This window comes from Cynocephalus volans, chromosome 3 (genome assembly GCF_027409185.1).
Source record: "Cynocephalus volans isolate mCynVol1 chromosome 3, mCynVol1.pri, whole genome shotgun sequence".
Lineage (NCBI taxonomy): Eukaryota > Metazoa > Chordata > Mammalia > Dermoptera > Cynocephalidae > Cynocephalus > Cynocephalus volans.
Genome location: NC_084462.1, coordinates 21,801,759 through 22,090,116, shown reverse-complemented (window position 1 = coordinate 22,090,116; position 288,358 = coordinate 21,801,759). Strand labels below are relative to the sequence as shown.

Below are 288,358 nucleotides of genomic sequence, written 5' to 3'. Positions count from 1 at the left end.
AACTTTTTATTGAACTACAAAATATACATAAAAGTGTGCTTAAATGTATATAGCTCACTAACTTGTCACAAGCTGAACACGCCTGTGTAACTAACACCCTAGCTCAAGAAGCAGACCATGACCAGTCCCTCTGAAGTCCCCTTCATGCCACCTTCCATTCACTACACCACCTCCAAGGGTAGCCACTCTCCTAACTTGTAATGGCATTCATTAGTTTGGCCTATTTTGTCTTTTTTTAACCCAGTGTGTTTGTCAGATTCATCTATGTTGGAGTAACTGTAGTTAGTTCATTCTTATTGCTGTGTGGTACTCCACTGTGTGTGAATATCACAATTAATCTATTTTTCTCTTGATGGGCATTTGGGTTGTTCTAACATTATTCCAGGATATTATGAATAGTGCTTTATGAATGTTCTAGTACATGTCTGATGGGCATAAGCCCTCATTTCTCTTGTGTGTACACACAGGAGTGGATTTGCTAGGTTTAAGGCATTTGAATACTTAGTTTAGTAGAAACTGCCAAGCAATCTTCCAAGGTGTTTGTTACCAGTTTACATTCCCACAAGCAGTGTATGAGAGTTCCAGTTATTCTACATCCTTGCCAGCAGTTGATATTTTTCATCCTTTTAAATTTTTGCCATTCTGATGGATGTGTGTAAATAAAAATTTTAAATACAAAAGAAAACAAAGTGTTTGCCTTAGGCTTGTCGTAGAGCCTTCTTTAAACAAACTGGAATGCTTGGGGTGGGGTGCAGAGTTAGGGTTAGTTGAATTTTCTTGTTAATTGAGTACAGTAGTCTCCCCTTATCCTAGGAGGATACTTTCCAAAACCCCCAGTGGATGCCTGAAACTGTGGACAGTACTGAACCCTATGTATACTAATCACGAATTTCTTTTTCCTTTTTCACAATTTCATCCATAGATGATTCATTCTTAGCATAGATACTAGCAACCTCAGCATACAGTTTTTTTTTCTTTCCTTATTAAGTCGAGAACTTTCACTTTTCACTTAAAGGAAGCACTTTATGGCTTATCTTTGGCATATCCAAATTGCCAGCATCACTACCCTTGTACTTTGAGGCCATTATTAAGTAAAATAAGGGTTACTTGCACAGAAGCACGCTGCAGTACCGCAGCAGTTGTCCAATAATCTAGACAGCTACTAGGCTACTAAGTGACTAATGGCTGGGTAGCATATACATCATGGATACACTAGACAAAGGGATGATCCACGTCCCTGGTGGGATAGAGCGGGATGGCGCAAGAGTTTATCGTGCTACCCAGACAGCATGCAATTTAAAACTTATGAGTTATTTATTTCTGGAATTTTTCATTTCATATTTTCAGACTGCGGTTGTCCAAGGATCACTGAAACCATGGAAAGCCAAACCAAATATAATGAGGGACTACTGTATTAATGAAAAGTACCTTTCCCTTTCTTTTTATGTTACTTTTCTTGAAAATGTACCTCTTGACTATTATAGGCCCAGTAGGCTAGTTTTTAAAGAGAATTTCAGTGAGTTACAGTTTAATCAAGAGATTTCAAGGGGCCGGGCCCGTGGCGCACTCGGTAGAGTGCGGCATTTGGGAGCGCAGGGACGCTCCCGCCCCGGGTTCGGATCCTATACAGGAATGACCGGTGCACTCACTGGCTGAGTGCCGGTCACGAAAACGACAAAAATAATAATAATAATAAAGTGTCTTACTGACTACTTCTTTAAAAAAAAAAAAAAAAGAGATTTCAAGACCAGTACTTTCTAAAGGAAATGTAGTTTTTAATTGGAGTCTTCTCCCCAGTTAAATTGTATGTGTTTGAGAACAAGTCCCCCAAATTCTTCTTTTCAGCATCTCCCGTAATCATTCATATGTTATATATTTATGTGTGTCTGTAGTTAATCTTAGAGTCTTTTAAAACTATTTTTCTGTGATACTAGAATATTTCCAAATTTTTATGAAAATGTACACTGAATATAAGTCACCTAGAATCCTATAACCCAGAAATGGCACTAACTCGTATTGTCATTCTTTCTGATATATTTCAGTACATATTTCTGTGTCAGTATTCTGTGCTTCATCATTTTGATGACTCAATAGTACTCCATTCCTCATCATAATTTATTGATCCAGTCTCTGTTGTTGGACATAAATCGTTGCCAGTACTTTGCTATTAAAGCACTGCAGTGGGCATTGTTGCAAGTAAAGCTTCGCATAAATCCATGATGTTTTCCTTAAGCTAAATCCCCAGAAGGGAGCTGTGGGTCAAATGGTAAGTACATTTTAAAGCATATTTGCTTGACATTGCAAAATACCGTCCAGAAAACATGTACCAAATTATGCTATAATCTGCGTTGTGTGAGAGTACACCTTTCCCTGACGCAACCAATTGAGTAGATCTTTTAAAACCACCTCCTTTTTGGGCCGAGCCCTCCCAGCGCCGCTCCCGCCACGGGTTGAGTGCCGGTCACGAAAAAGACAAAAATAAATAAATAAAAATTAAAAAAAAACACCTCCTTTTTATAACTGACAGGTTTTTTTTTTTTTTTTTTTTTTTACAGTGGTAAAGCATATATACCTATAACATATAAAATATGGACATTGTCCAGAACACCCAAGATTTTACATCTATCACTATTGGGTATACTTCCCCCATAAACTTACAACTTGTGGGTATGTACAGAGTAATTACAGCTCTGTGACCCTTCAGACCTGTGTACTTCTGTTTTTATTTTATTGTTCTCAACCTTGATTTTATATTTCTATTTATGTTTTCCTGACCTTGAGTCTTTCTAGTTTATCCTTATTTTAGTGACTGTGTTATGGTCGTAATAGCTGCCTCAAATCTTTGTAGATAAAGGTGAGGAGTGTGTAAATGAGATAAAATGTTGCTGGTTTCTCCCTCTTTCAAAAATAAATGAAAAATATTACCAGAATGTTATCCCAAGCCAGGGAATAAAATAGAGGAGCACTGTTCAGAGATCTAGAGCTATGTGTGTTTTAGAACAGCAGGTGGGTAAAAATGCCCCTGGGTTTGTTGCTTAAGCTGTTTTTACTTATACAGTACTTTGGGGGTTAAAAAGTCCCTAAGCAATAGCAGTTTCTTCACCAAAAATATCAAAGGATAGCAATAGTTAACTCTAGGGCAGGAGGAGGGAAACTTTGACTTCTCACTTACACCCTATCTTCTGGAAAGTTTACATCTTTTTGTGTGAGTGGGTTACTTTTATAATGTTTTACCTAAAAAGAAGCACGTGTGTGTGTGTGTGTGTGTGTGTGTGTGTGTGTGTGTGTGTTCCATTTCAATGGGTAAAAAGTTTTAAAAACTAAGCTAAGATTTGCTGTTGTTTACCTCTGTTTTGCAAATTAACCTTTTTAAGTTAAACCTAATTTTAAATCTTACCGTTTGTCTTAATTTTTACATATGAGAATATATTTCATTTTCTTTCTTTTCTTTCTTCCTTTTTTTTTTTTTTTTTTTGGCAGCTGGCCAGTAAGGGAATCCAAACCCTCGACCTTGGTCTTATCAGCACCAAGTGAGCTAACCGAATACATTTTGACATTTACTAACCTGAGAGTACAAATGTGACAGAAAATTAACTAAATTGGAAACACTCAAATTCCAATTTTTACAACTTTAAAAGTCTATCCTGATTTGCAAGCAGTTGATCCCTTTCAAGACACAGCTGTATCCTTGAAAGGTACAAAAGCAGCAATAACAAGGACAAGAAAAGGTACAAAAGCAGTAATAACCTGGTCAAAAGTAGGTGGGAAAGTTCAGATGATTAGATCACATTGCCTAGAATAAACATGCAAAAGATTGGGGTGGGGGTCAGAACTGTCTCAGGTGACAAGTCCTACTGCCAGCCACCCTAAGTGCAGAGCAGCACCATGCTGAGTTAGGAGGAGGGAAACCCCTGCCTGTGGGAGAAGAAGAAGGGAGTACAGGAGACAACCCTGTCACCTTCATCTGCCTATCAGATTTAGATGCCTGAGACTTAAGTTAATAGACCAATCCATTTCTGGCCACGAAAGCTCAAATGACAGATTGGGAAAATCACAATGATAATTCCTTATACTTAATTGCTATGATTTTTTTAATGAAACTTTCATGATTTTAATGGTATATTTTATGATAGTATGGGCTTCATCTTATATTTCGAGCAGCTTGAGGTATAGGATGTCAACTATGTCTGATGTCTAACAGTACAATATATTTCTAAGTGTTTAAACATGCTTTAAACATGCAAAATATTGTTCTTATTAGCAACTCAGTCCAACTGTTATGTACTTTGAGAAGACTTCTTCAGCTAACCAATCCATCCTTTGTGTTAGTCCAGATTTTTTATGTACTTGACAATTTCATATTCCTCCATTTGATCTTGTGCTTTAGTTTTCTCATCTGTAAATTAGAATGATAATATGACCTACCTCATAAGGTTGCTTTGAGGATTAAACATGGTAATATATGAAAGCTCTTAGAACAGTGTCTTTCACATAGTAGGTGTTCAATTAGTGTTAGTTTTTAGTAGGAGTAGCATGTGTTTACTAGACTGTAACCACCCCGAGAGCCTTGACTTTGATCTATTTTGTTTACTGCTTTCCCCAGTATCTGGAAGAGTGACAGACACATAGGTGGAGCTGAACAAATATTTGATGAAAGGATAGTGTTGAGGTTATTGGCACACATTTTTCTCTCCCTCACGGAGCTCCTTGAGGGTTTATTTCATTCCTCATTGTGCTTGTGCATAGTAAGAACTCAAAAATTTTTGTGGGATAAAGACTGAAGATCTGTGCTTATCACACAGTTGTGACCAAAATCATCACCTCCTCTTTAGCCTGTGAGACTGAGATAGCACCAGTAATAGTAGTTACCATGTTTGAAGTACCTGTTCTGTATGTGCCTAGCCTACCACCGACATTCATTCTTTGTGCAGCCATTTTCTTGAGCACCACAGCTGTAGTTCCACCAGGAACTACACTGTAGTGTAGTTAGTATAGTGTAGTTCCATCAGGGTTTGTGCCTTTCTAGAGTTTATAGCTTATGACAGGACAATGCCAAAGTTTTAGTGTCTCCAGTCTTTCCGCTCTGCCTCGCCTGCCCAGTGTCATCAGTTATGTTTTCTTGCTTCTTCCCTACCCTCTGTCCCAGATGGGTCCTGACTTTGTCAGTTCAATTCTTTGGATTTTGTTTTGTTTCAGTTTTGGAAGAAAGGAGAAGATTAATACACGTGCAGGTTAAGTTCGAGAAAAGTTTTTTAGGCAATTTGTGAGAAGTCTTTGGAAAGTTGGATATATAAGTAGATAAGAGACAAAAAATATATTTTTAGAAATTTTGATTCCCCTTACTGGTATTTCAAAAATGTAAGTGAAGAACCTGAACTATTTTTATTTTATTTATGTATTTATTTAAAATATGGAACACTTCACCTATTTGCATGTCATCCTTGAGCAGGGGCCACGTAATCTTCTCTGTATCGTTCCAATTTTAGTATATGTGCTGCTTAAGCAAGCACAAGAACCTGAATTATTTTTAAATGATTTGGAGTTTTTGAACAATACTTCTCAGATTGCGAGGGCTGTAATTTTAAAGAGAGCAGAATGATCTGTCTCACGGGGTCTGGTTGAGGGAAGTTTACTATACTTATTCCAGATATGATAAGAGTGGCATTTGGAAAGAACTAATGAACTTTTTTTAAAAAAAGTCACTTGCTACTTGATGTCAGTGTACTTTGATCTAGTGAAGTTCCTGTTACCTGTTAAGTACTTTGGGGCTTTCTAAACAAATAGAGTGCAGCACATGAGACGTTCTTTCCTGTAAATTTATTGTTTGCTTTTTATTCCAGGAAACACCTTTTAAAAACAATAACTAGGCAGACAAGAATACTCAACCAAACAGTCTAGTGTACTCCGTGGCCTTCAAAGTGTGTATCTGTTGACAGCTGTTTTAAATCCAGTAATTAATTAATTCCTTAATGCATGCCATTCATCTGTGATAAAGCTATATATTTCTAAATGATATTTGAGTAATACTAAGGATGTTTGCATTTCTTATTTTTGCCACATCAGTCTGGATTGCCTTAGTATTTTTTCATACCTGTTTCTCTGTTACACCAGGTATTTCCAAGGGCTGGAACTCTCCTCATTCATCCTTGTGTTTCCTGGGTGCAGAATAGGGCTTGGCTCAGTGCAGTCATATAATAAAGGTCACACAAATGTGTAGTTCTTTATGTTGTTTTAGAGGCCCAAATGTGAGAAGGACTTTACAGTCAGTGGAATGAAACATAAGTACACATGTTATCTAGTACTTGCCATGATTCATTCTCATTCTCTCTCTCCTCTCTCATCTCTCTCATCTCTATCTCTCTATTTCTATCTCTATCTCTCTATCTCTCTCATACACACACATACACATACACGAGAAAATAACAGAAAAGAAGCACATTTTCAGATTCTGGTTGAAATGTTACTTTATAATTTATTTTCAAGTTATGTGAGTAGTCACCCTAGTACTGTAGCTCAGAACAGGAAGGATTGTGTTTTCATTCTTTCAATTAAGAACATGTACCTCTGTGAACAAAGCAAAAATGGACACTGTTTTTATCGTAGTTGGAATTTGAAGAAGTGATTTTACTTCAGTCTCGTAGGTACTATTGTTCCCCGTGAAGTTCAGAGTGCAAAACTTGCTTAATTCTGGGGCAGGGTCCCCAAATCCCCTGTCCAATGGAGGCCATTGTGTGAGAGACATTGTTCCAATATCTGATAGCTTGCTAATTATAAAGGATAGGAATGCCTGCTGTCCACCCTGAAGGCTTTTTGGCACTGCCAAGAGATATATATGACTATATAGAGTTAAGGCATCTGCTGGGACCTTAAACCTAGTATAATCATTTGCATTTAAACTACAGGGAAGAGTGATTTTGAACAATTCTACCCATTAGGAGAAATTTTCTCTCTTGAACTGGACTCAGACCATTATTTTTTTCTTCAAGTTACTTTCTCAGGTGGTCATGAACTCATATTGCCTGTACATGGTTCTCCCTCCACATTTTTTTAAAAATAACAATTGAAAACCTAGACTGCTACACTAATTTACGAGGTGGTATAGCTCTGAGACTTAATTTTCTTGACAGGCTTGATAATTTTACCCAAAAGGTATGAACAGTTGTAGTAGTTCCACAGTGTGTTGGGGTCTTTTTGTTTGGCTTAATTGTGCTTTAGCTTCAGAACAATTCTTGCTCCCTAAATGAGTAGGGAATAGGGAACATAGAGTTTGTCACAGAAATCTGTCTCTTTAAAGAATGAAATAAAAAGTCATGGAAAAGGGTTGTGTCTAGTAATCTGTCTTAAGAGGTAGCAGTACGTATCTTTCTGGGTAGTCACACTGGTTCTGATCACTTGGTTGGTTCTTAGAGAGCTCAGGATCTAATAGGTGCTTGCAGAGCTCTCTGAGAATATTCTTTTATTAGAGGCTAAGCCCAGAGGGGTGTCCCTGTGCTTCATTGACCCCTTGCCCAGTGGCTTCTCGTGCTCAGGCCACCTTGCTAGGGACAGAGCCATGTAAGCCAGCCTTCAGGCCTCATGGCTTCCTTTCTAGTGTGACCTTTGCACCCTGAAGGACCACTTTTGCAGAAATAATTCGGTATAAACCAAAATCTATGTTATGGAAGGGAGAAGGAGAATAAAAGCAAAACGAAGTTTAAGTCACAGTGAAAGTTTCATGGACAGTTTCCTCTAGGCTGAAGATTTCCTATGAAATTCCCCTTTTGTAAGGATACAGTAGATTTTTGCCTGAAGAAACATTTGCCAAGCTCTTTCCCTAATCATAACTGGAAAGATAGCTGCTAATCCAGCAGGAGATTTATCTCAAAATAACTGAGTTATCATTTTCTACTAATGGATCAAGTTGATTTTCACCCGAGGAGGGGAAATTGCTGCAGACAGCTACATGAGCATAAATGCTTTGCAGACCAGTAGTACCCTTCTGGCTGGTCCTGGACCAGTGTTCACAGAGGACAGCTTTGTGGCCTTTCCATAGTATTAAGAATTTGGAGCCCATGAATCCTTAGTATCCTGGAACATAAGAGTCAAGGGTGGTGGTTTTTGCTTTTCCTTTTTTAAAAAAGAGTAACATTACTGAGGTGTATTTATATGCTATAAAATTCACTCATTTTAAGAGTACAATTTGATGATTTTTAGTAAATTTACAAAGTTGTGCAACCACCACCACAATCAAAGTTTATTACATTTCTGTCACCTCAAAAAGATTTTTCATGTCCATTTGCTGTCACTCCTCATTCTCAATCCTAGCCCCAGGCAACCTCTAATATATTTTCTATCTCTATAGATTTGTCTTTTCTGAACATTTCATATAAATGGAGTCATTCAATATACGGTCTTCTTAACATAATGGGGTTCCTCCATGTTGTAGTACATATCAGTACTTTATTCCTTTTTATGGCCGAATAATATTCCATTGTATGGCTGTACTACATTTTGTTCATACATTCACCAGTTGGTGGGCATTTGGGTTGTTTCCAACAAGGTATTTTTTTTAAGGGCCGCCTTAATGCCTAGTATTTAAAAGGTAATTTAAATGACAACTTGGAAAAACATAGGGTTGCGAAGCAAAATTCACAAGGAAAGCCCTGGCATTTTCAGATTTTATAAGCCTGTTATGACAGTAGGTAGAGGACACAGCCTTGCTGCTTTTCTGTCCCTTGGAGCTATTACTTTGAGCTAATGAAGTTGTGAGCAGTGGCACCATTACCTCATGTTCCATTTTCAAGGCTAATTGGCCCACTGGGCCATTGTGTCTATTGCGATGTGTTCAGATGGGCTGGTGGAGCTGAAGGTACAGCATGCAGCTGATTCATCCATGAGCACATACATCACTTATGTAATACAGATTTCAAAAACTGCTGATGCCGAGTGCACTATGGGGCATTAGATAGTCCAGGCACTGTTCTTTGTGCTGGAGATGTGGTGATTCAGTTATTCCTTGGCCTTAAATTACATGTAAGTTCACTAAGGAGACAGAGTAAACAGGTAAATATAATGTGAGGAAGTGATAAGCTCTTTGAAGAAAGAGAAGCCAGGAACAGACCTAGAGAGAGGGAGGCTGGAGTTGCTACCATCCATCGGAGGAAGAGGGTCAAGGAAGGTGTCAGAGAGGTTTGTGGGATGGGTATCCAGAACAAGTGCCTTCAGGCAGAAGTAGCAGCAAGCACAAAATTCCTGGTGGGGATGGCTTTGGCCTGCTCAAAGAACAGCCCGGAGGCCAGTGTGCCTGGAGCACAGTGCCTGGAGGTAGGGAGCGGTGGCTACAACCCAAACCTGGATGAAGTGTACAGCTCAGGAGTGCAGGGAATGTCATGGCTTTTGATGCCTCTTCCTACCTTGTTAAAAGGACAAAAGTCAGTGATAACATTCATCTATGATAAGAACTGAGGATAAAACCATTAAATTATAACATATGAAGAAAGCACCTTTCATTGTTTCTTTTCCCCTGCTTAGATATTTTCAGTCACATATACTTTTTTGATGCTGACAAGGGAAGCAGTTTATGGTACTTTATAAAAGGCACTGTTTTTTGCCTGTCAAATAGGTGAAAAGGTTGACAATACCAGGTGTTGGTGAGGATGTGATAAAAAGTACTTTCAGGCAGTGGTTGTGGGAGTGTGAATTGCTGCAGCCACTTTCTTCAAATTTAGCTTTATCTAACAAAATTGGAAAATCCATCACATACCTTGTGCCCCAGCAGTTCAATTTCTGGGTAAATTCTTACCTGTGTGTACAGAGACACATGTACGTAGTTGGTATTAGCAAAAGCTTTGAAGCCATGTAAATGCACTCAGTAGAGGAATAGATGGATAAAATGCCATATATTTATATGATAGGTACATATATATGTACATGGATGTATGTGTATATCCATATATAAATAAAGAGATTTATTTCAAGGATTGGTTTTTGCAGTCGTGGGGGCTGGCAAGTCTGAAATCTGTAAGGCAGGCCGGCACACCAGAAGCTGACACTGTGGTCCCTAAGTGAAATATCTTCTTGCTCAGGGAACCTCAATTTTGTTCTTAAGGCCTTTCAACTGATTAGATGACACCCATCCAAATTAAAGAGGATAATCTCTTTTACTTAAAGTCGACTGATTGTAGATGTTAATCATATCTATAAATACCTTCACAACAACGCCTAGATTAGTTTTTAATAGACTAACTTGGTACTGTAGCCTAACCACATGGATACCTAAAACTAACCATCATGATGGTATACCATATAGGAGTTAAATAGGAATAAACTCAGTCAGTATACATCAAGATGGACAAGTTTCAGAGGCATAATACTGAATAAAAAGAAAGTAAAATGAAAGAGTGAAATGTATTTCGGATCCTCGTACCAGCCAGCTGCCATTAAATAAAAGTATCATATGATACCATTTAAGTGTTTTTTTCATTTACATATTTATAACACAAAACAAAAATATATATCAATCATGACTAAATATAATATATGTAAAATTATAAAATAGGTGTTAAAAAGTTAATAGTCTTAATTAGCAGTTCCCCCTGGGGAGAAAAAAAAGGGATATGAGACTTGAATGGAATGGTTAAGGCATCCTATCGTGTTGTCTGTTTTAGTACCTTTTCAGCAAAGGGAACCAATATGACAGTGTTAACTGTTAGTAATTCTTGTGGGGACTACAGGTGGTTGTGGATTCTTCTTTTTCCTCTCTCTCTCTTTTTTTTTCTTAAGGAAAAGCAAAGGGGAAGAGGGTTAGAAATATTTGTTTACCCAGGCAGAATTAGTCCTTATCCTGATGCTATTGGAAGATCAACTATATTCACCAAAATCAGGAGTAAGATTACAAGAAAGCATCTAAAAAGAAAAAGGAAATACTGTAGAGACTTCCACAATTTCTCACACTAAAAGTAGTGCTCTGACGTCATAAGAGAATTTTCATCTCACTTTATTTCACAATTCATTTGAAAGCACTTTTGAGGCCTCAGGGAGAGTCCAAACGTTAGCAGGAAAACTGCCCAGGCCTGACTCCATCTCTTCCTGCCTGTAGGACCTTCAGCAAGGTTTTAAAATTTCATGTCTGAAAGATTCAGTGTCTCATCTATAAAATGGGGATAATAGTACGTAATGTTAGAATCAAATGAGAAGATCATATAAAATGTTAGGCACAGTGCTGGAAACAAAGTATAGCACTCCATAAAATGTATCTCATAAAATGTATCTCAAATGAAAACAAAAATTAATAAAATGCTCTTAACTGCAAAAAGCAAATACTAGTAATGCCTTCAAATTCCTTTGTACCAGCACCTTTCTCTGGAGGTTTTGTATTCGTGATCTCTCTTGTTCTGGTAATGACACATTGAGTTAGGAGAGCTAATACCATTTATTTTCATGTTACAGAGAGGAAGTGGAGGTATCTGGAGATATCTGTGTAAATATGAATGTTCATCTATTTTGAAGAGTTGACTAATATTTTAAAGCTTTTCTCTTGCAATATTACTATAATTGGCTCACTGAAGCTTACTATGAGGTTGAAATTATCATTATTCCCATTTTACAGAGGAAGAGACTAAGGCTTGGATTTGCCCAAGTGTTCAAGACCAAAGTTTTTTTCATGCCATGTCCCCCACACCTTTCAGGCCCATTGCTACTGTGAAGGCATGTTACAAATTATAGATAATACAACTGATACATAATGCAGATTGATAGCTAATAGATAGTATAGACTGGTGGGGATCCAAAACATTACTCATATTTGACAGGAAGCATTTTTGTGTGTTTATACATCTGAATGAGTATATAATTTCTGATCTAATTTAATCCTTCACACAAAACCATCTCGGTTGTCTAATCTTCCTTTACTTGACTTGCGCTCCACATTCATGATGGGTATGAACATCATGACTTGTGGCCATCTGTTAGCCCACAAGCCACTGCCTCTTTGCCAAATTTGCTTACTAATGCTTTCCCTAAAGACAGAGGAGGTAATCAAGTATTGGCAATGTTAGCCCAGGAATAGCAGCTTCCAACATCACTCAAGGAGAGCGGAAACAAGATTTTCGTACAAATAAAATCTTTCTAGAAGTAGCCTCAGTTACTCTTGTTACAGATATTCTTGCCACATGACATTAGAATATGCCTTGATTAGATTGTGCATTTGTGACATTGCTAAGTTAATTTATATGAGATTGTATAGAAAAAAATAATATATAAAATTTCAGAGATACATATATTACCTGAATCAAGTTATAGAACTTCATATTTACTTAGACATTCTTAAATCACTTTTTAAAGCTTATCCAGTGTAAATATTACATTTTTAACTGAGAAAAACAAAGCACTGAAATATCAAATAATTTGTCCTTGGTCATGTAGAGAACTGGAAAAAGAAACTGAAAGAGAAACTAGTTCTTAGAAACTTGAATTCTGCTCAGTTTATCTGGCTAGTCATAATTGAATTAATAATGCAGTTAACTTATGCATAGTTTCGTATTGGCCAAGGTAATTTTCAAAAATGAAAAATAAAGAAGTCCAAATGCTAAGAAAGTTAAAACCATCATAAGGTTGCATAATTCATTTAAAATTATGATCTGTAACTCTACAGGAGGCAGGGGCAATGCCCGAGATAAACAAACCAGCTGGTAGGAAATGCCTGTAGATTCTGAGGAGCCTGTTCCTCAACATTGTATTTAGAATAGCTAACCACTAGTTCTCTAATGCTGTTGAGCTTTTGCAGTAGAACCAACCCCTCTTCATATGAGACTCAGCACACATACAGAACAGTGATATTGCCAATCCATTAGCCTAGAAATTGTTTTGTAACTATAGCTATGCATATTCTTCTCTGGATGGAGATGAAACTCATTCTGGATGAAACTGGCTTGGCAAATTATCCTCCTTGCCAGGTAGTAAGTATGGTGGATACATATTAAGCTTTTGTTATTTTTTTGTAACAAAATAGTGCTTCTTGGCCTTGGCCCCCTTATACCTTTTCTATTCACTTTGTTAAGAAACACTTGGTATCTTAAACCTTTTATTCTTAGTGCCAAACTTATAATGGATTGTTCTTTGCTACTGAAGACTCTCTAAATTGCAGGCTGTATAACAATTCAAGTCTTCACAAGTCTTCTACACCACTGACCTTTGACCCAACCACCACCCTCCCAAAAAACATGGAATCCATATAATTAACAAGTACATCCACTGATACTATAAAATTTTACAGAATTTGGAATACAAGGCAGCACTGCTTTTTTTGTTCCTGGCTTTTAAAATAACATGTGCTTCAGCTAAAATAACTAGATTAATGGCCAAGAGCCAGTATGGAAACGGATTTTCCACTGTTTAAAGAGGCCAAAATTTCTAGGGGAAAAATTTCTGTAGCTGAACCTAAATAATAAAGAATTGAAGTACATATGTTGAACTTTTCAAACTTAAAAATTCTTGTTTTCTCTGAAGCTGATTGTAGTCTCAAGTCTTAGTTAAACTTTTTCTATTAGAATCATTTGGATAGTGTTTTGTGTTTGGTGTTAACTTTGGAAGTTCTCATTAATTCATTGTTCTTGGTATTTTAAGATGGTAGGGTTATATGTGAACATTTCAAGAATTATATCAGGAAATATAATTATACTTCCCCCTTATTTGGATAAGGAATATGCCTAAGAAAGAACACATCTGGGCTTCTTTTTTTTTTAAAAGATGACCGGTAAGGGGATCTCAACCCTTGGCTTGGTGTTGTCAATACCACGCTCAGCTAGTGAGCCAACCAACCATCCCTATATGGGATCCGAACCCGGGGCCTTGGTGTTATCAGCACTATACTCTCCCGAGTGAGCCACAGGCCGGCCCTGGGCTTCTTTCTTTGACTGCTTGTACACTATAGGGCAGGGTTAGCTTTGTATCGGTTTCCTTATATTTTTACCATCTAGACTCAGCTTCTTAAGACTATTATAAGAATTTAAAATAAGATATATTTAAAATATGTACTTTAATTGTAACCATTTTATAATTATTAGATTTTTAAAATTATTGAAATCTCATAGATTGCTGATGGGAATATAAAATGGTACAGCCAATCTGGAAAAAAGTCTGGCAGTTTCTTATAAAGTTAAACATACACCTACTATGTGATGCAACAGTTGAACTCCTAGGTATTTATCTTAGAGATATTAAAATAAATTGGAATAGCTAAAAACTGGAAACATCCCAAATGTTTACTTCAACCAGTAAATGGATAAATAAACTGTAATGCATCCATACCGTGGAATACGACTAGCAAAAAGAAGGAAAAAGCTATTGATATACCCAACAAATTGTACACATCTTAAAGGCATTGTGCTGAGTGGAAAAGCTGATCTTAAAAGGTCATATACTGTATGATTCCACTTATATTACATTCTCACAATGACAGAATTACAAATTGAGCTCAGGGGTTGCCAGAGGTTAGGATTGGTGGGGAGGGTGTGACTATAAAGGGGTAACACAAAGGGGATCTTTGTGTTGATGGAATAATTCTGTGCTATAATTGTGATAATTATACAAATTTATACATGTGATAAAATTTCAAAGAAACAATGAAACTCTCTCCCCCCAAAATGAGTGATATAAAACCTGGTGAAATATAAATAAGGTCTATAGTTAGTTAATAGTATTGTACCAGTGTCAGTTTCCTAGGTTTGATAGTGTACTATGGTTATAGAAGATATCATTGGAAGAAGCATACACTGGAACTGTCAACTTCTTCCAAGTCTTACACTATTTCAAAGTAAAAAGTTTTTTTTAAAAAACCCCAAAACAAAGGAATTGAGAAGAGGTGACAAATAGCAGCTGTGGCTACAGGTAGCCAGAAGTCAAGTACTGAGACTTCACCATTTTGCAGAGGAGGATGATGTGGGAGTCAACTAGCTTTGGAACTTCATGGCTACTGGTTGGGAATAGGCTCAAACCATCTGTTTCCTATAATACAGGAGGAGTGGACTTCCAGTTAGGCGTGGCAAATTCGCCTCATGTGTTTTTCCTTTCTTCCTTTTGAGAACACATTAAAATGATGGCAAAGGAATTAAAAAACAAAAAACTTGTAAATCCATGGTGCAAAGAGACTTGAAAAGGAAACATCAGTTGACAAAAGGCCTAAAGAAATATTGAGAAATAGAAAATGGACGGAGGAGTGGTAACCAAATGAGAGAACCTACTGAGAGGACTGATGAGAACTGAGCCATTCACCTCAGGGAACCCCAAAGGCTGAGGGCCAGGCCCAGAGAAGGTGGATGGGAGGAGCACACAGGGCTGGAATAGGCATCTAATATGAAAGGTGGTTGGACTCCTGGATTCCCATTCCTATCCCAACCACCACTGCCAGCAGCTCTCCGTGCCTGGAAGACCAGAGATTCAATCTCAGGATATGTTGAATCAAAGGAGCTCTAGATTCAGAAACACCAGCCAGGGGAGAAGGGGGTGAAACAGAGGAATTCAGTGTAAATTGGCTCAGTAGACTGTGGGATTCCCAGCCCCCTTCCTGACTGGAAGAGTGACCTTCTGATGATTGCCCATCCCTCCACCCAATGATAGGAAATTAGAAAGTTCTCTGGAGGAGCCTGTTGGACCCTGGTTACTGTCCTGTGGCCAGTCACTCTAAATGGAGCCTACTAGTCAACAGCCACCCTGTATACACACCCACACTCATAGCTTCCAGCCAGCATGTAAGGGCTTTACTCCTGAACATGCACTGACCATCACGGATCACCAGACATTTGAGGAGAGCCTCTAACTTAAAAGACCAAGGGATACCAAACAGAGAAGCAATCAGGAGATGATATGGGAACTGACTACAATTAATTTATTTAGATAAGAGAAGATAGTGCATCCATAAAACAAGAACAGAAGGGTGCTTTTAAAAAGGAGCAATCAAGAAACTTGAAAGCACTTTTAGAAATTAAAAATTTGATGTAAAAAGCTTAAAAAAATAGAAGAGTTGGAACCTAGAGTTGAGGATGTCTGTCAGAGATGTGGAACATGAAGACAGAAAGTGGAAAATTGGAGGAAAAGATAAGATGATTAGGGAATAAATCCAGGATATGTAAAATACTCATCAGAGTACCAGAAAGAATGAAGAAACAAGAATTAAAACAGGAACATTTTTCAGACCTTAAGGATGTAATTTTTCACATGAATAGGGTCCACTGAGTTGAATAGGGTCCACTGAGTGTCCAGTAGAATAAATTTTAAAAATACCCACCCTGAGACCATTATGCAACTTCAGAACACAGGGGTTAAAGAGAAAGCTTCCAGAAATAAGATTTTTTTTTTTTTTTTTTAAAGTCACATACAAGGAAATGACAGCTAACTTCTCAACAGCAAAACTGGATGTTAAAGATAGTGGAGTGATATCTTAAAAATTCTAAGGAGAATAGTTTAAATCTGTTCTACCCAGAAAAATATCAAATGTCAAGGTAAAGTTAATTTCGTACACATGTGGACTCAAATTTACCTCTCACATAGCATTTCTTAGGTCATTCTTGGAGCATGAGCTCCAGCAGAAAGGAATAAAGGAAGAAAGAGGAAGACGTGGATCCAGCTAATGAGAGCTCTAACACAGGCAACCAGAAAGGGACATGCAAGGGCACCAGGGACAGGCCCAGGGACTGGCAGGCTAGATTGAGCAAGAGGACAGAGAGTCCTTGGAGGAAGTTCTGGGGAAAAAATGGAATGGAAGATTAGCTGACAATTTTGTACACTTGAAAAATAATATTGATAGGCCTCTGCATGTGGAAAAATTTAAGGTAGATACATAGCAAATTAAGCAAGGGGGGCAGAAATGAGACAATTATTAATATTCCAGGAAAAACAAAAAGGCTTTACCGAGAGAGGAAACATAAGCCTTAGTACATTCCTTGCATTGTAGTGACCGGTATTTACAAAGTCATAATAAACACTGTTGATTTACTAGAAAATTGCCATTTAATTAAACTGGAAGACTTAGGAAGGGTAAATGGGGAGGAGGTGAAGAGAGCTAAATCTTCATTTACTATAGTAGGAAACCAGTAATACTGTCTAAAATTGAGAAATGTAAAGTATTCAAAACTATGGCAATAAATATAACAACAGCTTAGTTGAAAGTGCTCTCAGGAGTAAGACCGGGGTGGGGAAAGGTTGAGGCACCGGTTTTAACTGTAAGCCTTTATTACTGTTTGATAAAAATAGAAGTCATCATGTTCTATCTGTACTCCTGATTCATAATGGAGAATCTTTTTATTCTGAAGGGTATGTGTGTAAAGTATCTGCCCCTTTGAATGTTGGGTAGTTTTTCATTATTTTTTGGTCATCTACAGAGTACAAATTGGGGAGAGGGACAATGAAACTTGAGAGGTCTATTTGGAATGACTAGTATCATGAAGTTCATTGTTCATAGATGGAACAAATACATATGATCGCCATGTGTTCTGAGTTGTGAAGTCAGAGCACCATAGGAGCAATTTGTTGTCTGTACTTCAGAATTAAGATATTTTAAATTTATACCAATTTTCTAAATAATTGCACATCTTATAGCATCTGTCTTTCCATTTATGACTTCCTAGTGATATAGGAATGACACTTTTAAAAATGAAAACTATGGTGCTGCATCTTGAAATCCATAAGGGGAAACCATTTCTTCTCATCCTAGCTGTGTATACAGGGCCTGGCACACAGTAGTTACTCCACAAGTACTTAGCGAATAAACCAATCACTGGAAATCACCTAGAAAGAAGGTTCTGGGTGGGTCTGTGTCTTAGGGCCATCAGCAACACCCACCCCCCTAGTCCTCCCCCGGTAAATACAAAATCTCTTGGAAATTTGTATTTGATTAATAGCCAAAACATTGCCCTTATAGTTACGTTTTGGTAGCTAATAATGCATCCCTGTTTCTTAAAACCAGAATGACAACCATTAACAATCTACCTAAACCCAAGAGGGTACATTAGCCTCTGGGCCCATGGTGCCTCCAGGGTATAATAGAGACATGAATGTCTGGTGCTTGCTCCATTTAGTAAGTTCTAGGGAGTCCTGTGCAACTGGAGAACTGTGAGGTTACATATACTTGTCACATGCAAGGACTCCTGTTCCACTAGGTAAGGAAATATGAGCTCTTCATGGTTTTTAAATCAACATTTATTACTATGTATACTGTATTGTTAAATATACATAGGTATCCTAGGCCACACAGTGACGATATCTAAAGATAACTTGGTCTACTGTTTATTTCTTTTATTAATTATTTCTGTTTGTTTGTTTGTCAGAATGTTATGGAACAGTTCAATCCTGGGCTACGAAATTTAATAAACCTAGGAAAAAATTATGAGAAAGCTGTTAATGGTAAGTCTATTTTTCTAAATTGATAAGTGTAAATCACATATAAAAGCCATTCAGTAAATATTTTATATAATCATTTTTAAATGCTTAATATTGAATTTTTTAAAATATCTTTAAATGGTAGTATTTACAATTAATTTAACGTACAGAACTTTGCAATGATAGTGCATAATATTAGTGTATTTGAAATGAGTTAAGTTAATGATAGTTATATTATCACTATAGCTACTATAAGTAATGTGTTTTAACTATGAAGCCATGCTATTTGACACAGCTCAATCTTATATCATTGCCATAAGCATGTGTTTCTACTTTTTAAACCAAATTCTTTGTGAACTAATAATATATATAAAATGTGTACTTAAAATATATTTATATGTTAGTGTCCTGCAGCACAGGAATTATTCTGCTTTTATTTACATAGAAGAATTTCTTGCCTTTAGATGTATCACTTTTGATACTAACATGAGAAATCATATTTTTCTCCTGAATGGAAGAACATCTAAGTTAAAGGGTGGACTTAGATTCTCATTTCAAAATAAGAGCTTCAGTTCAAACGAATTCGGGTGTTGGTATTTGCCTCTCTTAGCAAACCAGAGCTATTGCTAGTTTGAAGAGGTTTCCAGGGAGAAAGATGATGTGTATCTCCACATGTATTTCCCGACTAAAGGTGAATATTTTATAATGTTTCGGTGATCAACTTACAAACTTAAAATGCTAGCAGTCACCCAGCTTTTACCTGGTCAAGGCAATTCTTCTTGCATAACAAGTGTTACCCTCAAAATATTCAATTCAGACCTCAGTTTTGCCCTCTACCCTGATTCACTAAGACCACCAAGTAACATAAGTAGAAATTTTAGTTTCCAGCAGTTTTAGACTTGAAGAAGGCTTCAGATCAAGTTTTGTGTCTTTCACTTATCTCTTATTTCACTCTTGCTGTACCCCACCTTTGGTTGCTCTCTGTTGATGTTTTGAAAATAAGCCTATGGCCTCACACACCCTCAGCATGAGTATGCCCAGGAAGCGGGGTATGCTGGCTGGACTGTGGACTTTGGGTGACGGAGAGCACTAGTGTTGTAGTCACTGAAGAAGTAAACTGCTTATTTACTTTCTTCTGCATCTCTGTGCTTTTTGCCTGACGTTCAGTGTCAGGAAATGCAGCAGATCTGGGATTTTCCCCTCTCCCCTCCACAAGTATTAGTGACTTTTGCCCCTCACCACCTCCTTCAGAGAGCAAGAGCCTTGCAGTGCTGACTCTCCCTTGGTGATTGCTTATTTGCAAGGCCAGAGAGTCATTGCTTCAGACATCCCTGTGAAGGAAATCTCTATGACCCCCGGGTGATGTTTGTTTGTTTCTTTCTTTCTTTCTAGCATGAGTTTCACAAGGTGAGTCAGTGAGCTGCCTGCAGCTTAGCCTCCTGCTAATAAGGCTTCTCCCCAATGGGCTCTTATCACTTTACTACCTCCTGGGGAATTATTCTGTACTTCACCAAGTATGCTCAGAATTTCTTTTCTTTTTTTTCTTTTTTTTAAATTGAATCATAATTGATTATATGTATTTTGGGGGTTCAATGTATGTTGATGTATGTTGATCAAATCAATATTATTAGCAATATATTATTATTAAATCGTACTTATTCTTTATGCCCCTTATCCAATCTCTCCCCCTCTCCCTCCCCACCCCCCATAACCCTAGATTTCTTCTCTCCTTCTGAAACAGTAACAGTTACTCTCTTGATTTGTTTCCTAAGTGACCTATCCAGTTCTGAGAGAGGTGTGTTCAGGTCCCCCACTATTATCATAGAGCAGATGCTTCTATCACTCTGGAATGGGCTTTGTGGAGAGAGACATTCTTTTCTTTTCTTTGGTCTCCACTGGTGACTCTCTTTATATCGATGCATTCAAGTGGCTGGTGGGCCATCTGCACTGGGGTTGTGGCATCTAGCCGCTTTTGCAGCAGCTGTGGCTACTGTGGTGGCTGTTGTGAACCACCCACGTGGAAGTGGTGTTTTTGGCATGCTCCTTTCCTGGTTGCGGGAGGAGGGGTAGGTCCTGGTTCCATCTGTTTTTACATTCTAAGATGTTGTTGAGCAGTTGGGTGGGAGGGGGAGAGGGGAAGGGGGGAAGGAAATAGGGTGGGAGATGGAGGAAAGGGGGTGTGGTTGAGGTCTGCGGCACCCCCCTCATTGCTGCAGGGGAGACCAGGGGGCTTCCAGTGGTGGCTTAGTCATTGCTGGGCTGGTTGCAGATGTTAGGGGGGTGTGGCTGAAGCCCTCAGCCCGCCACTACCCTAGTTCAGGAGCCCAGGGTGTTTCCTGTGGCTGTTCAGTGCTCGTCACTGGGCTGGTTGTGGGTGTCAGGGGAGCATGGCTGAGGCCTGAAGCCTCCCACTACCCAGCTTGGAAGCCTGGGGCGCTTCCTGTGGTGGCTTGGTGGTCATTGCTGGCTGGGAGTGGGTGTCGGGGGGCATGGCTGAGGACCCCGGCCCTCACCACTCTCTGGCTTGGGGGCCCAGGGGGCTTCCAGTCCTTCTAGGTTTTACAGGTGTTCTTTGGTGAAGTGAGACCTTTATTAGTTAATATCAAACTTTTTCTCTTGTCTGCGGGTATTTTATTTTTTCTTTCAGTTCTGTGTTGGATTATTCACTGTCCCACTACTTAAACTCTGCATTAGAACTAATTTGTTTTCCTTTGCTTACTTCTAAAATGAGGGAACTTCCTGTGAGGACCAGCCCTGTGGTCCTTGCTCCCTGTGGTTGAGCTAAATTGCTGCTTTGCTGCTGATTCCCTGGGGAAGGCTTTTTGTGCAGCTCAGCCTTTAATGGTTGACTTTATAAGTTCTTCTGGGTCTTGTGAGATCCTGTGTACCTGGGTTATGTAGAAACTCTGGTCTGGACCTGAGTCTTTTCAGCAAACTATTCCCCCTGTAGTTCTATATTCCTGACCAGTCTACCCAGAGTGGGCCTGTGCTGACTGGAGGGCAGATCAGCTGTCTTTGCTGTGCCCCAGTGTTCCCCTGGTGGGCCCATCTACCCCACCACCCACACTCCAGACACTTCCCATGGGATGGGCCAGGTATAGTCCCTTGCGATGACTCACTGGTCTCTGAGTGGCTCCTTTATTCAGTTTTTGTGGCTCCTCGCTCCTATGTGGGTCCATGGGAACCCTGTTAGTGGTCTTGCTGGCCTGAGGGCCACCAACGCCCTCTTCTCTCCTGCCACCTCCAACTTCATAGGAAGGGCACAGCTGTGACTTTTGCCAGCTCTTGCTCTGTGTGCTCAGCAGCTTCAGCCTTGTAGTGGCCAGGATTCAAAATGGTGGGAGCGATCCTTTCTTTCTCATTGTGGCTTCACCTTCCTTAATGCACTCCTTAGGTCTTTCCCCCTCTTCCCTTGAGCTGGAAGCCTCTATGCTCAGAATTTCTGCAGGCCATCTGGTTATTCTTTTGCTGAAGACATTGAGAAATTTAGATAAATTTGTAATTACAGTCCTTTGTAAGAATCTGGAGGATACCAGATGTGTAGTCAACAGTTAGGTTGGAACACAGGGTAACTTGCAAATGGCCAAGAATGTTATATAGACCAGTGCTGCAGGAATTTCAACAGTGAGGGTTGGTGTGGACTGCACAGGCAGGAGGCCTTACAAGATTACTGAGCTAGCTGACAGATGTTAAGTTTCTGCAGGCAGACACTACTTCAGGCAGAAAAGATGGCATCCAAACCTGGGGTCCACACTGCATGGGTGAGACACTGTTGGGGAGTAGGTGGGATAGGGTCAGATTATATATGCATTTGAATGTAGCATTAGTCATCTGTTGCTGCACAACTGCCCTCAAACTTGGTGGCTTAAGACAACAACTGTTTATTATTTCTCCTGTAAAGTCAGGGCAGTTCTCTGGACCCCTGATCTTCACTCCTGCAACTACAATCAGCTGGGGCCTGGTCCACTCTCGGTGGTCCAGGTGCTGGGTACACTCTCTCTCCTTGAGGTCTTTTCCCTTCAAGGAGGCCAGCTTGGGTTTTTACACGACAACAGCAGTGTCCTGAGAGCACAAGTCCTAATGCCCAGCACTTATTAAGCCCCTGTGGGAGTCATGCTTGCTGACACATGACTGGCTAAAGCAAGTCATGCGACCAAACCACCCATCAGTCTAATAGGGGACCATGGAGGCTAGGAATTCTGGGAGGTGGGATTAATTGAAGGCCATCACTGTAAAAATCTATCCTGAGCTCTGGAGTATGTGGGCTTACCCTATGGGTGGTGGGAGGCCACTGAAAGCTTTTGAGCAGAACAGTTATCCAATTGAACTCTATTTTAAGGGGAAATTATCTGGTAGAAGTATATAGATTAACCTAGATTGATGAAGTAGTTGGCTAACCACTAAAATGGGTATAATCTGCTTCATTCTTTAAAACAATAAGCAGTAGAAAGTATCTTAATGTGTTCACAAAGGGGGGCAAATTTATGAAAATATTATTTTATCCTTCATCAGTTCTGGATAAATTATATACTTTTTAAGTTAATTCAACTTTATTATAAAAGCAAAAATATTTTACAAGACTGAGAAGGTTACATGGTTTTAAACGTAAGTGAACAGTTAATGAAAATTTTCAATTTAATGTGTAGATACAAACCAAAAATTTTGTTTCAATATTGTGTAATCCTGCATGCCATTCTTTAATTTGCTTTTCAGCTTATCAGTACTTCAGAATCTTCATAATAAAATATTTTATATGTATATTAACTTGACAGTTTACTGGCTATACACCTTGTTTTTAGGTGGAGTCACTTTTTCTTCTATTCTAGCTGAGACCAGTCAGAAAGCACCATAAATTAGAACTTAGGAAGTGAAGTTCCTTAGCTGGAGTTGTGTACACTGCCGCTGACTCACCATTGACCTTGGGCATGTCCCAAAATATCTCCATTCCACTCTGCTCCCCTTGAAATGGCCAGGAACATTACCGGCACAGGTCTCAGCCTTGTTGGTTAGATTAACTAAGTAATGTTTTGAAAAGTCTGTATAAATGCTAATTGTTGTTGTTCTTTTTATAATTACACTTTAAGGTTATCCTTAGTCTTATAAAATGATAGTATAGCAGAGCATTACATTTCCTAAACTTGTATACATAGACAGTAAAAGCTAAAATAGATTAATTTACCATAAAAATACTACTCTTTTGGTCTATAATTCTTCAGCTAGGCCTGTACATGAATTAATTCTGTGCACCCACCCCCCACCTTTTTTATGCTTGCCTTTTAAAATCCACCTTTTTAAACAATAGCCTTTCTAAATTGGGGCAAAGCACCTGGTGTGGCCTCCAGTTTTCCTGTCAGTGAAAGGAAGTGGCTGGACAAGAGGATTCTTGAGGGCTCTTTTAGCTCCAAAATCCTGTGGTCTCCAAAGCTACAGGAGAAGCTAGTCTTAGAGTAAAATAAATAATTTTCCCCAAAATCACACTAAATAGCCTAGGTCTTATTGAAAAGCTTGCTTGTCTTATACCTTCAATCTCCTCAAAACTAGCTTGTTGTAAACTGAAAGAAGTAATTGGTATTAGCAGCTACCATTTGTTTGTCCAGTGCTCACATTATTAGGGCATTTTATAGATGAGCAATCTTTGTTTCCGAAAGGATAAGTAACTTGCCCAAGGATGTCATTAGTTGTAATTTAGTCTTCAGAATCTGTCTGAAGGGGAGAAATATTTTTAAGACAATTAGAACCCAACTTATATAGCAATAAAATTTTTCCTGTCTCTGCCAAAAAGGAAAAAAGAAAAAAGTAAAGCATTTAGTTATTTTTCAGACAAATCAGTTGTTTTTTGAGATGATAATGTATTTCAAATTTCATATATTTCCCTCTGGCAATAAACATGTTGATTGGTTGTGATTCAGAATGTCTTTTTCAGTAGAAAAAGTAAAACAAGCTATGAAGGATAAGGTTCCTAGGTTTACCACACAAGTCCTACTAACTAATAATATTGCTGTAGAATAACCAGCTTGGAAAATAATTTTTGCTGGAGTGGTGTATTCCAGCCCTAATTTAATGTCAGGAACACATCCACTCTGTAACTGACATCAGGAGCCGGCTGGGCCTTTTCTGGACTTCCAGCTCCTGCTGCTGAATGTTCCCAAAGGCTGGTCCAAGGTGAGGATCCCAGGGAGCTCTCCTGTGGTTGGGGGGTCTCCATCCTGGCACAGCTAGCAGGCACAAGCCCTACCATCTGAAAGCCACACTTGCTGCAGCCCACCCTTCTTACAGCTAAATGGGACTGAAGGATGTTTGAAAGAAAACATGTGTCACTTCCTCCTTTGCCTAAGTGATAATTTTGTGTCACCTTCCCTGTCTAGCTATGATCCTGGCAGGAAAAGCCTACTATGATGGAGTGGCCAAAATCGGTGAGATTGCTACCGGGTCCCCCGTGTCGACAGAACTGGGTGAGCTGACCGTCCATAACACATGAACCCAAATTGTCATCCTGTGAATCCTGATAAAAACTCATGAGGTGACCCAAATCCAGAATGGAAAGGAGAGCTAGTCCAGCACTCTGTAGTTTGTGTTCACCATGGGCTGTGGAAATTTGAGGCTAGAGGGCTGAGTGGAAAGGCTGCAGCTGGGTCATTTTCATGCCCAGCCTCCTGCTCTCCTAGGAGCTCTGGCTTCTGCCTCTTGTGTTTGGGCTCTAGCTTTTGGCCTCTGGTCCCTGAAGCATCAAGCCCCGGGAGCTTTGACCTACATTCTTCACCAAAGGAGATGGGCAAGCTGGGCCTCTAGGCTGTGGCAGGAGTATTTCCTATGACTCACCTAGTAGAAAATCTGACTCCTTTACGTTGTACTCTTGGCTCTTGCCACTTCATGGTTGCTTTCAGTTGTGATTTTTCCAGTTTTGCTGGTATGAATTGATCTCCTGTGCAGGCGCAGAGGGCGGCTACACCCTGGGCAGTACCCACTGCAGGAGGGAGTTTGGGTTTCTATTTACAGAGCCACTTCTCTGTTACCATCTCCTCAGGGGGAAAGGTTGATTTGCTTAATCGTCCCACACATCACCCTCATTTTTAAAACTTGTTCAATATGTTTTATTATACAAAGGGTAAAATTTCTGGCTTAAAAGCATTCGTCATAATTTGAAAGGTTCAGAAAAGCAGAAGAGATGAATGGTTAAGTGTGTGTTTAAAGAAAAGTGCATTATCTCCAGTTAAAAAATGGGAAGGAGAACCAGAGGAGGAGCATAGGATCACGAAGTTAAGTTTCAGATAATTCACGCCATTTCAGTTATCTTGAGAGTTTATCTTGAGAGTTTTCAAGATTGCTTGGGAAACTCTTAATTGACCCATAAAAGGCAAGGAACAAATTACAGGCATGGCAGTGGAGGGGTGGGGAGCTGGGTGCAAAGTCCATCTGGGTTCACAGACGCCTTTGTACTGGAAGAGTTTATAAAGCTGTAGACACAAGGTAGACCATATGCCTGAAATCATGCTCTGCGATGAATAAGTCCATACTGCTGTATTTAGACTCAAATACATGCACAAGTTTTTCAAAATCCAGACTTGTACTCTGGTTAGTGCCATAACTTCTGTGTGTTCTGGCGAGGACTGAACTGTAGTAACTGTTCCAAAGCACAATCAATTTAGTAAATACAGACTGCCTTATGTAGACAGAAGCAGATAGCAAAACTTAGGACATTTGGGGGAGTAGTTGAGATAATTATAGGCTTCTAAAAATACGACTTAAATTAAGAAGAAACATCATATTTGTGTCAGACACCAGGAAAAAAAACCTGTGACCCTTACATTAAAACATATGGTCCTCTGATTCACCATCATTCAGTTTGCCTTCTTAATGTTTTATGGGTCTTGCCACTGTTTAAGTAAGACTTCTGTTCCACACCTTACTTTATTCAGCTGTGAGTTCATAATGTTGAATCAACTATTTCCACAGCAACAATGTTGTTATAAACATAGGCTTAAAACTTCAGTTTCAGTGAGGAAAATATGTTGCAATGCCGGAGTTTCTTTCATGTAGATATGTATTTTACTTACAGGGAATGGAAATAACTTTTGCTTCAGGTTTTATTTTATTTCAGGTTGTTCTTTTGCTTATTCACTATCTCATAGTTACTAATTTTCTACTCATTTATAGCAATTCCATGATAAAATGCTATCTCTTTAAGAATTACTTATGGAGGCCTAATATTAATTACTTTTGACTTGCTTAGTTTTTATTTTGCTGTTGTTAAACTTTAGACTAAAATACCATCCTATATCTAAATTCCCTCTATGGAAGCGCAGTGAACAATTCATACAAAAAAAAGACCAAAGGTAGATTGTATTTTTCTCATTTTTCAATATTTTATTGAAAGGCAGTCTAATTACAGCCTTTTTGTATTAGTATTCATAAATTTATATGAAACTTATGCTATAAATTTCTTTTTTTGTTTGGGTTTTTTGTTTTTGGCAGCTGGCCGGTACAGGGATACAAACCCTTGACCGTGGTGTTATAACACCACAATGTAATCAACTGAGATAACCATCCAACCCAGCCTATAAATTAAATATGGTAAAACTGAAGAGATATTACGTATGATAAAACTGAAGAGATATTATTATATATGTGAGGAATAATTTAGGATGCTTTTGCTCAAAAGTAACCAAATACCCAACTAATAGTGACTTAAGCAATAAGCATGTTTATTTTTCCATATAAGGCCAGGAGTAGCAGGTTCCTGGTTAATCATCAGTAAGGACCCAGATTCCTTCTCATCCTCATGCCCATTTCCTCCTGGTATCAAGACAGATACCATTGCTACTTTAGCCATAACACTCTCTCTTCCCATTGTCAACAAAGGAAAGGAGGAATTTCTTCTCAGGTATGCCCTTTTACAAAGGGAAAACCTTTGCCCAGAAGCCCCAGTACATAGCCCCTCATGTCTCGTGGCCTGGTTTAGATCACACGCTCATGGCCCAGCTGCCAGAAAGACTTCCCGTCATGGTTAGCTCCAAGGGATACAGAGGAGGGGAGGATATGGCTGTTCGAAGATCGCCTGATGATGGCCCCCACCTCAGGCCCATAATGTTACCACTCTACACTACAACCACTTTATCATTGCTATATTTCTTTCCAGCCTTTTCTTCCAGTGAGTATGTTCTATAGTGTGGCTACAATTGTCTAAACCACTTTTCCTCTTAAGTGGTTTAAGACTGCCCACCTTTACATGGTAATAGCAGTAACAGTAAACATTGAATGCCTGCTCTGTGCCAGCACAGGGCCCAGCACTTTGTGTATATTATCACTTAGTTCTAACAACAGCTCCGTGTGTTGGGTGTAGGTACCTGTTTCTCTCCTTTTTACAGACAGGTCCAGTGGTGAAGTGTCTTGCTCCAGATCACACAATTAGTTGGTGGCCCAACTTTAGAATCGGAATTCTTCACCTCTACACTATGCTGCACTTCACAAAGGGGAAGGGAACAGGAAAGAGCCAGCCAAAAAGGAGTCACTGAAGAGGAAAAACACGAGACCCCCAGAATGGGAATCTTTTCAAGAAGGCGGGGAGAGATTATCATTAGCATCAGAGTGGGTCTGGCAGATGTATTCGTTAGTGGTCATCAGTCCCATTGGAAATAGTGGTTTCACTACGGTCCTGACTATAACTACGTGGTGTCACAGGGTTAAGGATGATGGAAATTACAAAGAAGTAACATGTGTATGACTCTTCTTAGAAGTATTGCTTACCTTTTATACTGCTGTACTTCCACACAGAAACTTGGCTCTCATTAAGTGTCCACTGTGCGCCAGGTACTTTGTCACCTCATTTCATCCTCAGTAGCCCCTGGGTGATTTTTCCCTGAGTGGTTGCAGGGTGCATCATTCCCTTGGGGTGGGTGATAGACCCTAAAGGTAAACTTGGCAATCACCTCCTTCCACATGGGCAACCACATTGGGTCATGTGGTTCTAGCAATGTGCTTTGCAGCCAAGCAAGACCCTTGCTAAGGGTCATGGAGGCTATTATTTCTGCAGGGATAGTAGAGAATCAGTGCTGCCTGGGTTGCAGAGCTCACCCTGCCCAGCTGGAGCCCAGGAAAGATCCTGTGACCCAGTACAGTGAGGCCAGGCCAAATTTTACTTTCCCCTGAGACTCTGCCAGGTAGCATGCTGCCTTGCACCTAAGAGATGCTCTGTAAAGGTAACATTGTTATGTTGCTGCTGTCAACTTGTTGTGGGACCTTGGGCAGTGCTTCACCTTTATGAGTATGTTGGTCGTACCTAAAGAGATGATGGCCACACCTTGCGGTTTGTTTGAGAGGAAATGAGATGGTGTGCCTTGTGGCTTCTAAAGTATCAAAGACTAGAAAGATGCCTCTCTATTGCCACTTCACATATTCACAACTATTTGAGGACTCAAAAAACAATACCAATTTTTTCATTGACGTTCCTCTCTTCCATAAAGTAGGGAATGTAAGTTTGTAAGGATATATGTTTCCTTAATTATTCATGATCTAATTGTTCAATTCTCTTCATTTTATCTTTGTTTTTTGTTTCTTTAGTCCCTCCTCATATCTTTATTTTCTTCTATCTTTTGGATTACTCTATTACTCTTTTTTAAATTTTCTAAATGGTACGTTTAATTCATTAATATTAAATACAGGCTGGCCTCACTTTGCATGATAATAGCAACATTAAAAAAAAATGGCTGTGTACATTGAACTGGCTGATTAGCTCAGTTGGTTAGAGCATGATATTGATAATACCAAGATCCAGGGTACCGGCCAGCCGCCAGAAAAAAAACCAAAATAAACAACAAAAAAAATAGCATTGTATAATGTTTGAAGAAAAAAAGAACAGGAATAAATCAGTTAAAAATAATTACTTATACAAAAATGACTAGGTTTAAACCTAATGCAAAGTCATTACCCAATGGGAAAAATTACAATTGTTTTGTAACCTTTAAAAATTTTTGTCAGCTGGCCAGTTGGGTATGGCAAGGTGTTGATAACACCAAGGTCAAGGGTTTGGATCCCCTTCTTGCCCTGCTGCCAAAAAAAAAAAAAAAAAAATGTCAGAAACATGAAAAACTCTCTTATTGTCAGCTATAAATGTATAAAGAAATGAAAAAAATAGTAAAACTAATATTTAATTAGTACACTAATTTAAAGCATTCAAAATATGAAAATTAAAGTTTTTATTTATAAAAATCTTATCAAGAGTAGTTTCAACATTGCTTGCTGCCTTCTTATACAACTTATAATACAGAGTGAGCTTCTTTTCTATGCTTTAGCAAATTGTCATACTCCTTGCTAAGTTAGGATCAGCTTCCAACATTTTATCCTTTGTGATTTCAGTGTTGTGAAGTATCTTCAGGAGTTCCTTCAGTGTGAAGGGTTTTTTTTGCTGTCATCACTTTCTCTGAAACATCTTCATTCTATTCTTCACAACCACTTTCCTCAAGTATGTTGATAAGTTGGGGCTTCACTTAGTTCTTGTGGCTGTACATTGGTCGCTCAAATGGCAGCAGTGTCATCATTCCCAGTCAGCTATTTCTTCCATAACTCCATGTATGCTCGATTGAGCATTATCGTTTTTCATTTCTTTGCTGCATTTTCTTCTTTGTTGCCCAGTTCTTCTTTCAATTATTCATTTTTGTAATATGTCACCTGAGTTGTCACTGGGAGACACAGATTAAGGAAATACAGCTATACACTTTGCTATCTGTGTGTGCTTTATTTGCTATCCTTGCACCAATACTACACTAAGTTACTGTAAATTTATAATAAATCTTGATATCTAGTAGTATAAGTCCTCTAGCTTTGTTTTTATTCAGGAGTACCTTGACTATTCTAGGACCTGTGTGTTTACATATATTTTAGAATCAGTTTATCAGTTTCCATTATCTTGAGATTTTGATGGGGAATACATGGAATTTATAGATGGATTTAGGGAGAACTAACATCTTGACAGTATTGCATCATCTAATCCATGAAGATGGTATATCCTTTCATCTGTTTGAGGCTTCTTTATTTCTGTCAACACTATGTATTTTTCATTGTAGAAGTCTTGCACATTTTTATAGACTCATATTTAGATGTTTATGGTGTTTTTTTACGCTATTGTAAATGGCATTTTAAAATTTTTATTTTCTAATTTCTGGTTCCATTGAGTTATTAATTTCAGTGACTATCTTTCATTACTATAAGTTCTATTTAGTTCTTTTTTGAAATCTGCAGATTAATTTTTTATTGCATTTTTTTAGTAACAGCTTGAGATACAATTCACCCATTTAAAATTTATAGTTCAGTGGTTTTTAATATATTCACAAAGTTGTGCAATTACTACAATCAACTTTAGAATATTTACCTTATTTTCTTACTGGCCATTTGCATATCTCTTCCTTGGAGAAATATCTATTCTGATTCTTTGCCCATTTTTAATTAGATTATTTGTCTTTTTGTTATTGAGCTTGCAAATTGACCTTTTTTTTTTTTTTTTTTTTTTTGGTGGCTGGCCAGTGAACCCTTGTCCTGGTGGTATATACCAGTGAGATAACCAGCCAGCCTTGCAAGTTGACTTTTAATAAAGTTTTTGATTCTTTTTATCATTTATGCAGTAATTCCATTATTTGAAATTCTTGAGGGTCTAATCCTGCTGATGCTCTTATTGTGTCTCTTGATTGTCATTCACGAAGGATTCTTTTTGTAAGGGTTTTGTTAAGTCACCTTACTGTTCTCTTCTCTGTTGGGTTTATTTTTCTCTTCCACCTATGAAGGGTGTAAAAGTTTTGCCCTTAGAAGTCAACAAGAAATGAGAAGTGGAAATGCCAAGCACTGGTGGAGCTTCTCTGATTCTCTGATAAATAACATAGTTTACTTCTTACAAAGAAGTAAGAAGCACTTGTAATGTAAATATGTAAAATTTGCAAGTTATTCTAATTATCTAAAACTTAGGAAATAATGGCAGATTTAAATGATTTCTAAATCTGTAAGACATACATTTAACACACACACACCCAGTAACTCATTTCTTGGTCTTTTTCTCTTGAAAATAAAAGGTCCTTTATGAATAGAGTCAATTCTTCTATTATACAGAATATTCAGAAAATGTGTCATTGCTTTTTTCAACTATATTTGAAAGTGATAGAAAAATGTTGATGATTTAAGGGACATACCAAATTCTAGTCATTTTTATACTAAATTCTCATAATTGCTTGATGTTAATAATTAGCATATATGTTCAAGTCTCTTTCAAATTTATTTTGCTGAAGTGTCAGCTTTTATCTTATCAGTTGTACCTTAACTTCAGGGGTGAGCAAACTGTAGACAGGGGCTGGCCAGTGCCTATTTGTAAATAAAGTTTTATTGGAACATGACCAGGCCCTTTTGTTTGTGTGCTATAGCTGCTTTCAGGCTACAGTGGTTGAGTCATTTCAGCATAAAAGTTTGGTCCACAAGACCCAAAATTTTTACAATTTGGCCCTTTGCAGGCCCTTGCCCAGATGGTGGAAGGTTTTTAGTTTCATGCAGTTGTTTAAACGCGAGTGATCATCTGAGGGATTTGACGTCCTTTTCTCCAAAGAAAAAGCAGTCTTTTACTACCTGCTATCCAAGTGTCTGGGTTTAACATACATTGACAACACGATTCTAAGAATCACTGTAGTTTAAGAAGCTCAAGTCCTTAACCACTTAGCCTTGTTTGGAGGAGCAAACAAACCAAAACCAAAATCCAGAGCTCTGTAGTCAGGATTTCACAGGCAAAATATTTTAATCCACTGTGTTTAATTATTAAACAATAAGTCATAGAGTCTAATTCATATTACTGTATAGGTTGTCAGAGGTGTGTACCTGTAGTTGTACACATAAGTCCTCACTGCACATGCACAGCTTAACTCAAGGCAGCATACTGACCTAGCACTACTCATTTAAAACAGGGAACTGAAATTTGAGTAAACTTCCAATTTTGTCCCTAAATCAAGCAACATTTATTTTTGAAACTTAGACAATACTGAAAAGCTTGAAAGGGAAAACAGAATGGTCAGGGTCAAGTGCTTTGGCAAAATATTTAAAAGAACCTTTGAACCACTTTTTTCATCTTTAGAGCAGAGAAAAATAAAGATTGTTCTCATTTATTTCTCAAGGAATAAGACTTTCTTTGGGGAGTTTATAAATTTCCCTTGAGCTCTTTGTAGCCTACCATTACATAAATTTAAGCTATGTTATTTTATTCCAGTGTAGTCAGCTATTACATTATTTTGAATTATTTATTAATTTTTTTGGTCCAGTTTTTAAAATTGGCACAAATCAAAAGATTTTTTCTCCTCACCATCAGGGAACCTAGAAAATCATAGGTTTTCTCTTGTTATCGATAGGTTGTTTATAGATCATGCAATTTAAAAAAGAATATTTATTATAGTTTTGTCTTGTTGAAACTCAAAATCCAGCCTTTGGTCTTAAAAATAAGAGCAGAAAAAAAATTCTGAAATATTTTTAAAGAGATGTCATTAATTCACAAAAACACTCCAAATGTATTTCCAAGGTCTAGATGAAATAAAAGAGTTCATGCCAAAGTCAGTGAGACAGCTGAGTTGAGCCAAAGCAGTCATTATTGATCAAAACCACTTGATCTTTTAATTATATGTTAAGCTCACTTTAAAGAGTTTACAATTCTTCCCACAAAAATAGGAAAGAAACAATAGGGGATTTTATATACTTCCTTAATTTTATTTATGTAGGCCAGGGATTGTTTTAAGCACATAACAGATATTAACTCCTATCATAACAGCACTATGAGGTACATACGGTTATTCTCATTTACGTTTTACAGATGAGGAAATCGGAGTTCAAAAAGGGTATACTAAGTAACTTGCTGAGGACACCCGCTGGTTAACAGCTGGTTAATTTGATCCCAGGGCGACTGCCAACTGTATGGCCCATTATGCCAATTTTAGTTTTCTATGTATCAAAAAGGTATGCTTTTCTAATGTGCTTTATTTTATGGCAGTCAGATTATCCTGCTCACTATAGTACAGTGAGATAGAAGATTATGATAAATAGCAAACCATCATATAGTCCAAAACTGACTCAACATGTGAGTATGAGTCTGTATTTTGTGTTTTCATCAGATATAATCAGCATTTTGTGGTTTTTACCTAACAGTATTTATAATATGACCATTTATTCCAACTTTTTTGTGGGTAGTTTCAGTTTGAGATTTGGAAAGAAATAGTTTTTCCTGGAATTGTGCACATGGTAAATACCTTTAGACTTTGCAAGTGACTTTTCTCATCTCAGTTTGTGGTAGGGCTATTGCTCACTTAACATATCTTTGTACCTTTTGGATCAGGAAAGATCTTAGCTGTAGTAATTAGAGAAAGATAGGCTTATAATTTATAAAGTCCATATGAACATACACCGTATAAGTCCATATATCATATAGGTATATTGGTATAAGTATGTAAATTCCTAAAAGTTTAAGAAGATGTTCTATATTGTAAATTGCACTTAACAGAAATTGTTATAAGAAAAGCATTCCTTCTCTCACCTTTGAAGTAACTATATGTACACATGATGTACTATAATTAGTAAAGACTACATGTGTAAAAGCTAAGTCATCAAATCAAGATTAGTCAGTTTAGCAATTTAATGCTTCCTAATTGCTTGATGGGTACATCCTAAATGTGTAAATCTCAAACATCATTGCTTACTTTTCATTATACTTTATTATACTTGCCCATTCTCTTAAATCTTTGAATTTTGCAGTATGTGAACAGAAAATTATCTTGTTTAAACACAATTTTCACAGTTATTCAAATTGGTCTTTTTCTCCTTGAAGAATATTGTGTGTCAAGATGGGGAGGGTCAGTCTCCCCTAGGGGAATGAGGGGGGGGTGCCATAGGCTTCAATCCCGCCCCTCTTCCTCTTTCCTTCTTCCATCCCATTTCCTTCCCCTTTCCCCTCCCTCTCAACTGCTCCGCAACAACATCCTAGAATGTAAAAAATAATTGTTTCATTTTCTTTAAAAAAAAAAAAAAAAAAAAGGATGGGGAAGGTGTATGTGTCCTCATTCTTATGCTCTCAGCCACAGCCAAACAACAGCTGGTCAGGGGGATGCAACAACTGGGCAGGACGACTGGCCTGTCATAAGAAGGTTGGCACAGAGGACTTAGGGGCTATGCTACTTCCACCATCCTTGTTCACAAGAGCTGCTTACATCCTCTTACAAATGGGTGTGGATTTCTTATTCTGTTCACAACACTGTGCGAGGCCTGAAATCAGAAACAAAACCACTAACTTATAACACACAGATAGAGCAGCAGGAGGGGGTTTAGAGCATGCTAAGAAAGAGTGACTCTGGTTAGATGCACAGGAAACAGCAAAGGGGTGTGTCCCCTGTGACAGGTTGAGGAAGGACAACTAAGTAAAGGAGAGAGGGACACATCAAAGACAGATGTGGTTAGCATCATGAGGTAAGTAGGGCCTGGCATGACCATACCAGACACACTCCCAGGCACACTGTGGTGCCACAGTGGAGGCTGGACAGTTCTGGTGGGGGCGATTAGATAGATCCTTGTTAGTGCCAGTGGGATTCTAAAAGGTTTTTGGTCTTCATCCATATGGGAGTAAATGTACTTATTCAGGTACTCTTTCCTGTTCTGGATAACTTAACAAAATTATTGAAAGTAAGGATGCCAACAGGCACATGAAAAGATGCTCAATGTCATTAGTCATTTGGGAAATGCAAATCAAAACAACAAGATAACCACTTCGCACCCAACAGAGCAGCTGTAATTAAAAAGGTAGACAATAACAAGTGCTGACAAAGATAAAGAGAAATTGGAACCCTCGTACATTGCTATTGGGAATGTAAAATGGAGCAGCCGTATTGGAAAGCTGTTTAATCAGAGTTATCGTATGACCCTGCAATTCCACTCCTCCAGTTCTACTCAAGAGAAATGAAACATATGCCCATGCATAATCTTGAATACAAGTGTTTATAGCAGCACTACTCATGATAGCCAAAAGGTGGAAACAACCCAATTGTCCAGCAGCTGATGAATGGAAAAACAAAATGTAGTATATTCATGTAATGGAATATTATTTAGCCATAAAAAAGAATGAATACTGATACATGCTGCAATAGGATGAACCTTGAAAATGTGCTAAGTGAAGGGAACCAGATAAAAAGGCCACATATTATATGATTTGTTTATATGAAATAGCCAGAGTCAGCAAATCCGTAGAGACAGCAGATTTTGAGGTTCTGAGGGGGATGGGGAAATGGAGAATGGTTGCTTAATGGGTACAGGGTTTCTTTTCAGGTGGTGAAAATGTTTTTGAACTGGATAATGGTGATGATTGTACAACATTATGTATATACTAAGTGTTACTGTTGATAAACTTATAGATGTTCTACCTACCACCACCCCCCAAAAAGTAAGTATGTCACTTTGGAAAAGTTCCCAGTATGGGGTATCCCAATTAATTCATACTAAAAATAATAGACATTGTAATAATTCAGGAGGCTCACTGTACACATTCTACTTTGAAACCTTTAGGATTAGCTGTTATTTTACACGTTTCCCAGCCCTCTAGAAAATTCAGGCAGGCCAACAGCAATACCATTAACATCTAATTGTTACCTTATTCTTCTCAACTTTTCACATGAGGGGAAATCTGAAAACCTGAATTAAAATCCAGGATCCTAGTTGGCCCTGACTCGGTGTGCATAGCTCAGTGAGTGGATTTTGTTAACATTAATAGAAATACAAAATTGAGGAGCTTCGTTTAATTCTCACAATAGTCTTCTGCGGTAGAAGGTATTCTCATTTTCTGGACAAGAAAATGGAAACTTAGGTTAAGTAACTTGTCTAATGTCATACAACTAGTAAGGAGTGAAGTTTGGATTTAAATTCAAATTCATTGATTCCATGGATACTGGAGGATTCAACACAAAGCCATGAAGCTCAAGCTTTAGGCCTCAAATTTCACCACCCCTACTAAAATGTTGTACTTAATTTTTCTTTTTCTTTTCTTTTCTTTTTCTTTTTCTTTTTTCTTTTTTTTTTTTTTTTTTGCAGCTGGCTGGGAAAAAAAATTAATTTTGAATTTAATTTGTATTTTTAAAGAAGACCGTACACAAAAGTGGGATGTCTATGCAGGGAACAAATCACGAAACCCGTCTTTAAAAACTGGAAGACTGGGCATGTGAGAGAAAGATTTAGACCTTGTGTATTGTTCCTTAAATTCAGCAGAAAGAAGAAACAGGAAGCCAGAATTTGATTCAGTATGAAAAATGGCCTTGGGACAAGTCCTTGTGTAAAAAAACCTGGAAAGGAACTGTGAACAGCTGTGCTCACAACATTTCAAGAACAGTTCTGAGGCTGGGAAAAGGTGTCCTGGTGACCATTCAGCAGTGTCTGGTATAGGGAGGTACCAGAGTGGGAGGTGGCAGCAATTACCACAAATGTGTCATCCCTGCCCGGCTCAGTGATAAACTTTTGGTGAGGCAAGGATGTGAGAAGTAGATATAGTTAAGAGTGAGCTTAGAAATGTTTGTTGATTGAATAAATGAGTGTATCAAATAAGAATATTGGGCTCTGATTCTGTGAATCAGATTTCTCTAGGCTCTCTTGATACTGTGGCCGTCACATTAATAAGATGCAGTCCCTACCTTCAAGTTACTGACAACACAGTAAGGGAGACTATGAAAATATATGCATATGGAGTTTTAATACAGGACTGAATACAAGAGTAAAAGGTACAAAGGCTACAAAATTTTATGGAAGAAATGATCCCACCTATGTGGGGGGGCGGTGGAGGAGGTGGAGGGGAAATTGAGTGTTAGGGGATGTGTAATATCCTCATGGGCAGCATTGGAGGTGGAAAGGGCTGTATGTTCTGGTGGAGGGAACAGATGGAAGGGAACAGGATATTTTCTTTACTTGGGATTTAGGGCTTATGGAGAGGATCATGGGAAATAACGAAAGGAAAAATCAGAGCCTTGTTATTTTTTTGTGTGCGAGGCTACAGATTCTGTGTATGTCTCACTTCAAATTGAAATAAGAATTAGTACTATTAGAACTAAAAGGTTTTGAGTTACTCAAAGCTGACTGATATTTTAGAAGCATGGGTTTAAAGATAAAAAAAATTGCTAGGTGACTAGAGAGGCAAATTAGAGGCAAATTAAATGGCAAACTAAGAGCTGCACTTTGAGTCCAGAATAAGTCTATTCCTGTAACTCTTGTGCACTGAGGCTGATCATATATGACTCAGGTATTTATAACTCAAAGGCATAGCTGTTAGTAGCTTCCATTTGTGTAATAATAGAAATTTGTGACATACTAAGGTCTTTTTTCTCTCTGATGTGTATTAAATATTAAATGATTAAATATTTTAATTTTATCCCACTTTTATTCTCTACTCAATTCTACCCACTTTCCCTTTCTTTTTTGGCACCTGGCTGATTAAGAGGATCTGAACCCTTGGTGTTATTAGTACCAGTCTCTATCCAACTGAGCTAATCAGCACCCGTTTTATATTAATGTTTTAAAATAACTTATGAGTCCTCTGGGAAGTTTAGAACTACAATTTCATTTTATAATGAGAATTAAAATACACTTTAAATTTTTAAAAATTTTATACATTTACTGAAAAATGAGCTTAATAAACATCCAACTCAGTTTCTATCTTCATCAATTTTAAATGTCTGTTTTTAGATCATTAAAACTTGTAGCTATAAACTATTTTGTGCATGCTTTTTTAAATGTAACATTCCACACATATTTCTTTGAATTGATAAATCTATTTATTCATCATTTTAATGGCTGTCTACATTTGACTTTAAATTTTCTTCTGTTGGCAGCGACATGGATCCCTGTACTGGGGAAGTAGATGAATACTGTAGTATGGGGGGTGGGGTACAGGGATTGTTTCTTCATGGCTCTTCCGTTAATTGGGGGGGAAATCATTCTTTGGTATTCTGAAAAGCACGTAAAACCTAATATCCAATAATCAAGGTATTACAGTAGTTTTTCTTTCCTATTTAAATCAGTGTGCTCATTTAAATGAGCCTCAACTATTTCATAGGCATTGTTCTAGTCACTAATAAATCAACAAAATAAAAGTCCCTGCTCTCAGGAAACTAACATTAGTGGATGGTAAACAGATAAACAAGACTAATAAACTGGGTAGTTTTAATGTGAGGGGCCGTTGAGTGAGGGAGAAAAAGGATGGAGTGGGGCTGGTTTAGTTAGTGTGCTCAGGGACATGCATTAAGGAAGCGAGTTCATCAGGCAGATGTTGGGGGAGATTATTCCACTGGAGACTGGCAAGTGCAAAGGCCCTGAGGCCTTAGTGGGCAGCATGAAAGCCAATCTGGTTGAGGTGCAGTTAAAGATGGAGAGAACTGAGAGGGGATGAGGTCTGGAGACACTATGTCAAGATCTCTGTGTGTGTTTGGGCTATGACACAGGTGTTGGGGAGGGGCAAGGTCACGTAGGGCCTCTTGGGTTGTGGTTAAGAGCTTTGCCTTTTAATCTGATTGGAGGCAGGGCCTCTGAAGCTTTTGAACTCAGGAGTGACATGATCTGACTTACATTTTAAAAGGTACTTCCTGGTTTCTGCCTGAAGAATACTATAGAAGGGTGGAAATAGGGAGACTGGTTGTACCAGGGAGACTGTTGTACCAGTACAGGTGAGAAAGGCCAATGGCTTTGATTGGGTTTGAAGGTAGAGATGATGGGATTTGCTGGTACACTGGCTATAATGTAAGGAAAAAGTTTGGGATGCATATTATACCACCTGGAAATGTCAAGTTGTCAACTGGAAATATGAGTCTGGAGTTCATTGTGTGAATGTGTAGTTCTATATCCCTGTGAACAAGAGCGGCCCTGTTTCACCTGCCCAACAACATTGATACTTAACACTCAGCATTTTGGCTTCCCTCTGTCAGAAACTTAACCATTAGTGGAGATCACAGCAGGTCAGATGCTTCACTTCCATTTTCTCATTTGATTCTCACTAGGTCGTAGGAGGGGGGTATTCCCTGCCCATCTCACAGACGAGCACGGGGAGGCTCAGAGCTGGCAGTACAGCATTGAAATAGAACCTGGGGGAGGCCTCTTCCACCGCATTCTCCCCACTTCCAGGCCAAGCCCCACAGCAGCAGGAGCGAGCCAGGCAGTGCTGCTTCGTGTCCAGTGGCAGCCCAGCCCTTTTCCGAATGCTGCCTTTGCAGTGTGAGCTGTATGGCAGGCCTGTGGATTTCCCTGCCTTCCCTAAGGCATATCTTCGTTTATTAAGAAAGTTCAGGTGCATTGAGCATGTAGCCATCGACCACTCTGTTTGACTGTGTGTTGTGACACAGGCATGGTGGCGGGGGCTGATTTCCATGAGGTGCCTGGGGGTTAAGTCCCACTGCTCTGGTTTTACCTCCCACGTGACGATGCACTCTGAGCTAAAATGGCTTCAAGGACCAGTCCAGCCCTTACTCAATGCATGCAGGCCTCTGTGGTACTGCCCAGCCCTTCAGAGGTTGTCTTTTCCATTTTTAAACAATGCTAATAATTTTAATGTGCTGGCTGATGTTGAGTAGACATTTGTTTCCCCATAATTCATGCATCTTGGGCATCACACCTTCCTTGGGTACCCAGTAGAGCAAATATAATTCCACTTCTATATGATTTCTCTTTGAACATTTGAATGAGGATGTATAGTTAAGAGTGCAGGCTCAGGATCAAATATGTGTTCAAATCCTGGCTCCACCACCTTTAGTACTTGTGTAAACTTGGGGAAACCATCTAACCTCTCAAGCCTCAGTTTCCTCCTCTGTAAAATGGGGGTACCACCCTCATAAGGTTGTAAGAACTAAAGGAGACCATCACTAAAATGCAGTTAGTGTAGTGCTTGGCACAAAGGAAGGACTCAGTACCTCAAATATTTTTCTCTTTGAGTATCCTATAGTGTGTGCCAATGTTTATCATCATCCCCCCAAGGTAGAAGAAGGAGGGGGTAACATTCGAACTATGAAAGCATGGACTTAATCTGTTTGTTCTTATTCTTTTTCAGTTGTCACTGTGGAGTATTAGATATAGTAAAATGAGAGCTAGATTTTGTGGAATCTCCCTTAAATTCTTGTCTTAACGGACCACTCAGCACCTACCTGGGGTGTGAGGTTTTAGGCCAAAGGAATAAGTAGCTTATCATATGAAACTTGGGAGCAGTAGTCCTGTTTTATTTTGTGTTTTTAAGCTTTCTCAACTAGAAGTGGTTGCTTTAAAACAAAACAACAAATTCATGTACTCTGGGATTGTAGCTTCTTGCTTGGTAGTTCTTTGAAAAAAAATTCTTAAAAATTTTAACATGGTTTTGCTTGGTAATATTGAACTGAAACTGTCTTTTAGTACCTTGAAAACTCATCCCTGTGTTTTGAGGTCCTCTTTTAATACTTTTAAAGAAATGTTTAAAATTTTAGATATAGCATTTTTTAAGCCTTGAATGAAAATGCCTACAGTTAATTAGTTATATCATAGGGAATAAGTTGTTGCCAGCTTCATTTATTATTGATAATACACCTGTTTTCATTTTTGTTAGCATCAAAAATATTTTAGCCTTAATCTACTAATCGATGAAGAAGGAAGATGAATAATTAAAGTTAATTTACCTCACTTGATATAATAACTTGTAGAAAACCCTTAATCTCTGAATGTTGTATTTTACATTCAGATATAAAGAAAACAACACTAGTAATCTGTATATGGATGTAAAATTGATAAATTATTTCTGTGTGATATATAATTGATAACACTTGAATAAATTAACATTGTCCTTTTAGCTAAAATAAGAACAGTATATTAAAATCCAACTTGGGAAATATTTTTTCTTTTACAAATCCTGTGCTTAGTTTAACTGGACAGTCCTTGTGTATAGCAGGCAGGCTAAATTAGTTTAAATGCTAATCAAAAGTCTAGTGGGAAATAAACACTTAATTTGCTTCCTGAATAAATTTATCAAACCTAATGACAGAATTGTCACTCAGAGTCCTGAATCTCATTGTTCTTCACATAATGAATACTTGGTTATAATGTTCAGAAAGGACATCTCTGCTAGGGACTATTTTAGGTACTGAAAGACTACCTCCCTGGTATTTCTAGGTTTGCATTTGCTGTATGCCTCACTGAAAAGATTTGATTTTAAAATATCAAGAATGTTTTCTAATGATGTTCCCAATGAGATTTAAGTCTCATTGCAAGGACAGTAGTAACATTTTATTTTTTAAAGGTTTTCTTATGTGTAAGTTTATAATTAATTCAGTATTCCAGTCATATGGAGTATATTGGTTTTCATTTATTCTTGCTTCAAACCTTATATCATCCCCTTAAAAAGGAAAAAATGGGATGGCTGGTTAGCTCAATTGGTTAGAGTGTAGTGCTGATAACACCAAGGCCCAGGGTTTGATCCCCTGTACTGGTCAGAAGTCGGAAAAAAAAAAAAAATAGGAGGAAAAACATACTTAATGTTGCTCTCTCCAGCTATCTTATTACTTCACTTTTTTTTTTTTTTTAATTGCCAGACTTCCACAATGAGGGGTTTATTCCACCTTCCTCCTTTCTCCATCATGTCTCCCTTTCCCACCTTTTATCAGGAAGCTGGAAGGAATTTAACACTGTGTGTCTAGTATGTGCCTTGGTCTTGGCACATCAAACTTGTTAGGACACTTAGTCCTCACAACCAGGGTTGCCAGGTGTCCAGCACTGAACCCAGACTCTGGGATTGTAGCTTCTTGCTTGGTAAAATGAAAATTTTGTAAACAAAAATCCCCCCCTCCTTTTTAAAAAAATATCTTGTTTGTGGCTCAAGATCCTCTGACACTGGGCTTCAGTGTTACTAAACCTTGGGGACAGGAAACAAAAGCTGCCAGGAATTTGCTCCTGGTGGCTATGTGGGTAGAAACCAAGCTCTGCTTGGGTGCCAGCCCACCCGAGAGGACATGCCCTGCTGGGGCCCAGGGTCATGAGGGCAGGTGCTCACACTCCAGATGCAATCAGGGTCTGTGCTACAAGAACAGAAGCCTCTCTTCATTTAAGAACAATTGTTTCAATGAGGACTGGGAATTCAGGGTCTACAAGTCATTTTTCCTATAGGAATTTCCATAATAAATATTCATGTACCAATAAAATCAAATATTACAAATGCCAGTTTTTGATTGGGGCAAGCTTTTGCTGTTTTTCTCCCTGCCATCACTCTACTTCTTTCCATTCTTTTTTCACTACAATCAACCTTTCATTCATTCGTTCAGTATGTTTACTTATATATAAGATGTAAAACCTGTTTTATGCCAGGCAGGCCCTGGGGGCACACAGGTAGCTGAGACAGGATTAAGTCCTCGTGCATTTGTAACACTCAGACACTGCACCTGTGTTTTTCTCTGAGCAGGGCGCCGGTTCCTAATTACTGTTACCTCCAGACAGCTGCTGTTATTGTTTTGTTTTGTTTTGTTTTTTAGTTAATATTTTTTAGAGCAATTTTAGGTTTACAGAAAAATGAGTAGATCTTACACGGAGTTCCCATATACTCCTCTCTCCCCCACTCAGTCTCCTCTATTTTTAACATCTTTCATTGGTATGGTATGTTTGGTTCAAATGATGAACCAGTATTGACATTGTTATGAACTATAAAGTCCATAGTTTACATTAGGGTTCATTTTTTTGTTGTTCTGTGAGCTTTGACAAATGTATAACATGTATCCACCATTACAGTGTCTACCACCCTTCCAAAACCCTGGCAGCACTGATCTTTTTATGTCTCAGTAGTTTTGCCTTTCCTAGAATGTCATATACTTGGGATCATACAGTATGTAGCCTTTTCAGATTGGCTTCTTTGACTAAGCAATATGTGTTTAAGGTTCCTCCATGTCTTTTCATAGCTTAATAGCTCATTTCTTTTTTATCTTTGCATAATATTCCATTAGACAGATGTACCACAGTTTATTTATCCATTCACCTTTTGAAGGATATCTTGGCTGCTTCCAGTTTTTGGCAATATGAATAATACTGCTATAAATTTTCACATATAGGTTTTTTTGTGGACCTAAGATTTCAAGTCATTTGGGTAAATAAGTAGGAGCACAATAGCTGGATTGTATGGTAAGACTATGTTTACCTTACTAAGAAACTGTCAAACTGTCTTCCAAAGTGGCTGTAACATTTTGCATTCCTACCAGCAGTGAATAAGAGTTCTAGCTGCTCCATATCCTCACCAGCATTTGGTGTTGTCAGTTTTTTGGATTTCAGCCATTCTGTAGTTTAGCCATTCTGACAGTTGTATAATAGTATCTTACTGTTGTTATAGTTTGCAATTCCTGATGATATATGATTTTGAGCATCTTTTCAAATGCTTCTTTTACATACATCTGTGTATCTTTTTTGGTCAGGTGTCTGTTCAGATCTTTGCCCATATTTTAATTGGGTCGTTTATTTTCTTATTGTTAACTTTTAAGAGTTCTTTGTATATTTTGGATACAAGTCCTTTATCAGGTTATGTGTGTTGAGAATATTTTCTCCCAGTCTGTGGCTTGCCTTTTAATTCTTTTAACAGTGTCTTTTGTAGAGCAGAAGTTCTTAATTTTAATAAAGTCCAACTTATTTTGTATCAAATAAATGCCCCCAAATCAGTAGCATTTATATACTCAAATAATGAATTAACAGAAAGAGAAATAAAGAAAGTAAGCCCATTTACAATTGTCACAAAAAAATAAGATATCTAGGGATCAATTTAACCAAGGTGGTGAAAGACCTCTACAATGAGAACTACAAACTACTTCTGAAAGAAATTAAAGACACAAAAAGATGGAAAGACATTCCATGCTCTTGGATTGGAAGAATTAACATTGTGAAAATGTCTATACTACCCAAAGCAATCTAAGGTCCGACTTATTTATTTTTTCTTTCATTAATTATGCTTTTGGTATTGTATCTAAAAACTCATCACCACACCCAAGGTTACACAGATTTTCTCCAAGGTTATCTTCTAGAAGTTTTATAGTTCTGCATGTTAGGTCTGTGTTTCATTTTGAATTAATTTTTGTGAAACATATAAGGTCAATATCTAGAGTCTTTTTTTTTTTTTTTTTTTTGCAAGTGGATGTCCAGTTGTTCAGCACCATTTGTTGAAAGAATGATTCATTCTCCGTTGAATTAACTTTGCTCCTTTATCAAAGATCAGTTTACTATTGTAGTAGTCAGGGTTCTCCAAAGAAACAGAACCAATAGGATATATAAGAGGAGATTTATTATGGAGATTGGCTCACATGATTATGGACGTCTTCTGTAAGCTGAAGAACCAGAAAAGCTGATCGTGTGATTTGGCCCAAGAACTGGGGGAGCCAGTGTCCAAAAGCAGGTGAATATGGATGTCCTGGCTCAAGAAGAGAGAGAGAATTCCTTCTTCTGCCACCTTTTTTGTTCTCTTCAGGTGGGCCCTCAGTAGATGGTATGATGCCCACCCACATTGGGGAGGGCAGATCTTCTGTACTCATTCTACTGATTCAAGTGCTAATCTCTTCCTGAAACAACCTCACGGACACATCCAGAAATTAAGTTTTTATCAGCTGTCTGGTATCTCTTAATCCAGTGAAGCTGATACATGAATTTTTTTTTAATTTTAATTTTTTTGTTAATATTATTTTTTACATTCTATGATGTTGTTGTGGAGCAGTTGGGAGGGAGACGGAGAGGGAAAAGGGGAAGGAAATGGGATAGAAGAAGGAGGAAGGATCAGGAGCGGGATTGAGTCCTGTGGCACCCCCCTCATTCCCACAGGGAAGACCAGGGGGCTTCCATCAGTGGCTTGGTCATTGCTGGGCTGGGTGCAGATGTCAGGGGGGGAGGTGGCAGAAGCCCTTGCCCCCTCATCACCTCAGCTCGGGAACCCGGGGCCCTTCTTGCTGTGGCTTGGTGGTCATCGCTGAGACACATAAAATTAAAAATCATAACTATATTGGGTAAGTCTTTTTCTGGGCTGTTGATCTCTATTCTGTTCTATTGATCTATTTGTCTATTCTTTCAACAATGACTGAATTTATTATAGCATTATAGTAAGTCTTGAAGTCAGGCAGTGTTAGTCCTCCAAGTTTGTTCTTCTTTAGTACTGTGTTGGCTATTTTGGATTTTTCGCTTTCCATATAAGCTTTAGAATCACTTTGTTGATACTCACAAAATAACTTGCTTGGGGCCGGCCCGTGGCTCACTCGGTAGAGTGCGGTGCTGCTAACACCAAGGCCACGGGTTCGGATCCTATATAGGGATGGCCGGTTTGCTCACTGGCTGAGCATGGTGCTGACAACACCAAGCCAAGGGTTGAGATCCCCTTACCGGTCATCTTTAAAAAAAAATAATAATAATAACTTGCTGGGATTTGGATTGCTATTGCATTAAATCTATAGGTCAAGTTGGGTAGAGTTGAACCTTAACAATATCAAGTCTTCCTATCCATGAACAGGGACTATCTATTTATTGAGATCTTCTTTGGTTTCTTTCATCAGAGTTTTATCATTTTCCTCATATAGGTTTTATCAGATTTATTTCTAAGGGCTTTATTTTTCTTTTAATATAAATAGTATTGTGTTTTTAATTTCAAATTCTCATTGTTCATTGCTGACATATAGAAAGCAATTGACTTTTATGTATTAACCTTGTATCCTGCAACCTTGCTATAATTACTTATTAGTTCTAAGAGTGTTTTTGTCAGTTGTTTGGAATTTTCTACAGAGACAACCATGTCATCTGTGAACAACAATTTTTATTTCTTTCCTCCCAATCTGTATACCTTTATTTCCATCACTTGACTTACTGAGTTAATTAGGACTTCCAGAATGATGTTGAATAGGATTGGTGAGAGGAGACATCCTCGCCTCATCCCCAATCTAAGGGGAAAGCAAATTTCCCCCTAGTTTCTCACCGTTAAGTATGATGTTAGCTGTAGGTTTTTTGTAGCTATTCTTTATCAAGTTGAGGAAGTTCTCTATTTCTAGTTCATTAAGAGTTTTTATCATGAATGGGTGTTGGATTTCATCAAGTGCTTTATCTGCATCTATTAATATGATCATATATGATATTTTCTTGTTTAGCCTGTTGATGTGATGGATTACATAAATTGGTTTTAGAATATTGAACCAGCTTCACATACATGAAATAAAAACTGCTTGGTCATGATGTTTAATCCTTTTTATACATTGTTGGGTTCAGTGTGCTAATATTTTGTTGAGCGTTTTTGCTCAAGTGATAGTGGTCTGCAGTTTTCCTTTCTTGTAATGTTTTTATCTGGCTTTGGTATTAGGGTATTGCTGTCCTTATGAATGCTTGCTTTAGTTTTATTTTGCTCTTTCTCTAATTTCTTAAGTAGGAAGCTTAGATTATTGATTTTAGATCTTTTTTCTTTTCTTTGGCAGCTGGCCAGTAGGGGGATCCAAACCCTTGACCTTGGTGTTATCAACACTGCACTCTAACCAACTGAGCCAATCAGCCAGCTTTCCTTTCTAATATATGCATTCAGTGCTATAAATTTCTGTCTAAGCACTGCTTTTGCTACATCACAAATTTTGATGTTGTATTTTTATTTTGTTTGTTTAAACTATTTTAAAATTTTTCTTGAGATTTCTTTGACTCGTGTTATTTAGAAGTGTGTTGTTTCATCTTCAAGTATTTGGGAATTTTTCAGCTATCTTTCTGTTGTTGATTTCTAGTTCAATTCCATTGAGTTCAAGGAACTTACTTTGTATGTTTTCTATCTTTCAAATTTGTTGAGGTGCGTTTTATTGCCCAGAATGTGATCTATTATGGTCAGGGTTCCATGTGAGCTTAAAAAGAATGTGTTTTCTGTTGTCAATGGATGAAGTATCCTATAAATGTCAGTTAGATCCAGTTGAATGATGGTACTGTTCAGTTCAACTGTGCATACTGATATTCTGCTTACTGAATCTGCCAATTACTGATAGGGGGCTATTGAAGTCCCTAATTACTAAAGTAGAGTCATCCACTTCTTCTTGCAGTTCTATCAGTTTTTGCCTCATGTATTTTGACTCTCTCTCTCTCTCATTTGGGCACATACACATTAATGATTGTTATAGCTTCTTGGAGAATTGATCCCTTTCTCATACTGTAATGCACATCTTTATCCCTGATAATTTTCCTTGTTTTGAAGTCTGATTCATATGAAATTAATACAGCTATGTCAGCTTTCTTTTGATTAGTGTTAGCATGGTATATCTTCTTCATCCCTTTACTTCTGATATATATGTGTTTATGTACTTAATATGGGTTTCTCATAGACAACATATACTTGGGTCTTAATTTTCTATCCACTTTGTCAATCTGTGTCTTTTAATTGGTACATTTAGACCGTTCATATTTAAAGTGAGCTGACCAGTTACCTTGGTTGGTTAGAACGTGGTGCTGATAAAACCAAGGTGCAGGGTTCAATCCCTGTATCAGCCAGCAAAAATAAATAAATAAATAATTTAAAGTGATTGGTGATATAATTGGATTGATATCAACCATATTTTTGACTGTTTTGTACTCATTGCACTTGTTCATTGTTACTTTCTTTTTTTTTTTCCGTAAACTTTTTCTGTCTTCTCTGGTTTCAATTGAGGATTTTATGTTCTATTTTTTGTCCTTTCTTAGCATATAAATTATACTTCTTTAAAAAAAAAAAAAAAATAGTGATTGCCCTAGGATTTGTAGTATACATTTACAGCTAATTCAAGTCCCCTTTCAAGTAATGTTATACTACTGTACATACCTGAGAGGATTACCAATTTCTCCCTCCCATCTCTTTATAGCATTGACCAGTTATCTATTATTATATCAGCCAAGAATAATAAAAATAGAAGGTTCTGCTTTTCCTTTCTCTATATAGATCCAAATTCTTGGCCTATGTGAGTTTTTCTCTGAAGAATTTCTTTTAACATTTTTTGCAATTCAGGCCTCGTTTCAACTTTTCTCAGTTTTTATTTGTCTGAAAATGTCTTTATTTCTCCTTCGCTTTTGAAGGATAGGTTTGCTAGATAAAGGATTCTAAGTCAGTGAGTTTCTTCTTTCAAATATTTTCTCCCATTTTTCTTGCTTGCATGGTTTGTGGAGAGAAGTTCAGTGTAATTCTTATTGTGGCTCTTCTATAGGTAAGGTGTTTTTTTCCCTCTGGCTTCTTTAAAGATTTTCTTTTTTGTCTTTGGTGTTCTGCAGTTTGAATATGATATGCTGAGGTGTAGGTTTTTTAGTATTTATCCTGCCTTATGTTCTCTGAGCTTTCTGGATCTGTGGTTTGGTGTCATTAATTTGGAAATTTATCAGATATTATTACTTTAAATATTTTTTTCTGTTTTTCTTCTCCTTTTGGTATTCCCATTATGGGAATGTTATACCTTTTGTAATTGTCCCACAGTTATTGGATATTCTGTTTTATTTTTTCATTCTTTTTGCTTTTTTCATTTCCATTTGGGCGGTTTATATCGATATATCTTGAAGGTCATTGGTTCTTTTCTTGGCTGTGTCCAGTCTACTAGTGAGCCCATCAAAGGCATTCTTCATTTCTGTTACAGTGTTTTTATTTATTTCTAGCATTTCCTTTTGATTCTTTCTTAGAGTTTCTGTATCTCTCCTTAATTGCCCATGTGTTTTTGTTGTTGTTGCTTTGTTGTTCTCTTATTTTTTTGCTGCTGGTGGGTACAGGGATCCGAACTCTTGACCTTGTTGTTGCCCATCTGTTCTTGCATGTTGTCCACTTTTTCCATTAGAGCCCTTAGCATATTAATCATGGTTGTTTTAAATTCTCAGTCTGATAATTCCAGAATCTGCCATATTTGAGTCTGGTTCTGATGCTTGCTTTGTCTCTTCAGATTGTTTTTTTTTTTCTTAACTTGTCTATAATTTTGTTGTTGTTGTTGTTGCTGAAAGCTAGACATGATTTATCTAGTAATAGGGACTGAGTGAGATAAATAGTCTTTTAGTGTGAGGATTAATGTTTATTTGGCTAGAAGTTAGGATATATTTCATGTCAGATGTAGCTGAAGCTACATTCTGACTCAGTTCATATAGGTCAGAAACTTGGATCTACATAAAGGAAGAGCATTCAAAAAGAAATAAATGAAAATAAATAAGATTTTATTTTTATTATTCTATGTCAGATGCTTCAGTTTTCGTCTGGTGTCCTTGTTATTGTCTCCCCAGTTGTCTTTTGGTTTCCTAAGAAAATTCTACTAAGTGAAGTCTGGCTTACAACTCTCTGCTGTAATCCAGTTATTATCCTGGAGCCCTGTTGATGGTTGACATGGTGGTAAGGTATGGGGGGTGGGGGGGGGAAGCACATTATCATATGTTTGAATTTCTGTATTTTTTGTTTTGGGGGGGGTGGTAGGCCATAGTACCTGGGATATGAGTTTCTGAAGGGCCTTTTCCTCCCCTTACATGATACAGTAAGGCCAAAGTGGGCTGGAATTAGTTAATGGTCCTTCTCCAAGTCAGATAAGGCTTCATAAAAGTAATTTCCCTTTAGGGCTAGTCTTCCTTGTGGAAAACAGAATAAAGCTCTGGGCATATTTCAAAATGGTTATTTTTCCTTTACCCCTACCAGAAGCCCCAAGGGAATTTTCTCCCATCTTCACAATAAGACCCTGGTGGGACTTCTAGAGGTAAAATTGATGAAAGTGTAGGGACCCCCTCTAAGACTGAGCTCCTTAGAGTTTTTAACTCTCAAACTTCTTCATTCTGAGCCAGCAGCAATTCCAGCATTGGTTTTTGCTCCCAGTAAGCTGTGATTCTCTGTAACAGCCTGTCTCTCCAGTATTCAGGGCAGATCCTTACCTGGTGAACTTAATTCTCTGATGAGTCTCAGAAGAGTTGTGTTTCTCAGTTTAGCTTGTTTCAGTTTGTTTTTTTGTTGTAAGTAAGAGAGTGATGACTGTCGAACTAAAAGAAACTGAACATATAAAGCATAGGATTTATTGAGCCAACATGATGATTACAACCAGGGAAACACATAGGTCAGGTCACCCTGAGAAATACACTCTGAAGGGGACCAGCAGAGCTTAGCATTTTACAATCACAAGAAGGGGGAAGAATCAAAGGAGGAAGAGACGAGGACAGCTTCCTCTTCCCCCACCTTATCATTACATTAGTTTTTCTGTTGGTTGTCCATGACATATAGATTTGGGATTGTTACAAGAGGGCTTCAAAAAGTTCATAGAAAGATTGCATGATCTTTCAACTTTATTTCTCCACAAACTTTTTGAAGTACCTTCATAGTAAATTACATTGTACATGCCTGGATCTAGGGTAAGGGTTATAAGCAGCATTCTGGGTTATCTTATTGCTATCCTGGTGCCTGTATGTCTGCTTTAAGTTAACATGGTCTTATGATAACATTTTCTAGGACATGGGACATGACTTCTGACTTATCCCGGATCTCCCAAGGCACTACAATTTAGCTGACCTGTTCAGAGCAGATTTTTTAGTTATCACAACCTCTAATTTCTTTACATGTTGGAGCAGAAACCAGAAGTGTCCTTGCAATTGGTTTTTTGCAACAAATAGTGGCCAGCTGTGTATGTTCTCTAAGGGATCAATACTGATGGATAACATTTAAACTATAGGAGAAATGTCATTACTTAAAACTGAGGTGTTAAGTATTCAGTTTAATATTGTAAAAGGCAATGAGGTGGAGGAAAGGAGAGTATACTCTACAAGTGTGTGCTCTTAAGTAATAGGAGATTGACAGTTTTTCCTTTGGGGACCCTGAGAATGGGGGAAGAAAGGAGATGAGAGAAGGAGTGCTGAGCTGAGTTTAGAAGAGGTAGGTGTCTGTTTTTCCCTTTTTTTTTTTTTTTTTTAAGAATTATTCTGAAACATTTTAAGCATACAAAGAATATATAAATTTATATGTGTAAAGTACAAACCCCACCACACACACAACATGCTGACTGATTATAAGCTGGACAACCTAATGTGTGGATTTTATTTCCAGAAAACAAGTACTCACCCAGAAAATGGCTTGTTGAGGAGCGTGGGGATCCATTCTGTTGGTGTATATCATGTATTACTGAACTAATTTGCTACCTGTGTCTGGACTCACCTTAGCAGCCATTATTTCTCTCCAGAGCACTGGAAAGCACTGTACTTATCCAAGCCTGTGAAGTAGGTACTCTACACAGATGAGGATATTGAGGCTCCATGAGATTGCTTGGCAAGAAGTTAAATAACTTCCCAGTTGTGCATAGGTTCTAAGAAACCTGTCTGTTGCCATTCTGTGTTCTTGCAGATACTTTGACCTTTGCCCAGTCTTCATGTCCCTTGAATCCTTTGTGGATGTTAAGATGGCCCAGAGGACCCCACTTTCTGAAGATGCTTCTAGTCTTTTCACTTTCACAGTCCCCAGCCCTTCTCCAGCCTCCTTAACCGGCGTTTTCATCTTCTGCATGAGCTCTTCTTCCTAAAGATCCTGTATTCTGTTACTGAGAAATAAGCAGTAATGTCCTTTAGGCAACCTATTCTAGACTTATATGTAAAATTAGGTTTTATTTGTTTTGTGTCTAAAAGGAGACCCACTCTCCAAGAAAGAAAGTTTGGGTTTGTGGCTGCAACTTTTGTCTAGTTTGGAGGATTTTTCACCTTCATGTCTTTGACCATGTCTAGTATTTTCTAAGATTGAGATTGCCAGAGATCTTACTGTAGAGCATTGATATTCTTCCCATCAACACACCTCTTCATCCCTCCCTTACCTCCATCGACCACCAGTAGATTAACCACCAGAGTAGGATAAAATCATTTTATTTTTCTCCAAAAATAAGTAAATAAATTTATTATTGCAATAAAGAATTGGTATTGGGGTAAACCTGTATCAGAAATGCTAAAGGGGTATGAAAAGACAGGAACACAAGATCTTAACTTTCAGATGCCAGATCTTCGTGATTGGATTCAGGTGATACATACTTGGCTGGAATGCTATCCAAGTCATTTTGTGTCCATTGGGTTTCAAATTTGGACACACAATGTTCATTTTCCTCTTATTTATGACACTAATTTTGGATGTCCAGTGAACGTATTGTTTGATTTCTACACTGTATAGTTAATATTTTTTTCTTTTGCTACTAATAAGCAATCTATGGGGAAACACATTCAGACTATGAAAATATCTTGGTCCTCATCAACACTTGTATTCTAGATTTAGCATCTATTAGTGGAGTTTTGCCCAAACCAACCTTTACTGTGATGGTTGTAAAATGATTTTCCAATTCTTAACACTTCCTCTTCATTTGTTGATTGGCACTGGGCATTCTACTTTTAGTGAGAGCTTTCCATTATCCCCATTATTTTTGGTGGCTGGCCAGGTATGGGGGTCTGAAGCCTGGACCTTGGTGTTACAAGGCTGCACTCTAACCAACTGAACTAACCAGCCAGCCCTTTCTTTCTTTCTTTCTTTTATCTATTTATTATTGCTGTGGACTCACGGATTCCTAGATTTTTCAATGATTTATAATTTATTACTGTCCTTAACTATTTTGGCACTCAACCTGTCCCGTATTTGGGCAGTAGTAGCTTCTTCAAGCTGGCTCTTGTGATATACCCCCTTGTTATTTATTTATTTGTTTATTTTTAGCATGATGGTAGAATAATTATACTCTTTGTGCAAGATGTTAATTAGAAGTATAACACTAAAGTTGATTAAGACAGCAGTAACTTTTGGAGGAGAGCACCTCTAGCTTCATCCAGGGACTGCAGGTGGACAGTCATTGAGAGCTATTCTTAGAAGCTGGCAAAGCCTTTCAAGTTTGGTCACATGTTTGTGGTTACTGATCTGCCTCTGCACAATTTCACTGTGAGTGACTCTCATCTTCAGAGTACATACTTTGCTTATTTAACATATCCTGTGTGTAGTTAGCTTTTACTTCCATTATATTTTCATCTCACCACATTTGATATTTGGAAAATTGTCAGAAAAATTCTGTCCTTTCTTCAGTGACATTTTTGGTCAGTTTTACTTTAATCTCTACAATATACATTTGGGTCAGAAGTTTGTTGGCTTCCACTCTGTCATTTTATTGTCTGATTCCACATGTAGTAACACGTAGGAAGTAGCATATGACTCAGTCATTGCTCTGTGTTCTCTGGAAATAAGTGTGTTCTGGTTATCCATGATCAAATATAAATGGAAAGAAACTTTATGTCTACATGTTCAGCACATGTTCTGTGCTACTTGAGTCCATTAGTAGTCTCCATCTGATTTCTGTAAATTTATACTGTGAAGTGACGAAGAATTACCTATTTGAAAATGTATTAGTAGTCCAATGATTATATTTCAAATGAAAACCTTGTATGTGTTCATACCAGTAATATTCTTTAAATTTTGTTATTTAACATTTTAAGTCCATACTGCCCATTGGCTAAATGCATATCTTTATAAAATATTGTCCAAAATTTTGTTCATAGTTTCTAAAATTATAGTGATACCACTATTAGCCATTATTTGTATGAATTTTGAGAAAATTGATGGTAGACATTGTCTTTTAATGTTGAGTTCATGATTTTGAAATGTATATGCTTAATCTAAAGTCCTTTAATATTAACATTTAAGAATATAATTTATTCAGACTGAGTCACATTACTGTAATTACTATGAGTTCCTTTCCAGAATGTCAACTCAAAACCTTAAAGGGGAAAAAAGAAAACAATTGATCCCAGTGCACAGGGTGGTATAAATTTCTGGGATCAATAAGCTGAATCCTGTTAGGGTATGTACTTAGTTCTGCTCCATTTGAATCTGGGCTGCACTTTCTTGACTCCACCCTCAAATGTTTTCAGGAGTTTTTTTCCCTTCTCAAATGTGATTTATGAAAAAGTAGGTTACAGGACAAATAGTAAATAAACATGTGTGACATAACATTTCAAATATAAAGTAACACTTGCTCTATTTAAGATTAAACTTCTGCAGATTGAACATAAAGGCTGTTTTCATCTTGTTTCAAGGTACATTTTTGGCAGCTTGCATAATCATAGCCAAGATGTGTTTTAATCCTTTTTATGACCGAGAACTCAGTGGCTGCCACTGTGAAGCCAGCATTTGAGGGACAAGAACAACAAGGTCAGGTGTTTCCTTCCTGCCCTCAGAGTGAATGGGCTGTTTCACTGAGTCTCTCCACAGCGCTGCAGAGAAACCACGGGCAGAGTGTGGAGTGTGATGAGGGTGTGCAGCGGAGCTGGGGCTGCCAAGGCCGGAGCACCAAGTTCAATGGTGGTGGCATCCACAAGAGTGTCTGCACCAGCACAAACTTTGGTTTTGGCAGCACATTTCTCAGAGTTCCACATTATTTAAGGTGGTAGAAATAAAGTTCATGAAAGAGAACAGTATGAGAAAAACTGAATGCCTTCCTTCTAGCCTGAATCACTCTGATTGATTTAAGCGAAACTATTTTTAGACATTTATTTTTTTAAGTAGATCTGACTTACCAAGAATAGTGCTTGATTTTCAAATAATTTAAGTGGATTTTGTTGTTGTTTATCTTGAACGAGGAATTGTTTATGGATTTAAAATAGATAGAAAGTAACTCAGATTATTTCAATATCTGAAATGACTATATAAAATGACACGTTAATGTAATTATAGTCTTGGCCATATGAGGATTTCTTTTGTGAAAAATTCTGGCGTGTTTGTTTTTTCATATTGAGTTATAGGAGAATGAAGTCAAAATCATTAAGGCTGTAGAGTGGGAAGCTTGCTAGCTTGGTGGGTGGAGCCCTGAGTGCTGGGGATGGTTGTGCCCTGGCTTCCTCAGGTTTATACAGCAAGAGCTTCCTAAAATCACATGGTGCTTAGGGACTAGGTTATATGCCCATAACTTCACAACGTATAACCTTACAAGGTGATATACTTACAGGAGATTATGTCCCCACCACCTGCCATGGTTTAGGCAGAACTGTTCATGGGGGACTTTTGATGTGGTGCTCAGGAGCTGGTTTGTCTAAGACACCGTAAGGATAGAGGAGAGTGGCATGTTACATTTGCATTTTGGAAAGATCCCTGGCACTTGTGAGGAAGATGATCCAGAAGAGAGCAAGCTGGAAGTCAAGAGAGATGACAAGGGCTTGAACCAGGTATTGGGGAGGTGGGTGCGAGGTGGAGAAGGAGAGCCTCCTAAGAAGTCCAGCTGGCAGGGTTTGAGTGGGGGTGGAGAATGGGGGTAGAGAATCCTCCTCTGCTTCTGGTGGGACAGATTATGGGGTGAACATGTCTTCAAGACTTCACGTGTCATTCCCACATGCTTTCTCTCCTGGGCAGGGAAAGGAAAACAGAGTTTGGGAAGGGCTGGCAAGGAAGCAGGAAGAGTAAGGGGCAGAGTTCTGCCCTAGAGGTGACCCAAATGATGATACTCACAAGGGAGTAAGTCTTCGTCATTGAGTATGACACATAGGCAGGATGTTGACCCCTTGTGACTGGCTGGTTACCAGCCAAGAGCTGGGGTTAGAGAATATGGGGTAGCTGGTGAGTTCACTTTCAGACATGTTGAATGTGAGGTGCCTAATGGGACATCCAGGTGGACGTGTTCAGGAGGGGGTTGAATTTCTGAGTCTGAAGTTGAGAGGAAGCCTGGGCTGGCAATTTGAGAGTCAGGTGTCTTCAAGTGTTTCTAGAACAAGGCATGGTAGAGTTATTTGTATAGAAGTCATAGCTGAGCCTGTGGTCTAGTCTATATTCTTTCTCCATATTCTACCACAGTCTTAATTTTTATTCTTTCTCTTCTGCAGCCTTTCATTTCACCACAAGAATTTTATCTGGCCACTAAACTGTAGGATGATCCACCTAGCACATTTTGTTGTCGTTTTGTATGGTTTGATGGTGGTGGGGGTTCTAAATGATTCTGTCTGTTTCTCCTGTTTCTTAGGTGCCAGACCCATGTGGTTCATGTAGATAAGTTGGCAGAGAGAGGCTCTTGCTCACCTTTATCAGGGAAAAGTGGCAGAGAATTAGCACACTGCCACTGACTGCAAAAGAGATATGCTTTCCAAACCAAGCAATCTTATTGCTGCTTTCTGGACTGAGGTTTCTTTGTCCTGGAACATTCTCTCTTGTCATGTGACCGTACTTGTTCAGAGAATTAATCCCACGAGATACAAGGCAGAACACTGTCCCTGCTGCAGTTTCCCTTGGCGTTCATATTTTCCGGAACAATACAAGAACTAATATAAGAAAAAGAAAATAGCCTTTATCTCTTATGCCTGACAAATAATCAGATTACTCTGGGGATTAGATAAAAATAAATCATTTTTTCTTATAGTTAGTTACTATGATGACCAACGTAATCTCTTGTAAGAAAATTTCAAAATTAAATCAGATATATAGAATTCAGCCTAGGAAACCAGTAAATACAGAAAGGACAATGTGAACTTGAAGACAAAGTTGGCGTTCTTTTGACTAACAATGTCGTAGAGTTAGGTTTACTTTCAGTTATGTCCCTGTGGAACTTGCCATGGGGACCCATTCCGTGTTCCTGATGGGTCTCAGGTCATGATGCTTAAAGATTTGAGGGCGGAGTTGTACTATCTTTCCCTCCACTGTTTTACTTTCCTTAATATCTTTACACACTATGTGATAGCTTTTTCTCCTAACATATCTGGTTTTGTTTATAGGCCATGTTCTCATAGACATTTCGAATACTCACAAGAAACTCAATGACAGTCTCGATGAAAATGTATGTGAACTTTTTTTTTATATTTACATATTTGTTTTATTTTTTAAAATTTATATTGCTTAAAGTCTCGAATCTGGAATTTTTTTATTCTCTTTTGTTAACAGTTCAAAAAATTCCATAAAGAGATTATACATGAGCTGGAGAAGAAGATAGAACTTGACGTAAAATATATGAATGTAAGTAACATGGTTTTCCTCCACCCCCAGCCCCAGGGTGCCTTATCTCAACCTGAGGAGAACTTTCCCACTGTTTATTCAAAAACAGCAAATAGGATTGGAGCTTGCTGTTGATATATACTTGGATGCATAAAACCCACAGTGTCTCTTTGGGCTTAGTGAGCTCATTTTTGCTAACATTTATGATATTTATTAAAAAGCATTAAAAATGTATATATTGCAAGAACTCACACTGCTTCCAGAAAGCATTGTTTTCAGAGAACACACATATATGATAGGGCATCTGTGTCTTTGTTAATGCAACTATTGCTTTCACAAACCAGCCCTTTAGGACATGAGTCATGAATGGGAGAACACTACCTGGGTCCAATTTGCAGAGACCTCTCCTGCATAGTGTCTCTTGACTGTCACTCAGTATTGTCCATTCTAGGAGAGTTTTCTGTAGGTCTCCTTCAGCCTGGCCCTCTGGCCCCAGTACACAGGGCTCTTTCCATCTTCCCTTTCTGCTGTAGAGTACTTTCTTTTGCTACTCAAAGTCTCCTTTTTTCTCACCAAAACCCCCATGTGGCAATAAGCTGTGTGCGTTACCCTGAAATCATCCTTCCTCTGAGGTTCTCACAAGGACTGCTGCCTGCATGTACATGTGCTCTGTGCACTGCTGAGGGAGGCCACGGGACCACGGACAGCTGCTGAGGGTGTTTAATGCCAAGGTGTTTAATCCCAAGCCCTTTACATACTTTGACTTTTATTTCTATCAAAATCACATGATGTAGATACCCTTATTATCCTTACTTTAAAGATTAGAGGGAAAACATGGATTTTAGAGAAATTAATTGCTGAGATTACTCAGGTAATGAGGGATGAAGCTAGAATTCTAACCTTGTCCATTAGGCTGCAGACCATGTGTTCTTCAAAACTCTGCTGTATATGTTGCTAATAACACCAAGGTCCAGGGTTTAATACCTATACTGGCCAGCCACAATAAAAAACAAACAAAAAACCTTGCTATGCGGCACCCAAAATAACCGTAAGCGATTGCACTTCTTCATTCTGCTTCTCGAAATCATAAAACAGCCAGGAACATGTGATTTAATTTTATTTATTCAACAAAGCACTTACTGACCACCCAGTGTCCAAAAGTCTTTGAGGAAGAAGGAATAAAAGGGAAGACAGTTGTCCTCAAAGAGCTGCCTTCTGGTCAAGGTCCCCTCATATAAACAGGAAATTTAAGAACAGACAAAGCTGTGAAGTTAAATTTGAGTGGGGGGAGGGGAGGGCGTGTGAATTGAGGGTGTCAGTGCCCCCGCCAGGGTGGGGCAGTGTGAAGTGTGGGTGTCAGGGCCCTGGGCAGCCACACATAGTGGACATGTGAGCAAAAGTGACTGCATAACAGTTTCTGTGGTGTCGCAGTAAAATAAGCACATTTAACTTACAGGCAACTCTGAAAAGATACCAAACAGAACACCGGAATAAATTAGATTCTTTGGAGAAATCTCAGGCTGAATTGAAGAAGATTAGAAGGAAAAGTCAAGGAGGACGAAATGCACTAAAATATGAACACAAAGAAATTGAGGTGAACTTCTCTGCGTATTTTATTATCCTTTGTTGTTGATCATTTGTACGGTTTAAGGGGAGGCTTGCTTACCTCGGTCAGCCTGTACTTTATCCACTTGCTGTTGTGCTGCTTGTTGAGGTTAGAAATAAATATTTTGACTTAGTAACAGCTGAAGGCTGCAGAGTTTTCTGAACTTAAGAAAAATTAGTCAGTGTCCTCCTAAAAACATTGGCATTTTCTCCTAGTTCAGGGAAGAGAAGGGACTCTCCATAATTAGCATTACTGTCCCCATCTTACAGATGAGGAAAATGAGGCTTAGGTTAAATCATGTGGTTGGCATTGGTGCTTTCCAATAGAACATGATCATTTCCCTGGAGCACAAAGTAATATTTTGTGCAAATGTAAAGCCTTTGACAACTTCTCTCCCCACTTGAGTCAGGGATCTTCACGAGGATATCAACTCAAGACAGGTTACAAGCTTATTTTATCTAATTTGTATCTGCATTTAGTATTTATTCCATAATCAAAATGAACCAAGTGTAAAGGTGGCAGAAGATAAATGTCAGGCAGTGCAGCTATCTGATACCTCATGTCATACTTGTATAATTATTATTTATTTTCCTAGTATGTAGAGACCGTTACTTCTCGCCAGAGTGAAATCCAGAAATTTATTGCAGATGGTTGCAAAGAAGCTCTACTTGAAGAGAAAAGGCGCTTCTGCTTTCTGGTTGACAAACACTGTAGCTTTGCAAATCACATACATTATCATCACTTACAGGTGGGTGCGACGACAAACTGTATTGACTGTATTAATGACTTTATTTCATATTAAATGCCCTTAAGATGCTTAACCTTCCATATATGCCCAATATAAAGCAACAGGCCTATTTTGCCAATGAAAAGATTCCAAAGAAACAGTTTTTGGCCAACCTGAATATGTAAACTCATAGAAATGCAGATGAAATGATCAAATTTCTGCTTATAATATTTAATTAATTTAGTAAGACATCCACATTTAAAATCCTTCATAAAATAATGCTTTATCATAGAGAAATGGCACCTTTTTCCTTTTCTAACTTATGAGTGAGCTTTTCCAGACTCTCTGAGGTATCCTCAGCATCAATGTCTTTACCAGAGTCAGAGGTGAGTCCCAGCGGGCACCAGGTCAAGCCCACCTGAGTGGTTTGAGAAACTCACCTTGGGGATCTGTGTATGGGGGGGTCAGTTCTGCCCCAAGCCACAGACTACCATTCACACACATTGGGATAGCTGGTCATTGTTACTTGCTCCTTCCTTCCAAGGTGTTCATTCATAATCCCTCAATTGAATGGCTTTATCGCCTCCTTCCAACACATGCAGCTGTGGTGTTAGACCCCAGGAATCATTACACAGCATGTGTTAAGTTTCTTTTCCTCTTTGTTTTTTTAAATCATGAATTCTATCAAGCCTATGTAAGCATCCGAAACTAGCACTGATTGAGGTCAAATATTTATTGTTCATAATAAAGTAATTTAGAGAGGGCTTCATAATATGAGAAGCTTTGCAAGAGCTTGAATATATGTCAAGTTTCTTTTTTCAATGGAGAAGAGCCTTGTATGTATGCATATGTTATAGACAGTATTCAATAAAGTTTTTGCAACTTTAAGGAATATTTAATTCTACCTAATCTAAATACCTAAGATCTCAAATTGTTACAGCAAAGGAAAGAATTGCTGTATTGGATGATCACTTTGGTATCTGTACTGGTTTCAACAGTGTCAAGTCAGCTTTAGAAAATTGTTTCCATGGTGAAGGCATCCTGCTGTGGAGGGTCAGAGAGGCTGGAGAGGGGCGGAAGCAACATTAAAGCTCTCTTCCAGTGGCGACACCCCACCATGAGGCAGCTGTCCTATATTTAGAGAGCTCTAGTTGTTGTCAAAATCTTTCTTGGACTTAACCTTCAGTCCCAGTTATGCTTCGTAGAGTGACACAAACCAGAGCTTTCTGTACCAGAAGTTTCTTTAACTATCTGAAAACCGCTTTTGTCATATCTCTTGTCCCAGCTAAAGTATCTCAGTCCTTTCAGTGGCTCTTAGATGAAGCAGGCCCAAGCAATTGGTCCATGGTGTAGCATTGCCCCAGTGTGTCAGGGGAACAGTTGGGGACAGGGGTGGTTTGGGAGAAGGGCTTTGCCCTCTCCTAGGATTTACATCAGCACCTCAGCCACTCCTGATAAACATGGAGTCTGAGTAAAAACAGTGTGATTGCCATGCAAATAGCTTCAGGAAAGCCCCCCCTACTTCCGTTTTCCAACCAGACTGCAGCCCTGGAAAAGGGGGTTCACTGAAAGACTTCAGGGAACCTCTGGGAGTCCAGTTACCGGAAGCAGAGCCAGGCTTTGTGGGAGCAGGAGGGCTGCCTCTGCTTCTAGGGCTGCAGGATCTCATCTCTGTTCTGCAGCCCAGCTGCTCTGCAAAGCCTCCATTGGCCTGTGGAGGGGGCTTTCCTCAGCTCTGTCTTCCACACTCCACCCCTGTCCCACAGATGGACTTCCCAGGGACAGAATCTGATTCAGTTGTCTAACGCATGAATCAGTTCCTCTCAGGTCAAGGACGTCTCCTATGTTGAAGGTGCTGCTTTTAGAAGGAGTGGAAGGAAGAAAGCAGTTACTGGCATTTCTGGGGCTACCCAGAAAAGAGTGGGGATTCATATAGATTGCTCAACCCTTCTCTTTTAGTTTCTGAACTTATTCTTATAAGTTCATCATTTAATAATTCTCATTTAATATCCCCATATTAGTCTTAAGCTCTACTCACACTAAGAGCGTGAATAAATTCCATTAGAGCTGGAACCTATGTTCTCAGCAAATAAGACACAGCAGATGCTCATAGATGCTCCAACTACTCACTGAATTTAACTTGGAACTGCCACACTTCTGGTGGTAAGCCAGTAATAAGTTATCAGTGATATTATTTGGTGTAATTTTTCTCAGTTCTTCAAATAATGCACATTTGTCTTAGTTTTGTTTCTTTTGGATTTGTAGTCTGCAGAATTACTAAATTCCAAACTGCCTAGGTGGCAGGAAACCTGCAGTGATGCCACCAAAGTACCAGAGAAAATCATGAATATGATAGAAGAAATAAAGACCTCAATCTCTACCCCAATATCTGGAACACCACAGCCCTCACCCATGATCGAGAGAAGAAACATGGTAGGAACCAGTTATGTCTTCCAGGTTTCAATTATATGTTTACAATATGATTTGGGCCATATTTGCTCAAAGAACCAAGGTGCTTCTGTTGTTGGAAACCATGAGTTCCCCTTTATTTATTTATTTATTTTTTTGGTGGCTGGCCGGTATGGAGATCCAAACCCTTGACCTTGGTGTTATTAGCACCATAATCTCTCAAGTGAGCTAACTGGCCAGCCCGAGTTCAAGTTCTCCTTTATCCCCTTCCCTTCGGGTTTGGAATTAGCTGTGAAAATATCTTATACTATGTTTAGCACTGCTATCTTTGTTTTGGAAATTTTATTGTTACTGGATTTTGTTATTTTTGGGTGGCTGGGTGGTACAGGGATCAGAACCCTGGACCTTGGTGTTATCAGCACTGTGCTCTAACCAACTGAGCTAACCGGCCAGCCCCCTATTGTTACTGTTTTTAATTTTAATGATTCCACTTTTATAAGTTTATTCCCAGTGAAGATGTCTTAGCGAATAAATGAGAAAAACTCCGATGCCATTCATCACAATATAAGGCACTTCAGAGAAAAATAGTCACCAAAATACTCAAGGTAATGATTTAGGCACTGGAGTTTACTGTTTTTTGAACCTGGGCTTTATTACCTTTCATAAACATGTGGAGATTTGGATCCAGCAGCTAGTTTGAACACATGGATCTACCCTACCTGTCCATATAAAGCCCTCTGAAATGACAGCAAAGACATTAAAAACCAGCTGTTTAGGGCCGAGCCCGTGGTGCACTTGGTAGCATGCTGCGCTGGCAGCGCGGTGACGCTCCCGCCGCGGGTTCGGATCCTATATAGGACTGACCGGTGCACTCACTGGCTGAGTGCCGGTCACAAAAAAACGACAAAAAAAAAAAAAAACAGCTGTTTACCTGCAGAATAGATCTATAATACTTGGGAAAATAAGAGAAGGTGTCGTCGATGAACCAGAAACACTGAAGGAATCTCTGTAAGAGAGAAAGGCAGTATCAGTGAATGGAGAATCAAAATAGAAGGAAACCTCAGCCCCAAGCATGTTCAGGGCTAGACTGCTGCAGAGGGTGGATCCATTCCTGGGAGCAGTGAGCTCAGAGCTGATGGGCACAAGAAGTGGGAGAGAACCTGGGACATCTCTGTGTAGTTGGTTGGGGGGCTCATCAGTCCTTTCCCCTTGTCTCACTTGTGCTGAACGATAAGCAGCAAGGACTTTCATCTACTAGGCAAACAGCGTGTTCAGACTGAAGAGGTAGGCACACTCCTGGAAGTGCATCTTGCCTCTTCCCCACCATGGGTGGTCTGTTGTCATGAGAACAGGCAAAGTACAGACTATCATATACAATAAGAAGAATAGGGATGGACTGTCATAGAATATAAAGATGGACAGCCAAGAATCACTGAACAGGTGAGGAAGACCAACATCATAAAAAGAGGCACTGAGATAAAAAACTCAAATGACTGGTATTGGAGGCAACAAAGTCAATAGGCAGAAGAGAAATCTTCAGAAAGAGATGAAAGGGTGCAGTCTTATAACATCAAGGTCAAAGGTTCAAATCCCCATACTAGCCAGCTGCCAAAAAACAAAAACTGAAAAAAAAAAAAAAAGACAACGATGAAAAGTATTACATCCACAAAGAAAAATCAACTAGAGAGCTTAGAAATTAAAAAGTAGATTATTATTTACAGTTAAAATGATATGTTTGGGATTTGCTTCAAGTGTGGTACTCTTGAAATAATTCAAAATGGGGCATTGCCCAACAACTAAGAGAATTTGGGGAAGAAGGTGGAATTTAAAGTAATACAGAACAACCCTGTGAATCTGTATAATTCCATTGCTGTGTTATACTAATATTAGACTAATATAGAACTTTTCACAGGTTGGGAAAGATTATGACACCCTTTCTAAATATTCACTAAAGATGCCCCCAGCTCCTTCAGCCAAAGCATATACCAGTCCTTTGATTGATATGTTTAATAACCCAACGACAGTTGCACAGAATTCAGAAAAGATGAATAATTCAACAGGTAAGAGATTTCATTCGATTTCTTTTAAGATATCTTTTTAAATTTTAAAAATAATTTGTAAAATAAATATTTTGGATAAATGTATTATGAGGTAGAGGTAAAAAAAAAAAAAGTTATGGTAGGTACGTATGTTCAGCACTGGCTTTGAGGAGCTTACACCTTAGAACAAAATAAAGGTTTAGACCTTAAGACATTTTGAGAAGTGACATATTTCTTTGACACGTACTAATTCTATATACTGATTGATGTTTATATAGAGTAAACATACTATTGAGAGGTGTTATATTTAAAAATAAATGGGATAGAATGCATATAGCTTCGTACTGTGTTCCATATTTTGGTGGCAATTGTAATACTTATTTTTTAATAAAACAAACTATAAAAGTTTGTATGACAAAATTATCATTAATCTTGCCAATAGGCTTAATTTGAATTCTAATCAGCATTTTTATCATCTCTAACAGAGCACCCTATGCTTTCTGAAGATTTAAGTTCTAACTGTTTAAATTTCTTCTCTGTTGACTATTATTTCAACTAATCGGGGCTGGTTATCGTTTGCAGACATTTCGGGCTGCTTCACTGGGTAGGCCCCACTCTTCCTACACAGTCTCTGGCACCCAGGACCCTGGATACCTGTGTTGTGGTGCCTGACCCTACTGTGTGGGGTTTCTCATAGGCTCCTTTGATCTGAATGTGGTAGCAATCAAGTTGTGTGCTAGAGATATCCCCCAGATTATAGTGTTTGAAGCTGTTGGGCAAAAGGTAAAAGATTTGTAGAATGATTACTAGTATTGCTTAGCAGGGGAAGATGATAGTCTGTAGTCAGTTGCCTTCTTGAAGGAAGTACTGTGAATTATATAAAATATAAAGTTAGGGCTGGCCAGTTAGCTCACTTGGTTAGAGCATGGTGCTGGTACCAAAGTCAAGATTTCAGATCTCTTTACTGGCCAGCCACCAAAAAATAAATTAATTAACAAACAAACAAATAAATAGTTAAAATATATAATATTGTGTGCATGCCAATCATTCAAATGATTCTGGTTCTTCTTGGTAAAAGCTAAGCGAAAATTCCTGGTGGGTTCAATACTACCAAGGTAATTAGTGGCATGTTAGGGAGATAGCAAAGTTTATATTGTAATTATCAAGAATTTGCAAGAATAAAGCAGAAGGACGTCTTGTATTGCTTTAAATTAAATATGCTAGATGTAGTACTAGCCTAGCAAAATTTGAGTGGAAAAAAAATACGTGAAGAGTTTCGTTTTTCTGGAGTGGTAATTATCAGCCTGTGTTTGAACTGAGACATGAATTGTGCAGCACAGTGCTTACACGTGCAGGCTGTGGGACAAGGCTGCTCCCCTCTGGCTCCTGGCTCTACATCTGCTAGCTGTGTGATCCTGGGCCAGTCAGAGAACTCTGTTGGGCTCAGTTCCCTCAGTATGGATAGTAACAGTGCCTTCCTTGGAAGGAGACTGGGTGAGCTAGTGGCTAAAGCATTGAGATCGCTGACTGGCAGTTAGTGAGGGCTCTATAAACGGAACTCCACTTCATGCTTACCATGCTCAGGGATGAGAAGTTAGTTGAGCAGGCAGGGTGGCCAGAACATCTGCATTTCCAATATTCTCCTTTTCTTTCAATTTGGTTTGAACTGTTGCCTCAGCCTGCCTTTGTGAATCAAATTGATGTGTCGGAGTAGTTTGCCTCTCTAAAGAGAGCCATCCTGGTTAATATCAGAGTGCAGATAAGTAAAGCTGGCCCTCAGCCACCGTGGTCCTCCTCTGCACGGTGAAAGCCCTCAGGCCATGGGCTGTCTCCATTTCCTCAAAGGCCCTGTCCCATCCGAGCAATGATAAAGGCATGGAAATATGACACGATTGGAGTTGGTGCAGAAGGATCATGGTGGCAAGATGGGAATGGATGGTTTTCTGGGGTTTGCTCGTTTGAACTTGCCTGCTGATTATCATTCTTTGAAAAGCCATTATGGCTACACTTACTTTAACAGATACTTCAGAAGATCCCAGTTTGCAGAGATCAGTTTCGGTTGCAACTGGACTGAACATGATGAAAAAGCAGAAAGTGAAGACTATTTTCCCACATACTGCTGGCACCAACAAGACCTTACTTAGCTTTGCACAGGGAGACGTCATCACACTGCTCATCCCTGAGGAGAAGGACGGCTGGCTTTATGGAGAGCATGACACTTCCAAAACGTAAGTTGTCACGTGGTGCCAGCCGCACAACATTCCAAACAGCCCTTCACTTCAAGAGTGGCTATTTGTCTGTTTAAGCTGCAGATTGTCTTTGTAGACATATTAGAATTTTAGCAAAGTTTATTGTTTAGTTCTAGTTTAGTTAAGTGGAGTTATTTGATCCTAGGCTATTTTCTGCATGTCTCTGCATATATAAATAAATTTGGTGCATGAATAAATTATTAGATCATATGAAGTCATCTTTGAAAGTAGGTTTAAATATTCTTTTGTTTTTTTAAAAAAATGACTTTTGATTTCTCAAGGTTAATCTGCGTATCAGATATACTTAAGATTTAACATATAGGGGCTGGCCAGTTAGCTCAGTTGGCTGGAACACAGTGTTATAACACCAAGGTCATAGGTTCGGATCCCCTTCCCAACCAGCTGCTAAAAAAAAGGAAAAAAAAGATTTACCACATAGTTTAAATGCTATCCTCATGAGTATGTGCACATAACTGAGTTAAGTCAGTTTTCTATGTAGATTATTCAGGTGTATAAAATAAAACCAATGTGAAAAAAATGGGAATCCAAGTAAAATTAATGTTATGTACAAAATACACAGTGCTGTGTATGTGTGAGGTACATATTTATTTCTAAAAGCCTTAATTTCATTGTCCACATGTGGGCCTTTATGGTGAAAATGGACCCATCTGCCCCTGAGCTATCATCAGGATATTCTTTAGTGTATGTAGTGTTCACTTGGCTATTGCTAATACCACCAAAAGCTCTTCTTTTCTCACTCTTCACCTATAGGAGGGGTTGGTTTCCATCATCGTATACAAAGTTGCTGGAAGAAAATGCAAACGAAACAGTGACTACGCCCATGCCAAGGTAGTATATGAATGTGGCACAGGCCTCCCAGCCACAGAAAACTCACCTTTGACTTGGTGTTTTCAGGCATAGCAGAATTATAACCCAGATATGTAGCAAACCCCAACAGTGAAAGCTTAGTTCCTGTGGAATAGTAAGAAATGGAAATTGCTCCTCTAGTTGTTCCTGTTGTGATTTCTGTTGTCTACAGGCTTTACTGACCATCTGCTGTGAAGAGAGGTGACCCAGACCACCTACTTTTCACCCTGTTCTCCTGCCAACCCTCTGAAACCACCCTCACTGTCTCCCACCACCTAACAGTCACTGAATCCAAGGCACATGTTTTCCATCTTTATCTTACTTAGCAGACCTTAATGCTGTTGAACACTTTTTCCGAAATGTTCTCCTGCCTTGGTTTCTTGACCTTGTGCTCTCTTTGTTTTCCTTCTACCTCACCACCCATCCTTTTTCAGTCTTTTCTGAAGGCCCCAATTCTGCCCATCGATTAAACATTGATGTTCCTCAGGGATCCATCCTTTGTCCTTTTCCCTTGTCCTTACAGGGCCATCCTGTCATCTCCCATGGCTTGAACTATACAGATGGGCTTCAGTTAGCACCTCTGTGCTGATAACCCCCAAATCTGTATTCCAGTCCAGATTATAATAAGTTATCGCTTAGAGACTATCTGAAGTGCTTTACACTGATTAGCTCATTTAATTCTCCCAATGACCCTATGAGATAGGTCCCCACTTTAAAAGTGAGAAAACTGAGGCACAAAAAGTTGTCATAACTTGCTCAAAGACCTACAGCTAGAAGTGGCAGAGCCACGACTAGCACCCAGGAAGATCTCTTTTGGGCCTAGACTTGAATATTTGTATGTGTATTAGGTAGTTGTAGTTGGCTCCAGGGGCCCTTAGGAAATGACATATTCAAATTGAACTGGTCATCTTTGCCCTGAACTGCCTCATCCACAGTGTTCCCTGTCCTAGAGAAGCCCCATAACCCTACCAGCTGTCCAGGCAGACCCTGGAGCACCACACTTAATGCTCCCAGGTCCTCCCATTATATTTGCTCAGCGTTTCATGTCACCATCTACATATCTTCATTCCTAGCAGAACAGCCAAAATGCCACTGGGCCATGAAATAAAAACTAAGTGTTATTTTTAGGATGTTAAAATTCTGAGTTTTAAAAATTTTTCTAAGTGCTCAGTGCTTGCCAAGGTTTTTGCTATAGTCTTTACTTTCTTATTGATATCCTGAGATTAAATTAACCAAGAGCCAGCTCCCAGTTAAACCAGTTTCCTCTCCTTTTCTTTTGTCATGTCTTTTTTTTAAAAAAAACCTCATGCTATGACATTGTCATGTCTTTTGAAGAACTTCTTTTGAATGTACATTTATAAACCAGTAAAAATGTTACGGTATTTCATATAGATAGATATGTATAGTGTGTGTGTGTCTGTGTGTGTGTGTGTGTGTGTGTGTGTGTGTTTTATCCCTTCCTCCCTCACTCTTTTCGATTAGTAATCTATTGTTATCATAGTCCTTGGACATTGGGGATGTTTGGGATTCCAATGGCAGGACCTTATCTAACTTGTATTCTGTAATTTTTGGTTTTGAGCCCCACACCAATGAGAAGCATCAGCACTGTGAACTTATCTGAGAAGAGTAGTGTCGTCATCCCCCCGCCCGATTACTTGGAATGTCTGTCCGTGGGAGCAGCTGCAGAAAAGAGAGTAGAAGTTGCCAAAAATACTTCTACCTTTAAAGCACCAGTGTCCAAACCAGAAACCTCGTCTCTGGTGAGTAAGGCCGCAGCAGAATGTCCTGTGTACTAGCCTCACATCCCACAGTCTCTGGAGGCATGGGCCACTATTCTACATTAACCACCTTGCTCTGCCCCAGTAGGAAGGTGGTGTCCCTGGTGGGGGTGGGGTAGGGGGCTGTTTTAGTCTGTTTCTATTGCTTATAACAAAATACATGGAACTGGGAACTTTATAAAGAAAATAAAATTTATTGCCTATAGTTTTGGAGGCTGGGAAGTCCAAAGGCCAGGGAACACATCTAGTGAGGGCCTTGATGGTGGTGACAATGACAGCAGAGTATCACATTGTGAAAATGGCAGAGCAGAGAGAGCAGAGAGTAACCTCCTCATTCACTCTCTTGTTAAAGCCCTCCACACCACACCCACGGCCACCATTATTAATCCATTCATTATGGCATGGTCTATAATCTAATCAACTCTTTAAGGCCCCACTTTTCAATTGCTATAATAGGATTTCCCACCCTCCACAGTTACAGTGGGTATTAAGTTTTGGGGGAACATTCAACCCAAGGCAGGGGCATTTTGTCCTTCATTCCTCTAGATTCTCTTCATCACACAACCTTTCACCTCCTTAACTTCAGTCCTTCTTTTATTTTTACTTTATCTTGTCAAGGACAGTTTGCAAACAGTAAGTCTACAGTTTGCTGAGTTTTATTAGGTTTTTAATCACTCCTTGCCTTTAGTCATGGCTGCAGTCTTTTAGTCATTTAATCATCTTTTTCTGCATTTTTCTCCATTTTCATATTGTTTTCTGAAGGGAGGCTTAAGGTTGAAAGTGGTAACTTCATCTTTCTTGAGAAAGTGTTTACTTTGTGCCAGGAGCTGTGTGAACACTGTATGTACATTCTCTTTAATCCTAAACAACCCCATAAGAAAGAAAGTAGAGGACATGGGGCCTGAGAGTCACTTCAGCTGTTCCTTGGACAGCTATCCGTGGACAGTCAGTCCCCTGAGCACCAGGCACTGGTATGTCCTGGCTCCTGTGGAACTTATGTCCTACCAATAGGAAGCAGGCAGTAAATATAAACACACACAGCAATGATAAAAGCCATGCAGAGATTTAAAACAAGCTGAGGTGATAGTGGGATGGGGTGACAACTTGGATGGATGTCACAAGTTGTGTTCTGTCCAGAGCATATGGGGCAGCACATGACAGTGTCTACAGCACTGGACTTCTCTGAGGAGGTGACATCTAAATAGAGTCCTGATGATAAGAAGGAGTCAGCCATGCAGGTGTCAAAGGGAGGTGTTTATCAGACAGACGGAACAGAAAGTTTAAACACCCTTAGGAGAGCGCATGCCTGGCACGCTGGAGTAACAGAAAGCTAGGTGATAATTGCAGGATGACATACAGTCCAGAGCACAGGTGCAGGAGCTGGCCTGGCCAGGATGGGACACACATCCACTGTGGTCAGCAAGAAGTCCAAGGCATGGCAGAGGTGCAGCCCAGTGGGCAGGCATGGGTGTTCCTGTGGGACAGCTTTCTCAGTAGTGAAGGAAGGTCATCTGTTGCTGAGGGTGGGCAGAGTGGCGGTGAACAAATTTGGAAAAAGAAGCTGTAACACAGGTGTTCTGAAGAGTGTGATCATGAGCATGCTACAGAAGAGTAGCAGGAACATGGGGTGACACCAGGCACCCTTTCCAAATTTTTGGTCATGATTGAAAATGAAACCAGTCAATATGGATGTTTCCCCAGTGACCTTCAGCTGCTAAGGTTCAGAAAAGAAGAGGACAGTTGGGTGTTAACCAAGGTGGTGGTGCTGGCAGAGGAGGAGGAATTCAGGTATTTGTGAGAGTGAGGTTGTGGTGTCCCAGACCATGGAAGCCACGCTGGGTAAGATGGCCAGTGAAGATATGAATGGAATGAAGGACTTGGGGACATCCCCTCCAGGTTGCATAGTCGCCAGCGTGGAGAGGATTGGAAGGAGGCCAGGAGGTGAGGGTCAGACTGTGGAAACCAGGGATTGGACTCTGGAGATTGCATAGCTGAGAATATGCCCGAGGCTGCAGAGTGGCCAGGCAGCAGAGCCAGGGGAGCCAGAGCCTGCCCAGCCTGTAAGGTCACCACATTCCTTGCTGAGCCATCACCTAGGACACAGTTGGTGGTCCACGTGCAGCAGATAGAATTAAGTTCATGCCACTTTGGCTGCTAGTTTCCTAGTTTTTTTTCAGTCATTGTGGTCCTTTCTGTAGATATAACATAAGCCATCTCCCTGCTTCCAAGCTGGGGATGGCTTCACAGTTCTGCCCCCAGCAGAAACTGGTTACTAGTGGCCTGTGTTCTGTTGTGAATAGTGCACAGTTGGAGTCTCTCAATTATGTGATATGGATACTCTTCTAAAAATGTTCCCTGGGCTTTAGCATGAGCCTTAAGGAGTTTTGGAACATAGGCCTGTCTCAGAGGCTATAATAGCATGTGTTTGTCCAGGAAATGCAAGCTTTTGAAATCACATTCAAAATGACTTTGGCTTCTCTTCTTAGATAAGCACATTGCACAATATATTGTTTGTACTTTTATCATTCCATATTACTCCAAATATTATTTTCAAAAAAATGACACATCTGTTGAAAAGAGAGCTTTTCCATTCTGTCAGCATGACAGTTGATGTCAAAACTGGAGAAAACTACTTGGAAGTGTAAAGAGTGAAATGCTGTTTTATTAAAGGCCCAAATACATTTTAAAATGATATTCAAACTATTTGGAAAGATGATCTTAAGGCATTTCTAAAAACATAAAAGTTCCTTTTGCTGAGAAAAATCTTTTACAATTGCCTGTCACAAAACTTAGGATATAGGCATACAAGCTACATTGTTTAGTGTGACCTCAGAGTCTACAGTGCTTTTCCTATTTTTGTTTGATTTTCAACTTTTTCTTATGGAAAAATTCAAACATACATAAAAGTAGAAAGAATAATGACCCCCATTCCAGCTTTAACAATTATCAATTCATCTACCAGTCTTGTTTTATCCCTACCCCACCCACTCCCAGTTCAATTGGAAGCTAATGCCAGACCTCACATCATTTTATCTGTAAATATCTAAATGACAAGTCTTGTTTTTTTAAATCCAAGTCACCAACACGCGTATTTATTGAAAGCCAACACGGGCAAATAGGAAATTGAGGGGGAAAAGGCCTGAACATTAGTCTTGAGGTTGGGTGGGGTCTGACATCTCCAGGCCAGGTCCATCTCTGACTAGCTCCTGGTCAACCCCAGGGAGCTGGAAGACTGTCAGTGGAACCCACAAGAGCGATGAGGATAACAGCCATGTCTGGGCCCCAGCAGGCATTACCACAGTACTGATATCAGATCTTTATAAATTGACGAGAATTCCTGAACATCATCAAATAGTCATGTTTTCAATTTCTGATTATCTCATTTAAAAATTATTTATAGTATATTTGTTTGAATCTGGATCCAAGTCAGTTCCATACATTTTGAATGGTCAATAAGTCTCGTGAGTCTTTTTCTATCTACAGGTCTCCTTTCTGTCTCTTTTTCCTTGCAGTCTGTTTGTAGAACAACCAGGTTGTTTGTCCTGGAGGGTGTCCCCAGTCTGGATTATGCTGATTACATCCTCATTGGGTCCTTTACTGCTTTCCCCTCTTTCCTTTATTTCCAGTAAATTGGTAGTTAGATCTCAAGCCTTGATGAGAGCCTGTGTTGTTGTGTTGCTTGCTTGCCTGCTCCATTTTGCTAGAGCATTTCATGGGTGGTGATGGCTACATCCACTTGGAGGCACATACACCTGGTTGTCTCTCTTTTTGTGATATTAGCAATAGTTGATGATCACCTAGCTCCACTGCTTTATTAAGGTTGTATAATGCCTTTTAAGGTAAAAGAATCTTGCCCAAAAATCATAGTCAGCACTGGAATTATAAATGAAAACACTGACACTTGGGCCAACACAGGATAGTCACCAATTTTAGAAAATTAAAACATGTTTTTATTTTCAGTATTTTTACCATGTGGAGAAAGCCTGATGAAATCGTTGATACAGTAGTTCTTACTACACAGAATTGGATAGATTAAAAAATATTGACATAATCAATAATGATAAATCATTTCTTATTCAGCATCTTGTAGTTTAAATGGGACCTAGCTTTATTTGTAAACCTCTTCACTGGCTGAATCATAACAGACTGTCACTGTCAGGAGGCTGAGTTGAGAAGGCTGAGACCTTCTCATGAGCCAAGAGCTGCAAATGGTGCCCACTTTTTACTCCTTCCCAGTTCCTTGAGCAGCAGAGCTTTACACACACAACTTTCTCCGGGGGCCCTGACTTAGAGAGCTGGGCCGCAGCTGGCTCATGTGGAAGCCCCTGACCCCAGGTGTGGGAGGCTCAGCTCATTCTCTCAGCTCAGGCCCTGCAGGCTTCAGGCTGTCCCCTCCATAAGAGGAACTCCCAGTTGGGCTTGGCCTCTGGCTGCCTCGAGGCAGATCTGCATACCCCATAGCCCCCTCCGCACCCCACACCCGCAGACCATCTGCACTGTCTCAAGTCCCCTGTTTCTGTCTTGAAGACTAGAAGACTTTTCAGTCTTTCACTTTAGCAGCTTTTAATCTTTGGTTTCATACAAGGACATTTAAAAGCCCCAAATACCTAATGGAAATGCCCTCTCTTCGTGGGCTCAGTTGACATCAGTTTTGCAAGTATTAGAATAATGAATGTTGATTAACTCTTAATGATGATTGAAACTGTCCATAAAAAGGCATGTTTAGCATTTTAAACAGGTATGGAGTTGATAGCACAGCAAGGGTCACATTTATAACTGATGGCAGCAGACTACTGCGACCAACCAGGCTTCTTTCGTAAATACAGGCAAACGGCACATGAAAGTACACTGTGGGAGGGATCTCTGTGGATCCAGAGGACCCTTCTCATTAGCATTCCTCCCTTCAGCACTGACCACATTGTTATGGTCCAGACCTGTGCTAGGCCCTCATGACACAAATAGGAACAAGACCAGCCTAGGAGTGGGGTCCGGTGAGTGATGCATTAGGACGTGAAGCAAGTGCATGGGGTGAAGAGGGTGACAGGAAGAGCGGAAAGGGCTGGGTCTCTTGGGAACCATCAGGAGACTTCCTGAAGGAAGCTCTGAGCCAAGTTCTGCAGGATGAGCTTCGGCAAGAATACAAGGTCTGGACGCTGTGGTGGCTGGGCATGGCTCAATGGTTGGGGTCCAGAGCAGCAGCCAGAGAAGCGCTGGTATAGACAAGCCAGGACTGAAGCTTGCCAAGCCAGGAAATCTGGGCTGCACTTAGTCCTGGTTCCATCTTCCCGGGTAGGATCTTCATGCAGCCTTGAGGCTGTGAAGTTGTTCCCATTCAGTGGGGATAGGAAGGGGTGACAAGTTAGTACAGAAGTAAAATTGACAGAGCTAGTGACTAATTAGTGTAACCTACATGGGACAAACCACTATTCTGTCTTAACTCAGGGAGCAGGTCTGGTTTACTTATTTTTATATACTTAAGAGCCATTTTTCAATAATTTGTGTAATTGTGAGCTCCAGATCTTTAACATGCCAACATTAAAATGAGGAAAAACATTCTTATCTGAAATTAAGTTAAACATTTAAGTACTAGAAAAAAAATGCAGTTCTTTTGGAAGTTCTGAATATTAAATAATCAGGTGTGATTATATACATTAAAGAGAGGTAGTTAGTTCAGGTTTTTTACAGCATAAGTTGTCTTTCATTTGAAGTATTTATATGTTTTATGATTGAATACTATATTAAATATGGGGAAAAAGGGCTTTCTGGTGCAAATTTTGTCTAAAATTCTACAAAATAAATTGATAAATTATCCCACTTTTGAGACAGATTAAAGATGAACTCTTGAATGAACATTTTTCAGTCAATCCAATGCAACTTTAAGAAAACAAATGTAAGTGTTAATATATTTTCACCTCAAATGTTACCATCTGTTAGATGCATTAAACATATACTGACATGAGGTTTCCTTTTAAAATTGACCTGGCAGTCACAGCTGCACATTTTGGTTAAAGAGCAAAGTCCAAATAAGGTCAGAGTCCCTTTGTAAAAACTAAAATATCTGATCATTACACGCTTATTTAAAATAATATTGTTTTTGCTTGTAAAAACAACCCACGTATTTTGGTAGAAATTTTGGAAAACACAGAAAACTATTAAAAAGTAAGTTTTAATTATAATTTCACTTCCAAAATAACTACTGTTAGCATTTTATTATATTACCTTTGAGATAGACATAGATAAATATAGATAGATAGATAGATATTTTAACCTACCACCTACACACACAGTGTGATCACGGCATTTTCTCACGTCACGTTAAAAGCATTTCTGAGGGACTGGCTGGTTAGCTCACTTGGTTAGAGCATGGTGTTGATAACACCAAGGTCCAGGGTTTGGATCCCCACACCGGCCCCCACCAAAAAAAAGGCATTTCTGACAGCTGCTGTCTGGGTTCTAATGGAGCTGCCTCCTGCAGTGGGAGTGGTGCTGCCAGAGATGTTCGTGCATGCCCTTCTCGTTCTCGTGGTGCTTCCTGAGGAGCGACCTAGTGCTCTGATGTCCCAGGAGGTAAACGGACTGTGGGGCTTTGTGAAATGGAGAAAAGGGGAGAGCACAGAAAAAAGACAGCAGGTTTCTAAGGTCCCACAGCAGACTGAGAAATACAGTTCAAAAATCTCAACTAGCAGTTTATCAATGTCTACATCAGAATATTCTTTACTGATAGGACACATGCCATTGTCATCTGTGTGTGTTACTAATAAATTGTTGTGTTGGTTTTCTGGTCCAGAGGATAATGGAAAATACCAATTAATACAAGTTTGCCGTGACTGTGAGCCCCTTCTAAGAGCAGCAGGCGCCCCTAGTTGCAGGCCCTGCAGGCGCCTTGGTTTCAAAAAAGAGTGACTCAGCAGTTTGCTTTTCCCTGTTTGGGCTTTGTCATCCCCATTTTGAGAATAAAGGGTTGAACTAGGTCAGAGGTAGTGAACTGGGAGACAAGTCCAGCCCTAGATGAGGACTGGAATGAGCTGTTGATGGTGAAGACAAGTGTCAGACAACAGAGCTGCCTCTTGCAAGTTTCTGGCTTTAGAAAGGAGGGGATGTTCTGCTCAGCAGAAATCCCAGCAGGGCAGGCATCAGGCCTCTCCCATGGCTCTGCCATGGCTTCTGCAGTGAGGACCCCACTCAGCATTCTTGGTAGGACCCCGGCTCACTCTGACTGGGCCACAAGGTGCCTTGCTCGTCTGTCTGCCTGCGGCCAGGGAAGAAGCTATGCAGGGTGGTCTGAGCTGATCTGGACTGCCCTGTGAGCTGGGATCAGGGAGTCCCCCTCAAGGCACATGGCTATGTAGCGGGCACCCAAACAAAAATCTGTACAGTAGGGAGGGGGAAGTGGAATGGACACAGGGTGACAGTCAGCTAATGTCCATGCAAGGCATTCTGGATTTGGGGTTCTCTTTGGGGTGGAGTCACAAGATGTGCTCCAGCCTGCCTCCTTTCCTGCCTGGCCACAGTCAGCTGCTTGCTGGTGGTCTTGCTCTCCAGTCCCAAGGCCGTCACTGCCCTTGTCATCTTACGGATAGCCCGTTCCACTCACAGTGACCTGCCTGGCCCCTATAGGCACCTGTTGTTGTGGCTTTGATGATCTCATCTTATTGGGTACACTCACGGAGCAGCATTACACTGGCTGCCAGGAGGGGACATGGAAAAGGATGTGCAGCAAGCTGTGTCTGACAGGCCACAAGTGCTGAGAGCAGTGTGGCCTCTGGCCCGGAGGTGCTTCCACTGCGAGGACCAGGAGCAGGGAGGAGGGTGGGTGTGGAGACAGTGATCAGTCACAACTGGTCACAGCAGTGGCCTCAGTGGGAGGCATATGGGTGAGGTAGGGCAGGGAGGCTGGAAGGTATTGGTGAGATGCTTTGAGGATAAGGGCACGAAAGGCACCAAAGTGCGAAGTCATAGCATTCATAGGTCTAGAAAGTAGAGGGCCGTGGGGAAGGTGGCACCTGCTGACCTGTGTCTGGAAGGAGAGTTGAGATTTCAGAGCACTGGAAAAAATCCAGTTGTTACAGAAGAAATATCTGAAAATGTACTATACTTTTTTCTAAAGTAAACATAAAGAATAACGTGCAACAAATTTTCATAAAGTGACTCCATATAACCAGTAGCAGATTAAGAAACGGAAGATTCTCAGCCCCCTGCATGGCCCACCCCAGTTTCTGTCCCTTCTCCAAGGCCGGACTCCCAAGTCCTGGCTCTGAGGTAACTGGCCCCAGTAGCTGAGCAGCATGTGTGAGACATCTCCCCCGTGGCTGTGTGGTGTCTATTGTCTGGACAGAAGCTGTTTATCCTTCTCCTGCTGACAGGCGTTTGGGTGTCCAGGTTAGAGTTGCCCGGAGCATCCTTGCAGTGTCGTGGTGCCTGTGCGTGCACCCTGCTTGTTTGTACTTGGAGTGGGACGCTGGGTCCTAGGGTTTGCACAGGACACAAGGACACTGAATGGCTTCTGTTCGTCATCTTAAGTGTTATCTTTTGCCCTCCTTCCTCAGCAGCAGTGTTGCTTCTTGCCATGTTCTTTTCAAGGATTCACTCTTATTATTTCTCTCAAACGTAGCATGCTGAGCACATAAGTGCTCATTAAAATGTGGCTGAACTCACTCAAGTTCAGCCAGGGCCCTGCCGGCTCTGACCAAGCTCCCAGGAGCTTGCTTGAGGATGGCTGGGGTGGCGGGTGCTCCCAAGTGTGGGGCGTTTCTGGTTTCCAGTTCAGGGTGCTCAGAGCACTTTCCTTCAACTTGGGGCTGCAGGAGGGAGAGAGGTGTTTTACCCGAAGGCAAAGCAGCAGGATGGTGGAGGGGAGGATAGGCTTGACCCCGGGAGGCCTTTGCACATGGGCAGACTTGGCTCCTTCCCAGCATTGGGGCTGTCACTCTGGCTTTCTGCACTAGGCGGTACATTCGTGCCAGCACTTTGAGCACAAAATCAACTGGCATCCTGGTATATTTTAAAAATCAATCATAAATTGGCCCTTAATCATCATGTCATGTTACACCGGAAATGACTTATTCTGAGGCCTGCTGAGGAAGCTCAGCATGCCCTGTGGGAAGAAATCACTTTTGTAGCCCTATAAGGATGGGCTGAGCAGGGCAGGCGCTTTTTGCTTCAGTGATGAAAAGTAGACACTCAATTGGGTGCTGGCCCATGGCCTCTGGGGGTGGCAGGCAGGTCTGAGGTCACAGTCTCAGTGTCCCAGCCCCCTTTCTGCCATGACAGTCTGCACAGAGGAGTTCTGGCTTGGGCCTCCACCTCCAGTGCAGCCTTCATCCTCACGGCTGGCACCAGGAAGTGAAAGAGCTTGTCTAAGTAAACGTTTAGAAGTCTGCCTATGCCCAAGACTACCAGAAGTCCTGTGACACTTTCTGAAGACATCCAGTCTGGCCTGGCTCCCTGGCTGTCAGATGGCATTACACTGCCCTCTCCTGGGTGGCCATCTGAGCTAGCTGCATGTGCTCAGGGCCATGATTTCTTAGAACAGCAGGAAAGATTTTTAAAGCCCTCAAACTTTTTGGAATGAGAGAAAGAAGGTGCACACACACTGGCTCCTGGCCAGCACTGGGTGGTGCTGTACTGGAAGGAGGCAGCTCCCCATTTGAGACCCTGGGAGGTGGCGGCCCAGGTAGGGCTCAGGCTATTCCTGAACACAGACTGCGTTTGAGTCTGGTTCCATCTGCTATTTTCCTCACTTTTTGGAACTTCCTAGAAGATTCCTGGCTCTAGCATGTGGCAACAACGCCCAAAACCAATGAGGTTTTATTTTTACTTACTGTTTTTTTGAGTCATTCAGGATTTGGCCCCCAAAAAGCAAGATGCAATCACTAAAGCTTTGCACTTGAAAGGTGGTCAAGGAGCCGCAGAATCTGTTTTCTCTGAGATGTTCTGTTTCATGCAAGTGTTTTCTTTCTTTTTTTTTTTTTTTTTTGTCTTTTTCGTGACCGGTACTCAGCCAGTGAGTGCACCGGCCATTCCTATATAGGATCCGAACCCGCGGTGGGAGCGTCGCTGCGCTCCCAGCGCCACACTCTCCTGAGTGCGCCACAGGCTCGGCCCTTTTTTTTCTTTTCTTTTCTTTTCTTTTTTTTAAATAAGATGACCGGTAAGGGGATCTTAACCCTTGGCTTGGTGTTGTAAACACCACACTCAGCCAGTGAGTGAACCGGCCATCCCTATGTAGGATCCGAACCCGTGGCCTTGGTGTTAACAGCACCGCACTCTCCCGAGCGATGGGCCGGCCCATGCAAGTGTTTTCTTTAACTCAGCTATGTTGGCTCAAAGTTTAACTTTGTAAAATCTGAGTTTCCGCATTTAGGAGATGGGCTTGTTCAGGCGTGAGGTATGGACACCATGGACTGACTTGTGCAGGCACCAGTACCCCACTCTGAGGTAGCTTTTTATTCCACATTCTGACACTTGTAAGGGGCCCCCACTGTCTTTTAGAACATTTTCTGTTCTCACCCTTATTCTTTCAAGTGAATTTAGATATCTAGACAGTCTCAAATGGATTAAGACTACAGGTATTTTGAAACACGCACAGCTTTAAACAGTCCCTTATCCTTTAGATGTCTTTACCTATGGGTCTTATTAAAATTGTTCCAAATTCATGAGACTTCCATAAATTTCCTCTTTATCTCTCTCACAGAGTGATGCAAATGGGACTGCAAAGCCACCTTTCCTCAGGTATGTGTAACTCCCTATGTGGAGCTCTTTGGAGTGTGGTGCTGCCCTTCCCTTTTGGATAAGTGGCCTGCAGCATCCCCCAGAAGGGCCTTCGGTGCCCAGACCAGGGGGCCAGTCCTACAAAAGGCCATGGGCCCATGGAGCAGACTGCAGCCACTTGTTCTCATCACCACCCACTTTAGACTGTCCCGGGACCAGGGCCTGGAGGGACAGCCCAGCATCTGCCTGGATCCAGCCTCCCTCCCAGAGTGGCTGTCCCACATAACCCTCCTTCCCCATTGTAGGACTGAAGAGGTGTGGGCTCTCCTGTCAGAAACATTTAAAACTTTGGATTGTTCTATCATGGCATGGAGGGAATTGCCCAGAGTAAAACTTTCATGTTCAGAAAATGCACTGAGTTTGTACACAGTGGGAGAGTGGTAGGCAGTATAATCTTACAGAACAAGAGCAGTGGTTATTAGCTCTTTTAAAATCAAATTCCTGTCTTGGAGCGGTATTTCTGCAGAGATTTTTTCTTCTCCCCCACAGTGGAGAAAACCCCTTTGCTACTGTGAAACTCCGACCAACAGTGACAAATGACCGATCAGCACCCATCATCCGATGAGAAGATGGCCAAGGATTCTTCTGATTCCTCTGTTAAGTTCTCACTTGCAAAAAGATAGGTGTATATTGTTTGGTGTGTGCTGTGACTGTTGTAAAGCTTCACGAGGGCCTGGTTGTCAATGTATTCTATTTGAGCAAATCAATGCATTTTCCTAATTTAATATAGTTGGGTTTACACATTTGTCTTTAAGATAAATGAATAATAGTTTAGTGACCAACCCAATCATTTAAAATATTTTCTTCCTATTCTGTTCAAAGCACAGTAAATTTGGTTCCGATCCTTCCTGTATCATTTTTTAATGTTCTATGAATTTCTTTTTTTTTTTTAAATAACAGCCAGAATAAGGGATAGTCTATGCTTTCATGACTGGCTTTCTGCACCTGAATGCCAATGAGGCCACAGTTTTATTTTATAAAGCATTATGTTTATCTAAAGAACGTATTGTGTAAGGTTGCATCTTAGCATGCAAAGCATAATTTTAAGCAATATAAATTATGAAAACTATATAAAATATAATAATTTTTTAACTTAAAGATTTAAAACTTTTGTTTAATCAAATGTAGATAGACCTGCCTGAGATGGAGAAATCGCTACCATCCTCCGATTTAGATGTAGCTGTAGGGTGCTGAGACTCTTTGCCTACCCTTATCACAGCCCTGTGTAACATTTATGAAATTAAACTCCAAGAGCTACTCGTGCTGCACAGGGCCTTGGAGACCTGCGCATCTGAGAGTTCCATGTGTAGAAGTCCTGAGGTGTTCTCATGAGGCTAACTGACCAAAGCTACATCCATTACTCATTCACTTGGAAACCTCTTGGGGTCCCAGTTTCCCCATGTTTGAATCAGGTCCTGACTCACAATCAGTGCTTATAAAGCCAGGGTGACCTCTGCTCGTTGGAGGGAGGGTCTGTTTCTCAGCCTGGCATAAGCCAGTGGCTAGAGTTTGTCTCTGGCAGCTAGGGATTTGGACCTATTTTGGAGTAAACAGTCATGATTAAAATTCACACCGAGGCCACTCATGGGGAGGGGGCGGGTGGACAGCACGCTGCTGCCTATCATAGCACCTTCAGTTTCACCACAAATGTATTACTCTCCTATAAGCTTGAAATTGGTCATGATCAAATGCAGATAAACCCGTGTGTGTGTGTGTGTGTGTGTGCGTGCGTGCGTGTGTACACTTCAGGCTCCTTCTAGCTAGGTTGAGCAGTGTCACTGTCTCTCCTGTAAGAAGAAACCAGAAGACCCATGAAGAGCTGCCAGCGCAAGATTGTCACCTCCACCCCCCAGGACCACCTGCCTTGAGAGAAGGTGCCCCAGCCAGGAAAGAAAACTCAGTCCAATTCAGTTACATGGCCCACTTCTCCTCTCACCATTTCAGAAAAGTCAGAGTAGAGACAATGGAAGCCCATTCTTCTCAGCAGTGGGGAGGGAATGAGGTTTTGGAATTGTGTTAAGAGAGAAGAAGGGAGGGGCTTTAGAGCTACACTGTGAGATTTTCCTGGTTTTGGTCCAGGTAGGAATAGTCCTGGGATGACGAGATGCAGTTGGCAGGCCCCCTTGACTCACCCACCCCCTCAGACTGGAACCCCAGTGGTCGCTCAGCCACTCCAGGAGGTGAGGCTGGCCTCACATGGCCTTCGCACTGAGGTGCGTGCTCTGTAAATTTCAAGGTATTGTTTAGTTTTAATAATAAAGAATTTGAAACCAAGCACATTTCCATGAGCTATAAATGCCTATTGGAGAAGAGAAGATGATTATAATTGGTCACAGATTGGAGCATGTTGTGAAGCTGGGCAATGGGTACATTATTCTCTATTTTGTATGTCTGAAATTTCCATAACAAAGCTTGATTTAAGTGGCAGTGCATAAACACTGAATAAGCAGAACCAGGTAAACAATGGTATGAATCTCATTTATTTAAAACAGTATTTCTCACCTTTCTCAAATTGGAGACTGCAAAGAATAAAAGCAGTGTTTTATTGAGTTGTCATTAACCTGGGGAGCAGCGCTGCTGCCTTGCCACGCTCTGTGAAACCTCAGCTCGCACATGCCAAATCTATCCCACTGCACTTTACAAAACAGTCCTGAAGCTTAATCAAATAAAACTATTGTACACAACATTTACATTAGAAAAAGACAGCTGAATGTAGGAAAGCCAGGTGTGTTGTTCCCTTTAAGTAAAGGTTGCTCCACAGTTGGGGCATCTTCGCTTCCTTAAGGCAAAACAGCAGATGAATCCAAAGGGAAACAAGATGATGGCCAAGAAGATGCCCAGGAAGGTGAAGCAGTCCTCCAAAACCCCAACTCTGCAGAGAGAGAGGGCAGGAGGATTAGGACAATCAACAGAGCCAGAGGCCTGGCCTGATGTCCCACCAGACCCCTGACCCCCTCCCCCTGAGAAATCCTTTCCATGCCCACCCTTGCACACAGACCCATGGCTTATGATTGACACAGGGACAGCTGGTGACTTACAGTGGGAATCTGCCTGAAAAAGACAGCCTTCACCCCTCCCTCAGCAACCAACCCCACTGGCCTAAAGGGCCACTAAAATGGGCTGCATGTGCCAATTTATGAAGTAGGATGGCAAGCGGCTGCTTTTTAGTCGTTACATATAAAATTCAAAGAACTTAGTTGAAAGGTACTACACCACTTGAAATCTATCAAGGAAAGAACATTCAGTCACCATGAGCTGCCACACACTTTCACAAATGGAAGGAGCAACAAGCAGTAAGTGCTACTGTCTATAAAAATTCTTGCATCTCTGAAAACAAGATCCCCCCCCCCCCAAAAAACCTGTCATTTTAGGATATTTTCTCAGTGTTGAAAACATTTTTTTCCATCCACTTGAGAAAAATGCCCAAAAAAGTGATAAAGTAGGAGCTGGTTTTGTTTGTTTTTTATTGTTATGGGGGGTACAGCTAGTGAAAGACTGAAATCAGCCATGTTCACGTAATGTCTAGAGTGCCACTTGAGAAATTTCATCTCAAAGCTTCCTTTTCAAAACAACTCCAGTTCACCTTCAATGTGCGTAATACAGAACACTAACAAACCTGGGGGCCTCACCCACATCATGTGCCAAGGAGCACAGGGCCAGTGACTTGAAGTCATCACTCAGATTTCTTTTGGCGGGGTGGGGGGGCGGGGTAGTGGCGGTTGGCAGGTACAGGGAGGGAAGCCTGGATGTTGGTGTCATCAGCACCATACTCTAACCAACTGAGCTAACTGGCCAGCCCTTCACTCAAATTTCAAGGGTCCTTTTCAGAGGTCCCAAAGGTAGGAAGCAGGAGTGCTGTGCTCAGCTCTGCTCCTTAAACTACTTCTAGAAAGTTTTGGAGACAGGCGAAATTATAAGAGGAACCAAACTAGTCAGTTCAGCCCGAAGGAGAAAAGCTTCACTCCTCCCAGAAAGATTCAAAAGAGCTCCTGAGGTGGCCAGCCCCAGTCCAGTACTGAGGGCAAGGGTGGGGTGATCAGGCCCCTGTCCTGGTGGAGCTTCACCAGAAGAAACCTGCTGAGTACTGAGAAGGGAACAAAGAGGGGGCCAAGAAAGAACAAATGGGGGGGGGCAGAGAGGATCTCTCCAGGAGGTGATACTGAGCTGGCCCCAGAGGAGGAAGGGCTCAGTGAGGAGGCTGAATGAAGATCACACAGGTGGCAACCTACGGGCAAGGATCTGAGCTGATCCCCACCTGCTTTCAATAGGGAAGCTTTCTGTGAGCTGACCTGCTGACCTTTGCACTGCTAAGGGGAGAAAATGTCACTATGGCCATGCAGAGTACCCCACTCCCATACCCCCAACCCAGCATCCTGGATGTTTCTAATGCCACTTACGTCTCTATTGTCCACTGCCCCACCCCCAGCGTCTTGAATACTGCTACCCATCTTTTATGCCCACAAGAGCCTGGAAGCAACTGCTGCTCCTACGCCCCCTTATGTAGAGAGGAAGGTCGCAGCTTATCAAACATCGAGCAAGGATACAAATGAAGAGCCCAAACACAAGACCTCACCAAAACTCAAAATGCCAAAGCAGCAGCTGCTGAAGGCCCTTTCTCACTTGAGGGCTGCTCCTGCCAAAGCCTCACTGAGCAAGGCTGGAGCTGCAGGTGAGGGAGCCCACTCCAGCAGGAGCCCATGAGCCCTGCAGGGGGCCACAGGCCAGCTTCTTCCCAGAAATGGGACCAGTTCCTGCTTCCTGCTTCTCTGGGAATCATGAAAAAATAAACCAGGATATTCGAAAAGTCTGGTTTTCAATTGCTTAAGAAAAAAAGTCAAACTCAATGTCCACCTACCTACCTCCCTCCAACCCACTCAGAGGGAGTTGCCTAAAACAAATTTAAGACAACAGTAACTTGTAGCAGCATTTCCCAAAGGCCCTAGTCCTGAAACACTAATCTCCCTGATAAGCTCCACAGAAAAGAAAAGGGGATTCTCTGGCCAAACAGTTTGGGGAAAATGTTTTCTCTTCCCCCTCTTGGACAATCCCAATGTATGTAGTTCACTGAGGCTCAGAGAAGTCCTGTAGTGTAGACACCTAGTGAACCATTTCACCCAATGTTTCCCAAACTCATGTGACACTGCCCTTTCTGCTGATGGGCACAGGGAAGCCCTGCTCTAAGGTGAAGCTCATTAAGAGGCCCAAGTTTGTATCCACAGAGTTACTTACCATTTCTTATATGGATTTTTACAAAAGTGTCTCATTTCTAAGCACTACAGGTCATCAAGCCACCACACTACTGCTCAGCCCCTCCCATGGCTCTCCTGCAAGTCCAAACTGCGCAGGACACCCCCACCAGCTGGCCTGAGCAAAAAGCACCTGCTGCCCCAGCTTCCAACCAAGGGTCCAGCTGGCAGAAGACCCAGCTGAAAAAGTACCTGAGGCCACAAAGCTACAGTGGGAAGGCCCTAAGCCACCAGCTGTGTCCCTGCACATAGGACATATGACAGGCTGCCCTGGGCTGAGAACTTCCAGGGTAGCTGGAGGGAGGCCAGAGGGCCTTAGAGCACACAAGGGAGCTTATGTGCTTCATTTTCCTGTTTGTTCCTGGCATCTGCACAAATTTTTTTTTTTTTAAAGACCTGTAAGGGGATCTTAACCCTTGACTTGGTGTTGTCAGCACCATGCTCTCCCAAGTAAGCCAACCGGCCATCCCTATATAGGGATCCAAACCCATGGCCTTGGTGTTATAAGCAACACACTCTCCCAAGTGAGCCACGGGCCGGCCCTCTGCACAAATTTTCTACCTACAGTTGCAATCCCAAGAAACACACTGGTTTGCATGTTCCGGTTAGAAAATGTCCCATGAAAAAGCAGAGGGCAGAAGTGAACCAGCTGAGAAAACCTTCCAAAACACTCTCCTGCTCTCTAAAGGAGTCCCCAGGGTGCCTCACCCCGCATCTCCGTTAGCCAGTGATGAAACCAGGAGCCTCCGGGCATCAACCAGGCCCGAGGACACTGACTATCTGGCTGAGCACCTACCCGGCTGCTCACTTAAGGGTCAAGCTATTAGGAGTAGAGCCCAGTCTCCCAGAGGGGCCCAGGAGGAGGCTGGGGCCAGATGAGGCCCTGGCCTGTTGTCCTCAGTGCCGTGGAGGTGCACTGAGGTGCAGGTGGGCACAAAGCACCCCTGGCTGGAGAAGCCCTGTTGGCGCAAAGTCTCCCCACAGTAGGGACATGTGTGTGTGATGAGGCTGGGGTGGGGGCTTCCTGGTGTTGCCTGGTGCACCTGTCCACATGAGCTGTCCCATCTACAGGTTGCTGCTGTTCTCTAGGGTAAAGTTCAAAGGGCGGCAGCCCCCACCTGCCTCCTCCCTAATTTTCTATCCAGATCCCAAATCCTGTCTACACTGTCAAAGCTGGAGGAAGCCCAGGAAGTCTGGTCACTCTCCTCTGGGCTCTCCCTGACACGAGGCCAGGACATGGGCACTACCTGGGCACTAAGGTGCCTGGCAGCGGCCAGCCCAGCCTCCTGAGGCCCAGCATCGTGGCCCGACACATCGCTTTCTCATGAGAACTTATGAAGTGAAGCAAAGCAATGGGCAAAACTGGCTGACCTGACCCCTCGGCCTCCCAGGCACTGGGAAACTCACACCCTTCAAACCTACAAACCCACCGTGTTTTCTGTCCAAATCCATCACGTCCTCCAGCCAGAGCAGAGCTGCACAGCTCATGCCACCCTCTGCTGACCCCTTAGTCATGAGTACCAGATCTGATACCTACAAGACCCCCACACCCCTCCATAGGCAGCCTCCCTCACCCCACCCCCACTGACCTTCATCCCACTCTTACAGGACCAAGGTCACCAGGTCTCTGGGAAGAGCAGGGACGTTTCCCTTTAGTAACACCCGTGCACTGGAAGGAATCCAATCACCCACAAGGCTCAGACATCTGCCAACAAGAATCTGTGACCCCAGACCCGCCCAAGAATCGTCATCCCCTGGGAACGATGACTTGAACCCACATACTGAGAACGGCTTCAAAAGGCCAGAGAGATGGAGAAGAGATCTGCCATCACCTTTGCATTCAGAAAGCTTCAGGCTCTGAGCACAGCTCAATCGAGGGCGACACACCCTACGCCCCAAGATTCCACACCCCATACCCACAATTCCAAATGCCAAGAAGCTCCGAAAGCAGAACTTTTGGTAAGTTTGTAGCAAACTCACTTGGTAACAACATGTGACCTGAACTGATGGGTGGCTATTTATAGTCTTAATTTATCCTACTTAATGTGAATATTCACATCGTGCTGCAAAAATATTAACGTTTTAACCACAGTACTGTCCCAGACCTCAAAAGTAGGGTTGGCATAATTTAGTTTTTTAAAACCCAAAATCTTCTGAATTGAGAAACACAATCTAACCTCTAGGCCAACCTTGATTCAGCAAAACTCCACAAGCTGCAGAGTGGCCCCAGCACCCACTGGACCAAGCAGCGCAGGCTAGGGGAAGCCTTCTGCCCCAGGAAGACAGCTGCTGCCCTCCTACCTGCCTGTCCCCAGCAAACCTAACAAAAGCCCAAATCAGTCAGGACAAGTTTCAACTCTATCAACTGGCTCAGAATCCAAACCCAGTTTGTCCGTCCTTCTAACTGTGGCTAGAAGGGCCCTCCTCCACTCCTGGTGCGATAGGCTGGTGGGGGGAGTGGTCAGGGAAGGATTCTGGAATTTCAGAATTAGTCAGGGAACTGACTAATTCTGAAAATGCTTCTTTAAACCCTGACTCTAGCCTTACAGTGGAAGTGGCCACTTGATCCTGGAGGTGGGCCCTGGGAGGGGTTCCTGGATGAGCGAGGGAACACAGGCCTGCTGGAGGCGCAGCACAGATCACCCAGGATCAGCCCCGGCCCCGCAGTCTGCACAACCTGCCTGGCACATGGCCCTGGGCACGAGTCCCGGCTAGTCTGTCCACTGCTCCCCCCACCTTGGTCCAGGACTGTCTTAGGACAGGGAGAGCCCATGGGGCCATGGGCAGGGCCCATCCTAGCCAGCCCACGTGCAGCCAACTGCCCTCACCCACTTCCCCAAACCAAGGATGCAGTTCTGGCTTCCAGTCATAGCTGGCGGGAGGGAGCAGCCTCTCCACACCTGCCACCATCCAGAAGCCCAAGGCTCTGTCACAGGTTCCCTCCTCTCACGACCCCTCCACAAATTCTACTTTGTAACCCCTGCCCTCCACAGCCCTCAGCAACTTGCCTCTGTCCTCCAATGGCTCTCCCACACTGACCACCTGTGCTCCATTCTGAACCTCTGGGCAGCATCTGACCTTGACAGCTGTTCCTTTAACTTCTTGGCTGCCAAGAAAGACCCCATTCTTTCCTGGATTTCCTCCTACCTCTCTGATCATCCCCAAACCTGAACTCGTGATGACCACCCAGTGTTTGAGGAGAGCCTGGGGCAGGCCAGGCTGGTTGCTGCTTTCTGCTCATTGCCACCTCTGCCCTGTGCTGCCCAGGGCGCCCTCTCAGCAGCCCTCCCTGTAGGGCGCAGGCTCCTCTCCAGCACTCACTGTACTGTCTGTGCTCACTGGATACAGGCCGGGCTGCAGAGATCCACAGTGCTACCACCTCATCCTGCATCTAGAGGCAGCCCACACCCCAGGGAAGGGTCACTGGCCTCACTGGGCAGGGGAGAATCCAACTTCAGAGAGGCCAGACCTGCATAGACGCCCCACTGGCCAAGGCGTGCTTAGTCCAAACGGCCTAGGGTAGGCCAGGGGCAAAGTGAGGGGGGTGGGAAGAAGCAGAGCATGAGATTCACTCATCTGCTGAGGTTGAAAGAAATGCTTTCTTGTCAACGGCTAAAAGGGGAAGATGGCGTCAGGCTGCTTAATGGAAGGCTCAGACGGGATGGCAAACTGACAAGCGACAGAGGCCTCCTATGCCAAGCCTCACTCAGAGGGAATCACAGACGTGTGACTCGGGCAAACTCCTGCCAAGCCACCAGGGAGGGAGGGAACAGAGCCTGGCAGGCTAGGTCTGGAAAGGGAAGAAGTGTGGTCACACGAGAAGTGTCCTGTCTCCCAGCCCTGAGACACCAGACCGTAGCCAGACTCGACTGTTTTCAGGGAAACATTCCATTCCCTCTCCCTAGACAGGGGTGGCCCTGGAGGCCACACACCCTCTCCCAACCAGCAGCAGAGCTCCCCTCCTCCTGCTGCCCATTCCCCTGGCCACCGCCAGCCGCTGCCTGGGAACCTGGCCCACACTCCAGCAGCAGAGGGCGCAGGGGGCAGGGACCCGGGCATGTGCAGGACCCCAGGACTAGGAGGGCCCTACTGGCCGACATCTGTCCCTCCCAGCCCAGGGAGGAGGGGTCCTAGTTGGATCAAAAGAGTGCTCTGGTCCCAACTTAAAGGATCGAAGCCCCCCCCCCCCCCACCAAACTTGTCCTCAGAGGACCCAGCATTCCTCACTGCCTGCTGTAATATGAATGTAAAAGGGAAGAAGCCAGTTCCCAAATGAACATGGCCCACCCCCCCTCAGCCTCCCAGCAGCCCTGTACCTAAAACCCTCCCCTGAAGAGCAGAGAGATCTGCATGACAGGTGAGCACTACATTTCCCATCCTAGAAAGGGAAGTGTCAGGGAAAGCGCTTCCCACTACAACAGAAGTGACAGCAGCGGGCCCACCCAGGCCCACAGCCTGGAAGCTCCTTGGCCTCTATGACCACTGCCCTGCTGCTGGTCTCCCCTTCTTCCCCTCTTCCCAGTTCAGGGGCTTAGCAGACGCCCCATTTCCCAGCTGTACCTGGCAGGGCCAGGATCTGAACCCAGCTTCTCCGGCAGGCTGGGCACAGGATGGAGTGGGGGCACAGATAGACCCTGAAATCTCAGCCAGACTCCTCTGTTCCAGGCACCTTCTGATCCTCCCTCTAGTCAGCCAGCCTGACACCCCTCCTTAAACTAGGGAGATCATTCAAAGTCTCCACCCCCTACCCCCCTACCCCACCCAAATGGGCCCTTGTAATCCTCCAGCTGGGCCAAGTGGGGACAGAAGGGCTCTGAGCCCCCAGAATTAGAATCATAGCCAAACAAACAGTTATCACCTCCTCATGTAACTTTCCAGAAGGATTCCCAATGGCTCTCTACCAAAGGGACCAAGTCTTGACCCTTTTTCCCCATTCACAGGCATGTGACATCTCCCTGTCCATGCCCCTCTTCTCCAAGTCCACTCCATGTGCCTTCAACCCAAACAGCCCTGACACCATAGGTGCAGCTCCTGGAGAGATCTGAGTTCAGGAGGCAGCCAGTGTCCTACCCTGCCTTCCCTCCCTCCCCCTCACATTCTCCAAAGGCCAGTGCTTCATCTGACCACCAGCTCGGGCAGAACACACACCCCAGTCTGGGTTTGTAACGGGGTCCCCAGGCGGGTGCCTGGTCTCCAGGGGCTCTCCACAGCCCCCTTTCTAGGCACAAGGTCAGGTCCAGGGTTCCAGCCTCTTGCCCCGACCTCTACAACACTCTCCCTCTTCCTGGACCCTCATGTTTCCTGGGCAGTTGCCCCCTCTGGTCCTGAAATCATTAACTTCCCTATGACTCTACTCTGAGCCTTACAGATACACTTTTGAAATGAAGTCTAAGTCCAAACTGGGGTTTCTTAATTCCATCTCAGAGACTTCAACTTCCTCCTCCAGGACATAGGCTGCAAACCCTGCCCCTGCCAACTCTGCCCTGACTTTCTAAACCATCTGAGCACCCCATCTGCCAAGGGCAAGAACCGTTTTATCTGGATTTGAATCCTTAAGACCTACACAAAACAAGCATCTCGCTGCACCTAGGGCCTATAAAAACAATTGTCAGAAAGTATCTATAGGCTCCAATATGAGAACATGAAAAAAACACTCCCAGTCCAAACAAAGAACCACGGGTTGCCACGGGTCCAGCTGATGGCCAGGAGTATTTAAGCTCTGCTTGGAGACAGCAGCCTTTTCAGCAATTGCTCCCCTGGCTTCCTGGACCCAGCTCCTCAAACACACTGGCCACCTTAGGTCTCTCCACTTCGAAATGCCCCTTTCCAACAAAACCTTCTGTTGATAACCTTAAAGAATCACTGCAGAGTAAACTTGTGGAAACGGGAGGGGAAAAAAGAAACTTGATTCCTGGCAGGTTCCAGAAAAAGGGACAAACGACTATCAGTCCAATTGATCCCATTTCTGCAACCCACTCACTTGGGTCATAAGGCCCCAAATGTACTCAACTCTCCAGAAAAAGGAACTTTATCCCACAAAATATCATCAGAGCCTAAGGTGAGTGAATCCACACTCTCCCACACTGAACACCGGCAGCTTGTCTGCCCCTCCCGTGAAGGACCACCTCAAGCTCCAAGTCAAGGCGGACCCACACCCCCAACCCATGCTGCCTTTGTAAAGTGCTGGATGTGTGTGTTCTCAGCAGCTTCCAGGGGCCAGTCCGACCGCAGACTTACCTGCACACCGGGCAGCCTCCCACGACGACGATGGAGTTGGCAGGGTACCGGGTGACAGTTCGACTGTGGATGCTGTAGACCCTGGGGTGGTGGGTGGGGATCCCTGCGGGCGGAAAGACGCCTCAGCAGGAGCCAGGAGGAAGACGAATTGGAGGACGACTTCTCCTGCCCTTCCCCTAGCCCCCAAATAACCCTCGTCCTCGCCACCATCGAGAATGCGCTAAGCGCCTACTACGGGCTTTATCAGGGGCTGGTTTGCAAACAGCAACTCCTTAACACAAAGTTCACTCGGAACAGGGCTACGGCCCTCCCCGGGAAGGGCTGGCCCGAAACACCAGACCCCCAGGAGGACCCAAGGCCCTCGGCAGCGCCGATCCCGAGGCCGGATAGGGCCGACAGCAGGGTCGCAGCTCCGGTCCGGGGAGCTCCCACGCGGGCCCAGGCCGGCCTCCCCGCCCCACGGCCCCGGGGCCCCGACCCGGGTCTGCCCCTCGGCACCGACCGCGCGGTCCCCGGGGAAAGTTGTCTCGGGGCCCGCCGCGCGCCCCCGGCTGGGCCCACCTGTGACGAGGTAGGGGTAGGGCGGCGGCGGGGGCGCGGTGGGGATGGCGCCGTAGCCGTGCGGGCCGCACGGGTAGTCGCCCTGGCCGGCCTCCAGGTTGTAGGCGGGAGGCCGCTCCTGCAGTAAGGGTTTGTGGTCCATGGCGGCCCGGCCCGCGCCCGCCCGCTCCGGCCCGGCTCAGCTCGGTCGGCCCCGGCGGGGACGCGGCGGCGGGGACGGCGGCGGCGGCGGAGCGGGCGGCTCGGGCCCCTCTGAGGCAGACGCGGGTGGGGCGGGGCGGGCGGGCGCGCGCGCTCCGCGGGCTTCCCCCCGCCCCCTTCCGCGGCTAGTCACAAGACCCGGGTCACGTGGGTGGCTCGCCGCTAAGGGCGGGGCGCGGGACGGGGTCGCGGGGCGTCTTAAAGGGGCCGCGCCCTTCCACGGCCGCCCCGCCTGCTGCTGTCGGACAGTGACCGCTTGCGCCTCTTGGACTTAAGAGCGCCCAGCGCGAGGATGCCCCACCCCCACAACGGCCGGGAGAAGACCCATAGGGTCGTGACCTTTATGGCCCGCGTCCTCCCCCCGCAGACCCGCAGAGCCGGGACTGGTCTTTGCTTCTCGGAAGGCGGAGACTCCTGGCCGGTTGGAGTCCCAAGGTCCGAGCCCACCGGGCCCACCCACCCATGGGGGAGGCGAGCGACCTGGGCGGTGTCGGGGCGAGGTGCGTCCCCAGGCCTCGCCCTCTGCTTATCCCCGCAGCTCGGCTGAGGGACGAGACTCCGGTCAGCGCAAAGGGCGAACTCCTGCAGGAGAAGCCGGGGCGTGCCTCCCAGCCGCGGCCTGGTTGGTGCTCCGCTCCTGCGCACATTCGCCGTTTTCTTTTTTGACGAGTTAGGTAATTTAAAGGGGTCGTGGACACTGAATGCAAATAACTCTCCCGTTTTGAGAAACCCTAAATATTGGGCACATACCTGCTGTGTGTCCTAAATTTCTCTAATCTTCACAGCAGCCCTGCGAGGTACTTATTACCCCCGGGTTACACCCAGGGTCTGAGGCTCAGAAAAAAGGCGTGGCTTGGCCAAGGCTGGTGCGGGACTGAGCCTGCATCTGAATTTGGGTGTTGAGTGGTCTCGAAGACCACTGTCAGGACCCCTTACTGAACCACGTCCATACCAAATGCTTAATTGGTTAGTAAATAAAACTTTAACAAGAATTAGAAAACTTAGGATCCCTTCTGTTTGTTGCGTCTCTGCACCTTGAGGGGCTTCTGTAGCAGTTACTGTTTTCCATCCCTTTTATGTGACCTGCATTTTGCTCCAGCTCTGGGACAACTACAGCTACTCTCAGGCCCCGCCTTATTTTTAATTTTTAATAAGACACCATCATATTTCTTTGTCACAAGTAGAGCTCTTTAAAGCCCATTCCCATCTCTCTTGTATCGCCTGTATTGGTCATCATTCCCACAATCCTGTGGTGAGGAACTGAGGGGTGGGCCAGGTACAGGATTGGATAGCATTAGGGGGACAGCCAGGTTAAGAATGGGGACTGGTGGAGAGTGGCCAAGAGCTTCAGGGCGAGCAGAGGTCCTGGCCTGTTGGGGGCGGGGAAGGATGTGGCTCCTGGGGGCAGCTGTGAGAAACAGAGCCATAAAGTGAGAGCCCCTATCCAGGGAATCCTGGGGTGTAATCCCGTGCCTCAAACATGAGTAGAAGTGGGCTCAGATGAGGCCTCCTAACACCTGGTCAGCTGAGGCCACCCAGGTAGAGACCCACATTATTCTCCCTGCCTTGCAAACTACTAGAGGGCAACATCAGCTAGTCCAGTGATATCCTTTCTTATCAGACCCAACGGAAGATGGCAGATTTCCCTTCAATTTCAGGGATAATTTTCCTCACATGCCTGCCTTTGCTAATCAGACCCCACAAAATCCATAGCTTCTGGTTTTCCTTCTCTTCCAATAATTGACTATTTTTCCCCCGGTGGTAGTTAGTAACTCCAAATTAGTGAATGCTATGATGTGGCTTTGGAATTTCCCAACATTGCTTTGATGATTGCTGCTCTTGGACACAAAGCAGTTCCTGCCCCATCATTCATACAGCAGGCCCAGTGTGGACCTGCTATCCCAAGTTCTGCATGCAAGCCTTGGGGGGACAAAGATGATGATGACAGGGCATAAAGAAGGAGCAGCTGGGTAGGAGGCCAGACAGTCAACTTGATACTGCAGTAGAGTGTGGTGTGTGGGGTGAGAGGGTTAGAGGTGGCACACACAAGAGCCCCGAGTACCCCAAGAGTGCCAGGATTGAAGCCCAGCTTGGAAAGCCAGTGGTGAGTTGGCCCCAGGGACAGGGAACAGCATTCCAGGCAGAGCGAACCACGATCTCAAAGTATATACAGCAGCCCTCTATAAGCCAGGACTCTAAGTCACTTGGTGTGGCCAGAGCCTTGTAAGGGCCTCCAGGAGGCAAGGCCAGACATTGGAGTTGGGATAGCATCTTGTAAGAGCTTATTGGGGAACTGCATGAAGTTTTAAAATGAGAGCGTGCACATCAAATTTGTATATTACAAAATGACTTTTGCAGCAGTATAAAGGGTAGATTGGAGGCAGGGAGATCAGGAAGGAGAGGAAAGGAAGGTGTGAGAGATGTTAAGAGCCCATTAAGACTTGGTGACCTTCAGAGTGGATGTGGGAGATAAGTAGCTGGAAGACTCTCAGGTTTCTGGCTCAGGTGACTGTAGACAGTAGTGCCCTGTACCTGGTTGTGGACTCATGAGAAGCTGCCTGGAGGAAAAGGATGGGGAGGTCCAGTTTGTGCACGTGAACTTGAGCTGCACACATATCCCAAAGCAACACAACAAAAGCTGCAGTAGTATCTATGAAGGTTTCTGTGAAGCATTATCCTCCTCCTAAAAGGTCTGAGATGTCTCAGCAACCAGCAGCTGCTCATCCAGTCAACATTTATGGAGCTCCTACTCTGCATGGATGCATCTGGGAACAAACATCCTGCTTGTGGCACTGACGGTCCAATGGGGCGGGGCATGTTAGAAAGAGGTAAGTGCTGCGGGGGAAGATGAGCAGACTCAGGGATAGGAGGTGAGGCCAGCCAGGCAGGGGAGTGGTTGTGATGTTCCATCTGGGTTCAGAGTGGGCCACACTGAGAAGATGATATTTGAGCAAAGACTGGAGGGAGGTCAGAGAGTTAGCCACGCGGAGACAGGAGGAACAGCTTGCCTGTTTGTTTAAGGTGGGGGGAAGTAAGAGCCTGTTTGTAAGCTGATGGGAACGATCCAGAGAGGAAGGAAAACCATGCAGGGGAGAGCTGAGACTGAGGCTAGCAGAGCAGGTGCTGGGGTTCGAGGAGAGGAGAGGAAAGGATGGAAGTCACCCGGGAGAATGAGGGCTTGAGCAGGCTCTTAGAGAATCATGTGTGATTGCTGGGCATCATGAGGACGGCTTGAGGTTAGTGATACCGGTTTTAAAGTGAGGCCACTAATAATCTCAGGTACTCGGATGTGCCAGGCACTGTGCACAGTATTTCATGTGCTTTTTTTCTTTTTTAAAAGAAGACCAGTAAGGCCGGCCCGTGGCTCACTCGGTAGAGTGCGGTGCTGATAACACCAAGGCCACGGGTTCGGATCCTATATAGGGATGGCCGGTTGCTCACTGGCTGAGCGTGGTGCTGACGACACCAAGCCAAGGGTTGAGATTCCCTTACCGGTCATCTTTAAAAAAAAAAAAAAAAAAAAAAGAAGACCAGTAAGGGGATTTTAACTGGTGAGTCAGCACCACACTCTCCCATGTGAGCTATCTGGCCATCCCTATATAGGGATCTGAACCTGTGGCCTTGGTGTTATCAGCACCACACACTCCCAAGTGAGCCACAGGCCAGCCGTGTATTTTATGTGCTTTACATCTCAGTTCATCCTCACAGCCAGCCCATGAAAGCAGGCATTAACATCCCCTAGTTGCTTGGTGAGGAAACCGAGGCACAGAGACCTTCTGTAGCTTTTCCTTGGTACCCCCACCCCCAGTACAGGTGGATCTTCAGACACCAGATCCACCAGGCAGTCCTCAGATCTCACCCACTGCTTCCACACCAAGTGCACAAGAGAACAAGCCACTGTTTGCTGATTTCAACAGAAATACTGAAGAGGATTTTGAATACACACTTAGAAAATTTTACTTTTTTTTTTTTTTAGCAGCTGGCCTGTACGGGGATCCAAACCCATGACCTTGGTTTATAAGGCTGCGCTCAGAGCATACCTTTTTCTACGCATATTTTTCAGAGAGCTGAGATTCTGCACTTTATCCACTTATATATCACACCGACGTTAAAAAAAATTTTTTTTAGTATAAATGTTTTCTCTGGGAGCACCCAGGAGGGGATTGTGCCTGGGGGCCAGGGGAGGTGCCACTGTCCCTTAGCCTTTGACAGTCACCATGGACTCTTCTCAGATATACCAGAGGAAACCAAAACAAGGATCATGCCCTTTCTTGCATGCTCTTGAGAAGTGCTGAAAGCCCATCACATGAACTTCTTGGCACATACAAGAAGCTAGTATCTCACATGGTTGGCATGATGACCAAAAAAAAAAAGGAAGCAAATATAATTTCAAAATCCAAGGCTGTAACTGAGTAACAAGTTAAAAGTGCCCAGCTCAGGAAAGGCCCTTGCCAAATATTTGCTAAATGTTTATCTTAGGTAAACACTTTAAGTTTATGGTAAGTCTGTAGTAAACCTTACAATTCTACTAGGCAAATATTTCTAAATACTTTATAAATTAAGCACATGTTTCTACACAACGCAAACAAAAATTTCTCTTTTGCTGAGTCACATGGTAAATCTTGTCACAAGACATTTGCGTGTGTATATATATATGAGGGCTGGCCAGTTAGCTCAGTTGGTTAGAGTGAGGTGTTATAACACCAAGGTCAAGGGTTCAGATTCCCATACCAGCCAGCCGCCAAAAAAAAAAAAAGTGTGTATGTATATATATTTAAATATATATTTAAATATATATTATGCCCTTATATATTTAAATCTATATTGTGCCCGTCATTCTCTGAGGGGGTGGTCCTCACCACATAATTCTGCCCCGTAGAACATACTTACTCATATGAGGAAATGTAGAATGCACCCCTTTGGAGTCAAGCAATTCTCAAGCAATTCTCACCAGAATAAAGAGCAAATTCTCAATAGCAAGTTTCTGGCTAAATAAGTTTCCAAGTTTACTCGAAGCCCCTGAATAGCAGTTGCAGTATTAATAGATGTACTGATATATCTAGATGAGTAATAGGCTAAAACGTGGAAGGCAACACGTGTGTGTGACAACCACATGCAAAACTAACTGAACACTTTTTATCTCTGCCACATTCAGAGTAACAGGACAGGGTGCTTTCCCAGGACTTCTTGATTGAGGGCAGGGAGAATCCAAGGACACGTTAGCCAAATTTGGATACATGGAGGAAGTGGGTTGTGGTTGGAAGAGCAACTGGTTCTCATCCAGAATGTTCTACACATTCCCATGCGACTGGAGTAAGTCACTTAATCTCCCTGAGCCAGGCTTTCTTAAACCTTGAGACTTCAAACATCCTTTCAGAATTATTATGTCTCTTCCTTGGGGGCATTTTTACCTCATTGCTTTCCAAAATGACAGAATCAGCATTTCCAAATGGAACTTAAAGGGAGAAACCAACATTTGTCATGCTCCTGTTTCATGTTGGGCACTGGGTGGTAATTAATTTTTCCATTTCCTATCATTACATTCAACCCTCAGAGACAAGATAAACAGATATTATCATCCCTAATTCATAGGACGGAGCCTGACTCCCCACTGAGTCGAGTCCTCTGAACCCCTTGTGGACTGGGATAGTGTCTTATCTCTGTATCCACACCACCTAGAATATTGGAGGTGCTCAATAAGTGTTTAATTGAACTCAAGGTCATGTGCCAAGGATCATTTGGCTAGTAAGTGAGGATTCAAATCTAGGTCCTTCCACCTCCAGAACTGAACTCTGGCCCATAGACCACGAAGTGCATCCCCGCTTCAGGCTAGAAATATGTCTGGGTCATTCCAGAAGGCCATTCCTGGTTTTAAAAATAATCAAGAGTTCCAGATGGCAGGAATATGCCAGTGGAGATGATTAATGCTGTCTGAGATATCACTGGGTGGTTTTTGTGATTATGGAGTATCATTCAGGGGAAATGATGTACCTCCACAACTTTGTTACCCCCTGTCATGACAATGAGAGTTACTCAGATTTACAGAAGGTCTTTCTTCGAAATCTGTCACCATTGTTTAATTTACAATGGTAGGGAGAAACCAAGTGGAACTTGAAGTCAATCTGTTACCAGAGCACTGAATTTGGTAACAACCATGCATCTCTGGTTCGGGGGAAGGAAACAAATAACCACTCCCATGTTGAGATGGAGAGGTCCTTTCCTTTGGTCAGTAAGGGACTTCTGTGACACACCCCCAAATGGTGATTTTTCTGGGACCCTTGCAAGGCCTATAGGGTCTTGGTCTTCTCTCAGCCATTATTGTTTTGCCAGCAACACCCAGAACTCAGTTCTCCTTAAAGCCACAGAGTGAAGTAGAAGACACTGAGGCTTTGAGATCGTGTCATTATGGAGCCTTGGCTTTGTGAAACAAGTGGGCTTGGGGGACAGCAGTGGGGAGGGGTCCTCAAGAAAAAGAAAGGCCGCCATGCTGAAGGGACTGAGGGAACAAGCCGCCAGGGCTTCCTGACACCTCTGCTGCAGGAGAACTCCCTCTTCTTCCCCCTCCACCCCCCATCTCTTGTCCTTCTCATCAGGTCCCTCCATCCTCTCATTGGCCAGGCCCACCCTCCCCATCCTCTCCTTGACCAGGCCTACCCTCCCCTCCCTCTTGGCCATGTTCCGGGGGCTCCTACCTGCTGCTTGTACCGTGGAGGCCATGGCTAGCCTCACTGGGAGCTGTGTCAGGGAACCTGAGGATGAGGCTGGAAAACACCCCCTTATGCTCCAGCAGAAGACGGGCAGTGACCCACATGAAGGAGCGACTGAAGGCGTGGGGAGGCCCAGGAGGAACTGGGCAGGGCAGGGCCTCCCCTGGGACAGAATGCAGCCTCACAATCCTGCCCTGCCACCAAGATTCTCAGGTTCTGAGCCAGAAGTCCCGCCACCAAGAAGAGGCTTCTGGAGCCCCCGGCTAGATTTCACCTCTTCTAGCTGGGACATTTAGGGAGAAGCCTGTTTAATACACTTCCAAGGGAGTCCTTGATCAAAACTATGACCTAGAAAAGGTGGGGATGGTAGAGCCGGCCTTGTGAAGACAAAATGTGACAAGGCACCCAGGACCTCTTCTAGGCCTTTCTACACCTCTGCCAGGAGAAGGGTGTATCCAAGAGCCATATGTAAAGCTGTTGACAGGATTCAGGAAGGCCAGGGCTGGTGGAGGGCCCAGCAGGTCCAGTCTGTTCAGGGCATGTCCTGTGTTCTTTGATTAGTATCCCCAAATGGGGAAAACAAATACTTCATCCTGGCTGCTGCAGGTGAAAACTGTAACAGGTGTGAAATGTGGAATTATGTCTACCTTCACCCCACATCACTGCACTGCCTGAGGAATCATTTGCAGATCTGAGCTGTTACCTGAAGTTGACATCATTCCAGTAAGTTTTGGTCTTTGATGCCAAAATAATAACAATAATGCAACTTGTAGTCCTCTTTAGTTTCTGAGAAACCCCTTTCAGTGTATTTCTACAGGCAGGAACTAGGACCTGTAGTCTGTATTTGGAAAAAAAAAAAAAATTCCATATTGAGGTATAATGGTATAGTCAATTTGGGGGGGCAGGGGGGCGGCTGGCTGGTGAAGGGATCTGAACCTTGACCCTGGTGTTATAATACCACATTCTACCCAACCGAGCTAACTGGCCAGCCCTACTCTTTCTTTTAAAGGCTGCACACCTTTTTCCATCTCATGACCACTGATTCTGGCCCCTGTCACCTAAAAGCCTCTTGTCTCTGCGCGCCCATCACACCCTACCATCAGCCGCATCTTCCTTGACATTGAACATGCTCAGCCGACCTGCCGGCTCTCCCTACTTGAAAACCTTCAGTGGCTTTCCACTGCCCACAGTGTAAGATCCAAGCCCTTTGGCATGTCATTCGAGGTCTCTGCACCCTGCCCCAGGTGACCCTCCAAGTGTCCCTGAGAGACGTATCCTCCACACAAGCTGGTCTTCCTCCCTCCTCTCTATTCCAGCATCACTGTTGGCACGTAGCAAGTGCCATTTCGTGGGAACTCTATTTCATTACTATGTGTTATATGTCTTCCTCCCGAGCTGAAGAGTCAGTGAGTTAGGGAGAGGCTGTCACACAGCTTTCTTTCTTTCCCCCTGTATAAAGATGACTGGTAAGGGGATCTTAACCCTTGACTTGGTGTCACACAGCTTTCTGATTAAGCATGCAGGCTCCAGGTCAGGCTGCTTGGGTTCAGATCCCCCATTTCCTTGACCTACTAACTAGGAACCCATCTGTGACTCAGTTTCCTTATTTGGAAAACAGAGCAATAATTGCACCCACTTCATAGGATTTTTGTGAGAAGTAAACGAGGCAATGCTTGGCACTGAGTAAGCGTTGATCCCACTAAGTGGCTATTGCTTCTGGACACTGGGTGTTGGCCAAGGACCTTGCACACAGCATCAGCACATCAGACATTTACGTAAGATAAAACATGACAGACCCCCTGCCCGCCAACTCCCCTCTCCTCCCCTCCCCAGAGGTATCACAGTGAATGATTTAGAATGGATCTTTGCATTTTTTTCCATTAGTTACATGCACGTGAAATTTACATATGTTGACTTTTCTCCCATGTGGGATCACACACTATATTTTGTTCTGCAATTTATTTTTTCACTTGGACATCTTCGCACCTCTGTAGAGATACCCACGATCTCTGTCTTCCACCTTATTATGATAAAATATATGTCCCTGTTAGATCTGGAGCCCATATCCTCTTTCCTTTGTTGCTTAGCTTCCTGACTGTTCCAGGAGTGTATGGCACAGAGATGACACCCACAGTCCCTGTACTTTGTTTAATGCTCAATTTATTAAACTCATATGTCTAATGAACCAAATTTTAACGCCCCCCCCCTTTTTTCGTACATCTAAACAATGATTACAAATAAATTATCTTAAACAATTTAGCCTGCAGTTATAAATGTGGCATCATTGATTCTTATAAATATTGCAAACACCTTAGACAACAAATAAGGCATATACTAATGATTACAAAACCAATTTTTCAGGCTTGTTGGTTAGCTTGGTTGATTAGCTCGGTTGGTAGAGTGTGGTCCAGAGTTCAAACCCTATATCAGCCAGCCGCCAAAACAAAAACAAAACCAATTTCTTACTCTAAATATCAACATAACGGAAGGGTCGGCACATGGCTCACTTGGGATAGTGCGGTGCTGATAACACCAAGGCCATGGGTTCAGAACCTATATAGGGATGGCTGGTTCGCTCACTGGCTGAGCATGGTGCTGACAACACCAAGCCAAGGGTTAAGATCCCCTTACCGGTCACAAGTAAAAAAAAAAAAAATCAACATAATGAATCTAACTAATATCTTCATTATTTCTTTTACTTAAAAAAATTATCTTTCTAGGGTTACAGCTATATTTATTCTGATATTTTTCCAAGGTTGCAGGCCACATAGAGAACACCATCTCTGCCAGCTGAGGTAAGGCTCTCAGGGTTTGGATCTCCTTACCGGCCGGCCACCCCCAAAAAGAAATATAAAAAACAAAAACAAAACAAGTTTCTCTCTCTGCCTCTCTCTCATTTCTCCAAATCACTTCCACTATCCGCCCTATTCTGACCAGTCACCAGCACTTACTGAGGCACTTACAATACCTAAAGAACTATGCCAGGCAGTGAAGTAGCTGCTCTAACAATCCCAAAGTTCACTTTTTTTTGGTGGTTGGCCAGTACAGGGATCCGACCAAAATTTGGATTTCTATAGCTTCCTTTAACTGATGATCTTTATCATTTAGGGAGGAAGAGGAGTGACAATAACTATAAAATATAAATTGGGAAAAGATATCTTACACAGAGCCCTTCTTGCCTATGACATATACTTGCAAACAATAGGGAACTAGAAAGAAATCAGGGATTTTATACCAAAGGCATTACAGTAAAGGTAGCAGTCACAGCTGATGGCTTTTGAGATCAGATCACCCTCTTTTTTTTTTTTTTTTTAAAAAAAAAAAGATGACCGGTAAGGGGATCTTAACCCTTGATTTGGTGTTGTCAGCACCACGCTTAGCCAGTGAGCGAACCGGCCATCCGTATATGGGATCCGAACCCGGGGCCTTGGTGTTATCAGCACCGCACTCTCCCGAGTGAGCCACGGGCCGGCCCCAGATCACCCTCTTTAAGGACAGGAGCCTTACAGAATTATTTCTGCACCCACACCAGTTCTGTCATGCTGTTTCCTGGTTTGAAAGTAACTTAAAAGCTGCTGTTGGGATTTATTCTTTTGTGAGGTGACCTCAGGAGGTTCCTGCCTGTAGCCTCCCAGTCCAACATGGCCAGGTGAGTTTTCCGTTCTTGAGGGATTCTGTTGGGCTGGGTCACAGATTCTTCAAACCCGTTGTGCAGACTGGGTCACAAATCCCTCATATGCCGGGCATGAGTTAGGTAGTTGGAAAAAGATCCTGGGAGCCATTGGCAAAGGTGACGTGCTTTATTCAGAGCAACCTCAGCCCCCAGCGGATCAGAGTCATTATCTTTTATAGTAGAGTCAGATAACCAAGGAACACATGAGCGTGAGTCAGATAGCCAAGGAACACCTGGACACACACGTGCAATTAATGTATTTACATCAGACAGGCTGAACCATGCTCAGCCAGATATGAGGCAAGGGAGCCTGTCCAGTCTCTCCATTTTCCTCACACTCCACCCCTTCGGGGTCCCTTACCATACAATCTATGCATCTAGAGTCTTCCACAATGTTCCCTTAGCAAGGATAGCTGAACCTTGCATCCATAAGCCAGAGCAGCAATAGTCAGGAATATATGTATCAGTCGTCATTGTGATTTTCTACAGGAATTCTGCAGCCACACTGGTGGGAAACTCGGTGCATATCCAGCAAGCAGACACACTGGCCACACAAATATATGTATGTGCCCCGTCAATTATGGTGTTAGCAGCCACAAAACTATGGGTGAAAAGACAAAAGAGTTACTGGTACCAATAGAGGGAGTTATTGCCCCTCTGGTAGAATACATGACAGTTTACTGTCCTGAGAAAGGATGGTTGCAGGAATAGGTATCTTACCAGGTCTATGATACCATACATTATCAAATAACACTGTTGGATCTGTAAGTTCTACATGTAACAGTATAGGGGAACTCATAATTGGCCATAATGATAATACACATGTGCCCTTTAGAACAGAGCGTTTTTTCTGTCCCGGGCCATCTTACCTTTACTGGGGAGGCCAGGTACTTGTCACCCAAGGTGAGACTTGCAAGTCTTCTTCCAGTCCTTTCCTCCAAGGCCCAATTAGGCCTGCCCCGCGTACATGGGAGGCTTTTATTCTCCAAGGCCATTCCCACTGTACTCTCTGCCCCTGCTGTAAACAGGTAGGGGCCAGTAAGAGGATATTTCCATTCTTACCATATCCTGGTTTCAGGAAATCATCCTTAATAGTAACCTGTAATTGAATAGGTGTAGCGACCCTATATAATAGAGCCTGCACTGGAGATGGTCCACCATTATGAGGTCTCTCGTTTAGGGTTCAAAGCATTGGCCATAAATGCCATGTCCACCCCTTTAGGGATGGGAGGCTGGCAGATAGCCTTAATCCCTTTTTCAGAAGACCACTGTACCGTTCAATCATTCCCGCTGCCTGGGGGTGATATGGTACATGTAATTTCCATTATATTCATAGTTGTAAAGCCCACTTCTGTACTTCCTGTCCAGTAAAGTGGGTTCCATTATCACTTTCTATGACCAGGGTTTGACCGTACATGGACGTAAGGCTGTTCAATGCCTTAATAGTATGTACCTGGTCTGGGGCCTTGCAGGGCCAAACAGAAATCCTGTAGCTATATCTATGGCTGTGAAAATATACCTGAAATTCTCCAACATGGGAAGCGGTCCCACAAAATCCACCGGCCATCAAGTAAGGGGCACCCTTTCTCAAGTTATTTGCCCATGGGCTGGCCTGTGGCTCACTCGGGAAAGTGTGGTGCTGTTAACACCAAGGCCACAGGTTCGGATCCCATGTAGGGATGACCAGTTAGCTCACTTGGGAGAGCGTGGTGCTGACAACACCAAGTCAAGGGTTAAGATCCCCTTACTGGTCATCTTTTAAAAAAAAAAAAAAAAAAAAAGTTTGCCCATCAGTATGCAGCACCCTTCAGGGGTGTGGACTTTCATAGGTGCATATCCGGCAAGTGTGACAGCTGTTCACTACATCTTCCCATTTTATAGGCAGGGCCCATCTTCGAGCTGCCATCCACATGGTCTTGCAGCCAGCATGCTGCATCTGTCAATGTAACCACTGTGCTCCATCAGCGGCTGGGGCTCTCTCCAGCATCTTACCTTAGCCAAGGCATCTGCTTCGTCATTGCCTGGACTGGCTAAGGGGAAATGTCATGTGACATGGAAAAGAGTTACTTCTTTCTTTTTTTTTTTTTTTTCTTTATTTATTTTCTTTGGAGAGTTACTTCTTTCTCACATCCTAATTCCCATAACTCTTGCCACATGGCTTGTCCCCACAGGGGCCAGTGGCTTACCATCCACCATTGATATTTCCAGGTAGATACCCAAAGGGTAAGACCTTTTTTTATATACTGCCCAACTGTCTGTACATAGTCAATCTCCCAGGTTCATTTTTAATCACCATCCATACTGCTCTTAATTCAGCCCATTGACTACTTTGCCCTATGCCATTTTCATACCATATGGTATCTGTTAAGGGCTGGACAGCAACAGCCGTCTATGATGCTGAGGGGCCCATGCTGGAGCCACCTGCACACCAGGCCTGCTCCACAACAGATCCCCACCCCCCGTGGAACAGCATGACCTCCACCCCCAGGGGAAGGGGCCGTGCCGAGGCCTCTTCCACTAGTTCTACTGGTCCTAACACAGTTTGTAGTTCATTTCATAGAGGGCTTATAGATATAGTACATTTGCTCTCTATTTGGACAGAGTGGGAGTTTGAGCTACACCTGTTTTGGGGGCAGTTGCCCACATGCGCAACCAACCCAATATGGGGTATGTTGTCCATACTAGGACCTTGGCAGTTCCTGTTATAGCTTCAGTGGCCATCAGGGCAGAATACACAGCTGCCAACTGTTTCTCTGTCAGAGAGTAATGCATTTCAGCGCCCTTCCAGAGCTGGGACCAAAATGCTATAGGTGTTTGGAATCAGTCCTGTCTTTGCCACAAACCCCATACTGATCCTTCTTGGATTATATGCACATCTAGTTCAAAAGTCCTAGTGGGAGCAGCCTTTTGTAAGGCTTACACTTGCTGTATTGCCCTCTTTGTAGCCCGGTAAAAGACCATTCTACTTCCTCAGTCCAATCTCGGGGGCTCCTTTCTTTTTAGGGCATACAGCAGGCAGGCCATTTGGGCTATATGGGGTACAAAAGGCCTCCAATACCCCAGAAGTCCCAAATATGCCTGCAGCTGAGATACCGTTGTAGGCCAATGGTACGCTTGTATTTTGTCTGTAATAGCTTCTGGGATGACTCGTGTCTTACCCGACCAGACAACTCCCAAGAATTTGACTGACAGCCCAGGTCCTTACACTTTGGTTGTGTTCATGGCCCACCAACATTGCTCAAAATGACCTAATAGTGTTGGGGCCACCTGAATTAAATCTGCAAGAGAATCAGAGGTTAGTAAGACATCATCTATGTAATGAAACACTGTAACCATGTTGGGCCTATCCACTTGGCCAGGTCCCCAGCCACTAAACCATGACAAATGGTTGGGCTATACAGGTAGCCTTGGGGTAACACCTGAAAAGCCCAGTGCCTTCCCTCCCAGGTGAAGGCAAATTGATCTTAGCTATCAGCCAAGATCGGAATAGAGAAAAAAGTGTTTGCCAGGTCCAGTACATAATAAGTTCCTAGCTGAGTTGTCAGCTGATCCATTAAATTGTGATCCAAAGGCACAGCTGCATGCAAAGGAGGCACTACTTTGTTCAGTTCTTGATAGTCCACAGTCATTCTCCAGGTACCATCAGATTTTTTCACTGGCCATACCAGAGCATTAAATGGGATATGCGCCGGACAAATAAGGCCGACTTTCTCTAACTCCAATATAGTGGCACCTATCTCCACATGTCCTCCCAGTAGGTGATACTGTTTCATATTGACTAGATGTCTTGGCTTGTGTAACACCTGTGGGTCATGTTTAGCATATCCCTGTAACACAGGCTTTACTGTCCGTATCCACAGCCAAAATTCTCCAACTATGTTTGCAAGTGTAAACCATAAAGTACAACTATACCCAAGATGTATTCAGCTACTGGAGATACATACACAGTATATACATGGGGGGCAATTGTCCTGTGCCCAACGGCAGTGACACAGCTTTGACTTTAATAATATGTCCTCCATAGCCATTTACATGAACTGTGTGTGGTCCCCAGAAACTTATCTGGGTTGCCATGTATCAGGCTACATTCTGCGCCAGTGTCCACCAATGCCAATACATGCTGCACATTTGTCTCCGATCAGTGTATTGCCAGTTCATCGTGAGTGAGGCCTCTGGTCCTCACCTGCCCCCAAAAGGCGAGCACCTCAGCCTGCACCCTAATCAAGATGGAACAGTCTGTCCCCCTCCATGGAAGTAGCCAAAAAATCTCTTAGATTCACTGGGCATACCTTGCCATCTGCCTGCCCTGGAGGCTAGGTGAAATGCTGCTCTGATTACAATTGCTGCCACAAGATGAACAGGACTGCATTTGGCTGCCGGTCAGTTTTCTCCCTATCAACCCCTGCCATGAGCAAGTCAAACCACTTCTGCGTATGGCTGGTCTTGCTCGGTCCCTTTGGGATAACATCCCAAGCATTTCCTGAGGGCATGGTCTTCACCACCTTTTGGACCCCCTTTGTCCACCTCCTCCCCTCTGCTTTGCCCAGACTGGCCATCCTGGTCATTACTTCATGTATAGGACAACCAACATACAGGGCCAGTATGGCCATCAGTGACCCAAAGGACGCTGATGGAGCATTTTGCAGCACTACGTCTCTCATGCTGCCTGTAAAATGTTCATCATCCAGGCCATGGGCATTCACATTAAACACAGCTGTCACATCCTTAGCTCCCAAATTATTTGAACCAACTTGGCATACGTTTGCCACTTACTCACATTTTGGGGCAGTTCTCTGGTGTTTGTCCACACAGTTTGGACAGCTGTATTCACTCATTCCATCAAAGAGTGGTTACCCTGACCCTTTGCATATCTGCGGCTATTCTGTAACTGCTGCCACAGGGATGGGTGTGTGGTAATGGAGGCTTCCTTTCCCACCTCTTCACCAGAGCACATCACACCATCCACCCCTAAGTCCCATAACCGTAGGAGCCAAGCAGCTGGAGGTTCTCCCTGATTCTGTCAAAACTGTTTCCCCAAATCAAAAAACTCGGCCTGGGTATGGGATATAAGTAGTGAACTGGGTCACTTGTGGGTTGCCTACTAGTTGTCCGCCCAATCCCATAGGCTGTTCATGGTTCATTTTCTGATGAACAACATGTTGTGCCAGAAAACATACAGACTCCCCCATCTCATCATCGGGTTCATCATGGTCCCCAGTGTCGAAAGCAGGGGTGACCTGTTGCTGTACTTCAGCCTCCAGAGCATGTACCCACGCTTCCAACATGTCTGCCTTTTGTTTCAAATCTTGAAGCCATGCTGCTTCATGAAGTGCCTGGTCCATGTCGGCGCCCAGCACAGTGAGCAACAGCCAGCACCCGGTCAACAGGAAAGCAGCCACTGGGTACCACCTACTCAAGGGTAGCCACGTTTCCTCCCCCTCCTGAGGGGCTAATGGCTCCCTTACCTGCTCAGAATCCTGCCGAGGACTATGCCAATTGTTGGGCTGGGTCACAGACCCTTCAAACCCATTGTGCAGACTGGGTCACAAATCCCTCATATGCAGGTCGTAAGCCAGGTAGTTGGAAAAAGATCCTGGGAGCCGCTGGCAAGGTTAACATGCTTTATTTTTTTTTATTTTTATTTTTTTTTTAAAGATGACCGGTAAGGGGATCTCAACCCTTGGCTTGGTGTTGCTGGCACCACGCTCAGCCAGTGAGCAAACCGGCCATCCCTATATAGGATCTGAACCCGTGGCCTTGGTGTTATCAGCACCGCACTCTACCGAGTGAGCCACGGGCCGGCCTAACATGCTTTATTTGGATACAAGCTCAGCCCCCAGTGGACCAGAGCCATTGTCTTTTATACTAGAGTCAGATACCAAGGAACACCTGGGCGCACATGTGTTATTAACGTATTTACAACAGACAGGTCAAGCCATGCTCAGCCAGATATGAGGTGAGGGAGCCTGACCAGTCTGTCTCCATTTTCCTCACAAATCCGGTGCCACCAAGTGCACAGAGGGGTGCTGGCATTGTCTCTGGTGACTGGCATTGCCACCGATCTCAGCCCTCAGGTCCAAAGCAAGTCAGAAGGGACAGCAGAAATTCATGCAGTCCCAGGCATCAGTTCCAGTCCTGCCACTGACTAGCTCTAAGGGTCAAACACTGGATTTTTGAGTTAGTGGCAGCTTACACTGAAAGAAGTGTTTTCCAAGCTAGCCGCAGTAACGCCATTCCGCAAGGCCAAGAAATTCATAAAGGGGTGTGCGAGGTAGACTGATTTAGCTTATGCCATTTTTACTGTTTGAAAAGTGTTCTTAGCTTATGCCATTTTTACTGTTTGAAAAGTGTTCTTAGCTTATGCCATTTTTACTGTTTGAAAAGTGTTCTTAGCTTATGCCATTTTTACTGTTTGAAAAGTGTTCTTGTTTAAAAGCCCCCCAACACCTGTGGTGAAAATTGAAGGTTAAAAATTGTGCTGTACTTAGAAAAATTTTAAGTTCTGCCTGCCTTTGCTGTTTCCCACCTATGCTGTCTCTGACTGATAACACCAAGAGCTGTATCTGGATGTATCTAGACAACCTAAGAAAGAAACCGCCCTGTGAAAGTTTTTGCTGTCCCTAAGTGATTAACTCGCTTCTTTCAGCTTCTGTTATCAGCTTGCACTAGGCCTCCCAGAGCAGTTTCCAGGGCGCCCTTCGGCTGTTTCAAGAACTCCCACACGACCCGCGCTTTTTCCCTGGCCTTGTTTAAACCGACCAATTACCTTGCTTCTCGCTTCTGTACCCGCGCTTTTTGCTATAAAACAAGCTCAAAAACTCTACTCGGCGCGCCAGTCTACCGAGAGACTGAGCCGCCCGGGTACCCGTGTGTTCAATAAAACCTCTTGCTAATTGCATCCGAAGCCGTGGGCTCGTTGTTCCTTGGGAGGGTCTCTCCTGACTGAGTGATTGCCCAAATCAGTCTCTCATTTGGGGGCTCGTCCGGGATCAGACCCCCACCCAGGGACCACCGACCCACCAACGGGAGGTAAGCTGGCCAGCGATCACTCCGTGTCTCGTTTCTGTGTCTGACTCCGTAACTCTGACTGTCCCTCTGAGTGCGCGCATTTTGGTTTCAGTTTGTTCCGGGCTGATCGCTCTGGGAGCGACGTGTGAGTAGCGAACAGACGTGTTCGGGGGCTCACCGCCCGGTAATCCTGGGAGACGTCCCAGGATCAGGGGAGGACCAGGGACGCCTGGTGGACCCCTCAGGAGAGGATCATTATGTTCTGATCCCACTGCCGCGTCTAGAGAGGCGCGCTCTGCCATCTGACTCCTTCTTTTGTCTCTACGCTACTCGATCTCGCCGCCGTTTCTGGTTTCTTTTTGTTTTGTTCCTGATAGGCCTCTGTGTCGTGGTCCCTCTCTTCGAAATGGGACAAAATAACTCTACCCCTCTCTCCCTCACTCTAGATCACTGGAGGGACGTGAGAGCAAGGGCTCACAATCTGTCCGTGGAAATCAGAAAGGGAAAATGGCGGACCTTTTGTTCCTCCGAGTGGCCCACGTTCGGTGTCGGGTGGCCGCCGGAAGGAACTTTTAATGTTTCTGTTATTTCCGCAGTTAAAAGGATTGTCTTTCAGGAAATCGGGGGACACCCGGACCAAGTTCCATATATCGTGGTGTGGCAAGACCTCGCCCAGAGTCCCCCGCCATGGATGCCGCCCTCCGTCAAGGTCGCTGTCGTCTCCAGTCCAGAGAGGCCATCCGCTCCTCCCCGACCCCCCATCTACCCGGCAACAGACGACTTGCTCCTTCTCTCTGAGCCCCCGCCCTATCCGGCAGCCCTGCCACCTCCTCTGGCCCCTCAGGCGGTCGGACCGGCGCCGGGCCAGGCGCCCGATATTTCCGATCCTGAGGGACCAGCCGCGGGGACCAGGAGTCGCCGTGCCCGCAGTCCGGCAGACGACTCGGGTCCTGACTCCACTGTGATTTTACCCCTCCGAGCCATAGGACCCCCAGCCGAGCCCAACGGCCTAGTCCCTCTGCAATATTGGCCTTTCTCTTCAGCAGATCTTTATAATTGGAAATCTAATCATCCTTCTTTTTCTGAAAATCCAGCAGGACTCACGGGGCTCCTTGAGTCTCTTATGTTTTCTCATCAGCCCACCTGGGACGATTGCCAACAGCTCCTACAGATTCTCTTCACCACGGAGGAACGAGAAAGGATTCTCCTTGAGGCCCGCAAGAATGTCCTGGGGGACAACGGGGCCCCTACTCAACTCGACAACCTCATAAATGAGGCCTTCCCCCTCAATCGACCTCAGTGGGACTACAACACAGCCGCAGGTAGGGAGCGTCTCCTGGTCTACCGCCGGACTCTAGTGGCAGGTCTCAAAGGGGCAGCTCGGCGCCCCACCAATTTGGCTAAGGTAAGAGAGGTCTTACAAGGACCGGCAGAACCCCCTTCGGTTTTCTTAGAACGCCTAATGGAGGCCTATAGGAGATACACTCCGTTTGAGCCCTCTTCAGAGGGGCAGCAGGCTGCAGTTACCATGGCCTTCATCGGACAGTCAGCCCCAGATATTAAAAAAAAGTTACAGAGGCTAGAGGGGCTCCAAGATTATTCCTTGCAAGATTTAGTGAGGGAGGCAGAAAAAGTGTACCACAAAAGGGAGACAGAAGAAAAAAGACAAAAAAGAGAAAAAAAAGAGGCAGAAGAGAGAGAAAGGCGGCGCGATAAGCGCCAAGAAAAAAAACTTGACTAGGATTTTGGCCGCAGTGATAAGTGAAAAAGGTTCTAGAGATAGGCAGACAGGGAATTTGAGCAACCAGGCAAGAAAGACACCTAGGGATAAAAGATCTCCTCTGGACAAAGACCAGTGCGCATACTGTAAAGAAAAGGGTCACTGGGCAAGAGAATGTCCCCGAAAGAAAAACGTCAGAGAAGCCAAAGTTCTGTCCCTAGATGACTAGGGGAGTCAAGGTTCGGACCCCCTCCCCGAACCCAGGATAACGCTGACTGTGGAGGGGACTCCCATTGAGTTCCTGGTCGATACCGGGGCTGAACATTCAGTTTTGACCCAACCCCTGGGAAGGGTAGGGTCCAGACGGACAGTCGTACAAGGAGCAACAGGGAGCAAAGTCTACCCCTGGACCACAAAGAGACTTTTAAAGGCTGGACATAAACAGGTGACCCACTCCTTTCTGGTCATACCCGAGTGCCCCGCCCCTTTGTTGGGTAGGGACCTCTTAACCAAACTAAAGGCCCAGATCCAGTTTTCTGCTGAGGGCCCACAAGTAACATGGGAAGACCGCCCTACACTGTGCCTGACCCTGAACCTAGAAGAAGAATACCGGCTACATGAAAAGCCAGGTCCCTCCTCTATCGACCCATCCTGGCTCCAACTTTTTCCCACTGTATGGGCAGAGAGGGCAGGCATGGGACTGGCCAATCAAGTCCCACCAGTGGTAGTGGAACTAAGATCAGGTGCCTCACCGGTGGCTGTTCGACAATATCCAATGAGCAAGGAAGCCCGGGAAGGTATCAGACCCCACATCCAGAGGTTCTTAGACCTAGGGGTCTTGGTGCCCTGTCAATCGCCCTGGAATACCCCTCTACTACCTGTAAAAAAGCCAGGGACCAATGACTATCGGCCAGTCCAGGACCTGAGAGAAATTAATAAAAGGGTACAGGATATTCATCCCACCGTCCCAAACCCTTACAGCCTTCTGAGTTCCCTTCCGCCCAGCCACACTTGGTATTCAGTCTTAGATCTCAAGGATGCCTTTTTCTGCCTCAAGCTACACCCCAGCAGCCAGCCGCTATTCGCGTTCGAGTGGAAAGACCCAGAAAAAGGTAACACAGGTCAGTTGACCTGGACACGGCTGCCCCAAGGGTTCAAGAACTCTCCCACTCTCTTCGACGAGGCCCTCCACCGAGATTTGGCCCCCTTTAGGGCCCTCAACCCTCAGGTAGTGCTACTCCAATATGTAGACGACCTCTTGGTGGCAGCCCCCACATATAGAGACTGCAAAGAAGGGACACAGAAGCTCCTACAGGAATTGAGTAAATTAGGGTACCGGGTATCGGCTAAAAAGGCCCAGCTCTGCCAAAGAGAGGTCACCTATCTGGGGTACCTACTCAGGGGGGGAAAAAGGTGGCTGACCCCGGCCCGAAAGGCTACTGTTATGAAGATCCCCGCTCCCACGACCCCCAGACAGGTCCGTGAATTTCTGGGCACTGCAGGATTCTGCAGGCTCTGGATCCCTGGGTTTGCTTCCCTAGCTGCACCCCTGTATCCCTTAACAAAGGAAAGCCTCCCTTTTACCTGGACTGAGGAACATCAGAAAGCTTTTGACCACATAAAAAAAGCCTTGCTGTCAGCCCCCGCTTTGGCCCTCCCAGACCTCACCAAACCATTTACTCTATACGTAGATGAGAGGGCCGGTGTGGCCCGGGGAGTGCTTACTCAGACTTTAGGACCCTGGCGGCGGCCAGTAGCTTACCTATCAAAAAAATTGGATCCGGTGGCTAGCGGGTGGCCAACCTGCCTGAAAGCGGTTGCAGCCGTGGCACTCCTTCTCAAGGACGCTGATAAGTTAACCTTGGGACAGAATGTGACTGTGATTGCTCCCCATAGCCTCGAAAGCATTGTGCGGCAGCCCCCCGACCGGTGGATGACCAATGCCAGGATGACTCATTACCAGAGCCTGCTGCTAAATGAAAGGATATCGTTTGCACCCCCTGCCATCCTGAACCCAGCTACCCTCCTACCAGTCGAATCGGAAGCCACCCCAGTACACAGGTGCTCAGAGATCCTCGCCGAAGAAACTGGAACTCGACGAGACCTGAAGGACCAGCCATTGCCCGGGGTGCCAGCCTGGTATACGGACGGTAGCAGTTTCATCGCGGAGGGTAAGCGGAGAGCAGGGGCCGCCATCGTAGATGGCAAGCGGACGGTGTGGACAAGCAGCCTGCCAGAAGGTACGTCAGCCCAGAAGGCCGAACTAGTGGCTTTGACGCAGGCATTACGCCTGGCCGAAGGGAAAAACATCAACATCTACACCGACAGCAGGTATGCTTTTGCCACTGCTCACATTCATGGGGCAATATATAAACAGAGGGGGTTGCTCACTTCTGCGGGAAAAGACATTAAAAACAAGGAAGAAATTTTGGCCCTGCTAGAGGCCATTCACCTCCCTAAGCGGGTCGCCATTATCCACTGCCCCGGCCACCAGAGGGGAAATGACCCTGTGGCCACTGGGAACCGGAGGGCCGACGAGGCTGCAAAACAAGCCGCCCTGTCGACCAGAGTGCTGGCAGAAACTACAAAACCTCAAGAGCTAATCGAACCCGCCCAGGTTAAGGCCGAGCCAAGAGAGCTCACCCCTGACCGGGGGAAAGAATTTATTCAGCGGTTGCATCAGTTGACACACTTAGGACCAGAAAAGCTTCTCCAATTAGTAAACCGCACCAGCCTCCTCATCCCGAACCTCCAGTCTGTAGTTCGCGAGGTCACCAGTCGGTGTCAGGCTTATGTCATGACTAATGCGGTCCCAACCTACCGAGAGATCGGAAAAAGACAACGAGGAGATCGACCCGGCGTGTACTGGGAGGTAGACTTCACAGAGGTAAAGCCTGGCCAGTATGGAAACAGGTATCTGCTGGTATTCATAGACACTTTTTCCGGATGGGTAGAAGCTTTTCCTACCAAAACTGAAACGGCCCTGACCGTCTGCAAAAAGATATTAGAGGAAATTCTACCCCGCTTCGGGATCCCTAAGGTACTCGGGTCAGACAATGGCCCAGCCTTTGTTGCTCAGATAAGTCAGGGACTGGCCACTCAACTGGGGATAAATTGGAAGTTACACTGTGCGTATAGACCCCAGAGCTCAGGTCAGGTAGAAAGAATGAACAGGACAATCAAAGAGACCTTAACCAAATTAGCCTTAGAGACCGGTGAAAAAGACTGGGTGGCCCTCCTTCCCTTAGCGCTGCTCAGAGCCAGGAATACCCCTGGCCAGTTTGGTCTAACTCCTTATGAAATTCTCTATGGGGGACCGCCCCCCATACTCGAGTCTGGAGGGACATTGGGTCCCAATGATAATTTTCTCCCTGTCTTATTTACTCATTTAAAGGCTTTAGAAGTTGTGAGGACCCAGATCTGGGACCAGATCAAGGAGGTGTACAAGCCCGGTACCGTGACAATCCCCCACCCGTTCCAGGTCGGAGACCGAGTGCTTGTCAGACGCCACCGACCCAGCAGCCTTGAGCCTCGGTGGAAAGGCCCGTACCTGGTGTTGCTGACCACCCCGACCGCAGTAAAAGTCGACGGTATCGCTGCCTGGGTCCATGCTTCTCACCTCAAGCCTGCACCACCCTCGGCACCAGATGAGTCTTGGGAGCTGGAAAAGACTGATCATCCTCTTAAGCTGCGTTTTCGGCGGCGGCAGAACGAGTTGGAGTGAAAACCCTCACCAGCCTGTGACCCTCACCTGGCAGGTACTGTCCCAAACTGGGAACGTTGTCTGGAAGACAGAGAAAGTCCAGCCCCCTTGGACTTGGTGGCCCATTCTTACACCTGATGTATGTGCTCTGGCGGCCGGTCTTGAGTCCTGGGATATCCCAGAAACCGATGTATCAACCTCTAAGAGAGTCAGACCCCCTGACTCAAACTATGAGAATGCTTATAGACAGATCACCTGGGGAGCCATAGGATGCAGCTACCCTAAGGCTAGGACCAGAATGGCAAGTTCCACCTTCTACGTGTGTCCCCGGGATGGCCGGTCCCTTTCAGAAGCTAGAAGGTGTGGAGGGCTAAAATCCCTGTATTGTAAAGAATGGGGTTGTGAAACCACGGGGACTGTTTATTGGCAACCTACGTCCTCCTGGGACCTCATAACTGTAAAATGGAATGACACAGAGCGATCATGGGGTGCCCTACTGGCAACCTGTGAAAAAACCGGCTGGTGTAACCCCCTTAAAATAAGTTTCACAGAACAAGGACGGCAATCCAAAGAGTGGATAATAGGAAAAACCTGGGGATTGGGATTCTATGTGTCTGGATATCCAGGCGTACAGTTGACCATTCGGTTAGAGATCACCAGCAAGCCAGCTGAGACAGTGGGCCCCAACTCCGTCCTTGCGAAACAAGGACCCCCTAACAAAAACCCCCCTTCCCCAACGAGGGAAGCGCCGCCCATCTCTCAACCCTCGGCGGCTCCTAGCCAAGTCCCCACGGTACTGGAGGGAAGTGTTGTCCTGAACACCCTGTCTCCCACCACGGGCGACAGACTCTTTGGCCTTGTGAGGGGGGCCTTCCTAGCCTTAAATGCTACCGACCCAGACGCCACAAAGTCTTGCTGGCTCTGTTTGGCCTTGGGTCCCCCTTATTATGAAGGAGTTGCCTCCTTAGGAGGGGCCTTCACTTATACCTCCAACTATACCCAGTGCCGCTGGGAGAGCCAAGGAAAGCTTACCCTCACTGAGGTCTCAGGACACGGGTCGTGCATAGGAAAGGTGCCCTCTACCCATCAGCATCTTTGCAATCAGACCCTACCCATCAACTCCTCCACGGAACATCAGTACCTGCTCCCCACCAACCATAGCTGGTGGGCCTGCAGCACCGGCCTCACCCCCTGCCTCTCCACCTCAGTTTTTAATCAGTCTAAAGATTTCTGTATCCTGATCCAGCTGGTCCCTCGCATCTATTACCATTCTGAAGAAACTTTGTTGCAGGCCTATGACGATCCTCACCCCAGGGTTAAAAGAGAGCCTGTCTCACTTACCCTAGCTGTTCTTCTGGGGTTGGGGGTCGCAGCAGGTATAGGTACTGGCGCATCCGCCCTAGTTAAAGGGCCCATAGACCTCCAACAAGGCCTAGCCAGCCTCCAGACCGCCATGGATACTGACCTCCGGGTCCTCCAGGACTCAATCAGCAAGCTGGAGGACTCGCTGACTTCCCTATCGGAGGTAGTACTCCAAAATAGAAGAGGCCTTGACCTACTGTTTCTAAGAGAAGGAGGCCTCTGCGCGGCCCTAAAAGAAGAGTGCTGTTTTTATGTAGACCACTCAGGTGTGGTGCGAGACTCCATGAGAAAACTCAAAGAGAGACTAGATAAAAGACAGTTGGAGCGCCAGAAAAACCAAAACTGGTATGAAGGGTGGTTCAATAACTCCCCTTGGTTCACTACCCTCCTATCAACCATCGCCGGGCCCCTATTGCTCCTCCTTCTGTTGTTCACCCTCGGGCCCTGCATCATCAATAGGTTAGTCCAGTTCATCAATGACAGGGTAAGTGCAGTAAAAATTCTGGTCCTTAGACAAAAATATCAGACCCTAGACAACGAGGACAACCTCTAAATTCGCTCTAAGATTAGAGCTTCCCACAAGAGAAATGGGGGAATGAAAGAAGTGTTTTCCAAGCTAGCCGCAGTAACGCCATTCCGCAAGGCCAAGAAATTCATAAAGGGGTGTGCGAGGTAGACTGATTTAGCTTATGCCATTTTTACTGTTTGAAAAGTGTTCTTAGCTTATGCCATTTTTACTGTTTGAAAAGTGTTCTTAGCTTATGCCATTTTTACTGTTTGAAAAGTGTTCTTAGCTTATGCCATTTTTACTGTTTGAAAAGTGTTCTTGTTTAAAAGCCCCCCAACACCTGTGGTGAAAATTGAAGGTTAAAAATTGTGCTGTACTTAGAAAAATTTTAAGTTCTGCCTGCCTTTGCTGTTTCCCACCTATGCTGTCTCTGACTGATAACACCAAGAGCTGTATCTGGATGTATCTAGACAACCTAAGAAAGAAACCGCCCTGTGAAAGTTTTTGCTGTCCCTAAGTGATTAACTCGCTTCTTTCAGCTTCTGTTATCAGCTTGCACTAGGCCTCCCAGAGCAGTTTCCAGGGCGCCCTTCGGCTGTTTCAAGAACTCCCACACGACCCGCGCTTTTTCCCTGGCCTTGTTTAAACCGACCAATTACCTTGCTTCTCGCTTCTGTACCCGCGCTTTTTGCTATAAAACAAGCTCAAAAACTCTACTCGGCGCGCCAGTCTACCGAGAGACTGAGCCGCCCGGGTACCCGTGTGTTCAATAAAACCTCTTGCTAATTGCATCCGAAGCCGTGGGCTCGTTGTTCCTTGGGAGGGTCTCTCCTGACTGAGTGATTGCCCAAATCAGTCTCTCAACACAAAGACTCAGTCCCACAAGACTGCCCCCACTTCAGATGCCAGCCACATGCCCAAGGCCTCCCATTCTTAAGACTGGCTGGCTATGAAGTCGGGGACCCTTCAAACCTATTGTGCAGACTGGGTCACAAATCCCTCATATGCAGGTCACGAGACGGTAGTTGGAAAAGGATCCTGGGAGCCGCTGGTCCAAAGCAAGTCAGAAGGGACAGTGTGTGAATCCTTTTATTGGTTGGGAAATCTGGGTGTCTTTGTAGGTGTGGTGTAATAAGTAGATTTGGCCTTTGTCCCCAGTTTCTGGCACAGAGCATCTAAAACCCTTGGAGTTTCCTGAGTGATTGGACTGTCTTTTGTTATTCATCACACCTGAGTTTATGTTAATGAGGTGGCTTTAGCCTCCTATGGGGGCTGACTGCCAGAAAGATCAAGTGATTAGACTTGGAACCATCAACCTCCAGAATGGGAGAGGGGGCTGGAGATTTAGTTCTGTAAGAATTCGGTGAGATTTGATGAACTGCCTGGGTAGGTGAGCATATTGAGGTACTGGGAGGGTGTGGTGGCTGGAGAGGGCGTGGGAGCTTCCTACCCCCTCCCCTCATACCTTGAGCTATGCATCTCTTCCATCTGATTGCTCCTGAGGTGTATCCTTTGTTGCTTTGCGTTGCTTCGCCCCCCAAGGATTCACCCCACTTCCCCTGGTGACGGAGACGCAAAGGATTACTCAAAGCCTATCTCTACTGAGCAGTGAGAGGCCCCGAAGTGGTTAATCTCCCTTTGGGACGCTCAGGCGAGAGCTATCCCTTCCTTGGGAAATTAACACCGAACTGGGGTTCTCTTCCTGCATTTATTTTCCAGACCAGGAAGTTACAGGAAGAGAACAAATGTGGGGTTATAGTTTAACAGTATAGGCTGGTAACCTTCAGTGAAACAAGTCAGATGACATTCCAGTAGGGCAATTAAGTGGTCCTGTCAACAGCAGTTTGATCTTAGCAAACATTCCTTCTTCACAGCAATTTCTCAGTATCTTTATATAACAATCAGTAACTAGTCTGTCTTTGAGCCAGCAACCTGCTGTGCCACAATCCTTATCTTGCAACAGAGACTTATAGCCTGAGGGAAACTTCCTGTCCTCGCAAGGTCAATATTTGAAACTGCAAGACTTTGGAAAACTAGGCCCTGTGAAGTACATATGCTTTATAGTATATTCCACAATCTTTCATAATAAACAGGTAAACATAAGTAAAATGTTTCCCTGACTTCTATGAGACATTGTAGCAAATTATCTAACCCAAGAATGGGGCTGTAGGAACCCCAATTTTATAGCCAGCCAGTCTTAAGTATGGGAGGCCCTGGGCATGCGACTGGCATCTGGAGTGGGGGCAGTCTTGTGGGACTGAGCCCTTAACTTGTGCGAGCTGCCACTAACTCCAGGTAGATGGTGTCAGAATTGAATTGAATTGTAGGACCCCCAGCCAGTGTCAGAAAATAGATAGATGTGGGAAAAAGCCCACACATCTGGGGTCAGAAGTGTTCTGGGTGAGAGTGCAGAGAAACAGTGGTTCCCAGAGTAGGGGTCCTCAAAAGCAAGATCCTTGCTCTCTCAAACCCCTAGTCCCTAAGATATGGGCAAAGGACTCAGTTTGAGCCTATGACTTTAGGTCTGCAGTGAGTGACAAAAAGGATAAATAGCTGGGAATTCATTCCACCCGTGGCAGCAGCAGCCAGCATCCAGGGCCAGAAGTGAGCAGAGGTAGTGGCAGTGGTGATGCCCAACAGCATGGATGCCACATCTCAATCAGGCTGTTGCTGTGCAAGCGTGAGCTGTGGATTTGGCTCTCAGCTGCCCTTGACTCTTGTCTGCTTTCTGAATCTGGCTTTCCAGCTTTCTGTTGATTCTACAAGCTACACAATAACCATCAACACAGGTTCCCTTTCAAGTTTTGGTTTACAACCCAAGAATTCTGACTAGCTGCATGAACATAGGCAAATTACTTTGTCTCTGCAGATAAAGTCAGAAGGGGCTGACAATGGCTACTGGGTCTGCACATATGCAGGGTGAGCTCCTCTTTCCCCAAAAGTAGCTCCCTCAAAAGATTTGGTCAACTTTCTGTTTGGTTTGGTGTTTGGCAGCTGGCTGGTATGGGGAACTGAACCCTTGACCTGGGGAGATTTGATCAACTTTCTGAGAATGAAAATGAAACTGATGTCTATTTATAATATTTATTAATTTAGTTTTACATACATATTGCAAATCACATTTTGCATACAATATTATCTTTAGAAAATGTTTTTCATTCTCACTTTTCTTGAAATGACTTCACTCAAGCTTCTCTTCATCCTTGACACTGGTGTCACCATCAACCCAGAGCCCTCTGCATCCTCCAGGGAAGTTCATCTTGTCTTTTTCTGGATTGTGGGAGATATGGCATTTTTAAAAATCATGTGTGATGCTGCCACTGGATGTTAACCTGTTCTTGTAAAATTAGGACAGCTGCTTTTACCAAATGTCCTTTTATTTTATTTATTTTTAAAAGATGACCGGTAAGGCGATCTTAACCCTTGACTTGGTGTTGTCAGCACCACGCTCACCCAGTGAGCAAAACGGCCATCCCTATATGGGATCCTAACCCGTGGCCTTGGTGTTATCAGCACCACACTCTCCTGAGTGAGCCACGGGCCGGCTCCCCAAATGTCCTTTTAAAAAACACCTTTCTTAATTCTAAAATACAATATACAGAGAAAAGTGTGTAGACATATCCAAAGTGTGAATTATTATAAAGCACAACCTAAGTAACCACCACCTGGATCAAGAACTAGAATACTGCCAGTCACCCCCATGCCAAAGGCATCCGCATCCTCGTTGTTATGGCAATATTATGGTAAGTACTTCCTTGTCTTGGTGCTTTTACCAAATGTATATCCTCAAACATAACGAAGTTCTTGCCTGTTTTTGAACTTCACATATAAATGGGATCATAGGTACTCTCTTGGGTCTGGCTTTCATCACTCGGCATATGCTCAAGATTCACCCATGTTGTTGCATTTAGTTGTACTTCATTTTCTTTTTTTTTTTTTTTTTTTTTTTTTAAAAAAGATGACCGGTAAGGGGATCCTAACCCTTGACTTGGTGTTGTCAGCACCACGCTCAGCCAGTGAGCGAACTGGCCATCCCTATATGGGATCCGAACCCGGGGCCCCGGTGTTATCAGCACCGCACTCTCCAGAGTGAGCCACAGGCCGGCCCTGTACTTAATTTTCAATTGCCAGTAATATTCCATTGAGTGACTATATCACACTTCTCTATCCATTCCACTGCAGATGGACACTTGGGTCTGCTGCAAACAATGCTGCTAAGAATGTCCCTACACATGCTCCTGGAGTGTATATTACCTAAGGCATCACTAGACCACGGGGCATTCCTGTCTTCAGCTTTCCTAGATGACGTCACTGATTTCCCCAGTGACAGCACCAAACATACTTCCACTCAGCCAATCTGGAAGGCATCTCATTGTGGGTTTAATTTGCTTTTCCCTGCTTACTGCTGAGGTTGAGTACTTTTCCATTAGTTTATTGGTCATTTGTTTTCCCTTTTTTTTAAAGAGCCTGTTCAAGTTTTTTGCCCTCCCCCATTTGGACGTGTGTCTTTTTCTAACTGATATGCAGTTCTTTCTATATTCTGGGCCCTAGCCCTGTTGGTTATGTGTTGCAAATTTTTTTTTTTTTTTTTTTTTTTTTTGCACCTGGACAGCACAGGGACTGAACCCTGGACTTTGCTCTCATCAGCACCACACTCTCACTGACTGATCTGACTGGCCAACCTGCAAATATCTTCTCCCACTCTGTGGCCTGCCTTTTCACCCTTTTAATGGTATCCAGAAAAAGATAAGTTCTTGACTTTAAAGTAGTTGAATGTACCAATCTTTTCCTTTTAGGTTGGTGCTTTTCATGTCTTTTTAAATATTTTTATTTTTGGGCCGGCCCGTGGCTCACTCGGTAGAGTGCGGTGCTGATAGCGCCAAGGCCCCGGGTTCGGATCCCATATACGGATGGCCAGTTCGCTCACTGGCTGAGCGTGGTGCTGACAACACCAAGTCAAGGGTTAAGATCCCCTTACCGGTCATCTTTTAAAAAAAAAATATATATATATATTTTTATTTTTTATCTTTTGGCAGCTGGCCAGTATGGGGATCCAAACCCATGATCTTGGTATTATAAGGCTGCACTTTAACCAACTGAGCTAACCAGCCAGGCTTTTTTTAAAGAATCCTTTCTTATTTCAAGATCTTTACAATATTTTCTTTATTATCTCTTAAAGGATTTGTTTGTCTTTCACATTCAGAACTGTCATTAGAGTGGCCATATGTCTATGTTTATGCCTCCTGTCTTAGCATCTCAACCAGTCAGCACACCCTTTTACTCTCAAAAGTGTAAAATTTCCTTGAGTTTTTCTTCTTGAGGGAAAAAGTTAGTAGACTTCTTTGCTAATTCTAATTCTGGCCATTGTAGATTACTTGCTTCTGGAGAGGTACAAAGAAGCATAAGGGAATGGTGTGGATTACCACCTGCTGGCTGGGTGGTATGGATCTCACTGCCTTACCTGCCTGAGATTGCTGCATGAGGCTCAGCAGAGCAGAGACCAGGAAGTGCTTCAGCAGCACCTGCAGAGGGCAGATCCTGCTTGTGACAGAAGTCAGTAGGCTACGTTTCTGTGCTGGAAAGATAGCTGATGGATGGGGTTTGGGATGGGAAACCTCAACCTGGAGCAGGGTAATGACACTAAATAAAATTCATTTGTGTGAATGATTGTAAAACAAAATGAAAACCATTTTAGGTACAATAATTGGTTTGTTTGACAAATTATATTTCTGGAATCAAAATATACAGGTATGTTCTTTTGACATACAAGTTTAACACAGATCATATTTTAGTTTTGAACATACTGTGTGATTTTACCAGCATTAGAAGCTCCTCAAACTACTGTCAGCTGGAATATTGCATAAAGCAAGCTTCCAGGCCACTTGTAAATACAGAGACCCATATGCCTACTAGTACATAAACATTAGGGACTTCAATCAAAGGTATGAGTGCAAGTTTTATTTTGCTTCCTGGAGGGTAGTTTCTGTTAAGCAAATTAACTTGGGCTTTCCTTTGTCTAGTCCTGACCCTTGTACTTTACCACTGACCTTACCAGTTTATCCTACTTACCTCCTAATTAACCTTAATGCTTTTACCAAATAAACCTCTGTGGGCTGTAGTCTTTCCTGCTCTCTAATATATTACTTTCTCCCCATACTGAACCTTTTCAGCTCCAGGTGAAAAGGCCTCTTGGACAACTTGAATGCCCAACAGTGTTATCATAGAACATAACACATAATAAGCATGCATAAATATTTGTCGAATGAACACTTGATTCAGCTGTGTTTGCATGACTTTGCATAATCAGGTGGAGGACTGAGTTTCCTCTGGCATAAGTGACTATCACTAACTTCAGGTTTGGCCTATTGTTTGTTTGTGTTTTCAATTTTTTTTTTTTTTTTTAAAACAAAACATCACTTCTTCACTGCAGAGCTGTTGCCTGTATTTAGATATAAGAATCTGGGCATGCACACAAACTACAAGGTGCATTTCTCTGCAGATGATTTCTGTGAGCTTTCCTCTGCCAGGTGTGCAGGAAACACCACATTTTTAGCTGCTTCACCTAACACGTTAATTGTCACAAGAAAGAAAGTGTTGGATCTAGTTTAATTAGCAGAGTGGAAAGGAAAGAGCTGTGCACAGTGTGGGTCACCCAGGGAGCTGGGCACTGCTGGTCTGAGTGGTAAGAAGGGGTAGGTAGCTGAGACCAAGGAGCAGGGCTGCCCAGGGTCCCACCTTAAGAGTACCAGGCTCACTGCCAAACATTGGATCTTTGGCTTTACAAAGGAAGAATGGCTGTAGTGGAGATGTAGTGCAGTGGTACAGCATGTGCTCAACGAAGGAGAAATGGCCTTAAGCAAAACTTGAGTAAAACTATGCTGAATCACCTGTGATTAGGTTTACTCCCAGCAAATACTAGTTTCCACAGAGAGAAAAAATCTAATGGTTAACAAACAGGCCATCAGAAAGACCTCCACCTCGGCCTAACATGCAGAGGCTCCATGTGGGGCCAGATCAAAGAGGCTACTAGAAGTAGTGTTAGAAGAAGACCAAGGTAGCCACAAAAATTGCTAGTGGAGGAGGGGGATGAAGTGCAGAGAGGAAGACAGATATGGACAGGCCAGTTCTGCTAATCTCTGCCCTTTTTGCTGAGACTCTTCCGACATTTTTTCAATGCATGACCTACTGGTTATCTGGAGGATACAGGGTATTCATTCCTTAATATAAATTGAGTTCCTATTATGTATTAGGCAATTATTAATCTCTAGAAATTCCAATATGAGTGAAAAAGTCACTCCCTCAAAGATCTCACAGTACAGTTAGGGAGACAGATGGTAAAATAAACAATTACAATACAACATGTGTGGAGACTGTACAAAGCATGAGGGCAGCAAAGCCTACACCTACTTTCCCTTGGCTTCAGTAAGAGTTGAAGTCTCTTCACCTGAGACTTGAAGGCTGAATGAGAATGGACAAGGGAAGAAGGAAAGTGGGTAGGACATCTGGGACACTGGGGGCTGCGTGTGGGGAAGGGCCACAGTAGTGAGTTCTTCCAAAGCAGGGCTTAAAGACTCATGGGAGCTGCAGAAGAAATGAGGCTACCAAGGAAGGTGGGGTGGGAAGGCCATCGGAAGATCCTGAGCTCTCTCCTGTGGCTGAAGGGCAACCACCACTGAGGGGGCCTAGTCAGCCCAGCCTCACCGCAGTCCAGCCATCCCTCCCTGTCCCAAACACCAGTATATAGTAATGTCTGCTATCTGGAAAGCAGCCCTCTATCAATTATGTACGATCATGCTGAACTCAGTGTTGTTTCTAAAGCATTTCTGAAACCCTCACTAAGCAGTGAGCAGTGATCCAAACGGCAAGTGCCCTGAACTCAAATTATCAGAGTATATATTACTAGTAGTAGTAATATAATGGGTGTCGGGCATGTAAGTGCTTTACATGTACTTTCTCACTTCATCCTCCCAAAAACCCAAAGAGGCAAGTGGGGGTGTTATTCCCATTTAAGACAAGGACATAGTCTCAGAGGTAGAGTAACTCACAGTGAAGAGTGATGAAGCGGGGATTTAAATCCACTGGCCTGAAAGAGAAGTGGCAAGGTTAGGATAGAGGCGAAACAAGAAATGAAAGAGGTTAAAATAATAAAGCAGAAATGGGAATGAGGATTATCACTTCTGGTATAGGCACAAAAACACAGACCTCCAGACAACTGAAGAAAGCCAGCTCTGCAAAGACTGAAAGAACTGGGGGAGGAATGCATCCGCAGGTCTGTTGTATTAGACTGTGAATTTAGGAAAACTGGTACTGAACTGTCATAGCACATGAAGATTCCAAGGGACCATGGAGAGCTCTTCTAATTCAATGACTTTTTTTTTTTTTTTTTAAGATGACCAGTAAGGGGATCTTAACCCTGGACTTGGTGTTGTCAGCACCACACTCTCCCAAGTGAGCTAATCGGCCATCCCTATATAAGGATCTGAACCTGTGGCCTTAGTGTTATCAGCACTACATTCTCCCAAGTGAGCCACGGGCCAGCCCCTCAATGACTTTTTTAATGTGGAAACTGAGTCCAAAGAGAAGAAATGGCAACAAAGTGTCACAGAAAGAACAGAATCCGGATCTCCCTGCCTCCAGACTAATGTTTCTGCAGTCTAGAAGCCACTCATACTCTCTCTGCTAACAGTACCCTCATTTGCTTCTGAAGAACCATCCTCTTTGCCTCGCTGAGCTCTCGTGCTTCGGGTGGGCTCTGCCCACATCTCCAAACTAAGACCACAAATGCCAATCTCTCAGGTGCAAGATAGGGTCAAGAATACACACAGGACTCCACAAAGCCATCCAGGGTTTACAGGAGGCTTCTCATTTTTCTTCCACTAGAATTGGCCCATGCAGGGCCTCCCTAGCCATGGTGATCGGGGTAAAGCCTACCTGCATCCACAGAAAGAAACAAGAACTTAGACCAGGAGAGACCAGATCCAGATGACATTGTTTTAGCCTCTGTGTCATGTTTTGCCTGGCCTTTCATCAGACATCCCTCCTTTTTCTCCTTTCTCTATCCTGACCTTGCCACTTCTCTCCCAGGCCAGGTGCAGTAGGTTCAAATCCCAACTCCATCACTTACGGTATGAGTCACTCAACCTCTGAGCCTGTGTCTCCTCTGTAAAGTGGGAAGACCACCAGCAGCTGCCTTTTTAGATTAAAATGGGAGGATAAAATGATAAGGTACGTGTAAAGCCCTTACATCGGTGCCTGGTATCCAGCGAACACTCACATATTACTGGTATTATTATGTAAGCTTGAGCGAGATTTTCTGTACCAGCAACGTAAAGAGTTTGACACAGTGACCCGTTATTGACACTTCACCATGCTACAATCACAAAATCACATGTTCCCAAGATTTCTCCCAAGAAGATGAAAGCTTTAAGTTTGTGTGCTCGAGGGCTACGTTTCAGCTCGAGGGAAAGCACCGAGACACCCGTTTCGCGTCTGCTCTACAAGCCCCAGGCCGAGCTCCCCACGCAGATCACCGCAGCGCCGCACCCAGGCACCATCCCGGCCCGCCCCCTCTCCTAGCCTGCGGGCCCGCGTCCACACTGCCTGCTCCGCTCCTGCGGGCCGGTCCTGGGGGGCTGCGAGAAGTCTGCGGATCGGTTTCGTGCCACAGAGCACACCAGGTGCTCGCTCTACACGACTAGAAGTACTGAGCCGGCGCGGCCGGATGTGGTGAGGAGCGCGACCCCGCCGCGACCCCGAAGTGGGCGCAGACGCACTAAGCTGCAGCCAATCGCCCGCCCCAGGCGGACAAGCGTCACGGCGAGGCTGGCCAATGGGAGCGGGCCTGACTGCCGCTTCCGGCCCGCCCCCTCGCCCTCGGCGGGGGAGGGCCGCTTCGCTCGCCCGGCCGCTGAGGAGCAGCCACCGCAAGCCAACCCCGCGGGCGCCAGCCCTGGTGAGTGCAGCGATGCGTCCCCTCTGCGGCGGCGGGCGGGGCCGCGGGACGGGCGCCCCGGACCGCCGGAAAGGTTGGGCAGCGGGGGCAGCAGCTGCGTTTGCCCGGACACTCGCAGGGAGGGAGCGAGGGAGGAATGGGCTGTGCTCTTTCCTGCACACCTGGAAGGCGCTGCCTCCGCCCCCTGACCACAGCCCCGGAACGCAGACAGGGCTGCGCAGCTGCCGGATTCAGGTGACACCCCTACTCCAGCCTTTGGACTGGACTGATTTGAGAAGCGGGTCGCTGGAGCCCAGCGGTTTTAGAGATTCGAGCTGTAAGGGGCCTGTCTGGCGTTCTTCCTGGGCAGCGGTGGAAGCAAATCTGCTTGTCGTGGGATTAGCACGGGCAGATGGTCAGGGCCCTGCGCTCCGACATATGCTACTGGTGACAGTGCCGCTGGCCCACCTGTCGCCTGAGTGCACGGAACTGGGATGAAAGCCAGGCCGACTCAGGCCACCTCCTGGCCGGTGGGGCTGGGCAGACCCTATTCTTCACGAGGGACTCAACTACCGTGCAAGTTCTGCTGCTTCCTCCCACCTCTTTGGACTCTGGTGTCTGTCGCTTTTGAACAGCCCCTGTACTTGGCAGCCAGCGAGCTACCTTAGTAGGCAGTGCTGTCTGTGCTTGCACACTGGGTGGGAGTACGGTGTAATAGAAAAACAAGCAAGAATCTTTTCAAGAAGGGTTTCTAAGGCAGACTCAGAAGAAGTAAATGCTTGGGGAGCTTCCCTGGTACTGCATCCCTCCTCTACCACATCTGCTCTCCCTTTCCTTGGGCACCTTTGGTCTCTGAAGGGATCTGTGAGTAAACTAATGCAGAAAAGCCGATGGCTTTGAAGGTGGTGAGCAGGCTTTCTTAGCGGAATGACTGAAGGTCCGACTATCTCACAGAAGTTCTTGGTGAATTAGAGGTTGTTTACATGCAAGCTGTTTCCTGCATCCCTTCACCCCTACAAAACAAAGAAATCCCAGAATCCCGGAATCATGAGACTTCATCCTCCAGCCCTCTTTTCAAGTGTCCCCTGATGCAGTGATCCAGTGACTCTGTGACCCTGAACAGGTTGCCTGATCAGCTCACAGGCAGGAAGTGGCATGTGAGGAGTTGGGGTTAGCATCCTGGCAGAGGCAGAAAGGAGGTGGCTGACCAAGCACATTTACCCTGTTTCACTTTTAGCTGGGAAGTGACTAGTGCCTGGGTCTCCGCTTTGAAGCAAGTTTGTAAACACAACTCCCACCCCATCCTTTCTCCAGAGCAGTCTTTTTCCATTAACTGCCCTGAAGACACAATTATGTCTATAAGGAAATTACTGCTTAGTCATTTCTCTGAAGGAAAGTGTATCAAATACAAATCAAAGACTCCACTCATTGAGCTCAGCCTGCAGACTGAGCCTGACTTAACTGGTTGCTTCTACAGTGAATTGTGAGCTCTCTTTCAAGACTAATTTATATTAAAATGACAGCACAGAAACCAACATGTTTTAAAATCTCTTTTTTACCAACATTTTACGATGAAGATTTTCAAACATACGGCTGTATATTTGAAAGAATTATACAGTGAACATCCACATACCCACCACCTAGATTCTACTATTGACACTACACTATACTTGCTTTATCACATATCCACCAATTGTGACCTTACTTTTTATGTAATTTATGGCATTTGGCTTCCCTGGAGCAGTATTTATGTCTTAACTCAGGGAGTTGGCAGTGCGTTGGAGGTAGGTGGTATGATTATCCTTGAACATTGGTTGAATACCCACTGTGTGCAGAACACTCACGAGGATTGAAGAGGCCTAAGACACAGGCTGATCAGAAAAGGACTTGATTTTTTTTTTTTTTTTTTTTTAAGAGATGGAAGAGAAGTTTGTGGAAGCAAATGCCAAGTAATAAAATGACATTGATAACACTCATCAAATTCTTGCTGGGTGCTGAGCACTGTTTACTGTAAGCCCTGTGCCTGCATTATTTAATTCTCATAAGGTAAGTAGGTCACTCTTCCTTTCTGCCTTTTACAGATTAGGAAATCAAGGCACAGAGAGGGTAGTTTGCTTTTGGTGGTACTAGAGAGTGGTGGAACCAGGAATTCTGGCAGTCTGGGTCCAGGCAGCTCAGGACACTCTTAGTCACTGTGAAGATGCCAGAGGGACCCTCAGGCCTGACTAGGGAAGAGTGCAGGGGTTGCTGGATGCAGACATGAGTATTCAAATGGCTCCAGAAGTCTGGTGTTCGGATTTCTGGATCTGTATGTTTGACGGGCATTGGTGCCCCTGGGGTTGAGGAGGTCAGCAGTTCTGTGAAGGGCTCTTTCTCCCTGGGCTTGCTCTGTTCTGCTGGTCATCTTCCTCCTGTCACCCCTTTCTGTGATGGGTGTGTCTCAAAGCTTGGCTCCTGTTCCACTTTCCATCTTCCTATTCCTTATCTCCTCAGTTACTTCTTTCTCAGTCTGCACTCTTTCTTCTTGATGTTTGTTCCTAAAGAGCCTGTTTTGCCCATGGCAGATGCTCTGTTTCAGATGTATTCCATCTCACGAGTGTCATTGCAATCACCGCACCCTCTGAAGCGCCCACACGCCTCTGGCAGGCTGCAAGAACAGAACAGCCTGGCCCCAGCCTTGAGGCACCTAAATAAACTGTGTGTCTCCTAGTACATCCACTTTCCGAATCAGACTGGCCTTGTCCTTGTCTTCAGGCTCTTTCCTCTCTCCTGGCCCCAGGGCCGTGTTCCCTTATTGAATCTGGGAGCAGCCCTGTCAGGCAGAGCTTTTCACTGTGATTTCTCTGCTATCCTCATCCAGTCGCTCTGCGTTTGCCTGCCTTGGGTCTGGCCATGTGGCCCTGCCATGGTGGGAAGCTTGTTCCTACCAGAAGCCAGGGAGCAGCAGCTCTGTCAGCCCTGGGCATGGGGGGTGGTCAGTGGCAGAGCTGAGCAATAGCCTTGGACAGCCCTGCAAAGCGCACAGAAAGAGGAGAGAAAAAGGGAAGGAGTGGGGAACAGCAGAAGGAGGAACTGGGGAAGAGAGGGAGGCAGTCATCCAGGGAGGATGAAGAGCAAACCCTACGTCCTTAATTCACATGGTCTCATGGCCCCCATAGGACCATGCAAGGCTCTGTCCAGCATGCCAGGCCCGTGTGGATGCCCTCACCAAGCCCAGATAGGAATGTCATGGTGGGACCAGCATAGAGGAGGGGACATGTCCACTGTGAGGAAGGGCCCCCTGGGGAGGCACTCGGATGGTTGTGTATTTTGAGATTTGACTAAATCTGTAAGCTTTTATTTATTCTTTTGAAAAGAAACATCTGAAGGAAATATAACAGAATAATAATGTTCATGAAATTTGAGGAGGTGGGCACTGGATGTTACTTTTTTCCCCTGTACTTTTCTGCGTGTTTGGAAAGCATCCTCGTAATTAGACGGAAGGAAAGGCAAAGACAGAAAAAGGAATCCTGGCCCAGAAGCCAGGCTGGGCTTCTCATCTGTGGTGTGACCACTCACTCCCCTCTTTGGACCTCATTCTGCCTCCTGTGGCATGAGATGGTCACAGCAGAGAGTTCCCAGGGCCCACCTGGCCCTAATCGTCCCTGGGCTGGAAGCCAGGACACTGACCCTCACCCTCCTGTCACCAGTTTTCCTCCAGCCACTGCCGCCATGCCCAGATCGGCGCTGTGGGCAGTGGACCTCTTCGGGAGAGTGCACACCCTGTCCACTGCCGGCCAGTACTGGGAGCTGTGCAGGGACACCCAGCTGGAGTTCAGGCGGGTCAGCGCAGCCACGCAGTGCTGCTGGGGCATTGCCTGCGACAACCAGGTCTACGTGTATGTGTGTTCCAGCGATGTCCCCATCCGCTGCCGAGAGGAGGCCTATGAGAATCAGGTAGTGCCACGTGTGTTTGGAGTTGCCAAGTTGGTTGGTTTGCTGGGTTATCGGTTAAAATGATGAACTTCAGCAGGGAAATAGAGGTCTCAGGTTCCCCACCAATTCCTGCAAACATTTCCTTTGTTTTAGTTAAGATCCACATTGTGTAACATCCAGGGGCTTCGGGGCTGGAGCTTCTGTTGTGTCCTCACCAAAGCAGGCTGGCCAGGTCTGCACAAGTTGGGCTCCAGGTGGTTTCCAGGAGCTCAGGACCTAGTGTGCCCTCCACTGCCTGTCCCTCTCAGAGTTCAGTGGCTGATGACAACTCTGCCCATGGGACGATGCTGATATGCTGGCTCGTGATGAAGTGGTGTGGGGATCCCTGACCCCTGAGTCCCAGGCATGCCCTTTGCTCACTTCCCATCCTGGACATGAGCCAGAGGGGCCTGCTAGACAAGGTCCCACTGGCTCCAGAGAGGCCCTGTTGCCTGGGTCCCCTCCTGGCAGGCTTGAGCCTAGAGCTGTCTCTGTGTCCTGGCCCTCAGCGCTGGAACCCTGTGAGCGGCTTCTGCGACACGCTCCTGCTGAGCGACCGCTGGCCATGGAGTGACGTGAGTGGGCTCCAGCACCGGCCGCTGGATGGGGTGGCACTACCCTCACCGCACTGGGAGTGGGAGTCGGACTGGTATGTGGATGAGAATTTTGGAGGGGAACCCACCGAGAAAGGGGTAGGTGAACAACTTGGTACCCACTGTGGCTGCCCTGTGGGGGAGGGGGCACCTTGGGTTCAGACTGTCTCCCTGATGCTGCTGTCCCCAGTTCCCCATGGTGTCTGGCCTCTGCTTGCTTCAGCTGTGCTTTCTTAATCCCGACACCCTGCTCCCTCCCTCCTCTTTCACCTCTTCCTCCCCACCTTCCCCAGCTCTCCAAATTCCTTCCCCGTGGAGCCTTACAGAGCCCCCACCTTGGTATTTCAGGGGTGGACATATGCCATTGACTTTCCTGCCACCTACACAAGAGACAAGAAGTGGAATTCTTGCGTGCGGCGACGGAAGTGGATCCGGTACAGGAGATACAAGTCCCGGGACACCTGGGCCAAGGTCTCTGTGCGCAAGTGTGGCTTGGGGTCAGGGCGGGGTCTAGACATACTGGAGGGTCACATGAAGTCTCATCCCCATCCTCCTTGTGCATGAGGGGACACCACACCTACCCTGGGGCCTGGCCTATGAGTCATTTGGTGTCCTTTCATTTGGGAGATGGCCACACAGGGAGGTGGACCACACTGTGACCCAGGATAGCACAGAATTTGTACTGGCCCGGGTCCTGAGAATGAGGCTCAGTCTGGCCCTTTGTCCTCCCCTACCCCTCTGAGGGAAGTACCTCTGGATCTAATGCTGACCCAGAAAAACCTCCCAACTTAGGGCCAAGAGGCTAGGACCGGGGTCCTTCCATGGCCTCAAACAAGAGGCCCAGCCTGCTCACCCCTGTGGCTGGGAGGAGCTGGAGAACAGGGTGCTGGCCAGCATCTACTGAGGGCTCACACTGGCAGGACAGTGTTCCATTATCCGCCCTGTTGTATGGCAGGGAACAGAGTCCCAGTGGTCAGGTCACTGGGAAAGCCAGAGCTAAGACCCGGCAGTTTATCTGTCTTCCACGCAGAACAGCAGTGACCACCCAGGGACAGTGGCCCAGGCCTGGTGGCTGATAGAGGATACAGTGGAGGGGACCCAGAGCCAAGAACCTGCAGTCCTGATGCTGATTTCTCTGTGAAGTCAGGCAATTGCTACAGGATGAGGGCTGGCATGGAGACAGGCAGGGGAGAGAGGGTGCGTGCCAGGAGGCTGCCAGGTACTGACTTCTGCCACTGCTTCTCACCACTTTGTTTCAGATCCCCTCAAAGGAAGACCCCAAACAACTGCCTGACCCCTTCAATGACCTCTCTGTGGGGGGGTGGGAGGTCACTGAGGAGCCCATGGGCCACCTGTCAGTGTGGGCTGTGTCTCTGCAGGGAAAGGTAAGGATGAGAGGATGAGAGGCGGCTGAGGGAGGTTGGCCACAGGCAAGAGAGAAGCTGGCCTGCAGAGTCCTCCCAGAGGTGGAGGAAGGAGGAGGGCTGCCCTTGAGACTTTCTCCTCGCCTCCTGTGTCTGCAGCTGGGGCTTCCTGGACTCCCTGTACTCCCCCTCCTATGGATCCTGTCCTGTGGGCCCCTGGGATTTTGCTCCTCCCACAACCCTCCCTATGCTTGGTCCTGGCCTGTCACTCTTCCGATCCCCCAGAGTACTGGCCAGTGCCTACCCTGATCCTAGATGCCATCAATGTTGCCTCCTTAGACAGATTCTGAACTCCTTGCCAGCTCCCTTGTGGTGGTTTCTCCCACAGTCTCCAGGGGTATTGTGCGTAGCTGTGTGGATGGATGGAAGGGTGGCTGGATAGGTGGGTGGGTGGCTGGATGGGTGAGTGGGTGGATAGGTGGGCTAGTGGATGATAGGTGGGTGGGTGGGTGGATGGGTGGATGGATGGATGGATGGATGGATAGGAGGGTGGGTGAGTGGATGTTTAGAGAGAGGAGATCCTTTTCTCAGGGAGTTTGTGAACTAAACAAAGGAACAAAACCAAGTCCTGACAGTAGCTGCATTACGGATAGTTCTAAGCACAGGCCATCTAACACTTTGGTCATGGTTTCAGATCGTTCTTTATGATTATTCAGTAACTCTTATCACCCAGTTGGTTTGGGAACAGTCAAAGCAGGGTTGTTGTTGTTGTTTTCTCTTTTAAAAAAAAAAATTTTTATTGAATCAAAATTGATTATACATATTTTTGGGGTTCAACATTGAGATATGTTGGTCAAATCAATATTACTAGAATATATATTATTACAAATTGTAATTATTCTTTATGCCCCTTGTCCAATCCCGCTCCACCCCCCCCATTCCTCTTCCCCCCTCCCCCCTCTAATCACCCTGGATTTCTTCTCTCCTTCTGAAAGAATAATGGTTACTCTGTTGATTTGCTGCCCAAATGATCTGTCCAATGCTGAGAGGCGTGATCAGGTCCCCCAATACTATCATAGAGCAGATGTCTCTTCCGTCACTATGAAATGGGCTCTGTGGAGACAGACATCCTCCTCCTTTCTTTATCTCTGCTGGTGACTCTCCTTGTGTCAGTTCACTCCAGTGGCTAGTGGACCATCTGCATGGTGGTTGTGGCATCTAGCTGCCTTCATGGCGGCCACGGTTATTGTGGTGGCTGTGGTGGGCCACCCACATGGTGGACATGTTTTTGGCCTGCTCCGTGGTGCTGGCAGTGTGCCTGGTTGTGGAGAGTGTCCAATCACCGGTTCCATGCCCTGGGTCCCTGAGTGGATCCCGTGGTGCTGGCACAGTGTGCCTGGTTGTGGGAGGGGGGTCCAGTCCCCAGCTCCTTACCCTGGGTCCCTAGACATGCCCCAAGGTGCTGGTGCAGTGTGCCTGGTTGTGGGAGGGGGGTCCGGTCCCCTTCTCCATGCCCCGGGTCCCAGGGCAGGCCCCGAGATGGAAAGCAGGTTGTTTTAGCAGGCTTACTTGTGGGGCATGTCTGGCCTGGGCTTAGGTTAACCATCTTAACCTGAGTTGATTCCTCTGAGTTATTCTGAAGGATGGTGGGGAGCTGGCCCAGGACAGAGTGACCCCGTTGAGGGGCCATTCTCTCTGGATGCAGAGAGAGGGGAGATCAGGGGCCACAGAGCAGGTTTGTGTCCCCAAGTGCTGTCTGTGAGCCTGTGCTGCTCCTGTGATCCATGGAGGTGGGACCAGTACTTTGTGCTGCAGGAGATGGACCTGAAACCACCTGGTAGCAGAAAAGAAGCTTCCCAGGCCTGCTCCTGCAGGGCCAGTTGTAAGGGTGGAGTGGCAAGATTGGGAGGCTGGGTTCCTCAGGCTGCAGACAACTGTCTGGAGCTGGCCTCTCGCTGTCCCTGGACCACATAGGGAGGCGCAGCCTCCTCCAGATGAAATGAGCCAAACGGTTTGGATAATAGGAGTGAGTTGCTCAATCTTAACTATTCAGGTTAAGGAGAAAAAGAAGTGGACATTGTAGACATTTGTATGAAGGGAGTTTGGGAGTTTTCCCATTTAACCACTACCGACCCCAGCTTTCCTTAGAGACAGGTGTCCTGAGAGCGCATCACCACTAGGGGGCGCACAGCACACACTGGCTGGGAGCAGCCTGTACTGTGTGCCCGCGTCCAGCACGAGGGTGTGTGTGTGTGTGTGAAGGTGTGTAGGGGGTTTCTCAAGCAGATGAACGGTACAGGTATAACCCCCAGGATGGCTGAAATCCAGGGTTTACTTTTTTTTTTTTTTTTTTTTTGAGGCTGGCAGGGTTTGCCTTTTATCACTGGGGCGGGAGGTCATCTAACCCCAATGGTCTTGGGGGTGGGGAGTGAGATCTGGATGTTGAGGTACACTGGTCCCCACTCCCACACCAGGGACCCCCAAGCTTGGCCAGATATGCTGATGGAAATGCCACGCCCTTTGCTCACTTCCCAGGTATGGTACAGAGAGGACGTCAGCCATCCCAACCCCGAAGGCTCCTCGTGGTCCCTTGTGGACACTCCAGAGGAGGTGGCCCAGATCAGCTGTGGGCCCTATGATCTCCTATGGGCCACCCTCTGGGAGGGTCAGGCCCTGGTCCGGGAAGGAATCAACAGGAATAACCCCAAAGGTGAGTAGCCCAGGGCCAGCCCTGTACCCCGTGCTGGGGAGACTGGTGGGGAGGCACTCACTCCCTGACATTTTGGCTGATGGAGGCCACTTGGGGTTTCTTTTGGGGTCTGGTAGGAAGTTCCTGGTCCATAGTAGAGCCTCCCACATCTGAAAATGGGATCATGCACGTCTCTGTGGGAGTTGGCGTTGTCTGGGCTGTCACTAAAGACCGAAAAGTAAGACGGGGATGCTGGGGCCTGAGTCTGTGGTACAGTTTCATTTTGAGGGTTGTGTTGTTTGTTCTTGTGAGTGTGGTCTAAACCATTCAGAACAAACCTGGCACCAGCCAAGCACCATGCACTTTCCTACTGTTGAAATCATTGCCAGTCTCCAGGATGTTTGGTGCTATAAAATCTCCCCTCACCCACACGCCTGTACCAAAATGCAGAACCACTGTATTTATCACTTAATGGACCCTAGCATTTCAAATAATCAGAAGCCAATTTACTGAAACACTCAGTTAATTGAATGCCTCCCCTCACTGTTCCTCAGTGTCACCCCCTTTGGATGACGATGATGATGATTTTTGGGTGGCTGGCCAGTATGGGGATCTAAACTCTTTAGGTTAAGTGGGCCAGAATTGGATTTATATGTGCAGTTTGCTCATTATTCAGACACGTATTTGATTATGCTTTCTTTGGGTGAAGGAGACATTTTAGGAATTTTTATAAAAGGGATTTGAGGCTTTTCTCATTTAACCAGGTCCCTCCCCCACCCCACCCCAGGAGTTTTGATTAGACAGATGGATACTAAGGGATCCTCAGAATGGGTAAGAACAGCCCTAGGGGAACGTAGTTGGTGGGGGAGGTCTTTGGTGGAGTGGGACCACCAGATGAGTCATGGAACCACAGGTAGTCCTGGGAAAAATCTGGTTGGATTATGTGCATTTTTATAAGATGATGTGAAAAAAGTCAGCTTTAAAGAGACTATTTCATAAAGTACTAAGAATAGACCGAAAATTGATTGTTTATTCTAATAATGAGTTTAAAGAAACAGTTTTCCTAAATAATGTCATTGAGGTCTTACACAGAGGCAGACTTGATTTTGTAAAGCAGCCTTTTCCAAGATTAGGCCAGAGACTGGACAGGAAACCACCAGGACCAGGTGTGGCTGAAGGCAGGTGCCAAGCACAGGAGGAGATATGCAGGGGTGTGGAGGAGGGGTGTACTGGATGGTTCCTTTCTAAGGATGTGCCATGCTCATTTTGGGGCATGAACCAAGAGATCAAATCTTTCATTTATTCTTCCTGAGCCTTAAAACAGTACCCTTCTATTTCGGTGGCCCTCCAGGGAGGCATATCTATTTCTGACTTTCCCAGGTGTGGTTCCGAAGAGGCGTCAACTCCCACAATCCCTGTGGCACCAGCTGGGTCGAGATGGTGGGAGAAATGTTGATGGTGAACGTGGGGCTGAACGACCAGGTGTGTGCATGGTTCCCGGGCTGTGGTCAGCTGCTTGCAAACTGTAGCTGTCTCAGGGCAAGGGCTGCTGATGCAGCCTGCTGGCCGAGTCCCTTCCTACGGGTGGGTCCCAGCACCTCAGCACACTCTCAGGCTATGAGGGCACCCAGGGGCTGGTTCTGCCAGGGTCCTGGAGCCCCTGCTTGTCAGTTCTTTTGTCAGTTCCCCAAGGACCCTCAGAGCAATGAGCAGGGATCTGCAGGGGTGTGAGAGTGGGGGGTGGGGGATGTGCATCCGGGAGACTGGAAGATTTTGTTGGGAAATGTTTGGGTGAGATCAGGTGGCTGATCACCAAGTGAAGCTGATCCACTCTGTGATCGTCATCTGTAGTTTTAGAGTGTGACCTCTTCTCACAGATAATGAGGTTTGGGTACTTTCAAGACTCAAAGGGTGCAGCTCCTCTCTGTGAAGGTGGCACGCCCACCCTGTTGCACTATCCTAGAAGCTCTTCCCCATGGTGCCCAGCTCCCAATGTCTTCGTCCTGCCCACCCTGATGACATAGCTGCAGCAGACAGGGGCAAGACAGATGCCTGCTGGTCCATGGAGTACTGAGCCCAAGGCAGCAACTGGCTCAACTTGCCAAAGCCAAGTGACAGAGATGCCACAGCCCATCCAGCAAGTCCACCTGGGCCCCACAGCTCTGCTGGGCCTTGGGCAGGCTGCAGCCCTTCACAGCACCCTCCCAGGCCAGGGGTTCAAAATGACTTTTATTCTGGCCACCTCCCCTGGGCCTTTCAGCAAACCTTTCTTCCTCAGCACCCAAAGGCAGAGAGTAGGGTGCCTGTCCGGCCACCTTTTCCCTGAAAAGTGAGGTCAGGATCAAGGAGGTTATTTTGCATCTCAGAAAAGACCAGGGTCAGCTCTGGGTTCACATGGGGATCAGCTGCCAACCAGAGGCCATGCAGAGGATAGGGACATGGGTGGACCTTGCATCTCAGCACAGTGGTCCCTACTTCCTTCTCTTTTTTAAAAAAATATTTTGGTGGCTGGCCAGCATGGGGATCGAACCCTGGACCTTGGTGTTATCAGCACCATGCTCTAACCAACTGAATAACTGGCCAGCCCCTTTGCATCCCTGCTTCTCCTGAGCTTGCCGCTGCCCCTCCACCGACCCATCCTGGGCTCCTCCACCTGCATTTGACTTCTGCGCCCGCCCTGCCTCCATTCCCCCAGGGGTCTTCCCAGCCCTAACACACTTATGCACTCACCCCACTGCATGTGGGGGCTTCCTGTCTGTTTGCAGATGTGTCCTCCAGCCCTGCAGTGCACTCCTCCCCATACCCCCCAGTCTGCACCCAGCCTCCTCCGAACAGCACCTCTCTCTGTTCCAGGTCTGGGGCATCGGCTGTGAGGACCGAGCCATGTACTTCCGGCAAGGTGTCACCCCCAGTGAGCTCAGTGGAAAGACATGGAAGGCCATTGTCGCAGGCCGAGAGAGTGACCAGTCGCACTGTGGTAGCTCGTCCAGTCTCCTCAGGTAACCCCGGGGCAGCAGGGCATGTGGGAGTCAGGTTGGTAACTGGCCGTCTGTGGCCTTGGTAGGCAGAGTCCACAGGGGCCTACCACCTGGCTTCAGCAGGGTGTTGGGCCCTGTCTCCGGCAGGAGAATACCAGCCAGTGGCCCACAAGAGCAGCAGTCCTCCTACCCTCAGATTTGTGCCTGGTGTGTGGCTCGGCCACCTCAGCCCCACAGAGAGGGCTCCTGGGGCCAGCCCAGGCAGCTGCACGGGGGCATCCTCAGACACTGGGCTGCTGAGGATGGTGTCTGGAGCAGGCCGAGGTGGGCATGCCTGTGAAGGAGCCGGGCATCCACCCCAAGCAGGGCTGGCCCATTGGTTCTGCAGTCTCAAGATCTGCAAGAGAGGGTGGGGCTAGTCTGCAGGTGGGATGGGAGTGAGGGTGGCAAAAAAAAAAAAAAAAGATCTGGGAGAGAAAAGGCTTCTTTGTGAGGTGGATGCTAAGGCCCCTCTGTCAAAGGGAAGTGAAGAACAGGATGGAGGGTCTCTCTGGTCTAGAGCAGTGGTCTCAGACTTGGTGTGCACCAGAGTCACCTGGAGGGCTTGCTCAGACACAGGTTTCCAGGCCCCACCCCAGAGTTTCTGTTGAGATTTTACGTTTCTCACAAGGACCTGGGGAATGCTTTGCTGTTGCAGTTCTGGGGACCACACTTTGGGGTCCATGGGCCTAAATAGTGTGGACAAGTCCCAGCTCAACTCACCGGTCATGAGAGCATGGGCAGGTGACTTAGCATCTGAGCTGGGGATGTACTCACAGTTGTGTCGACTAACACGGCATGTGGGGCCCTGGCTCTGCAGCCAGCCACACTCCTGTCTATACCTCGGGCCCTCCCCAGACCCTGGTCCATACCCCTTTGCTCCCCAAGCTTGGTGGTCCTCACTGTAGTGCGCAGTCAGCCCAGTGGCTAGGAGGACAGTCTGGGCAGAAGTTTGCTCATGTTTTACCTGGGGGTTTACTCTCTTCAGCTGGTAGTTCTCAAACTGGACAGCATATTGGAATCAGCTAAGAAGCTTCAAAAACTATTGATACCAAATCTTCATGACCTTGGGTTTGACAATGGCTTCTTAAACATGATACCCAAAGCATAAGCAACAAAAGGAAATATAAAGTGGACTTCATCAAAATTAAAAATTTTGTGGGCCAGCCCCGTGGCTCACTCTGGAGAGTGTGGCGCTGGTAGTGCCAAGGCCGCGGGTTCAGATCCTATATAGGGGTGGTCGGTGCGTTCACTGGCTGAGCGTGGTGCAGACAGCACCAAGCCAAGGGTTGCAGTCCCCTGACCGGTAAGTAAATAAGTAAGTAAGTAAAGTAAGTAAGTAAATTAATTAATTAATTAATTAAAAAAAAATTTTTTTTAAATTTTGTGAACCAGAGGAGAGTATCAATAGAGTGAAAAGACAACCCACAGAATGGGGGAAAATTGGAAATCATATATTTGATAAGGGTCTAGTATCCAAGATATATAAGGAACTTTTATAACCCAACAACAAAAAAAGACAACCCAATTAAAAAAGGGCGAAGGACCTGAATAGATATTTCTCCAAAGAAAATATACAAGCGGCCAACAAGCATGTGAAAAGATGCTCAACATCATTAGTCATTAGGGCAGTGCCAGTCAAAACCTCAGTAAGGTACCACTTTGTACCCACCAGAATGACTGTAACCAAAAAGAAAGACAATAGCAAGTGCTAGTGAGGACTCATAGAAATTAAAACCTTCGTACATTGCGAGTGGGAAAATAAAATGGTGCAGCCACTTGGAAAACAGTTTGGCAGTTCCTTAAGTTAAACATAGAATTACCATGTGACCCAGCAAATCTGCTCCTAGGTACGTACCCAAAAGAATTGAAAACAGCTGTTCAAGCAGAAACTTGTACATGCATGTTTATAGAAGCACTACTCACAGTAGCCGAAAGATGGAAATAACCCAGATGTCCATTAGTGGGTGAATGGGTAAACAAATGTGGTGTATCGTACGAGGGAATGATATTCAGCAGTAAAAGGGACGAAGTACTGGCACGTGCTGCAACTCAGATGAACCTTGAGAGCACTATGCTCAGAGACAGAGACCAATCACAAAAGGCCACACATTGATTCCGTGATTCCATTTATCTGAAATGTCCTGAATAAGCAAATCCAGAGACAGAAAGCACATTAGTGGTTGCTGGAGGAGCTGGGGGTCGGGCAGAGGACACTGGGGAGCGAGTGCTTAACAGGTACAGGGTTTCCATTTGGAGTGATGGAAAAGTTCTGGAACTGGGTTGTGCTGGTGGTTGCACAACATTGTGACCACACTAAATGACACTGAATTGTATGCTTTAAAATGGAGAACTTCATGTCATATGTATGCAGGGTCTTCAAAAAGTTTATGGAAAGATTTGTATTTTAATTCTGTTTTTCCAGGAAATTTTTATTTTTTACCCTTATATTTTACCACGATCATAATTTTAAGAAGCTAATTACAGACTTTAATGCCTCCCCACCAGATGTATTGATTTGGTTGGTCTGAGGCCCAGGTGTTTCAGCTCCCTGGGAAGCAGGTGTTGACTTTTGTTGTGCAGAGTGGGAAGGAGAAGCCCAAGGTCGCAAGGGGAGCACGGCGGAGCACCCTGGAGCCAAGACTGCCTGAGAGCAGGAGGGAGTAACGTGTCTTCCCTGTTGTGTCCCCAGCGCTGGCTGCTTCTTTGGTGACGAGGTGAGGAGTAGTGGTGACTCTGCGCCCAGTGACACTGATGCCTCCTTGGAAGTCGAGAAACCGGGGCCTGCCCTGCCTCTCCCTGCAGAGTCTTTGGACAATCCTAGGAACCCCAAGGGGAGCTCGGCCGCTGGCCCAGGGACTGGCAGGACTGCAGAGGGTGCCATGGGGAACGCCTGCCCAGCTCAGGGCAGAGGGGAGGCTGCTCAGGCCTCTGGGCCTGACAAATGCCCTGGCCCAGCCTCCACCCCTGCAGAGCTGCCCTGGACCAATATTGACCTGAAAGAGCCCAGGAAAGCACCCAGCCACTCGGCTGCTGGCTTTCCTGAGACCACCGGCCTCTCCTCCCTGGGGCTCCTCCCACTGGGCTTGGAGGAGCACTGCGGGGTGGATGACCAACCACTCTGGGCCTGGGTGTCTGGAGGCGGCTGCGCAGTGGAGGCCTGCTCTGTGCTCAAGTGGTTCACTGTCCAGCCAGGTGAGCGTTTCTGAGGAGCCCAGGGGCAGTGGCAGGGCTGGGTGCCCCCAAGAGTGTTCCTGCGGAGAGGAGGCGGGAGACCACTAGCGGGAGTTGCGGGGCGTGGGATGAGGCCTGGGGGCCTGAGCAGGCCGCTGTCCTCCCTGAATGCCCCACGGGGACAGCCAGTATGTGGCTTCAAAGACCAGCCGAGCAGCCAGGAGAACAGAGCACATCGGCCTGGTACCCCCTGCCCTCTCTGTCCTAGCAGTGGTGGCCATTTGCAGGCTGAATAGGTAGGGGACAGCATCTTGCTCATCAGTGAGTGGTGCAGGGAGAGCTCCTGGGACATTTTATAGAGATTGTAGCTTTCTAGCAAGAAAGGGCTGTTTTGAGAGGGGGGGTAAAAGCCCCGGCCATGTGCCCAGCTGCAGATAGGATGGTACCCTGGCCCTGAGGCTCTGCCCGCCCACAGGCCTGTCCCCGTCGGTGCAGACGCTGTCCCTGTCCATCACGCCAGCCCAGACTGCTGCCTGGAGGAAGCAGATCTTCCAGCAGCTCACGGAGAGGACCAAGCGGGAGCTGGAGAACTTCAGGCACTACGAACAGGCTGTGGAGCAGGTGGGTGCCCAGCTGTCCCTGGATACAGTGGTTTTCAGCAGGCATTCCTTGAGTGCCTGCTGTATACCAGCCCTGAGTGGAGTGGAAGAAACAGATGGATATATCTGTCCCTTCCAGGCCCTGTGGTAGATTCAAGGATTCGTTGACTCATCCATCCTGAGGAACTTTTTTCAGGCCCCACTGCCTTCCAGGCATGGTGTGGGCCCTAGGGACCCAAAGACAGCAGCAACCTCAGAGGGAGGTCGGGGGATAGGACAGGCACATCATGCTGGGGAGCTCTGAGCACCAGATGGTGTGTTGGGGACAGAGTTGAGGACTATTGCAGACCCCTCCCCATATCTGCCCCCAACTGGGTCCTACCCATGCCATCTCTGTGGCAGAGCCCAGCCCTGAGAGGCCCCCAGTGAGGTTGGGGAGACAGAGAAGTCACACGAAGCATATAGCTAGCTTCACACAGAGGGCCTGGGCCCTCCAGGCTCAGCTCAGAACACAGAAGCATCCAGCCTGTGGCTGAGTTGGGCCTCTGAACATAGGCAGGATTGGGTCCCAGCTTTGACTCACTCTGTGTCACTGGGCCAGGCACAGAACCTCCCTGAGCCTCAGTTTCCCCACTTAGAACATGGGCCAATAGTGCTGGTCCCACTGGCTGGTTGAGATATAGTAGGTTATGCATGGACAGCTCTGGCTGGAGCCTGCACTGGCTAGAGTCTGACAGCGTCACTGATGTCATTAGTGTGAAGGAGGAGCTGGGAGCGTGGAGGGTTGGGAGTCCCAAGCAGAAGCTCCTTACCAAGGGAGCAAAGAAGGTCAGGGGCCAGAGTGGCCTGGGGGTGCTGGGAATGGTGTGCACACAGGGTGCGAGTCTGTGGGGACTAGGGCACCCCTGGGGCCTGCCTGTGACTGTGTTCCCACTGCCCATGGGGCATGTTCCACAGTCGGTGTGGGTGAAGACAGGGGCCCTGCAGTGGTGGTGTGACTGGAAGCCCCACAAGTGGGTGGACGTCCGTGTGGCCCTGGAGCAGTTCACGGGGCACGACGGGGCTCGGGACAGCATCCTCTTCATCTACTATGTGGTCCACGAAGAGAAGAAGGTGTGACAGGGTCCCATGGGGGCAGGGCCCGTGGGAGGGGCTGGAGGGCTAGGAGGTCCCCAGGGGAGGGAAATGCAGGGGTGGGGGGTGCCTAGCGGAGGGGGGCACAGGAGTGAGCATGGAACAGGGGCCCCGAGGTGCTCGGTCTCAGATCCGCGCCTCCAGTTTCCAAAGTGCTCACTCTCATCCCTGCTGGTGGTGGGCACGTGTGTGCCAGGCCAGTCCATTTCCCACTTCAAGCAGCCACTTATAGGCTCTCGTTTTTCAGTTGAGAAATCAGTCTTTTGAAGGTAAAGTTGCCCACCCCTCCTGACAGCTGGCACAGGTGCTCCCGTCCTGGGCAGCTGAAATCAAAAAGCATTTCTGTAGAATGTGTGGGGTATCTGTTCATGAAGTACAGCTTCAGTAGTGGAACTTGCTCAGCCCCGCAGCCCACCACTGAAACCCACAGGGCCCCGAGACCGAGCTCAGTAGAACCACACGAGTTTGTGCAGAACCACCGCAGGGGGCTCACCATGGGCTCAGAGCCCAGCACCGTCCGAGGCCCGCCCTGTCCTGGGTGATAGCCCTGCCTGTGCACCCGCTCTCCAAACAGTACATTCACGTGTTCCTCAATGAGGTGACGGTGCTGGTCCCAGGGCTCAACGAGGCCAAGCACTCCTTTGCCTTGTACACCCCCGAGAGGACACGGCAGAGGTGGCCCGTGCATCTGGCTGCCACCACCGAGCAGGACCTGAATGACTGGGTGAGTGGCTGGGGATCCTAGGGTCAAGGGACAGTGGTCTCAGGGCAGCCCAGCCTCAGCCTACCAGCAGTGACCAGCCATGTGCTCATGCCAGCTCGCCCTGCTCAGCCTGTCCTGTTGTGAGAGCCGGAAGGTCCATGGCCGCCCATCCCCGCAGGCCATCTGGTCCATTACCTGCAAAGGGGACATCTTTGTGAGTGAGCCCAGCCCGGACCTGGAGGCCCACGAGCACCTGCTGCCCTGTGACCAGATGTAAGTAGGACTCACTCTGGACAGGGACCCCAGGCCTATCCCCTCCCCCTGAGCACCCAGAGCTTGTGATTCCAGAAGGGTGGGTTCCAGCAGAACAGGAGCCCCACGCAGGGCCTAACTGTTTGCTGACCAGCCAGAAGCATGGCTGGCTGGTTCCAGGCCCTAAAGTTCTCCTGGGACTGTTCGAGGACTCCAAGAGAGGGGGACCCAGAAACCTGGCTGAGCTCTGGGCAGGTCAGTTACTGTGTGTCTGAACAGTGCAAGCAAGGTCTCAGTCCTCCACCCCAGGGGCTCCCAGGCCAGGGAGAGAAGCCACAGACCTCCCACTAGCCCAGGGCCCAGACCCCTGGTGCTCAGCTGCCCTGAGCTCCTCAGAGAGGAGAGAATAATGTGATGGCAAAGGAGGTTTGATTTGGGAGAGCTGGGCATCAGGGAGGACTTGAAGCCCCATGGCTGGGAGGCCAAGCTCAGGCCTCGGTGGAGGCAGGACCAGGAAGCTGGACATACATGCATGGGAGACATCGCTCTGCATGGGCGGCATCAGTCCTTGGGGGCGTTTAAGGCCACAAAGGGAGTGAAGTCGCCTGAGTATGACTGTGGGGAGTCCTTAGGTGGAGGGCCCAGCAGGACCTGGTACTCACAGTTCTGTGCCAGAGCTGTCCAGTGACCCTTGGAGCAAAGGGGCTGCCCTTGGCAGGTTGATGAGGCCCTGGGCTCAGTTAGCATTGGACACCAGGGCCAGGGGACCCACATGAGCCCAGGAAGCCCACTGCTGGAGTGGATAGTGGGTGCTTGTTGAAGCTGTCTGTGCCTGGCCAAACAAGTCAGACTGCCTCTGGTATCAGGGACGGGTCTGTCCCGCAGGAGGCTGAGCCAGCTGCCAGCCACAGCCTGCAGTCTGGCTGCCTCAGGCTGCGCTGTCCCTGTGCAGCCTCTCACTAACTCCCTGTCAGTTGGCTGGCCGCACTGCTGCTCAGCAGAGGATTAGATATCATGCCCCTTCTCTGCCCTGACATTCAGGCCTGTCTGCACCCACCCATGGCTGTGGCCAGCCCATCCCCCTTTACCCCCGAGTGGGGGGGACAGCGTGAAACAGCTGCCTCTGCCCCCAGTCCATGGGGTTTCAGAGATGGGGTGGGCCCGAGAACCTGCGTCTTTCACAGGCCAACTCTTGGCGCTGTCTAAGGTTGATTAATACAGAAGGGAAGCCGAGGAGGTTATCAGTCCTGTCTGTTGGAGACTGAGGACTTGTGAAATACCATGTCTGTGGGAGGCCACAGAACAAAAGCACTCCAGGGAGGGTCGGAGTCGGAAAGCAGGGACGGAGATGCATTTCCTGCCTCTCTTCCCGTCCTCCCAGGTTCTGGCGGCAAATGGGCGGCCACCTGCGGCTGGTGGAGGCCAATAGCCGGGGAGTAGTGTGGGGCATTGGCTACGACCACACAGCCTGGGTCTACACGGGAGGCTACGGCGGCGGCTGCTTCCAAGGTGAGTGCGGCCCCCAGCACTCACGGCTGGCACGAGCGGCTCCCCAGCCCTGCGAGAGCCTTCCCGGTGCACTCCCTCCTCTAATCCCTGTCTGGGTTCCCTGCCCAATGCTGGAGCCTCTGTCCCAGTTGGCTGACAGGTGACCTTCATCACTGCCAACCTTTACAGAGGACAATCCCTGGACCAACCCGTGAAGTACAAGAGCCCAGAAACCAGGCCTTGCCTCGCACATGCCCTCTAGACACCCACTAGCTGGGCTGAGGGTCTTGAAGACTCTAGAAAGCTGAGCTGAGGGTCTTGAAGACTCTTGGAGCTGCCAGGGTGCTCCAGCGTGTCCAGCGCCTCATTTCACAGAATAGGCCTTGGCATGTTGGGGCAGCCAACCCGGTCTCCTGATTCCCAGGCCCAAACTCTGGCCATTGGTTTGGTGGGTTATTCCTTTGGGTCAAAAGCTTGCTGAACCCCTGGGGGCTCCCTGGATTCTGGAAAAGGGAAGCAGAAACAGTCACTGAAATGGGATATCTCGTGCCACAGCCCACACATCCCACAGTGGGGGAGGCTAACCCTGTAGAACTGTGGTCCCTGAGACTACCGGAACACACATCTGTGCAGGCTTAACAGCTTCCCTGCTTGTGAATTACCTTTGTCTCCATTTTACAAGTAAGGAAATTGGGACTCACAGAGGTTATATGAGCGGTCCAAGGCACCTTTGTTAATAATGTGGGTCTGGATGGGCCTCACACCTCCCCAGTGCCGGACAAGAGGGATGGTGGTGGAGAATAGGCACAGCCAAGAACAGAGCATAAGATGGCAGGTTTACTGTGCAGCAGATTCTTGTCAATGAGGTTGTGCAACCCCAGAATAATCATGATCCCAGAGGAGAGAAATCCAAGCCAGACCAGCCCCTGCGAGATAAGCACAACAGGCCTCTCAACCCCTCTCGGCTGGTCTGGCTCCTCTCTGCCTGGCCTCAGCCTCGGTCCAGCAGCACCTGCTTCTCTCCCCCAGGCTTGGCCAGCAGCACCAGCAACATCTACACACAGTCAGACATGAAGTGTGTCTACATCTACGAGAACCAGCGCTGGAACCCTGTCACAGGCTACACTAGCAGGTGAGTGGCACAGAAGCCCAGCCAGATGCCACCTGGCCCAGGCCACAGTCTTGACAAAAACTGACTGCAGCGTCTAGCGCAGCCTGGAACTGGCGTCAGGCCCCCGGCATGGAACTAACTGGATCTTACTGCTTTATGAGGTTTTTTCCCTTGAATCTTTAAGTGTAATGCATATTAAAATTCACTTATTAAGGGGTTTAAGTGCTCAAAACAAATATACATGCACGTATGTATATATTGTATCCATCCATATGTATATATAGACCTTACAAAACATCTGTACATATAGAGACCTTGAGTTACGACAAATCAAGCACCGGTGTAATCGAGGACCCAGGCCAAGAAGCAACAACCACCCCTCCCATTTCATGCCCCTTCTTCTTCCCTGCCTCCTCATCAAGACCCACCACATCCTGACTTTTTGGGGGGCGGGTGGGGTTGCTGGCTGGTAGGGGGATCCGAATCCTTGACCTTGGTTCAACACTGCACTCTAACCAACTGAGCCAACCAGCCAGCCTGACTTTTTCTTTTTTTTTGAAAGATGACCATAAGGGGATCTTAACCCTTGACTTGGTGTTGTCAGCACCACACTCTCCCAAGTGAGCCATGGGCCGGCCCCCGCCAGCCTAACTTTTAACACCATGGTGCTTTTGCTTATTTTTGGGGTGGTGGTGGTGAGATGTCTGCTATCCTTCACTTTGCCTTTTAACCCTCTTAGTTCTGACTTTTGCTTTTTAAATGTAGTCCAGTCGATTAGTCCTTTAAAATCAGGGCCTTAAAAAAATCCTTTTAGGAAATCTCATTAACCTGAAGTAATGAATATAATCACCTACCTTCTAGAACAGCAGTCAACAAACTTTCTCTATCAGGACCAGACAGTAAATATTTCAGGCTTTGTGGAACATGCAGTCTTTGCCCCAGTTACTCAACTCTGCAGTTACCATGTGAAAGCAGCCACAGGCAGCATGTAAAAGAACTAGCATTGATGTGTCCCAGTAAAACTTTATATGTGGACACCAAAATTTGAATTACATATAAATTCAAATTTCACATGTCACAAATTGTTATTCTTCTTTTGAATTTTTTCAAACATTTAAAAATTTAAAAACCACCCTTAGCTTATAGGCTGCACCAAAAAGGGCAGGGAGCCTGATTTGGCCCAGGGGTCATAGTTTATTGGCCCTATTCTACAAGCTTTGTTCTTCTGCCTCATGTAATTAGGTCTAGAAACCCCTGGAACTACTTGGCATGCAGTGTGAGATCAAGTTGTTTTATGGTTTTGGTTTTTTACTTTTTTGTTTTTTGGCCTCTGGCCAATACAGGTACCTGAATGTTTTTTGTTTTTTAAATATCCAGTGACTCATACCATTTACTGAAAAGACTTCTTTCCCTCCTGCACTACAAGGTGCCACCTTGTCTTAAATCAAGTATCCACACAGGCAATGTTCTATTCCCAAGCCATTCTCTCCCACTGAGCTATTGTGCATCCTCAAGCTAATCCCACAGTTCCAGTTACTGTCCCTTTATAGGAAGTTTTCAAAGCTGTTAAACAAATCTTCTCATGTTCAGCAGTGTTTTGGCTATTCTTGGAACATTTCTAGATGAATGTCAAAAATAGCTTGTCACAGTCTTCAAAAACCATTGGGATTTTGTTTGGGACAGCCTTGGATCTGTAGATCAATTTGGGTAGAATAGCTGGCTTATAATAGTAAGTCTTTAAAATGCAGACAGAGTTTATACCTCTGCATTAGTCTGTCTATGTTGTTTATAACAAAATACCTGGAACTGGGTAATTTATGAAGAAGTAGAATATTTATTGCTAATAGTTTCAAAGGCTGGGAAGTCCAAAGACCAGGGAATATATCTGGTGAGAGCTTTGTTGGTGGGTAGTGACTCTTCATAGTGAAGCAGAGTGTCACATGGCAAAAAGCAGAAGCAGAGAGAAAGCTGACTCCTCAGTCCTTCTCCTTTTATTTTATTTTTATTTTATTATTTTCTTTTTTTAAATAATTTTATTTTGTCGATATACACTGTGGTTGATTGTTGTGGCCCAGTACCAAAACCTCCCTCCCTCCTCCCTCTCCTCCCTCCCACCCAACAATGTCCTTTCTGTTTGCTTGTCATATCAACTTCAAGGAACTGTAGTTGTTATGTCTTCTCCCCCCGCCGCCGGTTTTGTGTGTGTGTGTGTGTGTGTGTGTGTGTGTGTGTGTGTGTGTGTGTGTGTGAATTTATTTATTTTTAGCTCCCACCAATAAGTGAGAACATGTGGTATTTCTCTTTCTGTGCCTGACTTGTTTCATTTAATATAATTAGTCCTTCTCCTTTTAAAGGCCTCAGAGCCATGCCCATGACCACCATAAATCACCAGTGGGTTAATCCATTCACTAGGGCCTGGTCCTCATAATCTAATCACCTGTTCAAGGCCCCCCTCCCCTTTCAATTACCATAATCGGATTTCCTATCCTCTTAACACTATAACAGTGGGGGTTAAGTTTCTAATACATGGACCTTTTTTTTTTTTTTTTGAAAATGACAGGTAAGGGGACCCTAACCCTTGACTTGGTGTTGTCAGCACCACGCTCTACCCAATGAGCTAACCGGCCATCCCTATATAGGGATCTGAACCGTGGCCTTGGTGTTATCAGCACCACACTCTCCCAAGTGAGCCACGGGCCGGCCCCTAATACGTGGACTTTGAGGGACACAATTCAACCCCACAGCATTCTGCCCTAGCCCACAAAGTTCATGTCCTTCTCACAGGTAAATACATTCATTCCAACCCCAAAGTCTTGTTTCAACTCAAAAGTCTAAAGTCTCAAGATCCCATCTGTGAGGGCCAGCCCGTGGCTCACTTGGGAGAGCGTGATGCTGATAACACCAAGTCAAGGGTTAAGATCCCCTTACCAGTCATCTTTAAAAAAAAAAAAAAAGATCCCATCTGTGAAATCAAAACAAGTTATCTACTTCCAAGATTCAGTGGTGGGACAAGCATAGGGTACATATTCCCATTCAGAAGGGAGAAATAAACCAAAAGAATGGGGCAACAGGTCCTAAGCAAGTCTGAAACCCAGCAGAGCAGGCATCAAATCTCAAAGCTGGCGAATCATGTACCTTGACTCCAAGTTCCAAGTCTTCTGCACACTGGTGCAGGAGTTGGGTCCCCAAGTCCTGGGGCAGCTCTGCTCCTGTGGCTTTCCTTGTCTCCAGCCATGCTTTAATTCTCCCAGGCTAGTGTTGCATGCTGGTAGCTCTACGGATCTAGGGTCTCCGTGGCAGTCCCACTCTCGTGGCTCGACTAGGCATGGTGCTTGTGGGGTTTCTCTGCTGCAACTGCGACCCCATGCAGTGCTCTGTGAAGGTTCTCTGCAGTGACTCCGCCCCTGTGACAGATCTCTTCCTGAGTCCCTGGATTTTCCATACATCCTTTGAAATTGGGGTGGAGGATCCAAAGCCTCCACAGCTCTGGCATTCTGCGAGCTTGCAGACTTAACACCACGTGGATGCTGCCAAGCCTTCCAGCTTGTATCTTCCAAAGCTGCAGATCCAGCCACACCCAGGGCCAATTTAGCCAAGGCTGGAGCAGCCGGGTGCAGGAAGTAGCATCTGGAGGTGGCCCTGGGTAGTGAGCCCATGGAGGGTGCCTTAGGCCTGTTCCCCAAGACCATTCTGTCACCCTAGGCCTCTGGGCCTGTGATGGAAAGCGCAGCCTCAAAGAACTCTGAAATGCCTTCGAGGTCTTTTCCCCTTCTCTTGATTAATCCCTTCCTTCTGTACTAATCTCCTTAGCAAACGGTCACTGGACTATACCCTTGCTTTCTTCTGTTAAACTGACTAACTTACTCATGTGGCCAGGCTGAGAATTTGCCAATTTTTTTGCACTCTGCTTTCTTTTGACTTATAAATTCTGGCTTCACATCATGCCTTTTCGGCCATAACTCAGCGTAGGCTGTTGGAAATAGCCATGTGGCTCCTGAATGCTTTGCTGCTTAGAAATTTCTTCTGTGGTGTCTTGTGATGAAGCGCCACAGCCTGCATGGCTTGAACAACAGAAATGTGTTGTCTCTGGGTTGCAGAGCTTGCAAGTCCAAAATCAAGGTGTGGGCAGGGTTGGTTCCTCCTGAGGCCTCTCTCCTTGGCTTGCAGATGGCCATCTTCTCCCTGTGTCCTCACATGGGCCTTCCTCCATGTGTGCCTGTATCCAAATTTCCTCTTTTATAAGGACACCAGCATATTGGATTAGGGCCCACTCTAATGACCTATTTTAACTTGATCATCTGCAAAGACCCTATTTCCAAATAAGGGCATGTTCACAGGTACTGTGGTTAAGGACAGCAGCATCCTTTGGGGGACACAATTGAACCCATAATTCTGGGGAGAGGGAGGTGGCTTGCAGACTACAGAGTGGCCCTAGCCTCGGTGAGTGACCTGGCTGTGGTGGTAGCCTGGGTCACCCCAGTTGGTCTCCCTCCCCTGCGGCCCATCACCCCCTAGAAGTGAGTGTGTCTGGAGGTGGCTTGTTCTGGGGCTGAGCTCAGGCACTTTCCTTCAGGTCCCCCACCAGGGATGCCGTGCCCGCCCATCACCAGGGGAGTCTGGGCTGGGCAGGGCAAGGTGGGCCTGTTCTCAGATCTCTCTAGTCACCCCACCCCTGCTGTCCTGTGCAGGGGTCTGCCCACCGACCGGTACATGTGGAGTGACGCCACGGGGCTTCAGGAGTGCACCAAGGCTGGCACGAAGCCCCCGTCCCTGCAGTGGACCTGGGTGAGCCCGGCTGCCTAGTGGGGGGTAGGGAGGGGAGCTTACCCACACTGACCTGCCCCTCCCCTGGTTTCTGACTGGTCTGTGGACTTGGGGGTTCTGTCCTCACTGACTCACCCCTCCCCAGGTCTCTGACTGGTCTGTGGATTTCAGCGTTCCTGGGGGCACCGACCAGGAGGGGTGGCAGTATGCCAGTGACTTCCCTGCGTAAGCATCTCTCTGCACTGGGGCTGGGTCTCCAAGTGTCAGGACCCCAGGCATGTCCACCTCCCCCTGGCCCTCTGCCCTGGCACTGGTGGCCTCACCACTTGGCCAGGCTGAGCCCTGCCCCCAGTCCCTGGTCTGGCCAAGGAGCAGACCCTTGCATGCCCCCTCAGCTGCTGTAGGGTTGGGAGCCCGAGGAGAGGTGTGGGAGGGAACCAGGGAGCCCCCCACACACCTGGCCTTAGTGGACGGGCAGGTAGGAGTGCCGTGGCTCCCTTGGCACTTGGTTTCATCCCTGCTGTGCCAGGCCCAGGTTCTGAGAGGACCAAACAGTGGGACCTGGTACCCTGGGATGAGGGGCCTGAGTAGGGGAGGTGACCTCAGGTGCCTTAGTAGGGTGGGCTTTGGGAGGCTTTGGGCCAGGCCCTGAGTGACTGGTGGGGGGTGGCCCAACCCAAGGGAGGGTGTCCAGGATGAAGGGGCAGCGTGAGCCCCTTGCAGGAGGTAGATGCTATCCTGGGCAGCTGAATGTGCCTGGCAGGTGGGTGACAAGCTTCAACACTGGGACCTGGTGGCCTGTGTGCAGTGCATGTGGGCCCTTCAGGGTACATGAGTCATATCCAGGCCTGAGCCACCCCCTGGCTGGGCAGCTTCTGAGCAAACCCAGGCTTGGAGGAGGAGGTGGATCCCAGAGGGTGGGCTTGCCCAGGGCCATCCCTCCGGGCCCCAGCCAGGCTTCTAAGACTGACCCTCCCCCTCAGCCTCGGGCCCTCAACTTGACCAAGGGCTCCTGCTCCCCAGAAGGGCTCTGATGGGGCTCTGGGGAGGGGCGGGTTCAGAGCCCCCTTAGCCTGGCTCCTGAATGGGCAGCTCCCATGTCCCAGCCCCAGGGAGGCCCTTGCTGCCAGGACCCTGGGGGCCACACTCAGCCCTGACCTGGTGGGGCAGCCGGGAGGTGTCTTAGCGAGGACCGCATGCTGTGATACGTACCCCGCTGAACCTGCTCCGAGGCTTATATGGCTTATGCTGTGGGTGAAAAAAGAATGTGTGCAGTGTTACTTTCCAGAAACTTCCACGAAGTGGTTTTGATTTCTTCTTCCTCTTACAGCTCATACCATGGGTACAAAACCATGAAAGATTTCGTGAGGAGAAGGTGCTGGGCCAGGTGAGATGAGCCATAGGGTAACAGGGTCACGGTCTTGCCCCTCTTTCCGCTGCCCCGGGAGCCACCCCGGAGGGAGCTCTAGTTCCTCTTGGGCCAGATCTCCTGGCCTCTGACCTCAGTCCCAAGGGAAGGAATGGGCAGGAGAGGGGGGAAGGGCACCAGGATCAAAGTAAATGTCAACCCAGGAAATGCCCGCGGGCTGCCAGTGCGCTCTGGTTTCTGAAGAGTTTGTTTTCAAGAACAAATAAGAGAAATGTCACTGGCAGGCTCTGCTTGTAAGCAGGACCGGCAGGACGGAGGCCTGGTGGGGGAAGGGCGGGGGTTGTGGTTGCAGAGGAAGCTCCTCTGGGCCCCTTACTCCTGCCCTGGGGTGGGGGGCTCTGACGGGTCTATCCCAGCTCCTGTCTGGAGCAGGTGGCTCCCAGCAGTGACACAGCCTGAGGCTCTCAGTCACGCTGGGGTCCCTGGTGCTCTTTTTCTGCTGTACAGAAAATGCAAGCTGGTGACCACTGGGCCCTGGCTGGAGGTGGCCCCCATCACCCTTGGGGATGTGTCCATCATCCCAGAGATGCCAAACTCCAGCAGGAGTGGGCACAGCATCGCACTCTGGGCCGTCAGTGACAAGGGGGACGTGCTCTGCCGCCTGGGTGTGTCCGAGCTCAACCCCGCGGTGAGCACCCTTGTCCTTGCCTTGGGGACTGCCTGGGCTTGGCAGATTCTTCTCAAAATCAGGACCCTTGCTGTGGAATCAGGCTGGGCTCAGGCCTGCCCAGGACAGGTCCCTGGGACTGGACACCGCATGTGGCCCGCTGGATCACGGCCCTGAGGGCAGCTGGTGCTGAGGATGAGGCTGGCACAGGGAGCCCACATCTCACAAGGCCTGGGGCAGGGGTGACAGAGGCAGTCCCAGGTGACACCACGACCCTGCCACCAAATCCTGCATTTGTCAGCGCCCTCAGTGAGGTGCACACGATGTTATTTTCCCTGCTTGGGAGGTGAGAAGACAGCCCAGGGTTCCAGGACATGCCAAGATAAGGCCACATCGGGGCTAAGTCAAACCTGCCACGTCTGCACAGCCCCAGAGCCTCCCTCAGATGCCCCCAAATTCCCGGTGCTGCCCACCCCTTCCCCCGCAGCTCACTGAACTCTGCACCCGGTCTGGGTTCATCACCTGGCCCCAGGGAAAGAGGTTGCCTGGTGACCCTGGTAGCTGCCTCAGCATCCTTCCTGCCCCATCCCCAGGGCTCTTCCTGGCTGCACATCGGCACCGACCAGCCCTTTACCTCTGTCTCCATCGGGGCCTGCTACCAGGTGTGGGCCGTGGCCAGGGATGGCTCCGCCTTCTACCGGGGCTCTGTGTCCCCCTCTCAGCCGGCTGGTGAGTGTCACCCTCTGGGAGCCACCCTGCCCCAATGCTGCAATGAGTGAAGTCACACGTGTTTCCATTTCCAGGGGGGCCTCTTGGCCAGTCTCCTCATTTTCAGTTCAGCTCCACAGGCGCTTGTTGAATACCACCTCTGGACCAGGCCCCACAGCTGGGCCAGAGTTCCCCCTCCCACTGGGCTAGCTGGGGACAGTCACCCCTGGTGAGGGGGCAGCACCTCGCAGCTGCTGCACCACTCAAGCCAGGCCTGCCCAGCCCCTCCCGGTGGCCTCTTGTGCCTCTGCCCTGCAGGGCGCCTCCATGGTGATGCTCTGGCTGTGTCTGGAGGACAGATGGCTGGCTTGCTTTCTGCTGGGTGTTCAGCCAGCATCCAGCACATGGGAGGCCTGCACAGGGATGAACAGACAGATTGAGGTGGCTGCATACAGCTGTCCTCCCCACAGGAGTGGGCTTGCAGGGCGGCCCCCAAGGCTGGCCACCTCCATGTCCACTCTGGTGAGATTGGTCCACCTGGTCCCACCGTCTGAACCTCCTGAAGCCTCTATAGGGCCCTGGGCGAGGCTGGGTGTTGGGTGGACAGTGGGACATGGGTCAGCGCCCTCAGCTCACACTGGGCCTGGCCACATGTCTGTGGTCTGGCTGGGGACCAAGGCTGGCCACACCCTCCTGGCTGCACGTGCCACTTGGGCTGTGGGCGTCTGGGCTCGCTGGGTGGGTGTCTCCCACTCCTAAGCTGGTTCTCCCATCACAGGTGACTGCTGGTACCACATTCCACCTCCTCCCAAACAGAGACTAAAGCAGGTGTCTGTTGGGCAGACGTCAGTGTATGCCTTGGACGAAAATGGCAAGTTGTTTCTGATGTCCCTCCATGGTCATCAGGGAGGTGCCGGGTTCCCTGAGCACCCTCTGGGAGGAGACCCTCGTGGGAGCTGCCAAGGGGGCACCCTCCCTGCTAGCTCTCTTCCCAAGTGGCCCAGAAGCATCCAGACCTTTCTGTGCCATGTTCTCCCTGGGGATGTCAGAGCTGAGCACCTGGCCCACATGTCAGTGTGGCCTGCCCTGTCGCAGTGACTATGGAGTCAGGACACTAAGCTGCAGCCCAGGCCTGACCCTCAGGAGGCTGACCAGGGCCTGGGCCAGGACAAAGCAGCCCGGGTCCCCAGGTCCCTCATAACCACCGTGACAGGTGCCAGCCCCAGGTCAGCCTCAGTACCAGTTTCTTCCCCAAATTACACAGTGTCAGGGGTGTCAGCCCCAGGTGGCTGAGCCCTACCTGGGCAGGGGACAGGGCACTCACACAGGCCGAGGCATAGTGTCAAGGCTGAGATGGTGCTGCATGGGGGGCGGCCTGCACCTGCACTGGGAGCGTCTTCTACAAGGTTACACCCTGGCCTGTGATGCAGGAGCCCCACAGGAGCTTGGGGTAGCTCGGGGCCATCCCTGGCCCACATGTCCCCTCGGGCAGGGCTCTCACCGATTCCCTTGAGTATCCTGCAGTTGTTACAAATGAGGAAAAGGCAGAGGCAAGACTGAAATCCAGGGTGTTTATTCCAGATCCGGTTCTCCTTTTATTTGTTTAAAATATTCTTTGTCCTCAGTCTCTGCCTCAGTAGGAGGAGGGTGAGGATGCCAGCCCTGCCTGGCACAATAGGACAATTGTGAAGCCCGGGTGCAGCCCAGAGTGTGGGAAGGCAAGAGCCCGGGGCTGGTGCAAGCAGCTCTGTCCGCGGCCTGAGCTCAGGGTCAGGCCTCCCCGGCTTCCCAGACCCTGAAGCGGGTCGGGGCAGGCTTGGCTGCAGGCAGGACGGGCCTGGGAGGCCATAAGCCTCTGACCCTGGCTGCTCTCCTCCCCAGGGAACCTGTGGTACCGGCAGGGGATCACACCCAGCTACCCGCAGGGCTCCAGCTGGGAGCACGTGTCCAACAACGTGCGCAGAGTGTCCGTGGGGCCCCTGGACCAGGTGCGGGGAATGGAGGGTGGCAGGTACTTGGGATGCTCTGGGCTTCCCCTCCAGTCTCCTGCCTCCCGTCCCCCGTGGTCCCACTGCAGCTGGGGCCAGGGCTTCAATGGGGCTGTATTCCAGGTCTGGGTTATCGCTGACAAGGTCCAGGGGAGCCACAGCCTGAGCCGGGGGACAGTGTGTCACCGCACGGGTGTGCAGCCCCGGGAGCCCCAGGGGCAGGGCTGGGACTACGGCATCGGGGTAAGCAGGCTGGGCGGGGCAGCTGCACCAGATTGGGGCTGAGTTGTCACACTTCGAGCCCTGAGTCCAAGGCCAGGAGTCTGGCCGGGACCTGGTGTGGGGGTTGGAGGGAGGACCCCAGGCAGTGCTCTTTGGGGGTCCTTGATCCTCTGCACCCTGGGTGACACAGTTCCCTCCTTCCAGGGAGGATGGGACCACATCTCTGTCCGGGCCAGTGCCACCAGTGCCCCCTGGACATCCACATCCCAGGAGCAGGAGCCGAGTGCCCCACAGGAGGCCCATGGCCCTGTCTGCTGCTGAGGCCATCCCCGCTCACCTGGAAGCAGGATAGTGCCCAGTTTGAAGGATCAAAGTTGAGCCATTCTTGTGCTGAAGTGTGCATCTAGGGAGCAGTGTCACCCCCACGGACTCAGGAAGAAACCTGGCCCGAGATCATGGCCGCTTCAGAGGCACTGGCTGAAATGGCCCAGAAATGTGAAGCTCTGTGGACACTCCCTCATGGGTCCCCAGTCTGCGAGGAGCACTGGGGGGTGGCAGATGGGGGCCCCCTCAGCCCTGGCCCCTCCCACCCTCCTTTCCCCTCTGCTTCCCACCTTTCCAGGCCAGGAACCTGGAACCTGGAGACCTCCAGGAATGCTGGCCCTGGGGACACAGAGCTCAGGGAAGGGCCTCCTGAGTCGGCAGCTCAAACAGCGCCTGGGCCTGCCATCCCTGCCTGTCCCCCACTCCCAAGAGAAGAGAGGGGGAGCTCAGGGCCATTTCTCAGAGCAAGACTTGCAAATCAGATTTCATTTCAGAAGTTAAGGAAGAAGTTGGCAGCTTGGAAATAAATGCTGGAGTGGGGAGAGGTCTTCTTCTCCCGTGTGCTGGGCCCCTCCTGGGGTGGACAGAGAGGCTGCCCCAGGGCTGGGGGATGGCATCTGCAGAATCACTGTCATTACTCCCCAGTCCACCCCTTCCCCAGGCATGGGGGTGGCAGGGCGCTCCTTGGATGTCAGATCCTGTTGCAGGGGTGGGGACAGTGAACCAGCAGGCGTCCTGGGGCCCGGCAGGCATTGCGGGGGCAGGACTGTGCCCAGCAGTAGCCAGGGGTAGACACGGACCCCTGAGCCCTCTGTGCACAGGGCACGGCAGAAGAGAGCCTCCACCAGGCAAGGAAGAGCATGCGTGGCCAAGTGGCCCAACCCCCATCGCGCAGGCTCTGCTGCTCTTTATCCCATTTGCTCCATTTGGTGATGTCTGGAGTTTGCTACCTACAACTGCACATTTAGCCCAGGAGGTCGTCGGAGCCCAGGTCCTGTCTCAGCGAGATGGAATGCATAGACTTGTCACCAGCTGGCTTTCCTGGGTTCCCAGCTGTATTGTCCTTCGGAAGGTCAGTTGTGCATTTGTGTTTGGTTCCGTTATGCTGTGTGGTGTTGGTCACCAGAAACTGGCTCTAAGAAGGGTCTCCTCTGGAGTCCCCTCATGCAGGCATTTGAGAGACCTGGTGTTCCTGGCATTTCTGGAGGTGGTACCAGGTGTGTTTGGGTCAGAGCTCTCAGACCGGGCTGGGCGGCCATTGGGCACGTGGGTGACTCTCCTGTTTGTTTACATTTCAGTGTCAGGTTTTCTTTGAATGGGCCTTAAGGTTCCCTACAACAGTGACCTGTGCGTTCTGCTGCGATGGGTGAGGGTGTCCCTCCGCCCTTTCTCTCCAGGGTGGTGCGTCCTCTCTGCTGAGCACTGACTGTTGACCAGCTCAGCATCGTCAAACTGTCTTGATTCTTTGGACTCTTAGTCAATAAAAATTTACACCACAGGGTAAATGGCATGATATTTTTTATTGATACTTGATTAAGACACATAGTTCCCCAAGTATTTGCACGTGGGACTAAAGCAGCAATTGCCGTGAAATATTTTATTTCTATTTTATGACAGCTTCAACTTCATTAGTACTTTGAAGGGACCATTAGACAAAGTAAAAGCAAATTTGGGTCATTTAAGAAACTTTTTCACAATTACAGTGGGGCCACAGCTATTCAGTTCCAGCTGGGTTTTTCCCAGACAGAAAAATTGCAGTACTGGTCTCCCCGCTTTGTTGACAGGGATCTCCGAGCGCTGCAGGGGGCGGGGGGGGGGTTGAAGTCACTGGGGATGTGGTGCAGGCGGCTGTGGCTCAGAGCAGCATGTGGGTCCCTGACCCGCTTGTATGGGGACTTCAGGAAACTCAGCCCTGAAAGCCCAGGCAAGGCCTCCCCAAGGGACAGAAGAGTCCAGACTGGGCTTGGGGTCCAAGATGAGGGTCAAGGGAGCAGACTTGTCCCCATTTGACAGCATGAAGTGGGACTGGGACCTTTGAGGATCCCTCGTGATGCAGCCACTGGGTGTGCAGAGCCTGAGGTGAAGATGGACTGGGCGGCTGGGTCCAGATCACCCTCTGGGAAGCAAAGGAGGCACAGGTGCCAGTTTGAGGCAGAAAGAAAGCCACGAAAACCATTGTCCTGCAAGACGGTGAGCCCCCCCAGGCAGCCCTGGGCTGTGGCCAGTCATCAGGCAGGGTCTCCCAGACAGATCCTCAGCTGGGTGCCCCTCCCTGTGCTTTTGGCTCATCCAGCAAGTTCAGGGGCAGACTGAGCCTTGCTCTGGCCTTGGCTCAGCTGGAAACTAGAGCTGCCAGGGCCAGTGGAGGCCTCCACCATCTCATATCCCCACAAGCAGGTCTCCCCAGCAGGGGTCATCTGGGCTCGCTCTGTCTCGAGTTGTGCCCAGCCTGGCTCACATACTGGTGGATCACCCTGGCCACTGACCTTCCACGGTGGCCACCTCTGAAGGGCAGACTGGGAAGACATGGGGTTCTCACCCCATCCATGATAAAGGGCAGCTGGGGCAGCGGGGCTGGGACCAGACCAGGGCTCTGGGGCTGGCAGGAACAGCACACCATCAGTCTCACTGAAAGGAAAACCAGCCTGCCCGGGGCAGCCTGCCAGAGGGCCTGATTAGGAAAGTTAGGACCGAAGCACCCAATGCCTGGTCCTCGGGGTGCCACCTGCTGCCTTTAATGTGGCCAGGGCTGACCCCACACCTGTCGGTGCATTCAGCGTCCAGTGCTGCGTCCCGCTGGCTTGGGGAGGGCCAGGCCACATGGTGGGGATAAGCCAGCAGGAGCCCTCACCCTTGGCTTGGCCCCTGCCCATAGTGCCTCAGGAAGGGCCTGGCCACAGAGGGCACCTGGGACAGCTCTGGGCAGAGGGACAAGGGAGGGGAGATGCCAACAGGGGTTGAGAGCCAAGTGGCCAAGTCCGGCAGAGCCAGTGGGGCAGGAACGCCCCGACAGAAGGAAGCTGGGCTGAGGCCGAGGGGACCTGCCAAGCCACCCAGGCTCTGTCTGCCATTAAGGAACAGCACCGGTGGGGGGAGGGAAGACCTGCCACCCCTAGCTCCACCTCTCAGAAAGCCCAAAGAGCCCCCAAGTCAGACCAGGACCCAAGAACATCCTAAAGTCATGTCTGATGGCCCTCTGCCAATTATATAATGACCCCACATTGGTGACAAACATGACAATGAGTAACAAACCAACCCTCTCCCTGCACAGACCAGGGCTGGGCAGCGGCCCCAGGGCTGCTCTGGACACCCAGGGCCTCGAAGCTCCTCTCCCTGATGAGCCCAGAAGGGCAGCATCAGAACACGTAGCCCCAACTCCAGCGCCAGCTCCAGCTCCACGGGGCCCCAGCACCAGGCCCTCAGCAGTCAGGCACAGCCTGGGGCACTGCCACCTACCTCCACAGAAGCCCCCATCTGGAGGAGGGAGGAAGCCCCTCTCCCCAAGAGCCCTTTACAATGGATTTGAGGTCACCTGCTGAGGGGTCTTGGTGCCGGACTGAAACTTCAACCATCTCGGCTCAGTGACACTCCCAAGCGGCCTGGACTTTGTGCTGGGCCTCGGTTTACCCCAAATGGGGAAGCAGAGCCCAGGCCCTATCTAGCCCTGAGGCAGGACGGAGGACGGTCCTTCGCCGGACCTTGGCTTCAGCAGTAGCTGTGGAAACATAAATAAGCCTTTTCCTGGAATCCCCCTGCTGGGGAGGGAGAGGGGGTGAGAGAACCCAGTTACAAAGGCTAAGGCCTTTCAACTCCTGCCTGGTCGGCCGGGTTCGGTGAAAAAGCAGGACCTGGGACCTGCTTGGAGGTTTGGGCTGCATGCTGCCCTGAGCCACAGCCCGACCAGGCCACTCGCCTGTCCCCAGTGGGGCCAGAACGGTCTGTTCCGGGGAGGCGGCTGAGCGTTCAGAGAAAATGGGGCCCCTGCGGCTGCGTCCTCATGGGGCATCACCACCGGTCTGGGGCTCGCAGCACGGAGGGACCAGGGCTGAGACGAGCAGGCCCGGCTGCCACTGCCACCCCGTCCCCAGGGTGGGCGCTAGGTGCCCTCGCGGAAGCTGTGGATCTGCGTGGAGTACCTCTGCAGGTGGCCCTCGGGCTGGGCCTCGGTGGCCCCCAGCGCGCCCCCGGCCGCCTGCTGCTGCTGCTGCTGGTAGTGCTGGTAGAGCTTGGGGCCCGGCGAGGGGTCCGGCCCCTCCAGGCCCGGGAGGCGGCCGCTGGACATGGTCAGGATGGCGGCGGTCAGCGACTTGATGTAGTTCTTGGCCAGCGTGAGCGTCTCGATCTTGGAGAGCTTCTTGTCGGCGCGCACGTGCGGGATGACCTCGCGCAGCGCCTGGAAGGCGTTGTTGAGCTTGTGCATGCGCTGCCGCTCGCGCTCGTTGCTCTCCAGCCGCCGCTGGACGCTGCTCTCCCGCCGGCCGCCCGGCCCCGGCCGCCTGCGCCCGCCCTCGGCCCCCCGCGCCCCCGCCGCCCGGGCCGTCCTGCTCCGCAGACCCCTGGCCCCGAGCTCTGGCCCCGAGCCCGGCGGGGGCCTGCTCGGCGTCCGCTCTCCCGTGGTGGCCTCTGCGTCCTGGAGCGGCGCCTGGCGCCGCGGGGGCCGGTTCTTGGTCTTCATGGCTTCGGACTGGTTGTCCCCAGGAGGTGGCGGCTGGGAGGGGAGGCCCTCGGAACTGAAATCCAGAACATAGGCCACTCTGTGGTCACTCAGCACGGCCCGTGGACACTGCCTCCTCGCTGATGGCAATGGCATCAGTAGCCAGTAGAGCTGACCACTTGGTGTACGTGACCCCAGGGTCACCCACTGAGCCCTGAGATGACCCCACGCACCCCCCATTCCCCTGGCCCCCAATTCCCCCATTCCTCACATTGACTCTCAGACTTCTCTGATCTTGTGCCCCGGGGTGACACACTGACCCGGACCCTTCTCTGGCCCCATGTCCCTCACACCCCTGAATGCCTCCTGAGCTTAGGTGACCTTTGGCACTTTGCTCAGACCACCCAGAGATGTGTCCCTGACCCTAGCTTTGGACACCCCTCTGCTTGAGGCTGTGCTGCCTCCTGTTTGTGCCATGGACAAGCAGCGACTTTGGCCACCACACTCATTGTCCTGCCCTGCTGGACGTGACACAAGCAGGGACAACAGTGGGGCCAGAACACTGTGGACATAGGGCAGTTGGCGGAGGTCAGAGGTCGACAACAGTCAGGGGACTGCCTGCAGCAGCCCCCAGTCCCAGCACGTGGATGGCACCGGGGTGCGGGGGGAACTCCAGACCCCAGGGCCCTCACCCAGGTTTTCCAGCAATCCCCGCCCGTCCTGCCTCTGGGTCCCCTCCCCACAACCCCATCTGTGCCCCCCAGCCCCCCGATTACCTGGGTATCTGTGGCCGCACGCGCCGAGGCTGCCCACGGGGGACAAGGACACGTCGCTTTAGCCGCCCCGGGCGGGGCCGCGGACGCATGTAAATGAGCCCGCTGGGCGGGGCCGGGTGTCCCGGGGGAGGGCCCGGGGGGCGGTGGCGGCGGCACCTGCCGGCCGCTCTCAGGACCCGGTGGCGGCATAGCCTCGCCCCGCCCTCTCCCTGTCGGTGCGCCCTGCCCGGCTTCCCTCGACCCGCGGCCGGCCAGGCAGCGATCGCCAGGCGGGATCGGAGTCCAGGGCGCCCGGCTGCGAGGCGGGGCCCGGGCCCATTCCACGGCAGGAGAGACTGAGGCCTTTATGGGATCCCGCTGGGGCGAAGGGGGCTACCCGCACCTGGCCTTAGGTTTAAAGCTCAGAACACCGGGCCAAAGTGACAAGAATTCGTGGAAAAGCCATGTTGCAGTAATCCTAGTATCTTAAATGGGCAGCAGCAGCCACATGTGGAAGAGCCCAGGCTCCCCGCCCAACCCCCTCTGATGTCTTGGGCAAACCCTGCTGCTCCTAAGGGCTTGGGGATGCAGACTGGGAACCTCCCCACCTCCCCCAGGGAACTCCTTGCAGGCAGCGTGCACTGATCAGAGGGAGGTGACATGTTATCTATTGGTTTTAGGTCTCCAGAGACAGAGGCAGCCAGCTTGGCTCTAAACCAGCTCTGCTACCGACCTGCTTTACTTGATCACCCACCACCTGTTTCCTCACCTGTTACACACAGATGAAAAGGTTTGGAAAGCAGCATCTTGCTCAGGGGTCATTTGGGACTGAAAGGATGGGTTTGTGATGCAATGTGGTGACAGCAAGTATTTGGGTGAGTTCTCAGGTGGCTCTCAGGCCTGGGCTCCGCACCCACTTTTGTCCTGCAAGACAGTGGGCTGCTTGCATGCTTAGGAGCAGAGTCACACTGTCTCGGGCATCTCTGATTGGGGACTCAGAGGTCTCCATCTACTCCCTGAGAGTTACATGGTGTTAGTGTGACCAGAGGAGGTACCAGGAGCCACCCCTTGGGCCATGATTTTGGTAGGAGGCTGTTATCGTGTTCTTGGCAGCTCAGACCTTGGTAAGGGACCAGGAGAGTGAGGGCAGGGGCTGGAGTGACAAGTTGGACTCAGGGCATAGAAAGGCTGGTTTTGAGTCTCTTGGCTTAGATCCTGGGCCCTGGCTTTGAGGCTGGGCCAGATGAGGACCTCAGAAATAAAAACACTTCTGCAGTGCTCCCGTAAGTGCAATGGCTTCAGATCATAGACAGACTTCAGTGCAGCACAAATGCTACATAGCAGCTTAGTGTTCCAATGGTTCTACAAACCATATTCTCAGGAATGTGGAGATTTAGGTCTGTCATGGAAAAGGGCACACAACCTCTAGAGAGGCTAGGGTGGTGTCCCAGGGCCACAGGCTCCAGGAGCACACAGCAGGGCCATGCCAGGCTCCCCCACTCTGGCCCTTGCACAGTGGAAAAACGTGGAATAAACGCAGCAACAGAGTTTATAAATATATAACTATATTTATTTTGAATATTAAATAGTTTTTAAATTACAAGCAATTTATTGAATCACACTATGCATCAATATACAGTAAAAATCTTACAATTTAAAAATGTACACAATTTAAACTGAAAGTTCATTAACTGCTATATTGCCGTGAACCCCTTTCAACTGTGTGAAAGTACAACAGGGAGACCTGGCAGGTGTGACCGCCCCTAGGTCCTCATCTGCAGACAGAATTAAGCAGTGGGCACACACCAGTGCCATTGGCAAGACCCAGCTGCACGTGTGCAAACTTGGACGCTCAAACAGCACACATTCAAGCATTCAAACTGATCTTAACAGGTTGTTGGTAGTTCAATACTGTCAACACGTCTTTAAGAATTTATTTATATGTTAAAGAGAATTTTCTTTTTTCATAGCCAAGACTTGAGCCAACCCCATTACTACTTAGGAATATTGTTTTGAGATTTAAATCTGAAGTAACTGTGTATGCCCATTCTTATTTTAAGGCTACTTCTCATAAGGCTAATATTTTGAAGCCCAACACGTGAAGTCTAATCCTTGGTTCACTTCTGAATTTTCAGATGACGGCTGAGTAAAACTGGGAGCTGTCTCCCATCTCCCTGGGCCCTCAGGACAGACATGCAATAGGTCACTAACTCTACAAATATCCTATGGGAAAGAAGAATTAAAAGCAGCAAGACAAGAGACTTTTCTTTTTTTTTTTTTTTTTAAAAGATGACCGGTAAGGGGATCTTAACCCTTGACTTGGTGTTGTCAGCACCACGCTCAGCCAGTGAGCAAACCGGCCATCCCTATATGGGATCCGAACCCGTGGCCTTGGTGCCATCAGCACCGCACTCTCCCGAGTGAGCCACAGGCCGGCCCGACAAGAGACTTTTCTTAAATAAACCCACCTCTGGAGAAACAATCACATCTGTCCATTTAAAAATAGACCAGACGCTGCATTTTCACTTCGGCATGGCTGAGCTTCTGTCACCCTCACCCAGAGCCTCGGTACAAGTCTCAGGCTTTGGGAGCACTTTTTCTACATTTCTCTTTCTGGCTTATGACAGGGTCATTTGATAACACAAATTAGCATCCAGCTAGGAAGGAAATGAAGGCTAGATTACTTTTTATTATAGGATTTAAAGTATACAAACTCCACCAAAGTAAGACGAATTAAAATCTGATAGATTCTGGACTGCTACCAAAAGGAGGCCAGGAAATATCATTGTGAACCAGGTATTATAAACCTCCCCCATATTACCTAGAGAGTGCCATCAATTTATGTCATTGTATAACTTATTAGAATAAGTACGTTTTGAAAACCTACTACTGGTAACCAACTTATTACTAAAAAAAAAAAAAATGAATTGAACAACAAAGCACATGCTGACATCTCAAAAATGGACTGAAAATTTTAATCTACTTAATTTCCTGGGTATTGCTTGTGATTTCAAAAAAACATGTTAACTCACGTGTTTATCATAAATATAAAATTTTCCCTTCCATGCAACACCACAGTAAGACCTACTACTCTCCCCCCAACCCCCAACTCAATGTATAAAATTTTTTTGGCAATTAATTATGAGAGCAATATAGGCTTAAATAAAAATGGGAATTATGTTGTTAAAATCTTAATCATAGTGAAAAACGTACAGCCCCCAAATATCAATAGATTTGTCCTGGGCTGACTATATAAGGTGACTATATATTCTATAGATCTGCGTGATTTTAGTCATTAAATCTGAACTCCTTAAACCTGCAATTTGGAAAAACTCGTACAACAGCCTCTCTCGTTCCTCTCTGAACCAAGACTGGTAATTAGATGTAAAAATTCAGAAAATCCGGGAAATCTCCCTAAAAATAAATTATACCATAACTCCACACCGGTTATGACAGTTTTGGCAAAATCATCGTCTAATGCCCTGTTCATTTTTTTAAAACATGCACGTTACAGATCCAGTCTCTCCGCAGAGCCCAGGAGTGCTCTATGTTCACACCAAGTGGGGAGTGAGGGGACCTTCTCCATTTTGAATTTTTTTGCTTTGGAAAGTTATTGCTTAATGTAAAAAAATCAGTGGAATGAACCAGAATTGATAACAAAGCTCACAATTTACTATGGAAACACCAGCCAGTGTCCACATTTGCATTTTGCACTGGAGCGCTAGTTTCTATGATTCACAACACGCAGCCCCAGTACAGCCTGCAGCGCCATCCCCCAGTGTCACACTAGCATCCCCCAGTGTCACACTAGAGTCTGGAAAGCATCTCAGCACCGCAAAATATTTGGGGTAAAAGGCCAGCAGGAAGGGATCGCAGGCCTAGGACCCACCCGGTACAAATGGCGCCTCCCTCAGCACAGCGTGGCTTCGCAGCACCAGCCCCCGGAGCCTCCTCACGTCAAAGCAGAACTCCAGGACGGGAGCACAAGGTCTGCTTTGTGCTGTGAACAGCCAGTTCCCACAACAGCAGCAGCTGCACTGGAATCACTCAGTCCCTTTCAAAGCAAGGGGAGAACTTGGTGCTGAACGCAGAAGGGAAGGGCCACCCTAAGTCCCGACCAGGAGGACGTGTTGGCTGCTGAGGCTCTGCTGCTGTCCCTTGTCCCCTCCTCACAGCTGCAGGATGTAGTGAATCTCCTAGGTTATGAAGGACATGACTGGAGTGGCTCCAGGGAGGAAATTCAGCTCTGGATATTTTTTAAAAGCTCAAATCTGCAACACCTGAGGTGTACAAAGAGAATTAACTCAAACCGTCAACCACTGGAGCCTTCTGTGGAGATGCTTCTCTTTGGAGTCCCCACCTTCTGGAAGGAGGACTCCCACAAACACTGACACAGCACAGCAGCCTGGCTTCAGCAACAGGCAGGAGAGCCGCTCCTGGGAGGTGGCCGGGGCCGCGCTGCGTGCAGCCTGGAGCGGAGTTGGGGATGCACCACCTGTCCATTTTTACAAAAACGGTGTAAAAAACTGGGGAACGGGTGGGAGAATTACAGGGAGAGGCTGCAAGACCCTGTAGCTCCTCAGAGAGAAGACTCAATTGCTGCAGAGAAGCCACCCTATACACGAGACCAAAATGTGTTTGATTCCATTAGCAAAACAGAGCAGTATTTTAGGACTCATCAAAATAATTTCCTCTAAGAACATAAAACACTAACATTCATTTTTTTTGGTGGGGGGGATGGCTAGCAGGTACAGGGATCCGAACCCTTAACCTTGGTGTTATAAACCACATCCTAACCAACTGAGCTAACTGGCCACCCCGAACACTAACATTCAGAATCATTTATCATTTATGAAAGGGTACCATATGTACAGTTCCAACAGTTCTGAAGACAGCATTACACTAGAAATATGTAAGCTTTACAAGTACCATGCAGAACAAACAAACTATAAAAAAACAAACAAAAAATCAAACTAGTGGATAGCACCAGCTTGACCTGCCTTATCTTCCTTGAATAATTTAAGATTCTGTACAATGCTGGGGGCTCTTAGAACATTTATCCACAGTGCAATTACAGAAAGCAATTAGTGATTCTTTAAACATAATAAATATGGCTCGCTCGTGACCATGCCCCTTGTGCATCCTTCGTGGCACCCGTGCAGAGACCAGGACGGACAGGTGTGGATGCCAAGGACACCCACACGCCCCAGTGCGTACAATTCCCCACACACCCGAGGCAGTGTCACTGCCACCCTGGAACGACCAGGCACGAGCCCTTCAAGTGGAGGGTGGCAGGAGGCACGTGGCGCAGGGGGAAGCCAGCTGCCGGGCTCCCTGCAGCCCTGCTCAGGAGCTCAGGGCCACCTCCCGCTTCACCTCCTAATTCTGTCTCCCAGTCTCATGTCAGCAAATGGTGAGTGGATGTCATTGCTGGGGGAGCAGCCTCGGCCCAAGCGCGCATCTGCGGCCACCTAATCCTTTTCTCCATCTTCGCTGCTTCCTATTTAGGAGAGAGGAAGCAACACAACAAAGTGGGTTTTTAAAAATGAATGTCACAGATGAGAAGAGTTTGGACAGTGATGTGCACGGCAGAAAAAGGAACTGAAGCCCGTATCAAAACACCCAACACCTGTCCAACCACCCTGTTCCTCCTTTACAAGCAGCACCTGCCAGACTCTCCCACAAACACATCTGCTCAGCTCCCACACTGCTCAATGTCAAGGCTCAGGGTTCAGAAGAAACCCAGCTCTTACCTACACATCAGCCCCTTGGACAGCTCGTCAGGTAATGAGCATTATCTAATCAACACAAATGAAATGCAGTACAAATGCAAATAAAAGCTCTTTATATTTCATATTTATTGTTTGATCTGTAAACTCCAAGTTGAAACATGTACCTGTTAACATTTATCTTTCAATCTAGCTATGAGGAAAAAAGGATCCACATGTTCAGATACTACCACTTCAAATGTGCCCCTGCCCATTAATTCCCACCCAGCACTCTGGTATCACACGAAGAACAAGACTTAATGGCAAAATCAACACTCCCAGGAGAAGAGCCAGAGTGCACTTGGGCTCAATTTCAAAATCATGGGTCAAGTGTTCTTAAGAGCACAGGCCTCTGCAGAGCTGCTTCTCTCTGGGAAAGTAGAAGGATTGGGGATGGAGACTAGTAGCAAGATGGAAAAAAGGAGAAGAGCAGGTGGAGTACACCTGGGGGTTCCTAGTGACTCAGTGCCACACAGCTCGCTCCCACCTCTGCCCACCTCACCACCCAGCAGGAGCAGGTAGTAACAAGCTCGTGGAGTGACCAAGGCCTAAAGGTGGGGGACATGACCTCAAGAGCACACTGTCAAGTCTGTGGGAGTTTTATAAAAACAAATTTATCATTTACTCAGCAAATACCAAGAAAACATCAGATTAACGTGCCTCCAAGTCCAGCAGGGTGCATCCCTGGGGCTGAAACCCACCTCCCAACGCCCCAGCGCACGCACGCACGCACACACGCACGCACGCACGCGCCCTCACCTCCCTGCTCGATGTCCGAGTCCGTAAGGTGCGTGAGGGAAAAGCTGGCGATGTTGGCGGGAGAGATGGAGAACCTGGAATAGGGCGACGTGTGCGGCCAGCTCTGCTCCGCGCTCCGGGGTGGCGGTGGAGGAGAAAAGTACTTTGATGTCTGAAGAGAAGGCTTGGAACTGAGAAGGCTGCTCGTTGTCTTTGACATAAAAGTATCTGGGGAGAAGTCGTCATCCCATTCAAAGCCACCGCCTAAAGATAAAAAACAACAAAAGTCGCCCGCACCATTCGGGCTGGAGAGGAGGGGGGAGAGAGCGCAAATGCGCACGTGTCTCTGCGGATCAGCAGGCGCCGCTCGGCCGGGAGGATGGCACAGCTGCTCTTGTGTGTCGCAAGGGTGTCACTTAAAGCCATATGTGAAGTCGTCCCCCTCCCCAAACGTTCACGTTATTCAAAGCCCTACTTTTCAGTTTCTTTTTAAACTAATCAGTGAAGTGAAATACCTTCTTCATCAGTGGAACTTTCAGAATTTATGCATCTGCTCAGGCAGGGGGACCCCGAGGGCGGTGCAGGGCTGCTCAGCTCGGGGTCGCGCGCCTCTCCTCCGCACTGCCCCAGCTCTTTGGTTGGGGTCTCCTGAAAAGTCAAGCAGAAATTCCTGTCAGCAGCCGCCGCTCGCGGAAACCGCCAGTGCGACCGCAGCCCGGGCTGGCGGGTGGCTGCGGAGCCGGGGCGGGGGCAGCAGACGCGTGGCCCGGCTCCCGCGGACGCAGCTCCGAAGCCGCGCAGGACAGACTGCGGAAGAAGCCCGGAATGTCAAATGCCCAAACCAGGGCTGAGAGTGCCACTTAGTTCTCCAACATCCCCTGGCCTGGACACAGCGCTCCAGAAGTGGAAGTCTAGCAGCGGGAAGTCGTCCACGCTCAGAGAGGTTCTTTTCTCTTCTCCATTCTCCCGCTCTCAGCCCCGGGCAATCTCGGGTGACAGGGCCCTGCAATTCTGGGGGAAGTGAGGCCTCTCCCCACCGGAGGACTGAGATCCCGAGAGAGGGAGGGGAAGGGCGCCGCTGCTTCTTTTCCCTCTGTCCTCCCTCTGCTTGGCTCCAGACATGGGCACAGTCACAGAATGTGTGCAGCACAGTGTGGCAATCAAAGCCCCCACCTTCTGGCTAGAGAACCGAAAAGGGGGAGGCCGAGGAATTGGAAAGTAGCAGGGACATCACGGAAAGGGAGGAGCTCATAAAAGTGACGCTGTAAAGTTGTTGAGGAGCCCCTGGGATTAGTCCTGGGCTGAACAAGGTAGATCTGACTTTAAACAACACACCAAAGCTTTGAAAAGTGAGCTGCAGGGGAGACTGCCACCAAGTTCCAGCCTGGTCATTCAGTGGCATACACATGGGACGGGTTTAAATCGCACAGCAAAGTATGTGAAAGGGGAACTAACGCTGAAACCACAACCCACAGGAGGGTGCCTGGAACTTGCAGCCTAAACCCAACCAGGTCAAGCCTAAAAAGACAAAAATACCAACAGCCTCCCTAGAATTTAAACAAGACACAGCATTGCATAACATGATTTGAGGATACAAAATCTAAAATTATTTAGCATACAAAGAAACAGGAAAACCTCAATTTCGCATAGGAAAAGACAATCAACAGATGCTAATGCCAACGTGACACAGATTTTGGAATTATCTGAAAAAAAAAACTTATAAAAATGCTCCTATAAGGAGGGGCAAACACTCTTAAAATTAACAGAAATATAGAAAATCTTAGCAAAAGAATAGAATGGAAAAACACACACCGTTTATAAATAGAAATTTAAAAATACACTGAATGGGCTCAATAGCAGAATGGAGTTTACAGAGGCAACAATCAGTAAACTTGAAGACAGAGCAACAGAAATTATCCAATCCAAACAACAGCAGGGGGAAAAAATGGAGAATAAAAGAACAAAGCCTCAGGACCTCAGGACAATACCAAAAGACCTAACACTGGAGTCTCAGGAGGAGAAGAGACAGTGTAATGCAGAAAAATATTGGAAGAAATAATGGCTGAAAACTTCTCCAATTTGGTGGAAGACATGAAACTATAGATTCAAGAAGCTCAGCAAACCTGGAATGGGGAAAACAGAAAGAATTCCACACCCAGATGCATCATAATCAAACTGCTAAAAAGTAAAGACAAAGAAAGAATCTTGAAAATAGCCAGAGATAAAAGACTTTTTACTTATAGGGAAATAATGAGCTGAGTGACTCCAAATTTCCCATGAGAAACCATGAAGACCAGAAGGAAGAGATGCATTTTTAAATGCTAAAAGAAAAGAACTGTCAACTCGAAATTCTATATTTGGAGAAAATACTCTTCAGGAATTAGTATGAAATAAAGACAGTCTCAGATGGAGAAAACCTAAGAGAATTTGCTGCAAGCAAATTTGCTAAAAGAAAAAAAGGAGTGGGGGGGGGGGCTGGCCAGTTAGCGCAGTTGGTTAGAGTGTGGTGCTGATAATACCAAGGTGCAGGGCTCAATCCCTGTACTGGCCAGCTGCCCAAAAAGAAAAAAGCAAAGCAAAGCTAAACAAACTTTTGCAATTGGAAGGGAAATGATACCAGAAGGAAACCTGGAACATCAGTAATGAAAAAAGAATAACAGAAGTAGTAACTATCTGTGTAAATATAATACTATTCATCTCCTCTTGAGTTTCTTAAAATAGGCTTGATGATTGAAAGTAAAACATATTGCACTGTCTGGTGGGTCTTTAATGCCTGTGTACATGAGACAATGTTAAGATGGGGAGGGACAGTAAAAGGCCTAGATGGTGGTTAAGTTTTCTACATGCCACTTGAAATAGTAAAATATTAGGTCTAAGTAGACTGTGAAAAGTTAAATATATATATTATAATTATACAAAGAGAAAATTTATAGTAAAAAACACAATAGCTAAATTAAAATGTAATACTAAAAATGTTCAAATTACACAAAAGGAAGGAAAGTGGAAGAAGAGAGTTAAGAAACAGAACAGAATTAATAAAATGGTGCATCTAAATCCAAATATATTAACAATTTTATGAAATGTAAGTGGTGTAAATACACCATTAAGTGTAAATACACCATTAAGACAGATTTTCAAAATAGATTTAAAAACCCTTCCCAACTATATGCTATCTATAAGAAATTCAGTCAAATATAATACAGGTAGACTCAAAGCATAAGGTTTGAAAAAAGATACACTATGCAAACACTAACCAAAAGAAAGCTAAAACAGTTATATGACTACCAGATAAAGGAATAAAGAAGGACATTATATAATGATAAAAAGGTCAATTCACCAAGAAGACATAACATCCTAAATGTACCTGCAAAATACATGAAGCAAAAATGGACAGAAATGAAAACTGTAGACAAATCTACAATTACAATTGGAGACTTCAACACTTCTCTCTTGGTAATAGAACAAGTAGACAGAAAAATCAGCAACAATACAGAAGAACTGAACAATACTATCAACAAACTAAATCTGACATTTATAAAACAATCCACCCACCAAAAGCAAAATATACATTCTTTCAGGTACACACAGAACATTTACCTAGACAGACCATATCTTGGCTCTAAAATAAACCTTAACAAATGTAAAAGAATCGAAACAATACAAAATAAGTTCTCTGACCATAAGAGAATTAGATAAGAAATCAACAACAGAAAGATGTAAGAAAATCTCCAGCCCTTGGAAATTAACTGATATACTTATAAATAAATAATTCACAAGTCAAAGAGGAAGTCTTAAGAAAAATTAGAAAATAATTTGAGCTGAATGAAAATGAAAATACAACACAATAAAATTTGTGGGATGCAGCTAAAGTAAGATAGAGGGAAATTTACAGCATTAAAATGCTAATATTAAAAAAGAAGAAATGTCTCAAATCCTAAGCTTTTACCTTAAGGGTCTAGAAAAGGAAAAGCAAAATAAAATCCAAAGCAAGCAGAAGGAAAGAAATAATAAAGATAAAGCAGAAGTCAATAAAATTGAAAAGAGAAAAACAATAAAGAAAAAAAAATTCATGAAACCAAAAGCAATTTTTTGGAAAAATCAACAAATCTACATACCCTCTCCAGAAACCTTAAAAGGAGGAAATAATTCCCAACTCATTTTATGAGACCAGCATTACAAAAAAAACAAACCAAACAAAAAAACCTACATAGAGCCCAAGAATATTTATTTCTCAAAAGTTTGAGGGCCTCCAGGATCTAGGACTGGGACTCTGAAGGTAGCCTCATGGCATGGGCCTAATGCAGAGCCCTGGTCCTACCGTGACAGATAATGACTAGGGCTATGCTGAGTGCAACTGAGCTCAGTGCTTGTTTATACAGACACTCGTCAACTTACAATGGGGATGCACCTCCTGATAAATCTAATGTAAGCTGAGAACATTGTTAAGTCGAAAATATATCTACTACACCTAACCTACCAAACATTATACCTTAGCTTAGCCTACCTTAAATGTGCTCAGAACACTTACATTCGTCTACAGCTGGGCAAAATCCTCTAACACAAAGCTTATTTTATTTTATTTTATTTATTTATTTATTTATTTTTTAAAAAAGATGACCGGTAAGGGGATCTCAACCCTTGGCTTGGTGTTGTCAGCACCACGCTCAGCCAGTGAGCAAACCAGCCATCCCTATATAGGATCCAAACCCGTGGCCTTGGTGTTATCAGCACCGCACTCTACCGAGTGAGCCATGGGCCGTCCTACACAAAGCTTATTTTATAATACAGTGTTGAATACCTCATGTAGTTTATTGAATACTGGACTGAAAGTATAAAACAGAATGGCTGCATAGGTATTCGAAGAACAGTTTCTACTAATTGCTTATTGCTTTCAAACCATCATAATTATAAGTAGAACCATCATAAGTCAGGGACCGTAACTGTGATTCTCTGATCAGACTGGAGGGCAGCCATGTGTCACACTAATTACAAGTAAGTGTCATTACCAACTACTTTTGCCTCAAGAACACTGTGCATCCAGGAAAGACAACATGAGAGCTGAAAGTCAAGCATGATGCCAGGTGTCAGATTTTAAAGGCCCATGCAAGAGGCTGCAGAGCTTGGTGGTGAGAAGTTTGACGCTGGAGCTGGGAGACCTGGGTCAAGTCCTGGCACTGCTATTTACTGGGGGCTGTGCCCCTGTGCAGGGTTTAATTTCTCTGAGCTTCAGGGGCCTCTCCCTGAAGAGGAGTGACAACCACCCCTGCGTGGGGAAGCAAAGCTTGTATATAAGGTGCCGGCACCAACAGACCATTTACTAATCTGGACTGTGATTTCATGAGAACGTGCTTTACACTTAGAGCTGGTTAAGTATTTGCTGACCTAACAGTGACATAACCAAGACAATGCTGCCAAAGTCCATGAACGTTCAGTTAAAACTTTAGAGCTAAGATGCTTACACTATACTTAAACTACTTAAAAATTAAACTACTTCAAAACCAGCTCACTAAATTAAGAAGTAGAAGCAGGATAAAACAGCATCAGCCTGAAACAGCTGGTCGTTGTCACTCCATGGCAAACTGCATGAGCCACATAAGAAAATTAATCTTAGGTCATAAGAAAGATTTTCAGGATTTTATTCTGAACTTAACCCACTTTCCGACTTTCCTTATGACACTAACCCCTTTATCAAAGCCTCTATCTATTAAGCATGTCTTGTATTTGATCTAGGTACTGTAACTAGATCAAAACCCCGTAACTAGCATGCCCTTCCTTGATTCTTAATCTTTTGCAATTCTGTCCTGTCTTCTACAGCGGCAAAACACAACATCCTCCATAGAGGCTTCAGGGAGCTCTTCTGGCACACTGCCTCCACTGGGGCAGGGTTCTGCTCACACAGCCCCAGATCCCCAGACTCCCAAGAAGTGGAGAATGTGTCTTCCCTAGCCCCCTGGCCACACTGCCCACTGAACACAATTTACAGTTCTGTCCCACCAACAGCTCCTCCATCAGTGGTGAAATGTGACTATAATTCAAGTTCACAGAGAAGGTGAAGAAAAGGATCCAAGGACACACTGATAACAAAACAGAAAGCCTCGGCCGGGTGGTCCCTTCTCCCCTCTGCTCTTAGCAGCCACTGGCACCTTATTTTCACAGGCTCCCTTAGCTCAAAGGCTTTGAGTTCGACTGTGTGTAGGAACCACCTGGGGAATGAGCAAAGAAAGGCAGCCTCCTGGCCCCTCTCACAGATTCAGATGCAACAGGGTGGGCTGAGCTCAGGAGGCTACTTTTCTTTAATATACCCTCCCTCAAATACATGCTGTAGTTCAAATGTGAGTGGTTTAATGATTTTTTGGAAAACATAATAAAAACAAAAGAGGACAGAGCACAGAGGAACAACAAAGCATAAAGTAACATGCAAGAGAAAGAAGACGCAGCTCCCAAGGGAGCATCACATGGGACCACCATGGCCGTGGGCCCCAGAGGGATGGTGCTGCACGGGGGCTGAGACACCAAGGCCCCTCGCACCCTCTGGAACGTGATGGGGCCCCATTCCCATGTCCCACTACTGAGCCTTACTTACAATCCAGTCGATTCAAGAAGCAAATTCAAGGGCTATGGAGACTCGTTATCAAAGAACATTAAACAAAAAACAAAACACTTGAATTATGTTACATTTTTACAGAAGTCTAAGTCCATACCCATTGAGCAGTCCCACTAAGCTCCAAAGCAGGGAAAGAGTATGGGGTCGGGGGCAGGCAGACTCTCCTGCTGCCCGCGCATCACCCCTTCCAGACATGCACGACGGGTTGCTGCTGGCTGGGCTGTCTCCAGAGCTATTGGCCAGAGACTGTTCTAGGCTTGCACCCAAGTGTTGGAGTCCTATTGCCAATTGTCAGATTCTAAAAATTTGGTCTGTGAAGGGTAACTAATTTCAGTAGGACTCTAGTAGGAGATCCAGGAAGAGCACTCAGATCTCCTTCCCTTCATTTAATAAGAATTCCCTGTGCAAACTACATTTCTGTATATTCCTGAAACCATAATTAAGCTCAAATTACTTTGTTTTTTTTTTTTTTTTTTTTTTTTTTTTTTTTTTTTTAAAGTTATTTTTTAATTTTTTGTTGTTGTTGTTGGTTTTTCGTGACCGGCACTCAGCCAGTGAGTGCACCGGTCATTCCTATATAGGATCCGAACCCGCGGCGGGAGCGTCGCGGCGCTCCCAGCGCAGCACCCTACCGAGTGCGCCACGGGCTCGGCCCAAGCTCAAATTACTTTGAGTAATCACAATCTGTTGCCTCAAAACAGCAATTAAATATCACACCACACTCAATTTCCTAACACATTTTGGAATTCTCTAATACACAGACAAAATAATTTAGAGGTAACAGATACCTGGTCAAACAGGTAGACTGTGACATCATCAAAAAATGTTACTGCCTTCTTTTCTTTCTTCCAGTCATCAGGTAGCTGATCAATGGCCACGGCTGCAGACGGTTTCAACAAACTCCGCAAGTTTCTCCCATCCTCGGCATTGCTGAGGATCACAGGCACGGGGTGCTCGGTCTCATCTTCTGACTCGGAGCTGAGGCTGTGCAGGTTGAAGGCCCGCAGGTCTTCGTCAGAGTCATCACTGTTTTCGTCTTCTTCGTCCGCATCAATGCCATCCTCAGAGAGATCGAGCATCCCGGACACACTGAGTTTCCCCAGGTATTTCCCTTCAATATCTGGCTCCTTCAACTTGGGGCCCTCGGAGTGTCCGGATAAGGACTTATCCACTGTAGAATTTGTATACACAAGGAGTTCATTTGTGTTGGTTCCGGTCGAAGTGAGGGTGCAGGGGCAATCTTCTTGTGTCGTGAAGTCATCACCACCGCTAAGTTCAGAATTCAGCAGACTCAAGGAGGGACTGCCAGCCTCATCCTCTGTAGGATGCACCTGTTTGGAAACATCACCTTGTGCTGGCTCCAATGTTTCTCTTAATTCTAGGTGACTGGGATTTTGCAAAGCATACAGACAACTTTGATCTGGGTGTCCCTTTTGGTTTTCCAGGCAGCTATCCTTGGCACCAGGGCTTTGCTCTGGAATGACTGGCTCGGGCAAAGCCTGACCCTGTTCCAACACCAAGGCCAATGTGGAGGTTCCTGGGACCTCCTCGAACTTTTTATCAGGCTCAGAGTCATTGTCTGAGAAGTACGCAGAGTCTCGATATGAACTCTGGAAGCCAGGTGCAAAAGTCTGTGAGGTGGCTTCTGTACCTCGGTGCCCATCGCCTACATCTGAGATGATGATGACTGGGTTGGAGGGCAAACTGCTACAACCACCATCGGCCACTGCAGCTGAGTCTGAGTCTGAGGTGCCTTCGGGGGCAGGGTGCAAAGTCCACTCAGGAGACTCCAAGTTTTCTGTTTCGTAGCCACTATCTGCCGGCTTATCAGGGGGCACGAGTTTCTGAGGAGCATGGGAGCCTAAAGAATCCAGTAAGACTGCATGGACATCCACTGAATCCAGAGAGTCTGGGGTTTCCACTGATTGTTCTGAGGTTGGAATGGGTGTTGATAAGCTGTCTTCTAAGAGGCTGTCTTGACTGGTGGAGTCTGAGGAAAGGGCAGACACCAAGCCTGCTTCCTTTGTAGCATCTTTATAATTGAGCTGATTTAAAGTCTCCACAGCTTCCAAGTCTTTCTCCAGCAAACTATTACTATGATGGTCTTCTGAAAATGGTTTATTTTGTAAGTTCTGTCTCAGTTCTGGGAGACTACTCCCTATACCTACCCTACTAGCAAGAATATCATCAACAAGAACAGAGTCAGTTTTGGTTAGTCTCAAAGTCTCCTCACTTTGGAGAGTCAAGTCCGGGGACCCACGCCCAACGCCGTGGGTTTTGGCATCAGTCAAGAGAATTTCAACGGGGACAGTCACAGAGTCTGGATTCATGTCCAGGCAGAGAGAGTCCTCAGGGACACTGACATCTAAACTCATGGGTTTTGTTTCTCCTGGCTTCAGGAATGAATCTAGAGGTACACTAGGAAGTGTTTCTTCTGTTTCAAGTGAGGTAGGAGGTACCTGCACTTCTGGGGACGACTGCAATGAGGTGCTCAAGGAGTTGCCCTTGAGCGTGACGCCTATGTCTTTACATTTTGGGCTTATGTTTTCTTGTAACAAAGAAAAGCCTGATTTATTTTCAGCTAACTTCGGCTTGGTATCTAAAGAGTTACTATGTGAAGTCTCTAATATTGTTTCAGTAAAGCCAGCATTCTTAAGTTCTGTTTGAAGATTGTTTATATGTTCTTTGCTAGACAACGAATCTTTTAATAAGTTCTTCTCTTGAAGAAATAAAAAGTTTTCTGACAATTCTTGAACATCCAATGGATCGAAATTATCTTGGTGCATACGATTTTCTGATAAGCAAAGAGGGTCACAGTCAAAAAGCTTATGGGGCTTTTCCTTCTCAATGTGGCAAGTTATTGTTGACTCTTTGGGGTCATCCAAACTTGGGTTTAAAGTAGTTGGCTTAAAGTCAGCTTGAACTCCATTGAGTTCCATTAAGTCAAATATTTTTTGGTGACTGGGCAAATCCTCCGATTTGTCAAGGTCATTAAATATATTATTGAAAGGGCTCTCGGTGCCACCAGTCACATGTAAGTCCTCAGGTAAGCTAGAATCTTTGGGGTCTGCACTGCTTTGAAAGAAATCCTCATCTGTACTAGATTCCTCAAATTCCAGGTTCTTGTGAGCCGAGAACTGGGCTGCCTCGGCACCTATCCTGTCTGGATTATCCATCTCAGTCATGAGCAGTGCAGGTGGGTAATCAAGCTCTAAGTTGCTACCACTTTTTTCTTCCAATTGGATATAATAATCGCTTCCAACAGAAAGGTTGTGGGCATCAAAAACAGGAACCACTCCAGGGGCCCTAAGGGGGACCTCCTGGCCACTGTCATCTTGTTTTCCAGGCCCGGGATCTGAAAGGGAACTCTCAAAAACTTCAACGGGAAAGAAGATGCTTGTGTAGGACAAGGCTTCCTCTGGGTGGCCCCGACTGCGTTCGTCAAAATGGTCATGCTTTGCAGCCTCCCAGACATATTCAAAGCTCAGGCCCTGGCTCGTTTCGGTCACAGTGAGGACTTCCTCCAGTTCACGACCAAGCCGATCTCTGGTAAAATGGTCGAGAATCGGGAATGCAGCATTGTTGGAAGTGTCTCTGTTGTTGGTATTTGGTTTAAGAGCATTCCACTGTTGTTCAAAGTCGACTTCCGAGTCCCGCTGGCTCTGCATGCGCAGGTAAGTCAGCAGTCTGTGCACATCTTCGGCTGCTGGTCTCTTGTCGGGTGACAGCCAACAGAAGTGTAAAACTTCATACCTGAGCAGCACATGAGAGGTAATTACTGGGATGATAATAAATCATTCTAAAGTAAGAAAAGACTTTACAATGACCCCAAAGCCAACCCAACACCCTAAGGGTTTCTACACCTAATCACTGCCAATCACATTAAGGAGTTCAGTTCATGGTGAGATCATAGTAAAAGAGGAAATGAAGAAAAATATAACATTGGCCCTCTGATTTTTTGTGCTTTCAGGATGTTTCACAGTAGTCTAACTGCAATTCATTTGTCCTGTCATTTGTTCTTCTGGTGTTTATCCAATGACTCATCCACTGAATTTAGAAACAGTTTTAATATGTTCTTCTCTTAAAACAGCTGCCACAGGTATTCCTTTTAGTAAAGGAGGCACTTGTCCTAGATTTTTAGATTTACTCACATTATTTTGTGAGAATTCACAAAAATGCTGTTGTAACTAATATCTAACTATTTCCCTGATAACAAGTAACTACAGTCTTCTGTAGCACATGGTTTCCTGTGATCACATGAGTTGAAGATGGAAGGAAAAGGGCAGAGAATGCAGTGCAAAGGAGGAGGCAGCCTGGAGCTGGGTCTTCCTAGGGTCAGCTGAACATGGCAGCATCTTAAACCACAGCCATAAGCAGAAGGGAAGACAAAGACAGCTTCGACATATCAAATTTATAGAGTATATGTCAAGTTATTCTGCGTGAAGAGTTCTAGCAACTTGGGGAGCTGAGGAGCACCAAAACACAGTGGTGCCAGGCTTCCAAGGCCAGCTGGGCAGATGGTGGTAGAGACAGTGGGGTCTGAAGAGAGGGGAACCTGATCCTAACTGGAAAGTGTAAGAACTGTTCCAAAGACTCTCATGAAAAGGAAATTTGTTTTGCAAATGTCAATATACATTATACAAATTAGTTTCCATTGCCAATTTGAACATTATAATTTTTATCTATCCATATGTTTTCTCACGTATTAGATATCACTTATCTAAATTTACAGCCTCGTTTTAAAACAATTCTACAACAGGAAACTCCCTTAATATTGGCTTTTCTAATTAGCTCAGACTTATTTTTTTCTTATTGCACATAATATATAAATTCCTCCTTGTTGTAAACATTTTTCAAAAATGACATTAATATGGAACGTATGAACAAACACCCATGGAAATATGATTTCTTTGTCTTTTGAAGATAACAAAACAGCATGAAGTTACCAACCATCTATCAGAATAAGGCTGCTCCAGCAGGGGCTTAGGGAGTTTTGTGTCTCTCTCTCTAATGACATGATTGAGAACGTCTAAGTTGGAAAGGTTTGAATAGGGCTGAGCAGCATTATTGAAAAGCTCCCAAAGTGTCACACCCAGGGACCTGTGGAAAAGAGAAAATGCTTATTTCCTTCTTCCTTTAGATGTCAGATTTTTAACACCCACATTTTTATTTGTACAGTCATTTTAAGGACAAAGTATCTACAGAAAAGGTTATGAATAAAAAGGTAGTTTTTTAACATGATAAAATAGCTCTCAAACCCATTATCAACATCACAATGAATAGCAAAAAAGAGGCATTTCCATTAAAATGAGGACAACAAGCCTGGCTCCTCACATTTACTACTGAACAGTATTCTAGAAGTTTTGGCCAATACCAAAAAACATGAAACAGAGATATTAGGCATAATTACAGGGATGAGGTAATAAGACTGTCAACTTTAAAAACTCAAGAAATTATTTGAAAGACCACATTAGGATGTTTTAAGAGTATGGCCAAATAGTTTGAATTTTGAGTTTTTTTGGGGAAAAAAATCCCATTCACAATAATAGTAAATACCAGAAAATAACTAAAAGAACCTTTACATGAGCAAAAAGTCTCTCCCCTTAGAATATTATACAGTTCTCGTTTTAGCTATTCCTAAGTATTTTGGAGGCCGCCCTCCTGAGCATCTGAGGCCTCAGGTCACCATGGCAGGCACTTCCCTTCGGTACCTGCCCAACTCTCTCTCAGGCCACAGGGCTCTGTCCACATGGAAACGACCTCTGCTGCTCAGGTCAAGTGACTGCTTCTCATTTCCTCTGCACAGTCTCTGCATTTCCTTCCCATTGCTTATTGCTTTCTGTCGTGCGTTATAGTGTCCTACCTTGTTGGGCATTTGTGTCATTTGGAAAGCTTTCAACAAGCACACTGGTATTTAGGATCTGCCCCAAGGACTCTCAGTTGGTAGATCCAGGTGTGGCCTAGGACACTGTATTTTTAAAAAGCTCCCTAGTGATTCTGATATCCAGCCATCTTTGAGTATTGGTGGTTTACGTGACTTTGATCAATACCAACCCGAATGCTTACTGGAATAACTGTATTGAATAAAGAAAAGTTTATTTGACGTTGTATAATACAAGTTTAAATTCTCTTACACTACTTTCACAAATTAGTGGGAAAAAATCAGCATATTCAGTATCTTTCTATCAAAGGAAATAAAAAGACCCAAATCTCCCAATTCAATTTTGAAAGTAAGAAATGCTTTCTTCTCCTTGGCACAAAATTGTGAGGGGAGGAAATCCTTTTTTTATGCAAAAGAAGTTTCAGACACTGTTAATGACTTTAGGGAATTTAAAATTTAACTGAAGAAAACAAGACATTTACATGAAATGCTAAAGACCACAAAGGTGGTATATGATTAATGGCAAAATGAGTGTTATCACCAGCCTTGGTTTGAGCTTGGGTAAATAACTCTACCTGTCTCAATTTCCATAAATACGTAATTTAACTTCCTTTCCCTCTCCCAATAAGGCCTGTTCCCAAACCAAACCCCTCTCCAGCCACTGCTTCCCTGCTGCTCTTCAGAGAAGAAGCACAGGCTGTCCCAGCTCCCCACTCCACTGCCTTCTAGCATCTTCCCCAAGTATCTCTTTCCTAGAGTGCCATATTCTGTCCCATCCAGTCTCCTCCGGGATAGTCACCATCATTCATCTCCTCTTCCGCTCATATAAAGCTACTTCAAAAGGTTCATGGAAGTGGGCTGGCCAGTTAGCTTAGTCAGTTAAGGCACAGCCAAGGCAATGGGTTCGGATCCCAGTACCGGCCAGCGGCAAAAAAAAAAAAAAAAAAATCCCAAAAACTTCACCGAAAAATGGAATTAAAAGATAAAAGGAATCTTCCCATTAACTTTTTTTGGGGGGTTATGAATATTCATGAGATACAAAGCTGACTGCTACCTCTCATACCCAGATGTGAAGGCCAGATTCATACTGGCAGCATGCCCATTACCACAAATTGCATTTATACCCTGTCACCTACCCAATTATCCCCAACCTCCCTCTCCCTCCCCTTTCCCCCACACTCCACTTTGTGGCCCAAGGTATGTTCTCTCCGTCTGCAAGTCCAATGCACTACCACGGTCTTTCTTTCCTTCCTTCTTTCTCTCTTAGCTCTCACATATGAGTGAGCACATGTGGTATTTATCCCTCTCTGCTTTGCTTATTTCACTCAACGTAAGTTTCTCCAAGCTCATCCATGTTGTTGCAAATAGGAGAATTTCATTCTTTTTTATGGCAGAGTAGTATTCTATGGTGTGTATATACCACAGTTTCCTTATCCAATCATCCATCAATGGACATTTAGGTTTCCATGAACTTTTTGAAGACCTTTCTTATTTAACTCTTCCTCTCCGACTGGCTCATACCTTCTTAGTACCATCACGCCTCTTTCTTCTAGGAGGAAAAATGTCCTGCAGCTCTTATCTCCTCTTCACCCCCAAACTTTCTCAGCAAGGACCCATTGTTCACCCCTGGCATGAGGCAATGTGGCTTCTGCCTCTGGCAGGACTGGCACTGCCTCCAGTGACTGCTCAAACTATCAGAAAAATGGCTGGCTCTGTCTCTGGGAATGCAGCCTATATTTTCAGGTCAATCTCCCTACTAAGAGCAATAAAAATGCTGGATGAAGCATAAAAAGCATCTTCTTAAAGGCATCTAAGAGTGGATAAGAATGTAAGGAATTACCAGGACAAAATCTAGAATGCAGTGAACTAAGTATAACATTGAAACCACCTTTGCCCTGGGGAATCTGCTGAAGCACAGAACTTGGGCTTCTCTGTGTTTGTGTTTTCCAAGGCCTGATGGGGATGATGGGGGTGATGGTGACGGACAGGCCCAAAGCCCCAGGCCTGCTCAAGGTAAGGAGTCTCACAGAGAGACCTACTCACGGTAGGAATAAACCTGCCCCTACCTTCCTTCACAAGCCTGAAAGGCAAGCTGCCTTAGCACTGAGGTGCTGAGAGAGAGAGAGAGACAGACAGACAGACAGAGAGAGAGAAGGGGAGGGGAAGAGACCGACTGTGTATAAGTGGGGAGGCAGGGGTAGGCCCTAAGAAGTTATAACCATAGAGCTGATCTTTACCTGGATTTGCAGCCCAAATTCACATCATCTGAGTGGTCTTGTTACCAGGCAGCAGATCCATATTCTTAGTTTATCCATGAAAAGAAAAATCTTTCACAGAACCAGCAAAAGGAAAAGAGAGGGACAGAAAAATGGAACATAAGAGGTCTTTATTACCAAGTGAAGGTACATGCCAAAGAAGTGTGCTACCTTCTCTGCTGGAGAGGAATGCATGAGCCCCTGACCTTGTCCTTCTCCATCTGGCCAGAAGCCCCTAATAGCCATCCTCTGCCCCTCCTGTTACACCTAGTGTGCAGGCTCTGGCCATCCAGTCTGAGTATTTATGAGCAGCCTTCCTGGGCATGTCCCTATTTTGCCCTGCCTCAGTCTAAACAATCTCAAGCTAAGTATGTAAAGCCCTGGCCTACTATAGTGCCCTGTATATGGCAGGCCCTCCAGCGGCCCAGCAGAAGCAAACATAGATCTTTCTGGAGGAATGTACCTTAATTCTAGATTTCCAACAGTCTTCACCACAAAAAGTCCTCAAGGAAACAAGGTACCATCAAGAACCAGAAGGATCAAGACTTCATTTATTGGAATTATCTGACAAAGATCATAATCCAACAGTAAAAACTCTATGACAAATTTTTCAAAATCAAAAAGCACTTCTAAAATTCAAAAACCAATAACGGAATTATAAAACTTAATAGATTTAATAGAAGAACAGACAGCATTGAAGAGAGAGTTTCAAAGACAGAGAGAATTAGTGGCTGGAACACAGGTCTGAAAAATTACCTAGAAAAGAGTATCAAAGAGACAGAATACAAAAGAGAGATTAAGAGACAGAAAATACAGCAAGAAGCCATAACACGTGTCCAATTAGACTTCCAAAAGGAGAGAAAATGAGGCAGAGGCAATAAAGGATAAGGGCTAAGAATTTTCTAGAACCAATTAACACCCACCTATGGGTTTGAAAAGCCAAATAAATCCTAAGCAAAAAACCATAAATCCACACCCATACATGTTATAATGAAACTACAAAAAGCAAAAGTCAAAGAAAAGATTTTTTCAAGCATCCAGAGAGAAAAAGTCACATTACCTTTAAAGAGCTTAGGTAGACTTACAGCTGACTTCTCAAAAACAACAATGGAAGCCAGAAGACAGAAGAATGATATCTTCAATGTTGTGAGAGAAAATAACTGTCATCAAGTAAAAATATATTTCAAGAATGAGGACAAAATAAAGGTATGTTCAGATAGCAGACACTCAATTAAGGAAATGCTGAAAGTCCCACTTCAGACAAAAGGACAGTGATCCCAGACGGAAGATCTGAGATTAAAAAAAATAAAAAAGGTGAATGAAGAACAAAGTGGTTTGATTATGTGGATAAATCTAAACAGACACTGATGCCAAGAAACAATAATAATTTCTTATGGGGTTAAAAGAAAAAAATGAAAATGCCAAACAACAATATATAGTCATGTTCTGCTTAACGACAGGGATACATTCCTAGAAATGTGTCATTAGGCAATTTTGTCATTGTACGAACATCATGGAATGTCATACACCTGGATGGTATCGCCTACTATACACACCTAGGCTATCTGGTGGAGCCTATTGCTCCTAACTGAAGAATGTGTTGTGCTACAACGTTGTGACAGTTACATTATCACTAGGTAATAGGAAATTTTCAGCTCCATTATAATCTTATAGTCTTACAGTCTTATATGCAGTCCACTGTTGACCAAGACATCATCCTCATGACTATATGATTGTGTGTGTGTGTGTGTGTTACAGTTAAACTCAGTTAAAGTATTCTAACACCCTTATATTATTCAGAAAGAGGGTTTAAGATATGAACTAAGAGTAAGGTAACTGAAGTATATGCATGTTGGGTAACCAACAAAAGTATAAGAACAAAGAATTCAGTTCCCAAATTAAGAGGAAAACAGAGTTTAAAAAAAAAAAAACAATCCAAAAGAAGAGAAGAGCAGGACAACAGCACAAAAAATGTAGCTACAAATTAAGAAAGCTGTGATAGATTTAGACAGGGCTGGCTTGTTAGCCAGTTGGTTAGAGCACAGTATTATAACACCAAGGTCAAGAGTTTTGATCCCTGTACCAGCCAGCCACCAAAAAAAAAAAAAAAAAAAAAAAAAAAAATTTAGACATCTTTTTAAGCTTTCATTAAACTGACCCCTATCAATCACAGTATTACAGATAGTCCAAACCCCTTTTAGTTTTTTCATTCACTTCAATAAATATTTATTAAACATCTAAAATATGTCAGGCCCTATGGCAGGCACAGATTATAACATAGACTTGGTTCCTGCTTTTATGGAGGAAAATGGGTAAGAAAGGCAGCATTCAAGAAGTTAATTATATCATCACAAATGTGATCACTGCTATCATGTCACTAAATTATCTTTTTCACACCATCAGGCACTCTTTTGTTCCTATAACTTACACAGTTATTTTCCCTTAAGAACGTGCTCAAGGAGAAGGAGTTAGGACTTTGCTAAATAAAAGCCTAATAAAACAGTAAACCAATACATACCAGATATTACTATATTTAGTTTGATCTGCAGTTAGTAGTCTGTCTTGAAAGCTGGTTACTAATTCTGGAGCAGTCCATCGCAGAGGGAAAGTTTTTTTATCATCTGTTTCAATATAATCCTCCTGTTTTGTTAGAAAGCATATAGAATTTTGAATAGAATTATACTTTTAGTGAGCTCAATGATTTAATTCCAGGACATCTCAGAAAACACATACCCAACCCAAAAAACATATCAGAAAAAAAGCAGGCATGAAGAGATACTTTCTGGGCAGAAGGTGTGTGAGAAGTTTCTCTGAAGCCTCCTGGGCTTCATGAACTGGTCTCTGAGCCATGAACACTGGCTAAGTCATTCTTCCTGGAAAAGGACGGTACGCAATGTCTGATGCATACAACACACAACATCTTTTAAATATACTGGGCCCTATTCACTGAACCTGGGGAGTGATGCTGGTTAATGAATAAGAGTCCAGGCTTTAGAATCTGACAGACTGGGTTGTAAGTCTTCATTCTACCACTTACCAGCTATGTGACCCTTGGCAAGCAACAAATACACAAAGCCTTTTTCTTTGTCTGTAAAATGAGAATAACAAAAACCTACCTACTTTTGTGATGGGGATTAAATGAGATAATGCAGGCAAGTATTCATAGTGCTTGGTATATAGCAAGTGCTCAAGATGCTAGAGCTACTATGCAGACAAATGACCAACTTATATTTGCATAATATTTTTAAAAACTATTACTCTTTTGGACCTCACAAGAACCCCATAAGACAGAACAGATATTATCCTTATGTTGCTACTTAGAAAATGGAGGTCAAGTGGCTTATTTGAAGACTCCTGATGGCACAGAGCTGGGACTACCTCATTCTTTGCCCCACATCATGTCACTTTATTCAGTTGGGCTACACAGACACACATAAATGAAAATCTCATCTACTTCTCCACTTATTTTCTCTGGGGATACATTTACAATAGAGTTAAAAAACCTAAATCTCAAGCTTCCTGAATATGAGTTGAAGTTTTACCAACCACATAACAGATAAAAATTTATATGACATGTATATTTTATTATACAGGTAATAATTGTTACTCTCACATGTCCATCCTAAAATTTATTATGTAACATCATACTTTATTAATTACACTGTGTATAAATCTTTTTAAACAAAGCAACTGGAAAACAAAGTCACAAAATCTCAATCACAATGCTGCTGATATAGATAAACCACCCAGCAGAAGTCAACACTACCAGTGAAATGACTGGAGCAAACCCTTCTCAGAAAAGCATTACAACCAAGATTCTCACTCTTCTCTTACAAAAATGGAGTGGCATTTAGTGATATTACAACTTCACAATCAAAATTAAGTCAGACAAAGGAGACAACATTTAAACCTCTGGCTTACCTTGTACCTGCTGAATCCTATTCCATAATCTCCCACTTTCACATTTAAGTCAGAGGTAAGAAAACAATTCCGCAGGGCTAAATCACTGCAAACAGAAAGAGTGAAGTGAACACAACAGCAAGAAGAATCAACAACCAGAATAATGTTGCATGAAACTGCTACAGAGAAAGGCTTTCTCTAGGAATCAGAGTAGTATAACATACTCTCAATTACTTAAATAATGGAGATGATCACATTTTGGGGGCAAATAACCATAAATGCTAAGGTTAAATACTGACCATATGTGTACCATATCCTACATTAAAGCCAGTGTTATGGCTTGCTTCCTAGTATTTTAAGTGACCGAGAAAGAATTCTAAAATACTACTAGCTAAACTGTCTGAATCTTTTTACAACAATTTGTATTATTTGAGTAATTGTCTAGTAATAGTCTTTTTGTTCTAAAATTAATGAAGTTACAAATTCAAGCACCCCCAAAAATCTACATTATTAAAAATGTTTCCTTTTTCCTTCTTTTAAAGGTAAGTAAAGGCCAGCCCATGGCTCACTTGGGAGAGCCTGGTGCTGACAACACCAAGTCAAGGGTTAAGATCCCCTTACCAGTCATCTTAAAAAAAAAAAAAAGGTAAGTAAGCATTATAATCAGGCCCTTTCAAGCTTACTGAATTTGAGTTTTACTGACCACATAACAGAGATAAAAATCATTCTCATCTCCAAACTCCACCTCTCCACAAGGGAAGTAAAAAGCATACTTTCAAGACTTAAAACATTTTACTTAAATAATTTATTTTAAGAACAAGTTAATTTTTTTTTTTTTTGGTCCTCTTTTGTGACCGCACTCAGCCAGTGAGCGAACCAGCCATCCCTATATAGGATCTGAACCCGCGGCGGGAGCACTGCTGCGCTCCCAGCGCCGCACTCTCCCGAGTGAGCCACGGGGTCGGCCCAAGAACAAGTTAATTTTTAAAAATACATAATTTGACAAGTAAAAACTACTTTTTCTAAAGGAACTTCCCAAATAGACAACAGATTAAACTTTTTTTTTTTTAAATTTTCGCTTTAGCCCTTAGAATCTTTTAAGTCATCAATTGGCATATGAATAAAAAAGCCACCAAATTAAAATAGAAATGGATAATTTATAGTTTGAAATCAGTTATCAAAAACTGAATTTTTATAGCTCAAAATTTTAAATGTTTGTCTTTATATGATTGTAAAAGACTAAAAACTTAAAATATTAAATTCTTATTTTCAAAGATTTTAATTTCCAAAGCTCACATGTCTGAAATATAATAACAATGAAGATGATCATGACAACAGCTAACACTGATGTTAATTCAATGACAGCTTGGTATAACAGCACTGACTCAATTAATAATGACTAATATTTACAAAGCACTTTTTTTTCTATTTTTATTTTATTGATATACAATGCAGTCGATTTTCGTGTTTCTTTACCAATTCCTCCTTTCCCCCGTCCCTCTCCCTCCTCCCCCCCAATCAACATCATATCTGTTCACTTGTCTTATCAAGTTCAAGGAATTGATGAAAAGCACTTTCTTTGTACAAGGCATTTCTCTAAGTGCTTTATATTTTCTCTAGGCATTTAACTTTCTCAACAAACCTATGAGGTGGTTACTGTTATTTTCCCCATTAATAAACAAGAAAACTGAGGCACAGAGAACTGAGGTAACTTTGCTAGGATCATAGCATCAGCTAGTTACATATCAGTAGTATTTTCATACCTTTACCATCAATACCTACCAATGGCAATACACTAAAGTTGCAGACTGTGCCCTACATATGGTTGGTCCTCAATAAATGTGCTGACTTGAATTCCAGGTTAGTTATGTTGAATTACTCTCTACACTCTATGTTTACAAGTGGTGATTTTCATGGTGTTCTATCTAGAAACCTTCAGGCTTGTGGGGGTGTCTGGGAAAAACCTTGAGACACCCCTGACTCCACTTTACTTATATATAGACTCTTTCAATCTTAAGAAGATGATTGGTCCCTGTCTTTCAGAATTAAGCAAAAAAGGGAGAAGGAAGGACATGCCATTTGAGGGCAGAGAAATGAAAATGCTTTAAAAAGGCTGCTTTATCTACTGGATCAATAGCTGCAACCAGACAGAGCTGTGGGTTTTGCCAACAGAGGTTCAGTTACTGAGCACCACTAACAAGCATTTCTAGGGTCTCTATAAATAGTTCCTGCTAGAACTTCTCAAAGTCTCCCTCCTAAGACAAAAGCTAAAAGCTGGATGCCAGCTTTCCAACTGGGGTATGTGTGTGTCCTCTTCAGGCTGGCTGGGGTGTGACTCAGAGCTCAGGCCATTCAAGCACCTTCTGAGCAACAGGACAGCCTGCTTCCTCCATCCTCCTTGCCTCTCTCTCCTTGCAAACGTTCAGTGTAGGTCTTTAGATACTTCACAAGTGAGGGCTAGACAAAAGATGAACATGAAGAAGGCCTTCGGCTCTCCTTATAAAATTCTATGCAATCCAACTGATATTCCCAGGGAAAGGAGGAATGCTGCTCATTACCTGGAATTTCTAGTAAACCTGCTCCCTACCTCCACCCCAAGTACCCCAGGCACCATGGCACAGTGGGAAGAGCACTGGACAAAGTCAGGAGGCCTAGAGTTGATCTCAGCTCCACTGCTTCAGAACCACATGATGCTGGGTAAGTCATGTGCAGATCAGAGCCTCAATTTCCTCAGAAAACAACAGGGATGTACCTGAAATGGCTAACTCACAAAGCTGTTATAAGGGTAAAATAAAAATATATATAAGTATTTTGAAAACGTTAAAGTGCTATACAAATTCGAGGTAATGATATAATTCTGCTCAAAATTGGTAAAAACAAATATTCCCTAAACCCAGTAACCTGCAACCCAAAGGCTTAACTTCTTAACAAGAGGTAACTCTGATGTCAATGGCTGCTTTTGTCAGGAAATATAAACATATAGCCAGTATATTCTCCCTTCAAGTGGAAAAACAGGTCTAGTGACCAGGCCGCCAAAGGCACCAGCTCTGAAAGGCTCTTAGAAGGCTGTGGCCTGTCACCCTTGTTTGGCAGAACTTGCTGTAACTCAGCTGACAGTAACCACGTGAGCGGAGCTGATGGACACAGGCAGTGGGAATCCAGTTCTGAAGCACCCCATCCCCATTCTCAAGGAGCCATCACTACTTGTTGCTACCTCACGCTAGGACTAGAGCTTGCCCATCTTCAGAAGGACTCTCCAACGTAAATGGCTCAACGCAGCGGGAGCCATTTTCAAACTAACCCATACCTCTGTTTCTGTTAACTATTTATGCTTTCCCGAGTGGCCTGAATTCCTAATAAAAAGAATAACAAATAGGAAGCAAAATGACTGAAAGTTACTGAGCATTCTTCTAGGAGCTTGGCGTACGTTCTCTTATTTAATCTTGACAACAGCACGTTGGGGTAAAGATGATTCCCATTTTTAAAAGAAATAAGCTCAGAAGGATTAAGTATTGAGGCCTATATTGGTAAAGCTGATGAGAGGCAAATTAAAACTTCAACCCTAAAGTATCTCTCTGCTCTCCACACCACTCTGCCTTTGGCAGCCACGAAGGTTTAAGGTTCTAAAGAGACACTGCCGCTCATCACGCTGAGATGAGATGTAGAGGTACAAGCAGAAGATTAAAACAAGAGGATTCTGATAAGGCACGAAGAGGCTACTTACCGAGTCCCCTGACAGCTTTTGCCCTGCTTATGCGGTCAGTCCTTGCTAGCTGAGCAGCGCCACATTACTGAGCACATACTGCATGTCAGGCAGTTGCCAGGCTCTGGTACGGAGAGAATTCCTCCACTGTGAGATTCTGATCAGCCCCCAAGAAAAATGCCTCTGGCTGGAATGGAATCTACCACTGAGGCCCAGGTTTTGAGGACTGGTGATAAAATAGGGAGAAAGCCTTCAGTTCCGGGTTTTCTCCAGGGTTGAGCAAGAGCTGACACTGAGTTGGACAACTTCTGGTTTTGGCTTATTGCCTGTAAACAACTATAAAACTGTACCAAATATGTAAGAAAGAAGTTGTCCTAGATGATGGACAGCCCAGGGTTCTGATCCTGGAAAGAAGGGAAATACCAGAGGTGGGCTCCACATCCACTCAGCTTTCTGTTCAGGGCAACTTTCCAAGTCATGGAAAGAGATATGGAGCCCAGAGAGCAACAGCCTCCTTGGGTGGCGGAAACAAAGCAGAGTTGGAGGCTGCTGATGAGGCTGAATTTGCAGGGTCTGGGAAGGCTACTCTGACCTAAAGTGAGGGCTCCTCTAGGCCTGCCTTGACAATGTCTAAAACCAAGATTAAGCTGAGCTGCCAAGTACCTGCCTTCCAGGACAACGGGGTGGTTCTCACATTTGAGTGTGTATAAGAATCACCTGCAGAGCTAAACAAAATGCAGTAGGCCTGGGCTGGGCCCAGAGATTAAACATTTCTAACTAGTCTGCTGATGCTGCTGGTCGTAGGACCACACTTTTGAGGGCTGCACTTCAGGAAGACACAGAAGACTTCTGTCTTCACAGAATACAGAGTGGGTGTTGTAGCAGAACTCTGGGTTTGGTAAGCCTGTGACCTCAGGCTCATACGCCCAGGACCTAAACGATAACCAGATTGGTTTCTAAGGGATAAGACGCCAGGAAAAATGCTATGCCACTCACCAAAGTTACTACCTATAAGACAACCTCCCAAATCCAAGTTTAGACTAGAAGGCTGCATCAGATCCAGATCAAGGCCGGCCAGCATGATTCATGTGCACAGTATAATCAGTGGCCAAGATGCTAGCTAAAAACACAGCTAGCACTTTTATCACAGATCCCAGAACATTAATTTTGCCATGGGCCTAAGGTCACCTAGAAAACTGGAGCATTTAATACTATACATAAAACAAATGGATTTTAAACTGAGGGTTATAGTCCCAAAATGATGTGGCCCACCATCTGATGATGTTCCCCCTTCATTTTTCTTTGCATGCACTCAGCCTACAGCACGCTTCCCCCTGACGACACAAAGCAGACGGCCCCACAAGTCTAGAGCTCTGTCCTTCCTAATCCTCTCATGCACAAATACACACATTCTGTGTAAACTGTGTAATATGAATCCTAGTCTTTTCTGTGTCTTCCTGAAATGCAGCCAATTTTTTTTTTAAACTGTCTTCCTCCTTTCCCTCCACCCATTTACAAACTGGTAGGCGTAATCTTTCTATATTTTTTCCATACTTAAACACATAGCATACACAATGTGTGCACACACACACAAATATACAAAGAAGGGTACCTTACAAAAATGTGATATTATGCCTACTTATTTGCATCTCTATTTCTTACTTAACAAAATCACAACATGGAAATCTCTCCAAGTCAACTGGTCTAGAAGTTCTAAATCTTTATAATTGTTGTGCAATATTCTATAGTGTAGATGTACTTAAATTGATTCTGGCCCCTCCCCCTCCCTTGAACATTTACTTTGTTTCTTTTTGCTTTTTTGCCACCACTTCAAACAATGCTGTAATAGTTTTATTTATTTTTTTGGCAGCTGGCCAGCACAGCGATCAAACCCTTGACCTTGGTGTTATCTGCACGACATTCTAACCAGCTGAGCTATCCGGCCAGCCTGCAATAGTTATTTCTAATACACATCTTTACATTCTAGAGCTTATATTTTCTATGAGATTGAGTCTAGGAATGGGATTAAAGTGACCGTGTATTATTAATTATATAGATATTACTCAATGGCATTTCAAAAAATTATAATTTACATGCAATATATTATTAAACAATTAGATAACATTTAATTGGGGGTGTTTTACTAGATCAGTTTCAAACATAGCTAACAACTTTCAGCTGGACATGTGAGTGGTTCTATTTTCAACCAACACACTAAGTCCTACTTTAAGTTAACCAATACATATTCTAAATTCAAACTTAAAAATGTTATATGGTATACTACCAATAAATAAAGAATTTAACACAAAAAATTTTGTCCCCAATGGAAATTTTACATAAAATATGGCTACTTTTTATTTTATTTATTTTTTTATTTTATTTTGTCGATATACGTTGTGGTTGATTATTGTTGCCCCTTACCAAAACCCCCCTCCCTCCTCCCTCTCCTCCCTCCCCTGCAACAATGTCCTTTCTGTTTGCTTGTCGTATCAACTTCAAGTAATTGTGGTTGTTATATCTTCTCCCCACCCCCCGGTTTTTTTTTTGTGTGTGTGTGTGTGTGTGAATTTATATATTAATTTTTAGCTCTCACCAATAAGTGAGAACATGTGGTATTTCTCTTTCTGTGCCTGACTTGTTTCACTTAATATAATTCTCTCAAGGTCCATCCATGTTGTTGCAAATGGCAGTATTTCATTCGTTTTTATAGCTGAGCAGTATTCCATTGTGTAGATGTACCACATTTTCTGTATCCACTCATCCGATGATGGACATTTGGGCTGGTTCCAACTCTTGGCTGTTGTAAAGAGTGGTGCGATGAACATTGGGGAACAGGTATACCTTCGACTTGATGATTTCCATTCCTCTGGGTATATTCCCAGCAGTGGGATAGCTGGGTCATATGGCAGATCTATCTGCAATTGTTTGAGGAACCTCCATACCATTTTCCATAGAGGCTGCACCATTTTGCAGTCCCACCAACAATGTATGAGACTTCCTTTTTCTCCACAACCTCGCCAGCATTTATCGTTCAGAGTCTTTTGGATTTTAGCCATCCTAACTGGGGTAAGATGGTATCTCCGTGTGGTTTTGATTTGCATTTCCCGGATGCTGAGTGATGTTGAGCATTTTTTCATATGTCTGTTGGCCATTTGTATATCTTCCTTAGAGAAATGCCTACTTAGCTCTTTTGCCCACTTTTTAATTGGGTTGCTTGTTTTTTTCTTGTAAAGTTGTTTCAGTTCCTTATATATTCTGGATATTAATCCTTTGTCAGATGTATATTTTGCAAATATTTTCTCCCACTCTGTTGGTTGTCTTTTAACTCTGTTAATTGTTTCTTTTGGGCCGAGCCTGTGGCGCACTCGGGAGGGTGCTGCGCTGGGAGCGCGGCGACGCTCCCAGCGGCCGCGGGTTCGGATCCTATATAGGAATGGCTGGTACACTCACTGGCTGAGTGCCGGTCACGAAAAAGAAAAAAAAAAAAAAAAAAGTTTAATTGTTTCTTTTGCTGTGCAGAAGCTCTTTACTTTGATATAATCCCATTTGTTTATTTTTCCTTTGGTTGCCCGTGCTTTTGGGGTCGTATTCATGAAGTCTGTGTCCAGTCCTATTTCCTGAAGTGTTTCTCCTATGTTTTCTTTAAGAAGTTTTATTGTTTCAGGGTGTATATTTAAATCCCTAATCCATTTTGAGTTGATTTTAGTATATGGTGAGAGGTATGGGTCTAGTTTCATTCTCCTGCATATGGATATCCAGTTATCCCAGCACCATTTGCTGAAGAGGCAGTCCCTTCACCAGTGAATAGGCTTGGTGCCTTTGTCAAAGATCAGATGGCAGTAAGTGTGTGGGTTGATTTCTGGATTCTCTATTCTATTCCATTGATCAGTGTGTCTGTTTTTATGCCAGTACCATACTGTTTTGGTTATTATAGCTTTGTAGTATAGCTTAAAGTCAGGTAGTGTTATGCCTCCAGCTTTATTTTTTTTTGCTCAGCATTGCTTTGGCTATGCGTGGTCTTTTATTATTCCATATAAATGTCTGGATAGTTCTTTCCATTTCTAAGAAAAATGTCTTTGGAATTTTGATGGCGATTGCATTGAATTTGTATATCACTTTGGGTAGTATGGACATTTTCACTATGTTGATTCTTCCAATCCAAGAGCATGGGATATCTTTCCATCTTCTTGTATCCTCTCTAATTTCTCTCAGCAGTGGTTTGTAGTTCTCATTATAGAGATTTTTCACCTCCTTGGTTAACTCAATTCCTAAGTATTTTATTTTTTTGCTGGCTATTGTAAATGGGCAGGCTTTCTTGATTTCTTGTTCTGCATGTTCACTATTGGAGAAAAGAAATGCTACTGATTTTTCTGTGTTGATTTTGTATCCTGCTACTGTGCTGAAATCATTTATCAATTCCAAGAGTTTTTTTGTAGAGATTTTAGGCTGTTCGATATATAGGATCATGTCATCTGCAAACAGGGACACTTTGACTTCATCTTTTCCAATCTGGATGCCCTTTATTTCCTTCTCTTCTCTGGTTAGTACTTCCAACACTATGTTGAATAGGAGTGGTGAGAGTGGGCATCCTTGTCTAGTTCCTGTTCTTAAAGAAAAGCTTTCAACTTTTCCCCATTCAGGATGATATTGGCAGTGGGTTTGTCATATATGGCTTTAATTATGTTGAGATACTTTCCCTCTATACCTAACTTATACAGGGTCTTTGTCATGAATGAGTGCTGAATTTTATCAAATGCTTTTTCAGCATCTATAGAGATGATCATATGGTCCTTGTGTTTGACTTTATTAATGTGGTGTATCACATTTATTGATTTGCGTATGTTGAACCAACCTTGCATCCCTGGGATGAATCCCACTTGATCGTGGTGAATAATTTTAGGTATGTGTTGCTGTATTCTGTTTGCTAGTATTATAGTGAGGATTTTTGCATCTATATTCATCAAGGATATCGGCCTGTAGTTTTCTTTTTTTGGTTATATCTTTACCTGGTTTTGGTATCAGGATGATGTTTGCTTCATAGAATGAGTTTGGGAGATTTGCGTCTGTTTCAATCTTTTGGAATAGTTTGTAAAGAATCGGTGTCAATTCCTCTTTGAATGTTTGGTAAAATTCTGCTGTGAATCCATCTCGTCCTGGGCTTTTCTTTGTTGGGAGCCTTCTGATAACAGCTTCAATCTCCTTTATTGTTATTGGTCTGTTCAAATTTTCTACATCTTCATGGTTCAGTTTTGGGAGCTTGTGTGTGTCCAGAAATTTATCCATTTCCTCCAGATTTTCAAATTTGTTGGCGTATAGTTGTTTATAGTAGTCTCGAATGATTCCTTGTATTTCAGATGAATCAGTTGTGATATCGCCTTTTTCATTTCTAATTTTGGTTATTTGAGTCTTCTCTCTTCTTTTTTTTGTTAGCCATGCTAATGGTTTGTCAATTTTATTTATCTTTTCAAAAAACCAACTTTTTGATTCATTGATATTTTGTATTGTTTTTCGGGTTTCAATTTCATTCAGTTCTGCTCTGATCTTAATGATTTCTTTCCGTCTGCTAACTTTAGGTTTGGATTGTTCTTGTTTTTCTAGTTCTTTAAGGTGAAGTGTTAGGTTGTTCACTTGCCATCTTTCCATTCTTCTGAGGTGAGCATTTAATGCAATAAATTTCCCCCTTAATACTGCTTTTGCAGTATCCCACAGGTTTTTGGTATGATGTATCATTATTTTCATTAGTTTCAATAAATTTTTTGATTTCCTGTTTGATTTCTTCTTGGACCCATATGTCATTAAGTAGAATACTGTTTAATTTCCATGTGTTTGTATAGTTTCCAGAGTTTCATTTGTTATTAATTTCTAGTTTTAATCCATTGTGGTCTGAGAAAATACATGGGATAATTCCAATTTTTTTGAATTTATTGAGACTTGATTTATGACCTAATATGTGATCTATCCTGGAGAATGATCCACGTGCTGATGAGAAGAATGAATATTCTGAGGTTGTTGGATGGAATGTTCTGTAGATATCTGCCAATTCCAATTGGTCTAGAGTCTTGTTTAGATCTTGTGTTTCTCTACTGATTCTTTGCCTAGATGATCTGTCTAATAGTGACAGTGGGGTGTTCAAGTCCCCTGCTATTATGGTATTAGTGTCTATTTCCTTCTTTAGTTCTAATAGAGTTTGTTTTATAAACCTGGCTACTCCAACATTGGGTGTGTACATATTTATGATTGTTATGTCTTCTTGATGGATCAGTCCTTTTAACATTAAGTAGTGTCCCTCATTGGCTCTTTTTATGGTTTTTAGTTTAAAGTCTATTTTGTCAGATAAAAGAATAGCTACTCCAGCTCGTTTTTCTTTTCTGTTTGCATAGTAAATCTTTTTCAATCCTTTCACTCTTAGTCTATGTGAATCTTTATGGGTGAGGTGGGTCTCTTGTAGGCAGCATATAGTTGGGTCCTCCTTTTTAATCCAGTCAGCCAGTCTGTGTATTTTGAGTGGGGAATTTAAGCCTTTTACATTAAGAGTTGTTATTGAAAGGTGTTGATTTATTCCTAGCATTTTATTGATTGTTGTTTGGTTGTCTTAGGTGTCTTTTGTTCCTTGCTTTCTGATTTACTGTTTGGTTTCTGCGTTTGTTGGTTCCTTAGGTTGTAGATAGCGTTTTTGTTTGTTTGTTTTCTCTTCATGAATGCCATTTTTATTATACTAGTGGGTTTTGATTTTTCTTGGGTTTTTATGGCAGTGGTAATTATTTTTCAGGAACCAAACCCAGTACTCCCTTGAGGATTTCTTGTAAGGGTGGGTGTGTGGTAGTGAACTCCCGCAGTTTTTGTTTGTCTGAGAAATATACTATTTGCCCTTCACTTTGGAAGGATAGCCCTGCCGAGTAGAGTATTCTTAGCTGGCAATCTCTGTCTTTTAGTATTTTGAATATATCATCCCATTCCTTTCTAGCTTTTAGGGTTTGTGATGAAAAGTCTGATGTTAGCCTGATTGGGGCTCCCTTATAGGTCATTTGACGCTTCTCTCTTGCAGCTTTTAAGATTCTCTCTTTGTCTCTGAGTTTTGCCAATTTGACTATAACATGTCTCAGAGAAGGCCTTTTTGGATTGAATACGTTTGGAGATCGTTGAGCTTCCTGGATCTGAAGATCTGTGATTTTTCCTATACCTGGGAAGTTTTCTTCCACTATTTTGTTGAATATGTTTTCAATGCAATCTCCGTTTTCCTCCCCTTCTGGAATACCCATGACTCGGATATTTGAGCACTTAAGGTTGTCTGATATCTCTCTCAGATTTTCTTCAATGTCTTTGATTCTTTTTTCTTTTTTTTGTCTGCTTGTGTTATTTCAAAAAGACCATCTTCAAGTTCAGAGGTTCTCTCTTCAACTTCGACAAGCCTGCTGGTTAAACTCTCCGTTGTGTTTTTTATTTTGCTGAATAACTTCTTCAGTTCAGCAAGTTCTGCTACTTTTTTTTCAGGACATTGATTTCCTTGTACATTTCCTCTTTCAGGTCCTGTATACTTTTCCTTGTTTCATCATGATGTCTAGCTGAGTCTTCTTGTATCTCATTCAGTTTCCTTAAAATTATCACTCGAAATTCCTTGTCGGTCATTTCAAGGGCTTCTTCTTCTATAGGATCTAGAGTTTGAGATTTATTAACTTTTGGTGGTGTACTTTCTTGATTTTTTTGTATTTCTGGTATCTTTTTTTTGATGTTTATTCATTGTGGCAAGGGGTTTCACAGTCCACCGGTTTGAGACTATTGACTACCTTAGATGTTCCTATGGTTGCCAATTTGGTATGGCTACCTCCGTGACTGCTCAGTTGGCCTCTAGAGCCTTGTGTGTGTGGTTGCCTCGGGTCTTGGGCCTCTCCGGGGAGCCACCTCTCTGGTCAGCTTGGACTCTGCTGGGCTGCTGGATCACGGGGCGGTACCGCAGGGTGTGTGGTCTCTGCTGAGCTTCCACTTCCCGTGCAGGACTTCTCCCTGTTCCGTGCGCTCTGGCCCGGGCTGTTGGATCACACAGTGGTGACCCCACAAGTTGTGTGGTTTCTGTCGAGTCTCCACCTCCCTAGCCGGACGTCTCCCAGCTCTGTTTGCACTGGGCTGGGCTGGGACGTGTCTTCTGCAACCCTTGTCTATCAGCAGGGCCTTCAAGACCCTGCTCGGCACCACCTCGCCCAGGAAGTCTACCAGGTTTCTGCTAGGCGCAGACGACCAGTCGCTCTGGGTGCCTTTGTAGCACTGTGTAGATCTTTCTCGGGACTTATCACCTTCCTCCTGGTATCGCGGTTATTTGTGTACTTGTCTTATCTCCCACACCAGAGCATGAGTTCCTCGGGGGAGGAGCCTGCAGCACACGGTTCACCTTTGAATCCCCCCGGCACGGACTGAGTTCGATGCCCGCCCACAGTCAGCTCTCCGGCAGGTTCAAGCGAACTCGGGAACTCTCCGACCACACTATTCCTAACCAGAAATTGGTTAGGCATTTTTCCGAACTGGTGGCCGCAGAGATGGTATCTGCCTCCCGGTAACAGGAAGTTTACTGGGGGCCGGAGCCCAGGGTGCGGTGGAGTGACAGTCAGCCCAGCCCGTACTTCCTTGCCCTCCCAACGCTGGCCAGGGGCGCCCCATGCCACCAGCCCCACCAGAGAACCGCAGAGGGAGTGGGAGGGGAGGCCGGCCTGCAGGCCCCGGGAAGCCCCGCGCTGGGGCAAGCAAGTGGGAAGGCTCAGTGAGGAGCCGAGCCGGGCGAGGAGGACAGGCTTGGCCAAGCCGGGCCGGAGCTGCCACCACCTGAGAAAATGGAGGCAGCCCCGGAGCCGGTGAGTGGCCCGGTGGGGCAGGCGGAAGCCGGGAGGGCGTCCACCCCCCTCGAGCAGGGCCGGGCCGGGAGTCACTCATGGGGCTGTGCTGGGTTGGACGGCCCCCTCTCTGCCTCTGCGTCGTCGTCACCGTCCCCGTTTTCGGCCGCCGCCACCTCGGGCTGCTCACTCGGTCCCGCGGCGCGGCTCAGGCACTCCCAGGAATCTTCTTTTATGCCGGCCTGAAACCTCAAATCCTGAATAGGGCAGCTGGCCGCCTTCAGCGCGGCCCCGGCCTCTGGGATCCTGGCAGCATCAACAGCAGCCCCAGCGCCGTGTTCTCTGTTTAGAGACTCACTTTTGCAGCTAAGAAACAGTTCTTTTCCTGCTCCATACTTCAAAGCTGTTGCCTGTAAACGAGGCAGCCTCTCCTGCCAAGGGCAAAGTGGCAGTCAGCTCCCAGAGCCTGTGATCGTTTAAATGATGCAATTTCTTCAGTTCTTCATTTTAGCGTGTCCTATAGATAGCCAGGAATGATATCTCCCTCTTTTTAAGAGGGAGAAGTCTTATGTCTCAGTCTGCTTAGTCTGCCATAACAAAATACCATAAACTGAGTGGCTTAACCAACAGAAATCTATTTCTCACAGTTCGGGAGGTCAGAAAATCCAAGATCCAAAATATGGCTACTTTTTTTAAAAAAATAAAAGTTGTCAATGGTTTCAAGATTTTCTTTACCTTGAGTTTTTGTACTTGAATAAAACCCAAACCATGTGATTTATCTTTATTTGCTCTAAAGTTCACAAGATTTTAAATTAATAAACTCAGGAAAATGCTATGTACTACATCACTGCCAATTTTTAAAATACACTAGTAGAAACATACATGGGCTTTAAACACAATTTCTAGCTGTCTTTGATAACCTTATGTTGTTGATTCTGATAAGATACTTTTTAAATACTCCCTTCCCCAAAATTTAAAAATTCCTCAACCAAGTATTAAGCAATAATCATCTGTACTTTATAAAAGATTAATAACATAAATTATGCTAGGTATTAACCTGTTATAAAAGACTCAAAAATATAGGATTCTCCATTATAAGACAAATAGATCTTTGGATTTTGAAGTTTCCTGTAAGGGATTCTGCCTTAGACCTTAAGAAACCCATAACCTTTTGGGTCTTATTTGTTTATTTTTTGGCAGCTGGCCAGTACGGGGATCGGAACCCTTGACGTTAGTGTTATGAGTGGGTCTTTAAAAAAAAACACTTTATCAGACTAACTTGTTCTCTACTGCAAGTCAAACAAGATATAGATGTGTAGTAAAAAGGTTAATAATTTTCCTTCTTCCCCACCCTGAAGTAATGTTGAGAACTGACAGGTAGTTTTCCAGACTTGTTTTCTTGTTTTCTCTCTCTCTCTCTCTCTCTCTCTCTCTCTCTCTCTCTCTCTCTCTCTCTCTCTCTCTCTCTCTCTCTCTCTCTCTCTCTCTCTCTCTCACACACACACACACACACACACACACACACACACACACACACACACACACACACACACACACACACACACACACACACACACACACACACACACACACACACACACACACACACACACACACACACACACACACACACACACACACCCCTAGAAATACAACCAGGTGTTTCGTACTTTAAAAAATATCCTTTTAAGTCTGGATTATTGAGAGTTAAATGATTTACTTAAAATCAACCGAGGAGAGGCTGCCTGGCTTCCCAGGAGATCTAAGAAATAATTTCAAACATATTTTAAACATAAAATCAGAGCTCAAAAGCCCAAGGGAGAATAAGCAGAAATCTCCTTTTGGGTTCACAGAAAAGAACCATCATCTGAGATAGGACTCAAAGCCCTTTGTTGTTTTAATTATGAAAATTATCATAAATGATCTGAACAAAATACAACATGCTCCCAAGAACTGCTCCAAAAGTCCTGAAAGGTTTTGGTAGAAACATGTTACATGGATCCCTGTGCTGCTCACACACACCCCTGACCACCTACACCCCAGCCACAGGGGGGCAGATGTCTTCAGTTCGGATCCTGTGACACCCTGTGCTTCAGAGCAGGACCCTTAAGCTAACTCTTTAGCTGGCCAGAAACCAATGCTACGATCTTGTACAAAAAGATGCAGCTGTCCTATCAGATTCTCTCTTCTTCTCTCAGGAGTGTGGACTGGGACACACTGTGGAACTCAGCACGTAGACTCAGAAGCCTACAGCTGACGTGAAAAGGGTGCAACAGGCAAGATATCATGAGGTAGATTGGGACTGTTTACTCCCAACTCTGAGCCATGTACAATTTTTTACATTCTTTTAAATTTTGGAAATAAATTTCTACACCTTAGGCTGTAGTAAGAAATTTTATTCCTTGGTATTGGTTTAAATGAAGCGTAACTCAACCCTTGTTCGGACACCAGGAAGTACAGAATAGCTTCTGCTTGTGTAAACCGAGAGTTCATTATGACTTGTCCTTCAGGCTTGTGTAGCGCCTTTTCACCAACTGAATGGCTTCTTTGGGCTGCGACACCCACAGTGTGTGAGGTGCCCCTCTGAGTGGACAGACCCACCTGTGCAGGAAGTGCAGCTTGTGCATGGCTGCGAGCCCTGCAGCGATCTCACACGCCATCCTCTGCAGCAGCATGGTCTGTGAATCCCCCCGCAGGTGCTCTTGCTCGCTGCGCAGATAAGCTTTCAGGTCACCCTGCAAATATTAGTCCATTTTAGTTTCAAATGTGGACTATATGAGCAAACTGAGCACTCAAACATGTGCTTTGACATTAATTATTTACATTACTTATCAGAAATTACTTAAGTTTGTACTCAATAAAGAATATCAAATTTAACAGGTTTCCAATTACAAAAAGTAATTCCAACCCAATATTTCAAAAGTATGGAACACTATTATGCTTTTAGGGCCATTCTAATTAGTTTAAACATTAGTTTATTTTTGTTATATAAATACATGTAAAACAAAACAGGAAAAAAAAAAAGAATTTTGCGATGATGCACAATTTAAACTAAGTGGGGTGTAGAAGGATAGAAATTTCCAGGTAACTAAGAGATGATATGGACAGTAAAAGGCATGATCTCTTTAAGGATTCCAGGGGACAGTACATTCAGTGCTGGGAACAACTGCTTCTGGTCTCTCGCAGCTTCTTAGGGCCTGGGCCCTATGCTGCTTAGAGACCTTCGTGAGAAAGAACATTCCAGCTACTCCAGAACAACTCACCAACTTAATAAGCCTATTCAAAGGAGAGCAGGCTGAACAGGAAAACGAACAAACTCCAATTCAGACATCCAATACACAGACATGCAAACACGGGGCTCCCCAGTTCTCCGGTGTAACTTCCCTATGTCACCCTGTCTTTATTCCATGACTTTAAATTTGGGACTGCATATTTTGGGAGGGAGGTGTTACAGACTATCTGTTTTGGGAAATACACTTTTGAGAAAAATAAAATCTTCCACATTCTTCTTACCATGTGATTAGATATTTATTGATGTGATTTAATTCCAAATTAAAGCTTATTATAATCAGTTTATAAAATTTAGTAAGCAAGCCAATAGTGTGCAGTTTTCTTTAAATCTGAGTCAAAAAAAAGACTCCTGAGGAAGGAAATTTTCCTTGACCAACTAAAGAATACATTTCTTATAACTGTTGCTGAAGATAGCAAATTTATCAAATTCTTCCCAGAATAAGACTTAAAACACAAAATTCCTTTACAAACATTTGCCCACATTTAACAGTAAGAACACTCTCATGTAACTTCTAGGCCTATTTCAAGAATCTAAATTTGTTTTCATTACATTTCAATGATCTTTATGTAAATAGTAATGTTGATATTAATAATCACTATCATTTGAGCTTTCGAGCACCATGCCAACAAGCCTTGTGCTAGGAGGTTTTACACTTGTTACTGCAAATACTTCTCACAATTTGAGATGTTTTTCAGACATAGAATTGAGGCTTAGGGAGGTTAAGAAATTTGCCTAAGGCCACAGAACCAATAAATGATAGTAGCCTTGTGCTTCTAATTTTCAGCTTACCAACCAGTCAAGAGAATTCTATTTAGCAAGAAAATTAAATTAGTATGCAGAGTAAATCAACAGAATTCTCCCAAGTGCACCATGACTGTTCTGCCAGGGAAACAGTGATTCCCCTCGGTACACTCAGCTGCCATTACTGTCATTTGCAGATTTCTGTCCAAACATGACACTTTCTCCTTTTGTTCCCACTGGAATTATAAGCTGCTCCAGAGCAGAAATGGACATCTTTTTTTTTTCCTTTAAAAAAAAAAAATGCCTCTCCATGCAGTTTAGGCTCTATCCAGCGTGGAAGTTGTGGAAATAGTGAAAAATTTAGATGACAAATTAACCCAGAAAAAGTTCAGCAAAAAACTACAACTACAGGCTAAAAGGATTTTTATCAGGTAGCCCATAAAGAAACTAAACATGAAAATAGCTTGTCTATTTATTCATATTACCAAAGAAATGGCAACTTAAATTTTTTTGTCTAACCCCTTTGCTGTAATATCCATGTAAGGAAAAAACTATTCTCATATGAAAGTATGATTATGTTGTGCTGTATGTGGCCAATTCTCAAAACAAAAGGTAGCTGCTGGCAAACACTTAACACTTCACAAGTGACTGGCCATGAAGGCAGAGAAAGAGCCAAACGGGTGTAGTTATTTTTCAAGGTTATCTAAAGTACATTCATAAACACTCACTGTTTTTAAAATATCTTCTCTCTGCACATCCCACTCCCCAAATTTCACTAGAAGACAGAATATGATAAACAGAAGGGGATTTTACTTAAGGATAAGGTCAGCACAGTCTAAGCAAAAATAGCTTTAACGCAGGAATAAAAAATCAACATCAAAGATTACTAAGGAGCCTGATTATTGTTTTCTCATGGATGAGACTGGTGATGGATTGTGTAGGATCCAGGATTAGTTCTATGCTCTAGAAAATTCCTTAGAGTTCTCCTGGAACCATAGTTCAAAAGAAAAAATCTGCATAAAATCTTTAATTTACAGTAAAGATTTTTGTATTAAACAAGTACTAAAAATTGACTCATTCTAGCCCCAAAAGACTAATCTATATTCAGATATCTGGTTTATATTATTTATATTTTAATGGTACTTAGTGGAAAGACATGGATTATTACTTTGGTACACTATTTTAAGGAAAAAAAAGAATAAAACATCAAGAACAGCAATGTATTCTGAATTAAAGTTTCTCTTATCCAGGTTTTTAAAAAATTTCAGCTCCTTCCCAACTGCCCCCCCCCAAAAAAAACTGCAAAAGAAAATTTATGACACTAGATGGCAGCAAAGTACAGAGCAAGCAATTGGCTGTGACTTCTTGGAAGGAAAACAGACCTTTAACAAACCCCTGTGAGTCCTCCTAAATTCTAAAATCAATGGACAGGAGGGCTCTATTCAGGTTTTGGAGGACACTGAGAGCAATGAACGAATTTCATTACAATGTCAAAACTTAACAAATAAATAGCTTTGTAAGTGAAAAATATAGTCATTTACACTTTTATGATTTGGGAAAAAATTTACAATTTTTCAAAAAAATTTTAATGAAAGGATGAAAGAAGACATAGACAGCATCATACCCACCCTCCTGCTGATTTAAGGAAGGCTGAACATTTCACCTGAAGCCAGGCCACAGCCTCCACCCATCCCAAATACCTCCAGAAGTTCTTGACTGTCTATTTTTTCTGATCACCACTGGTGTTGTCTTGTTATCAAGGGTTATTCCCCTTTGTGCCTTTCTAAGCTCAATGTCCTCATGAAGCCATCTCTTCTCTCTGCGCTAATGCTCAAATACCTCTCAGATAAATCCAACAAAAAAACCAAACAAGTCTTGCTGACTCCACACTCCTCTCTCACTACCATCCCATTTCTCTCTTTTCATGGATAAACTCCTCAGAAGCCTGGTCTCCTCTGGCTGACTCCACCTCCTGGCCTCCCCTCTCTCATGAACCCCCCAGGCACACTTTCACCCACTGTTTGGCTGCAGCTATCCCAGCCAGGGATATCAATGAATGACAACTTCCTTGCCAAACGCACTGGTTGCTGGGCTGCATCTCACCAGCATAAACAAAGAGATAGGCCTGTCCTTTCTTTCTTTAAACACTTCCTTCTTCACCTGACCTGACTTCAGGATATCACAATCTCCTGGGTTTCATCTCATCTCACTGGCCGTTCCTGTCTTAGTCCCCTTTGCTGGGTCCTCCCCCTCTCACTGATCCATAAGTGATGGCATGCTCCAGGGCTCCATCCTTGGTATTTGGCACTGTGGACATTCATTGCCTGGGTGATTTTATCCACCCCAGGGCTTTAAAAACCGTGCCTCGCATGTGTCTCTCTGGCTCAGACCCCTTATCTCCTGACTTGACATCCTCCATGTATGTCTAAGAGGCATCAGAAACCTAATACGTCCACCAAACTCTGTTAATCTGCCCATCTCAGTAAATGGCATCACCATTTTCCCAGAGGGTTCAACCAAAAATGAAGATGTCATTTCTGAGTTCTCTCTGTCTCTAGATTCCCACATCCAACCGATCCCCCCAAGTCCAGGATCTTCAGAACGAGACTCCCTTCCACCAACATCACTGCTATCGTGGGCACTCCTGCAACAGCACCCGACTGGCCTCCCTGTGTCCACCTGAGCAGCCAGTCAGTCTTTTAAAACATAAATTAAATCATATTAGCCCTTGGTTCCTACCTAACATTATGTTTACTTGTCTGTCTCTTCCACTAGAAAGTAAGCTAGACATGGCTGGGACTCATGTTTGGTTCTCTACTGCATCCCTAAAACCCAGAACAGTGCTGGGCACACAGCGCGTGCTTAACAAATATTTGATGAATGAGTGGAGAAAAAAAAAACTTATGGAGATCTAAATGATGTCCCCCAAATTAAATTTGGGTCAACCACTTTCCCAAAGAAGTCCCATCCTATTATTTCAACTTAACAGTCTAATATTCACAAACTTAGGAATAAGCCTGTAATTTCACATTTTTATTGGGCTTTAAATTTATTTTATTGCTTCATTACTCTGTATATTAAAGATAGCCAGGGCCGACCCTGTGGCGCACTCGGGAGAGTGCGGCGCTGGGAGTGCAGAGGTGCTCCCGCCGCAGGTTCGGATCCTATATAGGGATGGCCGGTGCGCTCACTGGCTGAGCACGGTGCGGGCGACACCACACCAAGGGTTGCGATCCCCTTACCGGTCACACACACACACACAAAAAAAAGCTAGCCAAAGATAGTTTACTTAGGAAAATAATATTTTATTCTTTAAGTGAGCAAAATTTAACTGATTCTGTTAGAAAGTCTCTCTTTGTATAGTATACACAATAAATTTTACTTTGAGAACAGGGAGTCTGAATTATTCTAAAACTCATTTAAAGTACAATCGCCTGGATCTCAGAATGTGTTTCTCAAGAGGTACGTTATAGACCAGTACTATCCAACAGAAATACAATGCAAGCAAAATACATAATTTTAAATTTTCTAGTAGCAAAAATATCAAAATCATTAAGACATAAAAAGAAACAGGTAAATGTAACTTTAACTGACCCAATATATCAAAAAGTATCATTTCAACATACAATTAACATTAAAAGATTACTGAGATATTTTACTTTCTCTTTTGTAATGTCTTCAAAATCTGATATGCATTTTAATCTTCACAGCATACCAATCCAGACCAGCCTTATTTCCAGTGCTCAACACTCACATGTGGCTTGTGGCTACCGTGCTGGATGGTGCAGCTACGTACCCTGATGGGGCCGCCAATCAGCCACTCTCACACCAAGAGTGCCAAGAAACCACCCCAACAGAGACCACTGTTTCTCCCACATGCTCAGCTACAGGTTTGTGTCTTGGTACTGCAGTAGTGATGCCTCATCACTGCAGTGACAGGAGGGAGAGGACAGCATGTAGGATCAGGGTGGTCAGAGGCAGCAGATGGAGCAACCCCTGGGGTGGGACAAAGCAGGCAGTGGGAGGGCAGGAAGGGCCTGGCCACAAGCAGTTGGTGCAGCCTGTCAGCAAAGAGCTACAGCCATGGTTCTCCAGGCAGCAGCAACGTGTGGGAAGGGAAAAGGCCACTGGCAGGGCACCAGAACAGGGCCAGGGCCCAGGGACTGAGAATACATCCTCCCCACCAATTGCCCCACACCACCACCATCATGCCTGATAATGTAGTCATCTTCATTCAACACAAGTGTACCCTCTGCTGGCTCTGAGTCAGGGACACCATCTACCTGCCCGCCCCTCTGACCCTCCTTCAACACTCAGATCAAATGCTGGTGGTTTCCTTTAGGAAGCCTTCCCCAATGATCCTACTTAGAATTTCTATACTTCTATATACACTACTCAAACCTTTATTTAATAAGTAATCATAATCAATTAAAGTAACTAAAAATAACTACCATTTACTGAGCACTTTCTATGCGCTCAGTAATTTTTTTTTTTTACTATAAAATTAATGATTTGGACATTTTTATTAATTTTACAACTCTACATAAACTAGGGTGATGAAAATAATACATCTGCTAAATCTAATTGAAAGAATTTTACTACTTACTGGGAGTTAACCTAATTCAATAGGGAAAGCCACGCTCAGATGTTTCTTTTGCATGCTGCATTTTGCTCAGTAATTCCATTCATTTCATTTAATGGTCAGGGTAGTCCTAAGGGGTAGGCAGTATTATCCCCATTTTATGAATGTCTAAACTGAGACTCAAGGAAGTTAAGTAATTTTCTGAGGTGATAAACAAGTAAGTGGCAGAATGAACATGTGGAGGCAGGCCAGCCTGGCTCTACAGGCAGATAAGGCAGGGATCATGGCTTATTCACCTCTGTATTCCGTAAAGCACTAAGCACAGCTCTCTTCACGTCATACATGCTCAATACATTTTTGTTGAATGAGTGATCCTTAACCAAAAGACAATCTCATTGCCTTGATATTCCTGTGGGAGCACTGTGTACCTGCTATGGCAAGAAGTTATATAAAGCACCATGCCCTAATCTCTCAACTCATTTCATAAACATTGCCACCATCAGCATTACAAATTGGTGGCTGCAGTGCAGCTACCAAATTCACTCAGAAGAGTTTTTCTTTACTTTCATAAAAATTCCAAAATTAAGTGCTTTTTAAAAACAGGCTGGTAATTCTATCTTAAAAGGAATTACTTAAGTAAGTACAAAAATATTCTCTCTTTTGTATGTGAATGATGTTATCGTTGGGCATGATCCCTGCGAGGTGATGACTGAAAAAGCCAATGTTCATTCAATTGCTCTTGACCTACTAAGAACATGTGAAGACAGCCGGTCCTATTCACTGTCACCTTAGCTGCTTATAACCAAGCCCAGGACCACTGCTCTCTGTCCTTGGGACCATAGCCAGAGGGTAGTTCCTGCCTTGGATTACACCCCTCTTCTCAGGCTGGCCTGTTTCTGGGCAGGTTCTGGGGCACCCAGGCTGGGAGTGGGGCTCAGTATCAAAGTGAGGCTTTTGGTGTGTCCTGGGGAACATCCCTGCAGACCTCACAGGTATGCAGGTGGGTGCCCTCTTCAGCTCACTGGACTGATGCTACCTGGCCACTCCTGCCATGTGGTCTCTGCACAAACTGAGCCCTGAGAAGCTGGACTTCAGCACCAGTGACCCTCTCAGGGCCCCAGTTCTTGCTGCTGGAGAACCTGCTCCCTCCAAAGTTTACTAGGGACCAGAGGTGATAAGCATGAAACTGCCCAAGGAGACAAACATGATCTCTCACTACTGGGCAAGTTGGAGGAACCCCTGGGTTAATGGCCTTTACTTTGATATGAGATTGGCCATGCCAAGCAATAACCAAAGATTTCCAAAGAGCATTCTAGCCTCCTCCTAACATAAGTATCACCTAACCAGCACCTTAACTAGTAGTAGCTAATTATCAGTGGTTTTTTTCTATTGTGGTAAAAAATGCATATGATTTGCCACCTTAACCACATCTAAGTGTACAGTTCCAGTGTTAAGCACACTCACACTGCTGCACAACCATCACCACCACCCATCTCCAGAACTTTTTCCATATGCAGAACTGAAACTCTGTGCCCACTAAACAACTACTCCCCATTTCCCTCTCACCCCAGCCAGCCCCTGGCAACCACCATTCTACTTTCTGTTGCTATGAATTTGACAACTCTATGTTCCTCAAGAGTAGAATTACACAGTACTTGCTTTTTTCCGACTGGCTTATTTCACTTAGCCTAATGTTCTCAAGGTTCATCCATGTTGTAGCATGTGTCAGAACTTCCTTCCTAAGACTGAATAATATTCTATTACATGGTTATACCATATTTTGTGTATCTACTCCTCCACTCATGGACATTTGGGTTGTTTCCACCATTTGGGTATTGTGAATAATGGTGCTACGAACATGGGTGTGCAAATACCTGCTCAAGACTCTGCTTTCATTTCTTTTGGGTATATCCCCAGAAGTGGAATTGGTGAATCATACAGTAATTCTTTAATTTTTTGAGTAACAATGATTGTTTTAAAAATTTTATTGTTGATCAATGTAACATTGGGCAATGAATTTAAACCAAAAATAGCTATTAGCTCTGCACTGCCAATGGAAGCTTTTGGTGAGGAGCAGAGCTCTTCTAGATGTTCAGCCTTCGGGAGTGAACAGTCCCTCAAGTGACTCAGAAGGGTCACATAAAATAAGTTTTTCAAAAGTCACATTTGGGGCTGACCCCGTGGCGCACTCGGGAGAGTGTGGCGCTGAGAGCGCAGCGACGCTCCTGCCGCGGGTTCGGACCCTATATAGGAATGGCCGGTGTGCTCACTGGCTGAGTGCCGGTCACGAAAAAGACAAAAAAAACAAAACAAAAAAAGTCACATTTGTTAATTCTGAGGGTTGTATGCATAATCATCACCCTAAGGTATGAAAGCCAATCAAATTTAGGTAAATTAATATGCTTTGAATACTTAGTCTAAGTACTTGGATAATATTTATTTAAATCTGTGATCTAGAAGTGCTGAGGGAAAATTTTATAAAAAGAATGTTTAGTTAAAGAATATATGCATTTATTATATTTTTATAAAAACGATGTCTGTACAATGACAAAAATACAAAGAATACTCTAGAATCTTGTCAATACTAGATCATTTATAACGGTAAAAGAGTTATTTTTGTATTTTGCTATGTTTTAGTGTTTCTTTATAAAATAGGTTGTGTATGGTTACACTAGAAATTATAACATGCATATTTAACTTAATAAAGTCTAAAATTAATCAGTATTTTAACAATGCCCCAAAGAAGCTGGGACCTCATAAAGCTCTTTCTCCATATAAGGAAAACTGGAATTAAACCTACTTTTCTGGCCATTCCCATATTCTCTCCCATTGTAAAGGATGCTTATTTATTGAGCACTTACTGTAGTCCCCTAAAGGACTGCTTCAGTAAAAAAATAAATTAAAATAGCACTAAAACTAAACCTGTCTCCTGAACCCATTCAGAAGAAAACAAGCTGAACATCCAGTCTTTTACCATTCCAGGAAAATAGTCCCACAATACTGTTTAATAAAACTTTCAGAAATTGATGCAGAAGGGTAAAGAAGAATAGGAAAATTCCAGAATATTTGAAAAAGTACTACAAAGCACCTCAATTAGCCTGGAAACAGGTGAGATTTCAAGTAGATGCTGATTCCTGCTGTATTTCTGTTACGTTCAGTAAGTTTCGATTGTTATTTATAATCAGTATCAAGAGTTTAGGGGCCAAAAAAGGCACCATTAAATGTCTCAGAAAAGTGGACTTCTGACAAGCAGACTTATAAGAGCATACCTTTGTGTTATATCTTCTTTTCTCAAGGCTGTGTTGCATCGGAATCACCCGTGTATTGGTCAGATAGCTAGACTAAAAGGAAGTGATTTTTATATCATAATAACCTAGGATTATAAATATTATAACTGATCATATTGAGAAAATCAAAACAAAATACAGCAGGCAATATAACTATTAGAAATACCATTGAGAACTCTTTCCTCGTAGTTCTCAAGCCTCTATTAAATAATTTATCATGTCTGTCCCCTCTACCTATGAAACCCAGAAGACAATGACCATATTTTGTCTGCATCTCAAAGGTGCAGCATGCTGCCCTTACTACAGTTAAGTGTTCAACAGATAAGCACCTTCCAAAATGGAAGAGAATATGGGAATGGTCCAGAAGAGTGGGTTTAATTCCAGTTTTCCTTACATGGAGAAAGAGCTCTATGAGGTCTTAGCTTCTTTGGGGAAGGGTTAAAATACTAATCGATTTTAGACTTTGTTAAGGTTAATATGCATGTTGTAATTTCTAATGTAACCACACACAAATTAAGAAACAGTATCTAAAGGCCAAACTAGTAGATGGAGGAAATTGAAATAAAAAATCAAGAATCCCAGGGGCTGGCAGTTAATTCAGTTGGTTAGAGCATGGTGCTGATAACACTAAGGTCCAGGGTTTGATCCCTGCACTGGCCAGCCACCAAAAAAAAAAAACACCAAATAGGTGGATAAAATTCCAAACATCTCACTAAATACAACAAATGTAAATGGACCACATGTTCCTTTCTAAGTGACCAAGATTGCCAGATTAATAAAAAAAATTTTAACAATAAGCTATTCATAAGAGATGTAAACCAGAGAAGAATAGGATTGACAGAGATAAAGCACATTCTAATCAAAAGAAAGCTGGTATAACTACATTAATATCAGTAAAAGCAGACTTTATCTGTAGTTATGCTTTTAACCTTAAAGAGAGCCCCTTCATGATGATAAAAGCTTCAAATTATAGGTAGTTTATACCAATCCTAAATTTGTATCCCTTACACAACAGGGTATCAAAATGTATAAAGCAAAACAACCAGAATTACAAGGAAAAATAAGGAAAATCCATAATGAGAGGAGGAAATTTTAATCTCTCTCTCTCAATAACTGATAGAAAACTGATTAAAATTCCCTCCACCCGCCCCCAAAAACCAAAAATTCACAAGGATATAGGAGGTTGAATAACCTAATAAACTTGATCTAAAGAACACTGTATGTGTGTATGTGTAACAAACTGATTCCTAGAGGAAAGATGAATGTAGCCTGCCTGGCACAGAGTTGCAGCTGACCCAAAGCCAAGTAAAATGAGCAAGAACTACTTTGTTGCTATAAGTCATGGAGATTTATGGGTTACAATGACATAATCCAATGAAAGCTAATACATCAGGTTTACTGATTAATTTTCTTTGAAATTAACCATCTCTGCCAATGAAATATTCAAATCACATTTAGGGGTTACAACAAAAATTCACAATGTTTACTGCTCTTTCTATTTTTAAAAGTTGAAAATCTTATCTGAATTATTTGAGGATTTATTTGGGGATATTCCCATCTTTCTGTGTACAGACAAGGAAGTTTTAATGTTCTAAAAACTGACATGATGCAACGAAATCAATTAAAACCTAGCTAATTCAATTAACATCTTACTACTGTTTTTGGAAAATAACAATTACATGCTAAAAATGGGCTTAAAAAAAAAGCTAAGATACTCTGCACGTGGGGTAAAGATGTTTACAGAAATTTTCACATAGAAATTACTATTGAAATTATTCATAAAACTGCACAAAGAACAATCTTTCCAACTATAAGTCTTAATAAGTGATATTATCATGCTAAGAAATAAAGCTATTAGTTATAGGTTAAGAAAATAAATCATCTAATACCTTTAAAATATAAAATGTTACATACATTCACTATTTTCAAAAACTGACAAATCATGGGTCCCTATGGATAAGGAGATTATTTGGCTCTCTCAATGGGGGAAAGTGTTTCAAAAGGCCTATCTGACAGTAAGGCCTCAAGCTCAGAGGAAGGGCAAATTTAGAATCAAGCTCTGGCTCCACTACATACTTGATATCACAATGTGTTCTTAATCTCTCCAGGCCTTATTTTAATCATATGTAAAGTATGGACAAACAATAGTACCTTACTCAGGGGTTTGCTATGATTAAATGTGGTAGCACAAGTCGATAGCTTAGCACAGGGACTAGAGTATAATAAAACACTATGTAAGTGTCAGTTAATACTATCACTCAAGACATCACAAAGTTCTTCAAATGAGAGACAGATACTAAAGCAGTCCCTCGTTCACCATTTCTATCTGCCAAAAACACTTGCGTATAACCTTTCAAATAATACTTGAACTTGAATTTCTACTAAAAACTTACCAAGTCACAGAACTCAAACACCAGGAGATAGGGAATTGCTTCTACACATTGTCCAACACACTGAAGAATATTTGGATGCTGAAGAATACTGGTGAAAATAAAAGTCATTGTATTGTTCATTAGGAACCATGCTAGTAAAACTGTTCAAATGTTAACATTCACAATGATTTAAATATGACAAACTGAAAAGATCACCTTAAGATTACTCTTAACAGACATATATATACTAAGTTATCTAATGATTAAATAACTCAAAGCCAATCAGCTGAACATTTCAAAAACTAAAAAAGAACATTAAGAATCCTTAGTAATTTAAGTTTAGTGATATTCTGAGACAGCATTTACAAGAAGGCAGACTATACAAATTCAATAAACATTTCAATTCAGATATTAAATAACTCAGTCTCTCTTTCATGCTATCTAGCTTACCTACTATTTCTATAAGTTTCCACAGAATATATGAAAATCCTTTTTGAAAAATATCTTGTATAAAAGTAAATAACTTTAGGGCCGAGCCCGTGGCGCACTTGGTAGAGTGCTGCGCTGGCAGCGCGGCGGGTTCGGATCCTATACAGGACTGACCCGTGCACTCACTGGCTGAGTGCCGGTCACGAAAAAACGACAAAAAAAAAAAAAAAAAAAAAAAGTAAATAACTTTAAATAAAGTATATACCAAAATAATTTTTTTTAAAAAAAACCTTTTACTTTGAAACATGAATTTACAGAAGTTGCAAAGACAGGACAGAGAGGTCTGTTGTCACCTTCACCCAGTTTGCCCCATTGGTTACATCTGACACAATCACATACAATACAATACCAAAACCAGGGATGCTGTGATAAAGTGAGTATAGAGCTTTATGTCATGTTATCACACATGCAGATTCCCATAACCCACCACCTCAACAGACCATCACAGAGATCTCCCTCATGCTACTCATTTACACCTCTGGCAACCATTAATCTATTTTCCATTTCTATAATGTTCTCATTTTGAGAATATTACATAAGTGCAATCATACAGTATAGAGCCTTTTGAGACTGAATTTGCACTCAACACAATCCCCTTGAGATCACCCAAGCTGTTGCATGTATGAATAGTTCATTCCTTTTTATTGCTGAGCAGTATTCCATGGCATAAATGTACCACAGTTTGTTTACCATTCACCTATGAAGGGACATTTGTTTTTCCAGTTTTTGGCTATTACAAATAAAGCTGCTATAAACAATCATGTAAGGGTTTTCGTGTGTACAAAGTTTTTATTTCTCTGGAATATATGCCCAGGAGTGCAATTGCTTGGTTATAGAATGTGATGGTTAATTTTATGTGTCACCTTGGCTGGGAGTGCCCAGATACTTGCTCAAACATTATTCTGGATGTTTCTGTGAGGGTGTTTTTAGATACGATTATCATTTAAATGGGTGGACTTTCAGTAAAGCAGTCCCTCCATAATGTACGTGGGCCTCATCCTTCAGCTGAAGACCTTAACAGAACAAAAACTAATCCCCTCCAGGGAAGAAGAAATTCTGACAGCAGCCAGCCTTCAGATTTAAACTGTGACATCAGCTCTTCCCTCGGCCTCCAGCCTGTCGGCCCACCCTGCAGGTTTTGGTCTTGCCAGCTTCCATAACGGCATGAACAAATTCCTTATAATAAATCTCTCTGGTAAATGTATATACACACCCTATTGGTTTTGTTCTCTGGAGGTTCCTAACATATGGTAAATGTATGTTTAGTTTTTTAAGAAACTACCAAACTATTTTCCAGAGTGACTGTACCATTTATCATTTCCACCAGTAACGTATTACAGATCTGTTTCCTCCACGTCCTTACCAGCGTGTGGTGCTGTCACTATTTTTGCATTAAAGCTTTTCCAATAGGTGTGAAGTGATAGCTCACTGTGATCTTAATTAATTGTCTTGGTGGCTAGTGATGTTGCACATCTTTCCTGTGGTTATTTGCTATCCTCTTCAGTGAAATGTCTCTTCACATCTTCTGCCAATTTTCTAATTGGATCATTCATTTTTTTTCTGTTGAATTTTGAGAGTTCTTTAAAAATTCTAGGTATGAGTCCTATGTCATCTGTGCAGTTTGCAAGTATTTTCTTCCAGTCTTTTTATCCTCTTACCAGGGTCTTTCATAGAGCAAAAGTTTTTAATTTTGATGATAAAAAAATACGCCAATTTTTTCTATTAAGGACTGTGTTTTTGGTGGCATGTCTAACTGTCCATCTAGGCCTCGAAGATTTTCTCCTATGTTATGTTCTTTTTTTCGTTTTTAAGGATATGCACATTTATTTGTTCAAATAACAAATACATAAACTGAATAACAGAATACTCTATAAAAAGTAGGGCTTCAAATCTGCACAAAAACTGGAGATGTAAAACTTATTAAAATTTACATATTTAATTTTATAATCTCTACGATTATTTGAGATAGCTCTCTAAAGTTTTCCAAAAGCAAGCAAATATCAAATTAATTTCAACAGGGGAAGATGAATAAACTTTTCAAAGGCAAATTAATTTCTAAGCAAATCAACAAGTCCACTTAATTAAAAGAAATCAAGAACAGAAATTAAATATCTAAGTTTAGCAACATAAATTGCATTAAAAAATCAATGAAACAGAATATAAACACAACTTCAAAAAGTTCTGGAAAAACAGAATTGAAAGATAATGGAAATCTTTCCATGACATTTTTTTGTCTGTTTACATTTTCTCCCATATTATATCCTAAAATGTCTTATAGTTTTATATTTTACATTTATAGCTATGATCCATATCAATTTAATTTGTGCATTAAGATGTAAGGTTTAGGTCAAGGATCTTTTTTCTCCCTATAAATAATGAACTGTCCCAGCACCACTTGCAAAGGCCATCCTTTCTCCATTTTGCTGCTCTTGTACCCTTGTCAAAAATTAGGTGGCCACACTCATGTGGGCGTATTTCTAGGTTCTTTATTCTGTTCCATTGGCCTATTTGCCTATCCCTGTGCCAGTAACACAGTCTTGATTACTGTAGCTATACAAGTATAACAGGTCTTAAATTTGACTAGAGTGATTCTTCCAACTTTGTTGTTATTTTCCGTCAATGTTTTGATTACTCTACTTCCTAGTTTCTTTGCTTTTACATGTAACTTTATAATAATCTTGTGTATGGGTTTTTAAATCTTGCTGGGACTTTGATAGGAATTGCAGTCACCTGGATATCAATTTGGGAAGAATCAACAACTTTACTACATTGCTTCTTTCAATCCATGAACATGATATGCTTCTCCATTTATTTAGATCTTTGATTTCTTTCATCAGCTTTTTGTAGTTTTCAGCATACAGGTCCTGTACATGTACCTAAGCATTTCTTCTTTGTTTCTGAGCAAGTGTAAATGTTATTATATTTTTTATTTTGTTACTACATTTTTAATTTTCATGTGTTCATTGCTAGTATACAGAAATAAAATTGACTGTCAATCTTGTATCCTTGTTGATCTGTATCGTGCAACCTCGCTAAACTCACTTATTAGTTCTAGGAGATTCTTTTGTAGATTCCTCAGGATTTTCCACATAAAACACCATGTCATCTACAAATAAAGACACTTTTCCTTTTACTTTCTGATCTATATGCTTTTTATTATTTCCTTTTCTTGCCTTCTTGAGCTGCCTAGAACTTCCAGAACTATGGTGAATAGCAGTAGTGAGAACAAACATTCATGCATGGTCCTGATCACGGGAGTAAAAGCATTCAGTCTTCCACCATTAAGTATGATGCTTGATGCACGATTTTTGTTTATCAAATTGAGGAAGTTTAGCTATATTTCTGTACTTTGTTGTTTCTTCCTTCCTAAATATTCCGTAATTCCTTCTTTAATCATTTCTATTTAGAAAACTTTGTCTTTCTTTCAGGGAGGGTTTGCTAGTAAAAAATTCTCTTCATTTTCTTTCATCTGAGAATGTCCTGAAGGATAGTCCTGAAGGATATTTTCTCTGGGTGTAGAATGCCACAGTTCTTTTCTTTCAGCACTTGAAAAACATTGTGCCATTTCCTTCTGGCCTACATGGTTTCTGATGAGAATCTGCTATCATTCAAATTGTTTTCCCCTAATAGGAAAGGTATTGTTTCTCTCTCCTGACTTTAAGATGTTTGTCTTTGGTTTTCAGAAGTTTGACTGTAATGTAGCTTGGCATGGATTGGGTCTATCCTGCTTGGGATTTGCTCAATTCCTTAAATCTGTAGGTTTTGTCTTTTCCAAATTTTGGAAATTTCAGCCATTATTTCTTTGAATATTTTTTCCGCCCCATCCTCTATGACCTTTCATTCTGGGACATCTAGGACATGAATGTTAGATCTAGTCCCCCATGTCCCTGAGGCTCTATTCATTTTTTTTTTTGAAATCTATTTTCTCTCTGTTGTTCAAATTGGGCAATATTTATGGTTCTGTCTTCAACTCCACTATTTCTCTCCTCTTTCCTCTTTATTCTCCTGTTGAGCTCATCCACCAAGTTTTTTATTTCAGTTATTGTATTTTTAGTTCTAAAATTTCCATTTAGATCTTCCTTACATCTTCGATTTCTTTGCTGAGACTCTGCATTTTTTCATTTAAGTGTGCTGTAACTGCCCACTGAAGCATTTTTATGATGGCTGCTTTATAATTCTTACATCTCTGTCATCTCAGTGTTGGTATCTTGTCTTTTCTTACTCAAGTTCGGCTCTCCTAGTTCTTGGAATAATTAGTGATTTTCAACTGAAACCTGGACATTTTGGGTCTTATGAGACTCTGGCTCTTATTTAATCATGTATTTTGCTGGCAGAAATCCCAAAGTAGTTTTAAACACCTAATTTTCAACAGACTACAGGCTATGTTTACAGAACACATGAAAAAGTTTACTTACTAGTAAGGTTCTCCATTTTTCAAAAACATATCTTGTTCCTTTGGGCTTGCACTTGCTTTTAACTCTTTCACTATCACCCTTGCTACGCTAGTGCCTGTGTAAATCTCTCCAAGGAGGACCTAAAATGAAAAAACAATTTTCTGCGTCATTTCCATCAAAATGGTAAAGTAGGTCTCATTTAGGAGGAAATAAAATACAGGAAAACAAATTAAGCAACAAGTAGAAGGCCTTCTCTATTATTTTACATATTAACTCACAAAAAGCTTGGAAAACTTAAATATTTCCCTTCATTAAAAGGGCCATTTTAAACCATTCATTAGATATTTACAATATTCATATATTTATATATATTTCTTTTCTGTTTATTTTAAAATGTACTGTACTTTCATGGACATTAACCATGATATCACAGAATAGCAATTTATAAGTTCAGTTCAAACATAACTCCAATGTTTCTCAAAAACACTTCAACTAAGTTTTGTTATTTAGTCTAGTGCACATATGAAGAAATAAACTGATAAATGGCCAATGTACAAATAAACTATCACTGCACTGAAACTTAAAAAATTCATGATATTCCAATGACACATAGCCTTTATCTTGTTCCAAAACTTCATTCAAAACACCACAAAAAACATTCCACTGAAATTAACAGAATACAAAATAAGAATGAACAACCTCATGTAAGAATCAGCTACAAGTGAAATATCAAATTCAACATAGGACAACACAAAGGCACTCCAAAATACAATATTTAAGAGAATGAGAGAGCATTTTCAGTAGAAAAATTCAAGGGTGCAGCAGATAGACTGTTTGCTAAAGACATTAGCATGGCTGAGGCATCTTCAAAGTCTCAATGATTTCATCTAATCTCATAGCTTTGAAAACCATCTACATACTGAGTTCTCCCAAACTTATATCTCCAGCCTGGAGCCTCTCGATTTGCATTTCTGGTTGCCTACTTGACATCCCCACTTAGATGTCTAACAGCTACCTCACACCTGACATATTCAAAAGTGAACTCCTGGCTTCCTCCTCCACGCCTGCTTCTCCGTAGTCTTTTTCACATTTCTGATGAAGGCAACTCCATTATTGCAGTTAATCAGGCTACAAACCTCGGCTGCTCTCTGCCTCCAGACTGCACATCTACGCCATCCTAAGTCCCGTATGCTCTCCTTTGAAAATCTGTTTTGGGTCCCACCACTTCTCACCCTCTCCACTGCTATCATTCAGGATCTCTCCTGCCTGGATCTCTCCCTGGATGACTGCAGTAGCCTTCTAACCAATTACTCTGCTCTCACCTTGGCCCTCTACAACATAACTGCCAGGGTGGTCCTTTTAAAGGACAAGTCAGATTATGTCACTCATCTCTGAACCACCAGGACACTTCCCCACTTCACTCTGAGTGAAAGTCAATCTCTACATGCATACAATATCTTGAGTCTGGCTGCCCTATACCCCTCTGTGCCCATCTCCTATGCCTGACTGTTTACTGCCTCACTCTCCCAACTAGAAATTTAAGCACAGTGAGGGCAGAGGTCCTATTCTGTTTGCTGCTACATTCCCAGAGCTCCACACAGGCCAGGACTTTATCCAGCTTCCTCCACATAATACCCATGCACCAAGAACAATGTCTGGTACATAACAGGTTTTGCTAAATGGCTTAGAAGATTTGGTAACTAATGAAGTTTGTTAGACATTAAAAATATGGGATAGACAAATCTGAATGGAAAGATGGTGGACTGCAGAGCAAATACATCTTCCCATCTTCACCACCTTGCCTATGATGTAATCACCACTCAGTTAGGAACCTTTCACACAGAATGCCTGCTACACTGTGGAAACAGTTGTATTACACGATTCCTTTCAAATGATCTATGGTAAAAAGATTGACCAAGCACCGTTACTATAGGTCACCTGACAGGCTATGAGAAATAGAGACAGTTCTTCACAATGGTTTTCATTACAATAAGACTATCTACATCTACACTTCTAAGGTGGTCTAAGTGCTATAAGGGAGAAGGGTAAAGAAATAAGGGGAGAGGGAGAGAAGGGGGTGAAGAAGAAAAAAACAAATGATTTAACATGAGGAAGATAAAAAGTTTCTAAAATTCCAGGTCTTTCCCCCTCTCTTACTGTTCTTATGCCAACAACTAGAAAAGTCTCTGATACATTTAAAAAAAAAAAAAAAAAAAAAAAAACTTTTGCTATGGTCTGAATGTTTGTTTCCTCCCTCAATTCATACGTTGAAACCTAATCACCAATGTGATGGTATTAGGAGTTGGGGCCCTTGGGAGGTGATTAGGTCGTGAGGGTGGAATCCTCATAAATGGGATTAGTGCCGTTACAAGAGGACCCAGAGAGCTGCTTTGCCCTGTCTACCATTTGAGGACACAGCAAGAAGGTGCCATCTATGAACCAGAAAGCAGCCTTCACCAGATGCTAAATCAGCTGGCACCTTGATCTTGGACTTCCAGCCTCCATAGCTGTGAGAAATAAATTTCTGTTGTTTAGAAGCCACCCAGTTTATGATATTTTGTTACAGTAGACTGAGTGGACTATGACAACCCTCTTGAAAAAAGTTACACAGCCAGGAATGTTTTTTGTTTGTTTGTTTGTTTTACGACCGGTAAGGGGATCTTAACCCTTGACTTGGTGTTGTCCGCACCACGCTCTCCCAAGTGAGCCAACCAGCCATCCCTATATGGGATCCGAACCGTGGCCTTGGTGTTATCAGCACTGCACTCTCCCAAGTGAGCCACGGGCCAGCCCTTACAGCCAGGAATGTTGAAGTTCACACATTCCCATATGGCTGCAGGTGGCAATGGGGAAACTCATTTATTACTACAGTGTCTATACAGACCGTCACATGATAAAATTCCTAATTAGCTTAAATTCTAAAAAGTATAATTAGGGAGGAAAAAATGAAAGCAAAGAATATTTTACCTTTCCAAACCAGCCATTTCCAATTTCCTGTATATAGTTTAGACTGTGGCGGGAAACTTGAGACTTCAAACCTTCTATAGAGAAAAGAATATTAAAAATTAAGTAAGTAACTAAAATAAAATAAATATTAAATACATCACCTATAAAGTAGAAAGACTAACATAAATTTAGTGCTTGTGCTAATAACAAAGGCAGAAATAAACACATAAAATACCTCTTTCAAAATAAGATGCCAAAATAGTTTCATGCTTTAAAACTGACAATATTTTTTTTTTTTTTGTCTTTTTTCGTGACCCCACTCAGCCAGTGAGTGCACCGGCCATTCCCATATAGGATCCGAACCCGCGGCGGGAGCGTCACCCCGCTCCCAGCGCCGCACTCTCCTGAGTGCGCCACAGGCTCAGCCCAAAACTGATAATATTTTTGAATTTGTATCCTACCCTGCTCTTTTTTTTTTTTTGGTGGCTGGCCAATACATGGATAGAACACTTGACCTTGGTGTTATCAGCACCATGCTATAACCAACTGAGCTAATCAGCTACCCCCCACCCTGATTCTTTAATACCTTGCACTGCTTTTTTCTGATCCAATACTCTAGCATAACCACTAATCACCATTCCGATGGCCTTTTGTTAGCCTTTATTTTTATGATCTTTCAACAGTTCACCTGAATACAGGATTAGCCCTCTTAAACTACTCTTCTTTAACTTTTTAAAAACAGCTTTACTGAGATGTAATTGATATACAATAAAATGCACATTTAAAGTATACAATTTGATAGGTTATGATATATGTATGCACCTGTGAAACCACCACCACAAAATGGTAAACATCTTCCTCACCCCCATAAGTTTTCTCTTGCCCCTTAGTAATCCTTCCCTCCCACCCCCACCTCCAGACAACCATTCCTGTGCTTTCTGCACTATAATTTGCATTTTCTAAAATTTTATGTAACTGGAATCATACAGTATGTACTCTTTTTTAAGAGCCTGGCTCATATCAATTATTCTAACAAAGATTCAACCACGTTTTTGCATGTATCAAGTCTATTCTTTTTTATCACTGAAAAGTTTTGCACTAAATGAGTACACTACAGTTTGTTTATTCATTCACATGTTGATGGACATTTACGTTGTTGACAGGTTGGGGCTATCACAAATAAAGTTGCTATGAACATTTGTGTACAAGTCTTTATATGGACATATGCTTTCATTTCTCTTGGATAAATATCAAGGAGTGGAATGGCTGAATCATATGGTAGGTATATATTTAACTTTTTAAGAAGCTGCCAACTGCTTTTTTTTTTTTTTTTTTTTTAAAGATGACCGGTAAGGGGATCTTAACCCTTGACTTGGTGTTGTCAGCACCACGCTCAACCAGTGAGCGAACCGGCCATCCGTATATGGGATCCGAACCCGGGGCCTTGGTGTTATCAGCGCCGCACTCTCCTGAGTGAGCCACGGGCCGGCCCTGCCAACTGCTTTTGACCTAGCGGTGCATGAGAGCTTCAGTTGTTCCATATCCTTGCCATCACATGGTATAGTCAGTCTTCTTCCTTTCAGCCATTCTAAAGGGTATGCAATCTTTAAATTTTCATTTCTCTAATGACTAGTAATTTTGAGCACCTTTTCATTTGCTTATTTGCCATCCATATATCTTCTGAGGTAAAGTATCTAGGCAAATCTTTGCCTCATTTTTATTGGGTTGTTTTCTTATCACTGAGTTTTGAAAGTTCTTTGTATATTCTGAAAACAAGTCTCTTATCAAATACGTAATTTGCAAATATTTTCTCCCAGTCTGTGGCTTGATTTTTCATTCATTGTCTTCCAAAAGGCAGAAGTCCAATTAATCAGTACTTCCTTTTGTGAATGATGCTCATGGTGTCATAGCTAATAAATCTTTGCCTAACTGAAGATCACAAAGATTTTCTTCTAGAAGGTTTATAATTTTAGGTTTTATATTTAGGCTTATGATGGCTTCTCAGTTAATTTTTACATATGGCACAAGGTATGCATCAAAGTTCATTTGTCTGCCTGTGAACATCCAACTGTTCAAGCACCATTTAATTGCACCTTTATCAAATGAATTGCCCAGAGAAGAGGTGCCATCAGTGGAAATGGTGGAGTAAAGACCTCCAGGTGCTGTCCGTCCCTAGAAACACTAAAAAACTTTTCAAAAACTGTCAATATCAACTTTATCAGAACTCTGGAAGATAGCCAAAGGTTTATAACAACCAAAGCAGACCAGGAGAAAGTTCACTGAAACAGCATAGGATATCTTTGTTGCTTTAATTTATCCTAACTCCCTCCCCCTCCCCAGTACAGCAGCAGACTTAAAGACGGCCTGTGTTCCCAGTGTGGGTACTGGTTCAAGACGGAGCATAGTGAACCTTATTTCCAAGAAACTGTGTTTATGTTGACCTGACTGGGGTTTCCCTGAAGGACTGCCATAAGCGGCTTCCTCTTGTTTCACCAAACTCTATCAGGATGGAGTGGTCACATGTTCCTCAAAAAACACAAAAGCCAAAATGAACAAGCCATTGCCTCCTAGAGCAAAAAATAACAATTGAGGCAAACAATGTGCATGCTGAAAGCTTTGGCAGAAAAGGCGGGGAGTGAGATTTCTGGGGAGAATAGGGACTTTGTTTTTTTTTTTTTTTTTTTAAAGATGACCGGTAAGGGGATCTTAACCCTTGACTTGGTGTTGTCAGCACCACGCTCAGCCAGTGAGCAAACCGGCCATCCGTATATGGGATCAGAACCCGGGGCCTTGGTGTTATCAGCACCACACTCTCCCGAGTGAGCCACAGGCCGGCCCGAGAATAGGGACTTTGAAAAGCTACTGTGTGTATGAGGGAACCTAGGTAGCCACATGCATGCTTAGGGCAGGATGCACACTCAGGAAGACTTGAAAAGAACATAAGCTTTCACCAATGTCTGGTCTTTAGGCTCAGCACTAGCAGAAAGACTAAGGCAGAGTTGTAAACAGCCTGGCTAATGCTGAATGAGTGCCCTAACACAGAGACAATCTGTAAAGATCTAGAGAGGTTTTTTGTTGTTTTCTTTCTTTTTTACTTCTTTTTTGCACATATTATTAAAAATGTACCAAAAATTATGAAACATGTGAAGAAACAAGAGAGTATGACTCATTCATAGGTAAAAAAGAAAAAACAGAAACTGTCTCTGAGAAAACAAAGACATTAGACTTATTACAAGACTTCAAATCAACTGTCTTAAATATGCTCAAATAACTAAAGGAAACCATGGACAAAAACTAAAGGAAACTAGGAGAATGATTCCTACCAAACAGAGAAGATCAGTAAAGAGATAGAAATCATTCAAATGAACCAAATAGAATTTTGAAATTTGAAAAGTATAATAAGCAAATTGAAAAATTCACTCAAGGGTTTCAAGAACAAATTTGAGCAGTCTCTCAGGGCTTTCAAGTACAAAGGAAAGCAAATTATCAAATAAGCAGCGATAAAACATTTTAGTTTAGAGATAAGTATACTTAAATTATCCTAAGGATATGTTTAATTCCTTTGAAACTTCACTATTTTGGTTGAAGTGAGTGTATTGTTATTTACAGAAATTAAAGCTAAATACTACATGTCATTTTTCCAGTGTTGCAAAATCTAATGCCTTACTTTACATATTTTTTATATGAAACACAACAGCTATGTCATGTTTTATCTTACTTTTTCTTTTAGTCGTGCATGCCTACAGAAGTATAATCATCTCTTGGGTTTATACTGCTCTAAACATAAGCCAGTGTGTAGTACAACAAAAGGCAGGCTTAGAACCTACAAAGACTGAAACAGCCTTCTTTTGGCAGTGTTAGAAAACCCTACTTCTTGGGCCAAGCCCGTGGCACACTCGGAAGAGTGCGGCGCTGGGAGCACAGCGACGCTCCCACCGCAGGTTCGGATCCTATATAGGAATGGCTGGTGCACTCACTGGCTGAGTGCCGGTCACGAAAAAGACAAAAAAAAAAAAGAAAACCCTACTTCTTGAACCACAAGCCATATTCTATTTTATAACAAGAAAGCAATTAACATCTAATCAAACCTCTATCTTAAGAAGCTTATGAAAAGTCAATTTGATTAACTAATCCAAATATACCCAACCTCCCCAATGCAGTAGAAGATAAGCAATGTCCTGATCAGCAAGACAAGCAGTGTCCAGAACTAGTAGAGAAACCTACCTGTGGTATCCAATTTCAATTAAGGAGACCAGTTTTAGTATTATACTAAACCCAGGGTCCAGAAAGAAAAAGACTCAACTTTTGCAGGAATGCAATGGGCCTGAGCTCTAGAATTCAGCTTCACTGGGAGGAGAAGGAAGAGAAATAAACAACCAAAAGAGAAGATGAGCAGTCCAGTATGTTATGATAGCAGCAAGGCTCCCATTCTCACTTCTCAAAAATAATTCGTGAAAATATAACTGTGGAGTATACTATAAAGCAAATATATTTCACAGGGCCTAGTTTCTTGTACTTTCAGGTTTAGTCTAACTTCTTAAAAGTACATATAAAATGTTGACCTTGCAAAAACAGAAAAATTTCCCCAGGCTACATAGTCTTTGTTGTAAGATAAAAAATTGTAACACAGCAAGGCTGCTGGTTCAAAGACAGACAAGTTACTGATTGATATGTAAAGATACTGGAAAGCTGCTGTAGGAGAAGGAATGTTTGCTAAGATCAAACTTTTGTTGGTAGATCACTTAAACTGCCTTATGGTATGTCATCTGGCTTGTTTTACTGAATGTTACCAGCCTATATTGTTAAACTATAACCCCACCTATGTTCTCTTCCTGTAGGTCTGGAGAATAAATGTGGGAAGAGAACCCCAATACATGGTTAATTTCCAAATGAAAGGAATGCCTCTCTCTTGAGGGTTCTGGGAGATTAACCACTTCAGGGCTTCTCGCTGCTCAGAAGAGATGGGCTTTGAGTAATCCTTTGCAGCTCCATCACCCAGGGGAAAAGGGGTGACAAATCCATGGGAGGCAAAGCAACATATAACATATAGGGTCTTACCTACGGAAGGCTGGAATTGGGATGGAGCTGGTAGTGAAATATTTGGTACCGAAAGTGTGAAGACCTCTGCTGGGGACTGAACAGAGGGAGTATCTTCTGCTGGTGGTGTGAAATCTATTTCATCATCAAAATTATCTTCAAATTCCTAAAATCAAAGAGAGCAATAATATTTAAGATAGAAACATTTATTCACTCATTTGGAACACACTGCCTTAATTTTCTTTTTTCCCAATTTGTACTTACTTCAAGTAAAAAGCATGTGTAATTGTATTCTCCAACTCCAAATAACAGAATAAGATTTGAAAATTACACATATTTTTATGTAACTTTTAAAACTGATAGCTTGAACTTAAATGTAAAATTTTCTAAAATGACCATGCCACTTAACATGGGAATACTCTTCTAGACTCAGTGATTTACTTTTAAAATACTACAATTTAAGCAATTCTTTCAAAATTATTATCTACTTACACAAGTCTCTTTGCATATCAAATCGAAACAAATTTACTTTTTAAAATTGTATATGCATTTCTAATTGCAATGTGATTTCTATCAAAATAAAGGCAGTCAAAAGACACAGAAAATATATTTTTAAGCAAGTCCTATTTCTTTGGAAAGAGTAACAATGGAAAATTACTAAACTGGGTAGAAAAATCTTCAGAATCTAAACCACAAAGGTCAGTATAAAACTGTGCGGCATGTAAGTGTAATTAACACACAAGAACATCTGGTTTTCTAAAGATGACAACTTTAAAATTGAGGCTGCACCAATAAGGCTGTGGAAACGTTTTAAATGACTATTTGGCAGAAAGCCATCCCGACTCTTCCTACCATCATTCTAGTGAGTTGGGTATATGTAACTTGATGTCCATGTTGATTTAACACAGGTACAGATGATTATTAAGTCATTTATTCATTCATTCAAATAATTAACAAGTATTACACCTCCAGGCACCATAACAGGAGCTAAGAACAGATCGGTGAAGAAGACTGTTTTCCATTCCTCTACCAACATCTTTTCATTTTCCTTTTCTGTCACCTCCCGTTAGCCCACACCCAATACAAGGAAGGAACTAAAAGTTATAATGGTAGATTTCTCTAACATTTATGTTTTCACATGCATGTGAGAAAACTTATTCTCCTATATGTCATATATGTTCTCAAATACAATAAAAGACATTATTGCTATTTGTATGGGGAGAAGAGGAAGCAGGAAAACTTAGGTACTGTAACTTCAATCTGTGAGGGCACTTCTGAACAAAAGAAATTGTTCAATTTTCCTTTTGAACATTCCTAAAGGTTCTCTCATTAAGAAAAGACTGTCCATCACCCACATCTTAAAAATAACACCACTCAAAACTTGGCAACAGCATAACATACCACTGGTATGCCAGCAGATGGTTGTAAAGGTTCAGAGATTCAGACGCTCAAACAAATGAGATAAGTCTGGTTCACTTTTAGAGTAATGCCAGTGGCTATCTGGATGAATTTGGGCAAGTCACTTATTTTACCAGACTGTAGCTTCCTGATCTGTAAAATGACTTCCATGGGACCATGGAGCTCTAAAATCTCTAAAACTGCATAGCTCTAAATCTAAAGGAAACCAACAAATTACAGATGGCAATACTCATTCAGTCACACAGATTCTAGCGTTTGGCCCCTACATCAGAATCACCTGGGGAAATGTGAAACAATAGAGATTCCTGGGTTTCACCTTGAATCTGCATAATAAACTCCTTTATTTGATACTGAGATTCAAACAGGTTAGACCAATCTTACTCAAGAATGAGGTATCATGAAATGTGAGATACAGACCAGATTTCAGTATCAGCAACATCGATCAAACTTTATCTTTGTCCAGAAATGGCCAGGTTTCTGTGCAAAATCTCTCAGCAAGACTGACAGTCAAGGGACGTAGATTCTCTACCTACAACTGTGCCCCAAGTAGTGTAGTCATTACATTCCTATAATGACTCTCAGGCCTAGGGGCTGATGTTGGGGATAAGCAAGCCCTATAAAAGATTAGAAGATTAGATTTTGGGGAAAAATCTTCTAAAGCAAATGCCCTGTGCTAGTGAGTCTCTTCCTACCGCCCTCCCGGGTACTCAGCCTGTGTGAGTAATGCTAGCGTTGAGCCAAAAGGAAAGCACATCTCGTTTCCTCAGAGCTGCACCAACTCAAGGTAAAGAGCACACACAATAAAAACAGGTCTGGGGCTTTAGAAATCAGGCCCACATGTCCAGTAAAGAGAAGATTACAGCTAGAAAACAACTTCCTTTTCTTTCCAATTTGAACCAGTGGCCCTCAGGACTCCAGGGCCAGCTACTTGCAGAACCACTTTCTCTGCATGCATGAATTCCTTTTTAACAAGTATTTATTGAACTCCACACACCAGCAAGCACGCAGCAGGTTGTAGAGCAGGATCTCCCATTGGTTTACTGGTAGATTCCCTCCACCTACTGCTACGACCCAGTCCTTCTCCAGTATCCCTCCCCGGGCCAGGAGTTTATAATCAGCAGCATTCTTCTTCCCTTAGGGAAAGCAAGGTTTCAGGAAAAAAACTGCAGGTTTTGATGCTCTTCTTCATACACAAAACACACTGGGGGATCCCTTTGCCTCAGTAATCCTATGATCACAAATCCTATGACCAGCCTACTTAGGTCTGGAAAAAAAAAAAAAGCCTGCTTTTCTTTTTAGGCCCTCTGGCAAGTGATTCAATCATCGTACTTCACTCTTCACTTAGCAAAAACTTAAACTCACCATAGGCAAGGGGTTATTGTCAATGATGCTCTAAGGTAGAGTCGGCAAACTACAGCAAGTGGGCCAAGTCTAAACCTCTATTTTCGTAAATAAAGTTTTATTGGCACAAAGCCATGACGACTTGTCAACAATGTCTATTAACTGGTGCAGTGCTACAGTGGCAGAGTTGAGTAGTTGTAACAGAGACTATATGGCCCACAATATTTACTATGGCAGAAAATACTTACTCTCTGGTCTTCATAGAAAAAGTCTGCTGATCTCTGCTCACAAGGAACTGTGGTATACACAGCCATTCTACTGAAAAACATATCGTAAGATTATTTTAACTGTTCCTCCCATCTGTGCTCACCTTAAAGTCTATTTCTGGGTCCTTACAGCAGGATACACAGTTTGCAATTAACACTATTAATATCATTAAACTGCACAAAGATAGGATCACAAAAGAAGAAACTTCTGCAGCAGGTGCCTCCCCTGGAAAGAGAGATAAATAGTATTAAAAAGATGTACATTCCAAAATCAACTTTACTTAATGAACCAATATATTTTCCTCTAGATGGAACCAAGGGTTCACAAAATAACACGCAAGGTAATTGTTTTTTGTTGTTGTTTTTGGTGGGGTTTTTTAGGCAGCTGGCCAGCCTGGGGATCCAAATGCTTGACCTTGGTGTTATAACATCACGCTCTAACCAACTAAGCTAACTGGCCAGCTTTTTTTACCTTTATATTTTAAAATAATCTGAGATTTGCAGAAGACATGCAGAGGCAATACAAAGAGTTCCCAAAGCCCCTTCACCCAGCTTCCACTATTGCTAACATCTCACATTTCCACAGTACGTTTATCAAAACTAGGATAATAATATTGGTATAATCTTATTATCAAATTTTGGATTTTATTTGGATTTTACAGGTTTCTCCACTAAAGTCCTTCTTTTCCAGGATTCAATCCAGGCTACCAATGTTGCATTTAATCATCACGTCCCCCCAGTCTCCAATCTCTGACAGTTTCTCAGTCTTTCCTTGTGTTTCATAACTTTGACACTTTTGTAGAGTACTGATCATTATTTTGTGGAATGTCCCTCAATTGGGTGACCTGATGTTTTCTCAAGATTAGACTGAGGTTACAGATATTTGGGAATAATCTAGAATAGCGCAGGGGTGAACTGCCCTCCCTGTACACATCAGGGGTACATGACTTATTCCAGGTAGGTAAGCTTCAATCATCTGGTCTGGAAGGTTTCTGCCAGGTCCCACCACTTGTAAAGTGACCACTTTCCCCTTTACGTACTCTATTACTTAAGAGAGAGTCACAAAGTCCTGTGTACACCCACAGGGAAGGGAGTTAAAACTGTATTTTCTGGAGAGAGGAATATTAAGGAGTTTGTAGCATATGTCAAAAACACTACAGTAATTAATAAATACTTGGGGAGAGATTTTGAAGCTATGCAAGTACCCAGTTTTTCTCTAAAGTTCTACACACCAATTTCCATATCTGTTAGTGCATCTTGCCTACAGCAATTTAATACTGTGATGTTTTAATGGCGATTTTCTATTTCCCTCCTTCTACATTGATTATTTAGAATTCTTCTGTAAGGAAGATTTGTCCCCTCCCCTCCACTTACTTGCTTTATTTATTTGCAGTCATTTATATAGTTATGGACTCATGGACATCTATTCTTTGGGTTATAATCCAATATTATCATCATTTATTTTGTGGCTTAACTTGTTCCAGCTTTGGCCACTGGGAGCTCTTTCAAGTGGACTACTGGATCCTTTTGACATACTCCATCCTTGAGGCTCCAAGGCTCCTCTTATATTTTCCCTATTCTGGTTCTAGAATCAGTCATTTCTCAAGCCCTGGTCATGATAAGGAGCTTTGCCAACAGAGCGGGATTCTGCAAACTACAACCTGTGGCCTGTTGCATAGAAAGACACCCCCCCACCCCCGTTAAGAATGATTTTTAGATCTTTAAAGCGCTGTTTTAAAAAATAAATTAATTAAAACAAACCAAAAAAGGATATGCATTAGATAATGCATGTGAGCCACAAAGCCTAAAATATTTCACTATCTGGCCCTTCACAGAGAAATTTTCCCCATCCCTATCTAGAGCACAAAGATTTTTACATATTGTTTTTAATAAGGGCTTAGTTATCCAGAAAACATCTTACTCGGCTAGAGTATTCTGAACCTTTTCTTTGTTAGAGCTAACTGTTAAGTCTCAGCTACTGGTGTTTTACTAAGAAATAAACTTTTCCTTAAAATCCTTATCTATGGTGAATTAAGTATCCAAACGCATCAAAGGGAAGGCAAAGAGACAAGCTCACGATGCTGTAATTTTTTTCTTAAGTGAAACTATAGTACTTGAAGAAAACTAACCCAAACACCTATGTAAGCAAAACACATTCTCGAGTATAAAATAATTTCAGTGAAGATCAGAGCCGTCTAAAATGAACTACAAAAAAATAAAGGACTAAGTTCTTTTTCAATAACAAAAGGTCTATTTGTGAAAGCAATGCTGAAATGCTATTGTTACAAGTAGGGCTCAGACTGGCTGAAGACTTCCTTAAGAATAACATAGTTAACCAAGGGTTGTCAAGAATCTGCAAGTTCTTTTTTTTTAAAGATGACCAGTAAGGGGATCTTAACCCTTGACTTGGTGTTGTCAGCACCACGCTCAGCCAGTGAGCGAACCGGCCATCCCTATATGGGATCCGAACCCGGGGCCTTGGTGTTATCAGCACCGCACTCTCCCGAGTGACTCTCCCTAGTGAGCCACGGGCCGGCCCAAGAATCTGCAAGTTCTAAATCAATAAAGTCTAAAAGAGAGGAACGTCCATACATTTAACACATGAGATAACTTGGTGATTCCTCTCAAAACCAATCTGGAGGAAGTTGACTTGAACGGAGAGTAAGAGTCCCCGAACTACAGACATTTACTTCTGTGTACATCTGGAAAACTAAACTGAGTAAGGAGCCATGAGCCACTGAGCCAATTTTCTATGAACGACGACCAAAAGGGATCACTTTCCTCTTCTTCCTTGCAGCTAGCTGTTCTCTTATTCAGTTTGGCCTGTGCTTCCCCACTGGTGTTTATTCTTAACTTTGTTTCTTGTCCCTGACTCACATAATAAAATTAAATATGACTCGAGAATTATATAGCAAAGTGCTTTCATATACACTGTATTTTATTGATTCTTAAGATGCAATTTGTCCACCACATTTTGACATCCCTGAATTTCAGGTGCATCTTACACCCGAAACCAAATTAGTTTAACTGTCAGCATTTTTTCTACAAAAATGAGGGTGTACAATTTCATTTGATCTTCATAACATCTCTGAGGAAATACGACTAGCTCACATCACAGATGGAGAAACACATATGCCCAGCATCCCACAGTGGAAAAGTGGCAGAACCAGACTTTGAGTTCAGGTATTCTCAGTACAAGCCCCCACTTTCCTTGACAACACCCTGTTCTGTCTCAATGTGGTTAACTTTTAACACTTAAAAACAGTCTAATGTACTTTGAACCCTAGTCTATCATTGTTAATCCAGGCAATTCATACTTCCGGGGCTGTCCTCCAAAATCCACAAAGCTGATATGAAATTACTCTTTCCTCTCTTTTCACCCATAGTTTTGTTATCATCACAAACTACCCATTTATTGTAAAACTGGACCAGGACTGCCTGAGCGCCAGCCAATTATCTGATTTATGAAACTGCTCCTGTGATCATTAGATAGGCATAAAAAGTCATACCCATGTTAAAAACAATGAGTTATGCCAAGTTTTGCCCTACCTTTATTTTTTACCCACCTTTAATTAATACCCTGCTTATTAAAGTTATGAGACTGCAGTGGGCATCTGCTCTCCCTTACTCAGATTTCTTCAATGTATATACCACGTATATTCAACCTCAAAGTCTAACAATCCATTAAAAGGACTCTACAAATTACTGCCTGAGAAATTTACTAGTAGCCTCAAGTAGACATTTTTACAGTTACAACTTTTAAAAGCTATTTTATACACCGTATTTTTCTTTTGATGAGTCCAAAGCACGGTGCTTTAAAAAACTCTGTACACCACTGAAGGGAAAACATCCATAAAATGAGGAAATCAAACCACATGAAGGTGAGATGGGTTTGTACAAACCACAGAAAGGAAGTAAATTCTAGATGTGAGGAACCACAACTGAAATCCCCATGCCCCAGTGGCCAAACTAGAAACCGAGCCCGGAGAAGGTTCCTGATTGCAATTGCTAAGAATCTGTGAAGGCAGTTTTCCTTAACATTCTCAGTCTACAGCATTCAGAAGCGCATAAATTAATCATCTACTAAAGAAAAACATCAAGAACAACAGGAGTGTGGCCATAGATTTAGGCAGCTTTACTGATTACAAACCAAGAACAAGGACAATTAGAGGTTTGGGGTACTTAGTATGCTTCCCCAAAACAATGATTAAAAAATACTTGGCATCTCTACAGCACATTCACTGAGTTTTCATTTTACAGTTTTCAAAGCATTTTAATAGCTATCTAGCACTTGATTTAATAAGCAGAAAACTTGAGAAACTCTAAGAGGTAGGTACATATTTACTGTTTTAGAGACAGGTAATTTGGAGAACGCAATTTTTCAGTAATGACTCAGAGTAACCTGACTATTAATTCAACCATTATAAACCTAGCCCAATTATCTGATTCATGATACCTAGAACCTTGAATGGAACTTGAACACATATGTAATTAACTAGAGAGTTGTCTGTAAACCCATTTTTGGATTAAATAAATGTTAAAGGTCCACAGATAAAAAGAAATGATGATCACTTATATTCTCTGGTAGTTACCAGTCGGGAGTGCTGTTGTTATTGTTTTGTGCTATCATTATGAACTAATGGATTTAAACTACCTGTTGTTTCCATCCACTACAGTTATTCTTATCGATGCTTACACTGCCTTATCTTTAGCCAGCAGGACCTCCGAAGAGGTCTGCTCCCAAGCCCTTTGACAAGATCCCAGTAGTCTTGGATTACATTCTTGTTTCCTGGTACGTTCCAGGCTCACCTTTTATATTTTCTGCTTCAAACCTCGTATCAATAATTTCCCCAAGAGCCTTGATTTCTTTTAAAGTGAACTGCTTATTTAAAGACACCTGTCTTGGGCAGGCAGCAGAGCTTCCCATCCATTGCTGGTGTTACAACTACTTTAGAAAACAATTTGGCACTGTTTTGAACACTGAACTTTAGTATCACTGTGGTTAAAGCAGTTTCCTTCTTAGGTAGATACCCTAGAATAGGAATCAGGGAAGTATGGCCTGTGGGTGAAATCCTGCTCTGTTTGTTTTTGTATGCCCTGCAAGCTAACGACTAAGAATTTACATTTTTAAATAGTTGCTTAAAAAAAAAAACCCAAAATAATATTTTGTGATGCATGAAATTTATTTCAATAGCTGATAATGCTAAAAGAAAGACATTATTCATCTCTGTGGAAAAACATATCACCATCTATGAACAGTACTGCCCCAAACAAACAAAAACAAAACATCAAATCTGAATCTAACCAAGCCTCTGGATCCAAATACCAAAGTATGGGAAATACTATGAATAGTGGAACATATTAAATACCACAAGAATGTAATCAGCAAAATACAGGCTATGAAAAATACTGGGGAAAAAAGCTGATGAATCGTAAAATGAGGGGGGTGGGGGTGGGGTGTACAACATCAAAAGAGACTTAAAAAGACATACCGGCCAATTGCATTGTATGGATATTATTTGAATCATGATTCAAACTATTTAAAAAATGACATTTGAGACAATTGGAAATCTGAACCCTGAGTAATTGACCATATTAAGGAAATATGATTCATTTCTCCTAGGAGTGATAATGATAATGTGGTTATGTTTTTAAAAGTAGTCCTTACCTTTTAGAGATAGTGACCTACTTAACCATGTCTGGAATCTGCTTCAAGATAGTAAGAGGGTAGAGGGAGTGGACGAGGGGTAGTATGAAAAAAGATGGGCCAGAAGCTGGTGATTATTCAAGCTGGGTGAAAAGTGTGTGGGAAATCGTTATAAGTATTTGTCTAGTTTTGTATATGTTTGAAGTTTTCCACTTACTAAATAAATCATTTTTCTCATCCATTAGATAAAAAGTTTAAATAGAAAAAGAGTAGAAGAACAATTTACAATCTATATTCTTGCCTACTCTTGATACTGTATTAGTTTGCTAGGGCTGCCATAACAAAATATCACAAACTGGGTATAAACAATCAAAGTTTATTAATTCACAGCTTTGGAGGCTACAAGTCCAAGATCAAGATGTTAGCAGGGTTGGTTCCTTCTGAGGGCTGTGACAGAAGGATTTGTTCTAGGCCTCTCTCCTTGCTTCTGGAAGACAGTTGTCCTTCCTGATGTCTCTTCATATCCTCTTCCCTCCATGTACGTGTCCAAATTTTCCCTTTTTTATAAGGACATCAGTTATACTGGATTAGGGTCCACCCTAATGACCTCATTTTAACTTGATCACCTCTGTAAAGACCTTCTCTTCAAATAAGGTCACATTCTGAGGTACTGGGGGTTAAGATTTAACACATATGAATTGTGGGGAGACACAATTCAATCCATCTCTAGGATATATGTTTAACTAAAACAAGTAAAAAAAAAGATGGACAAGGTAGAGAACAGCGTGTACACAATGCTGCCATTTGGCAACAGTGGCAACCTACAGGGAAGGAAACAGGGTGACTGAGGGACAACTGTGGGAGGTGCTATATCCTTTTATATTTCTTAAATTCTGTACCATGGGCTTCCCACCATCTTCACAGCCTTATGTCCAAACTCCTTAACAAGGCTTATAGTGTTCTTGATCATCTGGTACATCATCATGTACCTCTCCAACCTTGACTCTCTTCACTTTTCCTTAATTCTACTGTGAGCTACAGTGCCCATCTTTCAGTCCTTCCAGACACATCTTCTGTCACTTCAGTCTTATATTCTCCCTTACCGGGAAACTCTACCATTGACACCCCCACCAATAACCCCCCAGAGCCCAGCCCACTGCCTGCCATTCAGTTAGAAATTGGGGGTGGGAGGTTAAGGAGTTAGGAAAGAGAGAAAAAAGTGAGGTGGCAACTGAAGGGCAGGAGCAAAGGAAGGAAGTTGAGCAAGCTAGAGAAAGTTGCACAAAAAGCCAGAGACACAGAGAGAGAAACCTATAACTAATCTACTGGTTAACAGAACAAACTTGTTTTCAGAGTCAAACAAATAAGATTATACAAGCAGCATTCCTTCAATAATTTTGTGCTGTTATATGGCAAGGATTTTCCATTATTGGGGTGTTTAATCACTTATTCCCCACATCTCCAAGAACTCCCACAAGCATTATCTACCCATTTTGCAATTCCTGTCTAGCACCATCACTATTGTTTTCTTTAAAAAATACATTTTCTTAAAGTGGATTTCCCCCATCTTATATAACAGGTATTTATCCACACACCATGATCTCCCCATAGCCTCACCACTTAACTGGAGGCCGTCAGAGCAGTTAGCAAAGGAAGAATACAAAGGCACCCTCTTCTCCAGAAGAGCCCCAGGAGGTGCTGAACTGAGAGGAAAGCCCAGCGCATGAGCAAGCTCCTCTGCTGATCCAAGCTTGGGCCTCCACTCTGACATTTGTTATAAAAAAAGAATCTTAATTGATGCCTTCTAAGACATAACTCTAAATCTGTTTTAGTCTGATATGGATGGCAAAACAATATACCACCGACTGGGTGGCTTAAACAACAGTAATTTCTTTTCTCACAGTTTCAGAGGCTAGAAGTTCAAGATCAAGGTGCCAGCAGGGTTGTTTCTCCTGAAGCTTCTCTTCTTGGCTTGAAAACAACCACCTTCTCGCTGTATCCTCACATGGTCTTTCCCCTGTATGCACAGGTATCCCTGGCATCTTTTCATGTATCCAAATTTCCCCTTTTTCTACGGACACCAGTCAGAGTAGACTAGGACCATCCTTATGACTTCATTTTAACTTATTCACTTCTTTAAAAGCCCTATCTCCAAATGCAGTCACAGTCTGAGGTACAGGCACTGGTGGGAGGGAGGATGAGACAACTCAGCCCATAATACTGTGTAATTTATTAATTTGAGAATTCCATCCCCACTGGTAGGGGATCCAATCTTGACAGCACCAAGAATGAGAATACACTGTTTTCCTCTCTGTCTTCCCAGGACACAGTGGTTTGGGAAGGGAAAAGAACTGTCTGACCATTACAGTGGGTGTCAAGAGAGTGCCAGGTATTTGTACAACTCATCTGTTTTCTGTCTTCCCAGCCCCTCTCACCTGGGGAAATTTGCATGAGAGAATTAGGTTCCTACCTGAGAATTAAAACTGGTAGATACTGGGCTGACTAGACAAAGGAAACTCGGTAGAACTGAGGGAAGCTAAGGACTAGCAAACTGGTCCTGACACAAAGTCCGCCTCTATCATATAGTTATGGCTTTTTTTTTTTTTTTTTTTCTTTTTAAAGCAGGTTAGAACCAATAAATCCATCTCCCTCTTCCAACACCCAGACAAGTGGCTTTGCCTCCCAGAGACTTAGTAAAATGAATCATCACCACACCACTTAGGGAAAAAAACGTGAACAAGCATTGCAGATCACACATTTTTATTTAACATCTCAAAATCACAAACCCACACCAAGGTCTCAGGGGTTCGGATCCCCACACTGGCCAGCTGCCAAAAAAGAACAGGAAAAAAAAAATCACATACCCATCTATCACAAAGGTTTCCTGTACACAGTCTTAAGTCACTAAATGTTTCCTTTGCCTCTTAATATAACAATACATCTATTTGTAATAACGTTAAATAATCTAGAATCTCCCTAATGTATTCTAATATTAGAAAGGAAAGGGGAAATGAAGCATAGCACTAAATATACTCAACCCCACAGAACAGTAAATAGTGCATTGATGATCTAGTCAGTGAATCAGAGATTCCACAAAGACCCCTAAGCCAGAATATCAACAGCCTAGAAAAACAAATAGCACTGTGTGTTAATCAGTGAAGTGTTCCTCTTGTTCAGAAGTGGTTTTCAAGGTCAGCCAACCGTACTGCTCTCTCACACTTACAGAAGGTTATATAATTTGAGTGCTGACTGAATACCTGTGAATGAGATCATTATATACAAAGTTGCTGGTTTCTCTCAGCCTATTCCATTAAAATCTTTATCAAAGGGTCACTTCATTCCCATTTTAAAAACACTAACTAGGATGGAGACTTCTACAGAAGAGCTAATCTAAGGCAGCACAGTTTGGCTGAAAGAATGTCAGGCTTGGATGACTTCTGTCAGACTGCCATGCCCCCACACCCCAAGAAAATGATGGGATGGGTATTTTGTGAATTAGAAGCTTAATTAAGTTGATGGCATAGATGAGTTGCGGTGTAACCCACAGTGCTTAAATGCTTGTAACAGCTTTGAATCAAAACCTTCCTACAGTCCATGAAGACAGCTCAGAAACAAGAAGCATCTAGTTCCAGAAGTAGAAACTTACATCCAGTTTCCCAGGGCTTCTTCCCCGACAACTGGTCACTTTAGTGTACCACTAATACCTGAAGAGAATACTGTTTTTCCACACAACTCCCCATTGAAATCTGTAGAAATGTGGAGGTTTATCAATGGCAGTATTAGATTCACAACACTTAAACCAATATAACTTCTGCACAATACAGCCAAAAGGACAGAAGAGATGCCTTAAATGTATGCTCCTTACTTCCTCAGTAGGGCAGACCCTAAATATCCTAGAAAAACATGTCTCCCCCCAACCACACTTTTTAAAAAAATTACCTATGACACCTTTATAGAGTTTAAGTTCTCAGAAGCCTTCTAGTTTCCTAAGGTCTAGCTCAAGTTCTTGCTAATATAATTGAAACATATTCTTAGGCAAGGTGTCCTTAAAAGTTCTCTCTTCTGAGAGGAAGTAGATGGTGGTATGGGTGCAGTAGAACTGGGCATAAGGGATGGTTGGGACTGGGGGACAGGTAAAAAGAATTCATTATACTCTTCTGTCTACTGCTGTGTATGTTCTAGATTCTCCACAATAAAGTTTTACTTTTTAAGTACTATCTTCATAACTAAGACAGAAACTGCTTACAACACTGATCTTGACAAGGTTCTATAGCACATAAAGGCAAGATCACCTAGGATTTCCTATTTGATAATGCTCCATCTGATATGTCTTTATATCATAAAGAAAAATAAACCCAAAGACAACTTAATCCGATATGATTAGATGCTTCCAGATACTCAGGTGTCCAGCCCAAGATAAAAGACCTACAGATAATTTAGAGGACCATGGGAGCAGGGTGTCTCTTATGGAAATGGCTGCCCACTCAGCCTATTATGAAGCCCACCACCAGTCAACAAGCCCCATCCAATGCATTCATTCATTCATTCAACAAATATTTACCAAGCATGTGTTACAGGATAGACACTGCTATAGGTTCTGGGAATACAGATGTGAAAAAACAAACTCCCCGCACTCAAGCTTACATTCTCATGCAGACAGACAGACAATAAGCAAATAAATAAATATATGGTAGCTCAGATGGTGAGAAGTAATATGGGAGGGCCGGCCTGTGGCTCACTCGGGAGAGTGCGGTGCCGATAACACCAAGGCCACAGGTTCGGATCCCATATAGGGATGGCCGGTTAGCTCACTGGGTGAGCATGGTGCTGACATCACCAAGTCAAGGGTTAAGATCCCCTTACCGATCATCTTTAAAAAAAAAAAAAGAAGAAGAAGAAGTAATATGGAAGAGTAAAGCAAGGGACAGGGGAAAATGTTATTTTATATGGAATGATCAGGGAACACATTTTGATATTACAATAATTGATGCAAGCAATGATGGTGATTTGGTCCAGGGGTGGAGGAAGGGGGGCGGTTATAAAAATAGCTAAAAATTAAATGCGCTTACTATGTGCCAGGCACTATTCTAAACTCATGCAATCCCACAACAACCCTTTGAGGTGCATACTATTATTAGCCCCATTTTAAAATGAAGAAAACTAGCCCTGGAGAGGCAAAATAGCTTATCTAAGGTCACAGCCACTATGTGGAGACGCTCAGAGTGCACGCTCTTACCACTCCATGACAGTGCTGGGGCAAGAGTGGGCAGTGCCAGGATTTGTTGGCAGACAGGAGGTGGAGTATGAGGGAAAAGGGTCAAGGACACCTCCAATCAGTTTTTAATACCTTACTCCTAAACATGAATTTAAGAGTAAATTCATGATCACCTGACATTTGAGAAAACCTCACATAAAAGACAGTGATCAACACAAATAGACAAGCAGGAATTTGAAGGAAACAGACAGTGCAGCAGTAAAGAAACAAACGCAAACCCCAAACTAAAGCAACTATAATTAATATTTTCAGACACAAGAGATACTACACAAGAGGAGAAGATATTATTTTAAAAGTGGAGGGGCGAGGAGCTCCTGGAAATCTAATGTAACAGAAAAAATAAAGACTCTCACATAGTAGAGCAAAGAGACAAAAAGATCAACAGAAGTAAAGTAGAAGCTCATTCCAGGAAATTCAACATTCAACTGATAGAAGTTTTAGAGGAAAGTACAAAGAAAAGGAAGAGGAGGTAATTCTCCTCCCCCCCCCAAAAAAAAATATACGTGTGTGTGTGTGTGAAAATTTTCCAGAACTAAAGCATATGGCTTTCAAGATTCAAAGGGCCGAGTGTCCATGTTAATGAATGGAAAAAGACCCATACCAAGGCATAGCTTTATAACTTTTCAGAATATGGAGATAGACAGTCTCAAAAGCTTCCAAGGAGGAGTTAAAAGAGGCTACACAGGAAAGGAAATCAGATGGCCTCAGGCCTCTCAATAGAACACTGGAAGGCAGCCAGAGAGCCATCATTCCAAGACTGGAACAGGGTACAGAGGACTCCAGGACAGACAGCCAAACATACTGAGAGGAGCACAGGATGAATAAATGATGTGTACATTAAAAACTAAAAAACGATAGCAAAGGGCAAGTCCAGGGAAAACAAAAAATAAGAATTTAATAATCATAAACACTACAGGGTCAGCTGTGAATAATATTTAGTCATAAAAATATAAATAAAGTGATTTAACCAAAAAGTTTAAATAATTGTTGAGAAGGGGAAGAGCGTGTGCACATATGCGTGTGAATATATAAACTCTCTTCTTCCCTAGTAGGAAGGCAATATCTAATTAAACCAACAAACAGTGGTACAAGCATGTTATCTAGCAATATGGCTAGAATAGCTGCAGGACGTTGCCTTTGTGGAACAGAGAGTAAGGATGGGGAGGTGAGAAGGGACAGGGGCTCGCTGTTTTTACTACAGTATAAGCCCTGGTAAACTATTTAACTTCTAAAATTATTTTCATGCATTTTCCACAAATATTAAAATTTACAAAATAAGATTTTTAAAAAGGACAGGGGGAAAGGGGGAAAAAAAGAGGACCAAGGAGACAAAACAATATTCAAGGGATGGGACAAAGAAACAGCTGAATAGGAAACAGGAAAGACAAATGTTATAGGGGCAACAGGAACATGCGCTGCCATGGAAGGCAGGAGGAAAGCATTTTAAAAGGTGTTATGGAAAGAAATATGGCAATTAGCAGTGAAAGAACCATGAAAATGATTCACTTAAAAAAAAGAACTCTTCCTGATAATGTATACTAAGAAAGTTATTCAAAAACAGAATGAAGCTATATGGAAAATATATGTACACGGGATTATTATTTTATATCCAGGGAGAGAAAAGGTCCAGCAGAAAACACGGAAGGTGAGAGAGAGGCTGACCAAGGCTGAGAAGGAAGCCAGAACTTAGAAAGGCCAGGATGAAGGGCAAAGATCAAGAAGTTTGTCAAGGGCTGGCTACTAAGCTCATTTGGTTACAGTGTGGTGTTCAAGGGTTCAGATCCCCGTACCAGATGGTTAGAGCACAGAGTTACAACACCAATGTCACTGGTTTGGATCCCCATACTGGCCAGCTGCCAGAAAAAAAGAAAAAAGAGTTTGTCTTAAAGAGCTGAGAGAAAGGAGAAAAATGACATTTGTCTGCTACTCCACATTCTTTTTAAAATACCTGTCTGTGAATCAGGATATACAAAATACTGCTAATAAGCATTATTTCTGGGATCTACAGCAGTCATCAGATTCTTAAAAGGGTCCAGATCTCCACAAAAGCATACAAAGCAATGGTGTTTAAAGTATTTTCCATGTTTACAAATGAATGTTTACAGGTTTATGATTAATTTCTTAAATGTCAGAAATACTTCTATAACCTTTAGTTTAATAGTGCAACTTCCTTTCATAGGTGGAAACTAAATGGTTGCTCTTACAAACTTTAAAAAAAATATGAATGTGGTTTTGAGCATAATTATGGAAGTAAGCATTTCTGTTCCCTAATTTTCAGTACAGAATTTTCTTTAGTATTTTGAGAATAAATTTAATGACAAATAGTTTAAAATTCCACCTCGGTACTTTCAGGTAGTAAATAGAAATAAACGTCTGGAGGATAAGTGGTTGATGTTAGTCTTTGTGGGTGGTGCACATGTGTAACAAGAGAGTTCTTAACAGCATGAGGCAGTTCACCCTGGTCAACAGGGTGGACTGGTTGTTAAGATCCCTCATTCTACAATTACATTTACCACTAACTGGCAGTATGGAATTAAACATGCTACCTAACTTTTCTGGGCCACTGTCCCTTCCATCTATAAACTGGCATTTTGGCTCTGAAATTCCATACACAAGGATTTATAATTACAAAATTTTCTGAGTCTACGAAGTGCCTAACAAGTTAATATTGGTGATCGGATCTTTTTTTATTAAAGTTCATTTTTTTCCGTAAAGAAAACTAAGTTAAATTACAGATTTCTGATTGTACTACTGCAGTAGTCAGCTGGTAGAGTGTTCCCATGGGACTATTTTGGAAAGTTTGTTATTTTTCAGTGCCTTACTAGCAATCAGTGTCTGCGTGTTGCATTTTAATAATAGTCTGAGGTAAGAGTCAAGTGGGGCTCTGCACAGTAACTGACAGGCTGTATCCTTGGAAAGTAACAGTTGCTGCCTATATAAACCATTCTGCAGAGGAAAACTGCCAGGTAGGAATAGGGAGAGGAATTTTTTTCTCTTGAAAGGAGCACAAGTTTAATTTATTGAGTGTTCTCAGGAAGAATTTGCAATGTGAAAAATTATTTAAACAAATTTAGCGGCTCATCTGAGCAGCAACCAATAGATTACAACCCTTCAGTTCTGCAATAAAAAGCTGAAACTGCAAAACATTACAATTACTAGTTGGTTAAAATAGATATTTTAAATGTGCAAAATGATTGCAAACTCATCCTCCTTTATCTTCTAACTCCAATATGTCTTAGAGATGTACTTCCTAGAATTAAAGGTTGCAATTATAGCATGTCAAACTCAAGTATCCTGCTCAGTATAGCAAAAACAGGAAAAAAAAAGACATTTTTGAAATAGATTTTTAACATAAACCTGAAGAAAAAAAGATATAAGCCTTTTAAAATCATAGAGGTTTCACTTTTTTTGGGGGTGGGGGGGCTGGCTGGTACAGGGATCCGAACCCTTGACCTTGGTGTTCCCTTTTAAATAAGAGCAATTTCTCTCTCAAAAACCACTACCATAGATGCTTGTAACTAAATTCTTTTCTCCCAAATAGCATCTGTACTAGTGTAAGAGCATATGATGTCCTTAATCAAACCCAATGACTATACAATCATTATAATGTAAGTTTCAGAGATAAGCAGTCTACTTCATTAGCTCATAATAAGAATATTTTGTACATATCAGTATGTCTACAGCAAATATATCAAAACATAACTAGCTAAAAAAAATAGTACCTATTGAAAAATACGAAATAGGCCACAAATCCTAGGCTATACCAAAATAAATTAGTTTAGAAAAACAAACTTTTTTAAAGCAAGATGTTAACAGCATGATATTACATACTAGGGGGAAAAGAAACCTGCAAGTTATTGTACAGACCAAGAATCAGGGGTTCTCACATTGCAGGGTGCACATCTATCACCTGGGGAATTAGGAATGTCACTGTATTATACCTGCACTAATAATCTCCTTGATAGTCCACTGCCACCCGGACTCAAGCTGTAGTGGACCAAAGCCTGGCGGTTCAGGGCTGGCACGTCTGTGCCACAAGGTTCTCAGCTCATGGTGTTGGCACCTGATTGTCAGGCTAGAGCTTACAGTTTTTACTGATTACTTACATAGGAAATTCATAAAATGTAAAGCAGCTATTATTTATACCAACTTCCAGTGAAAGAGTTAAAGTTAAAAAAAGAAAAGAAAAAAAGGTATTTAAAACTGTAACTGTGTTCTGCCCTGGAGTGTTTAAATTCCTTTGAAATTATAACGTGTACTTTTCACAGAAATTCTTCAGAACAGTATTCATGCCTGGTGCTCAGGATTAGTGATCTCTTCAGATTTGGGGTGTTGGCATTAGTTTTAAAATATAAAATTCTGATTTTGATTAAAAATTTTTCTTCTTTCCTTGAATCTCACTAGTCACACAAGCCAACAGATTTCTTTTAAATAGCTGATGTTTTGTAACTAGCAGAAGATAAAATATTTTGTTGTGGGAGTGGTCGTGGGGAGAGAAATAATCAAAAGAAGTATTATAAATGCAGATTTCCAGGCCAACCCTCAGAATTCTGATTCAGTTGGTTAGTTTGGGGCCAAAAACCCGCATTTCTACAATATTCTAGGGTGATCTTGATGAAAGCAATCCTGTTTTATAAAAACATCCTTACTTTTTCCTGAAGCATTTTCAACTGAACTGATACATGGCTGGGATTTACATCAAAATAATAGGACCCAGATCAAAACCACACTGAGATATCATCTCATGCCAGTTAGACTTGCTAGTATCAAAAGAGAATAGCAAATGCTGGTGAGGATGTGGAGAAAGGGGAACCCTCCTACACTGTTGGTGGGACTGTAAATTAACGCAACTGTTATGGAAAACTATATGATGAGGTTTCCTCAAACAACTACAGACAGAACTGCCATATGATCCAGCTATCCCGCTGCTGGGTGTATATCCAAAGGAATGGAAATCATCCTATCGAGGGAATACCTGCACTCCCATGTTTACTGCAACTCTATTTACAATAGCTAAGAGTTGGAACCAACCGAAATGTCCATCAACAGATGACCGGATAAGGAAAATGTGGTACATATACACAATGGAATACTACTCTGCCATAAAAAGGAAAGAAATTCTGCCATTTGCAGCGACATGGGTGAACTGAGAGAAAATTAAGTTCAGTGAAATATACCAGGCACTGATAGAGAAATACTGCGTGTCCTCACTCATAAGTGGGAGTTGAAACGAAAAAAAAAAAGAAGAAAGAAGAAAGAAAGATACAACAATCACAGCAATTCCTTGAACTCTCAAAAGGAGAGAATGGAGCTGAGGACAACAGAGGTGGGGGGTGGCAGGAAGAAATTGTAAAGGGCCACAACAAATGTTTACACTTTGGAATGATAAAATAAAAAAATTAAATAAACAATAGGACCCAGGGCAGTGGGAAGGGTAAAAGGGAAACGATATTGACCATAAATTTAAAGATTGTTGATATTGGGTGATGGGGACATGAGGATTCACTCTACTATTTACTTTTGTGGATGTTTGAAATTTTCCATAATAAAAAAGAGGAAAGAAAAGCTCTGTAAACATATCAAACAAGTCTACAGCCCAGTGCTCTCTGGAAATTTTACCTGAATTTTTACCACTTAAAGGAATTGCCCACAATCCCTTTCAACAATTTCCAATGATCTCTTCCAATTAACAATCCTCTCTAACTAAATTCTTAAGCCAAAGAGGTTTCCCTCATATTCTCAGAAATAAGGCTGCTCTTAGTGAGGGTAAATTAAATCTTTCAAATACCTATTGTTCTAAAAAGAAAAATAAGATTCCACCAATATTATTATAATGCAGTTAGTACCACAGATATGATGTTTAGAATATTTATGTTGGTATTTAATAGTTAATCGCTCTTCCCTCCCTCTCTCCAACACCAAGGATTAGGAGTAAGTAGTAGAAAATCCAACTCTATTATAAATGTCTCAGGAGCAATGAGACATCTAGCCCCATATCTTGTTTTTTAATATCTTTCTCCAATGAAAGGAACCAGGGCTCACTGGAGAAATGGCTGATTCTAGAGTTGAGGCAAGGAATATACAAGATGAGTCTGTAGCTTCTTATAATGCCAGAAAGTAAGGAATGCTTTAAAAAAAAAAAAAAAGTGGGGATATGTCATCGTGACACTAAGAGCCAATGGAAAGAGCTCTCAATGGCCAAAGCTGGTACAATATCAGCAACAAAATAAATAACATAGTATTAAATCATAACTCAAAGTACAAAATAAATATCCATGTGTCCATACTGATATAAATAAATGCTTGAATAAAGAAATAAATGGGGAGAATAGTCAAATCTCCCATACTGAAGAACTACAAATAATTTCTATAGCTACATTCCCCCTCAAAGGGGTGGGGCATAACTTACCACCTCTTAAGTGTGGACCATGCATACATACTTTACAGTTCAGAAAAATTTAACTTTACAGCGAAGGAAGCTGACAAACATACCTCAGCCAGGTGATCGAATGACATGTCATGCTGGAAGCATGTACCCTTGATATAATCTGATGAGAATGCACTTTAACTCTGATCTTTCTCCCCCAAACCTTCTAATCATGAGAAAAACATCAGACAAACCCCAGCTGAGGGGCATTCTACAAAATACCTGACCAGTACTCCTCAAAACTGTCAAGGTCATCAAAAACAAGGAACAGATTGGAAGAGCCTAAGGAGACATGACAACTAAATTTAATGTGGTATTCTGGAAGAGAAAAAGGACATTAGGGAAATACTAAAGAAATTTGAATGAAGTATGGACTTTAGTTAATAACGTATTATTACTGGTTCCTTAGTTGTGACAAATGTACCACACTAATGAAAGATGTTAACAACAGGGAAAACTTGTAAGAAATATACAGAAACTCTGTATTATCTTTGCAACTTTTCCATAAATCTAAAATTGTTCTAAAAGGAAAAGTTTATCATTAAAAAAACCCCCAAACTATAAATGATCCCACTCTAGGTAAATATGACTGTATGTAGCTAGATGGAAAGGAAAGTCCACAGGACAATGAGAGACTCTAGCTTATGCCCTCTCCTATTAACATACACACAATCTGGATACTGTTTGAGTGAACTTAGTTTTATGGTATCACCTTCATCATCCCTACTTAAACTTTGAGTGGGCATCTACAACCTGTGACATACCACGCAAACATTAGAAATACTAGGGATATAAGGCATGGCCCTTGCAACCCAAGTGAAGAGATGGGACTTAACAATTTGAAGTGGTATTTGCTAAGTGCAAATGGTAGACTGGTACAAATGAATCCAAACCTTTTTTGACTGCACAGCCTATCAGTAAATTTTCTTTACAATCCTTCCACTTCATGAAAATTTACATATTCATAAACCATAAACACAAGTGTACCAATATATTCTATACCTTAAAAATTCACATAAGTCAACATTTTAAAAGGATGAAGTGAAATTAAATAAAACATGAGTTCCAGTATGTTCATTTGGCACCTCACACAACATCTTATTCCACAGGTACACACTCTTGAATTCATTAGGGGTAGGAATCTCTAAGGGTTGGGCCAGGATTAGGGCCTCAATAGGGAATCTGATTCTGCAAGCAGTGAAAAAAGAAGAGAGAGGCAGACAATTGCAAACAGGAGAATATATGGAAAGCCTGAAGATGGGAATTTGCAAACAATATTTTGCAAACTATAAGCAGATCAATTTGGCTCTTAAAAAAGTGCCATGGAAGGTAGAGTGGAGGCAGGAACAACATGCACTACCGCAGACATCTAGATGCAACAACCACCCTTGACCAAACTGGGGTCAGATGCAGGGAGCCAGGAGCTACTTTAGCCACAGCACATGGTCCTGGTACATCTATCTGACTTGATGGTAACTCAAGCCTTTTAAAATATTAAAACAAACACATATTATATAGTAAAATGCAAAATCTGCCAAACTGTCAAAAAGAAAATATAAGGTTTACCACCTCCCTAAAGCCCCAGGAGGGCAGAGCAATACTAAGTCACTCTTTTGTAGCTGGGGGAGGAGAAATGGCCAAGACCAAGATGGGCAGGGAGAATGAAAGGCACTTACCACTTGTGGTTTCAGGCATCAACCTGAGACATTTGCCATCAACAGTTCTCACCTTTCCCACTTGAATCACAATAAAATCAGACGAGATCTGGAACCACTGCACTGTGCTAACCTTTCCAAAAAACTTTTTAAAAACACTGAGGTAATTTTTCTAATATGCCTGTTCTTTGTGGCAAATAACTGTAATGCCAAGGCATGATTCCAAATTAGTCACTTGCTACAATTTAAAAATACATCACTCCAATATTTTGCCCCACCGACACAATGATTTTACCATATTTCCCTAGCTTTCTCTTACAACACATAAGAAGATTCAAAGAAAAGTTAAGAACCGAATCTAAAAACAACCCTAGATGTAGCAGTCTGTTCTAGACCAGGAAGGTTTGTCCAGCTTCTCCCTTCTATAATATTCCTTTCCTTATGTCTGAGTAGTAAATAAAATTATTTTAAAGAGTAAACGATAGCTAGTAGACTGCAAGAGTACGTGATTTTAAAAGAGAGAGAAAGAAAAAAAAGTCAGTCATGGGGGCTGGCCCGTGGCTCACTTGGGAGAGTGTGGTGTTCATAACACCAAGGCCATGGGTTCGGATCCCATATAGGGATGGCCGGTTGCTCACTGGGTGAGCGTGGTGCTGACAACACCAAGTCAAAGGTTAAGATACCCTTACCGGTCATCTTTTGAAAAAAAAAAAAAAAAGTCAGTCACATTCATCTCCCCAAACAACATTTTCTAACAGGAAGCGTCAGCCCTGGGGCATATTCTACCACAGCAGGGGTTAACCTTGCTGCCTTCAGGGAGGCTTTGTGCTGATATACAACTATGCTTAGGATCAAGGAAACTCAGTACTCATGGCTCCTTTAAGAAAATTAAAACCAGCAACTGTTCACATGCAAGAGCTTTAATCATCTTGAAGTTCAAAAACAGGTTTATTACATAAAAGCAGACTAATCCAGATCATCCTAAAAATTTCTAGCATAGTTCCCCAATGCTATGAATTTCAAGAAGTAACAATACCAGCTTATACATTATACTTAAACCAAATTTCTCGCTAAAGGATCACCATCCATCATATAGCAAGTTATTTTGAGTAACAAAGATTTTTAAAATTGAGTGAATTCTAGACATTCCATGTTAAACAGCTACCACTTTGAATTCCTTCTTTGAAGCCATACCAACTGTCAATTCTATGATAACCCACCAAATCACTGAAGAAATTTACATTGCCAAGTGCCTAATACCTAACCAACATGGCACACCACCATGATAGGATTCCACCTTCCCAACACCCCTTTAGGTAGATATTATCATCATCCTTTCTAATATTGAGATCTAATAAGCCCAGAGAGGTCAAATAACTGGCCCAAGGTCTTAAAGCTATTGAAGTGGCAGAGGAAGGCCTCACATCCAGGTCTAACTTCAAAGCCCAAGTTCTTTCTATAACACTGTGTTCCTCCAATAATTGGTTCATGAATATTACTCTCAACTAGACTAAAAAATAGGATTGCTTTTACATATCTACAAGGACTTTTTTGAGGACTCATTAATTGTTTCAGAACTCTGGATATCCCTTATTTACACAACAATGCCTTTTTTATTATATGTACAGCTGTTATCTAAGTGACACAGCCCACAGGGGACAGAGAGGGCCCAAGGACTCTCTAAATTTCATCAGAATTGCACACACTCAGCACACTGATATCAGCAAAACTGTAGGGATTTGATAACTTCAATGATGATCAGCTACAAAACTGCTGAACAGGTTGGCTGGTTAACTCAGTTGGTTAGTGGTGTTATAACAACAAGGTCAAGAGTTTGCATCCCTATACCGGCCAGCCATCAAGACAAAAAACAAACTGTTGAACAGACTTCCTATTACTGTGCAAATGAGCATATTTAGTTAACCCAAAAATATTACCAAGTAAAAGCAATTACAGCAATCCCAACCTAAATCAAATTTCAAGTCTTACAGTCATAAATCCTGAAATAATTTGCATGGAAAGCCTGCTGAAAATAATTTTTATTCTCAGAAGCTGTTAAAATAAACACAAAAATTCACACTTTAGAAAGCACTTCCTTTACTTTAAAAATCTTTTTCAAGATACAAGTCTGTTTGTTTAATACAAAAGGAGAGCCCCGGTTTCACAAGCTGCCGTTTAATCAATAGCCGAGTCCCACCGGCTTCACAGATTTCCGTGAGGTCCTTTACCTGGAACTGCTAAAAGCTTCCTCTGTACTCTGTGACCTAATATGCTGAAAAACAATAGAAATGGGTTTCCTTGTCTAACCACTATCCTAATATTAATAAGAAAGCGTGTCTTTAAAGGAATGCTTTCACATATACAAGATTTTTATTTGGAGTCCCAATTTCTGATGTGAATCCTCAGAATCTTACAAAAGGTACAGAAATGTTTTCTAAGAGTAGAATGATCTGATAATTATGATCTGGAGAAAAGAAATGAACTATAATCTTAGTTTGGTAACTATGTGTGAAAATGGCAGACTTTCTCCTTTCATGTAAGCTTCCTATTAAAGACCAACAAGGTTTCAGTCTATATAACAAGGGACCCTGCAGAAATACAGATTCTCAGGAAAAGAGACTCCTAGACAGGGGACATAAAAGTCTCCCACAGCGATAAGGAGGCCCAAAATAAATTTCAACCAAGAAATGCCTTGGATGGGCAAGTGCAATCCACATATTTACATAGCTTTATTATGACTGAATAAGTAAACACATTTTTCTGCTTCCAAACCTAGAAATGATTCTGGATGACAAAGACACCTTGGATAAATGAACTTTCACTTAAAAGCTGAATTTTACTTAACTGCCTTATCTCTTTCCCCATGCAAATAGGCTGGCAAAAGATAAAACTCAAGTATTTTTTTTAACCTACTTGTGATAAACAGGCTTCTTCCAAGGCACCATTAAATGGTGGAAACTTTAGAAAGAATAAGACGAAGGTGGCCAAAGACCCTATGCAATGAGTCTATACTTATCTGAAAATGGCTAGCCCTGTCTTAATCTGGAGTACAGGCCCCAATATCATCCATACTTGAGTTATGTTTTCAACATTCAACTGCTCTTTTATCTGCCATATATGTTCAAGAAGAGTTCTTTTTTCTAAACCAATGAACTCACTAATCAGGATTAGCACAAAAGTTTCTTTATTTTTCTTGGTCTAATATATCTTGATAAAGAATCCATCTCAGTTACCAGGATTAATAATTTATTTTGGCTGGAAAGACAAACCCCAAATCCCTGTTTGTGCATCTTTACCACAGAATTTAACTCTAGGTAAGTGTTATTCATCTGCCGCACATCTAACGATATACCTACTCTCCAAGGATCAGAATATGAAAGGAAAATCTGCAAAAGTTGCTATAAATTACCGAATATTTCCTTATGCTTTATGTTAAGATTTGATATTTGTATTTATGGATTAATTTTTCTGATTGCTTTGTTCTACAACACCCCAACAAAACTCAGTTTTTTATAATTCATGCCTCGATAAAATAGTAAAACAATGGAAGAAAAACCATGTAAGAGGTGTATAGGCAACCACATTTCCATAGGTTTCTGTACAGAATCTCTTTTTCAAAATATATAAAAATTCAATTAAGTGCAAAGTCATCTGGAAACTTTTTGAATCCCCTTGCATAAATACTCTTTCTCCACTATCCTACTCTAGTGTTAATTTTCAATTTCACTATCAGTATCTTTAAATATCAACATCACTACCTTTCCATATAATCTTTCCCAACTTCCCAGGTATTTTCTGTGACTCTTCCCTGGGTTACCTATATACACTTATAACAACATTCACTCTTCTTATGTATCAGATCAGAAAACAGAATCCATCTCACAAATATCTGATATAAGGCAGTTGCAGAAATTTAGTGCTACATTATATGGTACAATGATAACATTTAACACTCAACTAAAGGGCATTAAATGACATAACCTGGTGTAGTTCTGGAAGAAATTATACATAGTTTTCATTTGTAGATTTGTTTGAAAAAAACGTCTTTACTGGAGACAGTACTTCCACATTCCGTATCCAATTAACATCATTTCTAAAATAACTCTTGACCTCAAGAGTATTCCAAAACAGTTACAAGACTTGAAACGAAGTGGGAAATTTACACAACTAGGGGAATCTAAGACCTGGGTTTGTGGCTCCACCTACAACTTAGCTGTGTCACCTTAGATAGGTCATTTGACCCCCTGAGCCCCAATATCTTCAACTGCAAAACGAAGAAACTGGACTAAATTCTGTTTAAGGTCTCCTCCAACTCTAAAACAATCTATGAAATTTCAATCTCTCCTCATTTCAAAGATAAGCAGCAAACAATAATGGCAAGTCAACCTAGTTTTTTTCCCTTAAAAGATAATGACCCAACTAGGGATGCTTTCTTGGGCTGACGTTTTTATTTAGGAAAATAAACCCCAAATGAAAACGATATGGAGAAAATGGGTAGAAAAAAGAAAATCACACTGACATAGTTAAAATAGAAACTTCAATCACCCTTAGGCCAGTTTGTCAATAGTTATTCAAAGGCTGCTACTCTAATCACTGCCTTCCTAAAATAGAAATATTTATAGTTGTTTCCTTCTCGTCCCCAGAGATTCATTCCGAATAAAGCACAGCCGTCTAAAATCAATTTACAACTTCAGAACAAGTTGCAGGGAAGGAAGGAAACTCCTCACAGCTTGCATTTAAGAATGATTCGGGCTAAAAAAACGGTTCTTATTATAAAATGTGCACAAGAAGCAAGCGACATCTGGAAAGGGAAGACCTGCCACGAAGGGAGAGAAGCGGAGAACCTTTAGGCAACAGGTCCAGAGCTGGTACCGCAGACGACCCAAGGAGCGGTCGGTCGCTGCCACCTCGCTCGCCGCCTTCCCTAGCCCCAACAGCATAGCCTCGCCCCCGCCACCCCCTCCTCCTTCCCAAATCTCACGCCCGTGCGGCATAAATCTCTCTAATCACTCCCTTCCCCCAGGCCTGCCGCCCACGGCAGGCCCGCCGATCCCTCGGCGCCGAGGCCGGACCGGGCCTGGCGCCCCCTCCCCCGCCGTCCCCGCCGCAGCGGCCCCGCAGCCGCATCTCCGCCGCTGGCCCGCTCACCTGCACCTGTTTGCGGAAGTGGCGCGGCCCCGGCGCTGCCGGCGGCCAAGAGCAGCAGCAGCAACGTCGGCGGCCCCGGCATCTCGCCCACGGCGCGGCCCCGGGGCCAGCTCTCGGGTCGTGTTCTATCCGTTCGTCCGTCAGTCCGTCCGTCAGTCGGTCTTGTTTCCCTCCGATGCCTCAGCGACACCCGCGCCGGCTGCTCCTAAGCACACGTTGCTTCAGCCAAACCTCAGCCCGGCTCCTGGTCCGCACCTGCCTCCCCGGCCGCAGAAACACCATCCTTCCCGCCCACCTGCGCCGCCGCCGCCGCCGCCGCCTCTCAACAGCAGCAACGGCAGCAACTCTGCGGAGCCGCGGGCCCGGGCAGCCGCGCTCCCGCCGCCATGATGGGCTGCGTCATGTGACGTACGCGGGGCGGGACGCCGTGCTAGACAGTCGGGCCAGCCAATCATTAGTCCACACCGGCCCGGGGGCCCCGCCCATCATCCTAAGGGAGGCTAGGCGGCCGCCAGTGCGCCCCCTGCAGACCGAGTGCATGAACAACAGGGAATACCGACACACTTTAAATTTTAAAATACGGGGAAATGTAAAGACTATAAAAATCATCCTGGTTTTTTTCTCTGTATTTTATAACATGCAAAATAGGCCTATCTTGTCTTCTGCCTTTTTTACTTGCCAGAGCCGTTTTAGGCTCTTCTCCTTAGGTTGATCTACACACCCTATCAGCCATCAAGGAGCTTTGGGCTTTTTATTTCAATTGAAGAACAAAATGCCTCTCCCCTCCTCACCACTGACTCAGCTTCTGAGCTCTAGCTGATCCCTCTGCCGAGACTGCCCTTCCTGTCCCCTCCTGTACACCTGGCAGACACTCTTCCTTTCATATGTCAAGACTCACCTAGAGTATGACTTCATCGATGAAGTCATCATAAGTTTACCCACAAAAGCCCCTCCCCAAACCCCAGGAGAAATGACTAGTATTTCCTAGTGCCTTGCCCTGGCCTTGTACTGAATGTATCCCAGCTGCCATATTATATTGTTTCTGTGCTTTTAAGCTCCCTGAAGACAGCATCTGTGTCTGATTCAGTTGGGAGTCCCCAGGGCTGGCTCAGGGCCTGCCTCGGAGTAGGTAGGTGTTCTGTAAAGGAATAGTGCCTGGTCCTTGTCCTGGATGCCGGGGAGGAGCAGCCCCCAGGTGCAGTCTTCTCACCAAAGGATGAGGTGAGGCCACAGTCCTGCAAAAAGAGTAGAGAAAGCTGGCGGGTTAGCTCAGTTGGTTAGAGCAGGGTGTTACAACATTAAGGTCAACGGTTGGAATCCCCTTACCCACCAGATGCCAAAAGAAAAAAAATAGTAGAGAAAACACTTCCCAAGCAACATAGTGGTCAGAGGCATGAGGGTTTGGGAAATGCCAGGCTTTTTTGGAGAAGTGCTTGTGGTAGTCCAGTTTGTGCATGAGAGGACCTGATTTGAATCTTATCAGATGGGACTTTACCAATTGGCAACAGGGGAGCTCCCCAATTCTCCATACTCCCCTGATATCTATCTTAAATGCCAGCTGTCTGTAGTTTTAATCCAGTACTGGACACATAAACAATGCCCAGGAAACATTTGTTAAATGACTGAGGCAAGCCAATAAACACCTAAGGAAGCAATTAGCTGGAACATGAAATGCTGAGTTAAAACATCCACAGCCTTCTGCTGTGACGATCTACGTGGGGTAGGGAAAGAAGGCAAAGGTCTAGAGAGGAGACACAATCATCCTGTTGTGCTACTACTTCTACCAGGAAGCTCTGGACTTTGAGTTCAAGGAAGCCAGAGAATGCTCACGCTATGTACTGGGAGGAGACTCTGTGACTGCTTGCAGCTGTGTCAGCACGACAAAGGCCCTGCCTCATAATCCTTGTGGTAGTTAATCATAATTAAGGTATATCCCAACACGTCAGACTACAACCCCAAGCAGGTTTTGTTACTGAGTAAGCCTAAAAGTGGAAAAAAAAAAAAAACCACAAAACTTTTTTTCTTTCACAGAGCAGGGGTTCAGGTACACATTCCTTCGAGGGTGTCTAATGGAAACCTTTACCCCACCACCCACCGCACCAATTTATACCTTTTCCCCATACTTCTCTTGAAGACTTCCAAGCAGAGATTTTATAAAACAAACAAAAACCTGTTGGCTTTGTTTAGTTAGCACAATTTGGGATTAGATCCCTAAGATTAGAAACAATGTGTTTGTTCCTATAGCCGTTCTCACATGTGCTTAGCCTTTTCTGAGCTTTTCTCCATGCTACACCATCACTTGGAAGACCCTGTAGGCAGTGTCTCTCCTGCCAGCAAACTCTGGCTAAGGGCTGGATACTGAAGGATATGGCGTTAGTACTGAATGAGTTGCACCTCTGGAGGTCTGGCACCCAGCACACACTCTAAAGGTTTGCAGAGCTCAGCTGGATCAGACGGTGCATCCAGGAGGGTCCTGTCAGAGGGGTGCTGGAGCTGGCTCGTGCCAGCTCATGAAAGTCAGTTGTTAAATCTTCAAGAATTTTGCATGCCAGTTGTTACACAGAGCCAATGTTAAAAATCAAATTATATAAATTTAGAATTAAATAAATTATATTAAAAACAGAGGTAATGAGGAGGAGCACTTCCAGAATGAAAAACAGCAAGAACAATGGCAAACTGTATGTCTAAAGGATTATAGGTCGGTTGAACGGCAATCAAAAAGACCTCAATAAATGGAATGACATTCAATGTTTGTGGCTCAGAAGACTTAATATTGTTAAGGCAATACTCCCCAAATTGATCTAAAGATCTGATGCAGGCAACCTGGAAGTTGTATTTGCAATGTTGGCTCTCCCTCTCCCACAATCCCTCACACTCCTCCTTTCTAACTTGGGCCTGACAGGATGGCTCCTGCAAAGAAGGGTGGTGAGAAGAAGGGCTATTCTGCCATCAATAAGGTGGTGACCTGAGAATACACCATCAACATTCACAAGCATATCCATGGAGTGGGTTTCAAGAAGAGTGCTCCTCGAGCACTCAAAAAGATCTGGAAATTTGCCATGAAGGAGATGGGGACTCCAGATATGCTCATTGATACCAGGCTCAACAAAGCTGTCTGGGCCAAAGGAATAAGGAATGTCCCATACCGTATCTGTATGCAGTTGTCCAGAAAACGTAATGAGGATGAAGATTCACCAAACAAGCTCTATACTTTGGTTACCTATGTACCTGTTACCACCTTCAAAAATCTGCAGACTGTCAATGTGGATGAGAACTAACTGCTGTTTGTCAAATAAAGTTAGAAAATAAGTAAATAAATAAATAAATAAGATCTGTTACAATCCCATCAAAATTTCATCTGGCTTCTTTTCAGAAATTGAGAAGCTGATCCTAATATTCATATGGAAATTCAGGGACCCAGATTAGTCTATTCATATGGAAATTCAAGGGACCCAGATTAGTCAAAATAATCTCAAAAAAAAAAAAAAAAAAAAGAACCAAGTTGGAGGACTGACACTTCCTGATTTCAAATTGTACTACATAACTGTAGTAATCAAAACAGTGTGGCACTGGCATCTCTAGCTCAAACAATAGATTTGGGAGTCTAGAAATAAATCTTAACATTTGCAGTCAATTGATTTCCAACAAGGCTGTCAATAGTTTTTAACAAATGGTGCAAGGACAGTGGATAGTCACATGCAAAAGAATGATGGTGGACCCCTACCTAACACCATATACAGAAATTAACTCAAAATGGATCAAGAACCTAATGTAAGAACTGAAACTATGAAACTCTTAGAAGAAAATATAGGCATAAAAGTTTATGACCTTGGATTAGGTGATAGTTTCAGATAGAGGACATTATAAGCACAAGTAAACAAAGAAAAATAGGTAAATTTGGCTTCATCAAAGTAAAAACTTTTGTACTTCAAAGAGTACCACAATAACAGTAAAAAGACAACCCCAAAAATGGGAGGAAATATTTGCAAATCATATGTCTAAGAAGATAGTTGCATCCAGAATATATGAAGAACTCTTACAACTCAATGACAAGAGGACAAATAACCCAATTGAAATAACCCTATTAAAAACTGATCAAAAGGATATAAACACACATTTCTTTTTTAAAAGATATGCAATAAACAAATTAAAAGATGTTCAACATCATTAGGCCTGAGAGAAATGCCACTTCATACGCACTAGGATAGCTTTAATAAAAATGTCAGATCCAATAAAAAAGACATGACATGAGTGTTGGTAAGAATGTGGAGAAATTGGAACTTTCACACATTGCTGATGAGAATGTAGAATGGTGCAGCTGCTTTATAAAACAGTCTGGCAGTTTCTTAAAATGTCAAACATAGAGTTACCATATTACCCAGCAGTTCCAGTCCTAGGTCTATACCTAATACCTAATGTGTCCATAGGAAACCTTGTCCACAAATGTACATAGCAAAATTATTCATAATAGCCAAAAGGTGGAAATAACCCAAATGTCCATCAACTGATGAATGGGCAAAATATGGTATATCCTTATAACAAAATATTATTCAGCAGTAAAGAAGGAATGAAGTACTGGTACATGCTACAACGTGGACGAGCCTTGAAATCATAATGCTAAGTGAAAGAAGCCAGTGGCAAAAGTCCTATATTGTATGATTCCATTTACTAGAGTAGGCAAATGCATAGAAACAGAAAGCAGGTTAGTGATTGCCTAGGGCTGAGGGGGTTGTGGGAAGAAATGAGGAGTGACTGCCAGTAGGTATAGGGTTTCTTTTGGGGATGATGAAAATGTTCTTAAAAAATTGTTTTTGCAGCATAAAGTTCAGCTTTTTTATTGAATGTGTTATAAAAGAAGTTTAGTCAAAAAGACCAAAGCCTATGTTATCATCGGACTCCTCAGATTTTTCTTTCTTTTTTTTTTTTTTTTAAAGATGACCGGTAAGGGGATCTTAACCCTTGACTTGGTGTTGTGAGCACCACGCTCAGCCAGTGAGCGAACCGGCCATCCGTATATGGGATCCGAACCCGGGGCCTTGGTGTTCTCAGCACCACACTCTCCCGAGTGAGCCACGGGCCGGCCCCAGATTTTTCTTTCTTTTCTTCCACCTGCTTCTCCTCAGCTGGGGCAGTGGTGGAGGAGGGGGCAGGACCTCCTACTGGTGCAGCACCAGCTGCTGGAGCAGGTCCACCAGCCCCTACATTGCAGATGAGTCTCCTAAAGTTGACATTGGCCATGGCCTTTGAAAACAAGCCAGGCCAAAAAGGTTCAACATTTATACCAGCTGCTTTAATGAGGGCATTGATCTTATCCTCCCTGACAGTTACCTCATTGTCATGCGGAATGAGAGCCAAGTAGATGCAGGTGAGCTTGGAGACGGAGGCCACAGTCCAGGCAAGTGCAGGACTAGTGCTGCCAGGTGTGGTGCTAGTCACCTAATGAAATGAGGGCTTCACCCCAATGAAGCCTTAGCCTCCTCTAGAGGATCGAGCACCTTGTGGCATCTGAGGAAAACCAAAACTGTTCCAAAATTGATTGTTGTGATGGTTGTGCATACCTGTAAATATACGAAAAACCATTGAATTGTCCATTTAAGGAAAGAAGTAAGTTTATTATCTGTGCAAACTACTAAAAAAATACAGAATATTGACCAAGAGATAGCAATTATTAAAAAAAACAAATAGAATTTCTAGAGTTGAAAAGTACAATAACTGAAATTAAAAACTCACTAGAAGCTCAACTGCAGAATTGAGCCAACAGGAGAAAGTATCAACAAACTTGAAAATAGGTCAATTGAGATAATCCAGTCTGAAGAGCAGAAAGAAAACAGAATGAAGAAAAATCGACAAAGTATGGGGGAAAAAAGAGTAGCTTTATCATAGCATAGAGAAACCTGACAAACACTACCTCAGCCAGATAATCAATGTCTGTATCAACAGTGTTAAGTCATGTTGATACTATGTACTCTTGACATGATGTGAGGAGCTGTGGTCTTTATCACTAAAGCAAACACCACCAATCTAATTAGACAAATCCCAGTTGAGAGAAATTTACAAAATACCCGACCAGTAGTCTTCAAAAATGTCAAGATCATTAAAAAGAAAGAAAATCTGGGAAACTGTCATGGCTAACAGGAGTCTAATGAGACATGATGACTAAATATAACGAGGTATCCTGGATAGGATCCTGGAACAGAAAAAGTACCTTAGGTGAGAGCTAAGGAAATCTGAATAAAGTATGAACTTTAGTTATAATAATGTATTAATATTTATTCATTAGTTGTAACAAATGTACCATACTAAAGTAAGATATTAATAAAAGGGAAATCTGGCTGTGAGGTATATGGGAATTCTCTGTACTATCTTCACAACTTTTCTAGAAATCTATAACTATTATAAAATAAGTAGCTTATTTTAAAAGTAAAAAGAACAGAGCCTCAGATATCTCTGGGACACCACTGAGCATACCAAAATACACAAAATGGAAGACCAGAAGGAGAGGAGAGAAAGGGCAAGAAAGGATATTTGAAGAAAAAATGACTGAAAATATACCAAATTGGATGATAAATATTAGGCTACACACCCAAGAAGCTCAAAGAACTGCAAGTAAAATAAACTCAAAGAGATCCACACCTGGCCACATCATAGTTAAACTGTCAAAAGACAAAGAGAGAATCTAGAAATCAGCATGAAAAAGAAACTCATCATATACAGAAATTCTCAATAAGATTAACAGCTGACTTCTCATCAGAAACCATGGAAGCCAACAAAAATTTTTTTAAGTAAAATAAAATAAGATTTTAAGAAATAATAATAAAAAAAGAAACCATGACCACGCAGGCCAGAAGACAATGGGATAACAAATATAAAGTCCTGACATATCAAGCACTGAAAGATAAAGACTATCAAAAAAATTGTATGTCCAGCAAAACTTTAAAATAAAGGAGAAATTAAGACATTTCCAGATAAATGAAAATGGAGCAAATCTGTTGCTTGCAGACCTTCCCTACAACAGATACTAAGGGGAATTCTTTAGACTGAAATAAAAAATCACTAGACAGAAACTCAAATCCATGTAAAGAAATAAAAAGTACCAGGAAAAGGAAATATATAGCTAAATATAATGTAAGTATAAATGTAATTTTGTTTGTCATTCTTTTATTCCCCTATCTGATTTAAAAGACAACTACATAAAGCAATAATTATAAAACTGTATAGATGGGTTTATAATGTATAAAGATTTGTATGACAGTAATAGCACAAAGGAGGGAATTGGGCAGAGAACTAAATCAGAACAAAGTTTTTGTATGCTATTTAAATTAAGTTGGTATTAATCTTATCTAGATTGTTTTAAGGTGTTATGTTAGCTATAATCTTCAGAGAAACCATTAAGAAAATTTTAAAAATATATTCAAGAACAAGTAACAAGTAAATTAAACTTGTACACTAAAGAATATCTCCTTAACACAAAAGTAGGCAATAATGGAGGAATAGAGGAATAAAACATATGGAAAATACATAGCAAAATAACAGACATAATTCCATTTTATTTACAATTACATTAAATGTAAATGGACTAATTATTTCAATCAAAAGGCAGAAATTGGCAGAATATGTAGAAAAAACATGATCCAACTATATGCTATCTACTAGAGAGATCCTTTAGATTCAAAGGCATAAATAGGTTTAAAATAAAAGAAAAGAAAACACATGCCATGCAAATAGCATCCCAAAGAGAGATGGAGTGGCTATGGTAATATCTGACAATAGAATTAGAGACAACAGTAAAAAATATTACTAGAGATAAAGAAGGACATTTTATAATGATAAAAGTGTCAATTCGTTAGGAAGATATAATAATTGTGTACAAATATGCACCTAATCACAAAACCCCAAAATACATGAACCAAAAACTGACAGAATTGAAGGAAGAAATTGACAATTCAAAAATAATAGTTTAGACTTCAATACCCCACTTTTAGTAATAGAACAACTAGCAAGAAGATCAAGAAGGATGGATATCGCAGACTTGAACAACACTGTAAGTCAGTTAGACCTGACAGAGGTCTATAGTACACTCTATCTAAGAACAGCAGAATATATGTTCTTCTCAAATACACATGGAACATTCTCTGGAATAGATCACATGTTGGGCCATTTTAAAAGCCTCAAAACATGTAAACGTATTGAAATCTAAAAAAATATGTTCACTGACCATAGTGGAATGAAATTAGAAATGTGTAATAGAAGGAAATTTGGGAAATTCACAAATATGTGGAAATTGAGCAATACGCTCTTAACAAATAGGTCAAGGAATCAATAAAAAGGAAATAGGGAAATAATTTGAGATGAACAAAAATGAAAATACAACATACTGAAATTTGTGGGATGCAGCTAAAGCAGTGCTTAGTGAGAAATATATAGCCATAATCACCTAAATTATAAAAGATCTCAAATCAGTAACCTAATATTACCTAAAGAAATTAGTAAAAGAAGACCAAACTCAACTTACAGCCAGCAGAAGGAAGTAAATGCTGAAGATTAGAGCAGAAATAAATAAATACATGATCTGTAAACAATAGAGAAAAATCAACACAACCAAAAATTGATTTTTTGAAAAGATTTACAAAAGTAACAAACTTTTAGCTAGACTGGCCAAGAAAAAAGAAGAGAAGCCTCAAATTACTAAAATAAGAAACAAAACGGGATATCATTGCCAAACTTGCAGAAATAAAAAGGATTATAGGGAATACTATGAACAACTGTATGCCAACAAATTAGATAACCTAGATGAAATAGACAAATTCCTAGAAAGACACAAACTACTGAAACTGACTCAAAAAGAAATAGAAAATTTGAATAGACCTATATTAGATGATGATGGTGGTGAGAAAAAAAATGAAAATGAATTGACCTATAAAAAGTAAAGAGATGGAATTAGTAATTACAAAATTTTCCACAAAGAAAATCAAAGGCACAGATAGCTTTACTAGGGGATACTACAAAACACGTGAAGAAGAATAACAGCAGTCCTTCACAAACTTTTCTAAAAAATAGGAGAGGAATCCTATGTCATTCAATGAAGCCAGTATTACCTTGATACCAAAACCAGATAAGGATAGCACAAGAAAATTATATACCAATATCCCTTATTGATATAGATGCAAAAATCCTCTACAAAATATTTGACAACAGATTCTAGAAGCATGTAAAAAGGATTATATACTATGACCAAGTGATATTTGTCTCAGGAATGCAAACTTTGTTTAACATATGAAAATCAATGTAAAAATATATCCTATTAGTAGACTAAAGGACAAAAAACACATGATCAGTCATCTCAATTAGCACAGAAAAAGTATTTGACAAAATTCAACACCCTTTCATGATAAAAAACACTCAACAAAATAGGAATAGAAGGGAATTTCCCTAACATGACAAAGGGTATCTATGAAAAACCCACAGCTGGCATTATGAGAAAAGACTGAATGTTTTTCTTCTAAGATTAGGAACAGAGCAAGGATATCTGCTCCTGTTACCTCTGTTCAACATTGTATTGGAGATTATAGCCAGGCAACTAGTCAGAAAAAAGAAATAAAAGGTATCTAGATTTGAAAGGGAAAATTAAAACTACCTCTATTTGCAGATAACACCCTCTAGTATATAGAAAATCCTAAGGACTCCACTAAAATACTATTAGAACTAATAAATAAGTTTAGCAAGCTTGCAAGATTCAGCTCAACATACAAAAATTAACTATATCTATACATTACCAATGAGCAATCCAAAAAGAAATTAAGAAAACAATTTATTTATAATATCATCAAACAGTATAAAATAATTAGGAATAAATTTAACAAAATTTTTAGGAATAATTTATACTCTGAACACTAGAAAATATTACTGGAAGAAATTAAAAACAATCTAAATAAATGGAAAGGTACTACATCTGATGTATTAAAAGACTTAATGATGTGGAGATAGTAATACTCCCCAAATTGATCTACAGACTGAATGTAATCCCTATCAAAATTCCAGCTGCCTTTTGGCAGAAGTTAAAAGCCTAAATTTATATGAAATTTCAAAAGATCCAGAATAGCCAAAACAATACTGAAAAAGAACAAAGTTGGAGGACTCACACTTTCTGATTTCGAAATTTACTAGAAAGCTACAATAATGAAAACAGTGTGGTACCAGCATAAGGATAGTCATGATAGACATATACATCAGTGGAATAGAACTGATAGTTCAAAAATAAACCCTCACATTTACTGTCAATTCATTTTTAACAAAGATGTCAAGACAATTCGATAGAAACGGTGCTAGGACAATTCATACGGAAAGAATGAGGATGAACTCCTATTTCACATTATATAAAAAAATTTACTCAAAACGTCCTAAATGTAAGAGCTAAAACTATGAAACTCAGAAGAAAACAGGCATAACTCTTCATGACCTTGGCTTAGGCAGTGTTTTTGTAAATAGAACACCATAGGTGCAAGCAACAAACCCAAAACACCACCAACCAAAAAACAAAAAAGATTGTGCTTCATCAAAATTAGAGACTTGTGTGTTTCGTAGAACACACATGAGAAGACAATCCACAGAATGGGAGATAATATTTTCAAATCACATATCTGCTTAGGGACTTATGTCCAAATATATAAAGAACTCTTTTAACTCAATAATAAGATAAATAACTTAATTTTAAAATGGGCAAAGGATCTGAATAGACATTTCTCCAAAGAAGATATACAAATAGCAATACACATATGAAAAGATGTTTGACATCATTAGCCATTAGGGAAATGCAAATTAAAATCATAATGAGATACCACTTCACACCCACCAGGATAGGTATAATTGAAAAGACAGACAATAACGAATGTTAGTACAAATGTGGAGAAATAGAAACCCTCATTCATTGCTTGTCAGAATATAAAATGGTGCAGCTGCATTGATAAACAGGCAGTTCCTCAAAATGTTAAACATAGAGTCACCATATGGTCCAGCAATTTTATTCCTAGGCTTTCACCCAAGAGAAATGAAAACAGACATCTAGACAAATACTTGTACGTGAATGTTCATGGGAGCATTTTTCATTATAGGAAAAAGCAAAAACAACCCAAATGACCATCAACTGATGGATGGATTAATATAATGTGGTATAACCATACAATGGAATATTATCTAACAATAGAAGAAATAACATGCTGACACATGCTGCAACGTGAAGGAACCTTGAAAATGTGATGGTAAATGAAAGAAACCAGTCGTAAAAGACCACATATTGTATGGTTTCATTTCTACGAATTTTCTAGAATAGGCAAATTTATAGAGACAGAAAGATTAGTGGTTGTCAGAGGCTTAGTGGGGGAAAGAATAAAGAGTGACTTCTTACAGAGTTTCTTTTTTGGACTGATGAAAATATTCTAAAATTAAATAATGGTGATGGTCTCACAACTCTGTGACTATACTAAAACCAACTTTAAAGGGGGGAATTTTATAGTTTGTGAATTGTATCTCAGTAAAGTTGTTATTTTTTTAAAAAAGGTAATAAACACTAAAAAGTCATTGATTCCTAATTATTTTATTGTTGATAAACCAGAAATCTGCTCTGACTGACGTCAGCTAAATTCCTAAAAGCCTTGAGGAAATCTGGATCGGTGACAGCCACCTCCACACATTCTGGAACTGTTATCATAAGACTATTTTAACCTAAAAGCAGACTTATCAGTGCCTAAAGAAGTTGCATTAATTTAGGAATGCTGAAAACGTATCTTATGACCCTTCGCCGTACATCTGTACCTAGCATACAACCAATCATAAGCCTATATGATGCTGTGTAACCAATAGAAAAACTGATGTGCTGATTAAGGGGCTGTCCCCTTTTCTCCCTTTTGTTTTTCATTTTTCTGTGATTATAGAAATGCTAAAATCCAGATGTCACTTTGGAAAGCACTTCCGAAGGCAACTTGGTGGTGTTTTCTCAAGCCACAGTCATACATATGAGCTCAAAAAAATTCTCTGATTCTTTATCAGTGCCTTAGGATCTTTTGCCAGGTCTTCACTGTTATGTATGGTCTAGAGGTAGTTAACATCTATCGTTTCTGTATGGTGGAAATTATAACTGTACTTCGTCCCCACTCCAAGTTCAGTAACATCATGTCTGTAGCTTACAATAAGCCACAGTGTGAGTATCTACATTATAGAAATTAGCAAACGCTGCTGATCAGTGCTCTGCTTCCCCAGAGAGCCCATTAGTTGACTTTTGCCAGCACTCCAGTAGTCTTGCCATAGGATACCTTCCGCAAGGTCTCTATGATCACCCTTGCTTGACTTGAATCCCTCTTGTGGTTGCATTACTTTAATCCAGCCTTAGGCAAATATGAGACCAAGTAAGTTAAAAGTCATTTGACTCTCCTTAGTTCTCTGTCAATCAAAGAATGATAGCCAACATTATCTGCATAATGTTGTATTGGCTGTCCTTTTAAATGCCTTTGTGTGAAGTCTTCACCTTTTGTTGCCTTCTACATCATCTGTCTAAAGCTGTCAGACTCAGGGGCAGCTCACCAGAACTCTGAGCCACCTCCCATTGGGGGAGTACCTAATATATTAAAAATTTGTGCTAGAGTTTAAGTCTAACAAATTAACACTTAATATACATAATTTACACTGCAGTATAATGATGCTATCCACAAGATAATTACAGGATTTATAAAAAGTACACAGCAGACAGTGAGATTCAGGAATGGAATACCACTTTAAAACTATATTATGGGGCCGGCCCCGTGGCTCACTCGGGAGAGTGTGGTGCTGGTAGCACCGAGGCCGTGGGTTCAGATCCTATATAGGGATGGCCGGTGCGCTCACTGGCTGAGCGTGGTGCGGACCACACTGTGCCGAGGGTTGCGATCCCCTTACCAGTCTTAAAAAAAAAAAAAAAATTGTATTATGAACGTATTTTTTTCCAAGCTCATTGGCAAGTATGCCTTCATTTGCAGGTAAGTTTTATTTAACAGTGACTTACAGATTACTTTTGATGTGTCAGACACTGCTTTAAGCACTTTGTAAGTAATAACTCTTTAAGCTTGATCTGATTTTAGAATATTTTCATCCCCCACAAAAGAAAATTTGTATAGTCATTCTCCATTCTCCCCAGTCCCTGACAACCATGGATCTACTTCCTGCTTCTGTGAATTTGCCTATTCTGGACATTTTCTATAAATGAAATAATATAATATGTGGCTTTTTGTGACTGTCTTAATCTATCGCTATTCCCATTTTGCAGATGAGAAAACAGAAACAGGGAAGTTAAGTACCTTGGCCAAGGTCACATAACTAGTAAGTGGGAGAAGGAGGATCCAAACTCAGGCAGCCTGGCTCCAGTGTTTGCTAAGTCTCAAAGTCAAAACAGAATAATGTCCAAAGTGTACACCGAAGGCCTTTGGTATGGGCCAAATTGTTCCATGTGTGCCCGTCAGGTGAGAACCCTATTAGAGATTGCCTTCTGGTGGTGCCAGAGGTGGGCGTGGGGTCAGAGTGGACATGGGGTACCCTGAAGTAGTACCCTGAAGATAGAAGTTGCTCAATAAACCTTTGTCCCTAGAGAAAGAATCTCCCCCTGCCAAGAACACTTGCATTTTAAATTCCCTTGATCTTCCCAGCAGTTGAATCCTTGCCCATATTGAGAGAGCCCCATGATATAATCTTGGTAGTAGGAAGGTCCCCTCCCACTACAAAGATGAAGGGCCACACATGCCCTCTGGGTCCCCAGCAGCCAGGGCATGGGCACTCTTCCATGGTCCAAGGTAATGCCACAACAGCATCACACTTAGTCACACAATTCCCATGGTGGGGACTGGTGACCGCCCCATACTCCCCAGCCTGTTTGGTTGCTGCTTATGTTCTGAGCCCAAGTCCCCAGCTCTTATGTGACCGTTTTCTGCTCTCTGGCTGCTTCTTGATTCTGTTCAGGCTCTTGGAGGATCAGAAGATCTTCATAACCAACTCTCATCTACTTCACACTTCTGCAAAGACCCTCCTTGATTACTCTTCCCGTGAATGCTGCTTCTCCACTAGGCCTTATGGAGGGAACCCTGGCGGCGCCCCACATGACATCATCCTCATCCAGCTTTTCATGGAGCCTCAGCCATATGTCAATCACAGTGCTGGGCACCAGCAATACCATGATGGACAAGACAGGTGTAGTCCTTGTCCTCCTGGTGCTCATGCTCTAGTTGGGGACCAAAATAACACAGCCAGTCATGTAAATGTGAGCACACAATTGTGATCTGCTAGCTTGCGAAGAGTATGTATGCAAGACAACTTGATCTGACCCTGGCAATCAGGGAAGGTTTCTCTGAGGAGGTGACGTTTAAGTGGCAATCTCAAGGATGAACTGGAGGTAGTTTAATAAAGGGAAGAGAGAGGTAGAGTTCCAGATGGAGGGGAGAACATGGGTTCTAATACTTTATCTGTGATGTAGTGAAGTGGAGGCTGTCACTGTCTGGTAGAAGAACCTGGAAAAGCTAAGTTTTGTGGGGAAAGGGAAGAGTCTGGTGTAGATGAGAGTTGGGGGGATGACATAAGGCAATAGGGAATCAGGCCCTGAGTGTGGTGTAGACAATGGGATTTGGGGGAATGACTTGGGGGTCTGGCCCTGACTCCTCCCACTCTCCTCTGGGGTGTGAGGTGGGAGGAGGTTCATTCCCATTTCTGGCCTCAGAGCAAATGCACAGTTTGCACACAGTGAATGTTGCTTAATTCCCTTTGTGGTGCCTTCCACCTGGCCTGCCAGTGCCCTGGAGTCAGGCTAACTTCAGGTGGGAAGGGAACATCTTTTGGGGGCCCTCGGTCTGTGGTCTGTGGGTTGGAGCTCAGGTGGAAGCTTCCAGGAGGGCAAGAAGGAGCCCGCCTCTACCCTGTGGCCACAGACCCTTGCTCTGAGCTCAGCCCTCCTTCCTTTCCCACAGATCTACACAGCAGCCTGTGCGGCCATAGAGTTCCCTGCTCTGTATTATAATTGTTGGTTTCTGTGGGCCGTGGGCTTCTCTTATGCAGGGTACATGTTTTCTTTCCATCTGCTCCTTACCAATAGCTGGACAATTATTTCAACAAACACACAAAATGCCTGTGAGGTGTCAGCCATGATCCAGGCACCAGGGTGAACAAGAAGATGAGGTCCCTACTCTCAGGGAGGTTTCTTTTAGGACAGGCAGGGCCAAGAGCACTGTGGAAATCCCCACCTGCCTCAGCTTCCCTGCCAGTCACAGGATCCTTGTCCCAAGCCCGTAAAACCAAGGATGAAAGTACAGGAGTCACCTGCTGTGTCAGTTCCCACCATGCCAGCTGGGGCAGGAGGGGATATGAGAGGTGGGGCAGGGCTTGTTGGCTCACCTGGACCAATCAGCCCCTGCAACATCATGCCCTGGCCCTTCCTCGGCAATGTGCCAAAAAGGTTTCAGGAAGGGAAGCCCAAACCTTCAAGCAAAGGGAGTTCAGGGGGAGGCTCCTCCAGCGAGTCCTGCCTGGGCCTCTCCACCTCCTCCTGTGATGCCACCCTGTCCCATCTGAGATGCCCGTGCTGTCCCAAGAAGGGGCAGTAGGAAGGAGAAACGGAGCTTTTCCTGTGAGTATCTGCCTGATCTTAAGCCTGTACTCCCCTCTAAGGTTCTCTAGGGAGTTTTCATAAAAGGGAGCAGCTTCTGTCTGTCCCACACCACAGGGGGAACAAACACTTCATGTGATCCCTGAAGGAGATAAGTGAGGAAGTGACTCCCCTGTAATACACCTGCCCAGAATCTAGGGTCAGAGGTCACCCAAATAAAACCACAGGCTCCTGTCTGCAGTTGCCATCTGAGCCTGCCTGTGGCTACCTTTTAGGCCCAGAGCTCTGCGGGAGGCCATGGCACACCTGCAGTCCCCTACCCCCACTGCTTGGGACCCAAGTCAGGGAGGCCCCAGGTGACTTCCTGCACCTCCCTTTGCCCTAGCTGATTGTGCCCGAAACTGTAACAGGGAGGTTCTAACGTCTGCCAACAGGCTCGCCCGGAATGTGTGGTTCCTTCTGCAATGCTCAATGGATTTATTATTTAATAGCAGAGGGAGGTGGTGCTATTGTTTTAATTGCCAGATTTTATTAGAAATGGGTCTATTCACTGCTCCTTGTATACCTGGGTTGTAACCACAAACCACAGCTCTTCTGCTAGGACAGCATGTGAGCACCTTTCTCTCAGATTCCCCAGGACTAAGCCACACATGGTTTCAGATTCTGCTCAGAATGCCTCAAACACCCACGTGTCCCAAGTGACGTTCAGGCATCTCCTGTGTGTTAAGTCATTACTCTTCAGAATAAACCCTCTGAGGTTGGAGCTGTGCCCATTTTACAGATGCAGGGATTGGGGCGTCTTTGTCTTCCCTGAGGATGACATGGCTTAGGGCAGTATTTAATCGGCCACAGGAGGAAAGGGTTTGTGGGGAAGCTGACCTTCTGCCACTGACTTCACTTGGGCCTCCAGGCCATCAGGCTCCCTCTCTGTGCTTGTCTCCTCTCAGGAGAAATCGGCCCTGCCCCACCTGCTCACCTCTCCCCAGGAAGGGCTGAGGCTCGGTCTAACCCAGGCAGGAGACCCTGGAGAAGAACGGGGCCAGGGAGATTAGGTACTAGGGCCCCAGACAAAAGAACTCAACTCTCTCTTCAGCTGGAGAATGGGGACTTTCTTGCCCCTGGGAGGTGTCAGGTGGCAAAAGATGTGTGGGACATCTCTAGGCATCCCATTCTCCTCTGCTTGTGGCATTTACGTGGGTCTTGCTCAGCTGTCTCCCAAACTTCTTTGAGAACATCTGTAACTTTCTTCTTACTGAAATGGCTAAGAAATAGAAAATATGGAAGCTAATAATTTTTATGGGGGAGTCTCATTGGAAATTCCTTTACATTACAAAAAAGTTCTTCAATGAAGAGACATGGTGCCTCATAAGCCATTTTAAAATTTTAATTTTAATTTTATATTGTATATATTTAAGATATAAACCACGATGTTTTGATGTACATATACATAGTGAAATGGTTACTGTAGTCAAACATATTGACCTATCCATCATCTCACATAGCTAAGAGCACCTAGCATCTGTTCTTTTAGCAAAAAACCCCAAATACAATACAATATTGCAAATTATAGTCCTTGTGTTGTACATTAGATCTCTAGACCTGTTCATCCTACATATCTGCAACTTTGTTTCTTTGACTTTCTTGTACCCATTTCCTACCTGTGCTCTATTGCCAGCAGAGAGCTGGTGGGAGAGCTAGTGGTAAGTAATGGCTGTCTGCAGAGGCTGCCCATGTAGGTGAGAGGCCTAGCCAGGGAACCATGGTCTGGAAGGGCCAGCTGCTAGGTCCCCAGAAAGTCCTGATGGCCCTGCACTGACCCTGAGCACAGAAACGCCAGTGCCAAAACCAGATCAGTAAAATGGAAACGATGTAAAATGTAAAGTGGAAACATTTTACATTTCAGGGAGGTATAAATAGCAGAGAATCATACCCTGGTGAGGCTGGATGAGGAAGGGAAGTGTAAGGCAGGAGAGAGCATTCCCGCCAGAGGACGGAGGCCAAAAGGCTTTAAAAATTAGGAAAGGGGGATTGTGCAAATGTGACCAGACCAGGAATGACCATGTTAACAAGGGAAAATGCCCATATTACCTTGTTAGTAAAAGGAGGCAGCATGATCCCGTACTCATGTGCATATTCATATTCATACATATTCATAATGACTGGAAGGAAATCACCGAAACATTAAAATATACTAACAGTGGTTGTCTTACAGTGAACAGTAGGGTATGGATGTTTCTTTTCTTCTTTTCCTTTTTTTTTTTTTCTTTTTTAAATTTTCTCTCTCTCTCTCTCTCTTTTTTTTTGTAATGAGCCTGAATTATTCTATAGGCAAAAGGGAAGATTTTTTGTTTTTGTGCTTGTTTTTGTTTTTAAACTAGTGGATTTTACAGATGAGATTTTCAACTCGGAGCAATATCATGTCAAGGACAGAGACTTTGTCACTGGCATAGCTTTACAATCAGAAAATCATAAAGTATTTTTAAAAACATGCTCACATTGTGAAAAATATTCCAGATGGCACTAAAGGACAATATTCATTTCTAAACATTTATATTCATGGAGCTAAGGCGCGGCTGCTCCTAGCGGGGCCAGTCCATGTTTTATTTTACACCTTGGGCTCTGGTTGCTTGATTATGCACTGTTATCTTCACCAACTGAATCTGCTGCCTGCTGGGACATGTTTTTAAAAAGCCCTTTTTTAGAGAGATAATTGAATCGGCTGAGAGAAGTGGAGTGTTTTATTTTCAGTGGGGATGGTTGGCTACGTTCCATGTATTCTTTTAAAATTTTACTTAGATTGTGGCTCTCTGGTGATGGCTCATAGCTTTTCCATTTTGCTATTCTGCATTGTTTCTGAGCAGGATCTATAGGCATAGAGATGAAATTCTATTTGTCATGTCTTTATTCAAATCTGGGTGTGTGTGTCCATGTTCAGAAGGAAGCTGGAGTCATTGGAGAGCCGTTTTTTTTTTTTTTTTCTTAAAAGATGACTGGTAAGGGGATCTCAACCCTTAACTTGGTGTTGTCAGCACCACAATCAGCCAGTGAGCCAACCGGCCATCCCTATATAGGATTCGAACCTGTGGCCTTGGTGTTATCAGCACCGCACTCTCCTGAGCCACGGGCCGGCCAGGAGAGCTGGTTTGGGGGACAGGAAATCCTATGCAATTTTGGACTATCTGAGTGGAGTTTCACCTTTGCACAAGGCAGGGCTGATGGCTTGGGGGTTCCAGGTCTCCTGGTCATCAGCACGTGCAGGCCAGTGAGTCAGTTGGCCGGCTCTTCATGTAAACACAGAAAGGGTTGGCTGGGTGATTTCCTCTGTATTGATTATAATGATCAATGAACTGATTGAACTGGTGGGATGTTTTCGCAAGACATTACTTGGCTTTTGTCCCGCTAATAAGACCCAACCAAGAGTTGGTTCTGAGCAAGCATTGGGCTCTGAGCAAGCATTTTTTGAAATTATGATGATGGTAATATACACATAACATAAAACTGACCATTTTAACCCTTTTTAAGTGCACAGTTCACTAGCATTAAGTGCATTCACACAGTCATGCAACCATCACCATCATCCATCTCCAGAACTTTCTCATCACCCCAAATTGAACCTCTGTCCCCATTAAACACTAACTCCTCATTTCTCCCTCCCCTACCCCTGGCAACTATTATTCTACTTTCTGTCTCTATAAATTTGATTCCTCTAGGTACTTCACATAAGTGGAATCATTTGGATCCTCTTCCCGGCCAGCTGTAAAAAAAAAAAAAAAAAAAGATGGAATCATGTAGTATTTGCCTTTTTGTGACTGGTTTATTTCACCTCGCATAGTGTCTTCAAGGTTCATCCATGTTACAACATGTGTCAGAATTTCTTGCCTTTTTAAGGCTGAGTAATATCCCACTGGATGTATATGCCACACTTTGTTTATCCATTCATTCATCAATGAACATTTGGGTTGTTTCCACTTTTAGCTATTGTGAATAATGCTGCTATAAACATGGATGTACAAATACCTGTCCAAGTCCCTGCTTTTCACTTCTTTAGGGTTTATGCCCAGAAGTGGAATTGCTGAACAAACAGACTTTTTTGTGTGTGTGTGGCTGGCGGGTAAGGGGATCTTAACCCATGACCTCGGTGTTATAAGGCTGCACTCTAACCAACTGAGCTAACCGGCCAGCCTGAACAAGCAGACCTTTTAATAGAAACTAGGCCCTTTGGAAAGTCCTCTGGCTTCTGATGCTTGGTGTTAATACTTGCATCCAGGAAGGACCCCAGGAAACTTAGAAAACACAGCAGCATCAAACCCTAGAACATCAGTCTGAGCTGGAGGGATCTTCAGAAGCCTTTGAGTCCAAAGCCCTTACTTTGTAAAGAATCGTGTTGAGTACAAGTCATGCAGAGAGACAGTTTCTCATGAAGGCAGGGCCCAGGGTACAGCTGCTTCCTTTATTGTAGTGGATTGAATTGTCCCCCCTAAACTCATTGAAGCTTGAATTGTGTCCTCCAAGTTTCATGTATTAGAAACAGCCCCCACTGTGACTGTTATGAGAGCAGGAAATCCTATTATGGTATTTGAAAGGTGGAGCCTTGAAGAGGTGATTGGATTGTAGGACCTGCAGTAGTGAATGGATTAAAAATGGTGGTCATGGGTGAGATTCTGGGGGCTTTAAAAAAAGAGGTGAGTTTGTCCTGCTCTCTCTGCTCTCTCTGCTTCCACCATCTTGCAATGTGAGACCCTGGGGTCACTGTTGCCACCACCAGATGGACTTTGGACTTCCCAGTCTCAGAAACTTTAAGCAATAAATTTTGTTTTCTTTATAAATCACCTGGTTTCAGGTATCTTGTTATAAGCAACAGAAACAGACCAATACACTTATCCTCTCAGAAATAAAAAGAAAGGAAATAGCAAAGTTGGAGAAGGAGTTGCAGGGCAAATTTTATGTTGAGTCAGGAACTACTTGCTACCCATGATCTTCTTGTTGTATTTGTGTGTTTCCCCTGAGGATGGGCCAGCGAATTTCAAGAGACACCACACAGACTCATTAAATCTAAAGTGGCAGGTAATATAAGACATTAAATGGTGCAGCCGATTACATCCTGGAGTAAGCCACTGTTTTGCAGGGATTTCCTCCACACAGACATAAAGCAGAGGCTCCGTCCAGCAATCAGCCATCTGAGGTTGTAGTTTGGCAACAGCTGTGGAGAAGACCAGGGGTGGGTGTGGTGGCCATTTTATCATTCTTTCTGGCCAGCACCAGCTGTAGGAGCCTGAGGACCATTTTCCCAACATCCCTTGAAGCAGGGTCCTGTCGTGTGACCTGTATTCCACCAATCAGATGCTAGGGAGAAAGAGGAGTGGGTACCAGGCATATCCACTTTAAAGGAGGGTGTCTCCACAGTTTTATCTAATCCCTAGAGAGAGGGAATCAGATGGGTTGCTATTTGCTTCTAACAGCATTAGCAGTGGTGGCTCACTTGGGGTTTGTTCCTCACTTGGGTTTGTTCAAGCCAGGTTCTCCAGCCTTCCTGGAGATTCTAAGTTACCTTGTATCCTTTAATACATTCTTTTCTGCTCAAACCAGTTGGAATTTGTCTCTGTGGTTACTATGAAGAACCCAGACTGATTCACCAGACTAGTTAAGTTAGCATTAAGTTCAGCTGTGGGAGCTGGCCCGTGGCTCACTTGGGAGAGCGTGGTGCTGACAACACCAAGTCAAGGGTTAAGATCACCTTACTGGTCATCTTTAAAAAAAAAAAAAGTTCAGCTGTGAACATTGGTGACTCACTCCCCCACCCCCCACCACCAAATAAGAGTGCCTTAAACAAGATGAAAGTTTATTTCTTTCTCACTTAAAAGTCTGGATGGGCAGTCTTGGCTGGCATGGCAGCACAAAGACCTCAGGTATCCTGGCTCCTTCCAGCTTCTCATTCTGCCATCCCTCGGGTGTGGCCCCATCCTCATGGTCCAAGATGGCAGCTGGAACTCCAGCCATCACACTCACATTCCAAGTTTAAAAAATGGAAGAAGGGACGAAGAAGAAGGAGCAAAGAGTTTATAATAGTCATCTTTTAAGAAATGTTCAAAAAAAGCTTAAAACTCATTTGCCATTCTGTAATTAGATAGTGATGATGGTTATGCAACTTGGTAAATTATACCCAAATCGTACCCTGAATTGTATACCTTAAAAGGGTGAATTTTATGGTATGTGAAAGGAACAGGTAGGGGGGGACAGTCAGCAGTCTCTGCCACAGTAAGGGAACACAGAAGAGGGTGCTGAGACAGTTGCAGATTTACATTTTGTCCCTCAGCTCTTCCATGCCTGTCAGTCCTAGAGTTGGTGCCTTTGTTCTCATAAATGAATGTCCTTTTGGTTTCTAATGACCATGGCCCAGTTAGTGAAGAGCAGGGAATTTTAGCATCCTGGACTGTGACTGGCATACACAGCCCCAGGCAGCCTACAAAAGTCAAGGTGAAAAAGTATTACTGACAGAGGCTTGAAGGTTGTGCCCAGCCCCAGAGGATTCTACATGCTATGCTCAGAATCTGAGCATCAGAAGTCAGGGTGGAACTCAGAACAGCAGCATCAGCATCACCTGGGAACTTGTTAAAAATGTACATCCCAGGTCCCAGCCTGGACCTCCTGAATCTGAAACTGGGGGCAGGGCTAGGAACCTATGTCTACACAAGCCTTCCAGGGGGTTCTGCTGCTGAAGTCTGAGAACCACTGCTCAAAACTTCACATATCCGGACCACCCATGTTCTGCTGCTCTGCCTTTCACAGAGTTGTCCTTGCTGGGATGTGTTTTGATCACTGCTATAATTGCCAGCAACTAGAACAGTGCCAGGCACACAGTCAGCACTCAATAATTATTTACTGAATGAGTGGATGAGATGTCCTTGGCTCTTATCAAAGGAAACAGTCCATTGGAATTCATTGGCACTTTTGCCTTTGCTGTGGGGACGTTGTTCATCGCCTCTGCTGAGGTCTGAATGTCTCCCCACAAGCTCATGTTGGAGCTTAATACCCAGTATGGTATCTGAAAGGTGGGACCTTTAAGAGGTCATAGGATTGTGGGGACTCTGTCCTTGTGAGTGGATTAATCCATTCACAAATTAATGGTTTAATGATTTAATGGGTTATCAAGGAGTACACTGGTGGCTTTGTAAGGACAGCACATGAAGGGGTTCAAAACACAATCTTGCTCAGCCTCTCACCATGTGATTCCCTGTGTTCCCCCATGGGACTTTGTAGAGAGTCCCCACCAAGAAGAAGGCCCTCACCAGATGTGCCTCCTGGACCTTGGACTTCCCAACCTCCAAAACTATAAGAAATAAATTCTGTTTCCTTATAAATTACCCAGTTTCAGGCATTCTGTTATAAGCAACAGAAAATGTACTAATACAGCGCCCCCCCCACTCCATTTCCTATCTCCTATACCACCCTCCACATGAGAAACTTATTTTAGAACTTAGGGCTAAGAGGAGCTTGCTTCCCCTGAGAAATGGATATTGTGTCAGCTGGGGTCCCATCAGGATCCAGGTGGCATACTCAAAATAGGATAATTTTACGAAGGTTTATTTACAACAGAGCTATTTACAAAGGTGTGGATAACAGCAGCCAAATTGTTATCACTCCTGGCTGGAAGGAGTAGGGAAGGAGGGGTTATCAGAATCCAGGAGAGAAGAGACCTTGGTACAGAGAGATGACCTTCAGTTGAGGGGCACAGTTAGCCCAAGGCAACTTGACCTTGAAGGCAGAAGAACCTGGGAATAGGCAGAAGATAAATAGCCAGACTTCAATATTCTCCCTCCCTCTGATCTCATGCCAGAGCTCAACCCAGCTAGAAACTGGGGGGCATGGAACCTGTTGATATAGTCTACGTCTCAGCTTCCTAGAAAAGAGAATGGCCTGGAGAAGGGTTGAGAGTAGACCTGAAGTGGCAAGGAAAGACAACTGGCATAAATGTGCTTCTTTCCCTGACAAAAAGAGGACATGAGTGATTGGTCGTGTCTCCCTTTTCACCTTGCCTCCCAGGAAGCTCTGAGCAAAATAAAAGCTTGTCTAGAGCAACTATGTCAGCCTTTGACTTGTCTTTTGACTTCTTTTGTCTCTGTTGTCACTTCTTTTTCATTTAATTGGCCCTGATTCCTTCTTCCATTCCTAGTCATGATTTTTTTTTGCATGTTTTCCTTCTGTATGACATCTCAACTTTTGTGGCAAGAATCCTGGCACGTATACAAGTTTTTAAAATTAAAAATAAAATGTATCAAATGGCTACTCTGTGCCAGACACAGACATAGGTGCTACAGGATGTAGAAAAATAGGTGGAGACACTGCCCCTGTCCTCAAGGAGACCCCGTGTACATAGTGAGGCATACTTCCAAGATGTGAAGATGCCATAATGAGTGAGAACAAGGATGAAGGTGTACGGAGGAAGGTGAACTTGCTACAGTCTCTCTAAAAGTGGGTGACAGCACACATCTCCTTTGTTTGCTAAACGTGAGCACACGACTAGGGGTTTTGCTTGTGGGATCAACTCAGTTCATGCTCAAGCCATCCAGGAGGATGACAGGAAAACTCAAGAGAGCACCACTCCCCCAGCACGAGGGCCATGGCAATGTTTGCAGCTCCTTCCCTTCGTCTTCATGTCTCCTCCACAGTGATGAGATCAGTGAGAAGCAGCCACTAGGGTTCCTGACGCCCAGCTCCTCCTCAAATCCATCCTGGCTGCGGGGCTGGCCATCGGGACTTTCTGAGATCTGCAAATGTTCTATACCTGCACGTGTCCCAGTATGGTAGCCACTGGCCATGTTGGGCACTTGAAATGTGGCTGGTGTATCTGAGAAACAGAATTTTTTTATTGTGGTAAAATATGCAAACAAACAATTGGCCATTTTAACCATTTTTAAGTGTACAGTTCAGTGGCATTACGTACATTCATATTGTTACATAATCACCACCACCATCGTCTCCAGAACACTTTTCATCTTCTCAGACTGGAGCTCTGCACCTATTAAACACTAACTCCGCATTCTCCCTCCCCCAGCCCCTGGCAACCTCCATTCTACTTTCCATCTCTATAAATTTGACTCCTCCAGGTACCTCGTACAAGTGGAATCATACGGTATTCATCCTTTCATGACTGGCTTACTTCACTTAACATAATGAGCTCAGGTTTCATCCCTGTTGTAACATGTGTCAGAATTTCTTTTTAAAGCCAAATAATATACCATTGCATGTATATACCATATTTTGTTTATTCATGCATCCCCGAGGGACACTGGGTTGCTCCTATCTCTTGGCTATTGTGAATAGTACTGCTATGAACATGGGTGTGCAAATATCTCTTTGAGACCCTGCCTTCACTTCTTTTGGGTATATCCCTAGAAGTGGAGTTGCTGGATCATATGGTAATTCTATTTTTAATTTTTCTAGGAATCATCATAGCAAGGAACTGAATTTTACACTTAAATTTAAATAACCACCTGTGACTAGTGTCTATATACTAGACAGCACAAATACAGAACATTCCCAGCATTTGGCTAGGCTCCTTCATGGACCCTCCCAGTCATTCTCTCCACCAGGTAACCTTGACCTTAAACCTCAGGCTTTGCATGGCAACTGCCTATGCACCATCTCCACTTGGGCATCTACTAACTGTATAAACTCAATGCATCCAAGACCAAGCTCACAGTCTTACACCCAGACCTGCACCTCAGGTCCTGGCACTTTCATCCTTCCATTTGCTCAGCCTGAGACCTTGGAGTCACCGAGTCTGCTGTCTCACACAGCAGATCTAGTTCATCAGCAACTCCTGTCAATTATTCTCTCAAAATATATCCATGACTGTCCACTTCCTCACCCCAACTGCAATTCCTCGGCACAGTCCACCACCATCTCTTGCTTGAGTTACTGCTAGAGCCCAAACTGGTGTCCTTGATTGCACAACCACCCCCTTCCAGTCTATTCTGCACAAGGCAGCTAAGTGATCCTGTTACAACATAAGCTACGTCACATGCCTCTGCTCAAAAGCCTCCAGTCTCACCCAGGGTGAAAGCCAAGGTCTAAGTGTGGCCTCCACCACCTGCTGCTCTCTCCTCCCCACCTGTCTGGCCTCCTCTCACTCCTTCCCCCTTGCTCACTTCATTCCACCACAAGAGCTGGGTTCTTCTCCAACATCCCACCTCAGGGCCTTTGCACCTGCTGTTCCCTCTACCCAGGACACTTTCTCTCACTGACATCTGCATGGCTGGCTTCTTCAGGTCTTTACTCAAATGTCACCGGCTCGGGGAGCCTTCACTGGTCACCCAGTGTAATCTCTCCCCCACATTCCACTTACCTTGTCTCTCATTTTATGTTTCTCTCTAGCACTTCTTCCATCTGCATAATTATTTACCATTTTTGTTTCAGTCTGTCTCCCTTCATCATAACATAAGCTCTAGACACAGAGGAATTTTTGTCTATGTAGTTTACACTGAAACTCCAGAGCCTTGCACAATACCTAGCACATAGTAGGCACACAATAAGTAATTTTTGAATGAATAAATGGCTACAGTGATTGGTTTAGAAATGGACATGTAATCCAATTAGAGTTGGAGAGACAAAATGAGACTTGAGCATAAGAAAGGGGTCTGTTCTCCCACCCCTGGCTTGGCCCTGGATTGTTGCCAGCTGGAACTGTCACCACCATCTGGTACCATAAAAGGAGATCTTGTTTGAGATTGTTCAGTACAGAGGAAAGCTGAACAGAGAGAGGAGGTGAGGTCAGATGCTGCTGATGTCACTTGGCCCCTGTGTCCAGCCATACCTGAAATGTACACCCAGGGGTGTGCTGGTACATGTTTAAAAACCAGCTCTGGGGTAAGAAAGCACATGCCAATTTCCCTAGTGTAAATACTCTCACCAGGGCTGATTTCCCTGAACTCAGAGTGGGGAGAGGTGCACACAATCAGCAAGCTGCTCCAACACATCACTGCCTTTGCCTCTAGTTCAGTTAATGACTCAAGGCAGGCACTTTTGCTTAAATTAGCTTGTTTTCGGCTTTCTGCCACTTCCTGCCACTAAAAGAGCCCTAATACAGGTGCCGATAATAACACCAACAAATGTGAAATTGCCATTGTGACAAGCACAATAAAGAGAGGAGCATGGGAGAGCTCTCTAGGCAGTGCTTACAATGGGAGAAGGGATCCTGACACACCCAAAGAACAGGCAAAAGACCCAGGAGACAGGCGCACAGAGCCGGGGGGAGCTGGTGCAAGACAGGGCAGGAGGGTAGACAGGGGTGGGCCTGGCCGGCTACAACAAATATTGGGAGCCTTTATCAAAGAGCCCTGAAGTGCTTTAGACTAGAGTGGGTGAAGTGATGACACCTCTCTGACTGCAGATTGGAGAACAGATTGGGGGTGTCATGGGTTGAATTGTGTCCACCCCAAAGAGGTGTTCACCCAGAACCTTAATTACATTTGGAAGGAGGGCCTTTGCAGATGTAATTAAGGTAAGGATCTTGAGAGGAGCTCATTCTGCATTAGGCTGGCCCTAAATCTGATGGCAGGTAACCTCATGAGAGACAGAAAAGGAGAAGATACACAGAGACACAGAGAGAGGAGCCATGTGAAGTCGGAGGCAGAGGTTTCAGTGACGCAGCTGCAAGTGAGGGAACACCAGGGATGGCCAGCAGCCTCCAGAAGCTAGAGAGAGGCCTGAAGGGCTTTTCTCTCAGAGCCTTCAGTAGGAACCAACCCTGCCCACCTCCTTGAATTCAGACTTCTGGATTCCAAGAGCCATGAGAGAACACATTTCTGTTGTGTTAAGCTCTCCAGTCTGTGGTCATTTGTTACAGCAGCCCTAGGAGAGTAACGTGGAGGGCAGAGGAAGGAGGAGAGACCAGTTAGAACGGCGCTGAGGTCACTCAGATGGGAAATGACAGACTAAGGTAAGGAAATGATAGAAGAGAAGTGAGAGATTGGAGAAAGTCTTCCTAGGTATACTCCACAGAGTATGGCCATCAGTCGGATGTGGAGGGAGGGCAAGAGGGAGACCCCAAGGGTGGCCTCTGAGTTTCCAACTTGTGCCACTGCAAACTGCTTCAGCCATTGCCCAGACCTTGTTCTGCGTGTTGCACACGGATTAACTCATTTCATCATCATGTCAGTCCAATAAGGTAGGTGCTATTACTGGCTGGATTTTACAGATGAGGAAACGGAGGCACAGAGAGACTAAGTAACTTGCCCAGGATCACACAGCAAGCAAAGGGCTGAAATTCACACTCAGGCAGTCTGGCTCTGTGGTCTTTAAGCTAACCCACCACACTACACTGGTTCTCTGCAGTAAACGTCGGGTTAAGAAAAAAAAAAAACCCAAATATTTGTACACACTGATTATGGCTGTGTACAAACCCATGGCCTTCAAGAAGGATCAAAAGATCATATGAAGAGATTGTGGGGTTTAATGTTGAATAGGCATTTTGTGGGTGTTTCCTCCCTGAAATTCGCCTGAGTTCACAGTTTAAAAAAAAATAGATCTGGCAGTCTTAAATAAATGATATTGGGAAAACTGGATATCCACATGCAGAAGAACAAAATTAGTCCTTTATCTCATACCATATTCAAAAATCAACTCGAAATTGATTGAAAACTTAAACGTAAGACCTGAAACTGTAAGACTGCTAGAAGAAGACAGAGGGAGAAAGGTCCCTGACATTGGTTTGGGCAATGATTTTTTTGGATATGACCCTAAAAGCACAGGCAACAAAAGCCAAAATAGACAAATGAGATTACCTCAAACTAAAAAAGCTTCTGCCCAGCAAAAGAAACAATCCACAGAGTGAAGAGGCAACCTACAGAGTGGGAAAACATATTTGCAAGCCATCCACCTGAAAAGGTATTAATATCCAAAATATATAAGGAATTCAAACAACTCAATAGCAAGAAAACGAATAACCTGATTTAAAAAATGAGCAAAGAACTTGAATAGACACTTGTCAAAAGAAGACAAACAAATTGCCAAAATGTCTATGAAAAAATTCTCAATATCACTAATCATCAGGGAAATGCAAATTAAAAACACAATGAGATATCATCTTACACCTGTTAGGAAGGCTATTATCAAAAAGACAAAAAATAGCAAGTGTTGGTGAGGGTGTAGAGAAAAGGGAATCCTTGTACACTGTTGGTGGGAGTGTAAATTAATACAGCCATCATGAAAAACAGTATGGAGTTTCTTCAGAAATTTTAAAATAAAATTACTCTGTGATCCAGCAATCCCACTACTGGGTATATAGCCAAAGGAAATAAAATCAGTAGTTAAGAGATGTCTGCACTCCCACGTTCATTGCAGCATTATTTACAATAGCCAAGATACGGAATCAACTTGGGTCCCTCAACAGAAGAATGGATAAAGAAAATGTGGTATAGATGCACAATGGAATACTATTCAGACCTAAAAAAGAAAGAAATCCTGTCATTCGTGACAATATGGATGAACGTGGAGGATTATCATGTTAAGTGAAATAAGCCAGGCATGGAAAGATAAATACCACATGGTTTTACTCATATGTGAAATCTAAAAAAGTTGATCTCGTAGAAGTAGAGAGTAGAAAGGTGCTTACCCAGGGGGCTGGGGCAGGGGATTGGGGAGAAGCTGATCAAAGAATACAAAATTTCAGCTAGACAGCAGGAATAATTAATTCAAGAGATCTACTGTACAACACGGCAACTATAGCTAATAACAATATACCGTATTTTTGAAAAATGCTGAGAGCAGATTTCATGTGCTCTTACCACACAGATGACAACGATGTGAGGTAACGTATGTGTTGGTTGGCTTGGTTTGGCCATTCTGCGATGTGTATATGTTTCAGAGTGTCATGCTGTACACAATAAATATATACAATTTTAGCTGTCGATTTAAAAAAATAAAGTAAAATAGAAAACAAAATTAATAATAGATGAAAAAAATAGGTCTGGGATTTCAAAGCAGCTGAGACAGGCAGTATTTAGAGGTTTTATGTCTCACATTCAAGGGTTTGATGTGGCTTCTGCAGGATTCTCCTTTATTGCTTCGAGACTGGCTGCTGCTTGGGAGTTTTAATTCTCCAGCCGTGGGCCAGAGCTCCATAGAATGAGGAAACAAATCACCCTATTCGGGGACGCTTAAAGAGACAACTTTCCCTCAATTCACAGTGAGGCCCAAAGAAGGGTCATTGATCTGTTCTTCAGAAAGGATGTTTTAGACACGTGAGCATATGCCTCTGAACTTGTTCACTCACAGGCAAGCGATACCCATCATTTTCCTTTTTATTTCTGCTGTTCACATCTCTACGAGCCACCGAGAGAGGAGCTTGGATGGTACCTTCCCCATCTCAGCCCTGTTATCCCGTCATCTGGGCTGTAATATGACAGACTCTGGGCTGGATTAAACAGACACAATCGCTGACATATCCCCCATGGCTGGAATAAATTCTCACTGTAAATGCTCAATAAATATTGATTGATTGATTGGTTGAATGAGAGATAAGGAAACAGCTATTAGAAGTACAATTTGATCTGGGCTATAAAGGAGATAAATACACAGAGCTATGGAGGCAGCAAGCCAGCCTGGGAGTATCAGACAAAGGAGATGAGTTTAACTCTGATATGTGTCTTGAAGAGAGAAAGACCTTCCCTTTAAAGAGAAAGACAAGTGGAAAGCATCGAAAGCTGGTGTGGGGTGTGTTCTAGGGTGTCTGTTCGTACCCAGGGGAGGAGAGGAGAGGCTAGTTTACGAGGTTACAGAATGCCAGGTTTGGGGATTTGGATACTGTCCGATTGCTATTAGGGACACATAAATTTTTTTGTTTGTTTTTTTCCCTTCATTTAACTTTTTGCAGGGGACATTTCAAACGTATGACATATTTGGAGGAGTGCAAGGACCGCTCCCCTCCACCCATCTCCAGCTTTAGCAAACCTTCAACTCCAGGCCAGTCTGGTCTCACCTCCACCCGCTCCTTTGCCCTCCCACGTTATTATAAAGCAAATTCCAGACATCCCACTGCTTCATTTACAAACATTTCATTGTGTATCTCTAAAAGATAGAGGACACATTTTAGGAAAAAATAGCCACAATAATGGGAAATTTAAAAATAGGAAATATAAAAAATATTTAAAATTTTAAAAAGGGGTTTTTTAAGTCCCGATACTTGCCATCACCAAAAATAATCAACAGTTCTTTAGTATCCTCAAAGATCCAGTTCCACTGAAGGTTTTGAACAGAGAAATAATACGGTCAGATGAATGTCTTTCATATGAAGCTGGCAGCAGGAAAGATAGATCAGAGGAGGTGGGGAACCCGGTTAGGAGGCAGTTGTTTGCCTCCAGGTGAGGGTGAAAATGAGCTGGACTCACAGGTGGGCTGAGCAGTGGAGAGGTGGCAAGTGCAGGTGTGACAGACATTGTGGGGTATGGTCCCCCCGTGATGTGGAAGTTGATAGGATGGCAGAGGGGTTGGCATAGACAGGAGGGGAGCATTCAGGGTGGCGCCCTGGATTATGACCCTCCAGGCCTTTGCAGAGTGCCTTGACATGCGCACCTGCACCTCCCTGGCTCCTGCCTTTGCTCACACAGTTTGCTGGCAAGTCCCTTCCCACGCCTCTTCTCAGTCTGCTGAAATCCTCCTCCTCCACTGCGGTGACCCAGTGTGACTGTGATGGAAGGATAGTTAAAAGCCCTTGCACGGTGTAATAACAGGGTCTTCTATCTTTTGTATTCCAATATTTTGACATCTTGGGACCTGGCTGACTCTGGAAAGGGACAGCCCTTCCCAAGGTTAGCCACATCCTAGAGAGTAAACAACTCGCCCATTCCAGTGTGTTTGTCATATGCAAACCACCTGATCCAGAGGCCACACACACCTCAACGACCTCCTCTATGTGGCTCTCACACTCTGGCCACCATCCACCTGCCCTAATCATCCCAGGGCCAGGTTCCAGACAACTAGGGACAGCCTCTATGCCCCACAGCCCACTGAAATCATGCAAACTGACCAATCCTAAGCCTGCTCAGCCTGCTTCACCCGTTCCTTCCCACAGAAACCACAATAAAGGCTCTTGCCCACATTTCCTTCCTGCTCCATCTGCCTTATGACCAACCCCAGTGCTTCTCTATGTGACATGGCATGCTATGCTCTCTCCTTTTGGGAACTGTAGTAAGAAACCATCTTTTTAAAGGCAGTTGTCTCCTGATCTGCTGGCCTTACTATTCCCCACATTTTCTATTAATACACTGTATTTTAAAACACAGTTTTGAGCTGGAGTGTTATGTAGCATGTGAATGGCTCACTTGTTTTGGAACAATTCTTTGACCAGTCTGCAGAGCCTTCCACTTATGGCCACAGATTTCTACCTTCACATGTGAGGGAAGACACCATTCTGCATTTATATTGAGAGGAATGCTCGTGTTCAAGACCTGGGTCTTAGGGAATGTCAGCTACCCCAACCTTCATTCATTGCAAACCCCAGCTCTGCCCCTTTTAGCTGTTTGACTTTGGGTCTGTCGCTTACTTCTCTGAGCCTCACTTTTCTCATTTGTAAACAGGGACTATTAGGTCCTACCTCTTTTTATTATTGTGAGGTCTAAATCCAATAGCATATGAAATGTGTTCAGATAGCTGGTGTTCGATGAATGATGAAAGTCACAAACTCTTATTGCCTGGGTTTAAACACTGGTGGTGGTCAGATCCTTAGACACAAGCCCTGAGCCTCAGGTACCTGAGACAAGAGAAAATCTCCCTCCAAGGGCAAGCTGATGCGACATGGGCCTGGGTTCCCAAGGGTTGGCCACTCAGTCCTGACTTTTGGTGTGAGCGCAGCAAATACTGACATGATTGCAACAGAATTTTCATCTAATTACAGCAAAAATGAGCTTCCACCCCTTGGGGACAAAAACCACAATTAACCAGAGAGGGGTGCCAGTATTCAGTTCTGCATTCACCATTTCATAAAATGTTTGGGGATGAAGACGGGATTCCCTTTCCCTCAAATTGCTTCCTTTTGTTTTTTTGTTTTTGTTTTTGTTTTTGTTGTTGTTGTTGTTGTTTTGTGGCTGGCTGGTACAGGGATCCGAACCCTTGACCTTGATATTACAAGGTGGTGTTTTAGCCAACTGAGCTAACCAGCCAGCTCCAACAATTTTATTTTTTATTTTAATTTTTTTGGCAGCTGGCCATTATTTTTTAATTAACCACCACAAACGCTTGTCTGGGAAGGCCCCCTCGTGAAGATGCCCAGGGAGTCATTGGTGGTCAGGCCCAAGGAAGGACAACGAGAGGACTGAATGTAGCCCCACCAGGAACATCTGGGGGACTCAACGTAGGCTTTTCAGACCTTCCCTCACCCCTTCTTGTTTTGGCAGCCCTGAAAGCCAGGAGTGATTTCACAGCCTCCAGAGACAGGTTTTTACTAAATATCCTGTGTGTGGTAAAGAATTAGCCTTACCCAAAGAGAGGTCTGGCCTTTGCTCTCAACTCCTAGGAGGCCACCTACAAGCCCTTGAAATGTTCAGTCTGATGAGACTGTCTCTGATTACTGGAGATCTTGGGCACACTGAGCAGTCAATCAATGTCATTTATGGTGGGGGCTTTGCACCAAATAGTATCAATTCAACCTCTGGAAGGGCCCAAAACTGACGTCAGCCAGTTTTTATTCAGATATTCACCCAATTCCAGAAAGCCAAGCAGGGAGGGGACGGGAGCTCCAACCCCAACCCCAGCTCCACGAGGTGGATTCTGATTGGTCTCAGCCAGTCATAGTCATTCCAGTCTCCTTGCCAGCGATTGGCTCAGACACAAACACATGGTGCAGTTCTGTCCAATGAGATGTCTTGCTCCTAAGGGACATTCAGAAGAAGAGATGGACTCCATCCATCAATGTTGTGTTTCTAAAGGTGACAATGGAGAGTCTCCACCATCTTGAAACCTCTCAGGGAGCCACGCTGATGTCCCCTGAGGTCCAGCCTTCACGCTGAGGGTGGCCCTGCTGACCAGCTGGATACACCCACCCTGGAGCTGCCACCCCTCCAGACACCCTGCCAGGTGAGACAAGTATCCTGTGGTTTAACCCAACGTGGGTTCAGGTTTTCTTTTCGTTCCAGCAGAAAAGATACTGGTATGTCAGGTGCCACGGCCTCCTGGGATCATCCCATGGAGTAGAAGTAATTATCCTTGGTTTGTGGTGGAGGAAACTGAGAAGAGGTATTTCACTTAAGAGGCAAGTAACATAAAATACACTCAGATCAGCTCAGACAAATAGTGGGACTTGGTAGAAGTCACAAAGGCCATTCAAATGAGAACAGAGGCTGTTCGATCAGAGCTTGCTGTAGGGAGGGATCAGCCGCATCATTTGCAACATTTGGCAGAGACTCAAAGGTGGGCAGGGGAGAAGGAAAGCATTAGATTCAAAAAAGGGAAGACTTCAGGTAGCCCTGAGTGGAGGCTGCTGGTCTGGGGAAGCTGGAGGCAGGTTAACTAGAAGCGGGCCTCCTGTGGGTTTGGATAGGAGAGCATATTTGGCCTACTGTAGTTCATCCTGAGTTGGAAGAAGGTAAGGAAGCAGGGACAAAAACTAGGGAAGCTGGCAGTCATTGGTAAAGTTCTGGCCATTCTGGGATGATTGACAGGTTGTGTTTTGGCTTCCTGGATTGGTTGCTGCAGAAG

The 288,358-nt window shown here is 43.6% G+C and overlaps 6 protein-coding genes, 1 non-coding gene and 1 pseudogene across 15 annotated transcripts in view; 3 read left to right on the top strand and 5 right to left on the bottom strand.

Annotated features, from left to right (window-relative positions):
• Nucleotides 1-80,521, top strand: part of BAIAP2L1 (BAR/IMD domain containing adaptor protein 2 like 1) — an 85,884-nt gene extending 5,363 nt beyond the window's left edge. The window contains exons 2-14 of the mRNA XM_063091179.1: nucleotides 18,300-18,375; nucleotides 24,717-24,803; nucleotides 57,025-57,086; nucleotides 57,191-57,262; nucleotides 58,698-58,835; nucleotides 59,443-59,595; nucleotides 61,840-62,007; nucleotides 63,896-64,043; nucleotides 66,016-66,250; nucleotides 67,043-67,120; nucleotides 68,718-68,898; nucleotides 79,610-79,647; nucleotides 80,176-80,521. Of these exons, the coding sequence (XP_062947249.1) occupies nucleotides 18,300-18,375; nucleotides 24,717-24,803; nucleotides 57,025-57,086; nucleotides 57,191-57,262; nucleotides 58,698-58,835; nucleotides 59,443-59,595; nucleotides 61,840-62,007; nucleotides 63,896-64,043; nucleotides 66,016-66,250; nucleotides 67,043-67,120; nucleotides 68,718-68,898; nucleotides 79,610-79,647; nucleotides 80,176-80,251 (1,512 nt within the window). The 3' untranslated portion in view covers nucleotides 80,252-80,521. The remainder of the gene's footprint in view (nucleotides 1-18,299; nucleotides 18,376-24,716; nucleotides 24,804-57,024; nucleotides 57,087-57,190; nucleotides 57,263-58,697; nucleotides 58,836-59,442; nucleotides 59,596-61,839; nucleotides 62,008-63,895; nucleotides 64,044-66,015; nucleotides 66,251-67,042; nucleotides 67,121-68,717; nucleotides 68,899-79,609; nucleotides 79,648-80,175) is intronic.
• LOC134374176 (U6 spliceosomal RNA) lies at nucleotides 5,405-5,510 on the bottom strand. Its single transcript, XR_010023051.1, has one exon. It is a non-coding gene; the product is annotated as a U6 spliceosomal RNA (small nuclear RNA).
• Nucleotides 80,522-82,145: 1,624 nt separating the features above from the next.
• BRI3 (brain protein I3) lies at nucleotides 82,146-92,596 on the bottom strand. Of its 2 annotated transcripts, none has more exons than XM_063090793.1 (3): nucleotides 92,392-92,596; nucleotides 91,170-91,272; nucleotides 82,146-82,558 (listed from the first exon to the last, which is right to left on the bottom strand). In XM_063090793.1, the coding sequence occupies exons 1-3, from the start codon at nucleotides 92,576-92,578 to the stop codon at nucleotides 82,426-82,428; spliced, it is 423 nt and encodes a 140-aa protein (XP_062946863.1). In that variant the 5' UTR covers nucleotides 92,579-92,596; the 3' UTR covers nucleotides 82,146-82,425. The 2 variants fall into 2 exon arrangements, with proteins under 2 accessions (XP_062946863.1, XP_062946865.1); XM_063090795.1 differs by lacking the exon at nucleotides 92,392-92,596 and adding an exon at nucleotides 91,731-91,981.
• Nucleotides 92,597-126,474: 33,878 nt separating this feature from the next.
• TECPR1 (tectonin beta-propeller repeat containing 1) lies at nucleotides 126,475-158,168 on the top strand. 6 transcript variants are annotated; one of them, XM_063090840.1, is made up of 26 exons: nucleotides 126,475-126,564; nucleotides 128,459-128,589; nucleotides 130,233-130,479; nucleotides 131,007-131,189; nucleotides 131,439-131,561; nucleotides 132,350-132,475; nucleotides 134,990-135,164; nucleotides 135,281-135,381; nucleotides 136,524-136,625; nucleotides 137,997-138,142; nucleotides 140,853-141,355; nucleotides 141,810-141,955; nucleotides 142,891-143,046; nucleotides 143,642-143,791; nucleotides 143,886-144,043; nucleotides 145,404-145,531; nucleotides 146,540-146,642; nucleotides 151,310-151,406; nucleotides 151,531-151,610; nucleotides 152,716-152,772; nucleotides 153,262-153,442; nucleotides 154,015-154,150; nucleotides 154,908-155,000; nucleotides 156,011-156,117; nucleotides 156,241-156,360; nucleotides 156,544-158,168. In XM_063090840.1, exons 3-26 carry the CDS (start codon nucleotides 130,255-130,257, stop codon nucleotides 156,658-156,660), a joined length of 3,513 nt encoding a protein of 1,170 aa, XP_062946910.1. In that variant the 5' UTR covers nucleotides 126,475-126,564; nucleotides 128,459-128,589; nucleotides 130,233-130,254; the 3' UTR covers nucleotides 156,661-158,168. The 6 variants fall into 6 exon arrangements, with proteins under 6 accessions (XP_062946910.1, XP_062946911.1, XP_062946912.1 ...); XM_063090842.1 differs by lacking the exon at nucleotides 126,475-126,564 and adding an exon at nucleotides 127,953-128,026 and having other exon boundaries at nucleotides 131,007-131,072; XM_063090839.1 differs by lacking the exon at nucleotides 126,475-126,564 and adding an exon at nucleotides 127,953-128,026.
• A 2,591-nt stretch (nucleotides 158,169-160,759) lies between these two features.
• Nucleotides 160,760-161,338, bottom strand: BHLHA15 (basic helix-loop-helix family member a15). The gene has a single exon (XM_063088393.1). The coding sequence runs from the start codon at nucleotides 161,336-161,338 to the stop codon at nucleotides 160,760-160,762; it is 579 nt and encodes a 192-aa protein (XP_062944463.1).
• Nucleotides 161,339-163,679: 2,341 nt separating this feature from the next.
• On the bottom strand, nucleotides 163,680-254,442 carry LMTK2 (lemur tyrosine kinase 2). Of its 3 annotated transcripts, none has more exons than XM_063089445.1 (14): nucleotides 254,059-254,442; nucleotides 230,011-230,132; nucleotides 226,902-227,046; nucleotides 221,865-221,938; nucleotides 218,919-219,037; nucleotides 214,036-214,123; nucleotides 202,342-202,475; nucleotides 187,240-187,324; nucleotides 185,837-185,958; nucleotides 180,133-180,282; nucleotides 175,971-178,935; nucleotides 169,094-169,226; nucleotides 168,600-168,842; nucleotides 163,680-167,572 (listed from the first exon to the last, which is right to left on the bottom strand). In XM_063089445.1, exons 1-14 carry the CDS (start codon nucleotides 254,138-254,140, stop codon nucleotides 167,544-167,546), a joined length of 4,491 nt encoding a protein of 1,496 aa, XP_062945515.1. In that variant the 5' UTR covers nucleotides 254,141-254,442; the 3' UTR covers nucleotides 163,680-167,543. The 3 variants fall into 3 exon arrangements, with proteins under 3 accessions (XP_062945515.1, XP_062945516.1, XP_062945517.1); XM_063089446.1 differs by having other exon boundaries at nucleotides 221,865-221,935; XM_063089447.1 differs by having other exon boundaries at nucleotides 254,065-254,442.
• A 2,501-nt stretch (nucleotides 254,443-256,943) lies between these two features.
• On the top strand, nucleotides 256,944-257,358 carry LOC134373576 (large ribosomal subunit protein eL31-like; annotated as a pseudogene).
• A 1,559-nt stretch (nucleotides 257,359-258,917) lies between these two features.
• On the bottom strand, nucleotides 258,918-268,249 carry LOC134372477 (large ribosomal subunit protein P1-like). Its single transcript, XM_063089967.1, has 4 exons — nucleotides 268,112-268,249; nucleotides 259,381-259,494; nucleotides 259,141-259,299; nucleotides 258,918-258,956 (listed from the first exon to the last, which is right to left on the bottom strand). Exons 1-4 carry the CDS (start codon nucleotides 268,247-268,249, stop codon nucleotides 258,918-258,920), a joined length of 450 nt encoding a protein of 149 aa, XP_062946037.1.
• Nucleotides 268,250-288,358: the final 20,109 nt, after the last annotated feature.

Excerpts from the sequence above, each read along its gene's own strand:
- BRI3 (XM_063090793.1), bottom strand. The coding sequence starts at position 92,578 with ATGTGCGCAGGAGCGGAGCACCAACCAGGCCGCGGCTGGGAGGCACGC. Across the intron at positions 91,273-92,391 it reads GTCGCTCGCCTCCCCCATGG|GGATCCCCACCCACCACCCC; the intron begins GTGGGTGGGCCC and ends TTCCGCCCGCAG. Across the intron at positions 82,559-91,169 it reads GGAGGCTGCCCGGTGTGCAG|AGTTGGGGTTTTGGAGGACT; the intron begins GTAAGTCTGCGG and ends CTCTCTCTGCAG.
- TECPR1 (XM_063090840.1), top strand. The coding sequence starts at position 130,255 with ATGCCCAGATCGGCGCTGTGGGCAGTGGACCTCTTCGGGAGAGTGCAC. Across the intron at positions 131,190-131,438 it reads GGGAACCCACCGAGAAAGGG|GGGTGGACATATGCCATTGA; the intron begins GTAGGTGAACAA and ends TTGGTATTTCAG. Across the intron at positions 138,143-140,852 it reads AGCTCGTCCAGTCTCCTCAG|CGCTGGCTGCTTCTTTGGTG; the intron begins GTAACCCCGGGG and ends TTGTGTCCCCAG.
- BHLHA15 (XM_063088393.1), bottom strand. The coding sequence starts at position 161,338 with ATGAAGACCAAGAACCGGCCCCCGCGGCGCCAGGCGCCGCTCCAGGAC.
- LMTK2 (XM_063089445.1), bottom strand. The coding sequence starts at position 254,140 with ATGCCGGGGCCGCCGACGTTGCTGCTGCTGCTCTTGGCCGCCGGCAGC. Across the intron at positions 178,936-180,132 it reads CAGCCTTATTCTGATAGATG|GTATGAAGTTTTACACTTCT; the intron begins GTTGGTAACTTC and ends TGTGCTGCTCAG. Across the intron at positions 169,227-175,970 it reads CAGTCTACCTGTTTGACCAG|GAGACCCCAACCAAAGAGCT; the intron begins GTATCTGTTACC and ends TTGACTTTTCAG.
- LOC134372477 (XM_063089967.1), bottom strand. The coding sequence starts at position 268,249 with ATGGTATTGCTGGTGCCCAGCACTGTGATTGACATATGGCTGAGGCTC. Across the intron at positions 259,300-259,380 it reads CGCATGACAATGAGGTAACT|GCCATGGCCAATGTCAACTT; the intron begins GTCAGGGAGGAT and ends TTGTTTTCAAAG. Across the intron at positions 258,957-259,140 it reads AAAAGAAAGAAAAATCTGGG|GAGTCCGATGATAACATAGG; the intron begins GCCGGCCCGTGG and ends GAAAAATCTGAG.